The sequence below is a fragment of the Macrosteles quadrilineatus genome, unplaced genomic scaffold (genome assembly GCF_028750875.1).
Source record: "Macrosteles quadrilineatus isolate MER2022 unplaced genomic scaffold, UCM_ALF_1.0 Scaffold_2__2_contigs__length_208266976, whole genome shotgun sequence".
Lineage (NCBI taxonomy): Eukaryota > Metazoa > Arthropoda > Insecta > Hemiptera > Cicadellidae > Macrosteles > Macrosteles quadrilineatus.
The window spans coordinates 148,529,360-148,817,717 of NW_026542595.1; the positions used below are offsets into that span (position 1 = coordinate 148,529,360).

A 288,358-nucleotide genomic window follows, 5' to 3' on the forward strand; every position below is an offset into this window, starting at 1 on the left:
ACATAATTGCATTCAGTCTTTAAATCATTCACAAAACATTTACCAGTTTACAAAAGGCAATCGGAAAAGTAGAGATAATGGCATCTGATATTGGATTCGTCAAATCAGCATTCATGAGCCCCCTCTCAATGGCCAAGGCACTCCAGTTTCTTACATATCACCCCTAGATATCAAATACTGGACTGAGAAATGTATCATGTATCTATGGTTTCCAGTTTACCTTCTGATAAAAACTCGTTTGACAACGCACTTCATTAAAGAGCATTTCAACCACATATATTCCGCTTGGAGTTTGGTTTCGTATAATTTATAACGAAGTTGAATGGCTTGATTTTCTTCATGTCAAGGTCATACATTCGTCCAATCAATTAGACGGGAACTAGACAAAAAACTTAAACAATTTTTTGGTATAAAATTTACCAACGTAAATATTAAACAAGAAATGTTACCATAAAACAGTATAAAAGTTTATTTTTGTATTGATACCAGTTTGCTATAGTTCGTTTCTGTGTTAATGTTGGTACCACAGTTGACGTTAATAACACATTTATACTATAGTTGACCCACTGCAGTTACAAGCAAAGTGCCATAATATCTATTATATCTATCTATAATATTAAAACGAAACAGTGTTTTTTTATTTCACGATTCTGAATCAACCACTCAACGGATTTTCATGATTTTTGTGTTGAAAGAAAGATAATTTTGAGAACTAGGGAATGTCGAAGCCATAATTTTAGTTTAGTGCCCCAGTTTTTTAGAAATTAAGTTTTAATTTTGAAAAAGTCTAGCAGCCGACGCTAAGATTCTAAACTAGCTTTTGACATAAAATAATTTGCTTAACATAACAGCTGTAAACATTCAGCTTTTGTGTCACAAATTCAGCATTTGGATAAAATGTAAAGACATACTTAGGGTTGACTTATTTATACTATGTGTAATGCTAATCATTGATACGTTCAATTCTTATGTAAGAGGATGACAGATTAATTAAATATACATAGTAAAATACTAGGATGTTTAAATTATTTTTTAAAGCAATCTTTGTAATCTTCGATTTGTTTTAGAGCAATATAATTTGTTTTAACTAACAGCTGGTTAAATATAAACTATGGAACTATGAGGTTATTTTAGTTACTCTTATTTTGTCATTGATTATAGGAAATAAGTAAGATTAGTAGAGATAATTAATTATACCACAGTTTAAACCACAGTTTTAACCAAAATTAATTAAACCACACAAATCGAGGCTCCGTACACGAGTCTTAATAAAAAAGGATAAATGCTAATTATTTTACTGCTACACATTTCAAGGAAAGATTAGAAAAATAACAATGTTTACATGTTTTACTTCTTCATGGTAGCTTTTTGTTTACAGTTAATGTTTGTCTGCTTTAACTTTGTTAGGATTAGGCCCGGAAATATTGATGTCATAAAAAGAAGATCAAGAATAATCAGGAATCACGATTTTAAATTACCACCACAACCTCAGCCGGGTTTTATACAAAGATAAACAGATGGATGACATAGATTGAACACAACGTCAACATTGACCTAGGATACTGCAATTAGACAAACCATCCTTTTATGAAATCGTGTTCAGTTGTGGTTACGTTTGGGGGCGCCTATATCAGCGTCCCCAAACGTGAAAATATCACTTTTATTTAAACTATGAATATATTGTAGTTAAAATTAACTAATATGGGAAATTACTATGTACATTTATTCAATTAGGCTGGGTAATTATCAAGGATAGAACTGATAACGGTATCGATAATAGACATTGACAATTACGTCATTAGCTTTACTAGCGTGTTTACTTTTTATATTCCTGCTACATATGACCAGTTTTTTTTTTCAAATGAATGTTATTTGAACCAAACAGCTGTTTCAAAACAAACTGTTATTGTTTTTACTTTTCTTTGTTTACGCTTATTTATTTAGCAATTAATGCAGTGAAATTGATATAAAGGATAACTGTGACGATTAGTTTTGATGTTAGGACACCAAAGTTAAATTATGTGTACTGTGAATTTAATTGGATATTATCGTTTTATTTTAGGTTGTTTCTATTCAGACCTACTGGAAATTGTGTATAGTAGTTGTATTGTGGTGATAATAATTATGGAAGAGGCAGGTATGCTATGGAAGGTGGTATCGTTGACTAGGTCTATACACTTCTCAATTGACTATTACTCTCTCTACTGTAGGCTACTTATTATCAGTGTGCGAATCGGCTGCAAATCTCACTTCAACGCTTTTCACATCGTAAAAATTGCAGAACTGCTGTTTTATTGTAAAATTATCGGATTTAAAATGCATATAGTTTAGGCCTATGATGGAATAAAAACATATTTGGTCACACAACATTTGTTTACAAGATGATTTTTCATATTAAAACTGCAAGAAACTTTGTCTTTATATGTGTAAACTAGCCGATCTGAATTGTACACGGTTTTAACTGACTACTGAATTCCCGTACGTAGGACGGGCTAACACCTCGTTATATTATAATATCTATTATATTATAATATCTATTATATTAGGATTTTAGTGCTAAAACTATAGCCAAATGAGTAGAATAAACGTAGCGAAGAACGGATTGAACAAAATAATTGAGATTAATTGATGAATGGTTGAAAAAATAGGGAAACGTCAATATAGTCCAGGAGCAAACTGCACATATCCAGCTTCCGTGGGATTTTTTTGTGAAGGGAATGTGTGACTATGTGGAATCTCTTTATTATATGTCACATAATGGTGTAGTACCGGGTGTTTACCCTCAAATTGCGGGGTTTGGTTTTTATGACGTCTTAAATCCAAGATGGCCGCCATGTGTGACATCTATTCATTAAATTGTTAATAACTCTTTCCAGAGTAAAATAATCGAATTTTAATTGATACCATTGAGTTCAGCTAAAAAAATCAAACAATTTGGTGTTTTGAATCATTGCTCTATGACCATTGGTTACCGAGATATTGAAGGCGGAAAACACAGAACATTGTCCCCAAGCAAGACCCCACTACCCCCATGTTATCCTTATGGGAAAAATATAAAATTGTATATCTAGCTTATTACTCAGCATATCTTAATAATAATTGGTATGTGGCTTCAATTAGTAGAGATCTACTTGATTATAGCCTAAAATCCCCCATTTTTACATTTCCGTGGCAGCAAACCTGCATACTCACTTTCCCATGTTATTCTTATGGAAAATTTTTTGCATGCTTGTTTATGAATATACGTGTTGAGAAATGTTAATGTGTGGTTCCATTTTAATTATTTATTGAAGCATTTGCAATTCGTTGAGTATACAGGTCTGCTGCTACGGGGGTATTGTAGCAATAAATCAATCTCACAAATGATAGGTATAAAATAAAATAAAATAGACTATAGTTCTGGGTCATATGTAATTTCTTATGATTTTGTATTAAGCAATTGTATGATTGGTGGTGATAGATAGGTAATGACATGTAGAATCGTGTACTAGACCGGGTGTTTTATCTGAATGTGTGGCCTAGCTAGTGTTTTTGGCCCGCCGTCTTGGATCCACCATATTGGATATTAATACAAATTTTTAAATCTAACGCTGGTGTTGTGACTCATTATTATTAACTAGATGTTTACGCTAATTTCAATTCCGAAAACCGTTTGTAAATATCGTTTTTCGTTTCGAAGATATATTGAAAAGAAAACTCCCCCCCCCCATAAATTTCTTACGGACGTTTCGTACTTTGATTATTTTTCAGATTATTTTTCTCATATATCCAGTTCTTATTATCGCTTGGAATTCGTTATAGTCTTAAAGTATTCAGTGATGTAAGAGCTTTTATTTAAGCTATCGATCATTAAAATCGTTCATTCTAGTCTTCAATTACTCGGTAAATGGTTGGTTTAAAATTTTATTGATAACTAAACGAAATCTGACTAATTGAAAATTAATCATGGACCTTTATTTATTATGAATAATTATTTTTATTTTGAAATTTGTCTTTGGTTAAAGCAGTTAAAGACATACAGGGCTGGTCATCAGGGTTACAACATTTGTTTGGTGTAAGTACAAAGTAAATTATGTGTGATGAGGCATATAATACATATAAGAGGTTCCACGTCTAAAAATTGTAACACTGATGACCTTACAAAACGTCCGTAAGAAATGCATGAAGGAGAGTTTTTATTTGAATATCTCTTCCAAACGAAAAAAGGATATTTAAAAACATATTTCAGCATTGAAATCAGCGTGAAAATCTAGTTCATAATGATGTGTCACAACACTAGCATTGTATAAAAAAAGTTATTAATATCCAATATGGCGGATCCAAGATGTCGGCCGAAAACACCAGCTTGGCCACACTTTCAGACATGTCATTACCTATCTATTGCCAACAATCATACAATTGCTTAATTCAAAATCCTACAAAATTACATATGCCTCACAACTATAGTCTAATTTATTTTATTTTCTAATACCTGTAATTTGTTTATAGCTACAATACCCCCGTAGCAGCAGACCTGTATACTCAACGAATTGCAAATTCTGCAATAAATAATTAAAATGGGGCCACACATTAACATTTCTCAACACGTATGTTCATAAACAAGCATGCAAAAAACTTTCCATAAGAATAACATGGGAAGTGAGTATGCAGGTTTGCTGCCACGGAAATGTAAAAATGGGGGATTTTAGGCTATAATCAAGTAGATCTCTACTAATTGAAGCCACATACCAATTATTATTAAGATATGCTGAGTAATAAGCTAGATATACAATTTTATATTTTTCCCATAAGGATAACATGGGGGTAGTGGGGTCTTGCTTGGGGACAATGTTCTGTGTTTTCCGCCTTCAATATCTCGGTAACCAATGGTCATAGAGCAATGATTCAAAACACCAAATTGTTTGATTTTTTTAGCTGAACTCAATGGTATCAATTAAAATTCGATTATTTTACTCTGGAAAGAGTTATTAACAATTTAATGAATAGATGTCACACATGGCGGCCATCTTGGATTTAAGACGTCATAAAAACCAAACCCCGCAATTTGAGGGTAAACACCCGGTACTACACCATTATGTGACATATAATAAAGAGATTCCACATAGTCACACATTCCCTTCACAAAAAATCCTACGGAATACAGTTTGCCCCCCGACTAATAGGTTCTCATCAAACAGTCAAGGTATTGATTATAAGACATATCGATTGAGTTTAAGAGTCTTTCTACAGTCATCAATTTATATCAGTAAGAGATAACATTTCAGTGTCAAAACCTGTTAATTTGAACAACATGTCAAGGGTTAGTTATTGATATACCTACCTATAGTAAGCAAATGGTTACATATACTAGATCATTGGCAGTAAGTCTATATCCGTTAATATCTGGTGGAAGGAGATTGGTCAAATGGAAGCCAGTTATTGGATTTTTCTGGCGTTCAGGTGAAAGTTCTCGCTTACTTCTTAATTTGTTTTATTTATTTGTATTTTACGAATAAAATATACATAACAATTTTGGAATGTGTAAACGATTGTGAAAACTCTTGAAGTCCAATTGGATGGGATGCAAACCAAAGGCTGACAAATATACAATATTATTACAATTTCGTGTTTGAAATTACATTTAGTTTTGCAAAAGTAACTGCAAGAGTAATTTTATTTTCACAGACCATTGTTGTCAGTAATCAATTACTCTTATAGTTTTGGAGAAATATAATTATACATTGGCAATAAAAGTTCTTTTTGAAATACTCGGATTGTCTTTTCAAGTTAGCCAAACTATCAAACTAATATTGTTACCATAAATCATATCTATCCTACTATCCTACTATCCTACTATCCTACTAATATTATAAATGAGAAAGTTTGGATGTATGGATGTATGGATGTATGGATGTATGTTTGTGACAAGTGAACGCGAAAAATACTGGTCGGATTGGGCTGAAATTTGGCATGATGATAGCTCACATTCCCGATTAACATATAGGCATATTCTTATTTCAAAAATCCTTTCGGGCTCCGCCCCAGTGGCTCTGGAGTTTCCCATGTTAACCTTATGAGAAATGGAATTATTGAATCTTAACAGCTGTTTCAATTAAACAAGTTGGTTCTGTTCTATGATGTTCAAAAGCATTAAAGTTACAAGGATTACCAACAGGGTGCAGCACTATTATTTCTTTTACATTTATGACAACAGCTAATTTGCAACCAAAAGGTGAGTGAGCGTAGCGAACGAACTTCAACCTGGAGGCGAGTTAGCGTAGCGAACGAGCTAACCTGAAGGCAAGTGAGCGCAGCGAACGAGCTCCAACCTGAAGGCAAGTGAGCGCAGCGAACGAGCTCCAACCTAAAGGTGAGTGAGCGTAGCGAACGAGCTCCAACCTAAAGGTGAGTGAGCGTAGCGAACAAACTTCAACCAGGACGTGATTGAGCCATGCGAACGAGATAATCTTGAAAATTAAGAAGTTAAACGGGGCAAAGCCCGCGGGTTACAGCTAGTCTTCTATATAAATCAAATTAGAGTTGCTTGTTTTTGGCTTACACGACAAAAATATATAAACATTGTCGATGACTTGTAGGGGAGACTGTTGTACCTTGGATCACTTTTCACATTTTATTTTTAAAAAAAGGTTGGTTAAGAGATATAACAACAGAAACAGTTCCATAATGAAGAACCGGCATTCCTGTAAATTATATATTTATTTGATAATTTTATTGCTAAACAGTTTTGAATAAAACATATATTTATAGTTAACTGATTAGTGATTAATGGTACAAGACCATCATGTACCATTGATCACAGCCTAGTGTACCTTGGATCATTGACGTTGTGTACCTTATGAGGTAAATACATTAGGTTAAAGACATGTTTATGCAAAGAAAAGTGTCAGTATTTATTTTAGTAGAAATAAAACTAGACATACAAATATATTAAACCTGCTTTTTATAAAAAATTACATTTCAAGTTGGTTCGATTTTAATTTACAGTTCATTTAACGTTAAAGTTGGAAAAGTCAACCTGAAACCACAACTGTCCTTCAGTTCTAGCTGAACCACTTAATTCTACTGGGTTTGGCAGTTTCGCTAAAATATCTTCTGCAACTACATCAAACACCTCAGCGGATTCAGTGATCAATGGTACACGACGTTGTTTTGATCCAAGGTACACGATGGTGCTCATTTCAAGTCTTAGCCTCGTGTACTTTCTAGGTTATGTTCAAACTTGAAATATGACATATCAAAATACTCATGACTAAGTTGTGATTCTGCAGGACTATGATTTTAAAGTCTTCTTAACTCATAACTGGAGATAAAAAATAAGTTTTGGAAACAAAATTTACTACTTTTAGCACTAGAAAACTAATTTTATGTCTCACTTCAAAACAACACCACTTTAGCAACCAAACTCAGGCACCTGATACACTCTAGTGGGTGATCATTGAACTACTATAGTTATTAGGGCAGCACCTGTCAATAAACTGAAGGGTGATCCAAGGTACACTATTATCAAGGTACAACAGTCTCCCCTACTTATTAATTCGCTAAAACGATAAGCTATACCATCTACTAAAATCGCAGTGTCAAACTGCTTCCAGTTATGTTTGTCAACGTCAACTATGTCATCTGTCAAAGCGACTTTCAATACATATCGTACCCTTGCCGGATCAATGGATTCGGTCCACTTTTCCTCAAGAAGTTCAGGATATTTATAACCTCGTTATCCTTAGCCCAGAGTCCTGGACCTACGCCAATCAAGTTCACAGTGCGGAATTGAGGGCAGGTTAATTGTTGCCTCTACAAATCACTGGCGAGGTTTAATTATGTAACTCAACTGCGTTTGTGACTAATTCAAAACATTAATTCCGTCACCTTAGTCGTGATATGGTTTTGTGGAACACTTTACTTTTTACTTTACTTAAAAAAAGAAAGGGGTTTTTAGGAACTTACTTTTTTACTTTTTTAGGAAAGGATAGGCCTAAACGAGGATTTACATAATTTATAATCTGAACGGCGTGTTACATTGTGTTTCCATAAGGTTACATTGTTTGAAGGAGCACATCTTTGTTTATATTGTCCCAAAAAAATAATAGGCCTAATTCTAAAATGACTTTAATCATGTAACATGATTTAAAATTTCATCTACTGTTCTATTTTCCCACAAATAGGTACCTTTGCGTATCTTCCTTCTTTCAAAGGGTGAATACAATATTATTTGTAGAAGGATAGTGGTAGGACGATAGGCTCGACTGTTGAAAAAATTGTTATCGCAGGAAGGGGTCCTTAAAATTAAGGATCGTGGACTTGATAGTTATGTAGTTATAGTGCCTCAGAGGAAGCCGAATTAGGAAACCTACCTTATTAGTATAACCTACAGGGGAGAGGAAATTTATTAACATTTAAAATAGCTTTATTATACAGGTGAAATTATGACTAGACAGTTTTTACGGGGGAAGCTCACACACTAAGTTAATTCAAGTGGTTGGGAGAGGGAGATTGCTAAAGTTAAGACTTATTAAAGAATAAAAAAATAAAAAGAACAAAATGAGAATTAACTGTCCTTAACGACAATCACGACTCATACTTGGTGGACTGGTTTAACTAAGCCTACCATACACTTTCCGGTTTTCCTTCAGTCCCGGACTGTACAGTCCTGGACTGAAGGAAAAACTGAACGTGTATGTCGATTCCTTCAGGCAAATCGTTGGACGGACGGCCGGATGTGAAACACGTCCGGCCAGGCCCGGCCTTGAGGCCGATTTGAACGTGTATGGCGAATCCCGCAGTCCAAGACAGTGCTGCTTCCCCCCTCCCCCTATAAATTTTAAGCATTATCGCATTCGCATCCTTTCTTCATTGTGAGTCAACTACTGGTGAAAGCATAATCGGAGCTGTGTTGTTTGTTGTTTTGTTGGTATAGTTTTCGGATTTTGGCGCTGTAGTGTTGTGATTTCGTTAGTACTCCACATTAATCATGTCAAGAGACTTCACACTGGAATTCATTGAGAAATACCAAGGTCACGAATGCATCTGGAAAATTAAAATAAAGAGTACCATAACAGGGAAATGAGGGAAGCAGCCTATCGACAATTATTGGGTTTTGTGAAGAAGGCGGACCCAAAAGCCACAAAGGACACTGTGGTTAAAAAAATAAATAATTTAAGAAGTGCGTTTAAGAGTTGAAAACCTCCAAACTGTGCAGTTCCGGACTGAGCGTGTGTGGGGAGGTCACGACTCCGGCCAAACTGCACAGTTCCGGCTTCAAGGCCAGGCCTTGAGGCCGGGACGGAACGTGTATGGCAGGCCGGGTGGCCAGAGAGGGCCAACCGATCTTGTAATGAATTGCAATTTTGGTGTTTAGATTGCTTTCATTAGTGGTGTTTGAAACTCCAGTTGACCATGAACTACACACGTATGTATTTGGAGGTGATCCGATTCTATACAACCATTAAAACCTCTTCAACCTCAGCTCCGAAATTGTCGCCTCCCAAGGCCATATTACGTGCGCTTGGTTGTACAGGGTGGCGCAGATGGATCGGGTGGTTTTAAAATACTTGTCAAACTGTCAATTTTAAAGGTATTGGATTGAAATAAAGTGCAAAACGTGTAGTTACAATGGAAGTTTATTGAAAAAAAATCATTAAGTTAGTTTTTAAAAACGCTCAAGCACGTCACCAGGAATTGATGCGATTTCGTTGTGAATTGCAGCCTTCAACTCCTGAATGGTTCGGGGTTTGTTCATGTAGACCCTTGCTTCAGGAGTTGAAGGCTGCAATTCACAACGAAATCGCATCAATTCCTGGTGACGTGCTTGAGCGAGCAATGCGGAACCTCACGGACCGACTCCAAGAATGCGTCGCTCGAGAAGGAAGGCATTTGATGGATGTAATTTTTAAAAACTAACTTAACTAATTTTTTGTCAATAAACTTCCATTGTAACTCCACGTTTTGCACTTTATTTCAATCCAATACCTTTAAAACTGACAGTTTGACAAGTATTTTAAAACCACCCGATCCATCTGCGCCACCCCTGTATTTTAACACAAATATAAAGAACGGGCGTAGAATGGAGTGAGATGTCTTTTTTTGTTTTTGACTAAAATAAGATATTTTGAATCGGTTACATTGTTTCACACCTCTCCCTTAGTATTTCCCTCGTAGTTGTGTGACATAGTTGTCAACGCCTGCAGGATTGTAGACACTATCACGTTTTGTAGAGTTGGCACTCGTTCAACCCAAGCCCAGACCTAGGACAACATGACGTCACTCGTTCCTGACCTACACAACTATAGCGTCCTTGCTGTAGGATGCCCTCGATACCGACCAATGAATGTTGGTCGATCATTGGATTAATAGGATGACAGGTGTATTAATTGGTAGCTGATCTGCAGTTGAAATTGCCGGTAGATGACAGCTGATCGGTTGAACTTGCCGGTATATGACAAGCTAATTGACATCATCATCAGTTGAAATTACTATTAGGTGATGGCTCAATATGGGTAGATAGGATATAGGTGGATAATAACATAGATAAAACATACTGCCTTAGAACGGCAACAGCTAACCATCAATTAAACCTCAGTTCGTTAACAGCTGATGATGATCATCATCATCATCATATTGTCATCATTATCATCATCGGTTGAACCTATTATGGTTAAAGTTACTGGTAGATGTCAGCTCTCCTCAGTTTAATTTACCTATATAGACCGTTCATCATGAGTTGTATATACATTCTACTAGTGGCTTGTAGGGACATAAGTCCCTAAAAAGCTCAAATGTAAAACAACTTTTTGCGATACCGGTATTTAAACAAACTCAGAATAACATTATCTATGTGTCAGAATAGGCATCCCTACACCATATCTTTTGTGTAAAAACCAGTTTGTTGTTCTTCTTTGTTTGCTTTTGTTGATGTCATTTTCAATAAATAATTTGAATCACTCCAGTGGTTTAACATGAAAAGGCAGCAAACATATCATTGTTTGTGAATAAATACTGGTTTACTAAGGTAGCTTTGGTTAATGAGGATAAATAAAAGCTTCCCTGTTTGGAATTTTAAAAATTCATTGGAGGTTCGCCTTCAGATGAATTGAAGACGCCTGCAATTTCATCTGCAGTAGGCTTATTATACCTACGACGATCCATATTTATCCTGTCTACAAACCTAAGTTCTAATTCACTGTCACCTTGTACAACCATTTCTTCCGAAGCTCTTTTGTAAATTTGTGCAAATGGATTTTCTAATAGAATTTCAGCTAGTTTTGACAATATTTCAGGTTTTAAGTCACTATTTTCTTGACGCCTTTGACGAATTTCTGTTGCTGTTGATGTGTCAATAATGTACAATTGGCCATACACGGGGTCTTCATCATGTTGAGGCAGCAAATCTGAGATTGAACGATAAATCTGTCCTTGAATTTTGAAACAGTATATGGTCCTTTTCCTGGAATATCTTTCTTACTGGCTGAAAAATAAGCAAAAGCCATCGCACTATTGCATTGTCAAATGAATTTATACAGTTGTGGGCTCTCTTCAAACAAACTTTTAAGTTCTACATTAGTTTTTGACTGAGGAAGGTTAATAAGTCCGTTATGGCAACATGTCATAAAATGATTATTCGTTAGTTATTCTCTAAAATGAAGAGCACTACATTGAATGCACTCTTGGTCCAGTAATCCTGCATCATGGATCTTTACATTTCTCTCGTCTACCATGGGTCTCCTAAAAAGGGGTTGTAACATATCTTGATTAAGTTCGTCATAATCTACTCTTGCTCTCCTACGCGCACTGTCATTCCTATGAACAGTTCCCCGCCTTTGTGGTATTCCCCTGGCGTTCATATTAATTACAGTACTTATAATGAAAAGAATATATATCCAGCAGCCTACATACCAAAACATCTTGAATCCCTGGTGATTTTATAAAAGTATGATCGAATATGATTACTCTACGTTGTATATTCACTGCACTAAAAAAATTTACTTACGAAGGAATGCAAATACACCATTTTAGAACCAATAACATTTATAGGTTATTTTAGTTGTATATATTTACACAACCTTAACCTTAAAATGTGTAGAAATATAAAGAAAACAACATAATTTAAAATAAACTTGAACATATGATTTAAAAATAAAAACAAAACAGAAGTTAGATTTAATTTTGACTCTTTGATTATTTATACAGAATATTTATTCTATGTCGTTTATTCCTTTAACACGACAATAACGTAAAAGCATGAAAAAATGAAACTTGAGTATATGATTTAAATATAAACAAAGAATGGAGACGTTTTTCCGATTAATCTTCAAGATTTCAGTTTTATTATAGTATACATTTCATAGTTGACTGGCTAAAAGTAAACCAAATGCGTGTATTGATCACTGTTTTCAAGAAATAGCACGATCAGCTGTATTGAAGTAAACAGAAATCAGCAGTAAATGACTTCTGTTTTAATTTCAAAAGATGTAAACAAATTAAACCCCATGTTGTTTTAATGGGAAAAGTTTTATTCTGTTGCGAATTTATGGTAAAAAAATAAGAAAAATAAATAGTTTTCCCTCAAAATTCACGTCAAGACCTTTAAAATAAGACCCCTCCCATCCTTCTACGGCCATCCAGTCACTCACAATTTCTTTACAAAAATTTGACTTACGGAATTATATATATAGATCCCCATGTTAAGGTTGTCACCAATTTTTGAATCAAAATGGACTAAATTGAAGTGAGCTACCGAAAGATGTAAATTTCTGATTTCTTATGGATATGCGGACGTTTTAAAGTTTTTCCCTAAAATCAATAAAATCTTTAATCATTATCTGTTTATGAATTTTTCCATTAATTTTGAGGAATAATTTTATAAAATATTTTTAACATAGTTTTCTCACTAAATGAGCCACTCTAAATTTAAGAGGCTAATTTTAATAGATGTTCAAAATTATATGTTTATACTAATGACTAAGAATTTAAAATAACATCCAATTTGAATTTACTTACTGAATAAAAGATATGTCAAGTATACTTGATACATCAACAATAGTCAGCACATGAGTATAATTATACGGTACTGGTACAATGATGCTACTTCAATACTATTTCATGAAATTATTTAAAACTAATTGACAGAAAACAAATTAAGTTAACCATAGAGTATTACAAAGGTATTACTTAAACCCATGAGTATATTTTACAGTAAATACAACTTCTATTAAATGAAATAATTATTGATTTACTAATAAACACTAAGCACACCTTTTAGTCGGACCCTTGGAATATTCATTAAAATGTAAAAGAAAACACATTTGTCTGTATACAGAGTTGTAAAATCTGTCGCGATGAACATAACAAATATACTGTCTATATACTGTATAGTGTATACGAAATATTATCGGATTATTAAAATAAATAAGTAACCTAATGAATTTAATGAAAAACGAATAATGATGTACTGAGCAGTAATTATTGCAGTTTCATACCTTAAGCATTAGAAGATCTATATAAGCAACAATCAAATAAAATCGCAATCATGCAAAATAATACGTAGAAAATTCCAGAACACTCTTGTTGAAAACCGCGGGAGAAGAAATATACGATATATTTTGAAGGTGGATACACATACATATGTCACAATATATTTAATAAGTACATTAATAAGTTAATTTTGTAATAGTTACCTTTATAGTTTGATACTACCCTACCCATTTCACAACATATAAAAACTGTTATTGAGAATCACCTACACTTTCGATCACTAGTCAACTCAAAATAAAATTGTAAATAAATCTCAAAACATTATATACAGTACTTGAATCTTCAGTTTGGAACTGTCCGTTGAAATTCAATTTCGCTCCGTTCTCTATTCATTATCAAAACTTGAAAAATGAGATTCAGCTTGAATCAAATTACTGTTTTCATACATGATGTTGGTTAAGACCAGCGCAGCAAGAAGAAGTTCAAAGAAAATCATTTGTAACATTTCTTTTATGACTCCTGTAATAAAACCAGCCATTACAATGTATGACACTGTTTTAAAGTCTACTCATTAAAAACTGTTTGTGTCTCATACCAAAAAGTGTCTCATAAACATCATTATACAAGCTCGGAAAAACACGATCACACTCGACGCAAATCCATTTCTTAACTTACGTTCTTGTTTCGATCAATCTTTATCTTGCAATACGTTTATCTGTAAACATAACCAATATCTGTCAAATACTGACAGTGAGCTATAAATTTTACTTTGAGATACTCTAGCTAGAAATTATTGACTGTCTAATAACTTGTTTACAAATAGTTTGAACAGTGTTTGTTGCTTTGGAGGATTGTTATTTTGTTAGTTATACTGTATTAGTTTATAACGTATCGTTAATAAGTTATGTTAGTAACAAACATTTATGTACTACTTTGGAAAATCAATAACTATGTAGCTCCCTGGTTGTTGAGCAAAAATCAATGAAGACAATCATATAAAAAGTGTGGTAAATCTATTGATTTATAAACATTTTCTTGGCATAAAATTGATTTTATTATGCAGATTGTTTTGGGCCAGGGTCGGAGAAAGTATTATTTTAGCTGGTGAAACTGTTTGCTCACAGAAAGACGTGAAGAACCCTTACTGTCAGCGGTGCCGGAGCCACTCCAACATTATTGTAAAGTTTCTGAAACAAAACTGTTTCGTTTTTCAACAGGCTTTGAAAATTCTCTGCTCTATAAAATTCTCCGTTTCTTTAAAAACAACCTTAAGTTATTCATATTGAGGCAACCATTGATAGAATATAGTAAAAATGGGCCATTTTTGACGGGGGTGAACACCATTTTGTGGGTAAAATCATTTTTATGAAATTATATATTTTTATCTTGATTTCAAATCTGTATCGTGGAAAATATACTTACCTAACCTTTCAACGACAAAACCTTGATCAATTTGGCTTAAATGATTCATAATCTATGCATGTAATATGCCTGGTTGAAGCAAGTTACAGCCTATGTTGAATTTTCTATACATTTGTAAAACATGTTTAGGTAACTTTGCCCTCTGTATATTTTAAAATGAAATATATAAGCAGTTATTCCTCACGATACTGTTACCAAATATAAAAATCACAGGCTAACTAAAAAAATCCAAATTTTATACTAATGATAATTCCAGACATGGTTCAAAGAAAACTATCGGTAGGCGATAATTGCTCATGTACAGCATAAAGAAATCTATAAGATCTCCAACTTTGACAGGTAAATGCCACCACCACCAATCTAATGACATTTACTACAAAACCTGTTTAGTGTATCGACTCTACACAATTTATCAATTATTTATTTGCATCAGACTCAGCACTTTTTCTATTCAAATCAGAAGGAAATTATAATGATATTGACATTGAACGTTTCCATTGGCGTGAGTAGTAGAAATAAAGTCATACGCAATAAAGAAAATGTTCCATTACTCTAGTCTAGAACACAATAAAGTTTACTTCATTTATTCTATGCATTGTTGTTCATATAGGTTACTAAGAACATAGAAAATTATGTTTCCTCTTTTATTACCATGATTTGGAACAAATGAATATTACATCCTAGAAGTGCCACCTTGAAACTTAAGACATCCACGGAGCGTAGCCAAAAGGGGTCTGAAGAGCTATAAGCCCGTAAGTTGGTAGGGTTCATAACCTTTGTGTAAAATTTAGCCCAATTGGTTAAAAATATCGTGATATTTCAGTCCAGAGAGCCCAAACCCCCGGACTGGGGCTGTTATAGGACCAGGTCCTCTTAGCCTCAAATATTTAGTGAATGTGCGAGGAATTGAACCCATCCCTCCCGCACCGAAGTCCGAAACGCTAACCATTAATCCACCATTAATTACTACTAGTACGTTTTCTGTGCCATTAGGCAAGCAATTTACCCTACCAGTTGGTTTAGTAGTTTGAGTTCACCAGGAATAAACCATAGATATCTTTCATCAAATCTTTCCAAATGTTAAACCGACAGTTATTGTTTTGATTTTTCTTTTAATTGAGAAAAAGATTTATTGCAGTTCTACGAAACTGTGTTTAGAGATTTAAAACAATCGAACCAAGTAACAATTTCAAGTGTTAACAGATTAAATGTTAGAAAAGTGTTCTTAAATGTTTCAAGAATGACTTATGAAGCACAATAGTTGTTAGAATGACATACAACACTGATTACAATCCAAGCTGTCATACGAAAAAACCAATACTGTTTAAGCCTTTGTAATTTGACATTTCAGTCATGCCATGCCACATTTAATCTGTTTTAATCTGAGTTACTTGCAGCTTAACCTCATTGACAGACATTTCTGACTCAGTTAATACCAAATGTAAATGATGTGAATCAAATAATCCGAAAGGACTTTGTAGGGATTTATGATCCCTGATCCCCAAGGAAGAAAAAGTGTTTGAAAAAATATGAGTTACTTGTTATTTGTTTGTTCGATTTCCATAAGGACTCGTTTACGTGCTGTCAGTTAGAATGTATTTCACTATATTTAACAAAATATTAAAACACAATTGGATTGGTAACTGAACTATTAATGCTACTGTTAAATGTATCATAGTGACTCAGATTCTGTATTTTACCATAATATTTTGTAACAATGTTTGATTTCAGCAAGTTTCCATAAAGGGAATAAGTTATTACCGTAGGTCTTATGGTAGACCTGGACCCAGGACCGATTTACTCTTTCGTTTCGAGGTCCCCAGAGGTCACCACCCGCTTAAATTCATATTTATTTATGTGTCCGTTAGCAAGACTAGAGCAAAAATGATAAGATTTTGATGACATTTTGTATAAACGTGTAACCTACATTTATTCGAACGAGTATGCAAACCTGCATGATTGGACTGTGCGGACGGGGGTTTAGTAAGTTATGGGGTAAAAGGGGGGGAGGGTTCAAATTTTTGTCCCTAAAAACAAAAAATTTTGCAATTTCTTGCTAAACCATTATGTAGAGCTTAGAAACAAGTAATTCAGTACAACGAAGAGATTGATCGTTAAGGAGAAAATTTGAATAACTGTAAATTTATAATTCCTATTTTATTTTTATGGAGAACAAGTTTAACTGCTGTAGTTTGCTCGTTTATGAAAACTTTTTGATCAAATTTGGATAACTTATTTATTTAATTAATACAGTTAACATGGAACAATAAAACACTTTATTACCTTCCCTGTAGCAGCAAACATAAGTACTGATTAAACCTATGTTATTTAAATAGGCTTGGGGATAAATATGATATTTTATTAGTGATATTTGAGTAAAAATCCACTTCGGCAAATGGACATTCGCTTAATCTGCAGGTTTCCTGCGGTGGAGGTATTTAAATAATTTCTGAGAAGTGATTTTTGGAGAAATTCATTTTTAAAATGTAATCTTGAAGCTATAAAGTTCAGCGATGTTTCTCTTGAACCAATATATCATTTTAATATGGTCAAACATTTGGAACTTTAAAGATAATAGACTTAATCGGATTTGTAAATACTTGAAGTAGCATCACTGCAGCTCATGAATATTGCATTAGGTTCCAGATTACATGGACTCCCAATCTTTGTAAACTAATTACTGTAATAGCTGTAATTTGAACAGATATGTAAATTAACTTATATATACTTGATATAACTACGGCTTGATATTTACTTTTAACACTTGTTATTAATTTACTAGCTGTACAATTTGGTAATGGCAAAGTGATTGAATTAAAAAAGCAAAAGTATTTTTCCTTATTTTTTACTGGTGAATTTGTAAAAGCCATAGGTGGAAGTATAGAGGGAGTCGATCATTAAATGTGGGTTAAAATTATTATATTGATTGGCATATGGCTAACTGCCTAACCGCTACTATTTTACGTCAGGTAGAAATACAGAATCCTAAGTAAAAAAAGTTTCATAAAACTTTTTTATTATTGACGTTCTTTGTCCAGGTTTTACAAAACAAAACCCTCTTTAGTGTCAAATCCCAAAAATATTAATTAATCCCGGGGTCGGATTAATTCTGTGTGAATTTCATAATCAAGAATTTTTCCATATTTCACTTTTCCTCATTGCCTGTGCGTCTAAATATTATTAAAAACAATAAATTGTATTTGTGTGTTCTTGTGGTGAGAAAAGTAATAAAAATAGGTATACTAATTCAATAAATCTTGGGAATAGAAGATTTATATTACTAAAGCGTCAGTAGTTTAGAAAAGGTTATACTGTATTTTTGTAATATCATAACATAATATTTACAAGCTGTTGGCCCGTCCTACGTACGGGAATCAAGTTGTCCATTTAAACTGTAATGTGTCTATTAGTAATTCAAGCATAGTTTAAGCAGATCAAAATTTATAGTAAAGAAAAGCTTCTAAGATTAATTAAAACATGTGTTTTATTTTATTTTATTTATTGTTATTTTCCCAACCTTTCCTCAAAAACTCGAGCAGTAAAATAATTTTCATAAGTTTTCTTTTGAAATAAAGCAATGGTTATTTCTACGTATGGCATTTTATTTTCATCCAAATGCTGAATTTGTGTCAAAAACGGTGAATGTTTACTGCTGTTACGTTAAGCAAATGGTATTATGGTAAAGCTAAAGTAGAATGTTAGCGTCGGCTGCTAGACTTTTTACAACTTTAAACTTAATTAAAAAAAAACTGGGACCATAAATTAAAATTATGGCTTCGACATTCCCTAATTCTCAAAATTATCTTTTGTTTCAACACAAAAAATCATGAAAATCCGTCGACTGGTTGATTCAGAATTGTGGAATAAAAAATACCCTGTCATGTTTTAATATTATAGTAGTCTAATAATTTTCATAGGTTTTCTTTTGAAGACACTTAAGCTTCGGTTCGTACACAGCAATGGTTATAGAATCTTACATGTTTCCTATAATCAATGACAAAATCACAGAGTAAATTAACTGACCTCATAGTTCTATATAATATTTTTATATTCAAACAGCTGTTAGTGATAACAAATTTATTGCACTAAAACAAACTTAAGATTTTAAAGATTGCCCTAAAAAATAAATTAGAACATATACTATTTTACCTTGTACATTAAAAATAAACTCGCATCCTCTTACCGAATAAATGAACGTATCGATGATTATAGCATCGCACATAGTATAAGTACGTCAATTCTACGTATGTCCTTTTATTTTCATCCAAATGCTGAATTTGTGTCAAAAACGCTGAATGCTGTTACGTTGAGCAAATAGTATTATACCAAAAGCTAGAGTAGAATGTTAGCGTCGGCTGCTAGACTTTTTACAACTTTAAACTTAATTCCTAAAAAGTGGGACCCTAATTTAAAATTATTCAAAATTATCTTTCATTCAACACAAAAATCATGGAAATCCGTCGACTGGTTGATTTAGAATCGTGAAAGAAAAAAACCCTGTCACGTTTTAATATTATAGATTGTAATAGCCTTAACCTTAACATTTGCGATGTATAATTAGACAGTGGGTTTGATTGACAAAATCCTAAGTGCTGCTCACACATCTATATTCATGATTTAAATCTTGTAATAACACGTAATAACCAGGTTTGACCATGGGATATCGTTTCTCATAAGGAATCGACACTATAGTCAAAGATACCTGATCTGGCTAATAACATAGTGAACTGAACTTCCTCATTATTTTTCCACTTTAGCAATTATTGCTGTTTAGATGTAATTCAAGTTGTAATTTAAAGTACGTTGCTTATTAAACTGCAATCAATATAAGTCTAGTCACACAGAAATTAGCTAAAACTATTATATTAGTAATTTGTATTGTACACCGTTCTCTTAGGAGAGACAAAAGTAAAGATTTTGTCTTTGTCTGTGTTCTGTTATTTCACAGAAACCTAAGATCATAGGCTACACAATTGTATTTGGCACCGATGTAATTGTTACAACTGCGCCTTGAACAAAACTGGCAAACTATTGTATAATACACAGAAACATATGAATTAATATTTATCGTGTTAAACCCAATTAAATAAAATTCTTAAGAACCCTCTAATTCATTTGGATACTATTGATGTTGTTAAAACTTGTAGTTTAATGCACTAATTAGCAAACACTAACAGAAAAGTTGAATATTTGTTGGGGCAAGAAAAGTAAATCGAAAATAAGTTTGGACGTGACAGTTAAAAAAGTGAAGGTTTTATTTAATCAATAGTCACTGATTTTTATTTTAACTTGAGACCCATCAAAACGATTTCCTACAAAGGAAATTTTAAAGAAATATGTCTACTTTATATTTCGTTACTGTTCTTGAAGACGGCCACTATGCTAAGGATTTTTTTTTAACTACACTAAATAATAAATCACGCTTGATAACCATGATACTAGCACTAGTCTGATGGCTAGGCAAAAATAAGTGTTAAATCATTTTATGATATTTTAATTCTTGTTATTGACACAGTTCTTCTTGTTCATCAGAATCACTTAATAAATCACTCAGGAATTATCAGGAACTTTTCAGGAAATTCTCAGGACTACCATTACTGCTATGTTAAATAACAAACAATAAACAATGGAAGTCCTATAAAGTTGCGTATCCGGATGAAAAAAAACTGGGTGTTTGTCATCCGATTTTAACAAACAAGGTCTTATTTGATTTGGATTTTCATTATCTATCTTTTTAATTGGAGAAAATATTTTCTTAATATTTATGGTTTTCATGAAATGTGGCATTAAAGATTTTAAATGGCCGCCATATTGAAACGGCTTGATATATTGGACCGAAACTTGTAAGCTATTTTTACCTACTAAAATACAAATTTATACAAATTTTTGAAATTTCTACCTTGAAAAATGCCCAAGATATAAAATAATTCTTAAAAATTACAAACCGACCGACAAACAGAAATCTAGGCGTTTTAGACCCATACTTATATGGCATTTTATGTTTGTCTTTGTCCAAGGAACAAGTCTAGAAAATATGTCGAGACAATTTGGAAACAACCTGTATAAATAGGAATTAGGTATAACAAGAGTTTTGAATCAGTATTTTAACTAAATAGCAATTATGCAATCAAAATGTATTGCTGGCTATCTATATATTAATTTGAAACTGTTTTTCTATGTCACAGCTATTTTGAGAGAACGGCTGGGTGTAGAAACTCGGTAGAGGTGTCTAAAGAAAGGTCTTTGTCTGTAGATGAGCCATCAAAAGAGAAACATGGTGAATTCCCTTGGGGATCTGCCCCAGTGGCCTTTAAATTCCCATCCCATGTTATTCTTATGGAGGAAAACGGGGGTTTTGTCACAGTTAATTTGAGGGAACGGCTGGGCGTAGAAACTTGGTAGGGGTCTCTAAAGAAAGGTCTTGGTCTGTAGATGAGCCATCAAAAGAGGAACGAGGTCAATTCCCTTGGAGCTCTGCCCCAGAAGCCTTTAAAGTTGCCTCTTCAGATTTGTTTACATTACGAACATATGCATGATTCTACACTACTTTTTAATGAAACAGCTGTTAATATTTAAATTGTGATTTATTGAATTTGTCAAAATGAAGTACAGTATTTGCAATGGGTTTTTCTGATTTTAAAATGGATTTTCTTTTGCATCGTGTCATGTTTTGCAATATAATGTTCTATTACCAAATCAGTGGAAAATCCTATTATCACAGTAACTCTTAAAATTATTTCTTTTTAACTTATATCTATTGTATGGGTTGGTTTCTGCCTTTTTACCACTTCTTGGAGATTGTACGTAGGTGATATTCGTTGGCATATTGCATCTGTAGACGAAACTTGGGTTGGTGTAATTATTAGAATGGAAAAGAGTGAGAAATCCTGGACAATGTGATATGGGCTAAAAATAAAACTGAATTAACACTGTTCTACATTTCTTGAGCAATCATTGAAATAACCGATTTGCAAACAATGGAAACATAGAAAAAGTCATAGAACACAACCAAGTAGAAGAAATAGAAATAATGTTTTTTTTTTCATTTATAATCGTTATCATAGACAACCTAATGCGGCTATGAGAAGGAAAAATTTGTAGAAAACACTAAAAAAACAATATCAGCTTTTTGAAAAAAGATAAGATATTTACAAAAGATTTTGATTATATCTAACTGTTTTGTAGATTGTGAGTATTTCCATAAGCTTTGAGTCGCCTGTAATGCAATTGCTCGAATTCGAGCAACTGGTACACTAGTTATCTATTATTAACATGAGGTGTTATTATTGACTTTAGACAGTGCAGCGCACGTAGACTTCATGTTTCTGTTGTAAAATCAAAATCTGAACCCATTGTAGATGCGTGTTTAATATGGAAATAGTTAAGTGTGGCGATGTCGACTAAAACAAATAAATATTTTGTTACCAAAGTTGTTGAGGTTGTTAAATCATGTAAATGGGAGTTAAATACGCAATTTCAATTAGCAATTGTTTAACTAATTGTGCACATTGTTAAATCAATGTCCATTTTGATAGGCTATTAGAAACATACGGTTTTACCATTGAATTTGAACGGTGGAATAATTCTGATCCTTCTGGAAACCTGTTGATGAGTATATGTGTGATCTAAACTTGAAATATAATCACCATATGACATGCAATAGTTTTGGTGATCAATAAGGATAACATATCTACATACAGTGTGTAAATTAAGTATTGAAACAAATCAGTATTTTTAAAACCAAAATAGGTAGAAATATTATGTTTGTAGTAATAATTAATTGTTAACGAAGATTCCGCAACTTTTTACATCAAAAATATTGTTTAACCGCTCTAACAGGGTAGGGGGTATGAGGTGACTTATTTTTTCAAATAGCAACCCCTATTTAGTGACCTCCCATTTTGAAGGGGTCGTCAAAAGAAATACAATGACGCAAACCAGAGGTGAATATCTCACCCCTAACCAAAATGGCAGGTATTCCAAAAAGGGTGCTTTATCACATAAATCAAATTTTGGAATGCCCGCCATTTAGGCTAGGGATGAAATATCTACCTCGGGTTTGCGTCATTGTATTTCTTTTGACAAACCTTTCAAAATGAGGTGTTACTCAATATGGGGTGGTTATTAAAAAAAAAAAAAATTCCCACCCCCTTCCCTGTTAGAAAGTAACTTACTAATAGTTAAAAAAATATTTTTGATGTAAAAAGTTGTGTAATTTTCTTTAACAATTATTGCCCCAAACAGAATATTTCTATCTATTTTGGTTTTAAAAATACAGATTTGTTTCAATACTTACACAATTTACTTATACAATTTACACACTGTATGTTATTTTAATGGTGTGTGTAAGACGTATGTCTAAAAATATTTCATGAATTTTTTCATTCATTTTTGCCTCAATATTTATGAGCTATAATGTTAAAAGAAACAAATTAAAAAAATAATATAGCCTACGTATCATTGCAAATAAAGAATTTTATTATGGTGTATAATAAGAACATGCTAATGTACCTGTACCGTGTGCTACTACCATAAACAGCATGACATCTGCTAATTGGTAGAATAGTGCAAATACCGTAAAACAACTATTTACTTAAAAAGTTTGTCATTTGATACTTTGGAATGATTGCCAATGGCCTGTTACATTTTCTTAAAAATTATAACTAACTGCTTCTTTAAATTGAACGGAGAAAATTTTTCTCATAGGAAATCCCCACTAAAGCTTGCCTGTGTAATTTAGGTACATTACAGTCAAGGATGAACTTAAGATAAGGCTGTGGTTGAACTGGAAAAATCTAAATTTCTTTTCGGATTACTTTATTTAGCGTTTTCACGAGTAAGAACAAGAACAATCAAGGAATTGGTAACTGAGACATTTTTGATAGGGAGAGATCCAGGCATAAACAAATAGTAAATGGACGTTAGGTGATCTATTCGTATGATGCAATATTGTATTGATCGTTGAAGTTTTTATGTTGTTTTCTATTGTTTTATTCCAATTTTAATTGAACCAAAAGATTTTTGTTAACTTTTTGGTTCACTCCGCTCAATTGGCGGACCTGAGACCGCACGCCTAGTTATAGTACTTGTATCTGAAGATTGATGGGTTGTCCCCAAGTGTCGTTTATGGACCCTGATGCCGACTGTCACAGGACTATTAATTTGAATAATAAAAGTTATATAAAAAAGGGGTGTGTTAGATAGTATAAAACCAGAGGTTCACCCTGTAAAAAAGTTATTTGCGTAGTATCCCCATATCACAAAAAAAGCTTTAAAAGAAAACACTTAAGTTTAGATCCTTGTAAAATTTTTGCAAAGATCGTCAATGAATGCTTCATTGGTTCATCTATTCTGGTAGATCAAACAGTTCAATTCTTCTCATTACAGTTCATAAGCTATGGTACTTAGTACTGCCCTTATAAGCCGCATAGCATACATTTTTACTGCACGTTTTTAATTTTGACATTTGTATAGCTGTCTTTATATTTGTTTAATATGTATGTAGTTGTAGAGGTAGGCGACCTCTTCAAAAATAATTGTCAGTTCTTTAATTATTTACCTCGTGTATTTTACGTGGTAAATACATTTCGTGGACCACTTAAAGCTTTCATGTGTTCAGTACGGTAATATACTACATATGCAGGCTAATTTTGTATATAAAGCACCCATGGGATCGTAGTACGTAACCTTTTCAACAGATTTGATCGCCTACAAAATCGTTCCCTAACGTTTTGCTTCAAGTAAATTATTTGCGCAATAAATACATTTCTTGGAACTTTCACAGCTTATATGTACGGTAATATACTCCATATGAAGGTTACTTGTGTAGGTATCACCTATGGGGTTGTGATACTTCCAAAATATCGATCACTTAAAAAAATATTTTCCCCAAATCTTTATTTTTAACATGTGTAATATTTTGTAGGTCCTTTGCACCTCCAATGTGTCAAGTACAGGTGACGTACTACATTTGCAGGTTACTTGTGTATATAGAGCACCTGTGGGTATAGGGGGGCTGCCCCCTCCCCCCGGACCCCTCAACTGTTATCACTAGTGAGGCTGCCATTCGTGGTTGTTGCTCTGAGCCTTAACGCAGCTTCCAGCCCCTCCCTCAAAGTGAGTCCAACTTTTAACAAAAGTCATGTCTTGTTAATGTTAAGTTTGTAACATTATATAAGAACCTTTTGAAGTTAACATTCACGAATACTTGAGCCAACGTATTATTTGTGGAAGTTTCGTTTTGAAATGTTTTGATTGCGATTTCTACTGGTAAACGTAGTAAATATAAGTATTTTTAATACCTAATGTGTATTCTCGTGTTAAACATACTTCATAATTCTTCAAAATACACAATTCCTAGTTTTTGTTTGTAGCTTGTTTTCGATTGCTTCGCGGAAAAGAATCTTGATTTCAATATTTTTAAAAGCCACACGATGTAAACAAATAAATAGTCCTTCCTGTTTAAGCTGTTAATAAATCTGCCTTCAAAAACATGAAAACTTGAATTTTCTGAATATTAAGCATTTTAAAGCTTCATTCTCTGGTTTTCATTAAATTGCTTCTGATCACTAAGTCTAAACTGATGAGTTGTTATTTGATCATATTCGCTGTTTTAATCAACATTTTTGGTGTCTTTTAGAGCCAAAACTATGCGTTTATGTGAAATTGTGCCTTTAAATATAGGCAAATAATATTATCTACAAATGTATGCATCATTTTACAACATTAAAATATTTAATTAATGAGTCAGGGATGTAAATATCAGAAGTAACGTTAGCAGAACTATATAGTTAGGATATTATGAGTATAGATGGATCTTCAAGTAAATAATGCAGTTTTGTAGAGTTAATTTTGGTAATGATTACCCATCTTAACCAACTATGGATGGTAGTAAAACCAACACTACCTCTCAATTATATTTTTAAACTGTGTGTAAAATATTAGGATTACAAAACAATTGTATTTACAGCCATAATACAAAAGTCTAAGATTGAAAGATCATTTTCACTCAAACAATACTTGGTCTGTTCAACATAACATGCAGACCTAGGGTTTTAGTTGTTAAATCCAGTAAATAAAAAAATGTATCATTATTTTATTATCAAAACTTTAATCCAATGTGATAATGGTTGGTTAATCGTCTGCCAAACTGTTTGTTTACAAAATGAATGTGTGACATAATATTTTTTGCGAATATAATCACTGCTTAAACGTAGACAAATTGTTTTCACATAATTGATTAATAAAAGAGTAATCGATGTTAAGCCGTTTAAAAGACTGAATACTAAAGAAAGTAAATACGAATTAACTTACAAACAGCGTATTATAGAATAAACCCCTTATTTCAAACTTCTCAAATCTACAGCACTATAGAAGTAGGGCTTTAATTTGATAGAAAAATCCATGGTATTGAAAAAAAAATAGAATCAGTAAAACATACTGGCTGATTAATATGCAAAATAGAAAATGAACTTGAAAAGGAGTCATTATTACAATATCTATCTTAAAACAATATATTACAAAGTGAAAAACTCCCTGAGGAAGAGAGAAACGTGATTCCCGCCAAAATTAATTACACCCATTAGGATGAAAGGAGACGCAGCTGCTTTTCACAGTATCGTTGTTTTGTTGATTACTTTTCCCTTCGTCATTACTGTTGCCTTTGGATTAAAAAACTTTAAGTTTGATTAAAAACCAAAGTTCTAAATTAAACGACAAAGTAATATTGCAAATTCAAGTAGGTAGTTAATTTTTATATCTTTAGATAGCTATTAACTGTAACCTGTAATACATTCATATTTAAACATATATATCTGCATTATGATACCCAATTATAAAACTATAGAATTTCCAAATAATTATGATGCATTCGACGGTTTTGATATGATTTCTAAAACAAACTCATTCTAACAACACATCAAGTTCTAGTGTAAAAAATTAAATATATGAACATATATGAATATTATTTGGGGTATGATTGTTATGTACACTTTACGTTGATTAAAAAATTAAATAAATCTTAAAAGTCTAAAGACAAGTCTAATTTCTACAAGTCTAATCAACTTCTAATTTTCTTCTAACTTGTAATAACTAGGATGATCGATATGTCCTTTTGTGAGATTGTCAAAGATCTTTTATAAATCTAATTTCTTGGAATTAAATATCATTTGGGATTGCAAAATAGAGAGTTACATCACCATTTAGTTACAATGTAACTTTATATTAGCAAAATCATAGCAAATTGCGTGATGGCAGCCCAGCGGATAAATGCAAGGGAAATCCTAATAAAGTAAAAAATGTTAAATATGTGCATGATTAAAAAATTAAATTGAACTGACACCTAGAAAGGCTGGCAGGTCTTGTTACTGACTTAACAGCTGATTTCTAAGTCAAGATAATTATTTGCCGACTCAACGATCACGTCTACAATGCTTCATAACAAATCCTGTACTTTCTTGATCTTTGGTCGTCAACATCCATACTATTACATAAAAATCTAGTGGTGTCTATCTGTTTGTGTATATACACAAACAACAATAACCCTACTATATTGTCTCAAGTTTCAATGTTAAAGGCGCAAAAACTACTGAACCTACTGGGCTTAAAATGTTACAAAAATATAGCTACCATACCAAGAATGGTAATAGGACTACTTACACTTCGACACCTACCGTGGGCTTTGCCCCTTTGGCTTTAAAAGTTCTGAGGTAAGGATTTTAAAAGTAAGTATTGATTGGTCTCCATGGCTGCAATGAGAACACCCACAATGTTTACTTTTGCTTTGACGTTTTAAAGTAAACAAAAAGAACTGCCAAATTGCATATTTCACCATTTCAGATAGCTAATCCAAAGAAATGAAATATAAAATTTTACGCAACCGTGTGGTAGGTTTTATTCAATCTTAAACTTTATTATTAATTATTTATTCTTAAACTATACCGTTGATTAATATAAATAAATAGGTTCTATAACCCTTTTTGCATCAACCTAGAGATAGTATTAACTAGGCTATCAAGGTATGTTATGGAAGAACGACATCCGTTCTTCGAAACTGAATTTTCTTTCCGTTGCAAAGCACGGGTACAGCAGCTGGTCCCCTATAAAATAGTAAGTAAATACCGTATTTAATTTTAGTCCTGCTAAGGCGGGTTGATTTTGGTTAGTAATTAAATTTAAAATAACACAGAAACCACTAAATTATGGAATTGATCTCTTACTTTCTAGTGTTTTATAAGAATGAATATATATTAAATCTTCAATCATTGATTTTAAATGTAAGTCAATCTATCTAAACTGCCTACCCTTATATTGTTAATTAGATAGGTTTCAAATAAAACATGGTTTGAGGGAAAAACGAAAAACGTGAATAATAATACCACTTTTTGAATGTTGATGGATATTGAAACGTCAAAGCAAAGGTAAACATTGTTACTTTTCTCATGCTTCCATGGAGACTAACTATTATAGTTCGGCCGCTTAGGCCGGTTTTATGCACCGCGACAGTCGCGTGTCGCGTGTCGCGGCGCGACTCAAGTTCTATTGAGTTAAATGGGAGCATTTATGCACCGCGACAGCGACAAACTGCCGCGGAGCGACTCTAAATACCCGCGACAGGTTTTAGAATCGCAGCTTCACAAAATGTGTCGCGCGCGGTTCAAGTTCTATTGGATCAAATGGGCACGTTTATGCACCGCGACAGTCGCGGCGCGACAGTAGTATTTTTCATACTCCACGTGATATATTCTCCATATATTTATATTGATTAATGTTAATAATTAGTATATAAATGAGCTCTTTACTCTTTATTTGTAATATAAATTACATCATTATATTATATAATGACATTTTTAAGAGGGTTGACCCCATTCCAACTGTAAATTGTATGTGTTGTTTAAAAAAATGGGGTTTTGTCATTAGCGTGTACAACACTACAGGGTCTATATTTAAACAACTTAATAATCACTTCGACATCACAAACACAACACACAACATTGGATTGAGAACAGACTGATTTCTTTAATTCCCCCACCACCGGATGTGAGTTTACGCGACAAAAAAGTGTCGCTGTCGCGTGACATTTTTGTCAGCCGCAAGACGTGGCGCGACTCGCGACTGTCGCGGTGCATAAAACCAGCCTGCTGGTTTTATGCACCGCGACAGTCGCGAGTCGCGAGTAGCACCACGTCTTGCGGCTGACCAAAATGTCACGCGACAGCGACACTTTTTTGTCGCGTAAACTCACATCCGGTGGTGGGGGAATTAAAGAAATCAGTCTGTTCTCAATCCAATGTTGTGTGTTGTGTTTGTGATGTAGAAGTGATTATTAAGTTATTTAAATATAGACCCTGTAGTGTTGTACACGTTAATGACAAAACCCCAGTTATTTAAACAACACATACAATTTGCAGTTGGAATTGGGTCAACCCTCTTAAAAATGTCATTACATAATATAATGATGTAATTTATATTACAAATAAAGGGTAAAGAACTCATTTATATACTAATTATTAACATTAATCAATATAAATATATGGAGAATATACCATGTGGAGTATGAAAAATACTACTGTCGCGCCGCGACTGTCGCGGTGCATAAACGTGCCCATTTGATCCAATAGAACTTGAACCGCGCGCGACACATTTTTTGAAGCTGCGATTCTAAAACCTGTCGCGGGTATTTAGAGATCTCCGAGTCGCTCGCGCGACAGTTTGTCGCTGTCGCGGTGCATAAATGCTCCCATTTAACTCAATAGAACTTGAGTCGCGCCGCGACACGCGACACGCGACTGTCGCGGTGCATAAAACCGGCCTTAGAAAGCGACCTCCTCCAGCATTGGTTTAGCATTAGCGCGCAGGTCGCTTCTAAGCGACTTCTAAGACTTCTAAGCGGCTGAACTATAGTATTTACTTTTGAAAACCTCACCGAAAGGAACTCAGTTAAGTGAATAGGCCTATGACGTTCCTAGATATGTAGACCATCATTTTGCTTAATTTTGGCTATATTGGTTTAGTATTTAGTCGTTACAGCTGCACAGACAGAATGACAGACAGACAGACACCTAAATTTTACAGAATAATAAGCTGCTGTACCCGTGCTTCGCATCGGGAAGATTTACTATACCACCTAATCCAAACTTTTGTTAACTGATTGAATTTATAAACAAAAACCCACCAAATTTATAAAAAAAGAAAAAATAAGGAAGTATAACCCACATGAAATTGTCCTAATGTTTATATAAAAATATCCCAATAACATTATTTTCATAACTTAGACACATTAATAAATCAAAATCAGACCCTGGGTTGATACAGCAACGGTTATAGATTTTTTTATTTCCATAATTAACTATTGAGAATTTAACAATAAATAATCAATGGCAAAGTTTTAGAATAGCGTAATATATTATACTTTACGTTGATGATAGTGTATTGAAAACTGTGCTATGTATTGTTGTAACTGTAATTTTTCAGAAATAAAAAACATTCATTCATTCAAAAAATAGATAAACCTACCGCATAGTCGTGTCAAATATTATATTTAATTTGTTTAGATCATTTGTCTGAAATAGTGAAATTAACATTTGGCAGTTCTGATTGTTTACATTGCAATTTGAACGCAAAGGTAAACATTGTGAATTTGTTCATGCTTCCATGGAGACCAATTATTAATATTTAATTTTGAAAACCTCACATCAAAACTTTAACCGACCAAGGGGCGTAGCCCGAGAGGAACTCAGGGATGCGAATAGGCCTATGACATTCCTATTGTGGATAATCTTTGTTTTGGATGTATCGGGTTAGTATTTTAGTCGTGAGAGCCATAACAGACAGACAGAAAGACAGACACCACCTTAATTTTATAATAATACTATTATGAAATTAAGGTGGTGTCTGTCTTGTCTGTATAGATTGATAAATTGATACTTAACATTGGAAACGTGCATTCCTTTTCAAACTGCAATGCAATTTACTAGAACACGTTGGTAAACCGTAATTTTAATGTGATACAAATATTCTTAAACTATTAATATATATATTGAACCACTATACTTAAGGTATTGAATTATATGTGAAATATCACTTTTAATTATCCTGGTAAAACTATAACATTGTAGTGACAGAACAGAGAACCTACGCTTCTGAAAATCATTGTAGGTTTTTTTTAAATTATTAGATTTTAAAGAACCGACCCCGGTCACTCGACCATGGATGTTTTTACGTATGGTTGCATAGATGAAGAATATTATTTGAAATAAATTATGGAACATAATCTAATTGTAAATAATTGTAAATGACTCGTACTCTACGCATGTAGGTTTTATTGAGAATTAACATTCTGTGGAAGTAAAAGTTGAGGCAACAATTTAAATGTGTACAAGCTGCTATACCCGTGCTTTGCAACGGGAAGAAAATGTGACCTAGAGAGCTATTGAAGTAATTCTGATATGTGTTTTAAAATACGGCAACTCTATGATTTAGTTTGAAAATATAAACTGATTTAAAAGTGTAAACCTACTTAACATAAAGCGTCACAAACATCTTTTTCGAGTAAATAAACAAACACCACTTCATTGTACTGACCAGCTGTTTCAAATTAAATCATGTAAACTTTGGAAGCATGCCAGGCGTAACCCTTTGGAAATCACCCCAAAGATTCCAAAGAAGATTTTTGTGGGGTAGAGCCCTTAGGAAGTTCGTCCATATAAATACTTTTCGGCAAATCTACACACTGTAAGCTTCATTTTGATGTGCCATATGCCTATATTTTTATTTGGTAAATGGCCTTAACCGTTTAAATAAAATTTGATTGTATCACTTTAATAATATAATAGATTATTCAAATAAACATGTGAGCTTTATTGATAATAATCGCTTGAGTTGTAACTATTGTTACACTGTCCAAGATCTGTAAAACACAAAAGCACCACATCACTAAATCTAATAACAAAAGAGACCGAGTGTAAACAGATTTCTGTTACAACAAGAAGATGTTTAAACTACAACTCCACAGATGCTTGTTGGTTTGTTGTTTCGTCTAATCCAGCAGGGTTGAAACTGGAACAAATCTCAGTGGGAGTTCGGGCATTGCTTTGTCGATAGCTGCTCAAACATAGTTTAGATATTGGCCTTAAAAAACACATTATCTTAACAGTATGTTATATAATTGAAACCTACCAATGGTATAAAACTCCACAAATTATCCACACATGCTAATATCGGGCATGTAAAAGCTTATCTTGTACTAGCAGCTATACCCGTGCCTTGCAACCAACGATCACATAATGTCACTAATGTCAATTGGTCTCATGTGGTCGTTGCTTGCAACGAGGTCTGTATGCAAAAGAGGCAATGTTGGTTCTTTGTAAACGGCTTAAAAATGGTTTCACACCTATTATTTGATTTTGAAAAGAAATTGAACTCTAAAACTTGATAATAGTATGTTTTTGTTAATTTAGACTGTAAAAACTTTAGTTAGGCTACCTAGGATATAAAATCAATGTTTAAGGTATAATTAAATAACATGTTGAATGGTTTGTACTATAAACAAAAAGCTATCACAATAGTTCCAAACCTGTTAACAGTATTTTTCTAACTTATTTTTGTGAAATTGTTATCAGGCAAATGGAAATACTCGCTTGGTCTGCAGGTTTGCTGTGGCAGGGGTATCTTATTACTATTTACACAAAAATGTATCTACAAATATAATTCTCATAAAACTCAGGATAAGAGACTGACAAATACCCTGTAAAATATTATTACAGCATTTCACAAATATCAGAACAGACTCAGTATGGATAATAAATGTAAGCAAATGACCTAACTGAAAGAATCCTATACTAATGACATTAACACATGGTTCGTCAGTTCCATTTAAGTTATGTTAAATTATATTTACATTCGGGAGAGAGACATCATTTATGTTTATGATCCATACGGTTTCTGTTCTAATATTCGTGCAGTATTTAATATGTTTGAACCAGCTGTGTGGAATTGTAAAATCATGACAGTTCGTTCTTCTGGTTTACATTTTTAAACTTTGTAGGTGTGTTCTTTGTTACCATTGATACCATCAATCAATATTTACTTTTAAATCTCTCATCTCAGATTTTTGAAAGCCCACGGGGCAGAGCCCTAGGTCAATATCGAAGCAGGAATAGTTCTATATGTATCTTCAGAGCTATAGCTTCATTTGTGTGCAATTTGAGCCCAGTCGATTTAGTGGTTTTTGAGATTAGCTCATACAAACACACAGACAGACAGATACCACCTCTTCTTTATAATAGTAAAAATAACATGTTAAGTTGTTACTCAATGGTGTGAAGCTCCACGAAATTGTAAACATGCCTTAATTTTTTAGAGTCTGGTTCCCCAAAGTCTGGCTTTTTTACTTCTTTCAAACGAGCTAATTACTCAACATTACCACAATGTAATCTAAAACGAAGACAATATTCAACAATCCAAGACAAAATAAAATAGGAATGCTATTATGAAATAATTTTATAATTTTCTTGAGCACAATATAAAATTGTATCAAATAATAGCAACCCTTGGTTTTTTGTACTTAAGACCAGAAAGGCGTCTTAATTTTTATAGAAATGTTAATAAATCTTTTGTACAATAGTTTCCATTTCCAAAAAGTTTGTTTAAGTGTTACCCGAAAAGAAAAGTCTATAATAATGTTTAAAGGAGGAGCATTAGACGTTAACCAACTGAATTGAAATGGGCATTTTTAACGTTGCTAAATTTATATTAAATCCATTAAAACATAATGTTTTGGAAATTCCTATTTTAAGATATACGATTGTTAAACTCTGTCCATTCGCCCATTAACTCCAATCCAACTGGAGATAAAAACTCTTTTAGTGGACCATTAAGAATCATTGGGCCAAAAGTCGATTAAGATTCTGTAAACTTAGTTAAGCTTATCAAAACATTTATACTGTCTAAATGAAGGTGGACAGCTGTGTTTTTGGCGCGTTGCCGCGTCTTGGCTACATAGAGTAGTGACAAACATAGAGTTCGGTAGTGACAAACATTTGACAGCAACAGAAATTACGAGTACATTGCAACATCTGGGTGGAAGTACACTAAAGGTCACTTTTCAGGTATTTCTGGTTTACGTCACTATTGTTTGTATGTAGTTGTCTTTAAAATCATAGATATTTAGTTTTGAAAGAATTAAAAACTCTTTGACGAATAGGAATTGTTTTGGTGGTTTTGGTTTGACAAATTGGCAAGGATTATTACTTAATTTCACGATTGAACGTAGTGTTGTGGTGGAATCTCCACCAACAGAGAAGACATGTTAGGAAGGTTTTCACTAAAACATTGTATGTGAATTTAAATCGAAAAACTATTTTTTAGGTACATATACTGTATTATACGGGGTGTCCCACGAAGGGGTTTAAACGTTTGATTTCATATTACGTGCCCATTCATGCATCAAACTTTTTTAAACTTTACACAGTTTAAGAAGTAGGATATAAAAATATTCTGGAAAAATTTCAACTCCCTAACCTTAGTAGAAATAAAATGGCGGCATATTGAAAAACGACGCTTTAAAAAGATTAAAGAAGGAATTTTTGGTTTTATCAAATATTTTTATTGTTACTTTCCAGGGCAATATGACTTAATGAAACAACTAGATTATAACCTTAATGGAAAACCTTAATGTCAAAAATTATTCAAACTGTAACCCATCCACAGCAACACACTGATAACAGCGCGTAACAAATTATTCTTAAGCTCTTACAAAGAAACTCCGCGGTATCCGGAAAAGTTCCTCTTCTATTGATCGTTTTAGTTCCTCATCATTATTGAAGATATGGGTATAAACTTGTTCCTTCAAAAAATCCCATAAAAAGATGTCGCAAACAGTTAAATCAGGTGATAGGGATGGCCAATCTAAAAAATCATTTCCACGACCTATCCAACGGCCATGAAGGTTGCCATTTCGTAATTGCTTGACAGGATTTGCGAAATGAGGTGGTGCACCATCTTGTTGAAAGATTGCTTGATTCATTTCTGGTACTGTCAAATGGGGCATAGACCTGTTCATTTAAAACTCATTTTACAATCAAACAGCTGTTCTTTAACAATGAGCGCTAGAACCGCAACGTAGTAACAAAATAAGATAATTAATCATGAAAGTAGTTTTCATAGAAAGCAAGTTGGTAAATTTTTCAATTTTCCGCCATTTTGTTTCTACTAAGGTTGGGGAGTTTAAACTTTTCCAGAATATTTTTAGAACCTACTTTGTAAATTTAAAAAAAGTTCGGTGCATGAATGGGCACGTAATATAAAATCAAACGTTTAAACCCCTTCGTGGGACACCCAATATATAGGTTATTTACAAATATTACACTTTTTTCTAACGCTACTCAGTACAAACACGAATTATGTTCATATTTCACAACGCTTAGAGGTTGAACAGTAATGAAATATGCAAATTGATTTGCAGTTTTTCTAACTAATGGTCTTCATAAACGGACCACCTTGAAAAGGTCACTAGGTGAATTACGCTCTTGGTACGACTAGTGTTAGAAGCATAGTGACACTTGTACGATTAGATTAGAATGAAAATAAGCGTAGAATGGCATACTACAACTGCAGTGGTGGATTAATAGACTATTCAAATGCAAACTGGATTTAATCTCTGCGTTGACGCTCTATAAATTTAATTTTGTAGTATAGTTAAATATCAAGACAGTTTGGAAAATGAAACGAAGATCGGTCGCTTGAAATATATGCAATTTAATCGTATAAAATAATAGGCAAGTATGTTTCTTGAAAACCTTTTTTTCCAGCTCGTTACATTGCAAAGAAAATCTACGAGTACTGTTATAAAGATATTTGTCTTTTGATGTACAGACTCCCTTTATAAATTAAAATAGACTAATAACTAAGCACAAAAATGAATTAAAAATTGAACAAAAAAAAATAACATGGGACTAATTGGTTTCCACGCTGGTGAAATAACAACGATATATAAACAGAAAAACAAAATGGAAGAAATTCCAATCACTTGTTTTATTTACAGCGTTGTGTGAAAATAGAGAAGTCTGTACATTACATTTTTGGTCGATTTTTCGACCACTGGACGATCTAGTTAAAGATAAATATTTATAAATGTTTTAATTGTCACATAAATATAAGTAGGTAATATTGGATGAAGGAACGTATATAATTTCAACAATATTTAGAATGCCAAGCAGTGGCAAGATAGGAGAATAGTCTATGAGTCTGTAGTTTTTTACAGTTTTTATCTGTAACTAGATATCACTGTCAACCAGGCTAACCATTGAGTGGGCAGACACTTCCTGCTGATTTGAAAGTGTTGGCATTATTCTGCATGAAATATTTGTAAGAAGGTGAAAAGTAATTATCGCTAGAAAATATATTCTGTGTAAGTTTATACATACAGATTTAGATTATCTTTTTCGAGTTTATCTATTTTTCAACATTTAATAGCATTTCTTGAAATAAATCGTCACAATAATATATTTTTAAACAGCTTTATATGCGAGTATTAAAGTGACATTATAAAATTAGATCATACATGTATATGTGATTGATGTGTGTTTTACAACGAAACACGTAGGCCTATTAAATATTTGATTCCATACTTTTTTACACTCACTTAGAATAATAAAATAATAAATAATAAAATAATAAAACAATAGCCTTCATGTAGCCTATGAGAAAGTTTTTTGTACAAAAATGTAGTTGCCTCCATACAAAGGAAAATAATATCGCAATTTAGGCTAAACCTAAAATGTAATAACATTAGACACTATAATATTTGACTAGTAGAGAGGCAGTATTATTTGTTTGTTTGTAAATTAGGTATACACTAACTTGAAGCAGAAGCTTTTCCTCTTTCCCATTTGGAGTTGAATCAAGTTACGGAAAGATTTAACTTCAGCCACCGATAGAAAGTGGTAACATGAAATAGCCTATAAAAATTAAAAGTATATATGTAAGTTACCTAATGTTTTAACCATGTAAAACAACAAGGTGCCATCGCTCTCTGTCTTCCAGCCATCCCGTCTCTGCTCTTAGCATCTCTGTCTCTTCGCACCTGGCCCTCCTATATTAGCCTGAGATTGGCCCTAAGGAAGATTTTTAAACATTTTTTTAGCACTGAACCTTTTTCTCTCTCTTCACATGATATGACCATCCAATCTCAGTCTCCTACTTTTTATTTGCGATATTATGTCTGGGTCTGAATAGATTTCCCATAGTTCTTTGCTTGTACTAACTTTCGACACACAGAGATTTGAAAACCATCCCTTGCTACAGTTAGGGGATTTACCTAGGTTTTATTATAATTTATTTTATGATGCATTTTAACTATAAGTTGACATTAGATACTAACAATAGTTTGGACCTTACAAAAAAATTAAAATTTCACTCACCACCTCTAAGTTCGTAACATTTTGAATAATTCGTTTATATAAAATTAGTTAGTGGGTGGCTTTAAAGTCGTCTGTTACTTGTGTTAATTATGCCTTAAAATAATAAATTGTTAATTATAGCCTGCATATATAAATGATTAGATGATGTATAGTGGGATTTATAGTGTTAAGTTCAGTAGTTGTTGACAAACAACGCTTAATCTGTAACATTAAGGGATGTTTACCTGCATTGCATGAATTATTTAACTTACGGTTCCCCAGCACTGAGTTTAACTTACCTGCCCAAAGTGTGAGTTGTAACATATCTTTGTAAGATTTTTTGCAACAAAAATTAATAATTGCTGCACGAATAATGTTACTGAATTCTTTCACAGTTTATGTCAGTGAGAACCAAAAGTTCTAGGATTTTCTTTCTCCAACACGGTATTTTTCAATTACGTATTCAAACTTCAGTAAGACCTGCTGTTGATATGTCTTGTGGATTTTAACTCTTTTATGAAGCTCTAAACAACGTATCAGTCGTTGGTGGGAAATTAGGCCTACTATGTAATCATCATCAATATTAAACATTTAGTTTCAGTGTTTAATTCGAACGTAATTTTGCCTGCTTTATTATCTTAATTGAATAGTAATAACTATTTTCCTCGTCACATTTTGGAAAGATCAGTACTTTACTTTTGCAGTCATATTATAGTATCTGTAAATCATACAATGGTAATATAAATAACCATGGTGATTAAAATTGTACTTCAATTTGTATTAATCATGAACCTAACGTACATGTTATTTAGAGCTTTTGCGTTTGTTCACTATTATGGTTCTCTAGTTATGGACGTAGCCGCCTTTCCCTTGAAGTTGTGCATCACTTTTACCCTGCCTTAAACTACCTGTTTTTATTCGTTGGAAAAGGTACCGTCAACTCTTGGGTAAGTGTCTTTTCAAACTTGCCTACAGATCAAAAATACCACTACTTGAATAGCTTTTAAAGGCAAAGAAGAATCTACTTAGATAAACAACTTAAAGTTTTCAATCTCAAAGAGTGACAAAAAGGATACTCGTAAGGAAATTTGTACTCCTGAAGACACAGCAAAGAATACTCATTTAAAGGCTATCTTTATAAACTTCAACTAGTGTGTGAAACAGGAATTTTATTAAGGAATATCTACACCTCTCAAGGAGCAAGCAAGGAAACATCATATAAGAGCTAACTGTTAAAACCTGAAAGAGTGACTGAAAAAGAGAATCTTCGAAGGGGAAAAAACCTGCAACTCTAAGTAAACGGATAATACTGGAAGAAAAATATGTGAAACTTGAAACCTGCAATTAACAAAAATAAATACAATGTAGTCAGTATAATATGTATTTTTTTGCAATTTAAAGAAAGTAAAAGACAGCAAAGAAATTTTACTTTTTGGCTAAGTTTATAATGGATTTATAACTCGTGATTCGTTATACATTCGCTGTGGGATTAGGGGAATCGTGCAAAGGTTGCTAATAAAGTAGAAGACAAACTTTCTTTTTTATCCTAGGATGGTAGGATATAGCCCGTGATTATTTTAACATTACTTCAGTCTAAGTTAGGTGTTTCATCACTTAATTTAAAAGGCATTGATGATTGGTGGGATTTGAACCCGGGACCTCAATGACCTTAATCCCATGCTCTACCACTAGGCTGTTCTTCCTCCCAGAAAAAAAAAACTACCTTACCTTAAGGGGCCTTCAACATTTGTTTTCTTAGGTAAGGTAATCCAATAGATGTACAACTCCAACCCCGAATGATAGGTGTAAATGTACAGAAATTGCAATGGAGTGTACTCTATCTGGTTACAAATAAAACTCCTTAATAATAAATTTTTAAATAGAAGGTTTTTGTGTAATTCAGAACCTATACATGACATTCTAGTCATCAGAGGATTCAGGGTTTCAATAAATCTTACCTAAGTCACAACCAATTAAACAAGTTAAAATACAGAAAAAATGTTTAAAGAAAAACTCGTATACTAAAGTCTCTTAAGGATTTCCAAGATGAATGTGTACGAAGCTTGTACGAACGTTGGAGAATATTTACCCACAAAACGTGAATTATTTAACTGACAGTTCGCAGCGACATGCTGAACACTTGAATGTATGTCTTGAGATTATGTTTGATATTTTCACTTTGTTACAATGTTACTAGATCGCTTCGAAATTGTGCTTATAAAATATACAAAGTTACTAGCTATAATGAGGTGTTTTTTTCATTTAAAGGTATATGAAACATACTATACATGCAATGTTATCCTTTAAAAAAAACGTAAAAAAATTTAAAAAGTGAAAAATCTTACTACCCTGTTTTTGCATAATAGTGTTCAATAAAAATATCATTTCACATTAGTTTCTCATATACATTTTTTTACTCCTTACTTATTTCTATTTTGTTCTGGAGGAAACATCAAAATCTAGACCTAAATATTTATAGATTTTCAAATAAAGGTGTATTATTAAAAGTAACTGAGAAACAGCATGAGTTCCAAAAAATATTACAATCTTTCGCGTATTCTTCCCGTTGCGAAGCACAGATATAACAGCTCGTATATACATAAAACTATATTAAACATACTCCCTTATTCTTATAAACCAACTGAAGATAACTTTAACGCTATTTATGATCCTTACGCTTTTGTAAGATTATAAGCTCAGGAATAGGCGTAATCCAGAAAATATTCAGTCTTTTTCTTGACGTCAGCGGTCATGGTTGTCTATGTCTATATTGCCTGATCGTATCTTACAAGTGAGATGTATTGATGATGAACCTAGTCCTGACATCAGCTCTTCAGACATGACATACTATCACTATCACCAGTTTAGAGCCAACAAGAACCACTTGTCTTAATAAAACGCGTTTCATAGTTAATCCCCGCTTTAATCAAACAAGTTGGTGTAAAGCAAAACATTACTCAGTCAAGACTAATAGATTACAGTGTATAAATCTCCAATCACTTACACTTATACTCCTTCTATCTGAAATATTGACTATTAGTTTGCTATAAACTATTCTCAAACACTATTCGTTAAACGTTAAATATAATGTATATATATTTATACGCTATTCGTGTATATTGTGTCCAGAACGAATAAATGATGGAGTTTTGGTTTAATTTCTATCTATTCCGTATGTGCTTATTCTTTTAAATTAAATAATGTAACGACGGGTGACCCAATTATTTAAAATCACATATTTTAAATATGTGGTCACACCACGTATTTAAAAAATCCAAAGTTTGGCCTCAAAAGCAAAGAGCTGGATAAACTTGAATAATATCGGGTTAATATGGGAAAAGAGTGTTATGAGGTTTTGAAGTTTTACAAAAATAAAAAAAAATACTCTTAAACCATAGAAATGCCTAATTTGTATCACAACAATCGGGAAGAGCTTAATAATCAATTGTGTACATCGAAAAATTTGTGTACGACTCAAGGAGAAAATTATATATTTTTGATGAAGTTCGGCAAATTTTATTTTTGTACCCTATACCATTAATAATTTTTATCAAAACACATTTTCCTATTTCCCGCAAGGAGCCATATTATACTTGTTATATATAAGGTTGTAAAAATGGGGAACAAAATATGAGTTTTGATGGAAATATTCAAGTTAAAATCCAACCATACAAACTGAAATTCGCTTAGTCTGCAGGTTTGTTGAGGCGGCAGTAGTTTTAGTACTATTTTATTATTTATGTAAATTCAGAGAGGAATGTGGGACGTTTGTATTTATTGTTCGAGCTAAGCTGCTGAACAATAAATTAACGCTACAAATAAGCGTAATGGATTATTTGAACTTCGTCTAAATTCAATCTGAGAATGGTATCAGTTCAAGGCCCAATGTTGCATACATTTCTACCACTAAACATTTAACACCTTATAGTACTATAAAATTTTAATTTACGTGCAACAACTATTTTTTATCGAAGTACATTAAGGATTGGATATAAGTTATATGCGTTATAAATTTCAATAATGCATTTACTTTGTCATTCAGCATAACTGTTGGTTTAGATAACTTACTCCGATCACCGACAAGCCCTTTTGGCATCCGGGACTGGTTGAAATTTATAATAGTAACACATTTTATATTTATTTTTCTTGTGCATTCTTACAGTATCAGTTTTATTTGTCATGAACAAGTGGACATTTTTAAAACTATACTATGACTATTGTATTCATAAATTTCAAAACATACTGTAGACTACGGAAATAATTTTTACTACTTAATTTCAGGATTTCGGGGGGGGGGGGGTTGACACCCTAACCCACCCCTACGGGCTACAGCCTTAAAAATGTCATATCCTCGAATTGTATTAATATTCTTACAATTAATAGAGCTGAATACACATTTTACTATCGATAAACTATCTTCTTCAGTATGATTATTTGCAATTTAATGTTCTTGTTATTTTTGTTAACACAATCGACTATTCAGACTAATTAACGTTCTTGCATTGATTATTAGAGTTCTTGTCACAATCGGATGAATAAAGTCCAATCCAATTCTGCTTTATATCCTTGGTGTTAACAATACAATTAACACATAACTTGACAACTTTCAGTACTCAAGGCTAATTAAGTTCGTTTCATAACTGTATACTATTTACTTTGTTAAATACATTAGTAACCTTGCACTATTATATTTTACGCTAGTGGTATTTTTTGTTTGTATCTCTAATATCTCCAACATTGTTTATCCAATTGAAATTGAATGGATTTTTTTACATATATACAGATTCTAGCTAACATAAATTTCAATAGAAATGCGATAAAGAACATCATTTGTAATCGTCTGTAATCTCAGCTGTAGAGAACTAACTTAGGAAATTTAATTTTTAAACAAAACTACTTGCTCAATTTTAATCGAAGGACAAACATTTTAATTTTTTTTTTTTACTAATTCTACTTGTATCCAGGATAATAGATTTTTATACGGATATATTTAAGTTTAGAATCATGATCAGTGTTAATATATTTCAGTCGATTCCATACCTTTTTACACGAATGCCTAACGATCAGATGAAATGTTGATAACAATAATAATTATTTCCTTCATTAAACATTGTACAAACCTAACCTAATGTTTATAGTAACCTTTCCTACATGGGCATGTCCAGGTTTACAGTCAATAAAGTATGGAGATATGTGAGGACTTTAAAGTTGTTGTTACATAAAACATGAGACATAATGTCACCCTTACACATATAAATACCATTAACCATGGTTAACGATGGTGTTTTGCCACACTGACTTACTTGGCTTTATTCCTGTCGTTCCAATTGGAACATAGGGCATCTACGAGACGTCTCCAGCCCTGTCTTTCTTCAGCCAGAATTCCAAGCTCCCCCCAGGACTTCCCTCTGCAGCTGCCTCCTATTTTGCCACACTTATTAGCGTTTAAACGTTCAATAATAAACTACTGTAAATATTCCTTGTGAAAGTAGACTCAGAATATCACAAGAAGTTTTTTCAGATACATAAGGTTTTAATTTAACAGTATATCCCCTAAATAAACTAGTACACATCGTACGAATCTTTTGGCGTACATAATAAAAGTCCACCAGTGTTTTTGCTAGACGAATTGGGTTGTCAAATTGGTGAATGCCTATTTATAAAGCTAGCATACAAAATAAATTCGAAACTTTTCAGGATTATTTAAAAATCTATACTATATTATAATTACATATCAAGCGATTCATACTGATACCATCAATACTTAATCTTAAACATTACGCACTTTCTGTGACCCTTACTTGTGCGAATAAAAATAGTACAACTCTTGGCCATGGCATTTATATGAAACTACTGTGAAAAGGGTGTTACATCGAAAATGAGAATCCTAAAGTAATTGTGTGCAGGGGGAGGGGGGGGGGCAAGGCCTCCACAATAGAAGTAATGAGGTGATATTTGTGAAAGACGACAATCATTCGCTCTAACAATCCTTTCCATTTCCTCCCCAAATGACAGGGCGGCAACAGTTGGTCTGATGTAATTTCATTCCATTAGTTCACACTCTACCAAGTGATAGTCTGATTTCCCACCTGTGGTCTGCTATTTGTTTTAGGTTTCAGTAGTGTCTGTAATTAAACATTCTGCAAATATTGCAAATATATAGTTGCATTAAATAATATCCTTAAATAATAAATATTAAATAATAAAGGGAGATTTTTCATTATTATCTATTGAATATAATGAAGATAAATAATATAATAGTATTCATAGTATCATAGTATAAATACATATGATTGAATAAAAGCTACTGATAATTCATATTGTCTCCAGTCGTTAAAACATTTGTTTTAAAATACACAGAGGTTAGATAAAGAGTAACATAGTTAAAACCTTTCTCTAAACCTTATGAATATGTGGTGTGGAAATGTAACTTTGTACTCTAGCGTGGTATCCACTTTACTATCTTAAGGAACACAAAATGTGCCTAATCGAACTGTTTACCAATTGTCAATTTTGAAAGGGAAGAGGTCGTAAAGTATGGGTAATATTTTTACCGATGAGTTGAAAGTTGTAAATAAATATTTGGTAAATGACCGCTATTCACATCAAAACATGTAATATAAAACACCGTCAACTTAAAACCAACATAAGCCTGCTTTAACATGTAATGGATCCCACTGTTAGACACGAGTTTGAACATGTTTGCCAGTTTTAATTAAAGCAGGATTTTCAGATTTCCAGCTGAAAGGATCAGTCGTGGATTACAGAAACACGAGAGAGTTTGTTTCAAAATATTTCATCCCTCTCTGCTATTTTTAAATAAACGAATGCTGAAAATGATCTGCGTTATAGCAAACTTTAAATTGATAAAAGTTTATCGGTTACTTTTTCAATCAGTGGATGTTGTTTGAATATATTGAATTGTACTGTAGATACCAATTTAATAACTCATCTTAAACTGTGGAATATAAATTGACATTATATCAGTAAATCGTTTTATTAACATAAATTGTTTACATATACTTGGCTTGAAGTTATTAAAATCATTTTTCGATATATCTAAGAATTCAAATCAACAATAAATTCTATTTTCTTGTATTCACATTAATGCACACTCATACATATATGAAAACAATATATACAAACAAATATTTGGTGATTTATTTGTATTCTCACCATTTGTACATAAGTCAATGCTTAAATGTATTACAACATTGCTATGATATGTGTAATTAATTACATCATTTACCAATATTTTGTTATGTAAAGCATCATCAGTAATTTCAGTTGAAACATACAAAGTAATGGACACAAAACAATACGATAGTTAAAATATTTTAAAACTCTGGTTTTATATTGTTAACGTTTGGTAAACTTGGTATTAAAAAAAATATACTTATTTGTACTGAAAGTTTTGATATCTATAAAAAGGACACACACTTTATTAGTTAATTGCATTAATTACTTTTTATTATTAATGACCACTTTGATAGAGTAATTGTTAATAAAATGTGTGAGGTATTTACTTTCTTTTTAAAAATTAACTACAGCAATGGCATAAATCAATAGTATTTAACAGAAAGAGTTCAAAAAAGTGTATGACTGTCATTGTTTAAAACCGTTTTTCAGGCTTTGTTTCAAGACTTCCCAAAATCTTTTTAACCACAACAAACCATTGTGGAGAAACTCATTTCATTTATAATTTTCTGTGTAATCAATCACACGAAAAATGTTATATACATTGCTATGACGATGCATTTCGAACAAATACATCTGAATTTGAACATTTCACATGGTGTTGAACTCTGTCCATTCGCATCAGACTTCTGCACAACCTGTTGTCCTTCGATGCCCAAAAGCCCGCCAAACTGTCCGGTGAATGTTGGGGTGGTCAGTGCCGAAAACTGTGTGGATCTCCTTGGGAAACCAGATCTTCTACAGTGTTGTCCGGCCTTGCAATGAGCCGCAGCTAAACACATTGCCACATCTGGCTAGCAGCTAGCGGCTGGCAGCTGAATATAGCCACCCTTATCGTAATGTGTTTGCTGTAAACATCAAGTTTGATTGGCGTCTGCCAAGCCAATCTGCGCTTGTTTACAGCTGTTTTACGATTGTTGGAGTTGGGCCCAGATTTAAACCTTCAAAAAGCTCCTAAAATTTTATTGGAATCAAACCAATGATCTGTAATTGATTAGTAAGCTATTAACTCACCTGCTTGGGTTTTTAGCCTGCAATTTAGCTGAATTAAGATTCAATTTGTATTACATACCGAACTGATAAGTACCTCACACTGATTGAGCCCAGTGTCATAACTGCTAACCGTTTAATTAACGTGTGTAAACTGATACACACAAGTGGTACATGTAGGTCTCTAATCTCTGATGGCATATTCTTATACAGGAAATTCACAACATAAAATGCGTTTGTAAGATTCTCAGCTAATACATGCAAACCTGCATTTACAGCTCATCTGCCTCTGGTGGGATAGTTATGTGTGACTATCAGATCTTGGTTGGAGTAGGTGTAGACGTAGAACAAGATGTATGGAGGAAGGTGCAAAATAAGGTGCACCCTAACAACTTGGCCTTGTTTTACCTGGCCTGTACAAATACAAATCGTAATTTATCAGCTATTTATTATTAATTTTTTTAAGATGTTCGTAAAAGGTGTTTGATGGATAATTGTATATAAAAAATGTGTTCTTAACGTTTTTTTTTTTATGAAATCAGAAACTTAAGCTCATACAATCTGCCAACAGGCTACAAATTTAACATAAAACAGTATCTCTAGCTTGCTTCATTCCCGTACTCGGACAGATCGCCGCTGTACAACTCTGCCATCGTGTTGAGAAGTGTAGGGTGACATCCGCGATCTTCGGTCTGTCTTGCGAGTACTCTGCCGTATTTCTGTATAGTGTTTAGGTGCAATCTTTTAGAAACCGTCCCTTAGAACACACTTTCTTGCTAAATATATAAATGTTTAGGGTTGCGCAAACGGATAGGTCAGCACGATCAGGCTTTTGACTAGTGTAATATATGTTTATATTAATTGTACAAGAAGCAGCATTTGATTTTATAATGTTGGTTGGATTCCAGATGTTAAAGACTTTTGTTTTGTTCTGATTGTTAATTTTGTAAATAACAATAATTATTGAGTTGTGATTGAAATGGAGAATAAATTAAATACACTAGATTTTATCTTGTTCTTATAAAATATTACAATGGCGCAGTCGAATTAAACGGACCTCGTTCCGAGTGATAGTAAGTCTAGTAAAAGTAAAGTTTTTTTTTATACCAGATTCTGAAGAAGATAAAGCTAAACTTCAAGAAAAAAAAGGGAGGTAAACTTAAAGACTAAGATGGCAGGAATAGGTAAAGTTGGTGAATTTAACCCACAAGATGAGTCCATTGAATCATATGCAATGAGGCTTAAGCATTATTTCAAAGCTAATGAGATTGATGACGATACCAAAGTTTCTGTTTTAATAACTGTTGTAGGCCCAAAAGTTTTAACAATTTTGTCTGATTTAGTTTCACCTGCAGCTGTAGATAGCAAAAGTTATGAAGAGTTAGTTAAAGTGCTTGAGAACTATTTTTCTCCAAAGAAATTGGTGGTAGCTGAGAGATATACTTTTTATTCTCGTGTGCAAAAACCTAGTGAGAGTATTTCAGAGTTTGTTGTAGCGATTAAACATTTAGCTAGTTCATGTAAATTTGGCACATTCTTAAAAGAGGCTCTTAGAGACAAGCTTATTTCAGGGATAAGTAATGGGGTCATAAGGCAAAAATTATTGTCTGAGGATCAAGAATTTGATGACGCTTATAGTTTGGCACTCAGATTAGAGCAGGCTGAAAAACAGACAAGTTTGTTCAATCCAAAACAGGAAATTTGTCATTTAAATTCCAAGCCCAATTCTTCACATGTGAATCAAAATAGGCAGACTGGTTGTCATTTCAATTCAGTTATTGGTGCTGGTATGACTAATATTAATGCTAAATTTAAGTGTTACAGATGTTGTTCAGTTGAACATAGGGCCAATGAATGTCCATATGCAAATTATAAGTGCAATGGGTGCAACATGGTTGGGCATCTACTAAAAGCTTGCCGAAACCAAAGTAAAGTTGCAAAATTTGGGAGGAAGGACAAGTCAGGTGCTAATAGAGTCCATCAAATCTCCGAAGATGATGTCAATGAGCTTAGCTCAAGCTGCTATGAAGTTTCAAATAATGTGTGTTTGTACAACTTTGGATTAAACACAGGTATGGCAGCTTACAAGGTAAGGCTAACTATAGAGAAAGTTCTGGTGGAGATGGAAATTGACAGCGGCTCAGCTGTATCAGTTTGTCCTTCAGACGTTTTTAATGAACATTTTTCTCATATTGAATTAAAGCCTGTTTCTATGAAATTGCGAACTTACACAGGTGGTGACGTGCCTGTTCTAGGTCAAGCTGAGGTTAGAGTTTTATATAAAAATCAGAACCTAGTGTTACCACTATTGATTGTTGAGGTTTGTCGTAAAGACCAGCCTATTTTGCTTGGAAGGAACTGGTTAGCAAAATTAAAGTTGGATTGGCATGCTGTATTTTCAAGATCGTATGATACTACTGGTACTAAATCTAAGTCTACAGTGAATGTTACCACATGTGAATTGAAGCAATCTAATTGTGAAGTTGTGTTGCCTAATGGCAAACTTGAGGCTGAAGTAGAGGCGTTAAAGAAAAAGTACAATGCAGTGTTTCAAGGGGGGCCAGGAGAAATAAAAGGTGTTAAGGCTCAAGTCACTCTCAAGGACAATGCTGTTCCTAAGTTTTGCAAATTTAGGCCTGTGCCTTACTCGTTAAGGGAAAAAGTAGAACAAGAATTAGATCGGTGGGTTGAGGATGAGATAGCGTACAGAGTTTCTAGTTCAGAATGGGCTACTCCGTTACTTACAGTGCCCAAGACTAATGGTGTCCGATTGTGCGCAGACTTCAAAGTAACATTGAATCCGGTGTTACAGACGGAACATTATCCATTACCTCAACCTGAGGATATATTTGCTTCTCTGTCTGGTTGTACATATTTTTCAGTTGTGGATCTCACTAATGCTTTTCAACAATTAGCTGTTGCGGAGGATTCACAACATCTGTTGACGTTAACAACTCACAAGGGACTATTTCGACTAAGACGTCTGCCATTTGGACTTTCTTCAGCTCCAGCTATATTTCAAGCTGTGATCGATCAAATTATAAACGGATTACCAGGTACTGTAGCCTATTTAGATGATGTTTTGGTTGGCGGCTCAACAAGAGAGGAAGCCTTTTATAGATTGGAGAAATTGTTACAGCGTCTTATGGAATTTGGAGTACAAGTTAATGGGAGTAAATGCAAGTTCTTACAGCCTGAAGTGGAATATTTAGGCTACGTCATTTCAGCATCAGGAGTCAGTCCACAACAAGGTATTGTTGAAGCTATTCAAAAAGCTCCCGAACCTACTAGTAAAGACGAGCTAAGGGCTTATGTTGGTTTAATAAACTATTATGGAAAATTTATTCAAAACTTGTCTGCTAAAATTCATTGTTTTTATGAACTGTTAAAGAAAGATGTTCCATGGAAATGGACCGAGCAATGTTCTCAAACATTCAAAGAAAGTAAATCTTGGGTTCTGTGTTCTGATGTTTTAGTACACTATGATCTCTTGAAACCTTTAGTGCTCACTTGTGATGCTAGTCCTAAAGGAGTTTCTGCCATTTTGTCCCATATCATAAACGGAGAAGAAAGACCTATAGCGTTTGCATCAAAAACACTGAGTGCCAGTGAGAAGAACTATTCACAGCTCCACAAGGAGGCGTTGGCACTGATCTTTGGAGTGAAGAAATTCCATAAATACATTTATGGGCGTACCAATTGTATTTTACAAAGTGATCATCAGCCACTAGCAGCTATTTTTGGATCGAAGCGAGGGGTGCCTAGTTTAGCTGCTGCTCGCCTACAACGATGGGCCCTGATTTTGTCTGCCTACAATTTTGAGGTAAAATATCGGAAGGGTTCCAGTTTGCCTCACGCTGATGCGTTGTCACGCTTACCACTACCCGAGAATGAAACTTTGGAGTTGGATGAAAATTATATATCTCATGTGGAATCTTGTGTAAGAGAAATGAACTTCTTCAATTCGGGGAGTGACGATTCTCCAATTACTTCTATAGAGATAGGACAATTGACTGATAAAGACCCACTGTTGTCTAAAGTTCGGGATTTTGTGTTGTATGGGTGGCGTGAAATTGTAGACCCAATGTTAATTCCATTTCAGAGAAGGAGAGATGAATTGTCAGTGGATAAAAATTGCATTTTATGGGGCAGTAGAGTAGTCATACCTAAGAAATTGCAAGGTAAAGTCATCCAGATATTGCATGAACAACATCCTGGAATTACTCGAATGAAATTGTTGGCACGCAGCCACGTGTGGTGGCCTGGGATCGAAAAAGTAATTGAGGATGCTGTGTCATCTTGTTTGATTTGTCAAAGTACAAGAAATGCTGCTTCAAAAGTTCCATTGCAGCAATGGCCGTTAACTTCCGAGAGATGGCGCCGAATTCATATCGATTTTGCTGAAGATCCAACCACCAGACAGCAAATGTTGATTGTAGTGGATAGTTTTTCAAAGTGGATGGAAGTATTTTTAATGGGTTCTATTTCCACGGGGAAGACCATTGAGAAACTTCGTACACTATTTTCTGCTTATGGTTTACCTGAGGAGTTGGTGTGTGACAACGGCACGTCTTTTACCAGCCTAGAATTCAGGGAGTTTCTTAGAAAAAATGGTGTGAAACTAACATTTTCTCCACCATATCACCCTGCCTCCAATGGAGCAGCCGAGCGTTCTGTTCAAGAAGTTAAGAAAAGTTTGTTAAGGCAAGTTTTGGGTGAAAAATCATCTCAGCAGACATCACTGCAGTATAAATTGGATAACTTTCTTTTCGCATATCGTAATACTCCATCGTCAGTAACCGGTGTGAGCCCGGCTGAACTGTTCTTACGTTGGAAACCTCGAACAAAATTGACTATGTTAAAACCTAATCTACTAGACGAGTCAAGGAAGAAGCAGGAAATGCAGAAACGAGCCTCAGATAGGCATAGAGGTGCGTGTAGATTTTTTAATGAAAATCAGAAGGTGTTGGTTAAAACAGTCAGACAGGAGAAAGTTAGTTGGGTTCCAGGTCTTATATTACAGTGTAAAAGTCCAGTTACTTATTTGGTTAGTGTTCTTGGCAAAACAAGAGTTTGCCATGCAGACCATCTTAGACCAACTGAGGTAGAGGAGGACGAAATCATTGTGCGGAAAGAGGAAGTTGGAAGGACTATTGAGGCACATCATCAAGAATTCAATAGAGATTTGCCTATTCTTCAGGAGTCTACATCACCATCAATATCAAGACATGATGCTTCACCTTATTTGCCTAGATTGAAGTCTGATGTTGGGAAACCACGGGGTGTGCAATACAGTCCATCTACAGTTTTGAGGAGATCACAGAGGACTGTGCACAAGCCGGAGAAATTGGATCTATAAAGTTAGAGAAGCCAAAGAGTCAGAAGAAATTTTAAAGTTTTAAAGAATTATGAGCCAAGCAAATTTTAAGTGTTGGCGAGTGTAATATATGTTTATATTAATTGTACAAGAAGCAGCATTTGATTTTATAATGTTGGTTGGATTCCAGATGTTAAAGACTTTTGTTTTGTTCTGATTGTTAATTTTGTAAATAACAATAATTATTGAGTTGTGATTGAAATGGAGAATAAATTGAATACACTAGATTTTATCTTGTTCTTATAAAATATTACAACTAGTAAATTGACAAACAGTGATATTATTGTCTACTCTCTAACACAACTCTATGGTGTAGGTCTCACCATTTCATGGTGGGGTGTTACTCACGAAGAGCAAGACTAAGAAAACTAAAGTGGAGACTATATGAATATATTTGAGGGAAAATGTAAGTTTGATAGGTTCGGGTTCAACCGACGAAATTTTCGATCAAATAAAAGGTAGGCTTGATTTCTAAGCAGGTCCCAGCAAGGTCGCCGGCTTGATCCCGATGTAATTATGTGGGCTTCTTGAAGGTTCTAAACTCGGCCCAGCTATCATTAGCATATATGTAGGTATTTCCTTAATTATCTTCACCATATAATATTTCATTACAGAATCATGTCTGAATTGGTGATTTAATGTCATTTTGAATCTTAAAGGGCGGTTCGTTCAACGTTTTCAACTTAATCACCATCAGACCCAAAAGGTGAATGATGTAGTTATGCGTATTTACTGTATTTAAATTAGCAGTATAAGTAAATAAATATTTTGGTTTCATTTGTTATTAGACATATTTTTATTTATTTTCCGTAGATTTAATAACTCTCTCAATGCTATTCTAGAAGTTATTAAATGATTTAGAAAGTAAGGAAAATACTCTGAGGAGTTAACACTGACTGAACTTAATTTTCCTGAGACAGTGGTGATGTAAATAAAACTGTAACATGCCAGTTGTCAGTCACCACATAGTCTTCATGTCATTATTTGCCACTAATTACTGGCTAAATTTTAAACCGTTTAACTTTAGATAGAACAAGCATCAATTTAGCTCTCATGTTTCGGTCATATCCTAGTGTTATCGACAAAAATTTTAATTTTGATATATTGTTAACAAAAATATTGAAAAATAATCTTGGCGCCAGTTCTATAGGGTTTTGCTCACTTGAATACTGTTCATATTCAGCAATGAATTTGCTGCTCTAATTAACGTATTGAGGTTATTTGCATACATTTTGTGAAAAAATAACTGAAAGGCTAAACCTGAAAATCTTTATTGAACACTTTCAAGATAGATGTCAAAGGTTACAAGATTTTCATTTATAAAAATACCTTGTAATCAGCAGCTGATATATAAATGAAGAATTAGGTCCATGAGCAAATTACTCTTTATGGATGACAGCCAATTTTGTTTGCAATTAACACTGCCAATAAAACAAAAATCTTTTTATCTGCCGGAATTCAAGCATTTAACGATTTATAAAATGATGTATTGATTAACCAGACGTTAAGGTTATCCGTCTGCATTTTACCTTTTTTAAAGTGTAGCTAACAAAAATGTAATGCACTTTGTCTTTTCCGTGTCAATATGTGAAATAAGTCTGTGCAACTTTATTGCATGAGGCCACCTGGTTTCGAACGAGTTAAGATTTATAAAAATTGTTTCAAAAGTCGTCAACCTTGGACTGTCAGTGGCCGGACATAAAAGGAATATGATATTGGGTCCACATCCGTAGTCTGCTTATGGATAATGCGTTATGACTTTGACAGGGCTTATGCCATATAATTGACAGGAAGAACTCTTGGACTGGTGACTGGTGATTGCACTCTGTCCCTAGCTTTAGGTGCAATGGTCTAAAACGTGAAAACACTTTTTAAGAGAAAAGTCATAACATAATAATAACTTCTATTAGAGGTTGGACGTAGATAAAATCTCGAACCTACTTGTTCTGTCTAAATCCCAACTGTCCTAGATCCAAAACGTTTAGAATATTGTCAAATAATCCAAAAATATTTTAATAATTTCGAAATTAACTTACATTAGTATGATAAAATATTTATTCTGTTTTTCAACCCTGATTTTTCTGTTCATAACTAGCCTACATAACAATTTAAATACTGTAACTAGCATTTAGCTCGAAATGCATATTATAACAGACTTTTTTGAAAACTTGAAGCTTACATGACCATATTTTAACGATGTGTGTAAGCTTAAATGCTTAAATTGTTAATCAAGTTTACAAAAACCAAAGCAATATAAACTATACTATATACCCATGGTGTCGAATAGACATATTTTCGAGACCTTTGTTAATAATACATTATTTTGAGTAATACACGCACGTAACGTTGGTTACTGTTACAAGAATACAGTAGAGAAATTATGAATTATTCATCGCTGTGTATATCAGAACTAAAATATGTCCCTTAACATTGAATATGGCTTGTAGGACAGTTCTTCAATGCAGACGAAGTACTCATTGCATGAGATAGAACTCGAAATTTTTCTAACTTCTAGATCCAACCGAGCCCCTAATCAACTCGTATCAAATATTTTCATTAACATTCAGTATTGTTCCATATGTGCAACATACTTGCACTGAAAGAACTGATTAATACAAACGAGGTTGGAATCACACAAAGCATGTGGTCGAGACAAATTATGGTGAATTCAATTCACCAGGAAATTTATGTTGACAAGTCAAGTGTAATAATTATTTTCCAGCTTAATGTTCTGTAAGATCGAGAATCTTTTCATTTTTCTTTTTAGACCGACCTTTCGCTAAAAATATTCGACAATATTTAAGTAAAAATTGCTTAATTTTCTTACAATTTCAACTTAAGAGTAGAACTGACAATTTCTGAGTTACAATTACAACAATTAATTCTCTGAGTAACTATATGAATCTTCTTATTCGTCATTTATCATTTAAAATTTATCATGAACTATGAAAAAAATTTTTCACTTAGAACTGTTATTATTGTGTCTGAGGGATACTGGTCTGGTCCTAGCTGTATCGATTCTGGATCAGGTGCCACTTGTCATTGTGTTCCCAATAATGAAACTTTGAACTGACAAAAGTTATAAACAACTTTAGCAAGAGGAAGTTGATAAATAATACTTTTAAAGCCATAAATGGCGTTGAAATATGGAAAAGACTACAAAGGTTATTCAGTACTCGCAGGAGTAAGGATTTTAATTTTTTAACTACGTCTTCAGGAAGCAATTATAAATTATCTATGTTTTCTCAGTTATGGTATTGAACACTTTAAAATAACCACGACTTATTTAAATCCAAACCTTTAATTAATAAATTTAAAAATATTAAGTCAAGAAACCGTATATTATATGGAATTGTGTAATTTTAAGTATTAAATTACATGACAGATTATTCAAATATACCATGAAGAATTTTAAACTAATTATGTCTGTTAACCACTAACATACACGTAGTCAATGTACCTCACACCACACTCACTTCACCGCTGTGACGTCACCAGCCACACCCATATCCTGGCTTGGTGACGTCCTGGCTGTCACAAGCGTGAAACCGTGACACTAAACACAATCAAACACTTGTTAAACACACTAAACACCACAAAACAACACGAACATCCACCGGGGACCAAAGTCACTGACAGACTGACGGAGCTCTTAGGTGGTTATGTAACAGTTATGTAATAGGTCCATCGGCCTTACGGGGAATGGGAAATGGTCGAAATGGTCATTTGAGGGGGTAATGTACCTTATGAGGTGGGTAGGTGGTAAAACGATTTTTGGAGGGGTTAGCGCAATTCGATGTTTGCCAGGTTGAGCATCGTGGATGCTTCTCTGGCTGGCTCAGTGACGTCATGCACAAGAGGTTGACTACCTCATGGAAGTTATAGGTATAACAAACAAAGTCTACGTTTTGATAATCACACTACTTTTCAAAAGTGCAAAAGGACTTCTTGGCCTATTGTAAACCCCGATGCTTATTTTCATGAGAGTTTCTTGTTAATAACGCTTTATTTTGCTGATATCGACTAAATATTACTGTTTTGTTTTAAAATTTGTATACTTAACAGTTTGTACGTTGTTCTCTGGTTATACCATGATTACCAAACAGCAGTTGTTTACAAAATATTGTTAATTTAATTTAGTACACATTTTTTTAAAGTTGAATTAGGCAAAGTGTAGCTCCTCCTGAAGGTGGATTGATTTAAAAGATTTATAACGTCGGTCATTATTTTTGCCAGTTTGATATCGTGGTTCATATCCAATACTAAGATCTGATACTTTCAGGATGGTTAAATTACTCTGAAAACACACTGTAGACAACAATAAAGCCTTTCAACAAAAATCGGACAAAATTTTCTTTGTGATTGTGTTGTTAATTCATAGGATACTCTGTCATATATTTAACAAAAGGGGGTTTTTGGATATTTTTAAGTTTTCCATAATATTTTCCATGTTTTTCCTCAGATAAATCAATTTCACTAGTTTTAGCGAATTTCCCTATAGGGAATAAGCTATTACCGTAGGTCTCATGGTAAGACTTAGTCCCGGGACCGATTTACTTTTTCATTTTGATGTCCCTAGAAGCCAAAAACACCATCCGTTCAAATTCATATATATATATATATATATATATATATATATGTCCGTCAGCACGATAACTCGAGCAAAAATGATCCGATTTTGATGAAATTTGGTACAAACGTGTAAACCTACGTTTATTTGAACGAGTTCGCGAACCAGCATGATCGGACCATGGGAACGGGGTTTTATGGGGTAAAAATTGGTTTTTCTCATTTTTCACCCTCAAAACATAAGATTTCCCAAATTTCCTCCAAACCATTTTGAAGAGCTTTAAAAAACAAATAATTCAGTATATTGAAATGTTTTTGTATGGTTATTGGTTACGGATAAAATTGTAAATTAAAAATTCCTATGTTATTCTTATGGAGAATAAGTAAACTGTTGTAGTTTGCTTGTTTATGCATATATTTGGATCAAACTTGCCCAATCTATTTATTTTATACTAAGCTATTAATATTTTACTAAAAAACACACTTTATTACCCTGTAGGCAGCAAACCTAGGTGCTCGTTAAACCTAATGTTATTGGAATAGATTTAATTGAAAATCAAATCAGGCAAATGGAAATTCGCTTAGTCTGCAGGTTTGCTGCGGCGGGGGTATTTTACCGGATGCTACAAAACAGTATTGGTAACCGAGTGATTAAAGTACTTTAAATACGAAGGATGATTGTACGATTCTGGAGCAAGGCACTTACAATTGAACTATCAATTAACACTGTTATCTTACAAAACTTTCACTTTAGAAGGTAACAAAAATAGGGTTTCGACTGTTCCCTCTGAAGAAATTGTGATGGCTTCGGAAACAAACTAGTTGAGCAGACTAGCAACTGAAATAGCGAGACTGTAACAGAAGTAACTTAATAACACTGTAATTCTTCTCATATATTTCATCTTTCATTCATCATTAGGAGACAAACCTTTTACAGACGACGTAAAAAGTGCAGTCCGTGCAGACGACTCACTTGAGGGCGGTCTAAACGGCGGGAGTTTGCTCGTTTACAGAGACCATCAATCAACCAAGGTAGCGAAACCATCCATCATACTCAGTTTACAATGGACTGGGCACGTTGCTCACAGACTGCATGATACGTTCAGGTGGAATACCTTCAACCGAGATGCAGCTTTTAGACAATTACGCGTTGTATCAGATTGTTAGTTTGTCTTTCCCAAAATTATCAAATCTTCGTAGTTAGATCCAGCTTTATACTTTATAGACGCCCTTAAAATTTTAGGTACATCACGTGAAATTATAATGTTCTTATAACGACAAGGATGATTTTGAAATATGTTATAGTTGAATCGCTTAGGAAATATTATAATGTACTTTCTGATCCACATAATTATATTGCCAAGCGTTGTTTTTTATAATTATTTTTCTCAAGCATGAGGTTTTCTAATTAAAATTTAAAACTGAGTTGAATCATTGACTATTAGATACTGGTTGAATACTGATGAAAAAAGAAACAGGTGGAGGAGATAAAGAAACAGGATGAAGCAACAGTTGTCTTATCAAGGACTAGTTGCTTTGCTCGTGCTTCGCAACGGGTTGGGGACACAGAAGAGAATAATGTTATAGTCTACTGTAGAAAACGATTATATACCTACCTTTGATTTAAATTTCAGCACTGAAAATAACTTGTTAATTATATTCTTGAAAAGCTAAAAGTATAAAATTGAGAAAAATCTTTTGTCGATTACCATTTGTTACAGTTTACTAACCATTTTACTTCCAAGCGCTCCATTTCAAAACGAGGTAGTCTCAGAGGGATTTTAACGAAATGATTAGGTATAAAATGTTGCCCGTAGTTATAATTTGTCTTTACGAAACATCATTACCCAGTAGGCTAGCTAGATCTTGCGTGTACTTGAATTCAAACGTATTGAAACACAAGCAAAAAACACCTCTTCTTCATAATGTTATCAATGAGTAGCTTCCCCTCATTGCTCATGGTTTTGCATTAGCATTAGCTATAAAACATTTAAAGCTACAAAAGAACCAAAAAAATTACAGTAGCTATAAATATATACACAAAAAGAAACTAGCTCTACCTTTATTAAAAACTACTATGGGACCCAAGTGCGAAATGCGCATTTTATTAGGGTTCAAAACTGAATTCCAAGGTAAAAACCATTAAAACTAATAATTCGATGCCCTTATACTTTTCAAATATTGTGTTTGGTTAAATTGGTATTAAATGAATAAACTACTTTGCAATAATTTTCATTTGTTGATTTAGGTCCATACCATAAAGACTGAAGAGTGAGTTGCCTCAATCAGGTCGCAATTAATTATGAAAATAGTAGCCTATTTAAAATTCATTTTATAGAGTGTTTCATCTCTCGTATTTAAAACTTTGGTTAAACAATCAACACAGGGTACAGCTGTTAAATGAAAATTTACATTTATTTACACGGTTTCAAAAGAAAGTTGGTCAGCATAACTGTATCTTTGAAAGTGGTATCTAGAAATAAATTAAACGTCAGGGGGACGAAATCCTAAAAAAATATCTTTTCGTTTCAATCGATACTCTGCTAGATCATACGCTTTAAAATAACACAATCTCGAAAATAGGTTAATTAGGACGGCTGAAAAGGGGATGTTGCATAGAACCCCCTTATTGTATTTAGTATAGATAGGCCTCTAGTATAATTTGACACAGAAAGCCACGATGCGAACGATTACACTTTGCCCCCCGCGTTTTCTTTCTTTGTTCGAGTACTTAAAGTCTCTACATACTTAGCTTCCATCCATCAAATGTCTATTGAACATATAGCGTCCATATTTGTACAACGCTCTTATGTGAGTAATGATGAGGACCACCCTAGGTTGAACAAACGGACTCAGTCTCTCCAAAGGATTTACTGATGTGGGCTATTCAATGCAATGAATGGCCCCAGCCCTGATTGCTAGAGCGTTAATGGCAGTGATTCATTGGACCAAACTGATTGAATTGAAAGGAAAAAGCGAAAGGCTGTTATGAAAAGGTGTCTAAAATGATTTACTTTGTCGATCAAAATTGTGATTGTATCAAGGAAAACACGTGTGTTTAAAAATTTATATAATGTATAATGTATGTATTACTGTCTGATACGTGAGTTATTAAGTCTTGATAAACAATAAATTAACCATATCAAAAGAAATCTTTTTTTCGGAATTGTTAAGTCTTGAAACTATTATTGTAAGAGTTGAAACACAAATTTAACGTTCAGGATGAAATGAGGTCGTGTTACTAAAACGAAAAAAAATATGTAGTGGTTATAAGTGTTTGGAATCATCGTTTGATCTCTGAATACAAAAAATTACTTATTGCATGAATCATAGTATTACACACGTAGTAGTCGAACGACAAATAAGAATATTAACTTCAAAACCCTATAAAGTGTATACAAAATATTAAAAAAACTTACTGGCAGTAACTACAGAGTGTTGTAATTTTAAAATTACCATTATTTTAAAGTACATGAAAATATATAGTGTACAACACACATGTTATCTGCCCTAAAATTATTGAAGTCAAAAGCATTAGGCCTACTTGCTGATTCTAGCCAAATAATACAACTGTGCTGCGAAGGGTCTAAAAATATAATGCACATTTGTATTATAAATGTTTAGGCTTGGTTTATTATAGCCACAGTTTTAACTTTAGACGTATAATTACTTAACTACCTAGTTATACTTATTCATAACGGGTAAAATTATCAGTATTTGTCAGCATTCATTTGAACATGACACTCCTCTAATCTAGATGGAGCGGTGCTTCAAAGGTTTACTAGTTTTTCCATAGCTTCTTAGTTCATCTTTTGTGTGCTCTAAATGCCATGTTTCCTTGCAGTGCCAATGATATCATTGTAAAAGGTAAACAAGATTTCTGGCCCAGTTCGGATTAAACAATATAAATAAATCGGTATGATCCATACATCCCTTCTAAATTATCTACATCTTCTAAGGAGTTAGGTTCAGTCTAAGAAGCTTTTACAACCCTAGCCAAATGTATACTTTGAATCCGTTACAGGAGATTCGATCAGCCATGAAGATTAAGTCGAGGATACCTGACCGACGATCAGGGTAGAATATCAGGATATCAGGTTTCAGATGTCTGACTGGATTAAGAAGTAGGAAAGCTGTCGAGTGTTTAAATGTCCATTGGACAGGTTAAACAACATCGTACTGACAGCTAACAACATTGTAAACAGACATTTGAGCTGCTGTCGTCTGAAACAACACTATGAGTGTGTCAAAATATACATCTGGTTCAAAAGATTTTGATTTGCGAAGAAAAGTACGAAAGTATTCTTACCGATGAAGTAAGCTAGTGATCACTCTACTCGTATTTAGTGTTTTATTTAATCGGACGCACATGGTAGATTAAATTGACAAGAAGGTGAAAACATCTAAGGTCTATCACATTTATTTGCTCAAATATGTATGTATTTAGGTATTATACTCTATTTATTTTAAAGGCAGAAGATTTTTTTTATAATATACATATTTGTTTTATTTTAAAGGTTTTTAAAGGAGTCACTATGTTGCGTTACTATCTCACAAATAGAAAATGTATTGTTTGATTTTAAGACGATTCCACACGCCAGCTGTTTACACGTAAACATGGTCCTACAAAAAAGAACCTCCTGGTTGGCATCATTAACGTGTTTACCGAGTTGAAAAATTAATTGTAAAATATTTACAAAGATCCAAACCATACACTGGCTGAACTGAAAATTTGTAATTGTTTCTTTAAGTATTTACAAAATCATTCTAAAAATCCGTAAATTAGTCTTTTGCACATTTGCGATTTAACTTCTAAATAATAGTTAAACATTATTTTTGCTCGACCCACTGCAAGCTCTGGTATGTTAAGAGCACAACAAGCACACAATTCTTGGAAATAAATTAGTTTTAGAATGTTGAGAGCTTGTACTGTAGAGGCATGATCAGGAACATTAGCATGTTTAGCCGCCATCTTGAATTGACTGGAAAGGACCTTCTTAATCCGGATTTCTATTATGCAACCCGGGCGTTTGAAATCCTTATTATTAGCTACCCTGAAAATTAGACCAATTCGTATATACCAAGGCAAAAATGTGGTTCGGATTCCACTCTTAAACTGCAGGTCCCTTAGTTGCCATTATCTGAAAGGAATATGTCGCAACAAGACTACAAGATCGCGCCACTCATTCTACACTTATCTGCATTCATACTTGGCTTAAAATACCTGCTTTGTATGGTCGCCATATCATTAAGTATTCAAGTATTAAAGCTTAAATGAAAATTCATGTTTAGTTTTTCGTACATACATGTTTTAATCCAACTACAAATTAATGTTTAAGGTGTTTTAAAGATATTTCATCGATTGACTGAAATCAGTTTAAATTATTAACATTTTTCAGACGTTAGCGTCTCGAAATTACAACAGGGCGCTTAGTCGTAACTAGTATCGATGCCGATATTCATTAACTTGACAGTGTTCTAATCTATTTTACTCTTGTAAAATTTCAGAATTTGTAACGATATGTTCAAATTAATTAACTTTTCTTCGTCCAACACATTTCACCATAAAACAGTCCAACTTACTAAATAATATACTAATAAACTCCCATAAAATTTAATGGAATCAACACCATTAAATTTAACTGAATTAACACATCGCTCATTAGAATCTCCGGTCTGATTGCAGTGTTAACATCAAAGTCATTAATAACTTGCAGAAAATGGAGCGAACGCCAATGTTAAGGATAACCACTGCGTTGAGGCGGTCTTGTACTTTGTAACATTGGCGATAAATCAACGCCATCGGTTATTCGGTAAGGTCAACTCAATGTAGGGGATCAGCTGTTCACTGTTCAGGCCTTGCTGGTTTTAATATCCACTTCTGCCTCTATCGTAGATCAAATGCAACTGCTTATTACGATTGCGACCTTCGAGTGGTTAGTTAGTTATGATATTTTTAGTACTTGCCTTGGGTAAAGATCACTAGATTTATAAACGGTTTGAGTCTGTGTGGATTTTATTAATGTGAGTGTTTTTAAAAATTTTAAAGTGTAACTTGAGAATTAATAAGGTCCAAAATGGCAACTTAAGTGGTTCGCATATTGTTTTGGCTTTGTGGGCGAATATCTGTTACCTTATTACAAAAGGTATTTGATCTGTTATGCTGTTGAAAATGTTGTTTACAGTTTTAGAATGAAAATGAGCACCGACCTCACGATGTAAATGATTTATTTTGGTCAAATACTCAAATTTTATGAAAAAAATAACCAAACTGGACACTCAACATATTGTAAACTGCAATATATTTTTATGTCACACGTTTTATTTTCGTGAAAAGAAAGTATGATGTTGAAAGTTTCTCATTTTGTGACAGTCATCAATGTTAGATTTAATTGAAAAAGTTGGCTATACTGTGGGGATTTGTTGCTTTTCGTGATATCAACGATTCACAACCAACGGGTAAAGTATCTGTTTACGATCAATGATGGTCAAACGTCAATGATTCCAATAGGAAAATAAATTAAAATAAATCTTCATAACGTAACCACAACGAGAGAAATAATTTGTGCAGTAAGTGTTCGATGTAGTGGAATATTGATGATTTTTGGGCAATTACTCCCGTAACCCTGCCTGTCAGTCGGACCCGTGTCAAAATTGGATTTTGAAAAGCAGCTCTCATCAACCTTGACTAGCCCTTGGTCTGATGAGGAAAGTGGGTCGGGTGTTCAGTGGCAAGAACAAGTGACCTAATGTATACTTCATATGTGGGTGGTATTGTTAAATAATCTTGAGTGGACATTTCTAACACGCTGTGTTTGTTGTTAAAGCCTGAAGTTAAATCGAGGCTACTTTAAGTGATTTGGAAGAACATTAAAGAGAAATATATTTAGCTGGCTCTTCGTTAAATTGGCAACACACTTCATCAAACACTGCAAAAATCTGTCTTTCTTGCTGTCTTGTTTGTTTGAAAGCGTCTTAATACGTCTAAGAACGTTTAGTCTCTGACAACCCTTTCCGAAGAGTGGAAAGGATTAGGGAAGGTTAAACGGCATGGAAAAGATTTTATGATTTGTTCAATGGTTTTAAGTCGAATATGAAATTTGACAGACATTCAACAGACAGTGAAACATTATGCAAAGCTTCTTGTGACGTTGTGATGCTGTATGCGGTCGACCTTAGCATTAACAGAGTTGAAAAATTATAAAATCTCATATCAGTTTAATATATCTAGAACTCTTTGCTTTTATGGTTCAAGAAGTTTAAATTAACTGACTTTTAAAGTTGGAACGTTTATGGACTTTTGCGTCAAGTTAGAGTGGCATAGTCTTCTTTTGCTGCTGGGATGGCTTAAAATACCTACCTTCGTATGGTGTCTATTTCAATTGAAAGTATTACAGTAAAGGAAAGTATTGAAGAATGATGAAGTGAAATAAGTATTTAGAGGTTGTTGTATTTGTCAACGGAGATAGGGTTAGCAAAGATCGGCTCCAAAGGAAGGGTAAAATCTTGAAGTCCGAAGTTAACTGATCGTTTGTATAAAATTTAAAGCAAAATAGTTACCCTCACAAAACCTAGGTCAACATGTAGTATTCGAAACTGGTAACCGAATCTTTATCTAGGATCATAGAACAATACATGCATTTGTTGCAACCTGTCTCTCGAACACACGTCTCCGCCCGACGTCCGTTCTGTGTGAATTAGGCCTAGAGTTTACTTTTAAGCTAGCTATCTGTGCAGTAGGGAAGTACTGTGTGAAGTGTGTTGTTGACGTGTTAGTTTATCAGTATCAATGATGGAGGAAGGAAGAGGGACAAAGGTTGCCCAACAGTTGATTGGTCGCCCTCACATCCGCGTATAGTGGAATTGTGCTTTCATGTGCATGGCTTCTCATACATCATTATACACATTTGACATGGCTGAAAAGTAACTTACACCCCCCTTAACTTTTCAACCATTTGAGATATTTGAAATCTGTTTGCGGCAACCTTCTTAGATATAAAGGGCTACAATAATTTATGTATTCCCCCGCACCTGCATTTTCTCTGTCAATGGTTAAAGTATTTTAATTAAGGAAATTATGCCTAATAATTTACGTCTTTTTATTCAAATTTAGTGACAGGACCTAATTCCGTAACCGAACAAAGCGATTATTTCATTTGTTCTACTATGAGTGGGTAAAAAAGTTGGAAGGTTTGTATTTTAATGAGATAAGTATGAATGTACATAAATATGATCAGAAAATTTAATTATAGTACGAAAACTATTGTTTAGATTTTTAGTACCCATAAAACAGTAAGTTTTCTACGGAAGACTCACTCAATTAAGTAATAAAAAAATTGTGAATATTACATATTCAAATCAGTCTGATATTAAAATAAAAATGTTAAGGATTTAGAAGCAGTTTTAGTCAGTTTTGTACACAATTCACTCTTATGAATATCTACTTGTTATGGGCTTAACAAGTAGCGGTGTACTAACATCATCTTGATTTTTACGGGGTTTCAAAAAATATAATTATTTGTAGCTTTTTTATAAAATACCTATTGATTTCATCCACACACGTCAACGGTTGAATACGTGTTACATATACGATAAACAACAATACTTTTACCCATAAGTAGATAAGTCCTATAATTTCGAATGTGTATGACTCTGTCAATCGTAGGCAGGCAGCGTAACGTGATTTTAGTACCTAATTTTTAAATTCCCTAATCCTTTTAGCGCACGGATTTAATAATCAACTTTTGAATTTTACCGTCTGTATTAGGCTCTTATTAGACGAGGCAGCCAAGTTGTGCAACCAGCCGGGCAGCCAGTCGCCTGTCTGGCTGCCTAGCGTAGCAGCCAGTAGAGCAGCCAGTAGAGCAGCCACAAAATTACTAACTACTAGTAATCTTAGGCCAGTTGACAGTGGAACAGTTATGTTGGGGAGAGACGCTGTCAGAATGCGAGATGAATATTTGCTTCTTCTGCTACTCATGAAAAAGAGAAGACGAAGGAAGAGGAGAATGCATATACATCCTATTATTTCATCAAGAACCAATGCCCAGTGACTGGCTGGCCGACTGGCTGCCAGGCTGGCTGCGCAACTTGGCTGCCTCGTCTAATAAGGGCCTTATTAGTATGTACAACATTTTTTCTCTCTCTTGTAAGTGAGGATATTTTTCTTTTTTTGCTAAGCTTTTTAACATATGATCTTACATTTATATTTATCTGTTTTCCCAACAATAGTTGTCCAGTACCAACCAATGCAAACCATCCGGGCCCATATCAGACCCATACTGAGTGCAGTACAGTATTACTGGAGTAGGAAAAGGTACAAGCTTTCCGGATACATCTCAGCCAATAGGAAGCGCAAAATCAAGGAATGAGTAAATGTCCTCGAAAATTCAACGAGTAAATCTTGATCAGTAGACGTGAAGGTACATTTTTTGTGGTAAAAAATATGGCAAGGTATATGTATTGTAATTGATAAAATTAAAAGAAACATGTTAAATGTCATGCTCAGAGTTTTTCCCTGACTTCTAAATGCAGAATACCTTTCATGTGATTTAAACTATAATTAATTATTAGAATTATTCTTTTGCTTATAGTGTTCAACGTACAGTATATTTAAGGGAGTTTTAATTCGACTAAATTAATATATAAATATGTCGCATAGTGAAAAAAATTAAAGAGAATCAATAAAGCATAGCAAAATTGTAGGCGTAACAAAATTGTAATTTTGCGTTTTGTAGCATAACAAAAAGAAAGGCGATGGATGCTTTGCTTCTAAATAAGTAGGGAGGTAATTATGCAGCTTTATTACGAAATTGTTTTAGTGCATTATGAAAACGCTGGTAATTACACGATATTTTATAGTTATGTTTGTAAACAGCAGAAATGTAAACATTAGATGACGACTTTGAAAAACCTTAAATTTTGTGGTCTAATTTTATAACGATTAGGAGGTTATTTACACAGCATTGTGAAAATAGTTGTTCATCACAAGAATAACAAAAGAATCTTTTTGGGACATTATCGTATTTCTAAGCTAAGCGCATTGCGTATCAAAAAGAGCCACTTTTGCTCCTATTTTTGATGAAAAATACTATTCCTGAAATCGTGGCAGTATGCTTTTACTTTAATCTTTCTTTACACAAATCGCTTATGTTGATTCATTGACAAGTAAGTGCTGAAAAATTACTTTTGATTTGTCCACAAATTAGCGATTCAATCTTATACGTGTAACGTCCAACCTTCAGTATCCAACAGAAAATAGTCCAACCATATCATATTTAAATGACCCAAGATAACCGAGTGGTTTTAAAAGGCATCAACAATAGGCCTACACGAAAATGTAAACATTGCTAAATTTCCTCATGTATCGCTTCCTCACTTAGTCATTCCCTACCATCGTTCGTTTGTTGATTTTTCTATCCTCTTATCAATATCATTTTACATTTTCTGTTCTGATTCCTTCGAATTCAAATCTTTAAATTCATTACTAAATTGTGTGTGAGTGAAAATTGAACGATTACATTGAAAACATCATCTGGGCGAGACCTCTAGTATGTCATTACACTATACTACAATATATTCCTTCAAGATTAATACAACTTTATTGTGCATTGAAAATGAAGGAACTAAACAAAAATAACAAAAGTGCTTGTAATTTCGAACCCAAATTGAATTTAAAGCTCTATAAAAATATCGTCCACGTTTTTTTGATAAGCCTTAATAGCCATACGCAGCGAAATATTACTTTAGTTTGTTATTCCAGCTCAAATACTGGAAAGCAGGTACTGCGAGTAGAATATAGGGTAACTGTCCATTGAATTCATTCTATTACCATATAAATATCCGCACGGATACGTACTCGTGACGTGTTAACGATGTTACTCGATGTTGTGATATCTGCCCTATATCTACCTGTGTTTCTCATGGAGTTAATGTTATTCATTTATGAAAACAACGTGTATGTGCAACGACCTTATATCTTAGTTGACCTTAATCTTTCTATGCTATTTTACACATTTCATGCTCTAATGCATAAGCTCTGGTCGTAAAATGATACAGATTTAACCTTGTAAATTTGTTATCGTAAATAACAGATCTGAATAGCCTACGTCATTGAGGAATAAGGGGTTCATAAACTACATAAGCGTTTTGAAAATTTTTTGTATGTTGCATCCTGTTTCTTGGCAGTTTAAACAAACATATTTATATTGTTTATACATTCAGGTATGGTTTTAAAGCCTTGGATATTCTAATATTAAGTCTTTATTTGAGAAAACAGTTAGTTTCGTCTTCCTGCAGCGCAAACAGTAGTTAGAAAGATGCGTAAAGTGCTCCTTTCAATCCCTAGTGTAAAAAATCATGTAGATGTACATTTTTCTCGCTGAGCTTGCCATAGAAAATAGTTTTGATTCATAAATATATTGTAGCTAGGTGCCTTACCCCGGCTATACTATGGGAAAAGATGCGGAAGAAAATAATATGGTTCCATACAGTAAAAAAAAAAAAAAAAAACAGTCACACACCCACCATTTAATATTATAGCTTAATATACTTCCTTATACTTTTATAGTCCTTATGGATCTGCTGAAGACAGTTTTAAGATGTCACGATTTTCGTATAGGTTGCTTTGGTATTTTTATAGTAATCGTGCTTTGTTGTTAATATTTATTTCTTCTTATTTAATGTAACAATCAAAACAGCTGATTGTTTTAGCTGACAGGCAGTGATGTTACTTAATGACCACAGATATTGCTTGATACACATAATTAATAAGGGGTTCCTCCCTTATTTATAAACAGGTTTTTATTTTAAAATTTGGCATCGTGAGAATTCTAAAAAAATCTTCTGAGAAAAAAATTCTACAGTCGTTTTATTTACCCATGTAATTTTCATCTTGTGTTTTATGTTATCCCAGTTAAAAATGTTAAATCATCAATCAATTAAAATGCTCACTTTGTAGCTGAACATGATAAAAAAGTAATTTTTTTCAAAACAGGACTTTGCATTATTTATATATCCAACAAATTTCAAATCACTACAAAAAGCCGTTATAAATAAAAAATCTTTCAGTAAAAACAAATTGTGGCTGCACTGGTAATTATTGAGTTTTGGAAATGTTCAACGTGATATTTTAGTTTGTCTTTTCTCCAGGAATGATGCCTTATGCTCGGTAGAGGGTAAAAATAGGTAGGGAAAAATCTGGCATGTTAAGGATATACCGGTAAGTGAAAATCGCAGTCATGTTAATGAGGGTTCTGTTAGGTTAGGATGGGCATAAATTGCGCCAACTGACTTGCGTCAGGTAGTCGGGTAATCCTGAATTGCACCAACTACTGCAGGGAGCCACCCGAAACTTTCCTTAACTAAGCCAAGTGGCAGCCGTTGACAGAATAATTGAGTAGGTTGGGTTTGGTTAGGTTAGGTTAGGCTAGGTTAGGATATGACGACACGTAAACAAGGACATTCCTTCTGCCAGCAAAAAACTCCTACCAGGCTTGGGCTTGGCTCAACTAACGAACATTTTGGGACCCTTTGAGGGCTTGGCACAACTAAGAAACTCTTTGGCGCAATTAATTCACGATTGGCAGGTTTGCTGCGGTGGGGCTATCGTTACAGATGCCCGATTATGGTCTTAAACGAGTATCAGGTCACGATGTAGACGAGTAGCCGAGCCGGTAACTTTTCCTTATGCCGCCCTAGTGAGGAATTCCACGTAGGGTGTTTGTTAGACATATCGTTAGACATATACGGGTACAGTCCATTCATTAGGAACCAGCATAAATAATTACGATTCACTTCAGCTTATTACTAAACAAATAGTGAACTGCGTTTTCTGCTGAATGAAAACTATGAAAGATATGCATCCAGTTATTCACACCACATTCACCACCAGGCAAAAGGCCCTTTATATTGAGGGTGGCGGCAGGTACAGTAGACACCGCGAAATAAAATATTGCAGACATTAATTTTCCATTGCAATATGTATTGTTTCCATGGTGTTCTTATAACACCGGCGTTGTGATGAAATAAACTCACCATCAACGAATGAGTATATAGTTGGTTAAAAAGTATATAGTTTGAGGAAAACTTCTTAAGGCCCGCCAACTTGTTTATTACACGCATTATAAAAGCCAATGTTTCCAATCGATTCCCCTAGAATCTGGACAATTCCTTCACGCTCCATATATAAATTAGCCCATAGGGTCCAATCAATATAATGGACAATTTCAGCTTCAATATCATCACAACTTTGGGTATTTGCCATACTAGTGTGTTTTGATTCTCATTTACTAATCTATTTTAACGTGACCTTTCTGCAAATAAGAGCCTAAGGGAATAGCGGATTTTTGAGGGTTTATTTGAGATAAAGGGTGGACCAAAAAAACAGGGACAATTTTAAAATGTTATTACTCAGCTGTTATAAAGGCTGGAGAGTTCATTGATGTGACAAAAGAAAGTTTATTTGATGCCATTTAGAGTATAGTTACTATGGATCATCAATGGTTACCGCAACATCGTGCCTTTGTCATAGAGACCTTTTTGAAGAATAATTTGACTTTCATTTCTACTCAACGTCAATTTCGTTTTCACTTCAACATTGGCCGTAATGGTGCCCCAAACCGAATAAACTACTCAAAGATGGATAAACAATGTCCTAAACACGGCTTTAGTACTCAAAATTAAACCTAGGCAAATTTAAATTTTAATGCAATGTTTTGCAAACGGTTGGCTTTAGACGCTCGACGCAGCACACTCGCGCGAACCATTTCAATGTTTTCCGGCGTTCAAACAGTCCGAGGTCTCCCACTAGGTTTTACTTTGAGTGCAGAAGACGTGTTCTGGAAATTACTTGCCCAACTTCAAATAGTTTTTCGCTTTGGGGTTGCACCATTACGGCCAATGTTGAAGTGAAAACGAAATTGACGTTGAGTAGAAATGAAAGTCAAATTATTCTTCAAAAAAGTCTCTATGACAAAGGCACGATGTTGCAGTAACCATTGATGATCTATAGTAACTATACACTAAATGGCATCAAATAAACTTTCTTTTGTCACATCAATGAACTCTCTAGCCTTTATAACAGCTGAGTAATAGCATTTTAAAATTGTCCCTGTTTTTTTGGTCCACCCTTTACATCAGGTAAAATACGATGACACATTTTGTTTGGGTATTTCCATCTTTAATATAATCACATTTTAAGTTTTAACTTTATAAGGCGTTGTTTTACTAAGAGTTTTAACAGGATAATATAAATAAATACCAATAATTTATGAAAATGGATTTCCGAATTAAGTTTTGAGGAATAACTTTTTTTTAGATTTCGTCCATTGCTTGTGACACATTTTTTTGGTAAATACAACTTCAATAACTCTTATGTTTGTATTCTTTTCTTTTTCGCTATCCAAAAGTAAAACTCAATCAACTATGAATTGCCTGTTGATTTACACTTTAAGGATGTAATATATTTTACTGTGGTAAAACTTTTAATTTCCTCTTAATAATGTGATAACTTTTTTTATTGTTTCAGACAAATTCTCCGGATTTTCTAATCTAAGGTAAGCTAATGAGTTTCTATAAAGTAAGAAGATCTTTGACAAATTTCTAGAGATCACGTGTTAATCATGATACGATAATTGTACACTGGATTATCATTTAGGCGTACATCAGAGCTAGCCCTCTGAGATTTATCAAAACCTGTTCAAGTGATTGGTAGTAGTAAATAACCACTTTGTAATCAGTATTACGATGCAAAGACACGATGGTTAAGATTAAAATGAAAAATAATTGTACAATTTGTTAGTTACAACTATTTTACTTACAAAGAGAGACTACGAGTATCTTATTCTTAGGTCAACACATTAATTTACAAGTAGACTGATATGATTAAAAATCCCTTACTCAAATCTTTAGGATAATCAAAGACGGATAAGATATTTATTAATAAACAATGTTCCAAACAGCTCTATTGAATACTGAGAAGGACAATCTCTTTTTGGCTACCCGAATATTTAAATTATTATTAGGTGTTCTATTACATTAAAGATTGAACATAGGGACAAATCGTATAAAACCGTGTAGACAAGTTTTAATGAAAACATTCAATGAGTTAACTAACACTCTTGACATTACAGTACCTAACAAAGTATTGCTTTTAAATCAACAATTTCTCACTAGACAGGTAGTTAAAAACGTTTTCATTAAGTGTAATTGCTTCAATACAGCTTCAATTAGCAATTGTTATATGAAAAACATGTGTGTCCAGTTTTTATAACGTTCTATTAACAGCATTCCAAAGTCAGTGATTCTTTGTGCCCGTTAATGGGTTATTAATATTAAATAAAACGGTGGTTGAAGTATATCAAGGTCTCTTCTCAAAATGGTATTCCATCATGGTTATCGTTTTATTTTACAGTACCTTACTGATGGTATAATTCATTAAGTGCTAATTATTAAGAGACAGTTGATTAGTTTTTAGGCTCCAGATGGCAGTTGTACAATCATACTTAACATTTTTAATTAGCATTGAGTGGGTTGTTTCGTAAATTCGTATTAATAGAGATTTTTATATAATATGGACTGGAACGATAGAATTAATATCATTCATCTAATTTCTAGCATTTTTCTGATTCATTAAAGTTTTAGAACTACTATTATTTGCAACTGGCCTAATACTATAACTAAATATTGTCCAAATTTTAAAACATAAAAAATGAAACCAAAACATCCTAAAGTGGGCTGCGCCTTAGTTATTTGATAGCATAATATCACTTACATAATCAATGTTTCACAAGAGTGGTGCAATTCTTCAATATAAAATTATTATATAGTAATTCAAACTAATACCACAACTTATACCTTTCTTAAAATTTCTGTAATCACTCTTAAAAACCATTAAAATATAATGGTAAATGTTTAAAAATTTCCGTTCTCAAAATTTGAACAATTCAGAAAAATCCTTTATACAGACAGACTTACTTTGTATAAACTATTCATTCATAGTCGGTATGTATAAATATATATCCATAGTGTTAATGTCTATGTGTTTAAGCCCTTTGGAGCCCTGTACTACAGGCATAGATTAAAAGACTCCTTTTATCTATGCTACAGGCTGGCCACGTGTGGGTAAACGCATTTTCCGCCTCTATTAAACTAAAGCAGCAAATTTACTTTACTGAAATTAAATCATGCTGCAACATACTAACTCCCCTTAGCCATTTTAATATCAGTACTGTAAATTATTCTCGTAAACGGAAAACCTTTTTGCAAACAAATATCGTTGACAGATGCACCTATTCAAATTGCGTCTCTGATTAGATTTTGTTCAATAACACCTCGTGTGATAAAAATATTATGAATATTAATATCCAAATGAATAATCTGTTATACTGATTTCAATCTCAGCTGGCGTCCAAGGCATTAAATTAATTTAACCTCGAGTCGCCATTATTTTCATTGCAGTTTAATTCACCGGTTTTACCCAGGTGGTAATGAGTAGCATTTGCTACAGTGCAATTACAGCAATTTCTTTCCAAACTATTTTGTAGATCTTAAAAAAAACAAATAATTTAGTGTATTGAAGCGTTACTATGCACCTAATGGTTATGTAGAAAATTCTAAAAAAATTTAAATTTAAAATTCCCATGTTATTCTTATGGAGAACAAGTAGACTGTTGTAGTTTGCTTGTTTATGAACATATTTTGATCAAATTTGGATAATGTTTTTATTTCTTACTAACTATTGACATGAAAAAAAAAACAGTTTTACCCTCCCTGATGCAGCAAACCTAAGTTCTTGTTAAATTAATTCTATTTAAATATGAAGTAAATGTTATATTTTTAAGTAGACATTTTAGTGTAAATCCAATCTGGCAAATGGGAATTCGCTTAGTCTGCAGGTTTGCTGCGGCGGGGGTATTTTATTACTGTAAGAGGACACAATTAGCTGTTCTAGAAAATCCATTTTGATGAATTATTATTAGAGCTAAAACACCCTTATTAGTGTTGAATTATTTTTTTGTCCAATCGATTTAGTTATTTAGTCCCTGTTGATGGATAAACATTAGTATCAATTGGTTTTAACCAAATATAGCTAACTTCCTGCATTGTACAATCAAAATTTTTATTGGTTCATTTTTCTATGGGAAAATAAAGTATTTAGGACCTTTAATTCCTTTTGAAAATGTAAATTCCACTTTTTAATAGCGTTTAGTCTAGCAAAAATAATGCTTTCCCCTAGGAAGTGAAAACTGTTTCAGGCTCTCAAATTAACATATTTTTAACTCGGCCATTGGTTCAAAATTAATACTATTTTAAGATAAGAAATTTTCGTTGACTTTAAAAAAGATTACATAGACGATGTAGATTATTATATAGATTAATGATCCAACGCAAAGTGACGTAATAAGAAATCATCTTCATAACACCACACAGTACTGCGTTAAAGTTTCTTCTCTAAATGAGTTCTACTCGAGTGTTTTTATAGTCAGCAGTCTCAGACAATTGACTGCCACGTTTATGAGAGACATTTTAGAAACTCTTACGGTATATAATTAACTATCGAGCTCCTTCGGATTTAGTCAGATCATCATTGATCATTGATTAACTCTTAAGAAATGGATTTGAAGAACTTTTGTATAGCGAAATTAGACTCAGAAATCTTACAGTCTGCAATAAAGAAATCATCACAGTTCTCAGAAATCTTACAGTTAAAGAATAAGTTTCACGAGATTTTTCTCACTATCCTCTCTCAAGGTTTATGTACTGTTTAGCTTCTAAGGTGCCTAACTTTATCACCATTCGTTACTTTTCAATCTCTAAAAATCCACCCTTTATTTACAGTTTTCGTCCAAGTACCGTGTTACATAAGTTTGCCAGCTATTTTTACATTGCTCAACCTAGCCTTGATTGTATCTCCGCCGTGGTCACTTTACTGCTATCATGGGCGTCAACAGTCCCGGATCACTAAGGGCTGTAGGGAGACCAGGATACTAATTATGTGTGTACTGCACCGTACAAGACCTGGTAACCTTGATATTGCTCTATGTGATTATATGACCTTGATCCACACGTGCCTATATACGCGTGTGATGAAGGATATGTCCGTTTTTATACGGTTTACAGTTATAAAATATGATGTGTGATTACAATTCACGTTTTTAGGGTGGTGATCGATAATTATAGTGCTGCTAGAAGTTATTTTGGAAGAAGGTCGAGTTTTTTTTTAGTTTTTTCTTGTCATGTTGTAGAACTGGTTTGGGTTTTGCACGTTTTTCGAATTAATTACGAGGAGAAAATTGCCTTTGTTGAGGCACCCTTGAGATGTTAGATTTGTCTCTTGGTAAATTTAGCTACAAAACGTACTAAAGGAACCACCGTGATGTGGACCCTCAATTCCCACCATGATAATGTATAATTGACCGTACTAGTGTGTAAATTAAGTATTGGAACAAATATGTATTTTTTAAACCGAAACAGATGGAAATGTTCTGTTTGTGGCATTGATTGTTAACAAAGGATGAGCAATTTTTAACTAAAAATATGTTTTAACCCCCCTAACAGGGTAGGGGGTGACTTTTTTAAAAATAGCAACCCCTATTGAGTGACCCCTCATTTCGAAGGGTTTGTCAAAAGAAACACAATGACGCAAAACTCGAGGTGGATATCTCATTCCTAGCCAAAATGGCAGGTTTCCCAAAATCTGGTTTATTTTAAAAAGCACCAATAATTTCACAACTATGGAAACAAATCTGTATTTTAGCGAATTTCCTTATAGGGAAGTAGCTGTGGCCGTAGGTCTCATGGTAAGATCAATAGGCCCGGGACCTATTTAATTTTTCATTTTGATGTCCCCAGAGGCCAAAAATACCATTCGTTCAAATTTTTATATGTGTGTCCGTCCAGACGATAACTTGAGTAGTTTTTGTCCGATTTGGATAACATTAGGTTTGAAGGTGTAAGGCGGAATAAACTTGAATGAGTTCGCGAACCAGCATGATGGAACCATGGGAACGTTTTATGGGGGGGGGGCTTTATATAGTAAAAATGGGGGTTTCTCATTTTTTACCCTTAAAATACAAAATTTTTCAATTTTTCTCCAGACCTTTTTAAAGAGCTTAAAAAACAAATAATTTAGTATAGCAAAGTGTTTTTGTATAGTGATTGGTTAGGGAGAAAATTAAAAAAATGTTAATTTAAATTTTTTTATTCTTATGGAGAATATTGTAAAATGTTGTACTGTAGTTGGCTTGTTTATGGATATATTTTCATAAATCTTGGCGGATTTATTTATTTTCTACTAAGCCATTGATATTTTAATAAAAACACACTTTATTAGTTTCCCTGTAGCAGCTAACCTAGGTACTAGTTAAACATAAATGTTAATTTAATAGATTAATTGAAAATCAACCCAGGCAAATGGAAATTCGCATAAGGTGCATAGGTTTGCTGCAGCGGGGGTATTTTTATCTATCAACATGCAGCCTCAAGTAACAACGGAAACCACCCATCAACGCGTAACAGTAAACAGCTCTCATTTAACCAAACACTAACATTGTTCACCTTCAGCAAAAAACAGGAAGCTACAAATTAGAGAGGAGCTACAAGTGTCGTGTGCACATTTATGTTGACATTTGTGTTAAGTGGCCACGGCTACACAACACTACACAGGTTGTCAAGCCGGTCGGCCGAGACCTTGCTTATCAAGGTCACACCAATGACCTTGACGTTACCTCATAGTTACAGTTCATTGCCTCCTTGCTGCACTGCGATCCTGTGAATTTCGGCGATCAGGTGTTGCCATTATGTAATACGATTATCAAGGACGTTTGGACGAAGGTTGTCTGTGTCTAAAAATAAACTTGGTGGGTTGGGAGTTAATGAACCAGATTTATGTTTCTTTTATATGGGCATACTGATAATTCTGTTGGTGAAATTTTCAATATTTTCAATTTTTTGGTGATTTGACGTTGACGTTTTGACATACTTGGGAAAATTTTCTTTCCATCGAAACTTTGAAAAGTTGCAAAGGAGGGATTGGATTTGTCATACTTTATCAGATCAGATTAAACAAAAACTTCACATGTGTATAATGAGCGTCGTGGTGCGTGCTTCAACCTTACTTACTATCAGTGGTGTTGTAAGCTACAACATAAAATCATTGTATTTAGTTAAATTATATTTGGTTGTGTTACCAGTGTATCGGCAAGCCTCAAAAGAGAGCATTTGTGTTCTACTATTTGTGTTCAACAATTTGCAACACGTGTTCTACTAACTAAGTTCTTTAATTAGATACCAAACTCGACCTAGCTGCTATTTAAGAATTTTGTCTGGCTCCTCGTGGGCCGTCCCCCTAAAAGGATAAAAAACTATAACTAATAAACTAATAAAAAACTATAAGTGATAGTAGCTTAAACGAGTGCACATTTATGGCTATTATTGATATATCAAGTCTCATTATTTTATCTACATATTGGTAAAAATATACAAAATAAAAACATAGTAAAAAAAAAACCGTTCCGGGACTTTTATACCACACTGTATATAGATTGATGTGTCCGTGAACGCGATAACTTAAGTAGTTTTTATCCGATTTTGATAACATTTCAGCAGACTCCTCACACATTTCTTCCAGTCTTCCAACTCCTAGTGGCTTTACAGCAGATGTAGGGCTGCTTGTTGTCTACAGGTCCATCTTCACTTTCAGGGATTTTTATTGCTCCGGTGCTGCACGACTACGATTTTCAATGACTTTCTCTCTTTGTAGGATCTTCCTTTACTCCCTGCCACAAGCCCAACCGCCAGGATACTGGAGGTAAAGGATTAGGGCAACTGTAGGAAGTTAGTGGTTCAAGTATACTTGCGGAACCAACACCCCGACACCTCCAAAAGGTGGCGGAGGTGGTCCCTTGAATACTTTACCCAATACCCAGCCTACAGCGATCCCTACCCCCCACACCCACCACCACCGGACGAATGCGACTCTTGGCTTACTAGTTTACTTTAAAAAAGGAGAATTAGAGAATTGTTTGTACTGTTGATTGTTTGAGAGTTTTCAATAAAGTAAGTTATTGTGTCCATGGAAACATTTATACCTACTAGTAAAGAAAACATACAAATACATCGCTTTTAAAACCACTTTAAAATTTTAACTCAAGTCTAGTAAAGTATTGGCGATGTCAAGCGCTTTAATTGTTTTCTCTCTTAATGATTTAAAAGACTTATTAATTAAATTGAATTTATGATTCAACTCTAAAGGACTGTAACTTAAAGGACATGCTTAAAATTTTCTACTGAGAGTATTTGACAGCTAATGAAAAGAGTCCTATTATTAAGACCCAACATTCATATTGTATATTTGTGTAGCTACAAAACAACAGAGGGTGTTCAGCATCAAAAAACCATTAAATAGATTAACACCAATTGGAAGATAGGTCCAATTTGGAAGACGGACCATAAACGCTATCCTCAATCTTATTCTCGCTTTCAACATCGAAACGAAGGTCGAGATTGCTTTTATTAACTCTAACCGACATATAATGATTTACAATCCCGTTTTAGTGGACGTAGTCAATTGAAATTTCTTGTGATTTTACAAATTTAATTAACCATTCCATCCAAAGTATTTAGCTTAAATCAAGCACCCCTTTAAAAATCCTTTAAAAATAAAGATTTGGAAATAGATCTTGTACGTAGTAAACGTTTTGTAAAATCTATAAAGGGTATTATTTTCTACAAGGTATATTGGCAAATAGGTTCGCAAAATTAATGCACATCGACTGCAACACACTTAGATGGTGGACGAATGAGAGGAGAATTCTCACTCCTCTCATTGTTTTAGTTCTTATACCATGAATATTTGGAATGAAGCATTCTCTGTGCCTATAGAGACAGGAAAACCCACACTTAACCCCTACTCTCTGACACAGTAAAACAGTGTCAGTAATTAGGGAGGATGATAGGGGTAACTTTAAAATGCGTAGGAAAAAATTATTATCTTACTTCATGGTCACAACTTAAAAACTTGAAAATGCCTACCATACTAACCCTATACTTGAACCATCATACTTGAACCATAGCAGTAAATTATCTTTATTCACTGCTAATGCATAGCAATTTGTTAAACAATGGATGATGTTATCGAACTTATCGATTATTCAGGAAACAGCTTCGAATGAAGCAGGTCAAGTGTATGAACGTGCACGATATTTCCTCGTGCAAGGTGACTGGAGCGATATTTTTATGGTCACCTTGGACTTAAGCGGGTCCAGTGACTGTTTACGCGCTTGTACCTTGTGTCGGCGATATTTGATAAATATTTTCCTGTTCAAGCGCAAGGCGCAATCATTCAACTCTTATCTAGTATTAAAGAATGTTCTTGACGAGAAATGTGTGTTTGAGCATTGGGGCGTTGCAGTTGAAAATTACTATTTGACTCAGTCAGAAATATGGGTTAGGTTAGTTTTATTCAAGCTAAAAATCACTGCATTTGTTACAAATTAATAGTTCAAGCCGGGAGAGACTCTGTCGCCGCTGAAAATTGTTGTCGCTAAATGAACGTAGCAACAGGACTGTTTTCAAAAGAATTAAACAAACCGCAAAGCATATACAATATATATTTATACTAAACGGCTTAGATACATCTAAACGTAAAAAAATTTAAATTTAAATTTTTAAACGTGTGAAAATACATCAGTTAAAATATTTACTTTAGATACTGCTAGTAGAAGTCTCATCCTCGTCATATGACGATTGAGCTGGGGGTTCACCAAATGTTTCTTATTTTATGCAAAATAATTTTAAATTAAATGAAAAATGTATTATTTGAGAGGCGAGGTTAGGACTAGCAAGTTCACTCTGCTACTTGACCTCTAACTATTCATTCCAATAATAAAACAAGTTATCAAATGCAAAGTGACATACTAAAAACGAGCTAGTACTTGCTGGTGGGTTATTGGTAAACCAGAGAAGGTGTTTTACTCTTTAGTTATACAGTAGATTTGTCACCCTTATGGAGAAGATGAAGCCAATTTTATTGTTAGTTCTGTACGTCCAACTGTAGAGGTAGTGTTTTGTTTACAATTTGTTTCTTGTTATTTCAGTCATTTTAAACCTCGTTTAATCAAATAAAACGTTATAAACAATAACTGGTCTCCTAGTTATATAACCAAATAGCAAAGCAAAAATCATGAAAATAACCCTAAAATAATAGAAACAAAATTTCGTCTACCCCAGCGATCAGTGTCGACGTGCATGAACTAGACACGAAAAACAAGCTTCAAAATTTTTAATGGGATGAGGAGTGTAGCTACTATGGTTATGCGTTATAATAACAGGGGACAAGCTGTAAGTAGCTTACATAATAATAGTTCGTTCTATTCTGTCATAATCAATTTAATGTTATATAACCCATGTATAGAGAAGACATCGACTACTCGTACGTTTACCGGACGTAAACATCCCAGAGAATTGTTTTCAACTGATCCAAAATGATGATAAATACACGAAAGAGTTTATTTTAATTTGTGGTTAAAATAATTATATCCACGAATACTAGTATTCGCTAGTATATCGATGCAGTAAGTGATTAAACGAAGAGATAAACCATTATCGTCTGTGAGGTTTTTCTATGCCAATGCAAAATCCGCTTACTGAAGAAAGAACTCTTGAGTTTTAGGATATTTTGCCTTGAATTAGATGTCGTAAATATAAAGTTTGCCTACTTCGGGAATAAACACTTTCGTGAGTTTTCTAATATTTTGTCAAGCTATACCGCTGTAGTAGGCATTTTACTACCTGTAGTTTCTTGAGTGAATTTGTACTGCATGTGATTACACTAAGCTAATGTAATGTAACTACATCCTGATAAAACATTTTTTAATGGTTTATTGAGACGAAAATAGTGTGAAAGACGAAAAAACTGAGGAAGCAGGAAAATCTTTCTAAAGAATGTTAACTTTCCAAGATTTAATTAGTTTCATAAGCTAATGACAAGACGTAATTATGAGAGGTTTATTTTGAAACATGAATTTAACATCTTATAAACAACACCTTGATTTACACATTGGTTTAACTAAGATTTTACCCGTTTCTTCGTTTGCAATACTGTATTAACTTATGCAGTAATTTTAATTTTAATTCCAATAGAAAACCATTTGTAGGTACTGGATCGGGTATTTGTTCCCTTACAATTTCCTTAAGATGTGTTAATAATACATTTAAATATTTTTGGATATAAACTAAAATCGTGTATCCATTTTACGGATTAAATTATTAAATAAAAATTAACCTGGTTTCCACAATTTTTAACGTAAAAATACAATTAAAATGTATTAACAATAGTTAAAATGAATCATGAATAGCTGGGTTGTCGAGTTGTTATGGTGCTAATAATCAGAAATCGAACTTGAGAAAATTCAGTTAGCTTTTTAACTGTTTGAAACTCAACTTAAATCCTTATCTTTACTTCCTTACGAGGCTTTTCGTAAATGTCCCTGGCTTGGAAGTAATATTTGATCTTAATCAGTAACAAATCCACACAAAACATCTGACTCCGTACTACATTTTATATTTGGCAAAAAATGTTCAACATTGTTTCACATGATAAAAGGATTGAAGAAGACAAATTGAATTTATAGACACAATGGCAGTGTTTATAATACCATCATCGCGGTGGCGTCAAATTTAGTACTATTTTTACCGATAAATATGATTTTACCTTATTTTGGCTCAACCGATCCGTGATATCTCGCCGAAGAAGGCAATTCAAAATTTACATCATTAGGTCTAAGGCCTATTTAAGATGTTTGTACATCATTAGGTCAAAGGCCTATTTAAGATGTTTGTACATCATTAGGTCTAAGGCCTATTTAAGATGTTTGTACAATGGTATACACATTTTTAGTGATCACCTTTAAATCTAAAGATTCTGAGCACGACTTATTCCTAATCCAAATATTATATTTATTGTGCTCAATTATTGATGCTATATAACCAAACGTCATTAAATCGTAGTAATACATGTATTTGGACCAATCCCTCACAAAAAATATTGTCTAGACAACCCCAAAAGAAACAAACCAATCAAATAAAAATTTGCAAACATTTTTCATTTGTTTATTCCAAAATCAAAATCGTCTATGGGTTAGGTTGGTTGCGGGTGGCTAGGTCATCGATATCAGTGAGAAGTGGGCGGGGAGAGGTTAGAGGGGAGGGGGGAGACTGATATCTCTTACGGCCTTGTAAAGGTCGAGATGATTGACTGATATCATTACTCTACCTTGTGAAAGGATCCCTCTCCTCCAAAGGTTCGCAGATCCATCTTACATCCTTTCATGCGAGAATCCTTACATTACAAAGGGTTTGCTTGGTCAAGCTCCTTTGTGGCTGGGGTGTTTTATGTTTTATATCTTTTAGCGAATTTCCCTATAGGGAAGTAGCTATTACCGTAGGTGGCACGGTAAGACCTAGACCCGGGACCGATTTACTTTTTCATTTTGATGTCCCCAGAGGCCAAAAACACCATTCGTTCAAATTTGTATATATGTATATATATATATATATATATATATATATATATATATATATATACGTCCGTGAACGCGATAACTTGAGTAATTTTTGTCCGATTTTGATGAAATTTGGTTTAAAGGTGTAAAGCGGGATAAACTTGAATGAGTTCGCGAACCAGCGCGATCGGACCATGGGAACGGGGCTTTACGGGGGGTTTTATGGGGTAAAAATTGGTTTTTCTCACTATTGACCCTCAAAACACAAAATTTCCCGAATTCTCTTTAGACCTTTTTAAAGAGCTTAAAAAACAAATAATTTAGTATATAAAAGTATTTTTGTTCGATTATTAGTAACGGAGAAAATTAAAAAAGTTGTAAATTTAAAATTCCCATGTTATTCTTATGGAGAATATTGTCAAATGTTGTAGTTTGCTTGTTTATGAATATATTTTGATCAAACTTGGCAAATTTATTTATTTTGTACTAAGCTATCAATATTTTACTCAAAAACACACATTATTAGTTTCCTTGTAGCAGCAAACCTAGGTACTCGTTAAACCTAATGTTATTAGAATATATTTAACTGAAAATCAACTCAGACAAATGGAAATTCGCTTAGTCGGCAGGTTTGCTGCGGCGGGGTTATTGTAAAGATTTATTTATTACGTTGGGTCGTTTGTGGCCAGAATGCCTAACACGCCTAGGTACAGATTTTGGTGTATTCAGTTTTGCATTATTGAACAGATGCTGTTTAATGTAGACCATCGGACATTTATTCATTTGCCTCAAATATATTGTGCTAAACACATCGCAGACATAGGTAAAGAAATATATAAGGCACAATTTTTGTTATAAATAAATTTTGACAGTTTCTTGTTTGTTTTAAGTAGTTTCGTTTTTTTAGGCTTTGCATAGCCTAATGATTTTACAGTACGAGTATTTTTATTCACTAATGGAAGGAAAAAAAATGCTGGCAACCTTTGACCTTGGACTCATTTAAAATAATTTTTCCATGAAATGAGTTAATAAATCACATAAATTACCAAAATCGTGATAACGTTATTACAGTAATTTATAACAAATCTGAAAAACTCATTCATGTCTGACTGTCGAACAGTGCGAAATTTGTATGCACTAAAACTTATACGATAATATTGTTTCATTAATATATAGATTTTTTACAAGATGTTTTTAAGTTGCCCATGGATTGTTTTTAGTAGGTACATTTCTATAGTTTTTCACTATATGACTACTAGATAATACTTTCTAAATCTATTTTTACATTGGCTCCTCAACAAGATTATTGATTGGACCAATAATTCCAATTCATGACGATACATAATGTAATATAACAATATACCGTCCTGGCAAAATAAATATGATATACATAAAAGTACAATACAAAAAAAAAAATACTAAGCCATTAACACTATTTTACATTTTTTTTATACATGGTTCAAAAGTTAAGAGAAGTTTGTTCTTCCGTTTTTATAAAGATTAATGATCCATATTATCCTGGCCAACACGCGTTACAAAATATTAACATCCTTCCCTTGCTCCTGATTATTTTAATTGCCTCCAATTAACACGAGTAATGTGCAATTAATCAATGTTCGACCTTGTGTTTATAGGAAACCTTGAGCAGTTTGGAAGGGTAGTTTTATTCAAACATGAACCTTTAAGCCAATGGGATAAATAATTTTAAATTTAAAACTTTTAAGGCAGAACGTCTGCTTTTCTTTAGAGTTATTTCTTAAAGCTTTGGCGGGAACAATTTGATGTAAAACTTTATCCACCAGCACTAAAAGTTGTTAAATGAAGACTGAGTTAGCTATCAAATACATTGTTAACACACTTTAACAATAACTATAAGCGTAGTTGAACTATACATGATTTAAAAAGTTAAAACATTTTATGTGCTTTAAGCAATGTTTTCTGTATTGGGTCTAAATTTTCTAATGCAAGTTTTTTCTGCTTGAACTCTATTGAATTATCAATAACGTTTTTCTTGTAAATATATTTTCTAAGAATAAACAAATTTCAAGATCCGTCTTAATCCTAAAAAAATAATGTATTAAATAGTTATGAAGTTATTTATCCAATGTATTTTGTCTACTGCATATTTAAAATTCACTATAACAATAATTATAACAACAAAAGTACGAAATATTTATTTTTTATGTGAAAATTAAAAATAAATCTCCAAACTATATCGTACTTGTTAATCTATGGTTACATTCCATTTATAACTGTTTGATGAGCGGATAAAAACCCCTGAATATTTTTACAATCGATTGTAACCAAAAGCTGCGTCGTTACTGGTTGGATAGTATAGTACACATGCAATAAATTAAAAAAATAAAATAATGCTTTATTGTAAATAAAACCTATTTGGCAGACTATTATTCGTCTGGAAAAATCAATTGAAATAACCCTCCATATTATATACTTGAAAAATTAAAAATATTGACATTCTCTCTTTATGTATGTGATTAATATACTTCCTACCAAAGACAGCTATTATAATTAATCTATGCTACTAGTATTTATTATTTTACGGAATCTGCTCCTATGATTATGTATTTTTCTCAGGAGTTTTTCGAATTGAAGTGAAATACAATCAGGGACGGAAAACTTTAAATCAAACTTGACTACGTTAGTCACATAAGTTAAGTCGAAGTTTGTAGCGTCACAAACTTTGCCACTTGAAACTTCGTTACAACTACAAATCTTAAGAAGTTCCAACATTTGTTATCCTCTTGCATTTCAATGGCTTTTGTCTTTTTTTTATTTTTATCCCTTAGTTTAGTCTGTTGTGTGTGGTAAAAAGTGAGATTTGCAATGGACCCGGATGATATTAATTATATGTATTATGATAACAGAGATTCAAGAATTTTTGCATTGTAAGTCTTGTTTTCAGTTTCACTTGATACAAACCTAACGTATGGACAGGCTGAGTGTCCAATGAAAAGAATGTCTCTCTCATTAGGATTAGGAAGATCTAAGGTGTAAAAGAAATTTAAAGTCCGTACAAATATATATAAAAATATTATGCTCCCCAAAAAACTTATCGAAATTGCACAGATATTTGCGATATCAGCTTTCTTTGCTTATTTTTCTAATACTAAAGTACCCCAGGAAGACCTATCCTAAAATTCTTACCGGAACGCAAGAATATGTTAAATTTCTCAAACTAGAAGTATTCCTAGGAAGTCCTATATGCCACAATTCCTAATTATTATTATTATTATTATAGCTTTTTCCACCTATTTCCAAGATAGGCATATATACTACTCTTACCCGTTGAAAGTATATTTTATTCATACCGTCTATGAACATAACACACAATTGGACACTAATACTATACTGGTTACTCTAGTAATACCCAAGGAACCAATGAAAGAGAAATAGGCAAAATTCTTAACAACATTTAACTTATTTTTATTTTTAAAATCCATAAATTTAGGACATACCTAAATTTGGATGGCGTATATCGGTTGCCAAAGCAGCTGCATCGCAGATGGTCATGTCGCATGATGGATGAACTATTTAGTTGGCCATTACATCTAAATCGTAAGCCATCAGCAGCTGAGCCATCAATCAGTTTTCTTCGCTCGCCAACCCAGACATGTAATGAGTGAGTTTATTTTCCAACATGTTTACAATGTTTGTGGAAGGAAAACGCTCATTCATCATAAAGTTGGTCTTCACAAGGTCATTCTTTTAAAACTGTTGATATCTAGATATAAATTAAAATAAAATACAAACAAATCCTTGAATCAGTTATGTATGCACTTAGATACGCATTTTCATCTGAAAATAATGTAAGATAAGTGCAGAAAAGAGTTTAAGATGATCTGTTTCGATTTTTTACTGACTAAGAACAACTGTTTCATTAGTCGGGGCCAGTTATCAAGCTCAATGATCAAGGGAAGCTGTGCCCAGTTTCGAACCATCAAAATATTGCTGCGAGCACTATAACCTCTCATCTACCCAGTTAGATGAATGCAATTCAGAATAACTGCCAGTACTTTATACTTTATACTTTTATACTTTTTATACTTTATATTTTTTGATGAAATGGCGACCATACAAAGTAGGTATTTTAAGCCAAGTATGAATGGAGATGAGTGTAGAATGAGTGACGTGATCTTGTAGTCTTGTTAGTGACCAAGGCCGACATATTCCTTAGACACAGCTGTTAATTAATAGCCCATACAGCTAATGGAAAATTCATGATCATCCTTTTAACCAATTGTCGATATTCAAGGAGCGAAATGTTTTGGTGAATTGAAAGAGGTGAAGTAATAATGATGTAAATTGTTGCTTTGAAGGGGTTTGGATGAACTCGATAAGATTGAAGATTCAATATATCAGAAAGAGATATCATTGCCTTCCATTTCCTTTTGAAGGATCAAGCAAAATTATATGACTCCATTTGTTATTCTAAAAACGTGAATGCTTCCATTCAATAGCAATATATGGCTTCGGACATTTTATAGGAACTGTTACGTTTAAAATAATGTATTATATAACTCAATTGAAACCCTCTCATGTAGAACGAGTATTTATTTAACTTTTATTTTGTTGTTACAACACTATTGTCTTTTATGTTTTAACGCAAATTAGCTGTTGACTTTTGGAACAATGATTTTCCAGAAGCTTTACACAGTTCGTTATTTTTGGATCTCCTAGTTCTGCTGTGACAAGCTTAATGAAACCCCCAAGCGAACCACGTCCACTATCCTCTTTTGTTTGTTTGGACACCTCTTTTTCTTTGCCTTTTCACGCCACATGTTTTCTTTTTCACTCCACTGTGAGTATCTAGAAGATCGCAAACATTTCACACATAATAACCTGATGATATTAGTATGCATTTCATTGTTAACCTAAACAAATCTGTCGTGGTCAAAATAACAATTATTTACTTTGTCAAACCACTAAAATACCTTGTATAACTCTAATAGAATCACAACTACTCTTGATCCATTCATTGGATGTGAAAAAATTGTCACACTTGCTGTATTTGGTTTGTAAACAGAGTTCAGAAAATTTTCCTATAACTGTTATTAAGCTCAAACATGATATCATATCTCGACATTCTGATGTGGGAAGTTTTTTTACAATTATCAAACCATCAATCGTGTTTTTATAGTCTTGAAAACTCGATTTTATGCGTGACTTTCTATTCTTTTATTTTATCCTCTATCATCAAATTTGAAAACAAAATGTCGCGTCATTGAGATCACTGAGAATATCTTCTATTAAATTCTAGATCCCAAAAAGTTGTGAAAACTGATTTTTACTAACCTTGATGGAACATTTGTGCACTAACCCCCCAAAGAACATCAACTTTCCATCACAAAAAATGAGCTCCAAACAAGGGTATGCTCGTTTAATTTTATGGGCAGGCTGTTAATTAAATGCTTGGTGTACCGATTACTTGTACATGTATAATTGCTTTGCTGCTTTTACAACATTTTCCTCTAATTTTTATATGAAGGAAGCATTATGAAGTAAGCAATCAATGTGGAACAATACAACTCACCTTTCCGCTGCCTTGAGGTGTCCAACTCTTCAAAACAATGGCAACCTTTCATATAGAAGGTTGTGCTAAGGTTCGACAACGAATGCAGCAGATCGGGACCTGTACTTCCTACTCAATGCAATACACTTCCTAATACTTCCAAGGTTCTACGATTGCTAAGGTAGATATTTTGAATGCGGTTTCGCGAATTATTAACTAAATATTGTGCTTTTTTGAAAGCATATTGTCGGTAATGTAAAGCCATTTTTTATGCAAAAGTTTTCCAGTGTTTATTTGTGAAATGAAGTTTTTTTAAAATTTTAAGTTATATAAAATTAGATGATAAGGATCTTGGGGACAAGAAGAAACTTATCAAGATCAGAACACAAAGCTAAAAACAAAACACCTTGAACCAATAAAGATTTGGAGAGAAGTGAAATGGGGAAAATACAATCAAAAGGTGAATAATGAAAGAAACATGGGATAAATAAATGAACACCTTCTAAACAACAAACAAAATAGCACATATATAACTAAGTAGCAGTATAGCACAACCATTGCGCAACCAAACAAAACAAAGTGCAACTCTTATTTAGCCGAACACGTTTAATATTCAATACAAGTTAATTTAGTATTCAAAAATAGTTGTGGTGAAATATGGTCAATGGGTTTCTGCCTGGCTTAAAATGAATATCTCGAAATGATTACTGTGAATGTGCAAATGTTTCATCACATCATTGTAGTATTGGATGAATAAAAGCGCTCAAGTCAGCTGGGAAAGGTATATTACAAATTAATTTATCCACAGCAACTATCTTCTAGCTTCTGGTTAACTATTGTATATTGTCTGTAGCTGTCTACTTACAAACCAATAGCAACGTATTCGCTATTCGTTAATTATAATATTTAACTTTATAAATATAAAAATTTAGATTTAAATATAAAAAATAGACTCCTTAACCGTCCTGTAAAACATCCCATACCGCCCAGTCACTTTAAAAATTAAATTTCTCTTCAAACATTTCTCCCTCTGAAAGAACTTATGAAAATCAATCGATGGCAAACAGTTGTTATCGTAATATCGACACCTGTCACAGCTAGCTCATCAGATATTTATGTTAACGATCTTAACTTCACCTTCAAAGTTCACAATGCGGTAAAACATCGTAACTCCAACTCATTCTTCATATTGGAACAGTAAAGGTAACATTTCAGAGAGGATTTTACTTATTTATTTAATTTCATTTACTTATTTGTTTAATTTTTTACAGAAGGACTATTTCACAGTTTTGTCAAGCTCCTTTAATGTCAACATTTTAATTATATAAATTCTTTAAAATCCCTTAAGATGTTTTATTGAAAATCCAACGCTAGAGATTTTTGTTGTTGTAAATACAAGAGGTACATGTAATAATCTTCACCAGATTATTCTTTTCACTGTCGTTCTTTAGCAATACTTTTTAAATAAATTTTAAACCTTCATTCTAATAAATTTGACATACAATTTTGTAAAGACATACAGGTGGAAGTGTAGTTAGAATAAACTCCAAGAGATGCACCTCTTTATGTGACATAGGCCTACGTATGCTCACCAAGTATCGTGAAGTAACTTTGTACATTATTATACCTGAGCATAGTGTGCTCTTAAATCAAGCAAGGCTTTCTATTAAGATCATATTAAATTTCCGAATTTTATAGTTTGACGTTATTTAGTTAAATTATATGTGTATCAGAACGGAACATATTTAGATGTTTTCATATAGTTCAAATTCTCTCCTTAAGTTAATAATTGACATTTTTGGTCTTTCACAACATTTGGAATTACAGTGTGGGGTAACAAACCTTCAGCCTTTGTTCATCATTTTGAAAACGATGCTTTTCGTACGTTATACCCTTGCATGTTTATCTTCGACGAAGTCGTGTTCAGGATGTATAAATTTGAATATCTCTAGTCTGATGGTGGAAATCAGGAGTGGTTCAACTGGACAAGATAAAGTCGCTTGACGATGTTTATTAGTTTATTATGCAAACGCCAGTGTTTTCGCAAAAAAATCCGATGTACGAGAGAGAGTCAGGGATCGGCTAACCTCAAAGAAAACTAAACTAAAAGAAAACGAATATGAACCAAGAGAGAGTTTAATGATTTTGAATGCTTTGTGTTTGCCGTATATTTTGAAATAATGTTTTATAGTTATTTTATAGGTAGTAGTTTTTCCTAAACTTTTACTTTAGAAAATAAATATTTGCAAACTTGGTTAATATCAAAATTGTTATTTATTTCATCAAAACACATAATTATTCATCAATAGACTTTTAAGAAAATAACGCCTATAATTAAACTGTGTAGATATAGTACCTACCTACTTCATATTTCATACTTCTTTCCTTCATCTTTGACCAGCAGTTGGCTGGATAGATTGAGTCAAAACTAAACTACTAATTTGAACTGTGCAGTCAATTTCAACTTTGTAGTAGAAAGTTTACTTCGTTAACAGATTTAAATTTTTATTATACTGTATTAAAGACTATAAATTATATGTAGTAACCAATTAAATGATTAATGGAACAGCATACCTCAGTTGTATCGATTAAATGCGGCCTTGCCAAGTGGTCAAGGTCTGATAATGATCTGAATGGTTGTAGGCCTATTGAACTAGCTTAAGTTGGGAGGAGTGCGTTCTAACTGTTTTGTTGTTAGTTTGTTGATCCCTCCTTTAATATTGTTAACGAATGATCTTTAATTTAATTTGTTCTAACTATTCTTTATTTTAGTACTACCTTTACATTGTGCTTTGCAACGATGTATTTAGTATAGAAAATAAATTTGGTCTTTGAAAACATTTGAAAATTATTATATCACCACTTCCTTATGAGTAATAATCCTTATAGTATTAAATGTAAACAATTCCATTATGTCTTTAGGTGGATGTAGAGGAAGTTATGATATAGCTATTTGTTTCTAGTTACTTAACTAACTTTAAACAAAATATCATACATAACCTATGACATAATAAAATCATTTACTATTTGCTGTATATGTAGGTCTATGTATTTATAAGCTAGCCCTATATGAAGTTTGTTGTCAAAGATAGTACACCATACCTTAACCACTTCTAACTTAAAAAATCCGACTGTACACATGACATGTCATTTAGTAGAACTGCTTGATCACTTCAAAAGATGAGCTGTTACTAGAAGGGGTTCCAGTGACGTACAAGATTTGATATTAGAATGGATGAGTCGTAGCCCGTGGTCATTGGACTGTCGGTTTAACCTCTATGATATGTGATAAACTCAAAACATGTCATAATTTCGCGAACTACTTTCCGATTTCTACGGTGACACTGTTAATAGTACAGGTTTATGAATAAGATAAGCAGGGGGACTTTTAGTGACAAAATGTGTGTCTGAGTAAGGAATATTTTCCTACCACTGCAGAGAAATGATCACATTGCCACACCTGTAAACAGTACGCAAAATAGCTCATTGCCACTCTAGAGAAAGAATGGATAATTTCGCTCGCTTAATCAGCCGATTTCATTGTTGTCATCTCTACACCAACCACAGCCGCGGATCCGTTAGGACGTGAACAACCGAGAAGCCAGCAAATAACATAACCCAAATGACATGTTATATACGTCTCTTAATACACAAATAACTATTAATCAAGTTTCAAATTTCACGCACAAAAGGGAACTAATGTTTTCATCATGATATAAATATGCCATCTGGATGCAAATAAAAGGAGGAGAAGTAAGGAAGGAAAATTAATTTTGATTATAATAATGAGTAATGACAATGAATTGTCGTCATCTGCGCTGTAGAAAAGTTCACAATGAACTGTATGAACAGAGATCTTTCATACAGTTAAGTTTTAGCTAGAATAAAGGTTTATCGAAATGTGAGCAAAACAAGTTATTACTATCCATTACCAATTAAGATTGTGGACAAGCAACTAGGGGTGTTTAAACAAAAATGTTCGAAAATTAGGTGTTTAGAAGACACCGAGATGATCATCAACACATTTCACGTGGGATCTTTATAATTAAACATATTACAAATTGTTTGGCCATTTTGGTCACTAAATACGTTTCAAAAGTCAAAATAATTCACCCTCAAAACACAGCTATTTAAATCTTTGCATTGTGTTTGTTTTCTAATAAGAGTAGCTAGTTAATTGATCTATATTACACCATTGTGATTTACCATACGTAACCAATTTTTGTACTGTATTAACTCGCAAAACAACTATTTTGTAGTCAAAACATGTTCCTGTAGAACAGTTAATTCTGAGTAGTGGTACAAGGTTCGTCGTTGACTTACCGATGCAGTCTTTATACGCCTCTTTTAGTGTTAGCACGCTCTACTCGCTGCGAGAAGCAATTAAGCTACAAAGTAACTCTCCATTATGACCAGTCCAGTCTTTGTATGTATTGGTTGTTGCCTAACACGCCTCTTGTACCTGTAACGCCTCTTTTGTAAACTGTCAAGCTTATCTGCTAATATGGTGAGAATCGAACGATTTGTGTTTGTTTAGGTGCAGCACGTAATTGGAATTTAACAAGTTAATTGGTTAAAGTTCTGATCATAGACATACTACTAGTATTGAAATAGGGGTTGTATTCCCATGTGCAATATGCTACGAGTCCACTCTCGCCCAGGTGCTCTCCGAGGCGCTCGTCCAGTAAATTTCGGGCGAGAGCTCGGCATTGATAGCATCGTGTCTTGCAGTCGAAATGGAAGCGCTATTATGCGCTCGTCACTCTTAAAGTCTCGGTTCCTTTGACTCCTGTCGTCATGTCTAAAACCCTACTCCAGACGTCCAGACGGAGCGCAGGCAAGTCCGAGACTCTACCGAGGCACTACTTCTACCTTGATGTGAAAATTTCCCGGAAAATATCAGTTTTTCGATAAACCCTCTCGTAAGGGCACGTAAAGTTTATTGTGTTGTCGAATTTTATCAATTTTTTAACGATTTTGCGAGTTTTTCCGTCGTAAAACCGTATGTTCTCATCTTTTAACTTCAATACTCTGTTTTATGTGGTTGAACCTCATAAAAGAGTGTTATGTGGTTGAAGTAAGAGTGTTTTGAAAGTCCTATAGCCTGCAAAACTTCACTTTTGCCATTTTGTGCGAAAATTATTACATCATTCTGGAAAGTGGCTACTTTCCAAATTACACTAGCTGGAAAATGCTCACTTACCCGACTAGTTCCGAAAGTCACCAAGTCAGCTGATTACATTACGTAAACCGTTCATCAGTTAACTCTTGAAATTTTCTGCTAATATTTGTTGGACTTTCAGTACTATCAAATGGATAGAAATTAATACGTATCTCGTTTCTGCAGTGCATGCAGAAAATTTAATTGCAACAAATCTCAGAATTCCCTACTTTTTGATAAAAGATTTAACTATGAACCGTGCAAAATATCTAAATTTCTGATCTGTGGAAAAATGTACTAAGGTATAATTTGCTCCAGTTCAATTTGATCTTCACTAATCTTATTAAAAAACTAAAACCTCTGTAGTAATGGTACTAATGTAACTTTTATATTAATTTACGCTCTAATTATTTTTTCTGGTGTACGCGCTTGACCTTTACATTCACGTCCTTATCAGGTTGTCTTATTAGGCCAACCTCAGCTCCTCATAAATTTATGGCTTAACGTTTAGGACGTCAAAACATATCCTCGATAAACTGTAGAAAATTCGAATATCACTTATAACGACCGTACCATGTAATTCCTCTATGTTTACACCCTTAAGGTAGCTACGGTCTACGGTCTACGGGCTACGGTCTACGGATGAGCTGCTCGCTGGGTGGGTGGGTGTTGGCAGGCGAGGTTATAAGAGGTCCTACCAGAGTTAGTTCCACAGTTACTGTAGTGTTCCCTTGCTAGCTGTGCGCCGTCGCCATGGAGACCACCACAACCGCCGTCACCATGAAAAACAACTATTGGCAATCTCGGGTAATTATGTGATAATTGTTAAAATTATGGGGTGGTGATTAGATATGTGGTTTGTGGTGTGTAGTAATGCGGTGGAATTTCATTAAATTTGTTCTGAGATTTTTGGGATTTCTTATTCTGCACCAGATTTGTTATTAAAGTATTTAAACAAAATTGTTTTCTTATATTATTTTTTTGTATTTGCATAAAAACGTATTCTGTATTTTATCTAACAATACTTATCATGTTAAGTGCATTCATAAAAATTGTTTTGGATAGTTGTTGTTCGTATGTTATTTCACGTTTATTAGTTATACAGTACTCAGAATTCAAAAAAATAAACAACAACTATTTTTTCTAAATTTGTATTGATCTAGTTTCAAGATTTTTGGGTTTGCTGTTATTTAAATACTACATTCCATTTCGTCACGAATTTTAAATTTATATTGACAAAAAGGATTTTTCTTAGAAATATTTTTTTGGCAAACCTAAATGTATTTATTTTATTTACTTATGTAAATTTTTTCACCATGATGTAAGTTTTTTCGGTGACATTTTTACAAAGAATTCTAGTGGTTGTTATCTGAATACTATTTCCCCTAACCCCCCCTAGATTTGTTATTATTTAAGAAATTGTCTTACGTATTTTCATTCCGTAAATTGATTCCAATTACATCTAATCATGTTGGATAGTAATAAATATATTACATAATATTTTGTAATTTTAACACTATCCTAAACAATCTCGTTACCCATGTAACCCAACACTTTTTATTGTTTATGTTAATTCAAAGTTGAATAGTGATTAACTCAGGCCAATTTCACATCGAATTTGATTATAGTTCCAGTTATTGACGAAATATAATATAATGATGTGTTAAAAGTGTTTGATTAAAACTGTATCAGGAGATAGTAACTAATACAAAATTTTATTCATATACTGTATCCCATTCTGTCTCAGATTTTAAATTGTTTACCGTACTAACAACAGTATTTTTTTCTGAGAGAACATATTTTCTGTTCTATAAAAAAAATTGTCATTTTATTTATTTATTTCATATAATATTTAATAACATGTTTGATGATTTAATAAAAATAAAATCTACCTTACGTATAGCTGCAACTAGTGATGAAAATAAAACTTCTAATAGTACTACAGTATGAAATTACAACTATGCTGTAATTATAAGCAATATGGGAAAACGTTCACCAACAATCACCTTATATTAAAACAACAAATATTTACTATTTTACTTGTTATTATTGTTATTTAAAACATAAACAAAAATTAGGAAAATGTTTTTTTTTTATTAAACTTCGTTAATTATCGACTGTATGGAGTATCCACCTCAACATTAAAATAGTAATGTTTCTAATGGTTAATAATCCTACAATTAATGTACTAATGTTTTGGTTCTTCTTAGGTTTTTTTTTAATTAGGTTGGACTAGAATTCTTTCATTTTGTTATATTACCTAGAAACTTTCTCAGTTTCAATCATATTGATGATTGTTTTTCGTATAGAGGATTGATTTAAAGCATGCATCTAATTTATAACTATAAAAATGTATTTAAATGAAAGTTCAGCTTTGTTCAGTAGGTTTTGGTTTGTTTACATATTTGAGTTTTTTTATGCAATTCGATCATCCAAGATTCATGTTTTCTACATATATGTACCCACGTTTAAGCTGGGTACACAGGCATTTAGCCAAGGTCGGACTACGCAGTAGATACTAATAACTATGACACAAAATCATAACCTATGCAAATCATATGCTTATTTACGCTTGGTGTTTTGAAATGTGTATGTGACAGTTTTACAATGAAATACTAATGAATTATTAAAGACTGTAGCTCATTCATTCGTTTACTACATTACCTAAATTAGTACCATAATCGTCCGCCCGGTTACTATTTCTGTTCTTTCTCACAGTTTGTAGTTAACCATCATGCTAAATAAAAGGAAATTGGGTTCCTATATTTTTTTAATTTGTTTTATTAACAGTTACCCAGTTTTTACGTTTCGATCACAGAAAGATCTACTACAAACCTTGAATTTATTTACTGTAACAAATTAGTATTGTATAACAATAGTAACTGTAATATAACTCGTACGGTCATTTCAGAACCACGGCATGAATACCACGGGGATTATAAGAACAAAAATGGTATGGATCATAATCATAAACAAAATGATGATCTGCAATACTAAGACTGCTTTCAGAGTAAACTAATGATGTTCCCCGAGCAAAGCTCGGTCCCCAGGTACTTAATATTTAAACGTAACAGTCAAAACCCTTTCAAAACCAGCTGCCACGGTTATTAGTAAACACATCAGGCCAGTGGTGTCATTTTTTTATGTTTATGAACCAAACCATTTCTGTTCTAATATCCGTGGTTATTCGCAATATTTATGGTTTCGTTACTGACTTTTGTTTTGTTAAGTTTTTTTTTTCACGCAATATTTTTGGGTTTTACCTGTATACAGTTTTTGTTTACATACACTGCTTATTGGTTGCACCCAAAATTTACTGTTTTCTTTCCTGCATACAAGTGTTTTCGTACACTTTTTTGCACACTCATACACAATGTAAGTTTGTTTACCTACACGCACATCTGTATAGTGTTTACATAAACACAGTTTGTTTACAATCCGCTCTGTTCCCACGGCATTGAGCACACATTCACATCCACGTTCACTCTTGTTCTGATAGTATTGTAGTACACCACTCCTTGAGCCACTTATAGTATATGTAAGATATGCGAGGTGGAGTCCTTGCTATTGCCCTTGGATACATCGACGATTGGACATAGCGACACAATTATCGTATCCGATGCTATCGATGAGTTACTATGAGTCGATTAACATTAACAGCAAGTAAAATTATAGTATGGTGTTCACATTATGGGGATTTTACGAGACAATTATAGTATCCGGTCGGATAATGAGTTATTAGATAGATTATCACGAGGTAAAATTGTCGTATTTATGGTTATTGTCGTATACGATGCTTTAATATGATGGTGTTTTTGTCTAATTACACTCGTCCCTTCCCAATGAGAGGAGAACACATAAGAGGAAAATATGGTTCTTTTGACCTGATACTTACTTTCTTTCCGTGTCCGGAAATCAGACTTCGCTTTTCCAAAAATTAGCGACTGGTCTAGGCGTGGGCAGATCAGCAGATGGCCAGGATCCTGAACAGCACCACACGCGCACAAGATGTTTTTTTTCGTCTGGACCCCGAAACCGTCGAAGTCGCACAACCGGACGACTTCGAAAAAAATTTTGACCTGATGTACCCTTTCATTTCATTTAGGTAGATTATCAAAAATGCCTAGGCTACCTAGTACGGAGTTTAAGTGGTACTGCAGGTTAAATATACTGTAAATAGGTGATTTAATTTGAAAAGATACGCCTACCGAAAAGTGTGTACTTGCTAGAAACCAAACTCCTACATAATATTTGAAGTTGATAGACCCAAAAGAGTAGTACACAATACTTCATTGCAGCAAGAAAATCGGTTAATTGATATTTTTGTCACACAACGTAGATATTTTTATCCAAATTTCGGATCAATGAGACCAGTCGTCTAGTAGTTTCCCGTGATAGAATCTCAGACTTACCTTACAAACATCCATACTTTCCCCATTAGTATTATATGATAACTTTCAGAGAAACGTAAGTTGTTTCAACAGCCCTTTTTATAATCCAGGAGAACCAAAATATGTTACGCTTCAATAAAAACAGAATGAACAATAAAATAACTCAGTCAACTTTTTACCGACGTGTGGTTTTCAAGTTTCATCCCAATCGTGCCCCTTGCAGTTTTTAAGCAAATGCCACCGATTTTGAAGTACAGTAATGCGATGTAGGAAAGCAATTTTACCCTTGATCAATAAAAAAATTGTCTTGATCAGCTGTTTTCAAGGTCATCGGATATAACAATCAGCTGTTGACGGTTGTCAAGCCAGTTAATTGGTCTTGTACATCCCACACACCCTCACAGTCAATTTATCAAATTACGTTGTATTTGTTGAAATAGGACACCGTTTAAGTTTTGAGTTACGCATTTAAAATATATGAGTGAAATATATGTTATTATCTTGTTTAATAAAATATACTGACACGTTTTTTTCAGTTATCAGACTATTCTCAACAAAAAGGGGTCCGTGTAACATTTAGTTTTATGTCAACTTTGAAATTTTAGGCGACATTTGAGATTGAAAGTTAAGTTAATGTTTTTGGATTTCACACCCTAGAGACTCATTGTCGGGAATTTTTTATTCAGCAGTCTATCTTAAAATACTAATTAATATCATAATGGCTGGTGTCGTTTAGCTTTAAATTCTGAAAATATGAATAGTCTAAACACTCTTTAAAAATGTCTTATTTTTACTTCAAAGGGGAGAAATATAAATGTGTAATCCTAGATGCGACAGTCAGGAAACAATCTTTTGTCGCAGAGTCTATATCGGACGTGCTCTTTACTTAAAACGTGACATACGAGCTGATGTCCATTTCGACTTTCTCAATATTTCGCCTTAAAAAGATGGGAGATCACACCACTTTATTTATAATATTATTATTGTCATGTAATAGGTTACAGCTCATTATAGAAAATTTATTTTATTTTTCTAAACGAGCTGTTAATAAGTAAACATATTAAGTTTGTGGTTATTTAGTATAGATTTATGTAATTTATTTACATTCCAACCTAATTCAAACATTTAATTTGAACCCTATAACAATATCCGATTTAGAAAACTCCTTTACAATAACAATATTTTTTTACTATTTACTAACATAGTGAATAAATCATTCGAGATAAACACTGTAAATATAATTTAAAAGTTGAAACCCACACTGGCGGGTTGGCGTATTATTGGATGTCTGGCGATGGGCAAATATTTATATGAAAGGGTGAATTGAAGCACAGTAAATGGCTAGATTGCGGATATTTTCATTCAATGTCCAATCTGTTATTTGAGTAGGCCTATGGTTGAGACTACCTTTTCACTAGATGGAAGGGAAGTAATTTAATCATTTCTAAACACTAATGGACTCCTAAGATTTTAGGATTTTTAGTTTACGTTAAAACTAAGCATTTAATATGCGATTTGTAATTGTTTTATGTTTAAGTAATTAGTTTATTGTTAACAAGGGTTTTTATAAAAATAAAATTGAAATGATATTTAACTGTAAAGTAACTTAAAGTAACGTAAAATTGACAAGTAAACAAATATGTTATTGTCATAGTAAAAAAGATAATAATAAGTAAAAATAATAAATATAAATATATAATACAAACATAAAATGTAATATAAATAAATATATAAATATAAATATACAATAATACAAAATAATAAAAATAATAAACAATATAAAAATAATAAAAAAAAGCTGGAAACAAACTATGCGATTTTATCAAGTCCAGGCCACATGCTATTGAAATACCAACCTCTGCCAAATTTTAGTTTGTTTTGAAAGTATGTATGACGTATATTTTCAAAGAATACGATCTCCCAATAGTTCTTACAATAAACTAAATTGTTAAATAGTTCTTTGGCAAATTATAACCAAACTGTAAAGCAACTGGATATAGGTGCACGAACATGACATTTTTCAGTAGTTTTACACAATATTAAAATCCCACCTATATTAGACGAAAACGCTGTATAGTTAGTTATCCAACATGTGTATGTTAGTTTTTTTTTTCATTTTACATTAAAAGTGAAATGTATTATTTTATAGTAAAGTGCACATTCGAGAGAAGTCTTTCTAATACGACTTGCCGAGAAGCGAAATGCGGCTTTTGGAGATGGAATGCGCGTTAGCTCATCGATTCGCAGCCATTGTTTTGAGTGTTATTGTCTACATTACCAGACGTTCCTTCAGCCATACGCTGGATGAAAACTTCACACGCTATACGAAATGTTATTATTTACTATTTTCACCAGAATACGTTGTCTAATTAATTTTTTAGCGTCGTTCTGATAAAATACAAACTGTCTTTAGTTTTAGTCAAAGTGTTAAAAGGGATGAACTGCGAATGAATGTTGTTCTTTTTTTGTGATGATCATAAGAAGTATTATATTTCTTTACAAGTATCTTTTTCTTTCATTATATGAGGACAGTTTTGATTTGATTGAAATACCATTCACCTATATTATATATATGGTACGATATATACGGTACGGATACGATTCTGAAACATAAACCCATAACGTTTTTCACTAACAAACTAACGAGATGCAACTTTGTATACAACACCTTGACTCCTCTTATGACAAAATAACGAGGATTTTTTATTTGCCTTTTTGTAGAGTTATAAGCAAAAAAATCATAAATATACAGAGTGTCCAGAAAGTAAACAGCGAAACTCTAGGGAATTGTATCGGCGCATCATGACTGGGTTTGCTTTATTTTGCCTTATTTTACAACAAAGTACTGTAGGGGTTTTCAGCGATATGTTATTCGATCTTTTTGAACTTGGTGTTGTTTGATAGAACATTCTACGGGCTAGGTAAAAGTGTACTGGATATTTCTTCCATAAAATCGGCCCTTTTAATTATTTGAAGCTAAACAGTTTAAATTGCCGGTTTTATTTTATTATTTCATATTGTGCCAAGTCATTTGAACACAGGTTTCTCTACCTTAAAATGCGAACCAAGTTTCATGACTGTGTACAAAAAATCAAAAATTGTTTTGTATCCTAAAAAAAGGCAAAAAATAGATCGGTTATGAAAAAATTTTTACAAAACGGCAGATATCTTCTTATAGTTTTGTGGAAAAAATTATTCTAGATTTCCTCTTTATGTTTAACCATGAAACAATTTAATTTTTCAGTGTTTGGCTGTTTTCTTAATTGACACCTTTTAATTTAGATACCCACATTAAATGCCTTTAAAAAATTCATTTTGGATCCGATAGACTAAATGGCTTTAAAAGAGATTTGAATGTTTGCCTTGTATTGTATAGATGTACAAGTTCAAAAGTGTGTATTGTGCAAAGCGATAAACTTATGTTAATCTTTATTGCCACCTTTCCCCTCTATTCTCTGAATAAAATGTTATCATAGACATAACATGCAGTTTATAATCAATAAAATTATAATTTTAATTGATATAGTTTAACTATATAGCATGGATAATTCGTTAAAATTGAACATTTGTTTTCAAAAGTCTTAGAATTGTATTTTGAAAGTCCGTTAATAAAATCTTGAACAATGCTTTTACTGCAAACGGGACAGTGCTTAGCACAATAATTAAAAGTTGCGCATTTATAAGTAATCTTATTGTAGTTTGTTGCTGACGTACTTAAGTGATGTATTATATTTCAATTCAACTGTAAAACTCTGACGATCCTTGGGTACTTTGTATTTTCTAGAATTTAGTAAGTTTTTCTTAGAGTTCATTTAAACATTTTTCTTATATGAAAATACAGTTATCGGTGGTTAGTTCAATGTGGTAGGTAGGAGGCGTGCATTTGTGTCGACTGTATATTGCCTGTAATTTATTAAAAATCTCCTTTCAAAGATTTAGTGATGCTGACTAACTTTCTTTATAACTGGTTTAAATGTGAATTTAACAGCTGACAGATGAATTTTAACTAACCGCAGTTAGTTTGTAAACAATAGACGACACTTTCTGTAAATGAACTTTAATTTAGGCTTCTAATATTGACTATTACATCCTGATTAAGGTAAGTAAATCTTTCTTTATGGCATACATTTACAATCAACTCATTAAAATAATTGCAAATTATTATTGTATTCATCCAAGATGATGGCTTTAAAAATCACAATCTTTAAAAAAAAGAGTACTGCATTTTTGTTTTGCTTCGAAAACAAGTTCTGTATCCTATTAAAATGCGTATTAAGATGCGTGATACAGGAGCAATTCTACGAATAAACTGTCTACCCGTGCCAAGAGTATACTTAAAAAAAATGTGCCACTTAAACTATAAATTTGATTTAAGAATCACTTAAACTGGCTGTTGGAATACAACAGGAATTTTGTCTGTTAAATCTATAGAACTGGCCCTGTGGATTTGTCACTTGGCTAAAAACAATTTCTTTTATTATAAATAATTTATGAGTTTTAAAATAAACTTTTAAAAGTTTATCTTGGTTTTCTTCCTACTTATTCTATAAGCAAATAGTGCGTGCTACAAAAATAAAACTTAAAAAAACACGTAGGGCCTAGATTCATACAAGAAATTATTAGAGAATTGTTTCATGGATTAAAAATTAAAAAAAATAAATATGCTTGATATCGAGACAGGCAGATAAAAATCGTAAGAAATTTGGGTTTAATTATTTAATTACAGCTCTTCGCTGGTGTGCTCCAGTTACCGAAACTCATCAAATTTTCGGCTGTCCATCAATATCCTGTTACAAGTTTTATGACACCAGTAGAAAGTGTTGTGTACAAGATACTGGCCCTGACGACGCCTGCGATATTCAAATCCAGCGAAAGGTGCGGCCTTGTCCTAAGTCACGATGTTTGTCAAGTTCATTGCCAGTAAATCTACTGCACGTAATCGGCATTTCACTAACTCTGTTTGATTTATTGCTTTGAACTTTCATTTCATATTTGATCTGCTGCAGCCTATGTTTTGCTATACTGTACTGTGGCATTTACTTCATATAAAGACTATGATGCAGGTCACTGGATACATATTTTTTTATATCAATTTAGTTTTTTTTAAGCTACCTTGAAGTTTTTTTGTTTTGAGTTCTATTTTAACTTGCTCTTCTTTTCAATTGTTGAGACTAGTACCACCCAATGCGGCTTTTAGAATGTAGGACGATCCCAGATGAATGACAATAGTTAATTGGCATTGTAGACTGGCGATCAAAGATTAATTAATCAACAAATGTCAATTAAGGCTACTTGATCCAACTTCTTGAATAGAACATTTTAAAATATGTACTCCAAACCCAAAGAAATATGGTATTTGATTTGATGACGATGTATTTCCTTCATTGTTTTCTTATCGAATAATCTAGCTGAGATTAATACACGTACAAACAATTTGTAGCTTTTACCGATTTTAAATTCACAAAGTATACATATTTTGTAAAAAGAAATGCACTTGTATAATAAGTCTACACAAATACGAGTATTTGAAGTAATTTATTTTTAGGTTCATAACCACAACAAGTAGTGTTTACCAACCGGTTTAAAAAGCTCGAAACTCGAGCTTTAAATTTCGAACTCTGTGTCCGGACTGCTCCCACTTATTCAGGGTCATTTTTAAGTCTTTTATTAGTGCTTATTGCCATTTAAATTAAGTAAAAAAACTAAACTTGATTAGTAAAACCATTCAAAATCGGCTGATAAAGTAAACGCCACAAAAATAAAGTAAAGATTATAAACTGGGTAAACAAGTTTTTACAAGTAGGTAACCTGATTACTTCGTGTGAATGCCGTTTAAAAAAAATACCGTATATGTGTTGATTCAATCGCGAACTTTCCACTGTATTTTCCTATTTAGTCAACTACTAATTTTACGTCGCAAAATATTACCAAACGTCCATTCAGAAACGTATTTGCCTATCGAGTGCTAGTTAACATGAAAGATGTGGCATTGAGAATCAGCCATTCCTAATGATTAGCATTTCGCACATTACGTGCCTTGCTAACCTGAAGTGAATATGAAATCAAAGGACACAAGAATGAATACAGCAGTAAATGAAAGGAACAAACAACTACGAAGCTCAAATGCTAATGAAGAGTTACCAAGCAACGCGAGTTAACAAGGTTAATCGCGACTGAACATTGCATGCAGGTTCTACAATTGTTTTGGTCTGATTTTATTATAGGACAATTTTTATCACCTTTAATTACAATGGTCATTTCAGGGTTTATATTTGATTATGTGCCATACAATATCCACATAGGCCCTACGCATATAAAATACAAGGTATTGTAGAATACTTTATTACAGGTTCATCGCAGTTATGATTGTTTAGGTTATTTTTTTGATATCACATTTAGACCATTGCATTTCTCCCGTGAACTATTTAAGATTGGAAAATTAATTAACGACGAATCCCAGACTATTTAATCAGTTGCAATTTCATTTGGGATTGCTTGTATAATATAACTGGTTATACCTTTTTAATCGGGTTGGCTTAAACGATTTAAAAATCAAAGAGTTTTAACTCTGCTTTACTCCCATTTCAAAGTGTCTCTTGTGTGTATAAATAATTAGTAAAATTAATTTTAATTGACTACAATCTAAATAAACTTGCCTTTTAGGGTTACAAAATATTAATTTACCACAAAAACCGACGATCAGGGATGGATTAATCGTTTATAAAACCCCATGTCCATTCTCAGTTCCTGATTTTCCAGTTCCTGATCAGGCACTGGCGATACCATATAATCTGAATTCAATATATAATTTTGGAAACATTTTGTATACATTTTCTTTGATTTTTCTACATATATAAACTGAAAACTCGTAAACGTGCCAAGCAGTCACAAACTTGCTTATCAACTAACCTTTAAGAACTTTCGTAAACAATTACAAGGTTTCGTTTGACAGGCCCTTTCGGACCTTCACTCTTGAAGGGCGGTTCAGTTCCGGAGCTGCGAGCAAATGTTAACAAATTAATCCATGTCCAATAGCCTCAGAGACAAAGGTGTAGCTCGGGGGAGGAAGGTGACCTTGGACCTAGGACAAGGTCACCTGTTCAGGGTCAAGGTCAAACACTTTCTACGAGGGCGTGGTCATACACGGTGCAGATTAATAATACAAGACGCGTTGGAAATGTTAGCGCGTAGTTGCGTTTGCCATAAAAGGCATAATAGATGAATGACACAACGCCGCTATATGATGATGTGATTGGTGTATTGTGTGGTTAAGTTATTGTTCGAGAATTTTCAACAGGGTTGTTTTCGTTAGGGTGAGCTATTAGTTGAAATATTCCTCGTACCATCAGGATATTAGGAAAATTGCAAGGGTTCAAACTAAAAAACAAGCAAAATATATCAATGGAGGCTACAGGTCGATTCCTATTTGGCGGCATTCCCTAGACTTTTTTTGTTTTACTATTCCTCCCCCTATACCGTACATTTATTCATGATGTATATATGGTCATATACAAATATATATACATGTTTATTTCATGTGTTGAGTACTTGTTTGCTTATTAAATTAATCACAAATCAATAGTAATAAAATCAATTGTTTGTAAGGATATGGGTTTTTAAAACTTTCTTAAATTCTAGGGGTTGGTGGCCTGACCCCTTGGAACAATTATCATCAACTATTTGGCTGATAAAAATCAGCAGCCGATGTTCACACAACGTTGAAATACCAAAAATAAAACTCTTATATCCATTCCTGTATTTTGTACCTCAAAGTTTGGTTGGGGGATGACAATTATTCTATTCTTCATCTTGATTCATACCGGTTTTGAAAATTCTTATGCGTTTAACGAAAACTGTATTTGGGGAGGTATGAGGTTCTTCAGTTTAATGATATCGTAGAAACGTTCACTATTTCGCAGAATTTTAGACAAGGTAATTTAATGAGTAAAGCCGTAAAATTTGGACTTATCAAGTAATTTCATGGTTTGGAGTTTTTCGATATTTATGACTTGACAAATTGTTTGACCGAAAAAGATATTTCCCCTTATACCAAACATATTTCTCATAGAAACACGTTCAACTAGTCCCAGGGTTTACAAATTATGAAGCTTAGTAAAAATTGAATTAAGTGTGTCGGAAAATGCCTTTTGTCATTTCCTCTTTTAAAAAAGTCTTGGGATATGTCCCCCGGTTAAATCTCAAGTGTAATTTGATAAATTGAGATCGACAATTGTTTCAATATGTTAAAAATAAACAATAAAGCCAATATCTTTTTCAATATACATAAAAAAACACTATAAAACTGATCTGACAAACACTTCCCAAGGTGTTTTTTCATCCTCGCCGACAAGAACTATAAAAAGAGGATAACGTTTTTTTGCACGACGGCCTTGTCTTAACTCTTCACACGTGTTGCACCAGTGAACACACGTGTTTGGCCGTGTTGAGTGTGTTATTTAAACTGACAATATAATATTAACCAGACCAATCTCAAGTAGACAATCATTACATGCAATCTTCCGGTGCAAATTATACACTGTGCAAAGTAGACGTGTATCACAGGTTTATTTGATTTCTGCACATGGGATTATTTTCATTTCGCAATCTTTGTAGTTTCCGCACGTTTCTTATAACTTTGTTTATAAGTTGTTTAACTGTAACACTAAATAGCTTCTTGATCAGCATTGTACGTGTTATAAAATTTACGGAAAGTAAATAAAAGAAACGTCTTATAACACTTAAAACATATATTTTACGCTTATACTTATACTTACAAGACGGTAAATATACATCAAAGATGGTAAGTGGTGATCGATTTCGATTGGACACTCCAATCATCATCAGATCCAATAGGCAAATGTCAAAAATCTGTGTATTAACCATGTTGGAACTATGTTGAATGAACTATGAGGCTAAGAGGTACACCCATTTCGACATAAAGTCATCAATACATCGTGCAAATTATGTCCAATTCATTATTAAATACTGTTTATAGTCATCGGATATAAAACAATATATACAGTGTGTAATGACTAAACCCATTGACTAGTTAAATTCCTTTGAAGAGTCTTTCCTTGCAGGCAAATAATAAAAAAATAATGTATAATTTATTTAATTTTCAGTGTCATTCAAATTGTGCCAAACATTATCCCTTTATTCAACATCCCCAGGCTCCTTTAATTACATCTTTTTTCTCCGCCGGAACTGCCTAAAAGAGTTACAACGTGGACGGCCTTGAATTTCGAGCAGAACAACATTCCTCTGCAGATCATTTTTTTTCAACGGCGAAGACAATTGGAGAAGGCTTATTGCGAACGACTGCGTAAAACTGGTTTAGAGCGTGAACAAAATTTGTAAGTTGGTTGTAACCAGCGGTGGCTTCAAAGAGCAGAGTGATAGCATAGCTTCAGAATACTTGTGGTAAAACACTCCATTTGGGACCATACCCACCCTAGGGACGCTGAAGAGTTTTAATCGTAAAAACCAAACTCGTACAATTGGATTTTATGATTACTAATTAGTGTACTTTGGTATTATACGGAGGCTATATCTTTTACAGTGTGCTGCGGCCGTTGTGTTAGGTTGGGTCTTAATATGTTTGTAGGACTTTCCTCGTTTCGTTATGAATCAAACGATACCATATTAATTCTTTCTATTTATGATAACGCAACCTAACATAACCGCCGCAGCGCGCTGTATAAGGGTGCCTCAGTAAACCAAAGTACCCTAGTCTAGTTTGTAATTAATTTGACAGTTAAAACAAATGCTTATAGTCTTAGCTATAGATAATACTGTAATCGCAATGGATAATTGTGATCATTGATAAAATTAATGTAATTGATTGGGGGATATATCTAAAACTAAAAATGTTAGGTGATACACCCCCCCTTCTGAGAACACACCCTAGAAAACCACTCCCAACTCTATATATATGTAAAACGTTGTGAATCGTCTCACCCCGCAGGTACATACGGCAGTGCACAAGATAGGCAGTTAGATAGGAGGATAATTTAAGTGATCGTTCCCTCTAAAAACCCACTGAACGACGATCTTCCCAAACACTAAAGTTTATCTAAAAGAAATCCACTTCAATCATCCTCTCTTACGTTTGTTATAGCCTCGTCTTACACTGTCAGACTAGTAAGTGGTAGAGACCTTTTTACGAGGCTGTAAAAACATAACTCAACAATTACAATTAGAGCTCGCTCAAACGCAGGTAAATCATAGTTACTATCAGAACTGTCATGTGTGCCTTCGGGGCTTACCTCATCGCCCAGTCAAACTGCATAATCACGTCACGTCAAAGGCTTACTTTGCTTATGTTCTGAATACAATTATATACGTAAATATGTTTGATATTCAAAGAAAAATAATTAAAATTCTGTTCAATGATTCATCTTAGATACGAGATATTAAAATGAATTACCTAAATTACATATACGTTACCTTTAAGACATTTTAATTAATTGAAACTCGTCGAAAATCTTTTTTCGCATAAACATTAATTGCAGTTAAATTAGTAAAATAACCTAAAATCTCCAAATATAAACTGAAGCGGCAGAGAGAGGTAAAACCAAGGCAGTGATGTCGTGGGTTCACGTCTCAGAGCTCCAATAACAATTGATCAATACTCTTCATTCTTGTCATGTAATGTAAATGTATCCGCTCACCCTCTTCTTTAATAAATATCACACACAGGCTTGATGAACATGTTAGCGGGCAAATACAAGGTTGAATTGTTGAAAGAGGCCATCAACCACTCTTTAACAGTGTTAGTTTCCAAAAGAACGTACAGAGTTGAAAAATGTAGAGAAAAGTCCGATATTTTGAATATATTTGAGTAATGTCTTCATTATTGTACTTTGAAATATACTAATACTGGATTTGCAAGGAAAAGATGGTAGTAAGGCTAGTCTCGTGGCTAAAACACGGGACGGTCTTCTTAAAGATTTCGGGTTATAATCCTACCATTAACCAAATAATTTTTGTTTCATGATAATTCCGTAACTCGGTGATTTTCAGCCCTCTCGTAATAAATAAATACATCTCTGGGTGGTAGAACTAACCGTCTCTGAGGTAGATATCTACCTCCAATAAGAGTTGTATTTTACTGCTTTTATTTTACATGCACTGTTATTAAATTGGATTTATACAACGACAAACCAGTATATTTACTCTGGAACAAACTTTACGTAATATTTTACTGGGAAATTTTAACTCCCATACTACAAAAAGGTGCTAAAAACATAACAATAACTGGGTTAAGAGTTAACAACGATAATACTTGATGAGTTATGCGTAATATGCTGTGATAAGATACTCTATGCTTGATAAGCAGTTTACAGCTGCAAGTAGGCAGAAAGCAGAAAGCAGTAGGCTACACGACTTCCAACACGACTGTGAGTTTCTTGTGCTTAATGAAGGGAAATGTTTGCCCATTATGCATGCACGTAACCTTGTGTTTTGGTTGTGTAAATAGCTTTTAACGTGTTTACTTACATTTTCTTCAGCACATAAAGTTTTAAAGTTAACGAGAAGTTGTTTGTTTGAAGTGCTTTGTTTGTGTCGGTGAGTTTCTTCACCTGACGGGATCAGTTTCAATGGATATGTGTGTGGAAATGTGATTTATTGTGAAAAGTTAGCGACAATTTGTTGAAGAACATTGCGATAAGTTCTGGTGAGTTAGTTTATACGTGACGGTGGATAAGGTAATATAAACGGGACTACTAAAACTACTTTTTCATTAAGCTCACACAATTTGAAAGATAACGAAACGTTCTTTGTGAAAAGTGAGGTGTTTGTAACGGCAAATGGTGTTTGAATACGAAAGGACGGGATTCGATTCAAGATATAGTGGTGTTTTGTGGAATTGTGTTTTTGTTTTTATTGATGGAAAGTGTGACCATGATAACTGTTTTGACAAGCTAACGATAAGTGTTGGTAAGTTAGCTCCCACGATTACTTTTAGATATTTTCTTAGGTATTTTATTAGAGCCTCTCAATGTGTTGTTTTAACATGAGTTTTGATAATGTGAAAATCTGAAGGACTACTAAAATCACGTTAGGATGAATAACAAAGTTTGAGAGATAACGAGACGATGTTTGAAGTGTTTTATTTGTGATGTTAGATATATTTGACACCTGAGGCCGCATTTGAGTTTTTAAGATATTGGCCTTAGAAATTTCGTAAATATTAATATGTTTTATAATTTATAATTTCATACATAACAAGAAGAGAAGTAATTGTACATTAAATTTAACAATTGGTTAAATTTATTACAGTTTGTAACTGACGGTCAAAACATTAAAACATAGCTTATTCACTTGGGTTGAACGCATTATTACTTATCATATGTTATCGCTTAAAATGTTTTACCTTGAATTTGTGTAATGAGTTGACGTACTAACCTGTTTCCAAAAATGTAGAGGCATCAATTGTCCATAAAATTGCAATATATTTTGGTATGTGACAGTAAGACTTATGTGTAACGTTATACGTATCTCATGAAGTATACATTTAATTTATTTTGGTTACTCCTGTGAAAAATGTGTTAAACCATGACATTTTAGAAACAAATCTAAATTGTTTGAGGTTCTCTTTTTTTCATAAAATGTTGTCTTTTAGTTCACTGATTTGTTCGAAAGTGTAGTAATTTGAATAAGAACTTGATCTTAGTAATTTGAATTAGAAGCAGTCTTGGTTATTTCTGTAAATATGTTTAACTATGAAGTTCTGGTGGCTTTAACGAATAAAGATTTACCGTCTATTTGACCGTTGGATACCCGTGGGGTTCCTTCATGGAGGCACATGTTACACTTACCTAAACCTAGTCATGGCTTTATTTTATTTAAAAAAACCTTCAGTAATCTTAAAGATAGACTTAGTTCTAATTTTCTAAGACATACCTCCCTACACTCAAGTGTTTACTGTTTACTATCACAGTGTGTGTTTTACGTAATCGATCACAGAGTGCGCAAACTGTTTGTTTACTGATGCCGCTGATATGGCTGTTTATTCGCCTTTGTTTCGTGTGGAAGATTGTGTATTTCTTAAAACTGCGATGAAAGTCTTACGCCTATGTTTTAACTCTTCCATTGGCCTCTAAGTCTTCGGATCGGTCTTCCCAAGACCACAGGTTGGCCTTTTGATGAGTTTAGTTGCGTCAATATTAATGAGTGAATGGCTTCGCGAGGTCGGTGGAGAAATAGGAGCATTGAGGGTTTTGAGTCAGAGAATTGGAAACTCCAGAGGTTTTGGATGTATATTTTTAGCAAAGTGCAAAACTTAAAATTGTGTTCTTTCTAAAACTACTTGATTGCCCCTTATTATCTTAATTGGACTGTCAAATATTTCGAACAAAGTAAACAAACAATATTAATGTGCACGTATCATTCATTTGTTGTATTTATTCAGTAATAAACTGTTGTATACAATCGATATGTCAGATTACGCTTGATCTATAGCAACCTGATGGTAGATACTTGTAGTAAATAGTTTGATGTAATCAAAGTAAGAAGAAGTGGTGATTAGTGCGCAGTAGTGAGTAGTGAGTAGCAGATGAAGTGTTGGTGTCACGCACAGGCATGCCGGGAGACGTGGCGACGCATGTCTACGTTACGACGTGAGTCTATGTTACGCTTCACACCGTCACATACAACGTAGTACAGCGTAGTACCTTTGACTACATAGTGTAGATATTTTACAGGATGTCTCCAAATTGTCTGGACATTTGTGGACTCGTTCCTTGGGCTAAGACAAACATAAAATGCTATATAAGTTTGGGTCTAAAATGCCTAGAGTTCTGTCTGTCGTTCTGTTTGTGATTTTTTAAATTAATTTATATCTTAGGCATTTTTCAAGATCGAAATTTCAAGGTTTGATAAGTGTGTAGTTTAGAAGGTAAAAAGAGCTTAAACAATTGTGTTCCAATATCTCAGGCCATTTTAATATGGCACCCACTTAAAATCTTTAAATGCCAAATTTCATGAAACTATTTTTAGGATCAACAAGATAGAAAATTTAAATCCAAATTAAATGAGACCTTGTTTGTAAAAATTGGATGACAAACAACCGAGTTATCAATTTTTTCTACATTCCATTATGCAATTTTAAAGGTCTACATACTGCTCTTAAGTTAAGTTTTATTAGATTGCGTATGTGGAATTTTATGTTTGTCTTAGCTCAAGGAACAATTCCACAATATATGTCATGACAATTTGGAAACTGTATAGTTTAAGAGGGGTTGACCCATGTGCAAATTTCGCAATTTAGTATTAGGATCAAAAGCTTGTTTCCGAGGCAAAATGAAGCCAGTGCAATATCATTTACTTTTTCAAAACTATGTATTTGTTTAGAACAGTTGAACAGAACTACTAGTTTACCCACATAAATCAAATCTACGTGACAATTGTCGAAAAATAAGCCTAATTAAAATACGTACCGAACATTTAATGAATTGTGTAGTCTCTTGTTTACAATCTGACTGTGGTTAAAAACCAATAGTAATTTACGTCAGCGCACCTAGTGGCTTGGTTCAAAGTGCATTTTTATAATGGGGATGAATAAAATAATTGTGCTAAAGTCAAAAGATGTGGTATAAAAAGGTCAACGGAGTTATCAACACTGCCTTTATGAAAATTGACGTAATTGATTTAAGCCCTCCACAGAGTACGTTTTGTCAATTTTATTACTGTTTTCTGTCAATTACTGAAACCGCTAATTAAGCAAGCAAAGCTCGAAGTAACACTTCATGCAATCTATACCATCCTATGAGTCACATAAACTATTAAAAGTATCAAAACAGAATATAGATCTTTGACAGAAACAAACGCTGTTAGTAGTTCATTCAACTATTTTATAATTTCAAAATGTCCATATTGATCTTCTTCAGTTTCTAAAAAATCAAAACTCATCACTCTTCACGCCGCCAAAGACAACGTAGTCGAGCAAAGTACAAAATATTTTGTAGACGTTTACATTACACACCTTAACAATTTGACGTCGCTTCACCGTTTAAATTTCGATAGTTACCGGGGTTCTTCGTTCGTTAGTATTTTCTATTGCTAGACACGAGGGTTTAATGATTTGTTCTTCATCGAATTTAATACTACATGCTGGATTGAGAGGCTCTCTAAAATCCTGGACTGGTGGCTCTAAGAAGCACCGTCAACGCAATACATATACCTCTTGACTCTTCAATATTTATGTAATTGTAGCCAAGCTATATCAATTATTTAGTATAACACTTTCGTAAAATACTATTTAAAATATTGTCGTAAAATAGTTGCTTTTGTTCTTTCATGAATAAATTTCGAATGATTAGGAATATATTTGTTGAAAAACAAGATTTACCTTGTTACGTTTGCTTACGTTTGAGCGTACTGTGTGATTCTTTAAATTAGAGTAAATACACTGTGCAGCTAATTACAATGAAAAAAATTAGGTATTTTTATCTAGGTTCGTCGGCAATCTAGGTTCTTTGAAACCAATAAGTAATAAAATTTAATATATACAGTAATTTTATAGTATAATGCTTACTTTATTGGTTGGCAGTTTATCCTGCATATACCTTGTATGCGTTGCTATCAATTAAAATTCATAACTAACTAGTTTCTAACTACTATAACCGAATTCTATATGATTACTCTATTTCAAATACAACACATTCAAGTTTCCCACTTTGTCATTATTACTAATTTTTACTCGCATAATTTAGAAACCAAGGAATTTGAATTACTTTATCATTGTTGTAACTTTATCGAATTAAGTTCTGTTTCCAAACTGTGTTTTTCTTTTTCATTCACAAACTTGCCAGGTATTTATGAATGTTAGATTAAGTATTATGTCACTCTTTTAAAAAATTATAATAATTCTACAAATGGCAATATGATAACAATAATGATAGGCTTGGATATATAACGAATGTCAGGAAATATATGGATAAACTAAGACAATAATAAACTTGTCACCATTTTACTTAGTCATGTCCTGCATAATTTAGCCACGGCTTGGTTCAACCATAGGCAATGGAGTTCATTTTTATTCCGGTTTCATAAATGAATATATCCTAAACGGAAATGTAACAACATCTATCATAGTTTTTGGATAGTAGACATCCCGTTTACATAGAGCTGTTGCTAGTTTTAACGAGGGTGTACCTGTATGATGTTCGGAAATAATATGCGATTGTCCCTTTTTCTTATTACATATTTTACCACTTTTAGTGAATTTCCCATAAAAAAAAACAAAATATATATTATTTTTTAGGGAATAAGCTATTACCGTAGTCTTATGGTAAGACCTGGTGGACCGATTCTCTTTTCTTGCTTTGAGGTCCCAAGAGGCCAAAAACACCATCCGTTCAAATTCATATTTGCAATACATTTCTTCCAAAACATTTTGCAAAGCATACAAAACAAATAATTTAGTATATTGAAGCTTTGTTTTGCGCTGAATATTTAACTGAATATTTCAAATTCCCATCTTATTTTTAAGGAAATAGGTAAACTATAGTAGTTCGCTTTTTCTGTATATATTTGATCAAATTTTTACAATTTATTTATTTCTTCCCAAACTCTATTAATAATTTACGGAAAAACAATCTTTTGCCTCAATGAGATATTTTAGTAAAAAATAATCAGTCAAACGTAAATTTGCAAGCTGCAGGTTTGCTGTGGCGTGGGTATTAATATTTTGACAGTTGATGGGGGCGTAAAACATGATACATCAGCCTCACTCTTATCATACCACATCGGAACTGGATGTGCCCAGATAAAACTATGCGTTCTAAAACTAGTTTTTTTTCCTTTCCCGATTAATCGCAAATGTAAGATCCTTGGGTGCAAGGGGTAGCCGGAGGAATCGAGTTGATTTTAATTTAGAATTTAGAAAAACAACTTTTTAGTTTCAGCACATCACGATTGGTTAGAACGGTGTCTAATTAAAAATAACCGGTTGAAATCGTCAATGTTTACAACGCCCGGTTAAAGCGATGACTGTTTGATAGGTATCCGGATGAAGGATACCACTTGGCTAAATAAAACTAAATCATTGATTAATCAAAATAGTTGTAAATTTACTAGATATATTATAAATTGCACATATTTACCGAAGTGTATCAAAAGGTGAAGCTTGATAGCTTCGTGTTGGTTGGAATTGATCCATAGAACTGCAAGTAATACTAGACGCCAACTGTACAACCAACACAATTTTTAAATTATTTTGTAATTAATGTATGTGAAGTCCAATAATTAAAGATACATTTTAATGAAAAATTTTAGATACCGTACGTAACATTGAAAAATTATTTTCATTCATCGCTTTAAGATACCTAAACGGCGATTTTAAGCTATCTGAATGTGAACTTTTCTTTCAAATATTTTCCAAATTTTGCATTTTACACTTTTATTTATTATTTTGTTTGTGATCACAATATAGGCTACACTTAAAAGTACTGTACAAAGTAATATAACCTTTCTTATGCATATATCTCATTTACGTCTCTGTGATACGTAAGTGCTCGTGCTACGCCCTACATTCGATCGTAGATAAACGTTAGGACTTACACAACAGTTAATGAGCTTCACAAGATAAGATTGTGTATATCAATTGTAATAAATCTAAAACAAACAAAATAACTGTTTGATGTTTGCCGAATAACCATATATAACTGATTCAGCCACACTTCCCCCTTTCTTCTGGTATAACCCAAAGATTTCTCATCCCAAACCTTTTGTTACGAGCGAGAAAATCTCAATCTAAAAATATTTCAAACACTAAGCCATACAGACAATTAATCATTTAACAAGATCCTACCCATAAATGTACAACCGATTTGTAAACATGCTAAAATACGTACTCCCGTGCTCTTGTTAACAAGTTGACTACCAGCCGGCATACTCCTCTGTATGCGGTGACTTGTGTTACATGGAAGGAAATGTGTTAAGCCTACCTCACACTTTGATCCCTCCGACATCTATTCTTCCCTTTACCGCTTCTCATTCTATTCCAAGTTCGCCCTCTGGAAAATTTCTCGGAGAAGGCAAACTTGTATTTCGTTCTAGGTGTCAGGAAAACTCTCTTTTCCCTTTCAGTTTGAGCATTTTTTTTCACAATGCAATGTTCTAGGACACTAATGTTTTGATCCCTCCAACTTCTTTGTTCCTGTTACTTTTATCTCACACTCCAATTTCTTTGACTTATCATATGAAACTTATCTTACGATCACCATAACTCTAATCTCCTAATATTTTCCAGGTGTCCGAGTCCGCCGAGCCAGCCACTATGAACGGGACCGTGAACAAGTCTGCCATAGACTACTCCATTGTCCCCATCAGCAACCGGGATAGCGACCGCGTGCTTGACTTCCTCCGACGGTTCTTCTTCCGCGACGAGCCCCTGAATGTCTGCGTAGGACTTCTGGACGGGCCCGAGGAAACTTGTCCGGATCTGGAGCAGTACTGTCTGGACTCCATCCCGGACGGTGGGTACCGTAGTGGGGAAACCCTAGTACCCTATAGTAGGCACCTATCTCAGTTTAGGTTGATGCAGACTACTTGAAGGTAAGGGTGGAACAGGACAGGGTGTCACACCATTATCCTGTTGGACCTCTCAGCTAGACTGCCACAACTTAACCTAAGACAGGGTATAATAGGTAATTTTATTCCCTCCAGTGGCTGAAATGGACTTTTTCATTATTTTCTTGGAATTTTCTCAGAACCAAGAGCACCATGCGGTTACGAAAGCAGGCTGAATATTATGGTTTAGATGTATGTCCCATACTCCCATAGACAAAATTGAACTGTGTACTTTATTGCGTTCTCTACTGAACTTGGTTTATATTGTACCCTGTTTTATAAACCAAATACCCTATAATCTGTGTACCGCACCACTACCGGTGTGTTGCTGGGCTCTAGATGTTTACGTCTCGGACTGTTGTTGTTTCATGATGTTCCAGTTCAGGGAGCCGAAACTCCACTGGAATGGGGATGTTCTAGGACCATGTGCACTTCATCGGTGCAAAGTTCTATTGAGAATGGCTCTGTACCGCTTTCCCAAAAAAACGTTTAAGTGTCAATCTCTTTTATCTCCTCTAAATATGCCAAAGGCGTAGACAAGAGATAAAAAAAAACTACCCTTCCCAACCACAACCCACTACGTCAACTCCAAGTAGGCCAAGCTCTTAAGACGTTGGTGTCGTTTCAAGTGACCTGATACTCCAATTATCAGAAACCTTACACTTTACACGCACACACGCACACATTCACACTTCACCACAGTGTTCGAGTGGAGTTAATTTTCTTTCCATAAATTATCGTTTGTTGCATTGTTATTGTATGTACGGTGTTAGATAAAAATACGATCCTTGTAAGTCTATTCAAGACATACATTCAGAGCTACGTTCAAAACATATAAATTACTAGCTGTAACCCGCGGGCTTTGCCCCGTTTAACTTCTTAATTTTCAAGATAAACTCGTTCGCATGGCTCAATTACGTCCTGGTTGAAGTTTGTTCGCTACGCTCACTCGCCTTTAGGTTGGAGCTCGTTCGCTCCGCAAACTCACCTTTAGGTTGGAGCTCGTTCGCTGCGCTCACTTGCCTTCAGGTTAGCTCGTTCGCTACGCTAACTCGCCTCCAGGTTGAAGTTCGTTCGCTACGCTCACTCACCTTTTGGTTGCAAATTAGCTGTTGTCATAAATGTAAAAGAAATAATAGTGCTGCACCCTGTTGGTGATCCTTGTAACTTTAATGCTATTGAACATCATAGAACAGAACCAACTTGTTTAATTGAAACAGCTGTTAGGATTCAATAATTCCATTTCTCATAAGGTTAACATGGGAAACTCCAGAGCCACTGGGGCGGAGCCCGAAAGCATTTTTGAAATAAGAATATGCCTATATGTTAATCGGGAATGTGAGCTATCATCATGCCAAATTTCAGCCCAATCCGACCAGTATTTTTCGCGTTCACTTGTCACAAAAATACATCCATACATCCATACATCCATACATCCATCCATACATCCAAACTTTCTCATTTATAATATTAGTAGGAAGTAGGATTCCAAATTAATATTGTAAGTTTTTGTATTTCAAGGCAATCGACCCTACCGCTAAGCTATAGTGTAGTATGCCTTTAGTTTGCGTTAAAGAACTCTTGGCATTCATTCATTCTCGATTAATGCTGTGATTCCAATTCGTCTAACCATACCATACCTCGTTCTAAACAGAGTGGAAAAAAGTCCCGGGGTTGTTAAATATTTCAAAAAGTAATATCATAGACTTAAGGGAGTATGTTTTATCCATGGTAATATAGATAGAGCTTTAAAACTGGACATTAAAAAGTTACTGGACATTAAGATCATTTTAACACATTATTCAAAGATGCGCTACCTCTTCAAGGGGACGGCCTACTAGGATTCAAAAGAAAATCTTAAATGTAAGCACAGATTGATATGCACATCAAATCAAAAATCTTTGTTAGCAAAATACAATGCCACAAACTCGAACTCAATCGTGCAACCGAGTCAAAAATTACAGCTAAACCTTATTCAAAGATGCATTAAATTTGCATTATTGCTATTATACGCTACCTCCTCAGGGAGGCCCCCTCCTAGAAGTTGCAGAAAAACATAAACGTATGCATAATCGATACGCAAATAAAATTTAAGGTGTTTTAGTAGAATATAATACCACAAATTTGAGCTTAAAAGAACAACCAAATAAAATGGCTTCTTGATCAGCATTGTACGTGTTATTAAATTTACGGAAAGTAAATAAAAGAAACGTCTTATAACACTTAAAACATATTTACGTATTACTGTTACTCTCAAGATGGTAAATATACAAAAAAGATGGTAAGTGGTGATCGATTTCGATTGGAAACTCCGTATATTTACCGTCTTTTGAGTAACAGTATAAGCGTAAATATATGTTTTGCATTATAAGACGTTTCTTTTATTTACTTTACGTATAAAATGGCAGCCGTTCAAAGACTCAAAATGGCAGATTCAAGAGATCTTTGTACTGCTGCGATTTTTGACTTGGTAGTCCCATAGACTAACCAACACATCTATGGTACGTTTGAGTCCAAGTTCGCGGCAATATATTCTACTAGTAAAGACCTTTAATTTTATGTGTACATCAACCTATGCTTACGTTTAACATGTTCTTCTGACTTCTAGTGGGCCGTAAACCTGAAGAGGTTATCACTGGTATCTCTTTTATTGCCCAGTAACTGTGACCCAGTTGTAAAACTATTACTTTTAGAAATATTTAACCGTTCCGGGTGTCGGGACTTTGTTTCCCTGTATACTATTATTATGTCATTGTATAAACGCGCCACTCTGCCCTTTCTACTTGTACGAGTGGTATCCTGAAAACGCCTTCATTTTTACTTTGGCTGTACTGCAAACTGGACGATCTGGGGACAAGCATTCGCGATTTCCAGGCGCTAAATTCGTAAACACTGTCAACGTTCGATCGTTGACTGTAAATCCTTTTGATAAATCCTTACTTGTAAAATTTGGTAGAATAAGGCAGAAGCTAGTCAGGTTTGTCCCATTTCACAACTAAAAATTTTAATGTTTCAACTATTTCTTAATCGAACTTTTTGAACTTGGTATCGTTTCATAGGGAATTAAAAATGCTAAATAAAAGTGTTCTTTACATTCTTTAATAAAACCAGCCATTTCTTAGTAATTTATGTTTAAAAGATTAAAATGGCCACCATTTGAAAATTTTAAGTTGAATCAAGATGAATTTTTTTCTAACATGGGTCTCTTCTACACATACCAAGTTTCATAAAGATCGGTTGAAAATTTTCTTCTTTAATAAAACCAGCCATTTCTTAGTAATTTAAGTTTAAAAGATTAAAATGGCCACCATTTGAAAATTTTAAGTTGAATCAAGATGCATTTTTTTCTAACATGGGTCTCTTCTACACATACCAAGTTTCATAAAGATCGGTTGAAAATTTTCAAAGATAAAAATGTTTATGTATAAAATACAAAATGGCAGATATCTGGTTTACAAAGCGATTTTGGGAAAATATTATTCTTGATTTTCTTTTTATTTTGACCCAAGGGATCACTACGTAATAGCTAAATTCATTTTGCCAAAATATGCATGACAACTAAATATTTGATTAGTGGGATTGGAACATGGGACCTAAGGGAATAAAACCCTGAGCTATAACATATAATACTAAAAAAGATTGTGCCTATGTACCTCTGCACCCCTATCACAAAAATAGATATTGGTAAACAATATAATAATTGTCTCTAACCTTGATTGAAAATCAAATCAAAATCAAAATCTCTAAGCTTTGATTTTGTTTTTTGCTAAAAGCTTGATACATTTTTCCTCCTTGAAGGTGTGTCCCTGATGGCCGTCAGCCCCAGTGGTAAGCTCTTGGGAGTCTGCATCAACGGAGTCCTGTCTCGACAGCCCGAGGATTGTGACAAGGACAACACAGAATGTTCCAATCCTAAGTTCGACAAGATCCAGAAGCTGCTCAAGTTTGTCTACAATGAGTCAAACGTCTTCGGGCAGTTCTCAGAGGTAAAAATCAGCTCATAAAGAACAAGAAAGCAATAATCAAATTAGTTTGGGATTCACTAAGGAAGGAAAATGACACAGAATTGTTTCTTTTGAAAAGAGCCTTCTAGAAGTTGATGTAAGCAAAACGTTAATTAGATAAACTTAAGGCCGGCCACACACAGAACCAGGCGGGTCAGGGCGCGACAGGGCACGACGAGACGCCTGACTTAAGCCCTGTCTTGTTGCTGTCATACACAGAATGAGGCAGGGCGCGTCAAATAAAAAGTTTAGCCCCCATAAACCTGAAAATTATTATAGGATTTTTTATTCCTGAGCCTTGAGCCGATTTAGCCAACTTTTAAATTTGACTTTATACTTGGGAGCAGAATAGAAAACAAAATTCAAAGTCATACCTCCAGAGGAGTGGTTTTTGAACCCTTAATATATGAACGATGGCCCTCTCTTTCCTCAGTTATCAATACCAAGCTAAATTTATTCAACCACTGTAGTAATATCATCACTGTATAGACTTATCAAAGGGTGTAATCTTTGGTCGTATAAATTGTTACAGTCTTGTATGTAAATTGTATCAGTTGTAAAATAATCCTTATCAAAATTAGCCCGTAAGGGATTAAATCACATGACCGTGCATGCGCAGAAAGTTCTGCCCAGCAGCGACTTGCCTCGGGGCATAACTTTGGAGACCTTCGCATTTTGCCCTGAGGGCGCCCGGGGGCGTCTTTTCGACGTGCCCTGCCTCGCCTGGTCCTGTGTGTGGAGCTCCATAAGCGCCCATGCAATTCCCGTCGCACAAGACGCACCGGGGCAAAATGCCCTGTCGCGCCCCGCCTTGCCTGGTTCTGTGTGTGGCCGGCCTAACATTTCACCTTTTCTGTCTCTTCTTCACATATCAGTGATTTGTGGGACAGGAACATGTGGGAACAGTGTTCCAACTCTCCTTTTTCATAAAATCCTATACATTACTAGGCAACCCGTGTTTTTCCTGAAACATTGTGTTAGCGTTCCCGCACTGGAAAGTTTATGACTACGGAAAATGTATAGAAATCATGATGATGATCATTCTTCTCTATACCTTGTGGTAGGAAGGTAAATTTCCTTGGAATACTAAAAATTATAACTAAGGATCTAAGCATTATTGGCTTGCAAATATCCCTAAAAATCCTTCGGATAAACCTAAACCAACTGAAAAGTGAATAAATATAGTGTCATTTGTGTGATCAGTTGCATGAGTTTGAAATCCATGGCAAACATATTATGTTAATGCATCCTGACCATCACTGGATCCAACACTGGTTGTGATGATCATGTTCACCATATTACTTGGTACTCAACCTTCCACAATATATACTAAAATCTAAGAATTTGTGTAGGCCTGCAGATAATAAACTGTATAATTGAAAATGTCTATCATAAAACAGAATCATAATCCTTATAATATATGAATACTGATTGATGATGACACATTCAAATTCTAATATTCTATTTTATTTTGTTCCTTTATTTCTGTTTGTAGCAAGCATAAGTAGTTATATTAATGTACTTTTTCTTTGCCAGGTTGACAAACTGCTAGACATCAGGGTTTGTTCCGTAGATGACGCTTGCAGAGGGCACGGCATTGCCAAGAACCTCTTTGAAAAAACTAAGTAAGTTGATCGTTCAAATTTGTGTTTCAAAACGATTCCCCTCAGAGTTTAATATAACATGAGGGGCATACAGCCTATGCCCCCTCCAAAAAAATGCAGACAGTGTTAACAATATTTAAGTAAATTTTCAGAGTATGTTCGAGGATCTCCTGGCTGCCTTATTTAAATTGTCTTTGTAAAATAAAAGATATTTACATAAGACATTTTAAGGAATCAAAACTCATGATATCAGAGAAGCATTATCAAATCTTGGATGAACAATTTTAATCTGGGTTTAAATAATTCAGAGATAAACCCGTATTTAACTATGTTTAAGAACTATGTTACATACTACAATTTGTGTTGTACAATGAATCAGACAGATTTCTTTTGGATGGGTTGAACTTCCAAAGTCTTAAAAAAGCAAAATTTAAATTGTTTTTCTCCTTCTGGGCCATGATATGCCTAAAAGCCCAATAACCCTCAAAAGAAAAGATTTTTATATTTTTACCACATGTGAATAACTATGGGTATGATTCAAGGGAAGCTGACTCTAAAACTTCGATCACTATCTTAAGACTTGACTGATACATGAAACACCATAGTCATAGTGATTTACGCATTATGCACCATATACTGCAAGAAGACATCCCATTTATGTGAACCAAATGGACCGTTGACTATGGATACCTCAAGGAGTGGGCGTCCATCTAGCTTTTACCATTGACTATGTAACACTTTGACTATATAACACGTATGGCAGTGGATGACTGCTTCACGACAGTTTGTCGTAGTCGTGAGATTATCGTACAGTGGGCGAGCTCTCATAAGATCCAATGGTTCACTGTTGAAATGTTGTCGTTCCGACACAGTGTCGTACAACCGAAATCGTATAGTGGGCGAGGGGCCTTTGTCAGTAACAAGACTACAAGATTGCGCCACTCATCTCCATTCATACTTGGCTTAAAATACCCACCTTCATATGGTCGTCAATTCAGTTCAAAGTATTTAATTATTAACAGGTCCCTCCTCTTTCCAGCAATCATAACAAACTTTTCACCTACCCTCTCCAATTTCTTAGAAAACTATAACTTTTATTCTGTAGCATTGCTATCTGATTTTTACAAAACTGTACTACTATAATTTTCACTATTTATTTCCACAGACTGCTGGCCCAGGAGCTTGGTATGCCCCTGGTACGTGTTGACTGCACCAGCCACTTCTCTGCCAAGGCAGTAGAACGTCTCGGTTTCCACTGCGTCTACACGCTGCTCTACTCGGAGTACTTGGACAGAGAAGGCGAGCCTGTGTTTGTACCTGAATTTCCGCACACTTGCGTCAAAACCTTCGTCTGCCCAGTCCCGGTTGCTCAATAGACCTTCACGTCTAGTCAAGAGAATATTAGAGTGTGAATCCACTCTGCAAGGAACGTGCATGCTCCTCCATCATTTGTGAAAGTTCTCCATTCACAATGGATGTGTAAGAAGCTACATCCATGAATGTAAGAAGTCATAATGCTGTAATTTCAGAACAAATATCATGACTGTATTGCAAATTGAGGATGTATGCAATTGAATCATGTATGGTGATTTTAAAACTAATCACCGCTTAGAATTTATCTCTAGGAATATTATTTTTATTTTCATCATATTCGCTAACACACAATTAATTGTTGGATCATTCAGTAAAGTAGTTTCCTTAAATCTGTCATCAATATTATAATTTTTCCACTTCACCCATTGGAGGGTTTATACTTTGTTATATTTCAAATAGTGAAATTAAAAAAGATTATCTAAAGATTGATTCATATTTATTGATTAATTATTTATAAGACAGTAAATGGTAATATTTATTTTTATTTTAGTTGAAAAAGCTATAGTTTAGTTACTGGTGTGTATTGTGTATGATAAATTATTTCTACAAGCAAGAACGTTAAATATCAAAATAATGTTTGAAATCAAAATATTTATTTTTATGCAATATCATAAATGGTAATGTAATAGTGTTAACTGTTTTGATACTAATTATCGTGCTGTTTGTGGAATTGAAAGTCATTTTAGATTTTATTCAAGCTTATCCTACTTTGATATTTTGGTGGTTAGATGGTGATATTCTTGTACCTTTCTATATTTATTGCACAAACTATTTCACATGTATTTTATCTCCTACTTAATAAATTACATTCTACTCTTAAAGAACTTTGTTATGTTTTTTTATATTTCTCTGCATTTACTACTTTAAGAAATGCAATGTAGAAGTATCAGAGTTTATGTATTTTTAATGTGTAGTAGTTTATTTTTATTTTAATCGTTTAAATATTATTTGTAAATGTTGTTGTATTTAAGTCTATTCACTTTAGAAATCTTCTAAATTTCTAATGAACAGTTAAAAGTTCTATTTATTATTGTGTAAGAAATTGTGATGATCTATTTAAGCCTTTTTAAGTTACAAGATCCAGAAAATGATCTGTATATACTTATAATATTTTACACTTTTCCACTGTTAAATCTCAACTTTTCTTGTTCGGATGTCATGAGAGAGTTTAGAAAATCTACGGCAAGTTAATTTATTGTATTAATTTATTGTCCAAGATTTGTCTGAGCACTGAAACTAATTCTTTACAACCTCTAATACTCCAACTATTTTATTGTAATACATAGCCTACTTACTAAGCTAGGATTAATCATTGTACTGTATCAACAAACAGTTCATTTGGTTTGGAGAAAGCAAAAGGTTTGAGGTTAGTTGGAAAGGATATGAAAATGCTGTGCATTGTTTTCCTATAGGAGTTCAACCCATAACTTTTAACAATTTAGGTTTAGGATGATCCCACTGAGCAGGTGGTAACCATAGAGATAAATTGATTACAAATGGAGTCACTACTTTCTGGATAAACATTTAAGTACAGTAACGTGTGCTTGTTGCTAGGTCTTTTGGTCACATTGTCTCTGTTTGGTAAATAACCTTATCTGATTGGATCAAATTTGACAGCTATCCAACCAACCAATATGGCCAACATAATAACATGAAAAATATAAAAAAAGAGCAAAAACAGTGTCATGCTTTATAAACACTGAGTGGTGACACCAGTTATAATCTATTCATCTCTCTGGTGGTAACTGGTTAGCTAGGTTATGAGACATACCTGTAAGGTAGCTGGACGGCACTGTGATAAAGTAGCATTAATATTTTCCAATATGAATTATGTTAATTTATTGTGAAGAAAGAAATAAAATTACTTTTATTCTATGTGTATTTATTGAGACAACGTATCATGATTTTGATTTTTTTTATAAATAAAGTTAAATAAATAAAAATAAAGTTTTATTTTGTTTTTATTTTTGCAAGAATGATTTGTGGTAGGGATATACGTTATGATATCCAACCTACGCTTTATAATGTTTTTAAATGAATATACTTACAAATAGGAACTAAATTAGACTATTTTCATAGTTTTGAAAGTGACAGCTTAGTGAATAAAGCTTAAATTTAAAATTAGATACATAACTGATGACCTTCAATCCCTCTTCTAATTCCATTGTATTACCAAAATGTTTTCACAAGCAATTTTTGCCCAGATACAACAACCAATTTAGAACAAGAATCGTTTAAAAATACAAAACTTTGAAGAGGAATTTTCAGAATTACCTCACTTTTGTTTATATCCCAAACTTCAATTTCACTTTTCACAGAGGAAGTAACAATGAACGTTGAACTAAAAACTGGAAAATAATCAATGTCAATAATGTCTTCGATTTTTAAGCTTTGCAGGGCATTTAAGCTAGTGAAATCCAAAATATCAATTGAGCTTTGAGAAGCTAAAACTAAACGGTCTTCTACGATACGTGACTTGTACAACCCTACAAGATCAGAAAATGTTCTGTGTGCCACTGTCGTACAAGTTTTAAAGTCGTAAACGTAAATAGAACATATAAAAATGAACATATCATCGATACAAAACAACACTACATAGCTCCTATAGTGCATAGCATGAACTGGCTTGCAGCCTGCCAGGTTGGGATATATCGGTGTAAACTCATCTTTGGCTACGTTGTAGCTTGAGATGTGATTCGTGATCTTAGAATAATCTTCAGGACCCATTGAGAAAGGGTCGTCAGTTCTTAAACTAAAAATTACGTTTTTTACATCGTCTAATGAAATCACGTACAAGTCCCATCCTGTTGTGGGGGCTCGTAAAGCTCTGATCTTCTCCCCCGTTGTGATGTCCCACACATGTACAACAGGAAGATAACAGAGTCTGGAAAACAACAAATGCCCTACAATCCAACTGTAACAATCTGTATACAAAGTCTCCTGGAAGTCCAGAACAGCTGCATCTCTGTCGATGGAAATCAAATGGTTCAACGGAACATCCTTATTTGGCAGGTGAATTGCATAAACTTGAATCAAGTTTCCCTGAATCACCACCAGCTTGTCACCCACAATTTGATACCAAACTCTCACGATATCTGTCCAGTCTTCGTCCTCCATGTTGTACTCGTAGAGGTTGAATGTTACAGTGGTGTACAAGTATGGCTCGTTCTCAATGTTCCAAATGTTTATTTCATTGGTGCTCATGACGTGGAGGAAAAGATAAATGTTGTCGTAGATGATTTGTCGGTCGTTGTTCTCCAGAAAGATTCCGTTCCCAGAGGTTTGTGCTTCATGATTTACTGATCTTCCATGTCTCCAGTTGCTCAACAGGTGGTTTTGCCGAAGCAGATTTATTCGTTCGAGGCAGAGTGGTTCCAAAGTTTCGATCTCTGTGTACTGGAACGCAGGACTGACGATACTATTGCTGGTGTTTATGTAGCTGATGACGCTAGGCCTGCATTGTCTTCGCCACAACCAGTTGTCATTGAGAGCCGAGCGTAGCTGAGAGCAAGTCCCCGAACAGGCCAGAAGGTCCTGCAGGTCCAGGAAACTACCAATGTGTATCAGGACTTCTTGAGGTAGACTCAACAAACTGGGCTCTTCCATTTTATACTAAAACAAAAATAAAGACGAGTTTTAACAATATATATTTCATAAGAGCAAACATACCAGATTTAGTAATCAAGTGATGGTACAACATTATCGCAGCATCAGTAGATTGAATGATCATTTAGGGTGTCGAACAGAATGCACATGCACATTAGAACCCTTCCCCACCATTGTTTTTTTGTTATTTTGTACAGTTTTCTCACGAATTACTTAGGTATTGTTGGATTTATTTAATACCACTCTAGCATATAATTTATTTGACAATTTTGCAAACTTTTATGTTATAGTCCTTTATATTCTGAACAAAATGGTACAAATCCCATTTTTGTAAAAATTATAGTTCAAAAGTTATTGAAAATTATTTTATTTTCCCATAAAAGCCCCATAAAATAACAGAAAAAATTGATTTTCTAAAAAATGGTCCGAACGATTTTGATAAAAATTTAGTATGTTATAGTCCTTTAAATTCTGAACAAAACTGTACAAATCCGATTTCCGTATATTTACTCTCACTGCTTACACATGATAAAGGTTGTTGACAAACTTGGGAGAAAGTATGTGTCAGAATGCTGATACCGTTTATTTTCTATTTTTTCTATTCTACTTGCAGAGTACCTGTCCTTCCAACAGGGGTTGGCGTATAAGTAAAATGCTTATTGCAGTTATACTTGTGCTTTGCGTTTGCAATGGGAGAGGACACGGTTTAAGAAAATTTGGTTCTTTTAATTTACGGTATGCTAGCACATCTACTATAGCCATAATGTTCTAGCACTGCCCCTAAACAATAAGTAAAAAAAATAGCTTATTCCCTATGGGAAATTCGCTAAAAGTGAAATTCTCATTTTTCACAGCATTTTGTAGGTAGTTGGCTCAAATTAGATGTTGTCATAAATGCAAAAAAAATAATATTGCTGCACCCTGTTGGTAAACCTTATAACTTTTTAATGCTATTTAATATCATAGAACCATGGACAAAAAGAATTGAATATAGACTGTCAGCCGTGCTGTGGTTACCATAGTTACCATAGGTTCTGGCGTACAACATTGGGAGCGCCGTGTATTCACTTAGCGCTTATGCCGTAACTGCATGGCGCTCCAAGCAGTGTGTGTCAGATCCTATGGTAACCGCAGCACGGCTGATGGTCTTTATTTAAATCTTTTTGGTTTATGATAGAACCAACTTGTGTAGTTGAAACAGTTGACAAAATTCTTTTATCTATAAGTATAAAAGAGGATGTTTGTATATATATATATATTTGGCAGTGATAAACTCAGACACCGCTGAACCAATTCCCGCGAAACTTGGTACACACGTGTAGAATTTCATGGAATAGGTTTCTACACCATCAATTTCGTGATCCGTCCAATCGGCTCCGCCCCAGTGGCTCTGGAGTTTCCCATGTTAACCTTATGAGAAATGGAATTAATAAATCTTAACAGCTGTTTCAATTAAACAAGTTGGTTCTGTTCTATGATGTTCAATAGCATTAAAGTTACAAGGATTACCAACAGGGTGCAGCACTATTATTTCTTTTACATTTATGACAACAGCTAATTTGCAACCAAAAGGTGAGTGAGCATAGCGAACGAACTTCAACCTGGAGGCGAGTTAGCGTAGTGAACGAGCTAACCTGAAGGCAAGTGAGCGTTGTGAACGAGCTAACCTGAAGACAAGTGAGCACAGCGAACGAGCTCCAACCTAAAGGTGAGTGAGCGTAGCGAACGAGCTCCAACCTAAAGGTGAGTGAACTGAAATTATAAATAGTCAAAGTCAAGACAACGTCTGCCGGGTTCAGCTAGTCTATATTTATAAAAGAGGAATTTTGTATGTTTGAACGTTATGAGCTCAGACACCGTTGAACCCATTGTCACGAAACTTGGTACATACGTGTAGAATATCATGGAATAGGTTTATACACCATCAATTTCGTGATCCGTCCAATCGGCTCCGCCCCAGTGGCTCTGGAGTTTCCCCATGTTAACCTTAGGAGTACTTATATTCAAATGAAATTAAAGAATCTTAACAGCTGGTTCAACTAAACAATTTGATTCTGTGATGTTCAATAGCATTAAAAAGTTAATAGGTTTACCAACAGGGTGCAGCACTATTATTTTTTTAAATTTATGACAACAGCTAATTTGCAACCCAAATGTCTAGGGAAAGTATGAGCCTAGGGAAAGTATTTCAACCTGGAGGCGAGTTAGCGTAGTAAACGAGCTAAACCTGAAGGAAAGTGAGCGCAGCGAACGAGCTCATCTTGAAAATGAACGAGTATTTGACATAAAACCACATTAGGACAGGACGACGTCTGTTCTGTTGGGCCAGCTAGTTCCTTATAAATAAGATGAATATTCATAAGATTAACGTGGGAAACTCCAGAGCCACTGGGGCGGAGCCCAAAAGGATTTTTGAGATAAGAATGCGTCTATATGTTAATCAGGAATGTGAGCTATCTTCACACCAAATTTCAGCTCAAACCGACAAGTATTTATTGCATTTACTTGTCACAAACATCCATCCATCCATCCATTCATCCATTACATCAACATCCATATATCCATCCATACATACATCCACATCCATACAACCATCCATACATCCAAACTTTCTCACTTATAATATTAGTACGATGACTTCTAATGCATTTTGGTTACCTTTCTGAGGTTGCACTGAATCCTAAAACATTTGTTTTAATTTTCAACAATCAAACGCCTATGAAGTGTGTACCTAACTAAAGAATTATGGAGGGTGAAAAAATTCACAGTTTTGACAAAATTTATCTATTTATTTATACTCAGTTCACAATATTTAGGTGGTTTCAGGGGAAGAAATCTATCCCCTCCACGTCTTGAACCTGCCATATTAAAACAGCTGATATTTGTCAACACATCAATCAGCTGCATGCATACATACAGCAACCAGAAAAAAGTGGTGGGAGAACTTCGCTCCTCAAAGGTTTCCAGGTTTAAGAACATGAATAATTTTATACATCTTTATTGTTGCCTGTTCATCTTTTTTGTATTCAATTGGGTGAATTGGTGAATACAAACTACTTAAGATCATAGGCGATAAAAAAGGTGAATGAACAAGGTAAAAATATACATGCTATATGTGTTGAGTATACCAGTACTCAAAATCAAATACTTATGTCCATGGGCGTCCATACATATGGGCAAGAGGGGGCTTGATCCTCCCCTTTCAGACCTTACAAGGGTGACCATACAGACTAAGAATTCCGGGATTTTTGCGTAAATTTATTGAATCAGGAACTATGCGGGAATTTTGAACTCACATTGGGAAAACCTTTTTTAATCTGCAGTCAGAGTGAAATTATGCAATCGTCATACATGGAAACGGTGAAACCGTAACCACCTTCCGAGGTCGCGGCAAAATCAAGAACATGTCCCGTAGTCACTGCAAGATCGAGAACATCTTCCACAGTCATGGCACAATCAAAAACATCTTCAGCGGTCGCGACAAAATCAAGAACATATTCCGCAGTCACATCAATATCAAAATCATTCTACGAGGTCACCTCAAAATGAAGAACATCTTCCGAGGACAAAGTCAGATCGAGCACATTCCGCAGTCAATCGAGAACGTCTTCCGTGGGCATGGAAAAATTTAGAATATCTTCAGTAGTCCCGACGAAATCATGATCATATTCCGGGGTTAACAAAAATCTTAGACATCTTCCGTGGTCACGGGACATCATTGTCTTCCACGATCACTGTAAAATAGTCAATTTTCTATCGCGCATCTTCGTATTACGCTCTCCACAGACGCAGAAGTTTGCGCTCGGTTCGGCTCAACTAAATCCAATCTTGGACCAACAATCATTTTATGCCCGTAAGAATCTCTCGTGCCAACCGTTGGTCTGACCAGACCCGAAAATATGGAGTTTTCGGACCCGAAGTCTGCTAGTATAAGGTACACGCCTTGGAGACTAGGAATTGAGACCGGGAAAACCAAGTTTTTTTTCTTATGGGAAATTTGGAAAAGATAGTGTATTTAGTCTAGGAGTTCTGCACAAAACAACAGATTTTTTTTCAGGTGCAAATTTAGAGGATAAAAAGTGTAAAAGCAAACATTTAAGATCAAAATTTTAATCATTTTTTTAGCGAATTTCCCATATAGGGAATAAGCTATTACTGTAGTACTCATGGTAAGACCTGGACGCGGGACCGATTTTTTTTTTCGTTTTGAGGTCCCTAGAGGCCAAAAACACCATCCGTTCAAATTCATATATATATATATATTTATATATATATTTAAATATATATATATGTTGAGCCGTGACTATTTCCACCGGGCGAATGTCACGACTCATGATCAATGGTTCAAGTTTTTTTTTTTTATAGTAGGCTAGTTCAGTGTTTCGTTGTCACTTTCACGACCCCGAACAAGGCTGTGAGTCTTGTTTTTCTTACTCTTTCCGCCAGCAACTCATAGGTTCAGCGACGTGAGAGCCGTTTGCCTCGCAGAGGATTTTCAGAACAAATTTATCCTTTAACATCTGTTTCTATGCTTTATTTTTTGCAAAGCAGTTTTGTTAATTGTTCTTTACTTTTGTTCTGCTACGCAATGGTGTAAATTTATCGCGCCACGCGCGCCTTTTGGGGCCCGTGAGGAGGACTATGCACTGGACCGTTTCGACCTTGGCGGAGGAAATTTGTAACTCATGGCTGCCTCGTAGACCTTGGCCCCCTCTCCGCCCTGCTTCACCTGCTTGGTTCCCCCTCCGGTGCTGAACTTCTAGACCTGGCCCAAAACCCAACCGCACTACCGCAAGTTACCCACTGTCGTTATGTTTTTTGATTTTATTTATAAAAAAAAAAGCAACCCAAGAGACTATTTGAAATTATTATTGTTATAGGCCTATACATAGTTTATTAATTGTTATTCTTTTTAAATTTTAATTCTTTAGGCTACTTGTTGATCTTTTTTAAATTTTATAATTTTATTAAATATTCTATTGAATTCTAATTTGGGGCCCCTAAAATTTCTATAGTTACCAGATAAAATGAATTTATTATAAGAGTCATTATATATATCATTGTTGTAATTTGTTAATTTAAAAGTTTTTTTGAAAGGTAAAAGCTAGTAAGATTTATTTTTGAAATTTAGCCTATTTGAAAATGATTAATGAAATAATTGTAAGTTAGTAGGGTAAACGGGTATCAAAATTTTTTAAAGTTTAATTGAGAGTATTTAATTCATGTATTATTGTTAATTATTGTTGTTGTGTTATTCTTTTAAATGGTTAATTACAGCTCGTTTCTCTCAAATGGCGTGTTGTTCTTGAGCCTCCATCCATGGTTCTCATTTTGTTAAGTAAAGTTTTGTGAGCCGCTCCTCGGGCCTGCGCATGGATCACGCTTCCTTTTCGTTAGTCTGGGTGCAGGCGCGAGGGCATGGTTCATCTGGTAGCAGAGCGTGGTTAGTGGGTTGCGTCCTGGGTGCCTTGTCGTGAAACTTGGTTTCACGACTCGGATACTTAGAGATGCGATCGCTGTCCGCGTTCTGTTTTTTGTTTTGTTTTGAAGAGCCGTGGATGGATTGGTTTCTTGGAAATGTTCTGGCCTGGCAGTTTTGGAAAAAGGTCTTGTTGTTGTTGTGGTGGGGCGTAAACACATTTTATTAGGAGCTCGCCCTTTGGCCGAGGCACCGGGTGGAATCGGTGGTAATGACTTGCATCCTTCGGGAGCAAGAGTGTCAAAAGCATGGTCATGTGTCAAAAAAAAAAAAAAAAAAAAAAAAAGGTTTGTGTGTACACCCCATCACACAAGTGTTAGGTGTTGTCTAGTGTATGTATCGGTGTATGTTTGTGTGTGTGTACGTTCGTGGGTCATTTGTTGTTGTTTTTTCTTGCGGTACTTGCGGTATGAATGGGCAGGTTCTTCTTTTGGGCCCCATCAGGTGCGTAGGCATCAACGTCCAGAAGCCTTAGGAATTAAATTTCTGTGTTTGTTTTGTGAAAAAATTTTTGTTGTCTGTTTTGAGTCAAGTACTGGTTGAGACTCGGTATGGCGTCAATTGTGCCGGAATATTTGAGGAAGCCGGAGCTGGTGTACGAGGTGCGGTCCCGGGGGGAGACTCCTGGAACTGATGTACGCACTTTGCGTACACAGTTCAGACAAATTGCTAGCATGCCTCAAGCTTGGGTTGAGTCGCTCAGTTTGGATGAGGAACTGGAGGCATGTAAAGAGAGGATGGAAGAGCTAAGTGGGGAAATTGATAGTTGGAGTAGTTTGCCTATGGGCTCAGCTAAGGGTTCGGCTATCACACAGCTGACGCACTGGCGTAAGCGTCTGCTCTTGGTTTCAGGGCAACCTGAAATCCAAGATGAGGACAAGAGCTGGGTGGAAGCCAGAATTCTTGAGCTGGAAGGAATTTTGGAGAGTATTAAGGCAGGAAAGTCTGTCAAAGAGAAAGTCGAAATTTTTGAAGACAACCGTTCTTTGGAAATTTCAAACGAAGTGCCAAGGTCTGTTGTTGAAGTTGTGGCTCCAGTGGGTACCCCCCAGGCTCCGCCTACGCCAAGTACACTGCTCCAGTTGCCTGCAAATGTTCAAATGTCAAATGCAAATGTCACACCGTCCCCCTCTCACACGTCCACCTTGGCTGCGGCTACGCTGAATGTCCAGTCCCCATCTCCCTTTCCTTCTCAAGTTCATAGTTCCCCTTCCATCTCTAACTCCTTTGGCAAACTTCCCCATCCCCTTGCCTCTGTCCTGAGTGGTTTCCGGCCGGTGGACGGGTTAGATGTGAATGGTCTTTGTTTTTTTCTGGAGAGTGTTTTGCGCATGCGTGAATACCCTGGCATGTCAGACGCAACTTTGATGGAACTCATTGCTCCATACTGTCTGAAACCGTTGGGGGACAGATTGCTTGATTGTTTGCGCAGAGGCGTCACCTTTGATGTTTTTCATAAAGAAGTTTTGGAGCTTTTCATGCCCCGTCGGGTCATGGAGAAGCTGAAAGTTGAGAGAGTTTTTCGTCCTCAGCAGCCAGCCGAGTCTCTCAGCCAGTACGTGGGGGACATTCGCACGGTGGAAAGGGTCTTGCGTTTGGGGATCAGTGAGCTTGAGCTCATTGACATTGTGCTTCAGGGGTTGAAGCCTGAGGAACGCTCCCGTCTGGTTTTTGCACCACGGCCTTCATCTTTTGCGGATCTGGACAGACTTTCCATCCTTTCGAGATCTGTCCAGGACGCTGATTTTCAGAGAGACCAAGCGGCGGGGCATCTTCCCCTAGCTGGTCATCATGCTGTCGTAGCACCCGTGGGAGTGTTGGGTCCTGAACCGCCGCAGTGGCAGAGGCAACCTGTTGTTTGTTTTGGTTGTGGGCAACCAGGTCACATTCGGCGGCATTGCCGTCAAGGTGGAAATTTTGGACGTGGTCCAAAAAACTAGTTTGCTCACAGGAGGAAAAATTGCCCAATCCTTCCTGTGAGGTTGTTGGTGATAATGTAAAGGGCAATAATTTGAATGTTTTTTCAAGTAAGTCAAAGTCTAAGTTAAAGTCAGTTAATGTTTCTGTTGCCTCCCCTTCTGGGAGTGTTGTGCCTGTGACCGAGCCTCTGCTGCGGGGGATTGCGGGCCTTGCTACCATGGGCGTGAAAGCGGCGCGCTCAACTTGCCCACGTCTCAACATCTTCATAGGTTCCACGGTGCAGAAGGCCCTAGTGGATTCTGGGTCAGCCCGTTGCCTCATTTCCTTGTCCCTTTTTGAAAAACTTGAATCGTCTGGGCTTATCAAGCAAGTTGAGCGAAAAACCCCTATCTGCTGGACTGCGTCAAATTCACCCCTTCCCATCATCTATGAAGCCCGTTTCAAGTTCAAAATTGAACATTTTTCTTGGGTTTGGAGTTTTTGGGTGGCTAAGGACCTTTGTTTCCCTGTCATTTTGGGAGCGGATTTTATCAAGCACACTGGCCTAATTTTGGATTTAGGCAGAGGTCAGTGTTTTTTCCGATTTGCGAGGCGGGTATTAATATCTTTTGCTGATGAAATTGGTGGTGGTGCTGCGGTAGTCGAGCCTGAGATACCCAGCAAGCCAACAATTGATCCGTTAGGGCATCTGACTACTTGCGAGGCTGAAGCCATCAGAACCTTGTGTTCTCGTTTCCCAGATGTGCTGACGCCAAAGCTTGGAGTCACTAACCTGTTAGAGTACGAGATTTGTCTAACAGATACCCGTCCCGTTCGCTCTCACCCATACAAATTAGCTCCACCCAAAATGGAAACTCTCAGAAAAATCATTGACGAACTTCTGGAAAATGGTGTCATTGAACCTTCCCGTTCGAGCTACGCTAGTCCAGCTTTTCTCGTCCCAAAACCCAATGGCAAGTCCCGAATGGTTTTGGACTATCGCAAATTGAATGCGCAAATTGAAATCGACTCTGCGCCTCTCCCCGATTTGCATTCTGCGTTTGATTGGTTCGGTAAGGCCAAGTATTTTTCTGTTTTTGATCTGAATCAGGCCTATCATCAGATTCCTTTGAAACCTGAGTCTCGACCTCTCACTGCTTTCTGCGTTCCGTGGAATTTGTATCAGTTCACAAGAGTTCCGATGGGTCTTGCTGTGGGGGCCCAGACTCTCACCAGACTCCTTGATTCCATCTTTCATGATGTCAAGTTCAAGTTTGTGTTCAATTACCTCGACGATCTCTTGGTGTACAGTGAGAGCTTCGAAGATCACCTGATTCATCTTGAAGAAGTCATGAGTAGATTGAATAGGGCTGGCCTTACCGTGAATCCTGACAAGGTTAGTTTTGCAAAGCCGGAAATTTCGTTCCTTGGTCATCTTATCTCTCATAGAGGCGTCTGCATCGACCCCGCTAGAACCCAGGCTATCAGGGAGTTTCCTCCTCCCAGAGATGTCAAGGGTATTGCTAGGTTCATCGGCATGGTAGGTTTTTACCGACGCTTCATACCCAATGTTGCTGAATTGGCGGCTCCTCTCAATGAGCTTCGGAAGAAGGGCGCCAAGTTTGTCTGGGGTGAAGCGCAGCAGACGTCTTTTGACCTTCTCAAGGAGGCTATCATGCAGCCCCCTGTTTTGGCGATGCCGGATTTCAATCAAAACTTTGTCTTGCAAACAGATGCTTCCTCCGTCGCAATTGCGGCTGTGTTGTCACAAGAGGTGGATGGTGTTAGGCAGCCAATTGCGTACGCCTCACGCACTTTGAGTCCCTGCGAAAAGAAAAGCTCTTCGGTGTATGAACTCGAGTGTTTGGCTGTCGTGTTTGGAGTCAATAAATTCAGACGCTTTTTGGAGCACAAGGAGTTTTTATTGGAAACCGACAACCAGGCACTCTCGTGGCTTCTTGCACATCCACGCCAGCTTGGGAAAATTGGTCGTTGGGTTGTCCAAATATCGTCCCTTAAGTTCCAAGTGCAACACGTTCGAGGCACTCAGAATGTGATTGCGGACACACTATCTAGGATGTACCATTCACCCGACGATCCTCCTTCTGACCAAGAGCAACCGGGTTGTGCCGTGCTCTTGGAGTTTCCACTTGCCTTTTCTGATTTCATTCCCCATCAGCTGAAGGATCCTGAGCTGGCAAAGATCATTGGTGAGCTTCAAAATGGGGGAGCCCACCCCCCATATTTTCTGTCCCAGGGTGCCCTTTGCTGTCGCGCTCGGCAGCGAGGTAAACCTAAAGTTGTGCTGCCTAGTCTTCTAATCCCTATGGTCTTTGAGTATTTTCATTCTTCTCCTGTGGGTGGGCATCTAGGTATCCACAAGACCATTGCGAAGGTTAGGGAAATGTTCATCTGGAAGGGTATGGATCGGGATCTTGCTGCTAGGGTGCGTTCTTGTCAAACGTGCTCACTGAGCAAGCCCGCTCAAAACTCTAAGTTTGGTTTGTTGTCATCTGAGGTGGCGGAAAGACCTTTGGAGAAGGTTTTCATTGACTATGTAGGGCCTCTCCCGCGTAGCAAGTCAGGAAATAAGTTCCTACTTGTTTGTGTGGATGCCTTCTCCAAGTTTTGTTGGCTTTTTCCCTTAAGGAATGCCACTGCACAGCTCACCGTGCAGGTACTTCGAACACACCTCTTCCAACATTTTGGAATACCCGCCACCATTGTTTCCGACAACGGAACACAGTTTGTTTCCCATCTGTTCAAAAGAATGTGCTTTGGGCACGGAATCCGCCATGTGACTACTTCCCCTTACTATCCACAGCCTTCTCATGCTGAAAGGTTCAATCGCAATCTTCGTTCCGCTCTCATAGCTTTCCATGCTGACAAGCAGACCACCTGGGATCAGGAACTCCCTTGGCTTCAGTTTGCTTTCAATACTGCTCACCATGAGAGTCACAAGGCGGTCCCTTTCGAGCTGTTTCTAGGCTATCCGCCTAACAACCCGTTAGCGAATGTGTGGGGAATTGGCGACCTTCTGCCACCTCCTGGTGCGGCTGATGTCAAGGCAACTTGGCAAGCGGCCAGGAGAAACTTGATCAGAGCTAGGGAATTGGTCCGGAGGAAGCACAATCGTGGTAGAGTAGACAACCCTTTCCAGGTGGGGGATTTGGTGTTTTGTAAAGCTCATCCAGCCAGTTCGGCTGTGGACAAGAGAGCTGCAAAGTTGTGTCATCGGTGGTCAGGTCCCCACCGCATCCTGAGGTTTTTGACGCCTGTCACGGCGGAGCTTGGAGATCCGCGGACTGGAAAAGTGTTCCGGAGGGCGCACATTTCTCATCTCAAGCCCTTCCGCGGAACTCTTCCGTAGGCAATTTTCTTTCCTCTTGTGTCTGGGTGGGAAGTGCACTGGGCCAGAGAACCTGATCACTTCTCCTGTCCCCTGTGTTCTGCGAAGGAATTTCCCTCACAAAATTTTCCAGCTCTGGCCAGAGCAAACCCTGGGGGTGAGTTTTCCCCTCAGTTTGGAAGTCCCTTGGCGTTCCCCACCACAGACACTTGAGTTGTCTTTCAGGTCAATCTCTTTTCAGGAAGTGGGGGAGAGGCTTGTTTGTTTGTCCCTTTTGGAGAGGAGTGTCCTCTTTTGGGGAGGGAGGTTGAGCCGTGACTATTTCCACCGGGCGAATGTCACGACTCATGATCAATGGTTCAAGTTTTTTTTTATAGTAGGCTAGTTCAGTGTTTCGTTGTCACTTTCACGACCCCGAACAAGGCTGTGAGTCTTGTTTTTCTTACTCTTTCCGCCAGCAACTCATAGGTTCAGCGACGTGAGAGCCGTTTGCCTCGCAGAGGATTTTCAGAACAAATTTATCCTTTAACATCTGTTTCTATGCTTTATTTTTTGCAAAGCAGTTTTGTTAATTGTTCTTTACTTTTGTTCTGCTACGCAATGGTGTAAATTTATCGCGCCACGCGCGCCTTTTGGGGCCCGTGAGGAGGACTATGCACTGGACCGTTTCGACCTTGGCGGAGGAAATTTGTAACTCATGGCTGCCTCGTAGACCTTGGCCCCCTCTCCGCCCTGCTTGGTTCCCCCTCCGGTGCTGAACTTCTAGACCTGGCCCAAAACCCAACCGCACTACCGCAAGTTACCCACTGTCGTTATGTTTTTTGATTTTATTTATAAAAAAAAGCAACCCAAGAGACTATTTGAAATTATTATTGTTATAGGCCTATACATAGTTTATTAATTGTTATTCTTTTTAAATTTTAATTCTTTAGGCTACTTGTTGATCTTTTTTAAATTTTATAATTTTATTAAATATTCTATTGAATTCTAATTTGGGGCCCCTAAAGTTTCTATAGTTACCAGATAAAATGAATTTATTATAAGAGTCATTATATATATCATTGTTGTAATTTGTTAATTTAAAAGTTTTTTTGAAAGGTAAAAGCTAGTAAGATTTATTTTTGAAATTTAGCCTATTTGAAAATGATTAATGAAATAATTGTAAGTTAGTAGGGTAAACGGGTATCAAAATTTTTTAAAGTTTAATTGAGAGTATTTAATTCATGTATTATTGTTAATTATTGTTGTTGTGTTATTCTTTTAAATGGTTAATTACAGCTCGTTTCTCTCAAATGGCGTGTTGTTCTTGAGCCTCCATCCATGGTTCTCATTTTGTTAAGTAAAGTTTTGTGAGCCGCTCCTCGGGCCTGCGCATGGATCACGCTTCCTTTTCGTTAGTCTGGGTGCAGGCGCGAGGGCATGGTTCAATATATATGTGTCCGTTAGCACGATAACTCGAGCAAAAATGATCCGATTTTGATGAAATTTTGTACAAACGTGTAAACCTACGTTTATTCGAACGAGTTCGCGATTCAGCATGATCGGACCATGGGAAGGGGGGTTTACGGGGGGTTTTATGGGGTAAAAATAGGTTTTTCCCATTTTTGACCCAAAAAACATAAAATTTAGCAATTTCTTTCAAAACCATTTTGTAGAGCTTAAAAAAACAAATAATTTAGTATATTGAAGCGTGATTATGCGCCTAATGGTTATGGAGAAAATTCAAAAAAATTGTAAATTTAAAATTCCCATGTTATTCTTATGGAGAATAAGTAAACTGTTGTAGTTTGCTTGTTTATGAACATATTTTGATCAAATTTGGAAGACGTTTTTATTTCTTACTAACTATTAACATTTTACAAAAAAAAAAACAGTGTTACCCTCCCTGATGCAGCAAACCTAAGTACTTGTTAAACTGATTCTATTTAAATTGGGAATAAATGTTGTATTTTTAAGTAGACATTTCAGTGTAAATCAAATCAGTCAAATGGAAATTCGCTTAGTCTGCAGGTTTGCTGCGGGCGGGGGTATTTTCTTAAGTACTCCTAAGACCAAACTTTTTACTGGGGTTTATTCCAAATCTTCCCAGCCCCCCCCCCCCCTATAGAAAAGTATTATGGACGCCCATGCTAATGTCAAGCTTATGAAATAGGTCAGTAATTAGATAAAGTCAAAATGGAAAAACCTTGTTGAATAGGTACCTTGAATATCTGTATGAATGAATGCAATATTTGTTTATAATAAGAAAGCATGATCAAGTGGATGAAAGACCATTCCTAGAGATATACAAAATGTAACTACAAATATAGGTAACATTAATCCCGTCAGTTTCTTCTCTGATTCCAAAATGATGTTATTAAGCTGTTGTTTTTAATGAATCAATTTTAATGCCAACAGAGTTTGTTATGAAAATAACAGTGAAACATTTTCAGTGTTTTAGTAACTTAAGCTGGAATTTTAAAAAAATACATTGAATACTGTTTGTCAGTCTCATCACCAATTCAATAATGTCCTATTTTTTCAAAAAATGGCAACTAACTCTCAAATGGCAAATGGATGTTTTGTGCTGGTTTAAGAATCAGTGGTTCGATCCTGAAAAAAGTCATTAGCTTTTTCATGGTTTGAAACTGTAACCAGCTGTCCTTACTAAATAGGCTTTTATTAATTTGCCTAGATAAAGAAACTTACAGTCAGCTTTTAAAACGCATCAAGTTATCTAACTCAAAACAAAACCAAACAAAATACCCCTGCCGCAGCAAACCTGCAGACTAAGCGAATTTCCATTTGCCTGATTGGATTTACACTAAAATGTCTCCTTAAAAATATCACATTTATTCCCTATTTAAATATCATTAGTTTAATAAGTACTTAGGTTTGCTGCAACAGGGAGGGTAAAAAGGGGTGTTTTTTTTTTTTTAATGTTAATGGTTTAGTATAAAATGAATGCGTTTTCCAAATTTGATCAAAATATGTTCATAAACAAGCAAACTACAACAGTTTACTGGTTTACTTATTCTCCATAAGAATAACATGGGAATTTTAAATTTACAGTTTTTTGGAACTTTCTCGGTAGCTTTTAGGCGCATAACATCGCTTCAACATACCAAATTATTTGTTTTTTTTAAGCTCTACAAAATAGTTTGGAAAGAAAATGCTAAATTTTAATTTTTTAGGGTCAAAAATGGGAAAAACCAATTTTTACCCCGTAAAACCCCCCATAAACCCCTGTTCCCATAGTCCGATCATGCTGGTTCGCGAACTCGTTCGAATAAACGTAGGTTTACACGTTTGTACCAAATTTCATCAAAATCGGATGATTTTTGCTCGAGTTATCGTGCTAACGGACACATATATATATATATATATATATATAAATATATATATTAAATATATATATATATATATATATTAAAGAAGAATTCCACATATATAGAAACCATAAAAAAGATCCTGAAAACATACTTAATACAATGCAAATTCAAAAAGAAAACATAATACTGTATATGAAAAAATCTTATATAATAAATCAAAAGAAAACAACACCTTAGCCAACCTATATGCCACGTTTCAGGGGCGGCTCCAGAGGGCAGGCCAGGTAGGCCCAGGCCTACCCTAAGTTTTGGTAGATTTAAAAAATATATAAATAAGTAAAGAAATTTGATTATATGAAAATAAAGGGAAAGCATTCAAACTTATTATTTTGCATGTAAATTTTTAAATTCCTTCCTTTTTGCGGGGAAAGTCTTCAAACCTCTCGTCCCCCAATCAAACTCTTTCATGATATATGTCAGGCCTACCCAAGAAAATATTCCTGGAGCCGCCCCTGCCACGTTTACTAGAAAAATACCGGTATGGATCATAAACATAAACAAATGACGTTTTTGGCCCGAAAATAAACATGATTTAACATTGCTTAAATGGAACTGCCAAAACATATGTTCAATGCTATTAGTATAGGATTCGGGCCAACAACGTCATTTGTTTATGTTTATGATCCATACCGGTATTTTTCTAGTATTCGTGCTATATACTAGACAAAATTCTGAAATCATATGATAATTTACTTATTTATTATTTACATTTCTATTTATTTACTATTTGTTCATAACTGTGATCATGACCTAAGAGCCGAAACATGTAAGTTTATTCAATAAATTAATAACTTAAAGGGTACTAAATGTTTAATTATTTATTTCATTTATTAATAATAATAGTAGCCCTCAATAGTGAACGATATATTTATTCAATAAATAAATATATATATATATGAATTTCAACGGATGGTGTTTTTGGCCTCTAGGGACCTCAAACGAAAAAGTAAATCGGTCCCAGGTCCAGGTCTTACCATGAGTACTACGGTAATAGCTTATTCCCTATAGGGAAATTCGCTAAAATAATAATAATATAGGGAAACAGAAACTAACATTTTACAACGGAAACAAAATATTACTGAATCTTACAACTTACAGTTAAATCCTTAAAGAAAACACCAGTGATGAAATGATAGAAACACTCCACTATCCACAATGTCAATGAACAGCTGATCAGCCACTACTAAGTCCAACAATAGCAAAGCAGCAGACGAAAATAACTGGGGATTACTGCCAACTGGCTACAGCATAGACAACATCATCCAGTATACAAACTTTGAGGTTTGCTCTACCCTGTCATCCATCAAAACACAAGGGTTGACTTTTTTCAACTTGACTTAGATAGATAACGTGGTTGGTAGATACTATTGCACCAAGTTGGTAATTTTAAAAAAATACCAATGGCATATAAAGCTGTCTATTTCTTGTAATGTAAACAAAATACATCTTTCAGGGATAAGATCATAATCAATCAACATGGGTGCCCAGAGGAGAAGTCAACGGCACCCTTGCGCCACTTTGATTTGGGGAGGGGGGATTTTATAATTCATACATTTTTGTATACTCTCCATTAACACTTGCAGCATAAATTTTGGCTATTCATGACTAACATATATGTTCATCGCAAAAACACAATGTCTTTATGGCCGTAGAAGAATATCAAGATGTGGTCACGTGAGACGATGGTGATGACTTCGCCACCTCAGGGGAATTCCAAGATATTCCCACGGTTATGAGGAACGTGGTAAATGGTCATGATGACATTATGCTGCAGGCAGATGGAAAGAGAAGTCTCGGAGAGGGCGGAGGGAGAAAAATAGTTCTATTTTCTCCATTATCATAGGAGGCTACCTAGTCTTGTGTTTGTGGCTGTTTAATTTTGTACTAGTGTACATGTTGCTCGAATTCGAGCAATTGCAAAGTATTACAGGAGTTATTTTAAAATGAATAACAGTCATATTTAAAATGAGTTTAAAATAGCCAACTCAAAGATTACCGGTGTGTAACTCAGACCATGTTCATCTTCGTTATTGATAAACTTAAAGCATTCCGGCCGGTTTTCTCCTTCTCAAAGTGCCTCGCTGTACAGGCAACACATGTCATTGATAATGGGCCAATTGAGAACGAAAAGTCGTTTTGGGGTAGTGTTAGGGCGCATTTGTAACCTAATATTTGAGGTTGTCCAGGGTCAGGTGCTGACTGTGATGAGTTAAGCCTATTACGTGCCACTGTTCTGTAGCTGCGGTCGTTATCACGATTGCGCCTCCTGTCTATGTTTCGTTGTCGTCACGTCGGAGGCATTTAAAAGAAAAAAAAACAACAAATAAACAAATTATAGCTACACAAAACAACGATAAATGCACACATTTAAGTAACAATCATGCTAGCACGACCCGTCATAGCGACACAAAACAACGATAAATACACAAATTTAAGATACAACCATACTAACACGATCCATCTTGGGGGTTATGTTTACACAAACTGAAATAGTAAATAAATGTACTAAATGCGTTTCATAGGATTGAAAAATAAATAACAGCAATTAAATTATACAGCTGATCAAAATGTAAACAATTAAGTTATCCATAAGGATAACATGGGAACTTTCAAAGCCACTGGGGCAGAGCCCAAGGGACTTTAAAAAAATGTAAGGCCAGTTTGCAAATCTACGCGACACGCTCTTTCCAATGAGACGTCAATGGATAAAATCGGTTTAGAAATGGCGGAGGAGTTCAACCGACAAAGTTTCATGTAGCGTATTAATTATATAGATAGTTTGAATGAAGAGGCTCTCCTAAATTCTCTTCAATGAGCATGGCAATTTCTAAATCACCCTACTATCATGACTATATCATTGTCCAATGTACAGTAATCAGTTTTTGGAAGAACAACAGAAAATGCCTCGAGTTTAGAGAAGAGATATTAAAAAACAGGAGGAGGAGACAATTAATAAGAGATATTTTGTGTATGAGAAGACTAGAAGAATAGAGGCCTGGTCTAACAGTGGATCCAGATACACACTCACTTGGAGAGATTAACAATATTTGCCAGTTCTGCTATGTAGCTTACTTTGGAAGTGAAAAAGATACATGTACACAAGTACACATTGTGGAATATACACATTGCATTGTCACGGTGGTAAAGTAAACTTTCATAACGACAGAATGCAAGAAATTTTTACTGGTTACAGCTAAGGAGCTAGGGGTAAGTCGGGAAACAAGGCCAGCTTCTGAAAAATTACAAAATATTTACAAGAAGTGTTTATTATATCAGTTTGTTACTAACAGGGTGAGTATTTCCATTAGTTACATTAGCTTTTAGTTGAGTCTTTTAAACTCATCAAAAATCATTACTGTTATTAGTTTTAAAATAACTCCTGTACAATACTGGCACTTGACAATGGCTCGATTTCGAGCAACTAGTACAGTAGTTTAATATATTGAACATAAAATTAACATTACCAAACTTCAACTTCGGCTTGGCCAGTTTTGTTAGTAAAAAAGACTCAACAGAAAGTATTGGGTGGATTGGTACCACCCAATAATAAGCTGGACCATTTAGGTTTGGTGGGTGAGCAGCCAAGGAGGCCATGGCTCCCTCTGAGAAAGGAAAATATTTAAAATTTAACTAAGCTTTGTTAAGTTTCAGCATGGACAAATAGAATAAATATAGACCGTCGGCTGTGCTGCGGTTAGCATAAGTTCTGGCATACACCGCTAGGTTTGCCGTGTAGTTACGGTGCACACCGCTGCAGCGTCTGCTGGTTGCACTAGTGGATAGACTTCATTGATAAATTCGTTGCCATCACCATTCCCATATGTTTTAGGTAAATAAACAAGCTTTCTGTTTTTAATGGTAAGAGTTTAGTACAACTATCCACCACTGTGACGTAGTGTTGCGCTGCCTGTGCTGTAGCATGGCCTGTTTTTTCTAGTGGGGCCTTGGGTGTGCGACGTAACTACACGGCACTCCTAGCGGTGGGCGCCGGAACCTTCCTTTGACAGTCTATATTTATTCTATTTGTCTATGGTTTAAGACAGCTCAACATATGCATTGTCATGAATTGAACTACGTTTGTTATGTGATATCATTGACTATATATACCTATAGGTATATAGTCAATGGTGATACATAAGCATAAAAAAGAGCTATTAAAATAACTTTAAATATTAAATTTATCTTTTTTATATTATCAATTGAGAGGGGCACCACACCTATGTGCGTATTTCAACCCAAATATGATAGTGAAGGATGGTTTTGAATGGAGTGAGATGATCTGTGTAAAATGAAATGAAATGAAATGAAAATGCTTCTTTATTGAGGTGAACTTAGGACCACATGGTCCTTTCTTACAGTTAACCTCTAAAAAACTAATAATAACAACAAAATAATAACAAAAAATACAATAAAGTTTGTAACATAGCTAGTAATAAAATAGCATAAATCTATTCATCTTCCCTAACATACAGTCACACACACATACACCCTCTGCTGCATCTAGGCCTAACGCACGCCATCCCGCCAAGCCACGGCCATCCGGTCAAGGTAATATTCTTTCAGCGCCACCATCAGTCGGGATCGGTTTTCTATAGATTTGATGGGCGGAGGTATGGAGTTCCATAGGCGGCAGGCTGTTACTAAAAATGATTTATTATAAACAGTTGTTCTATGATGAGGAATGCAAAGCGTGGACGAGCCAGAGCGGGTATCCCTTGCGCCTCTTCCATTCAAAAATTTAAAATTCTTTGCAAGATAATTTGGAATTCCAAGATTGATGACTGAATGAGTAATGGAAAGTATTCGTATTTTTCTGACGTCCTCTAATTTCAAAATTGATTCATTAATGTAATAGGGTGTGACATGGTCATCACGCCTAAGTTTGAACAAGAATCGAACACAATAATTTTGTACACGTTGTAATTTTGTTGCCAAAGCCACAGTCATATCATTAACCACAGTGTTGCAGTAGTTGAAGTGTGGAAACACGAGTGATTTGACCAGTAAGAGTTTAATGTGAAAAGGTAGAAGTCGTTGCATCTTCTTTAGTGTGTGAACAGCGGCAAACACTCTTTTACAAGTGCTTACCACCGCGTCAGTCCAGTCCAATGTGCGGTTTAGAGTCAAACCAAGACTTTCAGTGATTTTTGGTTAAATGTCTAAGTCCACTTTGTTGAGTAACCGTGAGTGACCTATGATACCTTTGTTTTGTCAGGATTGAGTCTAAGTCCGTTCTTTTCTGCCCATTGAACAATTCTGTTGATGTCGTGATTCATCATGTTTATAGTTTCATTTGCATTGCTCACTTTAAAATGAGAATAGATTTGCAAGTCGTCAGCGTACAAATGAAACTTTGCGTGGTGTAGAACTGTACTGATGTCATTGATGTAAATGGTGAAAAGCAGAGGACCAAGAATTGAACCCTGGGGAACTCCGCAGGGAACATGTCTCCAGTCGGACGTCAAGTTGTCATGAGAAACACACTGCTTTCGGCTCTGAAGATATGATCTCATCCATTTTAATGAATTATCAGAGAAACCTAACAGTTTGAGTTTGGCTAGAAGAATGCTATGGTTTACGGTATCGAAGGCTTTACTGAAGTCAAATAATGTTAAGATAGTACATTGGCTACGATCCATAGCAAATCGTATGTCATCAGTTACATGAAGCATTGCCGTTTCAGTACTGTAAGATTTACGAAAACCTGATTGAAAGCTATCGAGGATGTTGTTTTGTACCAAGAAGTCAGAAACTTGGGAGTGAATGACTCTTTCTAGTGCCTTAGAAAGAGCGGGAAGAATGCTAATTGGTCTGTAGTCTTGCGGAAGCGATGGGGATGAGATTTTATTCAAGGGACGGACAAGCGCAGACTTCCACTTTTTCTGGGAAAATACCTGATCTTAGTGAAGTATTACATATGAAAGTTAATGTTGGGAGGAGAGCAAACAAGATACGTTTAATTAAAGAAATTGGGATTCTGTCAGAACCAGTGGCTTCAGACGTTAACCGCCTTATAGCCTTCAAAACATCGATTTGCAATATTGGCTTGAAGTTAAATTGAGTGATGGAATTTGGCAAATGGCGTAACTCTGTTAAATGGTTCTGAACTATTGTACCGTTTGCCTGTGATGAAACTGTTAAAAAATAATCATTTGAATCGTTCAACGGAATTGATATGGGGACAATGTTAACTTGCTTTCCAAAGCCAAAACATTTAGATTACGCCAGCAAATAGCAGAGGATTGCTTTCCTTCAGAAAACAATCTATTAAAAAATTGGAGTCGAGCATTGCGTAAATGTTGTTTTACTTGATTTCTAAGCTGGCGATATTGGGCCATTAGCCATTGATCCCTAGTTCTTTTGGCTCTGCGATGGACTGAGTCCCGCCGAGCCTTTAAACCAATTATCTCATCATTAATCCAAGGAACGGAGTGACTTTTACTAACCCTACGGTTGACAATTGGAGCGTGTTTGTCATATAATTTTAAAATGGTTTCATTAAGTGAATCGACCATATCATCAACTGACTCCAGGGTATGTATGGAGTGCCAAGGCGTTAAATTTACATCAGACAAAAAATTTGCTTCGTTAAAATGTCTAAAATCTCTGTAAGATACAAGTTTTTGTTTGGGCTTGGGAGCTCTCGTGGCAAGGGCACAATAAATAAGGTCATGTCAAGAAATGGCAGGGACTGGAAGCTGGCCATGGTGAACTGAAAATTTGGGATCACTTAGAATAATGTCTAGTAATGTATCAGCTTCAGCAGTGTGATGGGTTGGGTCCAGTGGTAATATCGCCAAGTTGCAAGAGTCAAACATGTTTGTCAATTGTCTGCAATCGTAACGTCCAGGTTTGAGTAAGTCACAGTTAAAGTCACCCATGATCAAGACACGACTGTAGCTCGGCATGAGGCGCAAGAGAGTATTTTCAAAGTCGGCCAAATGCCCCACTCCTGGAGGACGGTAACATGTCCCCAGGAGAAGAGCAAAGCTGTGTAGCTTTGTTACTGACTAAGATCAAGCTGTTTCACCAGTATAATCTATTTGAAGCCCAATGATCAGGGACAGCTGGGTCCAGTTTTGAACCTAAGGCCGACATTCCTTAGACACAGCTGTTAATTAATAGCCCATACAGCTAATGGCAACTAAGGGACCTACAGTTTAGTGGAATCCGAACCACATATTTGCCTTGGTACATACGAATTGGTCTAATTATCAGGATAGTACTGTGGATAGTCATTGTACTAACTTGTGCGGACGTTAATCCAGACCAGAAAGTATCGCATCCACAGTGCATGCCTATAAATATCCACAATTCGTGACCTCCTAGTAGCTGGATTACAGGGTGACGCCACCTGTCCTAGTCAAGTTATGTTAGAAGAACAGTCTGTTAGAAAGGCGACAAACAATCACTTTAGCAGCCTGTGCTTGATACCAGTACATAGAAACCTGGTCAAATATGGAAAAGTATAATAGCATTTTCAATTGATAACATGTCTAAGTATACAGTGTTATACAAATCTTTTCATTTTATTAAGAAGAGTAGATATTGAGCACCCGTCGTCAAAAATATGTTACTTTTTTGAAACCCACTGTCTGTGGTACGCTTGGTAGAGAGAGGCACACCTAAAACTAATGGTAGAGGGTTTGGGTGAAACTTGGTAATAGAGGGATTGTTTGTGAGTTTTACTTCAAATAAGGAATTTAGTACTTTTTCTTTTGTGTGTCCACTGAAAACTTCTATGATTTTTTTGTGTGTTCCAAGATGAGGAAACAAGGCTAAATTACTTCAGTTAAATAACTGAACAATCCCTTGAGTAAAAAGGCTTATGCATATTCATATTGCAGGTTGTGGAGGTAAGCTATACCATCTATATCTGGTAATGCTTGTAAACGTCATTCACTGTAAGGCTTTATGTTTTAGAGTTTCAGCCCTCCAGGTACATGGCTCATTTTTACCTGTCTCCACATGAATTTCACGAGTTGGACCTAACAACATTTGTGCAAAACTTCCTTAGCAAAAATGACTCCTTTTATGCTATAAAATTACTCCGTGGCCTGCAATACACATACTGCTGTTGTCAGAGGTCTTGTCTCTTGTTGATAACATAACTAAATAAATTTTGAGGTGCCACTTCTTACTTCTTGGTACATATATCCAGTATCACGTAATGCCAACTACAGAGAGTGTCTCTCATTAACATGGTCAAGGGTCGGCCACTCTCCAGAAGTTGGAGTCAGTCAAAATCCACCAGAGCCAAATCCAGTTGGATTGGATCATCGTTGGCTCATCTCTAGCATCCAATTTGATGGGACATTGAAGGAGGATATGCTGCAAGACCACTTCTATAATATCAAGTTTTAGATCAACTTCTTGAATTGTAAAAACACGCCACAACTTAAATAACTAAAACAATTACGTGTTTGGTATTGTGTTCGGCATGTTTATATGTTGACCTGTTATTTAATAACATGGCTATACCATGGATAAAACATATTCCCTTAGTAGATTTCCCATCTATATGGAACACCTGAAGCCAATTTTATCGTTAGTTCTGTCCGGTGCACTGTAGATGTGTTAAGATGCCAGATTCCAAACAAGGAAACATATGACATGGAAGAAGAAAATTGAAGCCTTTGTTCAGAATGAGGTTGAAAACATACCTATGACTGATGACAACATAAACAGGTTACGGGAAGCTCAGCAAGCAAATCTCATCTTCAGAAAGATCGCAGTATTCTGTCATACTGGCCAGAAAAATCACAAACTTCCATCTCAACTAATTCCTTACTTCTCGGTTAAAGATGACATATCGCCGATGGACAACTTACTTTTATGAAATTTAAGAATAATAGTACCATCAAGTCTTCGCCAAGAAATGCTTCATAGAATACACGTTGGTCATCTAGGAGCCACCAAATGTCGAGAAAAGGCTAGATTCACTTTATGGTGGCCAGGAATGGCATCAGAAAAAAATATGTTGGTAGCTTCATGACCAAACATGCATCAAACACAGGGAAAATCGAAATGAATTGCTCATTCCTTCCAAGTTTCCAACACGTCCATGGGAAAAGGCAGGAATGTATTTATTTAAGCTCGGTGGTAATTGGTTCATTGTTATTACGGATCAGTTCTCAAGGTATTTTGAGATTGCAGCCATACAATCGCTCACTGCCTCTGAAGTAATTGAGAAATGCAAGTCAACGTTCTCTCGCCACGGTATTCCTGAAATCTTATACTCAGACAGTGGAACGCAGTTCGGCATCACTAGTGCTGAATTCAGAAAATTTGTCAAAGAGTACAACTTTTTATGCAAAACAAGCAGTCCTCAGTTTCATCAGACCAATAATGGCTCAGCCAAAGCAGCTGTCAAAATTGCAAAAGCTGTTCTAAAGAAGAACAAAGGAGATCCATATTTAGCTTTGTTGTCTTACAGGAACTCTCCACTTGCCAATGGTTACAGTCCAGCACAGTTATTATACGGACACAGACTACGGGACAATTTCAATTTGCCTACCTTACCATGTCATCTGGAGAAAAAGCCAGACTTCAGTCATCTCCGAGAGAAAGAGAATAGACAAAATTACAAACGAAATTATGATCGACGACATGGTGCTCGACCCTTATCAAATGTAAACAAAGGAACCAAAGTTTGGATATCTGATCTGAAACGTGAAGGACAAGCCGTAGAAAAGTTAAACTCACCACGATCTTATAAAGTACTGACGGACAAAGGAACCATAGTCTGAAGAAACCGGTTTCACCTGCAACCAATGCCAAACATTCAAAAGGAAAGATACCACAACCATCAAGCATCAACAAATGGTCAGAATGATCGTCACAACCATCAACAAGTGGTCCGATGGATCATCATAGGCCTATCGATGAAGACATGACAAACTTATCAACGGTTCCTCCAAACACCTCTGGAATGTCTTCTGCTAACATAACAACCCGATCAAGACGGCTTATAAAACCACCCCAAAAACCTTTAAAGAGGGAGATGTAATGGTTAGCTCTACTGGGCTCTGCTGTGCTCTACTGACTATTGTCATTCTAGTTTTATATTATATCATGTGTTTATTGTTATTGTTTACTTCTTGTTTTGTACTAATGAAATATTTGTACTTAAACTATTATCAATGCTATTATATTGTGATAAATTCATATTTTCATGGGTTTAATACAAAACCAAATTAATTTACAGTACCTGGGGACCGAGCTTTGCTCGGGGAAAATTATTACTTTACTCTGAAAAGTATTGCAGATACATTAATCCACTCCCAATCTCCACACTCCTAACCTTCACTACTTACTTCACCACTCCCTACGTCGTGGACCTGTTTGCCCTCCTTCCCTATACCATTTTAGAATTGCAGATACATAAATGCCACAGACAGTTCCCACACTCTGCACTGCTAGCATTACTACTTCCTACACCATTTCCTACGTCATGGACCTGTTTTCCTCTCCTCCCTTCTCGTAGCATTTTAGGATTGTAGATACCTTAATGTAGTTCCCATAAACAGTTCCCAGGCTCCAGACTGCTCGCCTTTACTACTTCCTTCACCACTTCCTACGTCGCGGACCTGTTTCTCCCCCTTCCAATGGCATTTTAGGATTGCAGATACCCTAATCTAATCGTCATTAACAGTTCCAACACTCCGGGCTGCTTGCCTTTACTACTTCCTTCACCTCTTCCTACGTCGCAGACCTGTTTCCCTCCATTCCCATAGCATTTTAGGATTGTAGATACCTTAATCTAATCGTCATAAACATTTCCCACACACCTGGCTGCTCACCTTTACTACTTCCTTCACCACTTCCTATGTCGCAGACCTCTTTCCATCCCTTCCAATAGGATTTTAGGATTGTTGATTCTTTAATCTAATCGTCATAAACAGTTTCCACACTCCAGACTGCTCGCCTTTACTACCTCCTTCACCACTTCCTACGTCGCGGACATGATTCCCTCCCGTCCCATAGAATTTTAGGATTGTAGATAACTTGATCTAATCGTTATTAACAGTTCCCACACTCCGGACTGCTCACATTTACTACTTCCTTCACCACTTCCTACGTCGTGAACCTGTTTCCCTCCCTTCCCATAGCATTTTAGGATTGCAGATTCCTTAATCTAATCGTCATAAACAGTTTCCACACTCCAGACTGCTCGCCTTTACTACTTCCTTCACCACTTCCTACATCGCGGACCTGTTTCCCTCCATTCCCATTGCATTTTAGGATTGTAGATTCCTTAATCTAATCGTTTTAAACAGTTTCCACACTCCAGACTGCTCGCCTTTACTACTTCCTTCACCACTTCCTACGTCGCGGACCTGTTTCCCTCCCGTCCCATAGCATTTTAGGATTGTAGATACCTTAATCTAATCGTCATAAACATTTCCCACACTCCTGGCTGCTCACCTTTACTACTTCCTTCACCACTTCCTATGTCGCAGACCTCTTTCCATCCCTTCCAATAGGATTTTAGGATTGTTGATTCTTTAATCTAATCGTCATAAACAGTTTCCACACTCCAGACTGCTCGCCTTTACTACTTCCTTCACCACTTCCTACGTCGCGGACATGATTCCCTCCCGTCCCATAGCATTTTAGGATTGTAGATAACTTGATCTAATCGTTATTAACAGTTCCCACACTCCGGACTGCTCACATTTACTACTTCCTTCACCATTTCCTACGTCGTGAACCTGTTTCCCTCCCTTCCCATAGCATTTTAGGATTGCAGATTCCTTAATCTAATCGTCATAAACAGTTTCCACACTCCAGACTGCTCGCCTTTACTACTTCCTTCACCACTTCCTACGTCGCGGACCTCTTTCCATCCCTTCCCATAGGATTTTAGGATTGCAGATTCCTTATTCTAATCGTCTTAAACAGTTTCCACACTCCAGACTGCTCGCCTTTACTACTTCCTTCACCACTTCCTACGTCGCGGACCTCTTTCCCTCCCTTCCCATAGCATTTTAGGATTGCAGATTCCTTAATCTAATCGTTATAAAAAGTTTCCACACTCCAGACTGATCGCCTTTACTACTTCCTTCACCACTTCCTACGTCGCGGACCTGTTTCCCTCCATTCCCATAGCATTTTAGGATTGTAGATTCCTTAATCTAATCGTCATAAACAGTTTTCACACTCCAGACTGCTCGCCTTTACTACTTCCTTCACCACTTCCTACGTCGCGGACCTCTTTCCATCCCTTCCCATAGGATTTTAGGATTGCAGATTCCTTATACTAATCGTCTTAAACAGTTTCCACACTCCAGACTGCTCGCCTTTACTACTTCCTTCACCACTTCCTACGTCGCGGACCTCTTTCCCTCCATTCCCATAGCATTTTAGGATTGTAGATTCCTTAATCTAATCGTCATAAACAGTTTTCACACTCCAGACTGCTCGCCTTTACTACTTCCTTCACCACTTCCTACGTCGCGGACATGATTCCCTCCCGTCCCATAGCATTTTAGGATTGTAGATAACTTGATCTAATCGTTATTAACAGTTCCCACACTCCGGACTGCTCACATTTACTACTTCTTTCACCACTTCCTACGTCGTGAACCTGTTTCCCTCCATTCCCATAGCATTTTAGGATTGCAGATTCCTTAATCTAATCGTCATAAACAGTTTCCACACTCCAGACTGCTCGCATTTACTACTTCCTTCACCACTTCCTACGTCGCGGACCTCTTTCCATCCCTTCCCATAGGATTTTAGGATTGCAGATTCCTTAATCTAATCGTCATAAACAGTTTCCACACTCCAGACTGCTCGCCTTTACTACTTCCTTCACCACTTCCTACGTCGCGGACCTCTTTCCATCCCTTCCCATAGGATTTTAGGATTGCAGATTCCTTATTCTAATCGTCTTAAACAGTTTCCACACTCCAGACTGCTCGCCTTTACTACTTCCTTCACCACTTCCTACGTCGCGGACCTCTTTCCCTCCCTTCCCATAGCATTTTAGGATTGCAGATTCCTTAATCTAATCGTTATAAACAGTTTCCACACTCCAGACTGATCGCCTTTACTACTTCCTTCACCACTTCCTACGTCGCGGACCTCTTTCCATCCCCTCCCATTACATTTTAGGATTGCAGATACCTTAATTTAATCGTCATAAACAGTTCCCACACTCCAGACTGCTCGCTTTTACTACTTCCTTCACCACTTCCTATGTCGTGGACCTGTTTTCCTCCCTTTCCATAGCATTTAAGGATTGCAGATACCGTAATCTAATCGTCATAAACAGATCCCACACTCCACACTGCTACCCTTGACTATAGAATCTAGTAATCTTCAGTATAATCTTTGCTCAATAGTAACAACTGATGTTTTTCCTTTTGTACTGTATTTTGTTTTGCTAGTATACTGTGGATAGACAAATTACAAGCTACAAGTCTTTTGTTTACTTTTTCCCTGTTATTTAATTCAGCCAACATGGTTACCTAGCAACCCATAAGACTAATGTTAAAAAAATGTGATTTTCAATTTCATTTTTCTACGTAATTAGATTTTTGATGGCAGTTCTAATTGCAGTAAACTCGTTTTTAGGCCAGAAATAAACTATATACAACATTTGAAGAAAATCGTCGGAGCCGTTTTCGAGATCTTGGTGCAAGCATACATACATACATACATACATACATACAAGCAAACTTTGCTCGTATTAGAGTATAGGATTGAAACAAACTTAAAATGAGTGTTGGCTGCTGGGCTTTTTTAGAATTTAAACTTAATTTCCAAAAATTTAAATCCAAAATTAAAATAATTATGGCTTTGGTATTTTCCTACTCTCAAGATTATTTTTCTTGCAACAGAAGAGTCATGCAAATAAATTGAGTAGTTAATTCAGAATCTTAGAGGAAAAAACCCCTAGCCCCGTTTTAATTAGATATTTTATTCTATTGTTAGTCAAATAGTTAGTTTAAAGAATTAATTTGTATAAATTTCAAATTAAATCTGTTGAACAATGACAAAAAAAATCTGATTCTGTCTGATGAGGAGTTTAATTACCTGTAAGCTTGATGGAAGAGGTGAAGCGAAAACCCCAATAACTGTAACAGTAAGGTGCTTGAATTAAATTTAATGGGGAAAGGTGGATTAATTATTTGTCAGTTGCAATTGGACCATAAATAATAAGGTTTATTTAGATCATTTTAATGTCCCAACTGTGTGTGTATGTAAGTGTGTCCATTGAAAACTTGTTTTATGAAATTTGTAGTGTTATCGTAAGTTAAATAAAAATATAGTTTAATAAGACAAATACTTTATTAGGTAGCTTTTACTATAATTCAAGATCCAAAATGTTTACCAACAAAAACTAAACAAATAAAATAATATTCTAACACCATATGTTTTGAAACACATATGAATAACAACACATCTCACCTTTAAAGATCGAACCTCCGGGTAGGTTTGAATTGTCTTGATGATCTTCTTAGATTCACTAAAGGAATTGTCTGCGATGCCATTGCAGGATGATCGAAAGGTTAATCTGATCTTCTGAGGTGTTCTGAAGGACTGGTCTGCAGTGCTGGTTGAGAGTGATCAGAAGGCATAGTAGTGCTAAATCGTTGCAGTGATCTTCTGTTCCTCCGCAAACAACCATCTTGCGTTTTAATTATATAGGATCGAGGTGCAGGATGTTTGTTTAGTATAGTTCCTTCTTGATTCCTGTCCTTTATATTGACTTGAGCTCCATGAGGTGGAGTAGGCAATTCTTTGACTCCCGCAGGACTGTCCGCAGTCGAATTACTACTCTCACACCACTCATACTCAACAATCCACTCATCACTCTCCACTCTCCACTCTCCTCACTACCACCATTACACACGGAACTCACACAAACTCACACACACACACACACAGTCTGTCTCTCTCTTTCTCTCCTGGCCACCACGAAATCTAATGCGCAGACTCACCAGCGCTGTGTTCATGAAAATACGTTTACATACATCACTAATAATAACAACCCTTTTATTTTTAATTGCCATTCCACAAATTCAATAATTTACTTTTTTCTAATTGACAGCAACTTAGCAGACGCACAGGTAGCACTGCCTATGTCTGCTAGTTCCATTTGTCTATTGTTGAATATTTTGGCTCATTAAAACTTGTATGTATTTTACTATTTTTAGTGTCATAAGTCTCTGTTAAGTATATTTGATTTTATAATCACTGTTTGTAGCCAATGTTTTTTGGAATAAACTATATATTCATTCATTCATTCATTCCCATGTCTTTTGTCCAAATAAATCTTTTGACGATCAATTCTTGCTTCTTCCTTTTCCCTTAACTTTTCAGCGTCTACCAGATAGGATCTTAGTTGATCAGACATTATTAGAACATAATAGCGGATCCTTCTCCCGAAAAGTAATTCCGCTGGAATTTTCCCATTTTCTAGAGGGGTTGCTCTTAACATAAGTAGCATTTTGTAGGGATCATCACTTTTTTCTAAGTGGTAATTAAAGTTTTTTACTTGCGCTTCGATGAAGCCGTTGCTTTGTGGAAATTTTGGGCTTGATGTAATCAATTTAAATCCATAATCACGACCAAGTTGTTTGAATTGACAGCAGTCAAATTGAGAACCACAGTCTGCTCTTACTATCTCAGGTACACCATGACGTGCGAAGATGGTCTTTGTATATGTCACAATAGTGCCCATTTTTAAGTCATTTAGTCTAGCAATTTCCATAAACCTGGAATAATAGTCTGAGATTAAGAGATACCAGTGACCTTTGCACTTCAGCAAATCGGCACCCACTATTTGCCAGGGTCTGTCCGGATAAGGGGTTGGTATCAGCGGCTCTGCTCTCGTAGCGCGATTTTCTGCACATATCTTGCAATTTTCTATTAGTTCTTTGATTTCTTGAGAAAGACGAGGCCACCACACAGTCAATTTTGCAAAAGATCTACACTTTGTTATGCCTTGATGTCCTTCATGAATACTTCTTAGTACATTAGCTCTTAGAGAATTTGGTATTATAATACAACTTCCAAAGAGAAGTATACCATTTTGCTCACTTATATCTTCTCTATGATACCAGTAGGGCAATACATCCTCTGGAATCTTAGATTTTTCTGGCCAACCTTTCACACAATACTAAGACACATGTTTTAGAGTTTCATCTTTCATAGTTTCTTGATTTATTTCTCGCAACTTTTCATCCAAAACTGGTGGTAGAGTAGTGTCAATATTTTGTATATATGCAAGGATTTCCTCTGTAAGTTCCCATTCCTCTTCAGAGTTCTCTGTGTCTCGAGACAGTGCATCAGCCAAAATCAACTGTTTACCGGGCTTGTAGGTAATGTCATACGTATATCTCATCAGTCGGAGTCGTATTCTCTGAAGCCTGGGAGTAATATTGTCCAAGTCTTTTATCTTGAATATGGAGAGCAAGGGCTTGTGGTCTGTCTCAATATGCAAATGCAACCCTAAAATGAGGTGTTCAAATCGTTCACACCCCCATGCAATCGCTAGAGCTTCTTTTTCTATTTGAGCCCAATTACGTTCGGCTGATGTCAAACTTCTCGAAGCATAGGCCACAGGACGTTTAGTTCCATCTTCTTGAAGCTGAAGTAGTGCAACTCCGATACCGTATGACGAGGAATCCGATGAGAGGAAGGTTTCTTTAGACATGCTGTATAAAGCGAGACACGGTTCGGACATCAATGACAGTTTAATCTTTTCCAAAGCTTGGTCTTGATCAGGCCCCCAAATAAATTCTGGATTTCTTTGCAGTAAAGCATGTAGTGGATGAACTATGGTCGACAAATTATGAATAAACTTGGCTACGTAATTGACAACACCTAGAATTCTCCTTAGTTCTTTAACATTAGTTGGCGTCTTGAGTTTTTGGATAGCCTCAACAGGAGAGGGATCTGGCTTAATACCATTTTTAGTTACAAGATGGCCTAGTAAACTGATACTGTCATGCCGGAACACACATTTTGATCTATTAAGTGTCCAGCCCTTTTCCTGGAGCCTACACAAAACACTATGCAAATTTTTGTCATGTTCTTCCATATCTTTCCCGGATATAGTTATGTCATCGAAATGGCAAACAACACACCTTGAAGCCCTTCAAGTGATTCAGACATTTGACGCTGGAATACTTCTGAACCAGTGGAAATCCCGAAAGGATGTCGTAAAAATCTGAACCTTCCAAAAGGTGTGATGAAAGTAGTCAAATATGAAGCTTCTTCTGTTATGGGTATTTGCCAATAACCCAAGTTAGCATCTAGTTTCGAGAACACCTTAGCACCATCTAATTGTCCCAGAGTGTAGTCTACAGAAGGCACAGGATATAGTTCTCGTTTAACACTCTCATTAAGTTTAGTGAAATCCACGCAAAGTCTTATTGAATTGTCCTTTTTAGGGACAATGACAAGAGGTGAACACCAGTCAGTCGGAATGTCTACTCTCACGATAACACCTTTATCCAACATTGCATCCAGTTCTTTTTTTACAGCATCTTTATAGGGTAGGGGAACACGCCTTGGAACTTTGAGAGAGTACGGTTCAGCGTTTGGCTTTAATTTTATATTATAATGAGCTTGTGTATCACCAAGACCGCTGAAAAGTTCAGGGTATGATGTAAAGGGATCAAATGAACCAGTTGAGTTGACTCGAAACATCCTTTTAACTAGACCCAATTTTTCACTAACTTCGTTGCTCAAAAGGGTTCTATCAGCACCAGATATTACATAAAACTGAGACTTACAATATTGATTCTTGTACTGGATTGTACCCTCGAATACACCTAAGATATTGAGGACAGATCCGTTATCCGTTAGGCCCAATTAAAACTTTGTTACTTGAATTTAGTGGGTGCATAAAAAATTTCAACTTATAAAGTGATTGGGGCAAAACACAAACGTCAGCTCCAGTGTCTATCTTAGCTTGAATACATACTCCATTTAGTTTAACTTCAGCTGACCATTTTGCTTTAGGACTCTTTTGAGGATTAATAGACCCCACAAATTTGTCATTCTTAATAACTTCATCTTGAAGAGGATTTGAATTTATTTCCTTGACATTTTTGAACTGGCAACATTTAGCAAAATGGCCCTTCCTGTTACAGTTTCGACAGAAAATATTCCGGGCAGGACATTTTGGTCGTTCATGTTGAGCGTTACCACACCACTGGCATTGATTGTAGTAATTGTTACTGGACGAATTGGAATCAACTGGAGGTTTCTGATTAAATTTAGTGCCCCAAGTCCTTGAAGTGACTTTATCTGCAGTTAGTGCATGTTCAGAAGACCTGGACCTCATGAATGATTGTTGCATTTTAACCGATTCGACTTGCTTAACATTTGAGACAGCAGAATTAAGTGTTGGATCTGCATTCTAGTTTTTTCAGATAAACTTTTGTCTCTAATCGCTACAACAAGTTGATCTCGTATAGCCTCATCTTTATAAGAAGCAGGAAAATCGCTTATTCTAGCTAAGCCATCTCATGAAGATCATGAATCAAACTCTCAACACGTTCTTCCTCATGTTGAACCCTAGAATGAAACATGTACCTCTCATAGATTACATTTTTAGAAGGAGCGAAATATGTATCAAATTTTGAAAACAGTCTTGAAACTTTTACTTTCCTCAGATGTCAAAGTAAATGATTCAAATATGCTTTTGGCCTTTTCGCCCATCATATATAGTAAGGTGTTTACCTGATATGGTTCGTCTTCATTGGTGAGCCCAGATACCGCATGAAAGCGCAAGAAACGGGATTTCCATTTAGACCAGTTTTCTCCTTTAAAATCAAGATGTTCTGGGGAAGGAACACTAAAACCTTTCATCTTTATGTACTGTATTGCTAAAACAATAAAAAAAACCCGCTGCCACCATGTAGTGTTATCGTAAGTTAAATTAAAATATAGTTTAATAAGACAAATACTTTATTAGGTAGCTTTTACAATAAATCAAGATCCAGAATGTTTACCAACAAAAACTAAACAAATAATATTCTAACACCATATGTTTTTAAACACATATGAATAACAACACAAAAACTACTAGGGGACCGAGCTTTTCTCAGATTGAATTCAGCATTAAATTTATTATATAAATTAATTAGTTAAATTAAAGATATTGACGGTAATCAATAGGACCACACTTAGATGATACAAAGAATACATTTTTAAACACCACACCTTTATAAATACATAGATAGATTGCAATAAAAATAACCTGTATCAGCTGCTGTTTATAAACTGCGGCAATAAAAAGGTATTGACTATAACATGGGCACTTTCAAGGGCTGCAGGGCAGAAACTCGATTTTTCTCAGCCTTGTGACCAACTGCAATCGATTCCTCGTTGCCAAACACCCTGTAATAAACCAAAAAATTAAAAATCCTTGGAGGAAAATAAATTTTGTCCATACACGCGCTTTTTTTTAGAGTATAGGATAGGATGTGTATTTTGAGTTTGTAATAAAGAGCCCAAACACAGTGAAAATTGGTAAAATGATGTAAATAATTTTATTAACCTACTCCTGAGGCACAGAGAGTATAAGGCCTTAAACCCATCTATTTCGTTGTCTCTGCCAAATATTGATCTAAGAAATTTTTGCTATAGCAAATAAGCTTCAAACGTTCAAACAAACAAAGATTCTGGAAAACCCTAGACATCTGGGAAGATTAGTTGTGGTCCATTGATTATGCAACAAAGATAAATTGAAGGTCTATTCATATTTAATGGGTGCAAAGGTGCGAAACCCAATAGGTCAGTTTTGGTATTACTAAATACACTTTGGTATTACAGACTATGTAAACAGATAATGTAACTCTGCTGTCAATTGCTACATTTCTGCATTCCAAAATAGTGAGTATACACAACTCCATTTCGTTATTCTTACAAATATGCTGCTAGTTTCTTAAATTCAATAATATATTTGATAAGCTTTAATATGATTTAGGTACAGTATTTAGCTATTATCTATCAGCAAAATGTTGAATAAGAGTACCATACTATAGCAAGATTATCAACAGTAAAACATATTTCAGTGATTCCTCAGTGTTAAGTCCAAACATAGTTTTACAAAACTCACTTGTTTAAAATTGTCAAGTCTAGATGTAAAATATTCTCCAAAAGCTAAAGTTTGGATTAAATAGAAATCTAAAAATGTAATATGCATTACAATACATTTTATAAAATTATTAAAATCAGTATCTATATTTTTGAGGGTTATAGAACAAAAATTGAAATGTACAACATTTAAAAAATTGGGTTTTAGATGGATGCGAAGGATAAATACATCTATTTAGTTTTATACATTTATATTGTTCATTGAACAAGAGATAAAACAATGAAGTAATGCCTGACGTTGCTTCAAAATTGAACAATAATACATGAAATTCAAAATTAAAATAATAATAATGAACATAAATAAAAAAAACATAATTCTTAATTTTTAGCTCAATTGCATTGTAATCTACTAAAATAAAAAATGTAATTTCGGCTGTTTTTTTTAACTTGGGAATTTTTTTACACTTACTTTTGCTCCAATTGACATTTTTTACAAAAATAATTATGTCGTTAGTGTGTTTTTTGTGAAAGGATCAATTTCTGTAAAACTTGCATAATTTTTTTATTTCAACAATGGTACAATCCATCCCAACACTTCGAAAAGGTGTATTCACAAAGCTAAAGAAGATATGTAGGCCTATCAAATCAACAAGTTGTAGAAAAATGTATATTTTAACTGGAGCTAACCACGACAACCCCCTCCAAAAGCCAACTAAAAATACAATGCAGTTAGTGTTTGAACTCTGGCGACGTCGTTATGCGAGTGTTATTGGCTATTCAGATTCAGAAACTACTTTGACCGCATCGAGCATACTATACAGTGCCGGTGAATGCAGTGGTGACTAGCAAAGGTTCGACATTCGACAAGTCGCTTGTGTCAGTAAGTGTTAAACTTTTGTATATCAAGTTGTTTGTATTGGTAAACAATGTTTACGAATGATATAAATACGAATCATTTCTACGAACTGCAATAATATAATTAATTAACACCAAAGACTTGACTTTTAAGTTTCTTAGGCTACAGTAGTAAACGAGTTTAAAATTCAAGACACATTCCCGGATTCGAAAAAAACACGATATTGCACTCTTTGTCCGCTTAAAAACATTAGTTATCACTAAATTACTCAAACTCGATAACCTGGGGTACCAATAAAGGATTAGGAAATATAATATCCCGGTAAGAAAAACGTCGGTCGGGCCACATTGTCTGAGTTCTGGCCCTTCAAAAACATAGACAAGTAAAGAAAACCTGGAAATTGTATTGTTGTAAACTTTGAGGTTATGGTTGCTAGCCAACGTCAACAATGTAGGCTATATTGGAGAGCATTTACAGTCTGTACGTTATTGTTCTGTGTGTTTTAAGAGTTAAGTTTTTGCCAAATTTAGCATGTTATACAATATCTATCAAGAAGAAAACTACCCGTTTTTGTTTTCGGCATCCATTTCGCTAATGTCAGTCATCATGAAACACAAAACAGCTGCCATTGGGGGAAAATACATTCGTAAAACAGCTGACTCTTAATGCGGTAAAAACAGTGCTCATTTAAAATGTGTGTGTGTTTTCTATTATTTAACTGCAGGCTGTCTTTAGAGAACATTTTATTAAAAAATACTTAAATATCTATTGAATCCCAATAGGATCGATAAAAAAAATCTTTTCTCATGTTTATTCTGTTAAAAGCTTAAAATACTAAATACGAAGCACACGTATTTAAGGCACTTAATATGGTTTTTTAATTGTGATAAAAAAAACTTTGAGAATTACACAGGGTTAATAATAATCAGTAGGGCTTGTAGTATGTCTTCAGATCACATTCTTTCACATAGTTTTAATGTTGCTCAATATGTATACTTATAGTACTATTTAGTTCAGTTAAAATGTGACATATTAAGGTAACCAACAACACATAGTTATTGAATTCATTGTTATCACATATGCATACATAATTAACACAGTAATACATATTTATCAAGTAATAACTAATAAAATAAATTATTGTTTAAACGAGATTATACATCCTTTGTTTGTATAAAATAACATACGAAATTTGATGACAATGATTACAAGTGTGCATTTCAAGGTGTTCTCTTCGCATTTATTGCGTTATAGATTAAACGCTAAATACTTCACGTGTAGAAATCCAACTTGTCCTTGATAAACTATAAAGCCGCCGCCAACCATTTGCGTTATCACTTTGATAAAGCGTAGGCATGACTTTTACGACTGAATGATCATTTTATTTAACTTTGCAGTTTTGCAGAGAAATGCTACAATTTAAACATTGAATATTTAATGCATGTAAAGATAAAAGGAATTGGAAATAAAAATGTTTGTGGTAACACCCAAAGTAAGACAAGCAGACTCCTTGCACAAATTTGTTATTTTAACTAGCCAGTTTTGTAACACTATGCTTTGCATTAAGTACTATGGAAATGATCGATCTTGCTGTTATATCTGCATGCACAAGCCATCTGACAGATTCTAAGTGCAAGCATGTCTTTACTGTGTGATAAGTGAATGTGAAAAAATGCAGTTGTTGAATGTAAGAGCGCTGTACTTGAATCGCCACTATCTTTTCACCATTATGTTCATAATTGCATAGTATTTCTTTTTGAACTGCAATCTCAGAAGCTGTATATGATTTCTCAGCAATCGCTTTTTCTTTTCTCTTTATCTACAGTGTAGTAGTGTAGTTATATCCATTGAATGTTTTTATAGCAAATTGTTGAGTTGATAGCCATAATTGGCTTTACCTAAATTATTAGTATATGTAGATATAAGACTTCTCTCTAACACAATGTTTTCTCAGATGGTCCATGCCTCGCCATGGCAGTGGTGTCTAGGGCAGGTCGACCGTTGCTACAGCTGATGAAATCCAGCATCTGCAACTCAGTTAACTTTACTACTCCTTGTAGACACCAGGGTACGTCAAAGTATCACAATTACTTAAATCAATAATCTACTAAAACAACTAAAATAACCACAATAACCAAACCAATCATGACTCAACAGCATTAGCACAATCAGTGCCTGGTAAAGCTCCTAACCTACATGTTAGAAACCAATATCATTTTCCAACCAACTATGCCATACCCAACTATACCCAACTCAGTATTTGTAAACATTACCCCAAGGAAGAGGACTTAAGTCCTACAACAGCCCAGTACTGTAATACCATACACTCCATGCCGTGATGCAAATTCACTATCACTAAAAATAGGTTACGTGAAGTCAGAAGTAATACAAATAATCGTATTTAAAAATTAAATTTACTTTTTATAGTCCATCAATTTTAAGACAGATTTCTCTGTGATCTTAAAAGCATTGTTCGACATAAATCAGCTGTTTTGCATTGTTGTAATGGTATTTAATATTTTCATTAGTTTATCAGGATCATTGGGTCTAATGCGGTTATTTTCTTATCACCAATCGACTGCTAAATGCCCATATTTTTGCAAAATTGTGAAGTGGAGTCCTACAAGTCAACAACAGTAGTCCTGCAGCACATGTGCGTTGCAGTGTTGCTCTTGATAGGTTGAAGGCACCAACTAAAATTTAAAATACTGTACTTTAAATGCTTACATCTCAATCTCACAGTATTGAAAGAATTAGAAAGATAAATTATTGGTTACCTATCGAACTATTCAATTTATTCTATATTTCATGAGCTGACGTATAAAACTAACGATGTAATCATTTATCGATACGATGGTTTCTGTCTAGTGATTAATCTGGCAAATGATTATCAAACCACAAGCTTGACCAATAGTTTTATTAAATTTCTTTTGAAAACTAAATTATAAAAAATAAAAAAAATCATATCAGCAAGTTCATGAATGACACATTGAAAAAAATAGACGATCCATACGAGTGTAAATCAACATTGTGCAAAATATATAGAATATCTTGCTACCGTAAAGAAAATTTCATTTAAGAATGTATGTAGGCCTACTATACGAGTACTAATGGCTGGGGATGTGAGTTGCGTAAAGAAATGGTATTTGATTAAGACACATACTTTTTTCATGTTATTGTATATAATTATTGTAATCATAAAATGTATTTGCATAGCATTATATATATATGTTCTATATTTATTAATCTGGTTCTGATTAGGCCTACTATCCAATAATTTTCATACATGCAAATATTGTAAAATTATGATTTTGCCGTAAATAAAAAAAATAAATCAGCATTGGAGACAGAATATGGGTTAGAATTATTTTTAACCAAAGATACTAATTTGTATTGTTGTTCTTTTCAATTTGTCATCATTATATGCTAAATAATTACAGTACTGATTAAACACATACAGAATAAAATCTAGATTTGAACATTTAAAACCTCAGAGTTTTAGGAAAGCAGCGACTTTCGCAATACTTCCACAAATCCATTCATAAGTACCAAGGTTACTAAGTGGTGCCATAGATAAAAAATACCGTTTAATCTATGGTGGTACTGATTTTACAAAAAAAAAACATTACATTAAATTTCATGTTTTATCGATGAATTTGACTCTTGACCTTATCTCAATCTGCTATAGAACACGTCGAGTATACATTAGACCCACTCAATTTTCCCTATACGTTCATTGTTTATCCATCGACACGTTATCAGCTGCCGGAAGACTTCAAAAAGATAAGATAACTTGCCTTTTAAGCCTCTCATGCGACCAGAGTAACTTGCATCAAATAAACAGGGAGACATTGCTAAAGTTTGCTGTAGACCACCTAAACGTCTTATAAGGGCAAACTTTGCTAAAATTGAAAAAAAAAATAAAGGATTCACTGCTAGAACGTATGCAATTAGTAGGGCGTTAAAATTGTTGAAAATGGCTAGATTTGCAACCATACGATCGGTATTCATAGGCAGAGCAAAAAAAGTAAAAAATAATGAAAAGTACAAGAAAAGTTATCCATACGCACGGAATACAAGAAATAGGCTAAGAAACGTCTATAAATGATCGAAATGATAGGTTTTCCATCATAACACGAAATTCGCTAAATATGCTAAGAAATGCTGGTTGGATGGTCGAAAATTACTTGATTGTATAAGGCCTTGATTTCATGGCTTAAAAAGTTGCTAAAATGGTTGAAAATTGAAAGGCCAAAAGAAGGTGAGGGGATTTGGGTAAAATTGTCGAAACACATATTGACAGAATACACTAGTTGGTATAATTTTTGAAAAATACTATCAAAGTGAAACAAATCAAAACTGAATAGTTAAACGGAAATAAGAGTATCAATGGTATATTGACGCCTTCTAAAAACTATCCAACACAGACAATATAGGCCTACAATTGACGGAAAAGAACATCATTGTATCTAAAACTGCAACACATAAATTATCATTACGGAAACATATTGGTACAAGGCACAGATATCGTACACGTACTAGATTTCTGTGTACAAGGCGACGACCACATAATAACAATATTGCTATTCTGTGTTCACTAATATAAGTACTGTGTAAGAGTCAAAATCCATTAAAATGAGTTTAATTTATCTCAACAAAAGGTTTTATGGACGAATTTCGTTGGGTGACAAAAAACTCGATCATTTACGGATTGCAGATAGTATTAGAAACTCAGTTATTACATTTCGTAAGCAAATATAACGTTGAAATCTTTGTACATGTTTGCACGTGTGTTAATCTAACTGTTTTATAATTTCATCAGCAATATAAGAAATTTCATAAAAATGTTACAGTATTTTAATAAATAACTCCTAACTTTGTAATTCACGAAATTGTGTTAGTTTCTGTTTGCAATAGGGGGATTCTTACGTAATTGACATAACTTAACATGGTACAATGATTAGAATCAAGTTGCTGTGAAAAAGCAAGTTCTTCACAATGCCTGTAAAACAAACTTCAAAGATAAATGTTAGTTAAATAAAAAAATCAAACACATAAAGTGAGCCCCTACTTTAAAGAAAATGTATAAAAATTGCCATGTTTTGACTGGATGGGTATAGCAATTAATTAATTTGTCATTTTTCAGAATCATTGAGTGAGGCTTTAACAAGAATTACAAAGCGAGTATCTTCCTCCAGTGCAATCAATTCCAATAATGAATTCTTCGGAAACCTCATGAAAAATGAGGTAAGATAAATAGCGTAGTGTGACAACAAGTAGGTCTACAGTTAGTAATAAATAGTAAAAAATAATAAAACACTATCTTTTGAAAAAAATCAACTTCCATATCTTTACGAGTTCCAGATCATGCCCATAGTATCTGTGAAACAGTCCCAATCTTTAGATCACTAAGCATAAACCATAAACGTTTTCAATAAAAATATATATTGCAACGGGATTCAGCTCTTCAATATTTCCCGAATCATCTAAAAATTGAATGAACCCTTGTAATTAATTAAAAACCCCTTAGAAAATTAAAAAGTACTATGAAGCTATTGCCGTGTTTTTGTTTATTGCTGAGTGGCATTCATGGACATTATGAGTGAATTTCTTTAAGAAGAAGTTCTTCAAATGTGGGCTAAATGGTATAAAAGTAGGATAACATAAATCATTTGTATTTTACATATGTCATATAACATTGTACCTACGAGAATCTGGTTGAAAGATTACTTATTAACTTATTACAGTATACAGCGTTGAACCTACGAGATAAATGTACTTTAGTGAATATAGTTTTTGAACAGTGGCAGACTGCAAGTAACCCAACCATTAGCAGAGTTTGTGATGATCTTGCAAATTTCAATAAATTAAATAAGACGATGGGTATAAGAGCAAAGCTTAGCAATCTGCAATTCTATAGACTTTAGACTGACGTATAAATTCCATATACTGTACAATGAGAATATGTAGAAAGTAGTTTGATCATAGAGAGTATCATTTAGTTGAACAAATGTGCTCATGCCATAATGAGTAAGAACATCAGAGTTTATTCATTTAAATTTTCCAACTATGATAAATAAAATAATTTATCCTTTCAGTTTGCAATGATAAAAGAATTAGGTGTTAAGGAAAGTTAGAGTGTTTTAAAGCCTTTACTGTTTCGATCAACCATTTTTTAATACAAAGAAACGTCTTAAACACTTAATGACATTTGTTGTTAAATGTAGTGCTTATTAAAAAAAAATTAAACCAACTGCATATTTTTAAACTACGGATTTTATAAATAATAGTAAATAAAGATCTGTGTGTGATTACTATGTGAACTCAATTCAAAGATGTCACCAAGCATAAAGTCAAAAGTCAAAAAGCTATCTACAGTGTGACCTGTCTCAATCTAATCAAGACAAAACATCTTTGTCAACACCACCATTGGACGACCTCACACAAACTAAATCTCGATAAGTTAATTTGTTTTCTGCTCAATTAAGGGGTCAAATAGTTAACATCGGTTTATCGCTTTCATAAAAACGCGGGCGTTGTAATTCGTAATCGATCACATGTTCGGCGCATGCAAAGATCTACGCGCTACCTATCGACGAACCCTGCAAGCTTTAGTTCGCCGGTTCGCCGCACCGAACTCTTTTGCAAGAGCCGAGCCCCGACCCTACAAAATATTTTCTCCAGTTCAGTTCGGGAGCCGGTGCAACGTTTATGTGTGTCCGTAAATACCGTTGCAACGCCGGCTTTTTAATCCATCCTGAAAAGTGCAATTCCCTATTGAACTGTCTTTGTTGATTCTTGGTTACGTCAAGTCCACATGTGTCAAAACAGCTGTTACATATGCTGAAATTGTTTGTTTTTCTCAGTTAAATCGTGTTTTGTAGGCATTGTTAAGTCAGAATTTTTATAGTAAATACAAATTATTTCAGTTTATTGTGTGTGAAGGTGTATCAATTTGGACACAAGAATTAAGTTTCTGTGATTTTTTCTGCTGCTGCAGTTTTACATAACCTGGTTAGTTACTTTTTAATAATTATTTATTATTTGTCCTTACTTAACCTTAAAATTCAGAGTTTTTTATTACATTGATATTGATAAGGATGCTAATTAACTATTGTACAGATCATTATTCGGGTATTTCATCTCTTAGATTACAGTAAGCTACCTAAACGTTTCAACCTTTTTAAGTGTTTGTATAGTATTGCGGTTAGTTAAAGAGCCATACACTGCAAGATGATATTTTAAGATCAGTAGTAATTACTTAGTTAGCAACTTACAATAGCCTTAATTAACTTAGTTTGTCAAGCAAAGTTTTCAGTTTAAACTTGAAAATTTAACTGCGCCACTTCTTACGTAATTTGTTTTACTTATTAAGAATTGCCTTTAAAATTGTGTTGAATGTTAACTAAGTAACTTTGTTAACTTAATTGGGTGGTTTGTACTAACTATACATAAGCTAGGGCATACAATAACAAATTAGGCCTTTTGTTGTCTCTTTTACAGGTAATTTATTGATTTAACCAAGACTTGAATAAGGATTCTGTTATTTTAGATACTCGCTTAAGTTATGCTTAAATTGATTTTACTAGATACCCTATTATATATTTCTCATCAGGCCTACCTATTTTAAATGCACCAAACCTCCAATATCATTGGCTTTCCTAAAGTTAAACTTTAGGCTTATTAGATTAGGGAACTGTGTGAACACAACGATTTAACATTAATAGAATCAATCGTCATTAAACCTCATTGTATTTATTATTTAATACAATCCCTTCGGCAGTAAGTTACTAAGAACATGGATGGATATCCGGTTAACAACAAAATTCCCATGTAACGACCCACCTAAGTTTTTGTATTTAAAGATTTAATGGTGTTCATATATAAAAGTCAGTGGGGGTTCTCTACCTAAGGTCCTTCTGATAGTCTCCATGATTGGAAATATTTTGATGGTTTTAAAGTTTAGTGTCTGCCTACATGTGTTTTCTGCGTCATACTGTTTCACTAACACCAACCCACCCACCCCTCTGCTTCATTCATACACTAAAACAGGTTTCCTTTGAAAGGGATTCAAGGTCAGTATGGGAGGGTAAGATTCTATGAACCAGGGAGTTGAACCAGCCCAAGTCCTTTAGTTTAGATCACCTGCAGAATTCTCCTACTGTGACCTACTTGTTAAATTTAAAAACTACCTATGAAATTAACATCTATACATACTGTAAGTTAGTAAGTACACATTTTTATCTAGGTTTATCGTTTTAATTTCTTGTCTTCATATTATCATATTATGCTCTCCCCAAATAAAACTCGAAGAAACAGTTTGTTTGCTCTATCTCGAGTAGGCATACGCTTCAACTTTATGATCTTGAATTTTCTTTTTTAGCCATTGAATAATAATAATATTGCCCATGGAATAAAATATGTTGCTTAATGTGTAACATCGTCAGAGAGGGGGATGGCAGCATTGGTCATGTTGCATGCCACATTTTGGTGTTACAAAGGCAGCGTGGGTGTGCAGTAGATTCTATGCCAGCTTCCATTGGTGTACCATACTCAATCATTAATTGGAAGTGCCAAGTGCCAACTACGCGTTTCTATTACAGTGACGACACGACCATGACCTTGACCGATAGCCGGTGTGGGCGCCAGTCCTGGGGGGGGGGGGGGGGGGGTAACCAGCTGACGTTTGAAGGAGTATCAGCTGACAGCTAGGGTTACAGACGCTGGAGCGAGGAGTCATTGGACTGGATTAGCGCGCTAAAAATAGCAACAGCTGAGCCGCAGACGTAGTCCCCGCGGCCCGCCTCTAGTCAAGCGCGCACCCTCAGTGGCCTCAGGTGACTTGATAATCAGGTTCCAGTTAGCAGTTTATCCATAGGTAGGTGGAGTCAACAGCCAAGCTTAGCAAGAGACTGACCTGAGCAAGAGACTGAGCCTATAAGCAGGGCAAATGCGTTGCATGCATATGCATATGTGCAGGGTTTTTTGTACCACCTGGTCTGGGGATTAAATTATAGCCTACTAAAGGTCGTCCAGTGGTCGAAAACTCGAACAAAAATATGTTATTTCTAGACTTGTCTATTTTCACCTCACGCTGTATAAAATGTCATTGGAATATTCATTTTTTGTTCATTGTTTTAATTTTCTGTTTATTTTTCGTTGTTATTTCTTCACCAGCATGGCAACCCATCAGGCCCATGTTATTTTGTTTATTTAAAATTATTTTTTGTGCTTATTCTTGAACCTGTTTTAAGTTATAAAGGAATTCTGCACATCTACAGGAAACTATCCATCTTTCATCAGTCGGCGTAGATTTTTTTCCTGCGATGCACACGAGCTGAGAAAAAAGGTTTTCAAGAAACATGCTTGCCTATTAAATAGGACTAGAGGTCGTCCCGTGGTCGAAACCCCGGCCAAAAATGTATTGTGCAAACGGGTCGCCGGAATGGTCACCCCCGGAAACATCACCCCCCAGGCTAAACGTGACGTCACGAAACCAGACAACCAGCTGGTATAAGATCTATGTCCGCGACCGGAATCGTTTCCCCCCAGGGCTTGGCAAGTAATTTATCAAAATCTAGTTGATATGAACTAATTATGATATTAATTTTAATTCAAACAAGTAGAAACGGAAAGGTCTTCCCCGGCAAGGCATCCCCTAAGTACAGTACACCCAGGAATCGTCCCCCCCTGAAACGCTACCCCTAGTAGGGCTGGGCTGCTCGGCAGCCTACCTGCTGCCCGTCCTCGTAAGTCCATTGTTCTGAGGGTCGGCCGCTCGTTCATTATTATTGTCGCTTGGACAACAGCTTTTCCACAGAAGAAAATTGCAGACGCTGTGGTGAAATATCAATCAGTAGATTTAGATGTGTATGAACTTCTAAGACAACTAAATAATGCGAGCAAAGATTGACTTTAAAAAATGATTCTTTTATACTTAATTCATAACCAACGATAATGCGTAAGGTATACATTTTTTCTGTTGCATTAAATGGTAGTTATACTTATCAACATCAGTAAACTTACCTTACACCCTATGGTAATTGGCAAGCAACACATTTGTTAAAAATAGAATAATTTCTAAATGTATTAAAAATGAATCGCATTGCCTTAGGTTTGGCCCCGATTTAATTAATAATTTGAAAATTAGAAACAGATTATTAAATAAGAATAAACATAATAATATCTTTTAGGGGATTAATCCCTTAAACTTATCGAAATAATTAATTGTTAATAATTACAAATATGTAAATGATACTATTCTAAAGGTTATGCCAAAAAGTACCTTTATTCAGAAACAGCCTAGGCTAGTTTCATATCACTGGAATAGAGTCAAAATATAATGAAAGTATAATCAAAATATCAGAATCACTTTAAATCTAGAAGAGGACTTGCAATCAGTGTTGATATACCAATAAATTAGTTTTGTTATAAGATTTATATGTTTATAAAACCTTTTTGCTACTGAAGTTTGCAAAATTATGTTTCATAATTACTAAGGGGAAAATATACGTGAGTTCAAATGTTTAATATGTAATCAAAATTTGAAATGTTGAGCTGTAAACTTGTATTACATCGCTTAAACGATAGTAACATTCGTATATACTCCAATTAATGTATCACAAAGTGCCAATTATAATTAAAAATACCCCCGACACAGCAAACCTGCAGACTAAGCGAATTTCCACTTGCCTGATTGGATTTACGCTAAAATGTCTCTGTAAAAATATCACATTTATTCCCTATTTAAATAACATAGTTCAATATATATCAATATCAATTGATATGGGGACGCCACCTAGGTGCGTATTTTAACCCAATTATGAGTGTAGAATGGTGTGAGATGATCTGTGTAGCTTTGTTACTGACTAAGATCAGCTGTTTCATTAGCCAGGACCATTTATTTAAAGCCCAATGATCAGGAACAGCTGGGTCCAGTTTTGAACCATCAAAACAGTATTAGTTTGCTGCAACAGGGAGGGTAAAAAGGTGTTTTTTTTTTTTTGTAAAATGATAATAGTTTAGTATGAAATGAATGCATTTTCCAAATTTGATTAAAATATGTATATAAACAAGCAAACTACAACAGTTGACTTATTCTAAGTATAACATGGAAATTTTAAATTTACAGATTTTTGGAATTTTCTCCGTAACCATTAGGCGCATAATTAACGCTTCAATATACTAAATTATTTGTTTTTTAAGCTCTACAAAATGGTTTATAAAGAAATTGCTAAATTTTAAGTTTTTAGTGTCAAAAATGGGAAAACCCAATTTTTACCCCATAAAACCCCCCATAAACCCCCGTACCCTTGGTTCGATCAAGCTGGTTCGCGAACTCGTTCGAATAAACGTAGGTTTACACGCTTGTACCAAATTTCATCAAATTTATGAATTTGAACGGATGGTGTTTTTGGCATCTAGGGACCTCAAAACGAAAAAGTAAATCGGTCCCGGGTCCAGGTCTTACCATGAGTACTACGGTTATAGCTTATTCCCTATAGGGGAAATTCGCTAACACAAATTTAGGATTTTGTAACAAAGTTTGGAAGACAGGTACTTAAATTGAGAATACACACAATGAGTACTAAATCGTCTATTAGGCCTATACATTTTAATTATGGAAAGAAAATACAAAAATATAACTGAATAACAATTTAATATTCTACAAAGTGTCAAGGAATTTATACAGTACCGGTACAAACTTCATTTACAATATAATTTAAAACAATAACATATATCAAAATCAAAATCAAGAGCACAAAAAGAAGAAAAAGCATAAAGATAATTTTTTTGTGTTACGCACTTTAAATTTGTGTGTTTCGTTTCTTATTCTTATTTTTATTTCTTTTTATAAATACACATTTTGCTACTGTAGTACCTTTACCTATTTGGTAGTGTTTGGACACTTCTTATATGGGAAAAGGTTGAAAAATATGTTGATAATATTTCAAATTATCAAATCAAATATTTAGTCATTTTAACTACGTAAAAAATAATGTAAGTAAATAATTAAATATATTTTCTTAAATTGTTTTTGGCAATAAATAAATTATTAAAGAGCACAACAAATATAGAAAGCAAAAAGAAAAATCATTTGTGTCCTAAATGAAAAATGGCTTTAATACAAAAAATACTAAGTTGTAGAATATGCCTACGGTTATCTGTAAATATCAACCTATGCTCTTATTTAAGATTTCCTTCTGACTCCTTGCGGGATGTCCCCATTGTATGACAGAAAACTGACAGTCTTTAAAACGTTGTTTTTAGGTGTGGTGTTTATGTACCAAATCTTATTGATTTATCTATTGCCGTTTTGAAAATATTAAGCCCATGCGGGACTTTATAAATACACCCTGTATATGTGACCGTGAGCGCGGTAACTCGGGCAACAACGCTGCGAGTTTGATGAGATCTGTTACAAACGTGTAAGCCTAAGTTTATTAGAACGAGTTCGTGAACCAGCATAATCGGACTATGGGAACGGGTGTGTCTGAATTGCGAACACCTCCAAAATGCTGGAGACTGAACATAAGTCGCCAAGATTGCGCACAAATATTCGGAATCGGGGAAAATGGATGAGTCACTGTTTCTTGTAATTTATGGAAGATTTAATACAATTGTTTTAAATGTAATGTTTTAAGACTTGACTTGGCATGTACAAAAACGCAAAGAGTGGAAAAGTAAACGGATAACAAGAATTCATATGGGTGGGTTTCATCGATTTCCACTAGAGTGTGCAATTAATTGTGATTTATTATATTTTTAAACGTGACAGAGTTTTTTTTTCATTTCAAGATTCTGAATCAACCACTTTCGCGATTTCGTGATTTTTGTGTTGAAATAAATATAATTTTCTAAGAAAGGGAATGTCAATGCCATGATTTCATTTTTTTAAGTTAAATTTTTTTAGTCTAGAAGCCGACGCTAATAATTTAAAGTCGTTTCAGTGCTGTTTTAACTAACAGCTGGTTTCAAACTGTCATTGACGTTTTTATGTTACAAGTAGTTTACTTAAATATTGATCGTCGGTGTTTGCCCGCATACTGTTTCAATTTTAAATGTTGTTTTTTCCTACCGTAACGGATCTTCGTATTCAGGAAATCTGTAGATTTGAACTATACATCTCTAATACTTCTACCCTTGGGTAAAATCAAGAATTGTCTGAAATCAAATCTGTGTAAGTAGGCCTATAAGTTTATGCCATGAAAGGTATGTCATGTTTGTAGAATGTGTGTAGTCTATATCGATATACCAAAATTTCGAGGGTTATAAAAATGTAAACCGGTGTAGCAGGTCTCTAGAAAACACTGGGGAAATCATCATAGAGCCGCGCCGACTTAAAATATGTGAGCTTGCCTAATACAAAAGTTTACTTTATTGAAATTATTTCATTCTTTTTAGAGCGTTTGAAGTCGGTTGTATTTTTTTACAAAAAGAGATATTGTTAGTGCAACTTCAGAGTATACTTTTTACAAATTACATTACCATTTTCAAAATCTGTTTAAAACTCAATGAGGCGTTCTGTTCACAAATTAACCCCTTCCAAATGAATTAAGTACATAGGCTAGATAACACTGATAATTATGAATTATGTTAATGTACGAATTATGGTAAAAAGATGAAACTGACTTTAGTAAATAACTAACTAAACTTTTCCTTGACTATGTTAAACAAACGTATTTGGCTCAGGTATTCTTGGGAGGGATACCTGAAGTGGGGAAGTCTAAGCTATTTTACAAAAAATACTTCCCGCTATAAATACAGTTGTACTCTACGAATTAATAGTCTGCAAATTACAGACGAATTCCATAAATCAATACTCTGAGAATAGTGGATACTATACTTAGGATTATGTTCTCTTGCAAACTTTTAAGTTATACGTATAATATTCTGCGAACTACAGGTAGATTTAAATGTGTAACTTTCAAAACAATGGGCGACCGTTCATGGAATAACTGTACTACTTCAATGTCAATTTAGTTATTTAATATCAGCAGTGTGAAATCATGAAATAAAGTGAATGTGACACTGTTGCTTGCTTCTCTGTCAACGCAAACGTAAACAGTGTGAGCTTTTTCCTGTTTATTGCCGAAGAAACTAACCAATATTTACTTTCTAAATTCTTTTTACGGGAAAGAGTCCTTCACCAATATCAAATCAGGAATATTCTCAATGCATTTATTTTACCATAAAATCCAGACAATTATTTAAATGTATAAAAATTATATACAGCATTTATTGCTCAATGTTTACAATTTAAGAATTAGGAAATGTGAAAATATGTTTGTCAAGTGTGTACTGACTGTATTATGATGTTGAGTGGTTGAAGCATGCTCATATTAATACGAGTTGATTCCTTACTTAATTGTAACTATTACTATAAACATTTTATTTCATTTCCACGTTTTTCAAATACATTTTATACGTTGACGGAAAAAAAACTATATGTAATTTATACATCATTTGATGTATAAAATTAAGGGGAAATGTCTAGAGAAAGCACAATATCAAAGTGTTAATTTGTATTTATCTTAATATCCACAACATTTGCGTAATAATACCCATTCCTTCCCATTCTTGCGAGTTCAGTCGAGCGGTGGTAATATGGGACAGTCTCTACCCTTGTGAACAATAGCTGGCTCGAGTCACGAGCCCAAGCCCTACAGCAGGTATACCGGGGGAGATCATGGCAGGGGGGGGACCTTTCCGGGGTGTGCATTTTGAAATATCATCAATTCTAATTAGAAAATCTGGTAATTGTATATGATAAGTGAATATAATTATCTAATTAATACGCAAACTCAAAAATAACTCGTCATATCGACGAGTGCATGCTGCAACTGAAATTGAGTGTCCGCGGCCGGAAACATCACCCCCCGGTCTCTGACGTCAATATGACGTAGGGGGTGATGTTTCCGGGGGCGACCTTTCCGCGTCCCCGTGCAAACTTCTCTATTTCACCCCACGCTGTACAGTAAATTAAACATGGGATTGAAATTTCTTGGATTTGTTTTGACTTTCTGTTTATATTTCGTCGTTATTTATTCACCAGCTTGTCCATCAAGGCGACCCATAAGGCCCATGTTGCAGGTGCAGGCCCTGGCCCTGTGGAGGGGTCTTTAAGCCTCATTTTAATGGAAATTTAGGCGATTTAGATATGCAAGTGTATAGCTTCACCGTATTTGGGCCAATAGCAACGGTAAGCTATAGGCCTATACTTATTTCTGCAATATAATACATTTTCGAACGTATGCTTGGCATAATGAGGATACTGGTTGTATTGGTAGATGGACGACAGTTGTATATAGATAAGAAAATTATAGTTGTGATGTTCCACTTATGTTTCTTGCATCACCGATTTCGATCTATCTTATTTATTGAGATACTATTTCTCTTCAGCAACCTTCACAATAAATACACTATTTCTATTAATAGTGGTTTTATTTACCTTGAATTTTCGTCACAGGTCAAAAATGTTGTATAGAAGCTACAACCATGGTTTCCACGCCGTTTGCGTCTTGGTCACGTAGGGCATGTCGAGAATCAAAGCATTGTTGTCACAGTCGGTCGCTTGGACGTCGTCAAAATCACATGAACACAAACACGAACACATACGGACATATTAACATTTAACAAAAGGTTGTCGGGGACGAAATACAGGCCTGTGTTTATTTAATTGTAACGTCGCGGGAGCCGACTGGAGAACACTGAGGGCGACGGCGACGGTGATCATTCCTGACACTTCACACTATTTCTGAAGTAATTTAACAATAATGATTGATTTATTTAACTAAAGACTTAAAAGCTGCAGTTCACTAGCTGTCCTTTATTTTGCATCCAATTATAATTCCCTACCTTATTTCTGAAAACTCCGAGAGTGCTACGGTTTCAAACCAGATTTTCGGCAGTAGCCCTCGCGTCATTGGGTGTTGGTTGACCCTCGTCAGTTAACTTAGTTGTCGTCAATTGGTTGCGAAAGTTGCATCGTCCGAGATATGCAAATTACCTGTCCTCAAGGACGCTCTTACGCAGATACAACTTGCAGTGATTGTTGCGCAATATTATGGAATAGTACAAACTTGTTTATTGCCTAATTTCGTTTGGCTAATGGAATTTTACAACTCAATAATATTTGTCCCAATTTTTACAGATCCAGTATGCTACATATATGTTGCATAACACCACAGAAAAGTAACGTAGAAAATCCACGTGCTCACACATAGGGTAAAGTTGTATAACACAACACATGTACAATTCAAATTCCTACATCTGCCTCAATACAAATAGAACGTTTTACGTAATTGGGTCTGCGTAACATTTTACGTTTGGTTTGTTCTGTGCGGAAATCTTCGTTCTCCAAAATCAAGTCGTAACGTTTTTAACGCCTTTTACATTTTTACACTATATTCAAACAAAAGTCTGTACCCCAAATAAATGTCATATTCGTATTACTACGTCAGATAGAAGACTATATAGGAGTTGGACAGTTCCCATAAAAACTAAGATAATGCTAACGATATTTAACCACAAATAGAATATAAAATACTTCGAGACGTGCCATTCTTTTGATTTTATTATATTGTCGAGAGTAGTTAAGGGTATTTTAGATCTGTGTTTGATTACGCCACGAAGCCTGTAATAGAATCTGTAATCGTAAACTCTATATAGAGTGAAAGCTCGTGGAATTCACCTTGTCAGGTCAGATCACTGCGTGTGTTGATTGTTTATGTGATTCGTCACAGATGCAAGTGACTCAGTTGTAATTTGTTGCTCTTCAACTCGCGGTTGTTAATTTGGCGCCCTTTCACTCAAGGGGTATGTTTAATTTATGTTGTACTTTCATACTACTATCTTTAATTTGAGGTGGCGTCCTCATCTCAAATGGTAAATAATAATAACTTAATTAAGCGGTGATGTTAGGACTGTGTGACAAAGTGTAGGTTTATGGGTTCGAACCTGGGAAAGGTCAGTTTTTTTTTTTTTGATAGTTACAAACTGGACCCAGTTGTCCTTGATCATCGGCCTTACAATAATCTTGGCTGAAGAACAGCTGATTTTGTTCAATAACAATGCTACGCAATCTCATTCATCCTGTTAACCATTTTTTAAGTTTGTTTGCTATATTTTTAATCCTCTAGGAGGTAATATCAGCCGTTTTCAGAACGGTACTTAATCAGCGTATGACGGATTGGAGTCAAAAGTCGCTTCTAGACCCTGGCCTTGATTACCCTGAGGTCCGGCGGTTCCTGTATTTTTTTGTTTCAAACACAAACCTACCTAGGACAATTACTTGCATTATGTGTAAAAAGATTGTGTAGTCGAAACTAGGAACAGCTGTCCTTGATCGGAAAGGCTTAAATAAATTATTTTAACTAAATAAACAGCTGATCTTATAGTAACCAAGTTGAACACTCTTTCAAAACGTTCAAAACTCATGTTTCACCTATCTTCGCCTTGAAAATCGTTTAGCAACTACATTTAATTTCAAAATGTCTTGCATTGTTGGTGTTTTACGGACTAAAGAACCAAAAAGATTGTGTTTATAAGTTTTGTAAATTAACTTGATGACCAATCTATACTTCTTAAATGCGTAAAGAAAATATTAGAGGAAAACGGTATAGGCCTACAATAGTACTGTAGTGTGAAGGTCACCATATCTATTTTGAAAGATTTGAAGGTTGGCTTCTGAACTAGGCCCATATGTCAGTTGACATTGGCCTAATAACGATACCATATGAAACGCAATAACCCACCAAATAGGAGTTCCATTTATTGAATGGGGACCTTTTCCATATTTTGCGTGGAATTTTAAATATTTCAATATGGATTGCTGAGCCCATTTAAAAAATGAAAGTTTAGTTAAAAAATGACAACACTAGTAGTTACAATAATGTTTGATGAGACAGTATATTCGAGCTGACGCATCAGCGAAGCATTTAAGGAATGTAGATAATAACGTAACATCTGATAACATTTTACTGGACCATCGCACTGGACTGGCGCTTGTCTTGTCATGTTTATGGTGATGTTGGGATAGTCCATGACAAAGCAATTAGATTAAGATTTCAACGACGCGACGCCGACACATCATACTGTAGTGTGCATTGTAGAGGATTAGTGAAGGTTGTGCGATGAATGTACGAGACGTTAGCTTATCGAATAATATCGGCTGTTTCTTTAGGGCTCGTTTGTTCGTCCAATAATCAAGGGCAGCTGGGTACAGTTTCGAACCCGATCCACATTAAAGCTTTTGCATTTTTAGGATCGAACTGGCGACATTCTGTTTGTTCACAATTTAATTAAAACATCTATGCAGACTCATGTAGTAAATGTTAACCTCGTACAGATAATATCTTACGTGATTTGTTCGGTGTCGATTTTTCTGTTTAAAAATATTTGAATAACCTATATCCTCGGAGAAAGGAACCCATACTCAATGTGCACTGTTCGACTGTTGAAAGTTGGTCCTCGGCATATACCAATATTTGAGAGTATTTATATGGACAGAATGTCTGAGAGTGAATTCGACAAGGTTGACTGAAATTCAAATGTAAATCAACTTTGTTTATGAATTGTTTAGTCAAAAGTTGTTTTATAATAAGGTATTGTACCTATTTTTAAGACAAATTGCATTATTAATGTAATTTCTGACTTAGCCGATGCATTCATGTAAATCTTGCCAAATAAATTTACTTATGACTTATTTTCGAAAGTATTTTACCCTGATCCTCATTTTTTTGTCGTCACGTAACTTGGAACAAATATGCACTAACGAAATTGGTCTTGTTTTCTTGTCTTTAATTATGTGATCGCCTAAAACTTTATAATTTTTTTGTAAGTTCCTAATTTTGTTTGAGCAGAAAATCCAGAAGGAAAATACTATGGTTAAACATGAAGAAGAAACTTTTAATTATTCTTTCCCAAGTATTCATCCTTTGACGAACACAATTCATAGTTTGGCCAATGCCACCGGACACATTAGGCTTACTGCAGTTCAACGTGTTGAATTATGCAATGAGTAATTTAATATGATATTCCGATCAACTCTGCTTGAGTCTAGACGCTATCGACCGTGTAGTGAGACTGATTGGAAGTGCTGCACACCTTTTCAGCCAATAACGCTATTTGCATCGTAAAAGTTAATGGTCTCTTCGCGATGGCGCCGTCTGTCGTAAAATTTCTTGATAAAATACTCGAGACAGGAGTACTAGAGAATCTATTGCTGTACGTGGTGCAATTGCACAGAACTTCAGCTCGCTCACTTCGTGGCAGATGCAAGTGAAGTAACTTCGGCGTGAAACAAACCTTTACTGAAATATGTGTTGTATAGTTTGAATTGTTTTCCCAGCAGGTTAAACCTGCTGAGCACGTATTGGACAAATTCACGGCCCAATTTAGCAGAATTGTAGACTAGGTTATGAGACTTAGTGACCCATTTTTGCAATCCGCACTGTATTTCACCCTCTATGGTGTCTGAAAAAAGTTGTCCAGCATGTCTGAGCCTACCTAAAAACGAGGACTGTTGTCCAGTTATCCCGGCCGTCGTGGTTGTTTACGCAAATGATTGTCTGTGTCCATGAATGTTTGTTTAATCAGCTGATTGTGTTTGTTGCAGAGCGAGATGACCAGCGAGGAGGTGACGTCATGGTCACTACCCCCAGCCTCGGGGCTGTACGACCCTTCTGCAGAGAGGGAGGCGTGCGGTGTCGGCTTCATAGTCGCCATCGATGGAGCCAGATCTCACAAGGTGAGCGTACAAGGGAGTCTAGAAGTAAAGGGAAATGTAAAGACTTTAGGTCCAGCTGAAGTCTACGAGCATCAAGCAGAATTTTCCATACAGAAGACGAAGAGTGAAATCATTGATTAAAATAATGCTACACAGATTTTTATCGTGCTTAAAAGTAGTTGTTGCTTGGTAGGTTTAGGCAGTTGGTCTATCTATATTTGCACACTTACAATAATGTTGATCGCGGTAATTACTGATGTTAAACACTCGCCAGATGGACCGCCGCATTTCAAAACATAACATTACAAGTGATTCATGGTATTTTCAAAAATATTTCCATTTAACCTTTAAAGATACGCCAGGAAACCAACCTTACGCAATCGCGTGATTCACCGTTTACAACATCGCAAACTAATTTATTAACGATAACGACAGCGGACATGAAACGATTCCGTGAATCCGATTGGACTTTGTTCTCATTACAGTTGAAACCTCGTACGTTTGTGCCAGCCACACACTTTGGCGGTTATTGACTCGTCAGGTTCAAAGTCCACACATTTCGCGTGTAGTGTTCATCGTTGCGACACTCGCAATTACGCTGCCAGCTGTCTTGCGCTTATCAGTGGACTTGTTACTCGCTTATCAGTTCCGTCTACGTTCCCACCCACGCTTCTGCGCCCTGCGCCGGTGTCGAACAGAACATGCACTTACCGTGTGGAGAGTTGTATTGCAGTTTGTCAGATTTTGGTTAAACATCAAGCACGTGTTTTCTTCTTTAAAATGTAGTGTATATTTTCAATCCATCGTGGACTTTAGAAGTACGTTATGGACCCTTCAATGCATGGATACGATTTTCACCTATTATTATCTAACATCATACTTTACAGCCTTTTTTCAAAGCTGCCTAATCTCCGTTTCAGCAGGGACTGTGCAATCCTGTCGTAAATAAACGATTCCAATATTCCAACAACAATTGGTGTGACAGTGACACTTCCGTGGTCAGCCCAGCATATTAAAACAGTTATGAACCAATCATCTACGATTTGACTTTTAAATTCAACATAAAAGTGATCAATATACATAAATTAACCAAAATATGGTAATTTGTTAATTGATGCAATTTGTTCAGTGATTAGAATCGTTGTTTTCTCCGCGTAGTATTTGATGGGGATAAGACGTCGGTAACAAAATTATGCTGAGACCTAACATTGACTGAAGATCTGCATCCGATGGTTGTAACTGAAATATGCCTAGAAGAACGTTTTTTTTCATGAGCCAAAACATATGCAGTTTGGATATGTATTGCCATTGACTATATATACCTACTGTAGGTATACATAGTCAATGGTATTGCTCAATAGCTTTCCTTCCCAAAAGAGGGAGGAGGTTGTAACTCCTGAATACTTTGTGCATCCAAACTTCGCCAAAGAATTGTCGCTGATGCCCGACTAATGAAGGGTTTGAATCGAAAGAATTGTTCAGTGTAGGTTACTGGCACACTGTCATCACGTGTTGATGGTAACTTATCACTGATACTGCATGTGGTGACGTCTTGACTATTATCAATGTAAGGTTATCGACATCCGTACTCAAGCTCAAGCACTACAGCGTTCAGTAGCTACTGTGTATCGCAGTGACCTTTCACACGTTTGTTTGTTGTTGTTAAGTAATTTTTAGTTTATTTCAAAATTTAGCCTAATTGAACACGCCGAGGTTGAGATGAGTTGCAACATAATTTGAGCGTTTTGCGATCAAATACTTGGAACATGGCTGAGGGCATCGCATGGTTAACTTTGAGTCGTTGATTCGGCTTTTTTAAAAGAATATTTCGATTTTAATGGTGATTAAAAATTGTAACACCAACCTATTAAGTTATGTATATATCACCAACGTATTTTACAACATATTTTCGCGATTTCCTGACCACATTAATCGCAGATTGCTATTTTGTATAGGTCTTGGACTGAAATGTTTTATAAATTTCAATAATTGGTCTTTTAGAGACCTTGTAGCGAAGAAGCTTTGCAGTTTTCTTGGTATGCAAGTGCCACACTCATGATACTAAACACTCAATCTGACATTAATTGATTACTGAGTGTTGAGTGATAGCATTGACTTTTTTTGTCTGTGAAGTATCTATAATTAAATGTGAACGACCGTAATGTCATACCACGTTAGTTAATTTTAGGTATCTAGGCAATATCCCACTCTTGTTACTCCTGTTCTTCTTCTGTTATTCACCTTGATATCTTGTAGTTGCTCAGCATTCACAGTAATCACAGAGATACAGTTGTGGGGAAACATTCACTCTGCTGTGGAATTTTACACTCTCCAAGTTTTTAGGCGTTTCGCACTCATTCGCGGAGTTTATTACCCGGTTTATTCGCTATTCGCGGGGTCGAAGCTCGCGTGTGTTACATAACATAACGAATACACCATCTTCGTCCAGCCAATGGCAACGCGCCAGTAGAGAACGTAAGAACAGATTTGTGTAATTACTTCAGGCAAGGTTAACGGTTTAAATGATGCGGCTATGTTGAATTTATATTTTCGTTATTTTAATACTTTGATTCAAATGAAGATTATTAGTACAGTAATAAGTAGTAGGGCTTCGGAGGGGGGGGGGGGGTGGACCGGTGGCTTAGCGAGATTGGATCTAACCCCTCCATTTTATTTATACTACTGTTCCTATATTATAATTTTGTTAGAATTGTATCTCGAAAAAATATTTTCTATTGCATATTTACCAGACTTTGTTTTACTGTAGCATGATTATTATGATTGAGGTAGTTAGAGGTCAGAGGATGGTCGTTCAGTTAATAAATGAAGGCATGCTACAGTGACAGATATATCTTCAAGAAGTATGTTGTTCTACGTCTACGTCAAACATTGAAGTGAAATTGTAATAAATAACCGTCTTTGCAGAGTAAATGTAAAAAATAATGGTTTTAAATACCTTACTGTCAAAGTGATCTCTTGTAGTCTATATACTACTGCAGTTTCATTCCCAAGGGGAACTTCGTAGATCATTGTAGAATCTGTTGCCACCCACTCATAACTGTGGTGGTGCCAGCAAGCGGTTTTGTGCTGACATTGTGAGATGAACCAGCCGTTACTTGGTACTGTTGCTGCCTACAATGCTGATATTGTAGCATAGATGAAGTGCTGATTGTACCATCACTGTTGCTGATGGTACATGTGCTGATAGTACCTACATGTGCTGATAGTACTTGCTGCTAATACAGGGCAAGTCCAGACATTGACTGACTCAGCATTTCCTGCTTAGTGCTTTGTACTTCGTGACTGGTTTTAGCGAATTGTCCTATAGGGAAGTAGCTATTACCGTAGGTCTCATGGTAAGACCTAGGCCCGGGATTGATTTACTTTTTCATTTTGATGTTCCCAGAGGCCAAAAACACTACTCTTTTAAATTTGTATATATGCATATATAGTGTGAGTCCGTGAACGCGATAACTTAAGTAATTTTTTCTGATTTTTATGAAATTCGGCTTGAAGGTGTAAGGCGGGATAAACTTGAATGAGTTCGCTAACCAGCATGATCAGGCTTTGGGAACGGGGGTTTTATGGGGAGTTTAGTGGGGTAAATTTTGGTTTTTATAATTTTGTACCCTAAAATCTAAAAGTTTTCCAATTTCTCTCTAGATTGTTTTAAAGAGCTTAAAAAACAAAACAAATAATTTAGTATATTGAAGTTGTTTTGTGGAGTTACGGATAAAATCGTAATTTGATAATTCCTATGTTATTCTTATGGAAAATATTGTAAATTGTTGTTGTTTCCTTGTTTATGGATATAATTTGATAAATCTTGTCAAATTGTATTACTTTATACGAGGATATTAATATTTTACTAAAAAATACACTTTGTAGCACCCCCGTAGCAGAAAAACCTAGGTAATCGTTAACCTTATGTTAAATAGACTAAACTGAAAATCAAATCAGGCAAATGGAAATTCGCTTAGTCTGCAGGTTTGCTGCGGCGGGGGTATTGAAATGAATTATAATCGTAGGGGTAGACCTATTACAGACAAACTGTATAAAACAAACATCATTCTACGAAGCATTGTAAATGTTTTAGTTCCTTATCATTGTAGTCTCTAATTATTTATTATTTACTTAGAATCTATTATATTATTTACCCACGACTAGTAGCCATCGATGTATAATCGATGCTAGTAGCTAGGCAAAGTGAATTAGATTGACGCGTTCCGTGTTACCCTTTATTGTATTGAGTTTACTTTGTTCAATTTTACACGAACATTTGATCAAATAAACAACATTTAACAGCCTGGTGAAGGTAATCTCATCAATGATGACCGTTAATGAATCAGTAAATCAATACGTGACATTTCACGTTAATGGTAAATAATCGGTCGGTCGTTTTCGACTCTAGATTGATTGTTAGCTATCACATTGTGTGATAGCTATATCGTATTTGTATTAATACAAGTTCGTTGTAAAGAAATACCCAACAGAACTGTTAAATATTGGTAATATGATCTTTTTTTGACATCTTAAATTTCGAGATCAATCTGTAAAGCGTATAGGCTAACCGAAAATTAGGGCTACCCATATCTTTTGGAGACGTGATTTTTTTTGTGTAACAGGGGCATTGTATAAGAATTAAATTTGAAAAGTAATATATTTTGACAATACAGCAGTTATCAGATTTTAGTTGAAATTTTGAGAAAGTAATGTTACATCGAAGATTACGCAATACGCACTAAACAACTTGAAGTAAGGGAGTGGCGTTCGGTTGGAAAACTCAGTTTTGGTTTTGTATCGATTTTCCAGTAACTCCCCTCCCCCCCCAACTCTCGGAGCTCTCCCCATGCTACAACAGGGGAACTTTACCAATTTCGGTCACCCACGTGCGGACATAACCTAGGGCAATAATAACTCTCCCCACATCCACAACCCCTTTCCTCAAGTCACTTCACAGCTGTTGATGAATGAAACGAGTGTGCATATTTGTTGGCATTACCCTGTATGACTGGGACGGGTGGCGTCGTCCTGTAATCCAGCTACTAGGAGGTCACGAATTGTGGATATTTATAGGGATGCACTGTGGATGCGATGCTCCCTGGTGTGGATTAACGTCCGCACTAGTGAGTACTATGACTATCCGCAGTACTATCCTGATAATTAGACCGATTCGTAAATTACAAGGAAAAATGTGGTTCGGATTCCACTATAAACTGTAGGTCCCTTAGTTGCCATTAGCTGTATGGGCTATTAATTAACAGCTGTGTCTAAGGAACATGTCGACCTTAGTCACTAACAAGACTACAAGATCGCGCCACTCATCCTACACTCATCCTTCACTCATATTTGGGTTAAAATACGCACATAGTGGCGTCCCCATCTTAAATAATTGATAATTGATAATTGATAATTTGACGTCTGGACTTGGGTCCTGCGATTGTGACTAATTTTTTAAACGCTTCTTTCACGAGGTGGTTTTACTTATAGATTGGCCCTATTATTATTTTCACAATTATTGCATCCTTTGGTTCTTTTGCTTTTCGTATGTCATGGATGATTGTGAATTTTGAGAAGTTAGTTGATAAATTCGGTCGCCGGAATTTTATCCCCCTGGAATTTTACCCCCTGGGCAAAGCTGACGTCACTATGACGTTGGATGATTTTTTTGTTTGCACGTAGACACTATAGATAGATAAGTTATAGATAGATATATAAGTAGACACTTATAGATAAGTTACATGATGTATATAATTATATTGAAATAAATCAAACTAAATAATAATGTAGACCTAATATTGAAAAATAAAATGTATATATATTTAGTTCAACCAAGTGAAAAAATTTTGAAGCTTGTTATTTTTCGTATCTAGCTAGTTCATGTACGTCGACACTGATCTCTAGTGTAGATGACATTTTATTTCTATTATTTTAGGGTTATTTTCATGATTTGTCCTTTGCTATTTGCTTATATAAATTGAAGACCAGTTATTGTTAATGATTAGATCGTTTTATTTGGCTAAACCAGGTTTTTATATTACTGAAATAACAATAAACAAATTGTAAACAAAACACGACCTCTACAGTGCGACGTACATAACTAACAATAAAATTGGCTTCAGCTGTTCCATAAGGATGTTAGTATGTTTTCAATGGTTTAATCTATGGCTCAACTTAGTGACAATAACTCTTCTATTTCACTATTTTAAATATGAGCTGATTGGTTTATTGCTTTCTGTTGTTAGTCAGATGTCGAATTTAATGTTTTGTTTTGGTGTCTGTACTTTTTACAATCTTAAATTATATTTCTTTAAAGTTAAAAGTTTATTAAATTTAGACAAAACAAAAGTAATGTGTAATAGAATAGTGTTTCCAAAGCAGTAAACATGAGACGTGTTTTGCTGTGGCGATGGCGATGTCTTGTCAGTCTGCACGCGACATACATTAGATAGACACAGTTGGCAAAGGAAATGGCAACGTTGTAGACGTAGCGCCGAACTCTCCTGAATACTTGCCAAATTTGCAAATCGCTTTACAACACAACCGATGACAGAATGTCTACTTTATCTACACTTCGCTGCAACAACTAGTGGAAAAGTGCTACTTTGAACACTTCTAATGTATTCGACGATGAATCATTTGCACTATAATTGCCGGAGTGTGTTTGTTCAAGTGTGTCTTCCGGGGTCTTTTGGCTGTACAAGTAGAGTGGACTACTCACACCTACACACACACTACTCTGAAGGTAGTAGGTGCAGCGGTGTGGCTAGCGCTCGCAGCGGCGTACTCCTGAAGTAGTAGTCATTGATCGAAGCTTTCGTCTGGCCGTTACATCTCTTGTCTGCTTGTTTCCCTTTGTTCGCGTTTCTACTGTATTTTCGTTAGACCTTTTGGTTGTTGGGGACGGGACGTTCTTCGCGAACCGGTCTATAGCGGTCTTTGTTTTCGGAAGTTTCCGATTTTGAGTTCGTCGGACTCGTGTTATTTGTGAACGTGGCAGTGACTATGGATTCGGTGGACAGTGACCCCGACCTGGCGGAAGAATCGTTTACGGACGAAGACTCAACAGACGACGATTATGAGGACGGCGACTCCGACAGCGAAGAAGAAACTCTTGCTCCCACGTGGTCGTTCGGACCGTCTGTCACGCGGAGGATACAGTTTACCGGGGAACCACGTCTACTTGTGCCCATCCCAGGGAACAACACACCACTGGATTGGTTCTCTTTGCTCCTCGACATCGATTTCTTGGAGCAAATAATATCTGTGACTAACGACTTCGCTGTAAACGCCATGTCTGATCCGGAATCAACGGATATGTCAAGCACAGACTGGAAAGAACTCACTATAGATGAGTTTATAACATTCATAGGACTGTTGCTGCATACAGGAACTATAGGACTGAACAGACTACAAGACTATTGGAGTACCCACTATTTGCTCAACATACCTGGGTTTAGACAGTTCATGACCCGCAGCAGATTCTTTTGGATTTTGCGATACCTCAGTTTCTCGAAAATCTCCGAGGGAGAAGAGACGAAGAGAGAAAATCAAATTAAAGTGCTAATTAAATATTTCAACAGTAGAATGCGACAGATTTACTATCCAGGGAAAGATTTGGTTGTTGACGAAGGGATTGTTCTGAGGCGGGGAAAGCTAGTGTGTCCTCAGTCTGGGAAAGGGAGTCGATACAAATTGGGGATCAAAATACATTCCATCAACGAGCCAGATGGCCTGTTCTTACGTTACGTTGTGAATACGGGTAAATCTTATCTGTGCTATGAAGGACGAAGTGATCAAATCATTTTAAAACTAGCAGATGATTTTCTCAACAAAGGACATTCGTTATTCGTAGACGAAACATACAACAGCTTCACTTTAGCCTCAAGACTCTTACATCTCAACACCTACTGCACCGGACCACTCAAGAGTGATAGAAAACATATTCCTCCACAAGTAAAAACGGCTAATTTGAACAAAGGTGAGCAAGTTACTAACCACTCTGATGGCGTCACTGTTTCAAAATGGAAAGACGATCGGTCACTGCTGCTATACATCACGACGGAGTTCCAAAACGACATGGTACAAGTCGAAAATAACCGCAACCAAGTCAAGTCTGTGCTCAAACCCACCGCTGAGTACAACATCCGCATGAAGAGCGTCGACAGAATTGAACAGATGATGGCCCACTATCCTTGCGAACGACAGGCTTTAAGTTCTCCGAAAAAGGTGTTTGTACATATGTTACACATGGTTTTATTGAACGCTTTCTATCTTTACAACAAGCACAACAATAATAAGTTGAGTCTGAATGACTTTAGAGTAAAGATTCTCGAAGGTATTTTGCCGCGAAGTTCTGTCGAACCTGTGATGACCACGAGTATGAACACTTTACACAGGATATCCAAGAACGAACACAGAACCTCTCGTGGACAAAGGACGAAGAAGTTGTGCCGCGTGTGTTCCAAAGAGGGTCGCAGGAAGCAGACTGTGTATGTGTGCACTTTATGTCCCGGGACGCCGGGGCTTTGCGAGATAGGTTGTTTTGATAAGTTCCACGCTAATGTACATGTTTTGTAGGTGGTGTAAGTGCGGTGGAGATGTATACAGGGTGTTGAAAATGTCTGGAACCAACATTATATCTGGTGAGTGGTTAAAGGAAAACAAATGATATTTTGTGTACGGATATACTATGGTTTTACCTATCTTTTGGTGCCTTATGAAAATTTTTACCACTTATAGGGAACGTCCTGTGGAGGATGCAGTAATAAGTTTAAATAGAAGCCTATGGTAAATGATACATCATTTTAAAGGCCATTTTTTTCTGAGTAAGGAGCCACAAGTTTCATCTCAAAAGGACCACCCTAGCAAAAATGACGACTGTTTGAAATTTAAATAACCGCTTATAGGGAACGTTCTGTGGAGGATGCAGTAAAAAGTTTTCATTGAAGCCTATGGTAAATGATACATCATTTTAAAGGCTATTTTTTTCTGAGTAAGGAGCCACAAGTTTCATCTCAAAAGGACCACCCTAGCGAAAATGGCGACTGTTTGAAATTTAAAAATTCCGTTCCCTATAAGGGGTTTTTTAAATTTCAAACAGTCGCCATTTTTGCTAGGGTGGTCCTTTTGAGATGAAACTTGTGGCTCCTTACTCAGAAAAAAATGGCCTTTAAAATGATGTATCATATACCATAGGCTTCCATTAAAACTTTTTACTGCATCCTCCACAGGACGTTCCCTATAAGTGGTAAAAATTTTCATAAGGCACCAAAAGATAGGTAAAACCATAGTATATCCGTACACAAAATATCATTTGTTTTCCTTTAACCACTCACCAGATATAATGTTGGTTCCAGACATTTTCAACACCCTGTATATACAGTAGTGATAAATCGTTTCTTATGAAGTTTTTAGTTGGAGATACAAAGACTTTTTGTTGACAGTTAAATAATGAAAAGGAATACATTGACTGAACGATATATAATATTACTTCCTACACGGTTGAGAGCTCTATCATAGGTTAATGGTGAGTTTGAGTTTTTAAATTGCAATTAGGCCTACTTTATTATTGTATGCAATTGACTAATGTAGACGGTACGAACATCTCCGTGGCCGCTTGGGGCCGCTTGTATTTGGAGATATATCAGGCTCTTTAGGATTTTTTATGAAAAGGGGTAAATGATTGTAAAATTTTTTTACACTATTGTTCGAAAATCTCAACGGTTTTTATGTGATTTTCTCTATTAGAGCCTTAACGTAGATTTATATTCAACTGTGTAAGATTAGCATCAATACTTTTTTAACTGTCTAATAATGTTATGTAACAATTGAGTATTTAGCCCTGTAAATGTTTAGAAATATTATTTCTAAAGATTTGGATAGTACCAACTTCGTCATTTCTTTGTGTTTCAAGGTTTGTGTGCAATAAAGGCAAATTCCAAAGAATTGTCTCATTATCGATATTTTCCACGACAATAATTTTGCCGCACCATTATAAACTTACACATGTACCGCGCACTATAGTCTGCACATAGTTTGCTTATAGTCAGTGGTATATTACTTTATTACATTAGTTTCATTACTTCATGTGCGTGACTGGTACTGGTGGCGTCAAGAGTATAAATATATCTCTGTCAAAGGTGTTACTTATCGTACACAGACTGTCTTGTGCCTCTGACTTGGTAATTCACTTAGCAATTATTAGGTTGTTATATCTAACTGTCTAACAGCCTACAGGTATCCTTTAATTGCCTTTAACAGACTATTGTTTTGTTGTGACATTGACATACCCAACTTAAATACTTCACTGCACCAAACTAAATGCTTAACTTTACTGTATGGTGGTCAGTTTTAACTATTTAAGTTGGGTTGATGTTATAAATTAATATTAGACACCTAACCGAACCCCAGATTTTCTGATAGGGCTGGTGTATAAATGAATTCAAAACGATTTTAGTTTTTTGAACTATTAACCTAACAAACATGACCAAAATGTTGTATAAACATATAAGACTATCACTGTTCAATGGTGATAGGACTAATTATTTTCCAAAACCAAAGTTTGCCAACAGGAGTTTTGTTTTGAAATGTTTCTTTGCTACTTAATTATGTTTAGGGCTGAATAACTTTTAAAAATATAACAGTTGACACTACCGTCTTAGATCCAAACCACGGAGAAGTATCTTATTCTCTATGTCCAAATATAATCTTTAATTGAACATTGTGTCAATGAAATAATTAAAATGCCTATCTGCTTAAGTATTAAAAATATCGAAAAACTTTTGTAATATTGTTCTAAGCTAAAAGATCCTGAAAAATATCCAAACTATTACACCCCAAACAAGTATGGTTTTACTGAAAAGTGCATGGATCGATTATGGATGAGGGTAGTGATTAATTTTACATTCCCTCCCACTAGTTAACTTCGTCTCTTCTCCTCATATATACCTGACCTTCACTTAATTGTTAATACATTTAATCAATTTAGTCACTTAAACGTTATAATAAGCTCAAAGTAAATACTCAACCATTTTACAAATTCAAATTCATGTGAGTTTTCAATTTATAAAAAAAAAAAATAGGATCAATCACAGAAATTCGAAATTGTATTAAAAAATGGAATTCTTCAATATTAACAATAATGTTACATTACATTTTAAATCATCGAACCATTGAGAACATAGGAAATCTTGTACTCTTTGGTAGTGGTGAAGATTGGACAAATGTATGCAGGGAAGGGGATAAAATTGTATTTAAATTCATCAGCATTCTATTGAATTATCAATATATACTTCTAAAGTGGAGGGGAACCACCCCCAATGCCCCCCTCTTTCGGTCACTCCTCTTTTGAACCTTGCATAAATTATACAAACTAAACTGTGTAGTTTGATTTAATATTGGTAACTGACAAACCCATCCCATGTATATACATATCAGGGACTTCATTATTTGGGAGAAAGGTATCCTAAGGAGTGTACTACCCCCAAACATAATATGGGGCATAGTTTTGTATTCTGTATTACTTCACCAATTAAGAAGCTTGGGCCTACTTTTAATACATTTTGAACCCAAAACTATTTGTTGGGTTGCAGAGTGTAATCATTCTTCTCAGTATGCATAGTTGTATTTCTACGACTAAGGAAAATCTATGCTGCTGTAGTCAGCTGCTGAGCTGACTTTGCTTATCCAGCATTTACACAGAGCATTGACACGTCCCAGTGGCAATGCTCAGCAGATTGTTATCTGTAATAGTGTTGCACTTGTCAAAGGTGCTGCCTTGGAGTTTCTTTTAAGTTTTCAAAGGGATTTTTATGGCAGCGAAGTGCTAGGTGCTAACTGGTTGTGCTATTATGCTACTGAATACTGATGCTGGATTGATATTGAGAAAAATCAGTAGTTTTTCAATGGTTTCAAAACTGTAACCAGCTGTCTTTGATTGTTGTGCATTTAACGATTGTTCCTGGCTATAGATAAAATCAGTAACAAAGCTACACAAAATGCATCTCACTGTATTTTACACTTATCATTTGCTTGGTTTACAGTACATTTAGCTAAAGTAATTACAAACTTGCAATTATGCAACCAAACCGTTTTTAGCGAATTTCCCATATAGGGAATAAGCTATTACCGTAGGTCTCATGGTAAGACCTAGACCCGGAACCGATTTCCTTTTTCGTTTTGAGGTCCCTAGAGGCCAAAAACACCATCAGTTCAAATTCATATATATATATATATTTATATATATGTCCGTTAGCGCGATAACTCGAGCAAAAACGATCCGATTTTGATGAAATTTGGTACAAACATGTAAACCTACGTTTATTCGAACGAGTTCGGGAACCAGCATAATCGGACCATGGGAACAGGGGTTTATGGGGGGTTTTATGGGGTAAAAATGGGGTTTTCCCATTTTTAACCTAAAAACAACAAATTTTGTATTTTCTTTCTCAACCATTTTGTAGAGCTTAAAAAAAGAAATAATTTAGTATATTGAAGGGCTGTTGTATGCCTAACGGTCACGGAGAAAATAAAAAAAAGTGTAATTTAAAATTCCCATGTTATTCTCATGGAGAAAATGAAAACAGTTGTAATTTACTTGTTTATGGATATAATGTTGATAAAATTTGACAAATTTATTTATTTCATCCTATAGTATTGACATATTTGAAAAAAAACACTTAAAAACACTTTTTACCTTCCCCGTAGCAGCAAACCTAAGCCCTCGTTAAATCTAATGTTATTTAAATTGGAAATATATATGTTTTATTTATGGAAATATTTTTAGTAAAAATGTAATCAGACAAGTTGAAATTCGCTTAGTCTGCAGGTTTGCTGCGGCGAGGGTATTATGAAACTATTTTTGTGCCAATTTACTATAAATTTTACCAACATATATATTTAACATAGATGTCAGTTTTCCTTGGTAATTGAACGGCTAGTTATTTATTTTTAGTATTTAAAATTTTTTTATTTTTTTTGGGGGGTGTATTACAAGTTTTTAGGGAGGGGAGGGTTCGATTCCTGACGTATCTACAAGAATTTGAGGTGTTTTGAACAAATTTTCCTAAAAAGTGTATTGAGTACTCTCATATAAAATACCACTCAGAGGTGTAGACAATCCCATTTCATTTCCCGACTTGCTACCTTTGTGTTATTTGTCCTCGACCTCCTCCACTGACCACTGATCACTGGTGTCTCTTGTTGCAGATTGTAAGGGATGCTGAGAGGCTGGCCATGCGCATGAACCATCGCGGCGCCTGCGCCTGTGACAACGACACTGGTGATGGCGCGGGTGTACTGACCGCCATCCCTCACAACTATTACGCCCGTGAGCTCAGGTCAGTTACACCAAACCGTAGGATGGTAAACATTTTAAGGGTGCCAAATCAATCATCGAGGATGAAAAATTGAAGTTTAACTCCATTGCCTTCCAGCCGCCCCACTCCTCTTATGAGTGGCCTTGTGGTAGTGAATGTGTTAAATTTTGTAACAGTTGGATTGAAGAAAGTAGCAATTTAGTCCCAGGATTGGATCCCTCCAAATAAAAAAAATAATTTTACTTGAACTATGTGATAAAAATATGATATTAGTAGCTTGTGAAATACTGTAATTGTATGGATTAAACATACCATATATATTTAGCATACTTATCAGTCGATGGATATGTTAAGATATGTTTCTGTTTAGTACATAGTATAGAGAGTGTTTTGATTTTTACTATGTTATTTTTTATTTCACTGACTAAAACTCTATTAACTTAAACCAATCTATTTATAAAGTCATGTTTGAGCTTTGATAGAGTAAAGAGTAAAGCATTTGCACTGTTAAATCTCACCTATAATATGTATTTATATTTTCTAATCAGTAGACTCTATTATAACAGAATATATGAATCTCACAAAAATAATGCCTCAGATTTAAATATATGATAAATAGGCAAAGTTTAAAAAGATAAAATAGTCAAGGATGTAAAAAATTAAATTGATACAAGTTTTCGGTTTTTAGAGAACAACAAGGCGTGGAACTGCCTCCGTTTGGCCAATACGCGACAGGTATCATCTACCTTGACAAGATTCACCACAACGATTGCGAAGCTCAATTCTCCAAGATTGCAGAAGAATGCAAACTCAAGGTACAATAGGCTTAAACAACTTCATTAGCTAAGTTCTCTTTAACCCCATTCAACAAAAGCTTGTAATCATTCAAGAAGATGTGATAAGATTAAGAAGGAAAGTATAGTTGGGGTTCAAAACTTTTCCCATGGTAATAAATATTTCGTTCTTGATCTGTAAGAAAACTTTAGAGGGGTGGTCCTTCAATTTAATAAGAATAAAACTGAACTGGAGGTCCCTGTAGGAAGCCCTAAACGGTCTTGAACTTAAGGCACTCTAGATTATGTTTTTGAATACAATCGACTAAGATTTTATAAACAGTAAGAGAGAAACATTGGTCAGAGATGCCTTCAGTAATCATTAGACTCAATTATCCAACCTAAACCAGCTGCCAAAAAAGGTTGGATAAGCCAATAGATCAAACTACAGTAGAACTCCAATTATTATCCAAACACACCAACTAACTATCCAAATTGCTTGGAGAAATAGTTTTAAAAACTTAAATTACTAGACGCGTTTTGCGATTGCAATAGTAGAAATTCAGCTCGACTCGTCTTATTTTCTAAATACATATTCAACAATATAATTTTTTTATCTGAATGTGGTAGACCATCGTCAACATCAAATCAATAGTTTCTTCATTGACAAACCTATTTAACCATTTCTTTCATTAAACTAGTTATTTTTTCCATTTTGAATTCGTAATTTCAAATCAAATAAAAATAACTGATAAATTTTTAAAAAGTAGGCCTACTGTAACTGTAAAATATTAGTTAAAGCAATACTTGTCCACTCAGACAAAATACTTTTTTCTCACAATGACTAAGATGTGAGAAGTAACAGAGACATATGAACAGTTGACAGAATTTGTAGTTTGCAGTGACCTAAAACAATTAGAAAGTACAGTCAAGTGCAGGCCCCTAAAGCTTACTTTCTGGGTACAGTCAGGGGCGGCAAAAGGTGTCCGATGCACTTGCTCTGATGTAGAGCAGTACTACCATAAATAGCAAAGTACTCAATCTTCTCCTCAAAGATCTGGATAACCAAAGGTCGGATAATCGAGACTATACTGTACAAGTGGGATAACTATGTTTACAATGTGGCTTATTCAAAACTATCAGAATATGACGTAACTGGCTGCCAGCCTTATCAGCCTATCTCTATAGTAGCCTTGACCATTCTATTAACCTCTTTTTTTGTTTATGACCAACACTTTACTCTAGATAAGACAATGGCTTTCTTATGATGCAAATCAATTTCTTAATGGACGCTTATGTAAATTAACTATTCAAATTAAAATCCCATCTGTAAAAATTGCTGTTTTGAATGATCTTATATGGAATAAAACTTAAAATTCCATAAAAGTTCCAGTCCAGTTTCATTGCTTATTTTGTACCAAAAAAAATGTCCAGTGTACAGCATTTTACAACAATATGAATTTATAGCATGTACCAATAAAATACAGTTTAATTTGTGCATCTTCACATTTCTATTAGAATTAACAATACTACCTATTCAAAATATGGGTCTCTATTGTAGTATGCCATTGTAAACCATATTCGTTCATTACATTAGTGTTATACAATCACTTAAACAGAAAACTTATCTAATTTTCACAATTAAATTTCCATTGGAAAATGAAGTTAAGTATGCAAGTTTGGCCACCAGTTTACAATATTATGATGCTCAACTTAAAAACAGTTTATTTCCTATATGGAAGATTCGCTAAAACCTGTTTTGAAAAATGGTGTCCCTATAAGTTTAAGTTAGGTTGCTCTGAAAGTTTTCTTCAGACATAAACTTGTAAGAACTTGTAATACTGGTGAAAATAAAATGGGAGAATGTTTGTATTAAAAAATAGTACTGGTTGAGGTGCTAGTAAAAGAAGGAGAAAATGGTCTAATGTACAGTCTTTGTATTCTATCATTCATCAAAGGATCTATACTGTCTTCCGAATATTTACCCTACTTACTCTTTTGAAGTCTTTGGGGTCTTGACAGTGATGTTTGTGACAGGTGTTATCCTGGAGGACTGTGCCCACAGACAACGCAGGCATCGGAGAAGTAGCTCGTAGCAGTGAACCCTTCATGAGACAGGTCTTCCTAGTGCCTACCACCAAGTTTGAAGAGGACGATTTGAGGAAGCAGGTTGGTCATAATCAAAAAGTATCCTATATTAAATGCATGCTGTAAATACCAACTTGATGCGCCTCTCTCCGGAAGACCAAGAATTCAGTGATGACACCGGCCGCTTAAGCCTGCGAATGAAGATTTTTAATGTAGTAATCCAAGACTTTCCCTTGTCTATCAATCATTCTAGAAATGATTTGCTTACAATACAGTAGTTTTTATTGAATGGTTTATACTAGTGTGTGTGTATTATTTTTCAATTTTGGTTTTGCTTTTCCTGAGCAAAGTAACCTGATTTTTATTGCATTTTAAACAACACCCTATAACTATGAGACTCTTCTGGTTTTTCTAGATTCATTAGAATTTCTCTAGTTCAGTTAGTTTGACTACAACTGATTCCAGTGGTTCGTCCTCCATTTGGTTTTGTTTCTGCTTCGATGACCTCTGCATATTATATGTACATTTAAAACTTTGTCAAAAAAGTATGTTGTACTATTACTGTGGACTTGAATAAAAAAGAGAAGATAGCCACAATTTCCAAAGTTTTGAGGTTTCACTTTTACAAGCACAATAAGTTATGTTGAATTTTCTTCTCATATTGCTTGAAAATCTTTCAAAACTGTTAGGAATACCGGTATTGTTGATCAGTACGGACATTCCTAAGTTTATTTTTAGTTTTTGGATGCCACTCAGATTTTGTAATGGCCCGAGAACTGATGGTTTACAGAATAATGGCGGTCGTTTGCCAGAACTCGTTGGAATCAGCTGACTCCCATATATTATCCCGACGGTACAAAGTTGTAGTTATTCTCACACATTCGTTGCAACTTTTTTTTACAGATATTGTTTCCTCTTACTAAGCCAAACACTTTAGGAAATATTTTATTTTTGTTTGCCTTCTAGATATTCAACAGTCCCAACTGTGATTATAGGATTTGCGTTGTTTATAAGAAATAATTCAACAAGTTTTGAAGTGTTCTTTTGCAAATGCAATCTAATCAGGTGTGAGAGGAGAGGAGGATGAGCTTGACCTTGTATTAACAATGGAACCATTGTAAGATGCACAGCATGAAGCCTCCCATGTAATGAATAGAAACAATTGTTGTTGAGTTTACTCTTTGCAAAAACTGTTGAAACTATTTGAAAAGCTAATAATATGCATTCTCTTTGATTGAAAAGTAATCAAAGTTTATTTACCCATTGAAACAAAACCAGGAGTTCTTAAATATGTTTCACTGATGTTTAGATTTTTTATATTTTGATCACAAAAAACTTTAATTTTAACAAAAATAGTGGATTTACCTGACGAGTACTGTATATGGTTGAAAAAATATAAGTAGCTTATAATATTTGGATTAGAATTTGTAAAAAAAGTATGGGAAATTAACAGTTGGGCTTTAAAAAATTCCTGATCTTTATGTTTTAGTTAACTCCTATACAAATTTTTTTCAAACAGTTAAGTTTTGTGAAAAATTAATTATTTACTGTGAAACAATAATCAGACATTATGGCCGTTTAGTTTCATCACCAATTTTAAATTATAAATAAGGACATTTTTTATCAACTGGACATTTTTTCCAAATTAAAAACACACTAGACAATTTTACTCTGATTCTAATTTTTTTCTGGTGGTTTTAAAAATAAATTGTGTTCATTCTTGTTCAATTAGTGATGAAAGTTGAGATTGGGGTTGGGGGAGTTTGGCCTTTGACCTTATCTCTGAGAGTGAGAGTAGAGTTAGTATTGATCTGAAGAGGCTGCTACCCTCCCCCCCCCCTTGTACACACTTGCAATCAGCTGATACATTATAGAGTAAAATATAAAAATAGTAATTTTTGAGGTTGTTCATAAATACAATCCAATGAGAATCGAGACAAACCATCTCAACAAACAACAAACCACAAGTTGCTATCAACTGATCAGTCGACTTCCTTTGATTTACATACGAGTAAGTCAATGAGATGAATAAAAAAAATTGTTGACGATGAAATGAGTAAAAATCTCCTTCAAATAAGTAATATTGATTATAATAGATGCTTGTGCACACTAAGGTTTATGTATGGTTTAATGGAAGATGGATTGTTTGTGTTGAATGAATGTCATTATAGCTTTGTTATTGATCAATTGAGCCGATTCTTTATCCCAAATAATTTATTGAGGAAAAATATCACTAAATAATAATAAAATAATACAAATGCCTTTACTTGTTTTTATCAATTAAAGTCGAATACTTATAGTTTTAGAACTGTTTTAATAGATCTGTCAATAGATTTTGTTGTTGTATTCAGTAACAACAAATATTGACTGAAATACAGAGGAAGAGTTTTTACATTAAAATAAAATATTATACATATCAATTTCTTACTAAATGTTTTATTAAAGTCAATATTAAAACACATTCTTGGGAGCATTCTGATTAAGTACGGTACTGGTAAAAGATCAAGACGAGCAATAAAACGTGTCAAAGTCAATTGACCAATTTTTAATGGGGTAGTTCCAATTACTTCAGTTACTAGGTGGATATTAAAAACAATGGAGTATCATGTGCCAGAAACAAACAATTATAGCTAGCATTTGCTATCAACGACCACCGACCATTTACAAGTCAAGTCATAACAGTGGACCAGTGTGTTGTTGACATGGGCAAGACAGAGTTTTCCATTGGACTGACGGACGTTGCTTTATCAAGAGTTCGGCAACTTGATGTACCATTCATTATTACAGTCGTTTTCTCAATCTAGACTACTTGGTATAATCAATCAATCAATTATTCCCTGCGAAGATCAGTATTACCGATTTCGAGAGTTAAAATAATGTATAATTTCCCTCCTGTTTTCTTTATACTTTAATACTAGTTATGAATGTTAATAGCTCAGAGTCAGACTAATAATTTTAATTAATATAATAGTTTCGTTACATCTATTGAAAATTATTAATTTCTTTACTTATAAATAATCTCAAATCCTGTTTTCTCCTCTCAACTGCCTTTCACCGCTCTGAAAGCAATCTTAGCACAGTTTTTAAATCCCATTAAGTAAAAATAAATAAAGAGAAAACACCAAATTGCATTCAGCAAACCGGAGAGAACCATACAATTAACAAATTGTCATCAGCTGATCCATGTCAAATATACAATGTCATCAGCTGACCCATGTCCAATTTACAAGGGAGTGTTTGATCGATACTTCAACTCTGCTTGGGTGGAAGATTGATTTTCAAGCTTATAAGTTTAAACCAAAGTGATGGCGTGTCTAGACATGAGTCGCTGTCTGGTTGCATTGACCCAGTGTAGGGTATTACGGTGACAGGTAAGGCTGGAGTCTGGCTCTATATTTATCAGCTGTTCATGAGAGAAGACTGTCAGAACATCTAAATCCTCCTCCGGTATCGTACTGTGACATAGAAATGATTGATGCACCACTTATCTGCACTTGTTACGCAAATACACTTGTTGACAAACAACTTTCCTGGTGTTGATAATTTTGTTGTAATTAATAAACAATTGATTTTAGAACTTGATTCTGGATTGTTAGGAAAATAACTCTAAAAGTTGATTATTGAATTGTTTTTTTTTTAATTATGAACAAAAACAACAGAGAAAGAACAGTAAAGGAAATTATATTTCAAAGACTTAACTGGGGTATTTATTGAAATACCATTTAATAATAAACCTTTGGTATAGTCATTAAAAATATTTTTATTTAGTTTACCAGCAAAAATATAAAAATTTATCATGTTTCCTTATTAAAAAGTATAAAGTTGCAACTTATCAAACTCAACTGTTTTAAAATCTAAAATTAACATTAAAATTGTTCAACTTTTCATAAGCTTTCAATTTTTGCTGGTTGCAAATTTTAAGTTTTTAATTCTTAATTTAATTTAGTTTACATATAAACTTTTAAAATTTTTTAAATTGCAAGTTGCAAGCGTCACAAAGTAATGTGAAATAAAAAGTCAAACAGAATAAATAACTTTCTATGATTTAATTATTGTTTTATACTTTGTGCATTTTGTCATGATTTATCAGACTTGAATAAAGTCAAGTCAAGTAGTGATCTGTCACATGCAACTGTTGGGATAAAATTTGAGGTGAAATTTGGCTAGAAGCCCAAAAGTGGGATCAATACAAACCACTTGCGTCACCGTCATCAAGAAGGGTGTAGGAGTAAACTGGGCCGACTTTCACATTAAACTCAAGTCTTTATACTTCCTCCCTTGATGTCTTACCTACTTCATTACATTGTTGGTTCTTTGCTTAGTGTTCTTGATCATTGGTCTTTTAACAAATGATCCCTGAGGTAGAGCTGGTTGTAGTCGCAAAGCTACGTAGATAATATCAATCCATTCTACAAAATGCTTCTTGCTTTTATACTTAGCTAAAAATACACACTATATAATACAATACAATACAATACAATACAATATTCTTTATTGTTCATTCGTTAAGAATTACAATAGTGTCAATACAATAGTGAATTGTACGTGTTAATTTCCATAATTTTCATAAAATTCCTTTATTGAGTAGAAGGGTCTTGCAATTAGCCACTTCTTCAACTCCTGGTGTAACTTGTTGCCAGTCAGGTCTCTCAGGTAGTCAGGTAGATGGTTCCTCAGTTTGCAGCCGGTGTAGGAAGGTTTTTTCTCCCAAAGAGTTGTTCGGTGAACTGGTAATCAATATTGCTGACTCAAAATAAAAATGATGGTTTTCTTCAGTAAGCATAATTAATTGTTTTGCTCCTGTTAAAAACAACATTTTTGAATGAATTTCACCTATAAAAAATAAGCCATTACCGTCGGTGTCAAGATGAGACATAGACCCACCGATTTACATTTTCATTTTGATTTCCCTTGAGGCAAAAGGCAAAAAACACTAATCGTTCGTATAACTAGAGTAAAAATTATCCGATGTTGACAAAATTTTGGAAAATCTTGTAAACCTAGGTTTATTTGAACGAGTTCGCAGCATGATAAGAACCAGGTTTTATGGTGTAAGTAAACCCTAATAACATACAATTTTAGAATTCTTTGAAATGTATCAAAAAATGTGTAACAAAAAAGTGCATTCTTAAAATACAAAAAATTTAACGTAAGGTGATATTTATTAAAAATTGATTTGATTTCTCGTCATTAAAATCACTCAATATCCAATTTAATTTTTTGGTTTCCTACATAGGCGTATTTACGAAATTCCTCAATAGGGAAGAAGCCTTAAGTATCTTAGATAGCTTAGGTAGCACAGTAAGACCTAGATCCTGGTTCGATTAACTGTTTTATTTCAATGTTATAGGTCAAATAATGCCCCTAGGTATTAGTTCAAATTTACAATAATCGAGCAATTGTAGTCTGATTTTGATAAAAATTTTAAGAATTGTGTAGGACTGGATTAACTGGGATGATTTCGCAAACTAGCAATATTGGGTTATAACAATGGGGTGCTATGATATTTTTTTAACTTTTCAAAAATTGGTTTTTTCCAAATTAGTACTCTAAAGGCATAAAAATTACCATATTTTCAATACAGTGATCGAGTATAACTTATCAATAAATAATATAGTATCAGAATATTAAAGCGTTGTTGTGCGCTTAATAGTTGCAGAGTAAATAAAAAAAAAGTGTCCATTTAAAATTCAGATATGATTATTTATAGACAATCTTTTCCATTTCTTCTTTTATAGAATTCTTCTTTTGATCTATTTCCTCGCCAGCTTTATTTTTGTTACTTTCACAAAACTTTCCCAGTAGTTCTCAACGACGATCTAGCAACAGCTGATCAAAGGCCTGATCAATCTTGATCGGCAGTCGTGGATTGACGCAGCCACTCGTTGGCAGTAAGCCATATGTTTGTGCGTCACCCACTGTCAACTCATTTATTCAACAGACTGAATTACAATCAGATTGTCTCCACTTCACTGGGCTATACTCGACCTCAGGCTAAATTTGGCTGCAGACAGTATTGCCGAAAAAATACCAAGACGGATTGTTTTAGCTTGATAACAGCACAATACCGTTTAAATACCTGCTAGTTCTCATATGATGGCTTATGTCGCATGCGTCAGGCGTAAACTATATGATTACCGGCATAGCATTGAATTTATTCAGTAAAATTATTTTGAATTATATTTCAAGCAAATTTTCTCACAGATGTATAGAAGTTCTATTCAAGGAAAGATGTGTTTGTAAGATACTAGGGGTTGTGTTTTATATTTCTTGTATTTTTCGCTTTAAGTAAACAGGTCAAATCGTAAACATATATTTAATAAATACCGTAGGTCTAAAAGGTTTGACACTTTGTGAGGGAAGAGTGCAGAATGGTCATTGGCCCGGTTGGGTGGTAGCCAAATTTAAAAATACACGTCCATTAGGAAATGTTTTCTTTGAATACATCACTTATAATGTTGACTTCTCTTTAAAAAATGTCTTTGAATCATAATGAACAATGGATGATTATTTACATATTCTTAAAGTGGGAAATACAAATTTTACTTTTTTACTTTTCAAAGACTTTTAAAAAGAGTTTTTTCTTGTTCCACATATTAATAAAAAATTGAACTACTAGTATAGTTTATTAACAACCACCCACCATTTTGCTTACATGCTGTTTATTTCAAATGATTCTGTAGATCAAGTTTTATCCAGTTAATTGGCCGTGGCGTTAGGTCTTTGTTTATTGATTGCTCACTGTCTGTTTGTTACACTGTTCTCCATGTTTACTATTCCTTCCGAATCTTTAAACAAACTCGGTGTAGTCTGAAAAATAACTTGATGCATAATGCTTCTATTTATTTGTTTGTAGATACACTTAAATTTATTGAATGGGAAAAGTTTCTGGATTGTGATAGCCACTGTATTATTCCATTACTATTTTACAAGTTAATTTACATGTTTACCTACTTTTCTTACAGTTTACGTATTACTCACAGAATATATAAAATTATAGTGTAATTATTACTATGATGATCATTTGTAAACTGCAAAAATGAAAACATGTACTATTTTTTATAGGGAATAATGTATAGGTACATTTTGTTTCTCTGTATAATTCTGGACATACCAACAAACCAAAACTAAAGATAATTTATCAAATTTATTTTCATATTAAACCTAAAATAGACCCATTGTTTTATAGTATTGAAAACTGGGTGCAATATCATACTCATGTACTTGATTCTCTATGAGAGTGAGAGAAAAGCTATAAATGTGAGGAGAAGATTGTCATCCTTCCGCTGAACTGCTTCCTCCCTTTAGGCCAAGATTAAGTGCCATTACATTCCAAGGACAGATTTTTTTTCAACTAGGAGGGCAAAAAAAATATTTGTTGGGTGGGTTCTTAGTTCAAAACTAACTATCTATCTTCTTAGTTAAACTATCTATGTGATAATGCTGCAACCCTTAGGTCTAGCCTGAAGTAATGTGAAAAACAATTCTGGGCTCGTGCCTAGCATCCTAGGACAAAAAAATAGATAACTTGTTAACAATTAATTGTGTTTATATATGTTGAAATATTTTAGGATTGTGTTTACGTTAAAGGTTTTTTTGCTGCATAAAGGTTTTTTAAAATTTAAATAAACAAATCTAAATATTTACTAGCATGAAACTTAGACTCAAGTTTACATATATTTTACAAATAACATTTTGTCTGGAAATTTAGTCTCCATTTACAAAAATATTGTGTGCGGAAATTGTGTCCGTGTTAAAAATGTTTGTACTGTGTATGGACGTTTGTTGGTGATTATAATTATACTGTATTGTAGGCACTTGTGTTAACATTTATTTACAATTATCTTGGCGGTTGTATTTATGTTAAAAGTGTTTGTGATGCACAACCCTTATTATTATTCTAAGGTGTATGATCAGTTTTAGACAATTAATTTTATGATGTAGATGTTTGTGCTGGGTACAAATATCTATTGTGTATTTGTTAACAGTTTGAATTATTTCTAAGGCATTTGGACTGCTAATTACCATTTATTGATGGTTACCTTTTTTGTTGCAGGTGTTTGTGCTACGTAAGCGAGCTACCCATACAATCCCCAAGCCAGGAGTAAGGTTCTACATCTGCTCTTTGTCCAACAGAACTGTGGTATACAAGGGACAGTTCACTTCAGATCAGCTGTGGCGCTACTTCACTGATCTCAAGGTAGAGTCAAGACAGTTGTGGATATATTTGTCATATAGTAATTTGGCGCAAACTATCAAGTGACCAAAGAGCTTCAATGAGCTAACAACAGTTTCCATATTATTGAGTGTGAATAAAAGCAGTCTGTCCATCCCCAGGTTGAAGCCTTAGACAGTTTTAGAATAAAAACCTAGTTGAATTGAACCTCTGTAAGAGCATGCTGATGTAAATTACTCATTTCTGCTGGATACACACAATTTTTTACCTAGCAAATCTAAAAGTAAACATCTTACTGTGGACTACAGCATACATACCTGAGTCGCATAGCCCATTATGGTATCAAAATGGAAGGAGAAAATATTATTTGTATCTCATTCAAATACGTTCTTTGTGAATGAAAACGATGGTCCTTAGGTTAACAATTTCAGTAACTAAAAGTTGATGGCAATATCCAATGTGAAAGGATTGTGTACATTACTATTTCATTCTACACATTCCTAAGCGGTGGGGTTAAATTGTGAAGTAGTTAAAAACTGAACCATTGTAAATCGTCTTTTGATAGTGCCATATTGGCTGTTAGCCACATTCAAATCATTCGTTGGACCAAAACTGCTATTTAATTCATCCCAGGCCATAAAGTTAAATTGTCACATTCTATTGTGTAATTGTCAATAAGTGTAACATTTCATTTAGTTGACTTGACCCCCCGACATATAAAAATCACTCCTGATGTCCACTTGATGTCCCAAGTTCAATGAGAAGCTTTGGTAAGGAAATATTAGTTAGTTTTAATGACAGCAAATTTAAAAACCATAATGTGTATATTTGGTCTTCTTACATTTGCTTTGTTTGAATTTTTTACAAAAGTATTCATTTACAATTTGTTCTTATTACTGGAACATTAAGTAAATTAGACGTGTTTATATAGGCTACAAAACAAAGCATTTATAACAAATTTTAACTAAAAAATATTTGGAAAGTCAATTGGATGAATTATTTTAAGCTTAAAAGTAGCTTCGCTAGTATCATGAAGGTTTACTTCCTAGAAAATTTAGATGGATTTTCATATTTTATTTAAAAAAAAAATTCAAAAATAAAATATATAAAAAATTTAGATATTTTTCACATGGTTTTTCCCCCTGATGAAAGGCAATTTTGTATCTTAATGTATATCATTAATTGAGCATACCACGGTGCTTGTAAATTATTTTGTTCGTATTTTGGATTAAAATATTTGAATTATTTCTATGTTAGGGTTCAAATAGGTTCCCAGAGCTGTATACAAGCATGTATGTATTTCCTTTCAAATAGGTTTCATTATAATTTTGTTCAAAATTAATTTATTTTCAACAGATAATTCTGAATTTCGACCAATAAGCCAATCTAGTTTGTTTTTAAATTTAATTTGTATTGAGTTACCTATTCATTTATTTCTACCATAAAGCTGATTAAACTAATAAATAAAAGAGAATCTAATATAACTAAATGGCATGGTTGAGTTTTATCTCAATAATCAATAGTGGTTGTATATATTTATTTGTGCAACTAGTGAGCAAGATGAGCAATTGCCTCACTTGAGAGAAATCCTTACTCACGAGCCGTAGGCGAGTGAGGAATGGTTTCTCGAGTGAGGCTGTTGCACTTTGCACTCAAGTTGCACATTATATTTTTCCTACAGTTACCATAAAACAAATAAATTGTTAAAGAAACGTGCCTTCACGTCGCAAATCTGGAGTGAGACATTCTCTCACTGATGAGCGAATTGGCCACTTCCGTGCCTTCATGTTGTAAATCTGGAGAGAGACAAAGTAATTAGATTGAGCAAATTGGCCACATTGCTTTCTCAAATCAGTGAGAGAACATGTACATTGTTAGGTAACTGTAGGAAAAGTAACTTATCACCAAACTATTCTCTTCTTTTATGTCCTTACCCCGTTGCAAAGCAACTAATTTCCCATAGAATTTGAGCTGTCTAGTTAACTTCAACCAACACAGCGTTGACAGCTTGTTGTTTTCAAGTAATTAAAAGGTCAATATGTTATTTAGATGACTTACTAAGTCACACACAGTAATGTTATTTGTTTACTTTTCTAGTCGCCAGACTTTGACACCTACTTGGCCCTGGTTCACACCCGGTTCTCCACCAACACTTTCCCAAGCTGGGAGAGAGCACATCCACTCAGGTTAGTAAACATCCTGAGTGTGCATAATTATGTGTATGATTATGATTGGTAAAATTTAAACATAGTGCTTTTTGTTCCAGCTCATAACTTGAATACATACTGTGAAATAAACACAGTATGCAGAACAAAAAATATTTGTAAAACCTGTTTATTACTGATATGTAGATGGGGAAAAAGTTATTGGCACCTGAACTGATGTGTGACCTTTGGCAGTTTTCTTGGTTTTGGCTTTAAAAAAAAACAGTTTCATAGTTTAAACGATTAATCTTTAGTTACCATACCAGTATTGGTAAAATTGTCCTTTTTGGGCGGGACCCCACAGTTAACATTTACTTTAACCTAATTTATTAAAAAACACTGCTAATGTAACTAGTTTTACCCCAAAGAAATCTTAAAAACAAATTTTAAATTGGGCTCTCTCACCATGAAACCCAAGTAATATGTATGTAAAATCTCTAAAATTTTAGTTTATACTTGCCAATTTTTCAAACTATGTTGGTTACAAAAGCCTATTATTTACTTTAATATAATTTTCACCCTAAATTATCTTGTTGTACATCTTTCAACTCATTTTAGTAGTAGGGATACTTTTTGAACTGTAAAATATCTTTAGTTTTGGTTCAACTTTGAATATCAATCAATTGCCAACCAGTGTATAAAAACTTTGAGTTCTGACAAATCAAGATTTACCAAAGTAATTAGATATCACCGACAATTCTTTTATAACCCTTTTGACGTCAGGATGTTGGCGCACAATGGAGAGATCAACACGTTACGAGGCAACGTGAACCTGATGAAGGCCAGAGAGGGAGTAATGCGTAGTCCGTACATTGAGGACATGCAGTCTCTATACCCTGTTGTGGAACCTAACCTCTCAGACTCCGGCTCTCTAGACTGTGTGCTGGAGTTCATCGTGATGGCCGGCAAACGAGACCTACCTGAGGTAAAAAACGTGTCTTTTAACACGTGGCATTTACTGAGGTTAAGAGGTTAACTGTAAGAAAGGACCATGTGGTCCTAAGTTCGCCTCAATAAAGAAGCATTTTCATTTCATTTAAATTCATTAAAAAAATGTTTTTAGGTTGTAATTACACCCCTGGTCTTGAATCTATTTTCAAGTTTTTGTTTGAAAGCATCATAAATTGATAGCTCAATAAAAATAATGTCATTTGGGTTCAGAATCGACCCATTTGATTCAAACCAGTGACGTTCAGATTTAAAGGGAACACCATAACCAATTGGCTGCACAGACCATTTGCAAGCCTGTTTAAATGTTTGTTACAACATAGACCGGTCTGTTTTTCTTCTTGCAGTTAACACTACTTATTGAAATATTGTTACCCCAAAAATTATTTTTTTACTTAGGTTTCTCTAACAAAAGTTTTAAGTTTCAAAGTAGATGCACTTCTGTGTTTATTTTGAATTTTTTAAAGCATAAGTAAAACTGACAAGTTGTGTTTTTCTGCTATACTTCCCTAGAAAAGTCCTTGTCAGATTGTGTATTTGGGAATCACTGAGGGTTTATTTTACCGTCCATGTGTCATTTTTAGTTTAGCTCAAGTATATCTTAGCTCAAGGTATTAAATAAGTTAAGAGATGATTGCATTATTTAATTTCAGAGTACCAGAAGTTTCAATACAACATACAAAATTGATACCTTATAACTGTCAATGCATTAATGGTTTTGTCAAATTAACTCATCAAGGTGTGTAATTATTTACACCTCTCCTACTTATTTTAACACCTCAATAAATTGAAAAAATATTTTCATAGATTTTTAAAAACTTGTTTTTTAAAACCCAATTTTTTTATAAAGAGAAATGTCACAACAGATTACATATAAAAAAGAAGGTTTTGCAGCATTTTAGGTTACTTTCAACAATCACAAATAAACACTAACTGATCCTGGTTAAAGAACCAGCGCTTATCTTAGTAAGTAACAAAGCTATCATCTTATCTATTCTACTCTCATCCTCCAGTCTTATTCGCCTTAAAATTCACACCCTGGTTTGTCAATTGCGTTCAAATCTAATCTAAAAATGCCACAGGCTGTGATGACCATGGTACCCGAGGCATGGCAGAACGACCAGACGATGCCGGCGGAGAAGCGAGACTTCTACCACTGGGCGGCGTGCGCCATGGAGCCTTGGGACGGGCCGGCGCTCCTCACATTCACTGACGGCCGGTATGTCGGCGCCATCCTGGACCGCAACGGCCTACGACCCTCTCGCTTCTACGTGTGCAAGGACAACATCATGGTGATGGCTTCAGAGGTCGGAGTCTATGACACAGAGCCGGAGAACGTGTCCCTCAAGGTTGGTGGAACTTTTAATACCTTCAGGTTTGTTTGTGCTGTTCTAACCTAAAATCTAATAATCCTCTCCAATGAACTTCCAAGGGTTATTTTTCGGACCTTCCTTCCATATTTGTTTCATCCTAATTAAGACTGTATGCTCTGCAATGGAAACTACGTCTGGTGATTGAGATTTTTTATTTGTTTTGGCTTCCTTAGCCAAAATCATGATGTACACTGAGTCAAAAAACACTAGTAGGTAGTAGGTTATTAGGTACATTTTTTAGTAATAGAACATAACTGAGGTAGTATTCCGAAAGTTTAATAGGGGTCTTAAAGAATATTCAAGAGGTCTGAATCTTCAACGAGTCTTATAGGATAGGTTAATGATGATGTTGGTTAGAAGCCATATACTATTATATCTCCAAACTTGTGTTTAACTTGCACCTGTGATTTGTAGAGTCGCTTGAAGCCAGGCAGGATGCTGCTGGTAGATACCCAGGAGAAGAGGATCATCCAGGATGTTGAGCTGAAGATGCACATTGCCAAGTGTCGTCCGCACTCCGAATGGCTCAAAGAGGAGGTAATTACTGCATTAGGCTTAGCATTGTCTGCTGAGTTTGTGGCTTTAACACTCTTACAGCAATTTTCTCAATGCAAAGAGTTTACACTTGCAATGGGTTGTGGAAATTGTTCTGTTGGTTAGGTTATTTCACTATTTGGTTTTTCAAATGGTGTGTGATATGGTATTTCAGTAAAGTTTTTACAATTTTTTCTACAGTTAAATTACTTGTTGAGATCTGAAATGTGTTATTATGAGTAATTTTAGAATTCCTAAAATACTGGAACAAATTCTAACAAATTGTGGTTCTAAAAATATTTTAAGCAAAGGTTAACAATGCTCAAGAAGGCATTTTTGCTCAGGATTTCAACCTTTTTGTTTTTTGTAATAAGTAATTGAATGATTTTTCCCTGTAGTTTTCACAGAAAGCTTAATCCAACTAAAAAATTTCAAAATTTGTCTCTTAATTCAATGCAAGTGCAAACATAGATATACTAATTGACTAATCAAAAACACAATACAAACTAACAAGAACTGTTGGTATACGGAATGTATGACACAATTTGCTATGATATATTTAGGGCCTATACATTTTTAGCTAACAATGTATATGTGCACAAGTAAATATATTTACATATTAATTTTTAATTTACATATTAACTCTTTGCAGTCTTAAAGTTAAAACTCAAATATAATTTTGAAAAATATCAATTCTAAGAGTAGTCAATAACAATTAATTTCTGTAGCTTTTTATATTGTGCAATTTCTACAATAAACTATTATGCTTGCTTGTGATTGAAAAGTACTGTAAGCTGCAATTTTGGCTTCTTGTTTGCAAAGTAGGTTGATTATGCTATGTATCCTATAAAAAAAGATACACCGCTTGCAATTTTTCAATTTCATAGGAATGTTAGAAATATGAGGGGGATTTAAATGTTATGAGTCAAGATTGAATAACTCTTCTTCTTTTCCCTTTCCTAATAACGTTTGAACCAAGAATGATCTTTTTATATTGTACCTAAGAAAATAAAAACTATACCTTTTGAAAATAATGTTATTCCTCTTAAAATGTTTCAAGAATGACAGTGGATATTAAGGGGAATATTATTCTCAACCTAAAACTGCTAACCTTTACTTTCTTATAATTTAACTAATTATATTTTGTTCCTATATTGCTGTGCTGGTGACCGCAGATGGTGAGTTTACAAAAAGCCTGCTAGTTTTGCCTGTTATGTGGTGGAGGTGTGGTTTTGGTTTTTTGTATCCTTTAGAATAACTCATGTTTGGACTTTTTAAATCCCCTGAGATCGAGATGATGACCAAAATTGCCAAATTCAGTTTCAGTGTGGTTGGACCACCATCCCAAGTACAATTTTTGAAATTAGGTGACAATTTTAATTTTTTATTTTAGCCAAAACCTTTTTGTTCCTGGTTAATGCAATAACTAAACTGTTGACTTTTTGGATCTGTAAAAAATAGATTTGCTGTTGATTTGTTTAATTGTAATGATTTTTTTGAGGGAATATACTTAAATTTGACCCTCTCATAATTAGATTGGCCTTCTAAAATGCTACTCAAGTATTAATCTCAAATTAATTTCCATAAGAGTTGCTAATTTCATTTGACTTGCCTCTTATCTTGAGAAACTTAACATTTGTAATGCAAACATACTTAGAAGTCCAAGCATGACAAATTGTTTCCTTTCCTTTTTATTTAATTCTTGGTCTTCATTTTTTTGTTCCTTAAAAATATCAATTTGATGTGACTTTCATGAAACACTTCTCTTCCCAAAATATACCAAACCAACATTTTTATGTTTGTATATTGTGATGATCATCCACAGATTTCTTTTAAGTTTATTTGTAGAATTTGTAGATTGAGTGGAAAGTTTGAAGTAGTTACTTAGATTTATTGTGTGTGATAAACTATTCCATACATGTTGGCCTGCATTTCGGCTTGAACCTGAAAATAAAGTCATACACATGCATTTGCATTGGACAGAGGAGAGAAAATTTAAAATACGTTCCATCAAAAGCATGCAGTTTGAATTTGTGTTTTTCCATTGAATCAATCGCTCAAGTACAGTTCAGCATTATTACCACCCTTAAAAAAGTAGACTCCTTCATTCTACAACTTCCTCACTCATATTTAATAGTTGACAAGCATCTCTCGTAAAATTGTCAAAAACCGGTCATTTAATAGTTGCCTTTAGACTCATTACTTTATCAATCCCACTCTATGTTCATGAAGGTGCTTTCAGTTTGAGGGTTATCAAAGTACGCAAAATCAATTTAGGTACAATATTTTCTCAAAATGACAATTATGTGACACAATCCACTACATTTTCTGCTTTCACATACTACAATGTTGTTTTACTTTAAAAACATGTAAATTCAAATTGTAACCTTATGGTTGACAGTCATTTTGTATTATCCGCCACCATGCAGGGATTGTTAAACAACAAATTTTTCTGGTGCTGCTATGCTGTGTCCAACCATAGAATTTATGATGACAAGATGCACGTATACTCCTCTAAGTAAAACACCGCAGTGAATTTAGCCATCCAAATTTGGGGCTGAATCTCCCACCTCTGTATTCCTATACCTTATTCTTATCGTGTTCGCTCATCTCAGTGGCAGTTCATTAACCAACAGTAGGTCCTACCATGGATTACTTTGTTCCCACCGGTTCATTTCTGTAAATAGTTTATTATTCCATGTGTTTTCCATCAAAATTGTCTTAACCGTTTGATAATTTAATTCAAGATTTAAATCAAACTACGGATTTCACTGATTTGGTGTTCGATTTGATTTAATCGAGACCATCAACTATCAAATAACTTACAACTGACTGTTTAATAATTTAATTCCCTAGGTATTACCTGATAAATGATTAATTATTATTTGTTTATTCTGTCAACTATTGCAATCTTGGTCTTCCCAATGATGTTTAGAAGAGGTTCCACTTTTAACTGGTGAGGTATCTACTGTAGATTTCCAAACCCAAGATAACTCTAACTAAACCTTAATAATCCTTTAAATTGTGTTGGAAATAATGTCTCATTGCCAAAGTCAAAGGATACAAATGTGTTACACCAATGTCACAAGCTACAAGATTCAACTCACAATACTGTCGGTGTTCACAGATAACTATGGAGGAGTTGCGAGCAGCATCATCCGTAGTCGTGCCTGAGTCACCGGTCGTTCCAGTGTCCAACGGAGATTTGAAGGATGAACTCACAGAGCACGACCTAACTCGTATCTGGGGTGGCGATAGACGACTCTCCCTGTTTGGTTACACCATCGAGACCATCAACATGCTGCTGCTGCCGATGATACGCACCAAGTAAATATTCTTTCAAAGTTTTTGGTGATGAGTTTATGTAAAGGAATTTTGGCTGGTTGTAAAAAAAAGGAGGTATCAAGACGTTTTGGGATCCAAGCTGATTCCAAGTACAGGTGAGAATACCTGTAATATGACAAGATGACACAAACCCATCTAAGGCTGGAAAAATCACAAAATAAAAAGCATACAGAACTGTATAGTTAGTACAACAAATCCTGAAAGAAAATAATTACGATTGAATGTTAGGAGCGCACAATGTATTCAAGCGGTGCTCAAGCAAGACTACGGTCCACTTTGGCCGTCTGGGGAAAACCTCAAACACCAGAAGACCTGAAACAAAAATAAACATGGGAGACGGAAAAGTAATGACAGAGCTAAAAAAGGACAATTTTCTCAGGAAAATCATTCTAATGCCTGAGTGCACCTCACTAATTCGTTGCATTATGATTAGAAATGTCTGCATCAACCCCTTGAATGAGTGAATATTCATCTCTCTTTGTAGAAAGTAACCATTTTCTATGACTGCTGACTACAAAACCCTAAACATAACAAGCTGGCAATTCTGAAAATCATTTTCCAAACTCTAACATCGAGAGTCCCATAGTTCTTTAGTCAGTATGGTCAGTCGGTCTTTCCCTAGTCTACCTCACTTACTGTCAAGAAATGCAAATGCAAAAATTTATTTTATTGGTCAAGAAGAACTTTTTATGTGGGTTTAGTCAGCTTTACATGGGGCAATGTGCTCTATATTATTAAGTTTACCAAACTGACAAAACCATCTTTTGAGCAGTTTGGAATTACTTCCCCTAAAACCGCCTAAATTTTACTAAGGGAGTTATAATGTTTCTTTTCAATGTACTAGTCATTGCAATTCAATTCAGCTGTTTTACTACTTATCATTATATTGGTTCAGTGTAGTGTTTTCTAGTGTAGATAATAAATAATATTTCTACTCACCTTAATTTCTGTATCGTTGTCTACAGGAAAGAAGCCCTGGGGTCTATGGGCAATGATGCGCCTCTGGCCTGTCTTTCACAGTTCCAGCCACTGCTCTATGACTATTTCAAGCAACTTTTTGCCCAGGTATAACTGTGTAAATTTCACCCTTTATACTTCAGCTCTTAGCTATTTGCACTAAATAACTTTATTCATTCCTCAAGGTAAATTTGTGCCAATATTCATCATTTATACCTTAAACACTCAGTTTTTTTAGAAATAAGGCATAGCTGATTACTGGAATTCAAAGTAGGGATGGAAGGGATTGAATTTTTAGTTCGGGACGGGACGGGACGGGATTTTTATTTCCTTCCCGATTTTCGGGACGGGACGGGACGGGATTTTTTTCTGTACATAAAAGAAAGTACTGTATTGGAGTTACCAAAAAAGACATACGAAATCAATTTTAACCATTTGTGGCACTGATCTATAAAAACAAAAAAATGTGTAACAATTTACATGTACCTATAGAAACTTGTGACTCGCGGGTCACGGGGTGATCGTCTGTATGACTCACGGTCACGGCGCAATCGTCGTCATGACTAGCGGTCACGGCGCGATTGCCGTCATGACTCGCGGTCACGGCGCGATCGTTGGTATGACTCGCGGTCACGGCGAGATCGTCGGTATGATTCCGCGGTCACGGGGTTATCGTTGGTATGACTCGCGGTCACGGCATTATCGTCGGTATGACTCGCGATCACGGCTCGATCGTCATCATGACTCCGCGGTCACGGCGCGATCGTCGTCATGACTCGCGGTCACGGCGCGATTGTCTGTATGACTCCGTGGTCACGGGGTTATCGTTGGTATGACTCGCGGTCACGGCATTATCGTCGGTATGACTCGCGATCACGGCTCGATCGTCAGCATGACTCCGCGGTCACGGCGCGATCGTCGTCATGACTCGCGGTCACGGCGCGATCGTCTGTATGACTCCGTGGTCACGGGGTTATCGTTGGTATGACTCGCGGTCACGGCATTATCGTCGGTATGACTCGCGATCACGGCTCGATCGTCAGCATGACTCCGCGGTCACGGCGCGATCGTCGGTATGACTCGCAGTCACGACGCGATCGTCGGTATGACTCCGCGGTCACGGGGTTATCGTCGGTATGACTCGCGGTCACGGCATTATCGTCGGTATGACTCGCGGTCACGGTGCGATCGTCGGTATGACTCCGCGGTCACGGGGTTATCGTCGGTATGACTCGCGGTCACGGCATTATCGTCGGTATGACTCGCGGTATCGGCGCGATCGTCGGTATGACTCGTAGGCGGTCACAGCCCGATCGTCGTTATGACTCGCGATCTCGGTGCGATCGTCGGTCCAATAATCGCGGCCACGGCGCGATCGTCGTTATGACTCCGCGGTCACGGCGTAATCGTCGAAATGACTTCGTCTCCTGCGTTCGCGGACCTATCGCTCGCAATAACGGCGTTATCGGAACCCGCGAAGCGGAAAAATCGCCGTCGATCGGACCAAATCCCGTCCCGAAAAATTCCCGAGTCAAATGTAATCCCGTCCCGATAATCGGGAATATTTTTTCCCCGAAAAATACCCGAAATTTCGGGACCCGTCCATCCCTAATTCAAAGACAAGTGTGTACAAAATTAAAGTCTTACTTTTAGTGTGAACTGCTTTGTGACTTCTACAATACTCAGTTCCTAATAACATTTCTATTGGTACTTTATTTATCTCGATGCTGCAATAATATGATAACCAAGAAATTAAATGATAATCAAGGACAATTTAAAATACGATCAACAATTGTGCTATTTGTAACCGATAAATAAAATTAAGTATTGTAATTTGCAATGAAACTTCCAGGTGACCAACCCCCCCATAGATCCGTTCCGTGAGAAGATAGTGATGTCACTGATGTGTCCCATTGGTCCAGAAGATAACATCCTACAGCCGAGTGCTAAGCAGTGCCATCGTCTGATGTTGCCTCACCCCATTCTCTCTCTGACTGACCTTAAGGTGCTCAAGAAGAACACTCACCGTGGATGGAAGGTGATTATACCCGCTAAGGTTTTAAGTTTTTTTTTTAAGTCTGAAATAAGTGAACTGCTGGAACCAGTTTGTAGTTTATGTTCGGGATGATAATTTTTTCAACATTGGTTTAGGGCCTATGGGAGTAAAAGTGTTAACTAGATTCATTGTGCCCTTTACTAAAATTTGTATTTATTTCCAGAAATGTGCATGTATATTAAATACAGTATAAACATGATTCTCAAGTGTTTCTAACTAAAATATTTGTTAAATTCGGAGTTTAGAAATTTAGAAGTTTAGAAACCGACCGTCGCGTCTAAACGTTACACCGCGAACGCCATATTTTTTACTCTTCCGCTTAGTAGCTACCGACGCCGGCTACTTCGTCAACAGGTGAAAACAGATTTGCCAACCACGCAAAATGAGAATTTTTTATGCTAACAGCAAACATTGAAAATCGTTGAGTTAAAACTTAACATACCGGCGGCTTTGAATCAGTAAGGATTCAACAAAATCAAGTACAACAAAATCAAGATTGATATCAAATGAGAATAGCTTAACAACTAAGAACTATATTATACTATGTACATTCTGATGGTGAACTAATCAATTTAATTCAGAAACGGCAGCAAGAAGATCTTAACAGCCGGACGTGTGAAGGTCCCATGTTGGGTTTGGAGTTCGACGACTCGAACAATATTGTCTCTTCCAGGGGTAACATTAGTTATTCTGGCAAGAGGCCAGCACATAGGGGGTGTATCTTGATGGACCAACACCAGATCCCCCACTTGCAGGTTTCGAGTTGGTTTGTCCCATTTAAGTCTCTGCTGGAGAGTGTGGAGGTACTCTCGACTCCACCGCTTCCATACACGTTGGGAGAATGCTTGAATGAGCTGCCAATGTGACAGTCGGTTATCAGGTGTTTCGGCAAGATTTAGTTCCGGTGTTGCAGTGAGTGGAGCTCCAATTAAAATATGGCCTGGGGTTAACACCTGTAAGTCATTTGGGTCACTGGATAGAGCCGTAAGTGGGCGGGAGTTCAGCATTGCTTCCACTTGACAGGTAAGCGTAATGAATTGGCTTAGAGTAGGAACATAGTTGCCTAATACACGTCTAAGGTGATATTTAGCTCCTTTTATGGAACTTTCCCATAGACCTCCATGATGAGGTGCCGCAGGGGGGTTAAAATGGAAGTTAATTTTCCGCTGAATGGAGAATTGTTGTAAAGGGCGTTGGCCAGTAGTTGAGATGAGCTGTTGCATGGCATTTTTCGCTCCTACGAAATTGGTGCCACAGTCGCTGTATATATCGGCACAGAAGCCTCTACGTGACACAAAGCGAGTAAGTGCAGCGATAAACGCTTCCGTGGACAAGTCCGTAGCCACTTCAATGTGGACTGCCTTTGTAACCAGACAAACGAAGAGACAGATATATGCTTTGATGTGTCGGATAGAACGAAGATTGTGTATTTTTATGGTGAAGGGGCCACCATAATCGACTCCCGTTGACAAGAAAGGTCGAGTAGGGGTCACTCTGGCTTTGGGTAAATCCCCCATGAGTGGGAACAGAGGCTTTGGTCTTTGTTTGAAACACGTCATGCATTGAAAAATGCGGGAGCGAACCACACTACGAGCCGATAAAATCCAGACACTCTGGGCTAATAGTGACAGTGTGAATTGAACACCCGAGTGCATATGTTGTAGGTGGGTGTAGTCTACAAATAAATTGACTACGTGATGATTCTTGGGTAAGACTAGAGGGTGGCGCACTTCCTCAGCTAATTCGGAATGTCTCAACCTGCCACCAACCCGAATTAGTCCGTTTGCATCAACAAACGGGGTGAGTCGCTGTAGTCTAGTAGAGCAGATCTTGTTGTCCTTAAGGGCAGTGATATCATCAAGAAACATCTCTTGTTGCACCAGTTTGAAGATCCGCAGCTGAGCTGCTTGCACTTCCGTGACGGAGAGAGGCCCCGCTTGATGTTCTTGCCGGCGGCTGTGAGATATGAATCGGAGGATGTAGGCCATGACACGAAGGAGTTTTTCCCAAGACGAGAAGCGGGTAAGAAGATCCCAAGATGAATGAGAAGCAGTGACAAGCACGGTGAGTGGAGTCAATTTTACTTCGTCTAGAGAGTGTTCATCGATGGGTGTGAAGTTCGAAGTTGGCCAGTTTGGGGGTGAACGTTGTAGCTAAGGGGGACCATGCCACCAGAGTGGGTGATGGACAAGCTCTGAAGGGAGGATTCCTCGAGAGGCGCAGTCCGCAGGGTTGTCGGTACTAGAAACGTGTCTCCAACAATGGGAGGGAATGAGCTCTTGAATTTGAGCCACCCGGTTCGCCACATATGTCTTCAGACGATACGGGAGAGTTTGTATCCATGAAAGGGTAACAGTAGAGTCACACCACAAGGTTATGGAGTCAATGGTTATGACACTAGAATATTGAGAACGTACATATTGGGCTAAATGAGATAGCAGATGCGCCGCGCTCAACTCTAGCCGTGGCAAAGTCACTTTCTTCAAAGGTGCAGCACAAGTTTTCGATATTATCTGAGTGACTCGCACATTCTGATCAGTGTTAACGTCTCGCAAATATACCACAGCAGCATAACCGGTCTCAGAAGCGTCCGAAAAACCGTGAAGCTCATAGATACCAACAGAAGCGAATATAATTGGTCGGGGAATCGACAGTCTATCAACGTTCTGTAACTCTGTTACGAAATTATGCCACTTTAGGGCGAGTTCCGAAGATAGGGGTTCATCCCAAGAAATACCGGAAGTCCATAGTACTTGCATGAAGCGCTTGGCAATCATGACACAAGGGGACAGAAAACCACATGGGTCGTAAATCCTGGCGATTAAGCTTAGCACTTTGCGCTTTGTCGGGGATTCACAAGAGAAATTGAGATTGTATTTAAAACAATCTGTCACAGGAGACCAATAGAGTCCTAAAATGGAGAACATAGGGTCTGAAGAGGCTTGAAGAAACACAGGAGATTCTTGATGAGAAACAGGCAATTGTTGTAGCAGTCGAGGACAGTTAGACACCCACTTTCTTAATTCAAAACCGCCGAAGCGGAGGAGTTCAATTAATTGATCTTGCAGTTTCAAAGCTTCTGCTTCAGTTGATGCTCCAGCGATTAGGTCGTCCACATAGCTGTGATGTTGAAGGATTTGAGCCGCTTCCGGGAAGTTAGATCCTTCATCGATTGCCAATTGCTTCAGGGTCTTTATGGCAAGGTATGGTGAACAATTCATGCCATACGTCACAGTGGTCAACTGGTATGTTGACAGCGGAAGTGAGGGGGTTTCACGCCAAAGAATAAGCTGATACCTTTGATCGTCTTTATGGACTTTTATTTGCCGATACATCTGGCGGATGTCACAAGAAAAGACAAATTTATTCAACCGAAAATGTAATAGAATATCACAGATATTGTTCTGTAATTTCGGACCCATGAGAAGAATATCATTCAATGACAGACCAGAACTGGTCTTTGAACTCGCATCAAAAACGACGCGGAGTTTAGTAGTGCTGCTTTGAGATTTCAATACCCCATGATGCGGGAGGAAATAGTGTGGCTCAGATAGAACGAGGTTTGGGCACATTTCCATATGTCTTAGAGAATAACATTCCGACATGAAGCCTGAATAAAGGTTGCGAAATTCCACATTGTTTGAGTGTTGCAATTTCCTTTCTAGAGATTGGAAGCGTTGTTCAGCGATAGGCTTAGAAGTGCCGAGGTTGGAAGGAGCGAGTTCACTTGAAAATGGTAGTCGTACAGTGTAACGCCCGGAAGAATCACGAGAATGCGTGGTATCAAAAAAGTTATCGCACGCAATTTCTTCAGAAGATTTTTTGGAACAGGAAGGCAGTTCCTCTTGAGTCCAAAAACGTTGCATTGAAGAGTGGAGGTCAATATCCGCAGTGGAGAGGAGAGAGATAGAGAGATGAGAGGCTCTCGGAGAAGGAGAAGAACACGGAGCTGTTCCAGCGATGACGTAACCAAAAATGGTACCAAGAGCATAAGGCATGTGATCGCCTAAGGAATGACATTCATTTGTTAGCACTTGAGGAAATAATGCACATCCTATAAGGACGTCAATGGGACCCGGTTTATGGAATGTTGGGTCTGCGAGAACGAAAGGTTTCACCTTCTGTAGTACTTCCGGGGTGAGTTCCACTCTGGGTAAATCGATAGATATTTTTTCCAAAATATGGAAACAGTGTTTTTGGACAACTAAGTGGCCAGAGAGTGACTCAACATTAACACTAAGTGAGCCTTTTGTTTGAGTGAGAGACTGAGCTAGCCCCGTGACAGAGAGATTAGAAGGGTGGCGTCGAGTACCCAAGAGTTGAGCAGCTCTCTCAGAAATAAAGTCGGACATACTACCAGAATCTAGCAATGCTCGGAATACAAAGGAGTGGCCATTAGCAGTGGTGAGTTTTACTAACGCCGTGCTGAGAAGGACAGTACTGTTGTGGGGAACATTTGTTTGCTGAACAGAACAAGTCATCGAAGTCGAAGTGCTCTGTGCAGACTTTGGCACGGGAACTGTAGCAGTGGTGCGCTGCGAGTGACCATGAGCATTATTAAAGTGTAGAAGTGAATGATGCTTGTTGCCACAAGTTATACAGGAAGCTCTGGATTGACAATCATTAAGTGCATGAGTTCCGAGACAGGAAATACATTTATTATTTTCCTTAACGATTTTGTAGCGATCACTAGGAGATTTATCTTTGAACACCTGGCATTGGTAGATTTTATGACCTGATTTGCGGCAACAAAAGCACCGAGCTGGTTTTGAAGTGGAAGTCTTGACATCAGTCGACACCATAGCCACATTGCCAGAGGAGAATTGAGCCCGTTTTTCCATTTTGGGTCTCGGATTGTTAGAATGCGATTTTGATTCAGAGCTTGAATGCAAGCTTGCATCCTCAATATGGGAACATTCCAGGTTTAGGAAATTAATTATCTCCATTACTTTTGGGAGGGAGTGTGTTTCAGTGTCATCATCAGCTTTGGTGGTTCGATACTGCTCTAGTTGTTGAACCATTCTAGTATCGAGCTTTTGTAACAAGTGTGCGGCAAGTAACGGATTATTTTCAGTTACCCCACAGTCTAAAGCCTTAAGGGACTCGGAGTGTTCATAGAAAGTGGTGATGAATGATCGTAATTGCTTAGGGTTACTTCGTGAGACGGAAGGTAAATCTAATAAGTAGTTAAGGTGTAAAGTTGTCAGACGTCTTATATTGTGACATCTATCACGTAGGAGCTGGTAGGCGATCAAATAGTTTGCCGCTGTCAGGTTGAGTGATTTGACCAAATTCAATGGTTCACCGGTCAAGATACTGAGCAAATATTGAAATTTGGCTACATTTGAAAGTGACGTGCTTTTATGTACTGTAGTATCATACAAATTTATGAAAGAAATCCATTTTAATGGAGTGCCATCAAATGTCTGTAAATTCAATTTCGGCAATTTTACTCCCGACACAACTGCTGTTGGGAAATTTGCGGACATATCTGAATGGGACGATTGTGGAGTTGTAGGTTCCACAGTGATGTTGACTTCAATTATGCTAGATATCCGTACATAGAAATCATTAATATCATCTACGTCAGATGATAGATTAGCTTCTGCGGCCTCGTCAGTTTCTGTCTCAATTAGCCGTTGCAAGTTTAGCTCAAAATCGGCTCGTTTTTTCTTTAGTTCGGCAAATATGGTATTTAGTTGCCTAATTTGTACTGGTGTAAGAGGGGGTGTGCTGGTAAGTTTAGTCACCGCCTCTTCTAGTTTGGCAAACCGAGCCTTAATTAAATCTGTGGACTTGCGGTAGGTCTCATATTTGAATTCTTTGGGAGCCATTGTACAAAAGGATACAAAATTATACTAACAGAAGATACAAATATTTGCAATGAATAGTGAATGAATTATTAGCAACTATTTAATTAGAAACAATTATTTAAAGAAAAAAGACTAGTTGTATTGCCAGCCGATATGAGATAGCCTAAAAGAGATACTGAGTTTATATACACACAAGAAAAGATACAAAAATGGTTAAAAGAAGGTGTTAATTAATCTTGAAAATTAAGAGAGAACTAGCCTATAAAAATACACAACAGAATTTTCCTTTTGAGAGCTCTCTAAATAAACTTACTAGAGCAGAGGTTTACATACAATGCAATTCAACAGAAACACATAAAAATTACGTTAATTTTGAGGACACATAGCTAGCCTAGCCTAAACAATAACAACATTATACAGGGTGAATTTTAAATGAGTTCCCCCCCTACTTTTTTCTACATTTCTTAAGATATCAAATTCGGACCACGTCAGATCATTGTAGTGTAGTGAGTACTTCATTTTGACTGAATAAACATTTTTGGCCGCCATCTTGGATCCGCCATATTGGATACAAAATTTTTTTTTTCAAATGTAAAGGTAGGGTTGTGACCCATTGTTTCAAACTAGAATTTTACGCTGATTACAATGCCGCAATTAGTTTTCAAAAATCTTGATCCGTTCTAAAGTTATGAGGACTTTTTATAACTTTATTTTTAGCCCATTTTAACATTGTGCATTTACAAACTAAGACCATAATCTCAAAATAGTGCTAGATAAAGATAAGTATACACCACCATTCATTGTCGACCTATTATCACTTGGTTATGACGGATTAATTTTTTTCGGCCGCCATCTTGGATCTGCCATTTTGAGATGTGATAAATTAATTTAAATATGAAGGTGGTGTTGTGACCCATCATTTTGAACTCTTTTTTTATGTTGAACTCAATGCCGCAATCCGTTTTTGTTTTTCAGGTTTTCTTGATGAAATATTAAAATTATCTTGCTTAAATTTCCAATATTTCAAAAAACAAATATGAAAATGCAAAACGGATTGCGGCATTAAATTCAGCATAAAAAAGTTGTCTGAAATAATGGGTCACAACACTACCTTCATATTTAAATTAATTTATCACATTTCAAAATGGCAGATCCAAGATGGCGGCCGAAAAAAATTAATCCGTCATAACCAAGTGATAATAGGTCGACAATGAATGGTGGTGTATACTTATCTTTATCTAGCACTATTTTGAGATTATGGTCTTAGTTTGTAAATGCACAATGTTAAAATGGGCTAAAAATAAAGTTATAAAAAGTCCTCATTACTTTAGAACGGATCAAGATTTTTTTAAACTAATTGTGGCATTGTAATCAGCGTAAAATTCTAGTTTGAAACAATGGGTCACAACCCTACCTTTACATTTGAAAAAAAAATTTTGTATCCAATATGGCGGATCCAAGATGGCGGCCAAAAATGTTTATTCAGTCAAAATGAAGTACTCACTACACTACAATGATCTGACGTGGTCCGAAGTTGATATCTTAAGAAATGTAGAAAAAAGTAGGGGGGGAACTCATTTAAAATTCACCCTGTATATATAAACATATAACTTCTTGAAAGATATGTGAAATAAAATATAGTATACACAAATCTAAGCAAACAAATCAATTGCGAAATGTAGGCCTAGTATGAAAAATAAAAATCTAAAATTGAAATAAATGCCTATTGATTTCTCACAACTAATTACCTTAGCAGTTTTTTTTTTTTTTTTTTTTTTTTTTTTTTTTTTTTTTTTTTTTTACTAATGAGATAATAAATTTACAATAATTAATGACCGATTAGTCAAAACAATTAGAGAGAATAATGTGTGTCAAAATATCAAAAGTTGAAATTAAAACTAAAACAATAATGATATCTTATTTCCTTATTTTTATTGATTTATTTATTTACTTTTACTAGCTTCTAATATTTTAACTAGTATCTGACATACTAAAGGCTAAAACATCTTATTAACAGCTATGATAACAATTAAAAACAACAGTAGTTATAGATTGTGCGAGGTTGGCAAAAAATGTAAACACAAGGTGATCGTCTGCAATGACGGATGATTGCAGCGCGGCGAATATTGAAAACTGAAAACTGCGCTGAAAACTCTACCCACTCTACCGGCAATAAACAGAAACACACGGCAACGAAGGTCGAAAAGGCAATGGCGTTGCCTAGCAACAAGGAATCACCTGAAACCTGAACTGAACTAAAAAATGGCGGACAACTTACTAGAACGATAAAAAATTATTGATTACAACGATTGATTTACAAAACTACACTTGGACTATTTTACCAACGGACTGGGAATCTAAAAATAATCCGGCTCGAAGGACCAAATGTTAAATTCGGAGTTTAGAAATTAAAAATTAATTATTAGTTAATTAATACAATAAAAACTCGAAGGACCGAAAGAGATTAAATACAAAATACGACTATAACACAAACACGAATACGAATCAACAAATTAAATTATTGGAAAGGAGGATGCAGAGGGTTTATACAAATGGAGGGTTTTTATGAATAATTAATGAAGGAGAGGCTATTAATATCTAGTGCTCACCCTTGGTTGTAGGTCGAATAGTGAGTTGGCGTCAAATGTCCATGGAACGAAGAACAAAAATCAGCCGGCCGGCATCACAGAGGAGATATAATTTAACACTAGTGCACTTCAAAAAGGGGGGATAAATAGCCTCGAAGGAAGAGTAGAGGTAATTAGGAAAAGAATATTACATCATATTGAGACGAAGAGGGCAAAAGATCAGTAAAATTACCGAACCAGGACCGACCGTCGCGTCTAAACGTTACACCGTGAACGCCATATTTTTTACTCTTCCGCTTAGTAGCTACCGACGCCGGCTACTTCGTCAACAGGTGAAAACAGATTTGCCAACCACGCAAAATGAGAATTTTTTATGCTAACAGCAAACATTGAAAATCGTTGAGTTAAAACTTAACAATATTTCTCCTGCAAACCATTTTGTTAATTCATCAGACTTTATTCATTCTGTTACTTGCAGCAGTACTGCAACAGTTTTTAGCTACTATTTCACACTCAACAAGTTTTATAGTTTTTATTTAAGAAGAACATGATGCTGTATTGTTATAAACTATGTCTTAACTTACTCAGCATACTTTACACAATATAGTATACTTCAACAATTAATTGAATTACTCTAACTGCTGGCTCACTCTATGGTTTTTACCTAGACGAAAGAGATCGATGTGACTTTCGCCAAGGAGGAAGGTCCAGAAGGGTTGGAGAAGACGCTCAACAGAGTGTGCGACGAAGCCACCACAGCGGCTAAACAGGGCTACCAACTCATCGTCTTGTCAGACAGAAAAGCCGGCGCTAACCGGTCAGTGTGCCCCCTTTACACCTTCCAACCACACTTTTCCTTACTTGATATTTTTTCCATCTTGAAGTTGAATTTTTAGTTTCCGTAATGTTCAGTGATAGTTATATTTTATACTACCCTTTTACAATTGTAGAAAACTTAATACAATGATTTGTCTAAGTTGGTAACATAAACTGACTTTGTATTCATGCATAGTGGGTGAAAAATAGTTTAATGTTCAATCTTTTGTGTTGTATTAATTGGGGGATGGTTTTGTTTAAATTTTGGGTATGTTGGTATGTTAATTTAGAGCCTACTGTGGGGTGGTAAAACAACATAGAATACATTATATTTTATAAAACAAATAAAATGTCCAATTTTGAATCAGTCCTAATTTGAAACTGAATGTACCTACTTTTGGCAAAATAACTCTTAGTTTATTCAATTTAAAAGAAAGTTTATTTTAATTGAAGCATGCTGATAGATAACTATCCTTTTTTGCACACTCAAGTGTGAGTAAATCTTTATACATATCATTTCACAATCTTTTTACTGGTAAAGTATATTCAATTTACAGTCTGTTTTTCAATATATATTCATAAATTTTGTTTATTAATTATAATATTTATACATGTGTTCTCACATAGATTCAATATATTTTCTTTATAATTTATTACTTAAAGTTCTTCCTAAAAATAGTTGCTGTGCTATCAAACCTTTTGTGTGAAATGTCTGTTGCAATAGATTGACAAATGACCATACATGAAATATCTCTATCCAACTGAAAACACACCAGTCAAGTATTCTCTTATGAAAAACTACTTTAGAATTGCAATTGATAACCTTTGACAATTTATCCACTCCTGATTTTCCCACTGATTGGAAGTGAGAGTGAATGTTGCAATGAATGTGTGTCTGTGTCTGACACAACTTGTCGGCACTTGTCAACGTTTGTCACATGTTGTCGGCACCTAATAACGTGTGTGGTATCGGGTGTGCAGGGTGCCAGTGAGTATGTTGCTTGCTCTAGGTGCCACGCATCACCATCTGATCGAGGAGCGACAACGGATGAAAGTCGGACTCATCTTGGAGACTGGAGAAGCAAGGTAAGAGCGTTATTCTTTATAGTATGATTTTTGTTTAAAGCATCAGAAATTATCTTCAGAATTGTGTTTGAGTCTCTGGAGTTTACTGGTGGGGTTTTTAACCCACTTTTAGAATATTTTTGTTTATGTATAGCTATTTATGGATCTTCTATTAGAACTGTAGAACATACTGAGGAAGTTTTTTATTTTAATTTAAGCGTAAGCATAATAATCAGCTCTTTGAACAGAAGTGTTAAGAATTTTGCTTCTCCTCAATCCGGTTTCCTAGAAAGTAACTAACAGAACAAGAAACATCAACTCTTCTAAATAATTTAAACGCACAACAAAATCTATTTGTAATATCACCTATGGCTCACTAATACTATAAAATAAATATTTGCACATTGACTTAAATATTGAAGATTTACCTAACAAAAAAAGAATTTAGGTGGCCTTCCTAAATAAAGTTGGCTTTTTTTTAGATATCATCCAACCACAGTAAAATTTTGTTTTTTATGATGATTTTGAATTAATTACAGTTTTGTAAAAAGGTTTACTATACTGAACGTCCTCATTTATCTAACCAAAAGTGTTTTTCCCATATTATTAACCATTTATTGGTTGCAGAGAAGTGCACCACATGTGTGTGCTGCTCGGTTACGGTGCAGATGCCATTTGCCCGTTCTTTGTGTTTGAAATGGCCAAGTCACTTAGAGAAGAAGGCGTGTTGGAGCCTGCGCTCACTGATGAAATACTTTACAAGGTAAACTATACAGTAAAACCCACATGGGTTGTCAATTCTTAAATAACATTTTATTTTTCATTTTAGATGAACTTTTTATAATCCTCAAAGGGATATGGGTGTAAATGCAGTTAATTGATTGGCTAATATTTATACCACTGTTTGACATTGAAAGAAAAATAATCATGTGATTAGATATTGCAGTGCCTATGCCTAACTTACTCATGTCAAAATTATTCATCTGTTTAAACCCTATTGCCTACCCATGACCGTCATAACTTTTCTATTGCATTACTCTATTCTACTAGCAGTGATAGCTAATAGACATTCAATTCTTTTGTTCTTTAAAAAAAAAATTTAATGCTTGGCTATTTTACTGTCAACTGTTTGATTGTACCAACATATTTTACTGTTAGAACTACTCCGAGGCCATGGAGAGAGGAATCTCCAAGGTGATGGCTAAGATGGGAATCTCCACTCTCCAGTCGTACAAGGGAGCACAAATCTTTGAAGCAGTGGGGCTGTCGGAGGAAGTCATCAACAAGTGCTTCAAGGTTTGTTGATTGCCAAAAATAAACCTATATCTCATTATTCATTTATACTACTTATCGATATATTTTCAACCAGCAGTTGAAAAATTTGCAGACATGTAGAATGGATGTGACATTGATACATAGAACACGAAAACATTGTTTCTGTAGTTATTGTCAATGTAGTGAAAGTGTTAGTTCGTTTTATCGATTTTCAAATATGGTGCCTAAAATTATTTTGGTACTATTTTTGTAATTACTTTTCTTTAAGAAATATATTTTATAGTGAATGGTAAAAAAGATATATTTTTTTCAAAATTTTACCTGTGTATCGAACTTATTCTTCCAATTTCCAAAGCTTATACTCATCGTGGGAACTTTTTCAATTTGTACTGAACTTTATAGCTGATCTTCAATAACATAGCTGATAGAACAAAAAATGTAGGTTTTTACATCTTAATTTTTTTAATTGCCTTACACTGTGCCACACAATGTTACCATACCAAGCAGTTAAATATAACATGCCATGAATATTTTTTCAGGGCACTCAGTCACGTATTGGAGGAGCCACTTTCAACGTCCTGGCCAAGGAAGCGTACGAGAGGCACCATCTGGCGTACAGTGACAAAGATATGCTGGTACTGAGGAACCCTGGACTCTATCACTGGAGACAGGGCGGGGAGAAACATGTCAACGACCCAGTCAGTCTGGCCAATCTTCAGGTATGTACATTTCCTTGATAATATTTGTAATCCCGTCAATAAAGAGCTGTATGTCTTTTAGGTCTGTTTCTTCAGTTTAAATTTGTCTTTTCTGCTAATTTTTTATTTCCTTGGAGAAGATGAGTATACAAATTAAAAACAGTTAGACTGTTCCATTTTGCTCAGCCCAAAGTAAAGAACCAGTAATAAGTTAAATTTCTCTCTTTCTCTTCAAAGTTCAAATGACTAAATTATTGGTTTTCATTGTATTCCACCAACTTATAGGCTAGGGTCTTATTAGTATCTAAAATCGTTGTACTCAAAAAAGTTAAAAGCTCAAAGAATTGATGCTTTTAAATCAAACTGAAAAACTTATTAACTTGAAAGCTAGTCCTTTATCATTCCAGCCATTGATACAATGTAACCTAACCTACAGGAGGCCGCAGTCAACAAGAGTGGCAACGCTTATGACAGATTTAGGGAGTCAACACTGGCCAGTGTAAGGGACTGTACTATCCGTGGTCAGCTGGAGTTTGTGCCCAGCGACAACCCTGTGGACATCTCCGAGGTAGAGCCGGCCGCGGAGATTGTCAAACGGTTTGCTACAGGTAAGCCAAGGACAAACACATGAGAGTTTTAGTAACTTTGATTATTAGCTATATTAAATGTTTATGGATACCCAGCTGTAAGTTATCAAAATCTTTGATCTAAACTACTACTAATCTTGGTTTCCCCATTAAATTATTTTGGAAATTTCCCATCATGATTGGTATAAAACAAGTGTTGACAATGTTTCAGGATGTTTTTTTTTCTACAGCTAAAATGTATTATCACGTTCTAAAAAACATACTGTAACTCGATTTATAGAACTAGATTTGAATAGCGGTTCCTTGTAAGTTTCTAAGGTATTATTTCATTAGTAGTGTGATTCAAGTATATTAATATTTTGTTTTGCCATTCCAGGAGCCATGAGTTTTGGCAGTATATCTCTAGAAGCTCACCAGACTCTAGCCGTGGCAATGAACCGTGTTGGAGGAAAGTCAAATACTGGAGAAGGAGGCAAGTTTTATCAAGTTTAAAGTTTACTTTGCGATAGCCTACAATATACTCTAAACATGTGGCTAGACATTGCTTTCACTGCCACTTCATTACCTCCTTCAGCAGCTCTTGCAATATTTTTAAATTCTAAACTAATTTTTCATAACCCTCTAGGTTTGAGATATCTTCCAGATTTTTACTGTGATAATTTTGATTATTCTAATGTTCATAACTGGATAGTTATAGTGCTCACCTTCTAATGAAATGTTTGCCAGTCAAATCTTGATCGATAAAGAGCTGCAGTTTTTGATGGTTTGAAACTATACACAGCGGTTGTTAATCATTAGGATAGGATATGTTTAAATAAATAGTACTGACTAAAGAACCAGTTGATCTAAGCCAGTAAAGCTAACATCTCATTCAATCTACACTTGTATACTACTCTTTGTCTTATATGCTCACTGGTGTGTCAGTGTCATATAAATAAATTTTAATCCAACAATCCTTACTATGATACCCGACAAATAATTTGGTTACACATTTTTAAAATTGGACATTAATAACTAATTTTCCCCTGCAGGAGAGAACCCAGACCGATACCTCAACCAGGACCCAGATTTCAACAGAAGGTCGGCCATCAAGCAAGTTGCTTCAGGACGTTTTGGAGTGACTATTTCCTACTTGGCTAACGCTGATGACCTCCAGATCAAGATGGCACAGGGAGCCAAACCCGGAGAGGGAGGAGAACTTCCGGGCTACAAGGTAAATTACATCGATTTTATCACCCGTGAAATTCCGGGTATGAAGACCTGAATACCAAAGAGAACAACACATCCAAGAGATTTGTCTTTCGTTTCTCTGTGGTGTGCAGTTTTGAACCTCTCTTGAGAACAGTTTAATCTCCTATTAATCACTTTTTACTTCCATTGCACTTTTCTAATCTGAAAGTATTTTCAATAGTTTTATCAAAATCTGGAACCCAACCAAGACTTGACAAGATTTGATCAGCTTGATTGAATCATAAATTTGTTTTCAGTTACACCAGTTACACCCCATATTTTCCCCCTCTACCATAACCCACAAAATATCATTATGTATATGTGATCACAAGAGCTGCTCATTGATGTTGCTGTGATAGCTGGAGATGTCAATAAATATGGCTGCTATTCTGTTATAAACAATATTAATAATAGTAGTTGTTAGTTGAATTATATCAAAATAAAGCAAATAATACCTATTTATGGGAAAGTTTCATAATAGCTTGAGATTCTTTATTGTGGAAGGGTCGTCCAAAAAGTAACAGATGTCTTACATCGCTGCCACCACTTGAGGTGTGGCTGCCATCTTGGTATCAGAGCGTTTCTACACTGAGTACAAATCCACCAATGGTATTGTGACCATCGTATCTCTCGTATTTCAAAAAATACTAATTAGCGCTGTCATTGCAAATCCCCCAGTTGTGAAGTGCACTCTGTGGTGGTATCTAAGATTTTTTTAGTGAAATCACAAGCTAATTAAAAATGTATTGCCAGATTTGTGTTATTTATAGAAAAAGAGAATAAATAAAGGAAAATAAAGGATTTCTTATTTAATTTATTTTAAATAAATTTTTATTCAGGTGACAGAGGACATAGCCAAGACCAGACACTCAGTGCCAGGTGTTGGTCTGATTTCTCCTCCTCCCCACCACGACATCTACTCCATAGAGGATCTGGCGGAACTCATCTATGACCTTAAGTGTGCTAACCCTGCCGCTCGCATCTCCGTCAAGCTGGTGTCTGAGGTGGGCGTCGGTGTCGTCGCCTCCGGTGTTGCCAAGGTACGTTGTGAAATAAACACCACTGCTTTGTTTGAAGTTTTGGTTGTGGTAAGCTTATGTTATCTCAGGGATTGTTGCAGACATTTTACATCACGGTAAACAAATCTTGACTAAGTTTTGGATCTTAAATTTGCTCTTGTAAAATTTGATTAGTAAAATTTAAATTTTTGGTTTAAGGCAAAAAAAAAAAACAATTTAACCATAATCAATAGACAACCCAGGCAATCTGGGAGATAAAATGAGAAACCCCACAAAAAACTGAATTGTAACAACAAACACAACAGAAATGAATGACTGAATGATTTATCGGTCTGGTTTTTTTTCAAATAGTTTTTGTTTTGTTTTTTTTTCGTTTAATAACCTATTAAAATAGAACTTTTCTCTCTACTTTTGCAAAGAGGGATCTACACGCATAACATTTTAGTTTGAGCTTCACATGAAGGTCATTATATTTCAAAGCAATGCAGGTTTGGAATGATCTCACATTTTTTAGGTAATAAATCTATGATCAATCGTTTGAAAATTAATTGTTTTCTTTATTGTACAGTAACGTTTTAAAGCCTATTTGCTTTTTCTCCCGTTACGTTATACTTTTGTGAGTTTGATAACAACTACGACTATTCAAGATTGTAAATATTGCTTTGAACTGCCCCTGTTTTGAACGTCTGAGTGTTGTTGCAGGGTAAGGCAGAACACATAGTGATCTCTGGCCATGACGGAGGTACGGGGGCCAGTAGCTGGACTGGTATCAAGGCCGCAGGGTTGCCGTGGGAGCTGGGCATAGCAGAGACACATCAGGTGTTGGTGCTGAACAACTTGCGCTCTAGGGTGGTGGTGCAGGCGGACGGCCAGATTAGGACTGGTTAGTTAAACAATCTATACAAATATCTATATCTATATCTATATCTATATTAATACACCAACACAAAATTTGTCCTTTGAACTCCTCTGCCATTTGTTTACCGATTTTGACCATTCACGATTCATAGAAAGAGCATGTAACGTAGATTTGCCAACTAACCTTAAATTTTTGAATAAATTCCTTAGGCTCTGCCCCATTCTCTTTTAAAGTCTGCATATTATCCTTATGAAGACAGTTTGTTTGCATTATGATCAGTAGGATAATCAATGTTTTAATTGCTGTTACAATTAAAATTCACCAAATCTATATAATGAAGAACAACCGCCTACAAGATGAAGAGTCCTTTGAATGATGAACAAGGATGTTAGCCGAAGTGCTACCATCTTTAGTAGGATACATGGATAAACTTTATGATAGTTGCAGAGGAAACCTCTCAAAGGCTAAATATATCATGATATTTCAGCTATTTTTTATTCGATCTTTTTGAGCTTGGTATCGCTTGATAGAAAATTTAAAATGCTAAATAAAAGTGTTCTTGACATGTTTTCATAAAACCAGCCTCTTGACAAAATAAATGTATGTGGGTTTGTAAGTTTGGTTTCCGTAGCTTGAATAATTCTTCAGATATAAATTGTTTTGTAAAAAATACAAAATGGTGGCTAGCGGCTAAACAAAATTTGTTTCAACCTATGTTTGGATAGTTTAGAACTTTAGAACCCCTCTATGAACACTCTTTATATTGTAACCTTGATAATGTTTAAATACTCATTCAATTTTTTGTGTTGATCATTTTTCTGTTTTGATTCTGTTCAATAATTCGGGGAAATTTTGCTAGGTTTCGACGTGGTTGTGGCAGCGTTGCTGGGAGCTGATGAGTTTGGGTTCAGCACTGCTCCGCTGATTGTGATGGGATGTACGATGATGCGCAAGTGTCACCTCAATACTTGTCCAGTCGGCATTGCAACTCAGGATCCGGAACTGCGCAAGAAGTTTGCTGGCAAGCCTGAACATGTCGTCAACTACCTGTTCATGTTGGCCGAAGAGGTCTGTACATTTCACTAAAATGTTTTTATAACTTTCAAATACATTTTATACATTTAATATATACTTATAACTTAAATTTACTTTTACTTAAGTTTTGAAACCATTGTTTTTCTCTCCATCTCAACAAGAAGTTGCATGTTTCAGATTCGAGGCCACATGGCGTCTCTGGGCATCCGCAAGTTCCAGGACCTGATTGGACGAACAGACCTGCTGAGAGTGTATGAGAACTCAAACAACCCTAAAGCCAAGTTGCTAAACTTTGGCCTAATCCTGAAGAACGCACTTCACATGCGCCCTGGTGTCAATATAGTCGGTGGATCAGAGAAACAGGTTAGTAGAAGTTAAGATAGTGTTGGATAGTTAAAATTATTTTTTTCTTTGTTTCAATTTTGACATTCCCTTCTAAGCTTGTAATTGTGTATTAGCCTTAGAAGGCTGGCTTATAGGTCACCATGTACACAAATTAACAGCGCTGATAAATGTTTAGTGGTGACCTTTGGTCCAAGAACTTGTGGCATTTTTGCCTTGGTTTATAATTATAATCTGTTGTGCTAACTGAACCATCAACTCATTATTCCAGCATAGTCACTTGATCATGTGATCCAAGGTTTCGTAATGTGTTTTTTCATTTTGATCTGAGATAACTGTCAAAGTCAATTTGGTTTTGTAACTTCTATTTCATTCAAAATTAGTGTTTTAGCTATTCTTAGAATAACGAAGCTATTCATTGTCATTGTTATCAATTTTGGTGAAAAGTGGAGGGATTTTTATCAATACACTTCTGTTCGGGTAATTCCTGGGTCTACTAGGAATCTCAACTCTTCTCCTTCACCTTCACTGTTAATCATCATCCACATCTGCCATCTAAATCCCTTTCTTTTCCATATCTCTCATTACCTCATACATCGCTTTCTTCTGACATAGCTATCTACAACTAAACCTCTTACTTTTAAAACTCTACTTGTCCAGCAAAAATCACAAACTAACTACTGAAAATTTGTCTTGTTTGCAGGACTTCCAACTAGAGAAACGTCTTGACAACCGGTTGATAGAACTTGCTCAGCCAGTGATTGATGGTAAACAGAAGTCTGTCAAGGTGGAAATGGAAATTAACAATGAGTGTCGTGCCTTCGCCTCCACACTCAGCTATCACATTGCTAGGTTGGTACTCCTGTTGATTATTTTCTAATGTTCTACAGTTGGCACTGGATAATTGCATAGTTGGTTATGCATCACAGTTGCTAGCCTGATTTCTCGGATTTAGAATATGGTACTCTGATTAGCAGGTGCAAAGAACAGTAGATTGAATGTAATAATAAGACCGTGACAAAAAAAGATAGTTAAATAAATACTTTTTAAAGTTATTCAGATGTACACATCATACATTAGTAATTGAGACTTGGCTCTTTACTAAATACAAACTTGACGAAATCACTCAGTTGATCCTTGAATATGTCAATTTTCTTAATGATGATTTAGTACAACATGTTCAATTTCACCTCACAACTGTTGCAAGTTTAAATCCCTTAACTTTTCGGTTGTTTTGTAGGAAGCACCTAGATGAAGGACTGCCTGAGCACAGCATCAATGTCAGCCTAACAGGATCAGCTGGTCAGAGCTTCTGTGCCTTCTTGTCTAAGGGAGTTCACGTCACCCTGGAGGGAGACGCTAACGACTACGTCGGCAAGGTACTATATGCTTTTCTGTGCATCATAATATGGATAAGTTTGAAACTAAAACTTGTTTTACCCCTTATCACATGTAATTGTGAACCTCGATAAGAGGTCAATCTTGATAACAAGTCTTATTTAATAATCCCCATGACTATTGTAAATGTATAATTTAAAGGCAGTATTTTAGAGGTCTTGTTTATACATGCACAGAATGTGCCAGTCATATGACGTTACACTGTAGATGGTTGATGACAGGTCTATTTACGAATGCTTTTCCAACTTTCATTTTAGTCTAATTTCATTTTTTTTTTTTAATAGTATGGCACTTACAATGTACTGATTATCAAATGACAGTAAATATATTCTTATTTGATCAATCGTTATTCTTGTCACAGGGTCTATCTGGAGGTGAGATTGTGATTTTCCCTCCAAAAGCGTCAACATTCGACTCTGTAATGAATGTGATTGTGGGCAACGTTTGTCTCTACGGAGCGACGTCAGGAAAAGCGTTCTTCCGAGGGATTGCTGCTGAACGGTTCTGCGTGCGAAACTCTGGCGCTGTTGCTGTAGTTGAGGTCAGTTGCATAATGTTAATCAAGCTAAGTTCTTATTGACGAAGTCACTTGTACGATTGTTGGTGTTTGGCCTCATAAAATCAGCCTTCAGTAGGTTAGGTCTGTAATATTCTTCTCCTCAAGCCCCAACTTTCTAACATCCTTTCAATTTTGTCCTACCTTCTAGTTTTGAGCCTTCTAGCTGGTATTCTGCAATTTTATCTCAGAGTTCTTTTCTTTCCTCCAAATATGGCCAGCACAACATAACCTTCAGCTTTTCACGTAACCCACTATATCAAAGTATCAAAAGAGACTATTATTAAATTCAATCTCAAACCCTTTATGTTATAGACGTAAATTAGTGTTGATTAGAATAGAATTGTCATTTTCATATGGCTTTGATGTTTGTTAATTGACTTGACGAAAGTTAACAGTATATTTTTTGCCCCGAGACCTACAATTACCTGTTACTGTTGCAGGGAGTCGGAGATCATGGATGTGAATACATGACTGGAGGAGTTGCTGTTATCCTAGGATTGACAGGACGTAACTTTGCTGCCGGCATGTCCGGAGGTCTTGCTTATGTGTACGACTTGGATGGCTCTTTCAAAATGTAAGAGCAATATTTGTTTTGAGCATTTATATTTGGCCATTTAACCTTTTGGCTCCAAAGATAGCACTTAGTTAATTGATAAAATAAATGTTTAAAATTTGTAAACCTGAAAGTAAACATATTTTTACATCCTATGTAAACAGGTCTTAATCTGTTTTAAAGAACTACTGAAGGTATTAGAATGGTTAAAGCTCAAACAGCTTTAATTTTATGTTGAAAAGAATACATAACTTTATAATCAGTTTTGCCCTGCTTAATCGTCGAATTCAACACACACACACACACACACACACACACACACACCCTTCACTCATCATTGCCTAGAAATATGCACCCTATTGGCAATGTTTGAATCTAATCTAATCAATATTTCATGCCTGTTTTGAAGGTTAAAACTGAAACCTAAACCAATATAATACATTAGGGCATATGTTTTTCATACCTTAACGTACCAAGTAAAGTGTTAAATTTCCATAGAGATTGTTGACTGACGATTTTTTCAGAAAATGCAACCCAGAGATGGTTGAGTTGCTTCCTTTGGAGCTTGATGATGACTTAAAGTACGTCAAGAGTCTGCTGGTAGAGTTCCAAGAGAAAACTGGATCAGAGATCGCCAAACAGATGATTGCAACGTGGCCTGAGCCTGCTAAGAAATTTGTCAAGGTAAAAATTTGAACGTGCCATCAAATAATACATTTAGCTTTGTTGTTGGTAATATTTTTTCCAAAAGAGCTTTCCACCTGATTTTTGTGCTACGGTTAAAAAGAGTTTAATGCAAATAGTTATTAATATTTTTACAATGAAACATCCTTAAGCATATGTTTTAGGTGGAACTATGGAAATTATATGAAAACAAGCAACTCAATGAAATCATTTACTCATCACAATCATTTAAAGCACTTTTATATCCAAATTCAAAGGAACTTCAATTGTAAAAATTAGTTTGTAAATAAACCAGTTATTGCAATTTCCTTATCAAAATTGGCTGCTATACAATACAAATTGACGAGTCACATTTTTCAGTTACTGTATAACACGTGTTAGTTAAATGTATTTAAAATTTCAAATGAATATTCACCAGAGAATGATATTTATGAGTTCATCATGTGTTGTGCCTAAGATAACCACTATTTGTTCCAAACATCCGTTAATTTTAAAGAGAACAAAACTCACATTTAACAACCTTCAACCAAATATTTTTTCTTGATTTATTTTTAATTTCCTTAATACTTTTCACAGGTGTTCCCGTATGAGTATCAGCGAGCCCTGAAGCAGATGGCGGAGACTGCTCAGACCAAGGAAGTGGACTCCAAGGCAGCACCAGCAGCCAACGCAGCAGTCAAGGACATCGAGGAAGTCATCAATGACTCGGCCGTCGAGAAGAAGCGACTTGAGAAGGTCCTCGATAAGACAAGGTCAGCTAATATTTTATCATCATAGATCCAGGTACGGGATTACTTATTTGATTGTGGATTATATAATATGAGATAGTTTGTCGATTTCATAGTGGAGTAATGCTTCAAGGTTTCAATCTGCTGTGATCAAAAATGTATCAAACAATTAACTGCATCATGATAAGGTTAGGATATGAAAAGGAAAACATTTGATTTATTTCCACTTTTCAATCTAGGAATAAATAAATTAATAGAAAAATAACAGTCAGAATTAAGTAATTAACAGCAGCTTGCCTCTACCTTTTTAGCTAACCATGTTTTTTTATAAAGGCTTGTTTAGACTCTTTTGTAAAAAAATTAAAAGACGAGTGAAAAATTGGTGATTGATTTATACTTTGTTATACAACAGTATTTTTCTGTTGTAATTGCATTAATATATTTGTTTATGTGCCAATATTTTTAACATAATGTCTTATCAACAAAGATATTTTATAATTCACTTAATGTTTAACTTTAAAATTACGTCTGCACTTTTTTCTCTAGCCAAACAAAAACACGTGTTATTTTAAATATGCAGTTCTTTTGTTTTATGAATTGTGATACTTAATTGAGCAACTTTGAAAGTATAATAACTCAGAACTAGTTCTGAAACCATCATGGCTGATGGGCTATGTAGAAAAAGTCAGCCAGTGGTATTAAAAACTTTCAGAGATGTGATGAAATAGTTCTATTTATGACTTGCCAACAGAGTACCAAGGGTAAAAATGTATCGGTCAGATGTTTTCTAATTCAATTACATTATCTGTGAACAGAGGCTTCATGAAGTACCAGCGTGAAACGGCGCCATACCGTCCGGTAGAGAAACGTCTGAAGGACTGGGACGAGATCTACAACTTCCAGCACGTGCGCAAGGGGTTGCGAGTGCAGGCCGCGCGGTGTATGGAGTGTGGCGTGCCGTTCTGTCAGAGCAGCCACGGTTGTCCACTGGGCAACATCATACCTAAGTGGAACGATCTCATCTTCAACAACAACTGGAATGAGGCGCTCAAACAGTTAATGCAGACCAACAACTTCCCCGGTGAGTCAAAAACGCTTCATTATTCATACTAGTGGACACAGTTCAAAATCGTTTTATCAAATTAAATTATTTTATTGAGCCAAAGACGACAGCAAATGTTACTAGCCGAGTCATAGAAAATAAATATGTGTACAAACTCTTGTCATATTTTCAGAGTTCACCGGTCGAGTGTGCCCGGCGCCCTGCGAGGGAGCTTGTGTGTTGGGTATAAATGAGCCACCAGTGACAATCAAGAACATCGAGTGCGCCATCATCGACCATGCGTTTGAGCAAGGCTGGGTCAAGCCTGAGCCGCCAACTACTCGCACCGGGTTCAAAGTGGCTATTGTTGGGTCAGGACCAGCTGGCATGGCGTGCGCTCATCAGCTGAACAAGGTACGATGGTAAACAGATATAAAGTTTGAGTTTGTGTAATCTGTGTTGTTTTTAGTGGTAATTGACACTTCCAAATGGAAAATGGCTGCTTTGTGCATCATAAGTAATGACAACTTATTCTCGGTTTAAAGTTCATTTTTGGTGATGGTAATAAAGCTAATTTTTTTTTGTTTCTTGTTTTGCCTACTATACAGTTTTCTGTGTGGTTTTTTCATTTGTTATCACCAGCTGTGGCTAGGTTTTGTAATCTTGTTGTGTTTAGGTATTTTCACACCTGAGGACTGGATCAGATTCCAGATCCTAAAACATCGCAAACGCTTGGTTTAGAAAAAAATACTGTTTGTGGTGGAAAGTGTTTGCCCTCCCCCCCCCCTTGAATGGAACCATATTTTGATGAACAAGTACTTGTGTTTATCAAAATCGATTATATAATCCAGTTCTAATGTGATGTAAATATTCTACATAGGCCCACTCATCCCAGATAGTTAATTTACCATTTATTACACATCTACTACCATTTTTTATGCGATTGTTATTTCTTAGGCTGGACACTTGGTGACTGTGTATGAGCGTAATGATCGCATTGGTGGGCTGCTGCAGTACGGCATCCCTACCATGAAACTGTCCAAGGAAGTTGTCCAACGTAGGGTCCGGCTACTGGCTGACGAAGGGATTGAGTTCAAGACAAACATCAATGTCGGAAAAGATATCAGTGCCAAGGTGAGACTTCAATGTTTTTTGTAAATTTTGAAAGGTTCTTATATTGGTTTAAATTAACAGGTAGTGTAATAAGCGTTTAGGTTTTCTTTTCTTTTGTGGTCATGCTAATCAATTACAATTGAGGGGAGCGAGCTGGTCTAGTGGTTAGAGCGCGGGACTCCGGTTCCTGGGGTCCTGGGTTTCATATCCCGCCAAATCACCAATGGATTTTGTCTAAGTGATAATGCCGTAACCCCTAGGTCTAGCCTGAAGTAATGTGAAAAACAATTCCGGGCTTGTGACTATCGTCCTAGGACAAAAAAAAATCAATTACAATACTGCTCAACTCAGATCGTGATTTGTGTTATGTTAATTATTTTATTTTCATGAGTGGTAATGCTATTGGTTCTTTTGAAGGACGCAGAAGAAATTAATTCAAAATAATGTAAAGATGTTTTTGTGTATTCAAATATTAGTTTTATGTTTTCTGTAAGAAATGGACACTAACTGTACTCTTGTTACTATCTAAGATCGATATAGTGGTAGAAAGCTTAACCATTTGATAGCCCAGAACGGAGCTGGTCTAGTGATAGAGTGCAGGACATCGGTGCCTGAGGTCCCATGTTCAAATTCTGCCAATCACCAATATTGAAAAATTAAATAATTGATAGCATAGGTGACTAACAACGATGGAGCCTACAAGATCAGAAATCCTTCTCAGAAACTTTCTTAATTTGATGCAAACACTTTATTTGTGCAGCTGCCAGCTACTATCAATACTGTTTCCCAAACTCAACAATACGAGTAAGTGCTTGGATAGTTATGATACTAGAGTTTGAAAAAAAACTAAGAATTTGTTGTTCAACATCTATAAGGACTATCAATATGTACAAAACTAAACCAGTATTCTTGTAAAATTTTCAATTTGATGCAAATCTTAATTGATCAAACTTTGACGATAGATCTTCATTCATTTACCTCTTATCAGGAACTGTACGAAGAGTTTGACGCGGTTGTTCTGTGCACCGGAGCGACGTGGCCGAGAGATCTGCCCATCCCCGGGCGACAGCTGGAAGGTATCCACTTTGCTATGAGCTTCCTGGAGACCTGGCAGAAGAAGCAGATGGGAGACACAAACATCAACCCTCTGTTGGCCAAGGACAAGGATGTGATAGTGATCGGAGGAGGAGACACGGGATGTGACTGTATAGCTACATCTCTGAGACAGGTGGGCACACAGCAAACTATTCAAAATAGTTACACATTGGCTGGGTATTTTTAAAAACTGCATGTTTTCTAAACAATAATTTGTAAACAGTTAATGTTTTTGCGGAAAAGTATTAATTGCCAAACCATCTACTTCTGCAATAACTTGTAAACAGTTAATGTTTTGCGGAAAAGTATTAACTGCCAAACCATCTACTTTTGAAGCCTCGGAAAGAGGTGAAATATCAAGTCTAGTGTAAATATAATTTATTTGTGCTGTGACTCGGCATGAAAATATCTCTCAGAAAAAAATCTTTTCAGCTCAAATCATATTAATGACAAGAAACATTTACACAGCTAATGTAACTCAGGAATCAACTTTTGGTCTCTTCTTTTCAAAGTTTTCTCTCGTTTCAGGGCGCCAAGAGCATCACAACGTTTGAGATCCTCCCAGAACCTCCGGTGTCCCGTGGACGAGACAACCCGTGGCCTCAGTACCCACGGGTGTTCAAGGTGGACTACGGCCATGATGAGGTCAAACTCAAGTTCGGCAACGATCCTCGTCAGTTCAGCACCCTGAGCAAGGTCAGTGAAAACATCGAGGTTGGAATGTGACTATTTTGCAATTACCGATCCTGGTGGCTCAGTGGCTAAGCTGGTTTTAGGGGTTGTCACCTGCAAACTGCATTATCACTGTGGTCATCCCATGTGCACATGAGCATGTGACTTAACGTTAACTGAACTCTAACTGTAACAGTACTGGTACCTGTCTTAAAATCACTGCACGCACCTATTCATAGGATTAAAAAGCAGATAAGAACTCCCAAGGTTATCTGTGGTGATATTGGAGATACAGAAATGTATTGTTCTCCGTTTATCTATATTTTTACATCACTAGTCTTTGACACAATAGCTGACAATAGCTTGTATTATTAATGATCTTTAAATTGGAAAAAACTGGGTTATCTTCTAACAGAGTCTTATGATAGTGCTGATATAAGGAAAGTTTTACGTATCTAGGGTGTGATTTTGAGTAACATTGTTATTTCAACTGCAGTAAATTACATTGACTGTAAAGTATAGGCTAGCACTGTAATATCAAAGACAAGTGTCATAATAAACTAAATCTTTTTTAGGAATTCCTTGACGATGGCAAGGGCCATGTTGCTGGTATCCGGACTGTCAAAGTTAGCTGGACTAAGGATGACACCGGCCGTTGGAAGATGGATGAAGTTCCTGACACTGAAAAGGTGAGCTCCTTAATTTAGGTTTATTTAAACAAAAATTCTGGAAAAAAATTATTTTCAGTTTAATTTTAAATTCTATAAGATAGTAAGTTAATTACAGCAAAACTTGCTAAACAGTGCTTCCGTTATCCTGAAATTTGAACAGCCATTCTGGAAATAACGATTTTGCAAAGAGAGGAAAAATGATTATTAAAGATATTACTAATGATCCATTACTATTATTATTTAATAATAATAATAATAATAATAATAATGGATAGTCATCCACACAAAACAAGTGTTTCAATGTAATATATCAATAAAGTTAAAAATACTGGTGTAATTCACTATTTGTCTAGAATCATTATTATTGAACATAGATTGTTTTAAATAAAGGGATAACAGCTAGTGTAATTGAAGGACAAAAAACATTACACTATACACACTTTGTAAACACTTAAAAATACCTCCCAAGTGGCAAAATATTGTGTCTTTAAATGTTTAATGTTCACAACAAAAATAAAAGTTAGCACAAGTCTTGGAAATTTATTACCCATCATAAAACTGTAATTTCCATGATAAAATGTTAAATGGGTTAGGATTTGCATAATTAATTGTCTTCGTTAATAAATAAAGGAAGTAGACAAATAATAAAATGACAAACATAAACGAATCTCTATTTAAGTTATCTAAAGGATTTGTTGTTCATTAGGCAGGTCAGATGTTATATTTAATGATTGTCCAACTCTAGAGCAATCATCCTCACCCAAACTTCACAACTAAGTGAACTAACCTTAACTTTGTTCGGCAGGTTTACAAGGCAGACTTGGTCCTGCTTGCCATGGGCTTCCTGGGTCCTGAACGATACATCGCCAATGATCTGGACCTCAACCTAGACCCTCGCTCTAACTACGAGACACCCTCCAGCAAGTACACCACTTCTGTGCCAAAGGTCTTCGCAGCTGGAGGTGAGGAAATGTTTGTTACTAGTTTTTGTGGATAAGGAAGTCAGTTGCTTACATTTTATTCAGATGTTTGTCTGATGACTCAGCTAACTAGCTGTCATAATTTATTTCATTTTGATTTGAATCTATTCTAACAAGTCAGGAATAGTGAAGCAACTCAAGGTAGTAACAAAAAAGTTATGTTGTGTGAAAGACGACCTGCGACAAGAATCCTTTAAGGAGTTGAAGTAATGGGTGTACAAAGCGAAAGGGGTATCCTACATTTTTTTATACGTCTCACCTTTACATCCAAGGAAGTAGGGTCCAGCCCGGAACCGTTTTACACATTACTTTCAGGCAAGGCTTAGAGGGATTACTTACATAAAATCCATTGGTGATTGGCGTGATTTAATCCCAAGACCTCGGGGACTGAAGTATCATGCTCTACCACTAGACCAGCTCACTCCCTTTCTTACAACATTAAATATGTTGTTAGAAATTATGTTGCAAATATGGAGTTATGTTTGAAAACCGGGAGGGGGCAAAGCTTGGGCCATTCTGCACCAGGGCTCTTCAAACCTGGCTACGCCACTGGAAAAATAAAATTAATTACGTTGTGTCAACTGCCGGGAACTCTTTTTCTTGGGTAAGGTAGCTGTGAATCAATTCCTTCTTCCCTTAACTATAACTTTTGTAAACTTTTAATTTAATGCTTTATCAATTTGTAGACTGTAGGCGAGGCCAATCCCTGGTAGTGTGGGCCATAGCAGAGGGACGTCAGGCTGCTAGAGAAGTAGACGCTTTCCTGTTGGGCTCCACTACACTGCCTGGACCTGGCGGAGTCATCACCACACTTGTCAGCCAGAAGGGCTAAGTTCGAGTGAGTATAGTAATATCCTATATTGTGCTTTTAGGTAAAAATATGTGATTGTGGAATTTTGGGTTTCTTTAAAATCCGTTCCCCATCAACTTAAAGTGTGTACAGTGCAAGCTTTAAATATTTCTACATTTTAATTTTAAATAAATTACAATTTTTAAATAAAATAAATTGTTTGTCTAAATACATTTGTTAAATGTTTATTTAACTTTTGGAGAAGGGTAATGCACCTCTGGGACTGCCACCGCCAATAGCACTGCTTGACCACAAATGCAAACTGATCCTATTAAAATAAAAAATCCTATTGACCTTAATCACGGACACTTCTCTTACTTTGAAAATAAATTAAATTCAGCTAGCTTATCTTAGGAAGTTAAAATATATGGGCAAAACAGTGGCAGTTACAATACTTTTTGTTTTGTATCCATCAACCCCGGAATTTTTTTTCTTAATTTTTTAAGGTAAACTAGCTGAACTCTATACTTTTTCAAAAAAGATGACTTATCAGCCATGGCTTTCCTTTAAACTATAATTTTCTTCCCTTAGCTTCAGCTTTCATTTTGGTTAAAAGCGAGTTTGCCTAGTTGGAATAATTTGTATAGTGTTCTAATTAATAGAGATAGCAACATGCACTAGTACAAAAGATTAACTGAGAGCCATCTGTGAGCAACCAAATACTCACTTTTGAATTTACAGAAGGAGAGAGGATTAAAAGAAATTATTCACTTGTTAATTGTAATAAATTTTGTTGGGAATCATGAAGAATGTGAAATTAATTACCAATTTGTTTTACTTCTAGCTATTTTTTTTTTTGTTCCTAATAAGTAACAATTTATGCACTACTGTACTGATTATAAAAATAAAAATATAGTACAATGTATGCCAATACAATAAACAGGCTTGTATTTTTTTAGGTTGATCGACCTGGACTCTTCTATCAAAGACACAATCCGAGCGCAGAGCCGGCCGGCCTCTCAACAGAACACAGTATTAGCCACACACATTTACGCCCAGTTGTTGTATCAAGATATTTATTTTGTCAATAAAATTTAGATCTGTAAGAATATTGCTGTATAAAATATACGTTACACAACGCCTACTATTTTAAGGTGCGTTATACATCTTAGTATGTGTAGTTTAGGAAAGAGAATAGGAGAGTTAGAAGTTCAATACTTAACTGAAACTTATATTTTGATTGTTACGAGCGAGGTGAAATGTTTGGTAAAATTTTATTTTTCTAGACAACAAATCACAACGGAAGTCCAAAGTAGCATTTACTTTTACAAATTGTATTTCTGGTTTTAGGATTTACACTTGATTGCCAAAGATTGAAATGTTTCTGTCTCCCCAGCGCTCTCTTCTATCGGTGTTACGTTACTGTATATATATTCTATTAGATTGTTATTACATATTTACTTATGTAGATGAAGAATGGAAGTGTTTTATATTGTTGCAGGCTTAAGAATGTGTACAGAACTGTTTTGCTATGTTGTTTATCAATAAAACCGTAGAAAACCATTAATTTTCTTTTGTTTACCCTGTTGTGTAGAGCTGTCCTATAATTATTTTAGAACTAGATCTATTCATTTGGTTTTTAGCATCGTGCTTGGGTGTAGAACACTGTAGCTAGATGTTTGTGTGCTTTACTTGTTACACCTTAATCCCAGCTTGACTTGTTCCTAAAAATACCTATTGAATGTGCCAAAACATAAATATTTATACATGGTAAAACTCTATGGAATAAAAACAAAGGTTTTGTTTATGTGAAGGCTGGAAGATATTATTTTTAATTTAAATTCTCTTTAATTGAAATTCCATTAAAATATGTTTATCTGTTTTTGTTTATGAAACTTTTCAGGGACCGACATGTTTCTTATAACATTCATATCTAGAATTCTATACACATATACATAGTAAGTATGAGTTAATATTATTTTCATAATATGGTGTTTAAAAAAGTTGACACATAAAAACCTTATTAACGTTAGTTAAATTGTTTTCAATTTATTTTGTGAATATATTTTTTTACTGTGTCATTAAAGATTAAGTAATATTTTCACTTTTGCATGATTCTTAATTTGTTTTTATACATCATCAAACCACATCAATGTCATTCTAGTCAATTAATGTATCCAAGCAATATTTGGAAATGAGTATTTGAGTATGCTTATTTGTGAGTATATTTATTTATCTTGCATGGCTTTTTAGTTGGATAGTTTCTTTTTATGTATATATGTCTTATCTGTTAATTCTAAGGTGAGAAAAGGTCCTTGAATTAGTATAAAATAATATATTAAAGCAAAACGTTTGCTCTATACTATATTAAAAAACTATTTTTATTTCAATTCTTTTGTATTACACATGCACAAAATACTTGTTTTCCATTTTTTTATACTTTTGGGTTTTCTTAGCCCAAAATAAAGGGTTTAACAATAGCATTAGGTCACAAAAACAAGACAGTTGATCCTGCTAATCCGAACAGATTTAATAGAATCATTTGATCCTAATATTTAGAAGCCGTTTTAAGTTAAATTGAATTTTGTAAAAAGGTTGATGACTGAGCAAAAGCAGATGCAATGACTGGTTATAAAGATTATTTTCTATGTCATTTACCTAAGCCATATACATTTTTACAATAAAAAAAGTGAGTGTTTTTTTGTAATAACATTCAATACTAACAAACATGCATCAGCTTTCCAACTTATTTCACAAAATGTCTTAGATCACGGTACTTACAAATTAACCAAACTATAAAGTACACTTTTTGAGTATAACGGCAATTTGAGCTATCTTATTGTCAGATAGATAGTGCAGCTTGCACTGAGAAGTAAGGGACAGATAAATCACTCAATGGTACACTTAAGTGGTGTCTAGCACTAGTGCTAGTGTCTGGGGCAAAGTCCAACACAAGAATCAAGAATTTATTGCAACAAATTACAAAAAGAACATTTATCCAACACCGTTCCCTCGCCCTCATGTACTAAAATTTGACCCCTCAATAGGAATCTTTAGCACAGTATTCGCAGCTTGAGCTCTTCCTTGCTTGTCACAAGTACATTTCCGGCACAACATACTACAGCTGAAAGCGCACTGTTATCCCAGAGGCAAGTTTACTCTGTACGGTACCTTACTTCATTCTGCAGCTTCTTAAACCGTTATTGCTGTAGTATATGTTGTTAAAAAACCCCTTAACACGTTCATTGCTAGGGGCGGGAATTCACGCCCCACGGTACCGGCACCACTAACGTGGGGCAGGAAATGTCATCCTTCTCCAATGAAAACAACCCTGCATCAATGTGAGCTCAGCCATGGCCGGGGAACGTTATAATCATTGCCAGCCTGTAGCTTAGAATATGAGCTTTTAGTCTGGTGTAGGTTGGTACTAAAATTTATCGTAAAATCCCGTCTGGCAATACTTTTTTTGCGGTCCCAGCAATTTTCCCTTTTCGAGCCACTTTACAAAGACACTGGCTACGGATCCAGGCAGTGCTGCTACCTTTGGGTGTTTCAGTGAACTACGTCCACTCTCGAGCTTACACATTACAATCACCTGAAATATTTGAAAGCCAATTGCGTTCACCAATTCAGTTGCGCGGCAGGGCCTCGCCGCCATTGGCGAGTGCCTGTTTGAAGGTATGCCGCACTGAACGTGTTAAAACAAGTAAGAAAATCTAAAGAATTTCTAAGAATTTATAGTTTAATGATTTGTGGTTAGAGTAATTAAAAAATATTGATAAATTTGTGTATATATGTGATTTGGATTAGTAGGATTTTACTGTATGATTGCTATTAGATCGTTAACATATCTCAGTACAATTGGTTATCACCTCTGATTGCTGTGATTAATATTTAAGAGAATGAATATGCGACTGTATTGTTGAATGTGGAACTATTATAAATGTAACAGTATTATTACTAAGCGTTACAATTAGTTGTGGTATCCATTTAGCGAGTATTTAGCCAGTAGAGCAGGCAGGTTACCTGCCTCTAGTGTATTTCAAGTTACCTGAGGCAGGTAGCCTGCGCACCAACTGGCTTCGTGTGAACGTGGCTTATTTACCATTAACTTATTTTAAAATGAGTCTTCTATTCCATATCGTTGGACTATAACTACGTGAAAACATTGAAACTGTGTGTTATTTGTCTATTCTATTCATTTAATTAATATACTGCCTCACAAATAAATTCAAGCCCAACACAAAGTATACCTACATTACACAATTTTCTATACATAAAATCTTTTGGAAACAAATGTATTCATAGAGTCAATTTATTAAAAGGTTACAAGCATAAGAAAACTGAAAGAGTAATTAAAATTTAAAAAAATAATAAAAAAACCAAAACATTTATAGTTGGTTTGTTATGGTCATAAAAATTTTATTCCATTAATCTTGGAATCTGTCACAAAAAAAAACCTTTACCTTAGTCCACCACATTTTTTTTCAAATTATTGTATTAGTTTATTTATCAACAACTTTTCAAAACATAAATGTTTGTTGATATAATTTCTTCAGATTTAGTAAACAAATCATTGTAAACGAGGCTTCAAATATGATACTAATAATTGTTTGTTTTTTTATGTAAGTATCAAATCGGAGCATCATACAAAAAAGGAATGGCAAAATGTTGAATGACAATGTATAAAGCCATTTAATTCGCTTTTGATAAAATCATGTAACTAACAACATTTAAATTATAACATACCAATATCACTCTTAGTTGTGTAGTTTTATAAGCTGTTTCTTGATAATTAAATTATGTGGTTGACTTTTTCATCTTTCAATGATGATATGTTTGTCACAATTATTTGAATATTAAAAACGCTTCATCCAGAAAAAAGAAAATAGGCCTATGTAGAAAAGTTATAACGTTAATTTTAAAATATTGTTTTATTCTTTTAATGTTTACTGGTTAATATTTGGATTTATTAACAAGAAACTGAATTTTTAAGATTTGTCAGAGAAGTTTAAAAATTACAAGTAGTTTTTATTTTTAATACTTATACTTTACATGTAGGACTCATTTGGCTTGATAGAATCTAGTGGACCTGGATATTATATAAAAACCTGTTCAATCGCTCTAAAATTGACACTACCCCCACCTTTAAGATCCCTTTTTACATATAAGTTATTTGTGGATTCAAACTTAAACTGTTAGGCCTAACGTGAGACTGTTTGCATTATTAAAATATATTTTGTCCAAATGCTTGCTGTTAGTAATAATTAAGATATGTTATACTATGTGTTAATAAAATATGATGAGAATTATATATTGAAAAAGACAATAATTAATGTTAAATGTACTTTAGATGTACCTGCAATATGTGCTTCCACATAGAATAAAAGTTACTCAATGAGAAATTATTAATTATCACCTTGTCAAATTACTTTTATGTATAAGCTGGAGTTTGTATGAAAGAGATCTTTTGCCAGAAATTAGTAATTTGGATCAGCGCAATCTGTTGGTGGCTCACATCAACTACGACGATTTTGATTTTAAACGGGTGAAAACTTTAACATGGGATGGACTAGTTGTATCAATAGCCAAGGGTTTTATCATAAAACCATATTTATCATAAAAACTTATGCCGCTAAACATACGTCACATCTTTATACCTTTGCCCTTTAACAATCTGCTAAAGACAGTTGTTTTACAATTTTTCCGGTTTCCTTAAAGGATGTTTTGTTTGTTAAAATCAAGCAAGTATAAACAAATTATTTTTGGAACATCTCCTGTGTTTTTTTTTTTTTTTTTTTAGAAAATGGAACTAATATGCAATAATTTAGAAAACTTATGGGTTCAAACACTAAAATATTACTTCACCACTACATGAGAAAAGCGTACATTCTCTTTTTATGGCGTTGTATAGAAAATCTTTAAATCTATGATGATAATCAAAAGGATTCACTACGGGCTACAAATGACCTTTTGTATTAATTTGATTGTTTAATTTGATACTATTGTTGACTTTGGTTGTCTCTTTTTTAGCGAATTTCCCTATAGGGAAGTAGCTATTACCGTAGGTCTCATGGTAAGACTTAGGCCCGGGACCGATTTACTTTTTCATTTTGATGTGCCCAGAGGCCAAAAACACCATTCGTTCAAATTTTTATATATGTATATATATATATATATATATATGTGTGTGTCCGTGAAAACGAGAACTTGAGTAATTTTTATCCGATTTTGATGAAATTTGGTTTGAAGGTGTAAGGCGGGATAAACTTGAATGAGTTCATGATCCAGCATGATCGGACCATAGGAACAGGGTTTTATGGGGTAAAAATTGGTTTTTCTCACTTTTGACCCTCGTTTTCCCAATTTTTCTCTAAACCTTCTTAAAGAGCTTAAAAAAACAAACAATTCAGTATATCTAAGTGTTTTTGTACGGTTATTGGTTACGGAGAAAACTAAAAAAATGGTAAATTTAAAATTCCCATGTTATTCTCATGGAGAATATTGCCAAATGTTGTAGTTTGCTTGTTTATGGATATATTTTGATCAAACTTGGCAAATTTGTTTATTTTATAGTATAAGCTATCAATATTTTACTAAAAACACACTTTATTAGTTTCCTTGTAGCAGCATACCTAGGTACTCGTTAAACCTAATGTTATTTAAATAGATCAATTGAAAATCAATTCAGCCAAATGGAAATTCGCTTAGACAGCAGGTTTGCTGCGGCGGGGGTATTTTAATATTTCTTGGGCTACTATAGGTAATACTAATTGATGCCAGTTCTGGGAAGTTTGAAGTTTATCTCGAATAAAATTATTAGAAGTTTTTGACAACAAAACATATGACCAGAGTTTATGGTCTTTCTTGGTCAAAATCTGTTTGGAATTGGCTGAGTAAGCAGGTTTGCTAATTTAGATCCCTGTATTAATTTTAACGAAAACTATAATGATTTTACAACAGTTTGGCTAAAAGTAACAGCTAAACTAAAATAAAATTTTAGGCCTAGAATTAAAAATTCTCAATTTTTTTTTAATTACAGGTTTTATATTCGACCAGCAATGAATATGGAGAATAGTCATACTGGAATTTTGCCGCCAAAATGAGCTTTCGATCGGCCGCCGCTACGATCGCTCGCACGGCGGCTGCGCTTCTCTTTTACTCTTATCTCTTTCTCTTTCTAAATAGATTCTTTGTCTCACTCTTTCTCACTCTGCCAGCTGACTTGGCCGCGCGCTCGCGATAGTCTACCAAATGGTCAGACTGAATTTTTACAAAGGCATTAATTGCGCCCCCTTAAATTTTGAATATCGTAAAAACCAGTCTTATCTTCACCATACTAAGTATGGGGCTATATGTATCTTCACCATACAGGACACCCCTGTGCGAAATGCGAAATAAATTTGATAATTCTAGTTGTATATTTCTTAGATATGATCACTGTTCAGCTGTCAGTCAGTATGTACTTGCCTAAGGTTGAACCCCTCATACCCCCTCATACATAGGCGATACCGGGCCACGGTCGAAACGGCCAAAAGGTCGGAAATCGGGAGGAGCATATCTTGCACTCTCAATGACACTGGTAAACATCTTCCGTGATCGCGGAAACGCCAGTGAGCATACCTGCGATCACGGAAACCCCAGTAACCGTATCTCGTGATTGCAACATCAGATGTGAAGATATGTTGTTGTCACACTCACATCAATAATCGTCTCCCGCGATCGCAGAAAAACCTGTGAGGATATCTTGAATCGTCTTCCACGATTGCGGCAAAACTCGTAACTTATGATATCTTGCGGTCACGGCAACATCGGTAGGCGTAATCGTCTACCGCGACCACGGCAACACCCGTAAGAATATCTATCTGTATCAGCGACAGCGCTGGGAACGCCCGTTATCGGCCATACACTAGGTCGGATGATATCCTGAAGAGTCAGTTATGCCAAGGTCGGATATGAGGGATTCTACTGTATAGAGAGATGTAGATAGCCCCACAGGGAGCCTGGCTCAGGATGAATGAAAAATAATAATAACGTGTTAAATTTAGATTGGCATGTGATTATTCTTACTAATATTGGGTGGTATCAAATGTACTTTTTATGACCACTAAGTATACTGCAAGGGAAGTCATGCCAATTTCAGTTGTGTTCTCTTGTTTACCATATGTCCTCATACAAATTTATGAACTAGTTTTTTTATAATCAACGGCCATATTGAGAATAATTTTTGTTGAGTTGGCCAAACTTTCTCTGTGGTACTGTACCCAATCCAACCAATATCCAAACCTTCTTCTTCTTACTTAACCTCAAAATTAAAAACAAAACAAACAAGAAACAAAGTAGGCCTTTCAAAAGTGAATGTTTTTATTGTGAAGTATTCTCTTTCAGTAGTATATTTTGACTACTTAAAAATAGAAAATTGTGTATCTTGTCTTGTAGGTATTTGATTTAGGAGACTGAAAACTGGATGACAAAGAAGAAGAAATGATTGCCGCCTCCGAGCCTCAGGTTAGATACCGGTACCTAAATAAATATAAATCATGAATCTAACTTGGGCTTAATCTGTTTTTTGCTGATGTTCAAACTTTTCTCGGGTACACTTCCATATCTGTTGGCACAAACAATCGAATGAGTAATATCGATCGATATATCGATTAGGTATTCGATATATCGTTTGGTTATAGTTAGGTAAGGTTAACCTAACCTAACTAACCAAACGATATATCGAATTAAACAATCGAACAATCAGTATTACTCATTCGGTTGTTTGTGCCAACAGATATGGAAGTGTACCCCTTTTCTCATAAGGCATAGGCTACTCGTATTTAAGGCAATGTGAAAAATCCACAATCTACTTATTTATGGGTCAACAACTTTTAAGCAGGTCTGGGCTGCACTTTACTTTAGGTCCTACACCCATTCGAATGCAAATATTGATTGCTATATTCGGTATATCGTTTCGTTAGTTAGGTAAGGTTAACCTAACCTAACTAACCAAACGATATATTGAATGAAACAATCGAATAATCGATATTTTCATTCGGTTGTTTGTGTAGGACCTAAAGTAAAGTGCAGCCCAGGTCTGTTCTCACTCAGGCTTGTAGTGATGGGACAAAGGACTGATTTCAACCATCTGATGGTTTTTACTTTCATCCGATAGTCTTCAGATGAATGATTCATCCGATGGTTTTTAGTGTAGTGGGGTGGGGAGCGTCCGTGCGGTTGCTTCTGGAGACAGATAAAACTATCCGACTAGAGAACGAATGGATAAACCATCTGTTCGCGCCCCTGATCAGATAGATAGTTTTGGTATTGTGGCGTTTGGCATTCCTATCCAGCGCCATGTTTTGGAGAATTTACCTGTGCATGAATAAACAGATAAATATATGTTTTGCATGAACTAGATGGCGTTCGCAGAGGCATCTACAAAATTGAGCGGAGTCATCAAGGGTTCATATTACATGGTTTTTGTCATACTGCAGTAAAAACAGTAGTTGCAGGTCTAAAGTAGGCTAGCATTTTTACTCTCTAGGGAGTAAAAATCAGTTGTTGTCAACTCAGTTGTAAATTTCGATTGTAAACGATTGCATGTATCGAAAATATGTATCGATTTGTGCTTCGTAATCATTTCAACCTACACAGTCTACAGTCTCTTCCCATAGCATTTTAGTATTGCTGATACATTAATCCATTCCCACACTCAACACTGCTCACCTTTACTACTTCCTTCACCACCCCCTACGTCGTGGATCTGTTTCCCTCTCTTCCCATAGCATATTAGGACTGCAGATACCGTACATTAATGTAGGCTAATTGCCAAAGACAGTTCCCACACTCTGCACTGCTAGCCTTACGAATTGCTTCACCATTTCCTACGTCATAGACCTGTTTCCTTCCCTTCTCATAGCATTTAAGTATTACAGATACATTTATCTTACTGCCCAAACGGTTCCCCACTCTGCACTGCCAGCCTTAAATACTTCCTTCACCACTTCCTCTGTCGTGGGGCCTGATTCCTTCCCATCTCATAGCATTTTTTAGGATTGAAGATACATTAATCTAACTGCCACAGATGATCCTCACACTATGCTCATACTTTACTACTTCCTAAGCCACTTCCTACGTCGTGGATCTGTTTTCATCTCTTTCCATACCATTTTAGTAATTTAGAAGTGTTAATCTAATTGCCACAAACATTCCCCACACTCCGCACTGCTAGCCTTTAGGCCTACTACTTCTTTCACCGTTTTCTATGTCGTGGGCATGCTTCTATCCCTTCTCATAGCATTTCAGCTTTGCAGATACATTAATCTAACTGCTACAAACGGTTTCTTGTTCCCACACTCCACACTGCTCACCTTACTACTTCCTTCACTTCTTCCTACGTCGCGGACCTGTTTCCCTCTCTCCCACACTCCAAACAGCTCGACTTTACTACTTCCTTCACCACTTCCTACGTCTCGGACCTGTTTCCCTCCCTTCCCATAGTATTTTAGAATTGCAGATACCTTAATCTAATCGTCACAAACAGTTCCCACACTCTGGACAGCTCGCCTTGACTACTTCCATCACCTCTTCCTACGTCACGGACCTGTTTCCCTCCCTTCCCATAGCATTTTAGGATTGCAGAAACCTTAATCTAATCGTCATAAAAAGTTCCCATACTCTGGACTGCTCGCCTTTACTACTTCCTTCACTACCTCCTACGTCACGGACCTGTTTCCCTTCCTTTCCATAGCATTTTAGGATTGCAAATACCTTAATCTAATCATCATAAACAGTTCCCACACTCCGGACAGCTCGCCTTGACTACTTCCTTCACCACTTCCTACTTCGCGAACCTGTTTCCTTCCCTCCCAATAGCATTTTTGGATTGCAGATACCTCAATCTAATCGTCATAAACAGTTTCCACACTCCGGACAGCTCGCCTTTACTACTTCCTTCACCACGCGGACCTGTTTTCATCCCTTCCCATAGAATTAAAAAAAAAATAGATACCCTAATCTAATCGTCACAAACAGTTCCCACAGTCCGGACTATTACAATTGAAACTTTGTGACCCAGTGGGGCGGATTCCTGAGAGACTTTTTTAACGCCATATAGATGTTGGCACTCACCAATATGGTCTTTATCACCATGTAAAATTTGAAAACCATTGATTCAGCCGTCTAGGAGGAGTTTGCGTATTACGAAATGCATAAGAGTCGACGTATAAGAGCTTCGCTCGCTCCGCTCAACTAACATGTAGCCTATTGCAAGAAAATTACTCCCCTCTTCTATGTTTTATTTTTATAATACATATATATATATTTATTTATTTTTTATCTGTTTGAAATTATTTAAAATAAATAATTAATGTTTTCGTTTGTTAGGCTATTTGCTATTTAGGAGACGATTCCCATTTTTTAAGTTGCTTGGTTATCTAATTATTTCATATTTCGGTGTGTCTAGTAATTATGACCACTCGATATACTGGTTATTTATTTTTTACGTAATAATTTTACGCCTAAAAGGTATGAAGGCGGTTTGTACAAATTAATAAAGTGTTAATAACTTAACTACGTAATTAATAATATCTGCCCGAATGCATTAAAGTATGTACTGTTGTGCTGAGCATGAGCAGATGATTCACCTGAGAATGGATGAATAAATCACCCGTTTAATACCCTTGTGTAGATAGGTAATCAAAAGGTAAAAAAAATTACTCATTGTGCAAATAAACAAAAATTCATTTCACCATTCAATAAAGAACAGCCGGATGAATCGTTGTTAATGAACGTCTGCTGTGGTATTCAAAAGTTAAAAACAAAGCAGTTGAATAGAACCTAATAAATAAAAAAATAATGAATTTAAACTTAAGCCTATTTATGAAATCTAAGACAATTAATATAAGTCATCAAATGCTGACTATTAAGTCTTGAGGAATAGGGTACTGGTAAACATGTTTGTTGCTTTGAATAGGAGTGAATATTTTAGTATTTGTATTTTTGTAAACACATAGGATACAAGTCCAGTAACCAGACGTGGACTAGGCGTCCGGCAGTTACTGTGATAACCTAACCTAGGCCTAACCAACCAAACTTGCAGATAATGAAAATTGAATGAAGGCTAAATTCTGTTCATAAAATAGAATTATAAATGCCAAAATTCTAACGAAAGATGTATACAGTTAAGAAGAAATGGCATTTAAAGCAAAATCTTTGACAAAAAGTTAAAGATACCAATGGGATTCGAACCAGGGACCTCTTGCTTATCAACCTAGCACTCTATGCACTACACCACGAACACCAATGGCTGTAAATCGTATCGTTAAGTGGTAATGGCGTTCTGGGACCACACAACCCGGTGACGTCACTGTTGGACGCCTAATCCACGTCTGGTTACCGAATGTGTATCCTCTGTGTTTTGTAAAACAGTTTACGTTAACTGAATTTTATTTCAGGAGTTTGTCCCTTTTGGGCGGCAAAAGATTAAAAACCATCCAGGCACAATTTTGCCACCTGCTACTCAAGCACTGTCTGAGAATTCCTTGGTTGAGAGACTTAGTGAGGTTAACATTGACCATCACACAGATGTAAGTAAGCCTACCGTAATGATTTACTTGTTATCATTTATTTCTTATTTGCATTAGTGTAAGTTAACTTAATAACTTTTCTGAATGGCCATCAAATGAGTATCCTTGTTTGTTGATGATCTTTTTAAACGTATGTGTTTGTTGACGATTAAGAAATTTTTACACATAAATATAATACACAAATATTTAAGTTGTAGGGTATAATAATTTTAATTTTTACGATAATCTATTAAATAACCCAATCATTTAGGCCTAGTGAAAAAATATGTTAACCAATTAACTTACTAAGTACCTATGCTTTGTCCTGAAAGAAACACTCCCAACTTTTTAACTTTAAATATCTTACAGGCAAAGCTTTTTTAGAACACATTCACAAAGGCCAAAGACTTTTTAAACCTTTGGTGTGCTAAGAATTTAAGTGAAACATGCTCTAATTTTCATCCCTGTTCTCTAATAACAACATAAGTTAGGCCCCAAAATATTTAAATTATCTATGACTAAAATAACACATGTAATCTTATAATCTTAAATTCTTAACTTAAGTTTTATCAACTTCTAAGTAGCCTACCGTATTTTGGACATAACGTGTTGAAATAACGTGTTGAAAAAATCACAAATCTTATATATGGTAAGAAAATTTAGATATTTTTTTATTGCTTAGCATAAATCACAGTGTATTCATCAATCACTTTTTATGTCGTTTGCAGAATGAGTGGTGGACGTTGCGAGAGCTGGTGGTGGGGGAAGGCAAGGGACAGATCAGTGCCGAGGAGGAGTTGTACATCAAGGACAAGACAGCTGTCTGGAGCCGAGGGATGGTGGGACCAAGTGTTGCCAGTAGTGTGGCCGGACGATCGCTCGTCTGTAGCTACACGGTGGAGACTGCCATCACGCACGCCTTGTACGTCAACTTCATAAAACCAGTACCCAACAGCTGTGGTAAGGCATTTAATTGATTTTTTCGATAGAATTTTTGTTAATTGATGTTATAAGACCTTAGCAATCCTATTTTTTAAAGGCAAGGTCTTGTAATATCAATTAATTATAAGCAATCTAGAGGCTAAAAAATTATTGTTTATTTTTGTATACAGTATTCTTAGCCTATTAGTTAAATATAAGCTTCTGGTAGGGGCCTACAACGTTTTTCGTGTGGAAAAAGTGGGGATATTCACACAATCAATATTAATACCATGTGGGATTTAAAGATGTAGAGCTGATAATAAGACATGTTGAGTATGTTCTGTCGTGCTTCCATACAGGAAAAACAAGGAAAGCCAATCACTTAGTACAGACCTGACAGAGTTAAGGTAAAATAACCCCTTAAAGCCCACAGGTGAGATTCAACTAACTAATGCCTTTTAAAGCTATACGCGGGCTTAGTTTTTAAAGTCTTTAGTTACCGGTAGGCTACTTAATAAGAACCAGTTACAGAACTGGGCAAAAGATTTTACTTTTGTATATCAATATAAAATATGCAATGATTATCCTCAGAAGTAAGGTAGTGATAAACTGGCTTGGATTTTAAAAGTTAATTTCCTAGAGGTTGGAATAAAATATTATTTTTTATGTTACAGAGGTTGCTATGCCAAGCATATGCTTGTTGGATGAGAAAAAGGTGAATGTTTTTACTGTTGATGGAGAGGATTTCTTGTCTGCTTTGCAGTTTAAGGTTGGTGGTTTTTATTCAATAATTGATTATTGTACAAAAATATTTTACAATGTTTACTGCCTAAATAAAATAAGCTATGTATAACAATAATTTGTATTTAAGTTTTGGCTAACTTTTACTGACATAGTTTTCATTGGTGGAGTTTTGTTTAAATCGGTCTGTTAACTAAGGAAATCAAAGTTTTGGCAGTGGAGCATGATAAAATACATAGGTACATTTTATCGAACACTCATAAAAAAGGTCGAGTCATAAAAAGATAAAACCAATAAACCATTACCAGTTTTGACTTTTTTAAGTAGGCCTATAAGTTTATAATGGATCCATTTTACTTTGCCAGCAAGAGAATAAATGAAATAATATAGTGTTTAACCATTCAAAAATAGTTTCATAAATAATTTTACCTACGACCATTTTTTAAATTAGGTCCAGCCGTTTCAGTACAGTTCTTAGAACTGAAAAGTATCTCATAACAGCATTGTTTAGGCTACTTTTATAACAGCATAGTTTTACTCATAACAACACGGATAAAGGACCAATGAGGTTCAAGGATGGAGAGAGGATAAGTAAAATTGTAATGATTCAAACTTAAACTAATCAGCTGTTCAGGCCAAATTAATTGTTGAGTGGTGCAATTAGTATTTGGTACAATGTTTTGTTGCATCACTGTCAGTGGCAATGAGAGGTTGTAAACAAAAACATAACCTCTCTTAAAAGTTATGATTAGTGATTTTTAGTAATTGAAACACTGTCGTAGTTAAAGTAGTGTACACAACTCACGTACCTTAAATTTTCTACTTGTGTTGTTAACACTATCTTTAGGTAATCGTTGCGTAACCTACTATAATACAACCTAAACAGATATCCAAAATACCCAAGAAACAGTTGGTGAGGTGGTGGCCCAATCGGTAGCATCACGGACTTTGGGCCTAAGGCAGTGGTTTTGGGTTCGCATCTTGGGCACTGCCTCTACTTTTTATCAGTTCAGTCCATCCTTGTACTGTGCCGACTCACCCCTTGCTTTGCTGGACTTGTTCCACACACAGGTCAATTGCCTATGTGGATGGGCAAATGCTAGGTCAAAAGCCTTTTGAGGCCGCCAACATCTTTTTTTGTAAAAAAAGTTTTAAAATGCTAATTTTTGTATAGTTAATAGTTCACACTGACTCAAGCAAAACCTAGATAAAGATGGAAAAGACTATTAGTATTAAAAGAAACGCTGCGGACAAGCCTTTTTTTTAAGGCATATACAGTTTGGTATTGTAAATTCATTGTATGTGTGCTGTACTAAGTAATAAATAAATAAATACAAACATATTAAAATACCACTATTGCAGTCTACATTTTACTGCTCTGAGACGAGCCGTCCAGTTGCAATGGGCACCACAGCTTTTCCACTACGGTCCTGGAAAATTCATGTTGAGTAGGTTTTGCAGGGTTTTAGACATTTAAAACCAAGATTGCTTGGCACTGGTCCACCCAACGGAAACAGTCGTAGTGATCACAACGGCTGTTTATTTTGCACACGGCAACATTGTTGCAGTGTCACTGCTGATGTTCGTCTATGTATACTGAAATTCGCAAACTGATGTTCGCATTTATCACTGGAGCTCATTACAAACCTCTGCAATTCCACCACTACATCTGTCTCGTGTTTACATGGCATAATGCCCTGACTCTCATTAATGTCACAAAATGTTTGCAAATGTTACAGTAAAATAATTGTGAATAAACTTGATTTCATCCCAAATTTGGTGTTGAATTATAATTGTAAATGATGTCATCACCTATTTTGTCTATAATGAATGTTGATTTTTAACCTGTGTACAGGTAAGAAGCGCATGGAGTACACAGTTCGGGCTGTTGTTGGAGAGGTACTCCGCCCCTCAGACTGGTCCATCTGACCACAACTTAGCTACACTCTTCTCTCTGCTTCACCCACTGGATGAAATGGCTCCACTCCTCATCATGAAAAGTGGTACGGTTAGTCTTAATTTTCACCATGATAGGGTCGCTAAAAAAATGCAATGCATTTGAATATCACTTTTGGCTTAGGTGTAATGAGTTGGATTAAACTTGTGAAGTAGTTTGAAGCCGTCTCAACTACGGCAGATGATGTAATCCTCAATAAAAAACAGCAGTTGGTTGCATGCAGGGCTGTTAAAGAGTAGGTTATTTTAAACTGGTTTTTCATTTCCACCAATTTAGTTTAATGCAATTCTTGGAGGAAATCCAAGTAGGGACCATGGAAATAAAAAAACTCTTATTTAAAATTTATAAAACTGCCTCATTAGTGATAAGAAATTTATTCTAGGTGGTTCACTGCAGTACATGAATGATTCGAACATGAAAGTGGTTTTCACCAGCGAGAAGCCATCTCTTGTAGTTCTGTTTGATCTCAAGACAGGCCTTCACAGTGTGTGGAAGCTGCGGAAAGCCACTCCTCAGGTGATAAAAAGAAAGCTACGAACTATAAAAACTGTTTACTCAAACCCCTCTTATATTGTCACACCCATGTACATGATATAATCTCAAGCACACTAAACAACGATTGATACAACGTTGGCATCATTTGGGCCGAATAGCATATTCAGATTTTGTCCCCTTTTAAGTTGTATGGGGTGTTAATGCAGTAAGTGTATGTTTTTTGAGGGATTATTGTAGGCCTATAAATTTTTTCTAACGATTAGTGAAACAAGTTTTCACAACTTTCCGGAATCTGGAATATGATCCTGTTTTTAGGCGATAACAACTAAAAAAAGATTATAAAGATTAGTACATAAATCCGGCCAAACCTGGAAAGTCACAAAATAAAACATACACAAAACTGTGAATTAAGGCTAACCATAAATGAAAAATTCTGAAGGAAAACAAATTGTACAAATAGACTACCGCTTGTTTTTAAGTGTCACTTGAGCCACAATCGCGTTTAACCGCTATGTGCCCACCGTCCATTGCTTACCATACATTTATTTTTTTTGACATTGTAGACATTCAACAATTTTTTTTTTTTGGGGAAATTCTTAAACTCTTGTCTTGTTACTAAGCCTATCTAAAGTTGGTGTTTTGGTTTTATAGAAAACACCATTAAATGATAGCACAAAAAGTAAATGATAAATGAAAGTAAATTCAAATTGTATCTGGGATCAGAACCAATCTGAGTTACAACTTTCATTGCAGGAAAGCCAAGTGTTCTGTGGCGGAGAGTATTCAACCTACACAAATCTTGGCCAGTCTTCACTGCATATGAGCGGTTTTAGTCAGATTTCCAACAATTCTCACAGGAATTCTTTACCTAATAGGTGAGTAAAAGTTTGAACGGAAAATTAACAATATTGACTACCACATTAATTTACAGGGTGTCTATAAAAGAACTCCGGGATTTTACAAATTAATATCTTAATAACTGTAGAAGATAGCAAAATGTAGTTAATTTCTCTGAAACGAGTAGCTCATCAAGTTTTACACATACCGATTGGGAATGTTTTCATCAACAGTTTGCAGCGCTACGGAGCGTTGACCTTGAAACAACGTAGTGTGGCTGTCAGTGCTGTCTGGATTGCCGCGCTATCGCGACGCCGCAACAAAATGCTCAGTGCATTATCTGGCTAATAGAAACTAAATCTGTTGTTACGGTACAAAGAAACTTTCGGCGTTAAGTTTACTTCCAACAAGATGGGGCACCGCCACATTTCAGTTTGCGTGTGCGTGAGGCACTTGACGTTCGACTCGGCAACAGATGGATTTGGAAGTGAAGGATCGATTCCATGGCCTCCAAGGAGCCCTGACATGACTCCGTTGGACTTTTTCTTCTGGGAGCACATCAAGAATCTTGTGTATGCTGAGAAAATTCATGATGTTGACCATCTCAGGCAACTAATAATCAATTGTGTGGCAACCGTCCCCCCAGACATGCTGGCCAGGACATGGGAAGAGGTGGAATACCGTTACGATGTGTGCCGTGCCACTAAAGGCGGTCATATTGAACTTTATTAAATTGTTAAAAAAACTTGAAAATGTAACCTTTCCAATCATGTATTAAACATGTATAGAAGTTTTTTACTTCAGTGTAATATTTTGCCTCAAAACCCCGGAGTTCTTTTATAGACACCCTGTATAACTACTGCATGTCTGAAACAACCTAACTAAAAATATCCTCTAGCTTATTCTTCTCTGATCCTACACACCTAGAAATGTTAATTCACAAAAGCTTTTATTTGATCCTTTGTGTAAATTATGGGCCCCACATTAAAGTAAGGAGGACAAGTAAAAGGGGACACATTTTTCCTTCTTCCCAGAGGCTTAACAAAATTGCAGTAAGGCTACCATCACTATCTCACCACTGACTAGCCCAAATGATTTATACCATAATAATAGATGTTCACTATCCTAAGATGACCACTAGGTTCATGGTGACGAGTAGTTACACTATTATAAAACTTAAATTCCCTATCATTGGACCCTCTTTCCCTAAAGAAATGTCTGACATGAGTTGAATAATTGAAATAATGTTAATATACAGCATGCTGTAATTTCAATAAAATAGTGTAGGCCTACTGCATGAGTATAATTGTACTGGTTTGACTGTTGTCTATGTCTTTTAATTATGTTGTTTCTAGATCTCCATTCACTCCTGCACCGGCCGCCACATCAGACGATAACTCTATCTTCAACTTTTCTCCCCTTGATTCACTCGTACGCTTGCAGAGCCCCTTGGACAGATTCAAGTAAGATTTGTGTTTTCTGAGAATTGTAAAGCTACTGTGTTAAGAAATAAGGTGACTTAACACACTTATAGCTACCTCCATGTAGATAAATTCGCTTAAGGTACAGTGATGAAGTCTTACTCTGATGACCACAGTGATAGCTACTTTATCTTAGGGAAACTAGCTTGTACAAAAGTACAAAGAGAATAAGTTGAACACTAATTTTTGACAAAATTTTTCTTTGGTAGACTATGTAAATTTTGTTTGAAAAACTTACCTGTACCAGAAGATAAATTTTGAAAGGAAAACTATAAACTTTTTAATTCTGTAGCAAAAATCAATCTATTAATAAACGTTTAAGTAGATACCTTAAATTTAATATAGACTCAAAAATATTTTAGGTTATCAACATCGAACAAGAAACCAGGCACGCCAGCTAGTGCCACCAGTGGAGTATCTACTCCGTCCGCACTAGACGCTAGACTCGGCAGCAGTCAGATGGTTTACGACGGACTGTGGGAGCCGAGACCCATAGAACCACAATTGACACTGGAGTACATCTGGACAGAGAATTTAGGAGTGCCTATGTGAGTCATGTCACAATCAATCAATCAATACATACTTTGAAAAAGTGCATAAACTACAACTGGTTTGTCTGCATTCAAAACTAATACTTATTTTTTTAAATTTACTATAAAATTATGACAATATGAGTCAGTTGTATGCAATTTTATGACTCCTTCACTGTCTCTCGAGCAATTAACAATAATAAAAAAAAATAACAATAACAATAAACAATAAATTAAAAAAAGACAACAATTATAAAAATATCTGTAAAATTCAATGGTAACAACAATAATAAACTGATTAGCCTACTCAAATCTAATTTGACCGAATGTACTGTACGATGTTGCCACACTGATGTTAGAGTTAAACTGTAACATAACCTGTTTGTAGGACCAATAAAGGAATAGAGGTACAGCCAGCTCTCCGAGTGTTCCTCAGCACTGACGTCCTAGGCCAGTCATACCTCTGCTACCTGGTGAAGGCCCGGGGTCGTCTGTTGGTGGCCAGACTCAGTAATACCAACACACCAGACCCTGACACCCTGGTTGGACCTGCCACGGCCATCCCTGCTGTAGACGCTGCATCACTACCAGTAGGTCATTCACTACAATTAATTCTACGGCAGTCCGAGACTTAGATTTACAGTTTATTTACAGCAGTTTTAATGTTCCTGTGTGTGTATTGTACTGTCCTACTGCATCACTTTGCAGGGAAGCTGCATTTGTGAATGTAAGTGTTTTGAAACGTAATTTCACAATAAGGTGTGCGAGAGGCTCAATTTTGAACCGAACTTAGCCTAGCCAAAAGGTTATTCAGCACCTAGTCAGAAAATCTGAGATTTTATTTAAAATTGTGATCACAGAAAGCATCTGTGGCAATTATTGTGTGATAAAAAATTCACAAAATCTACATAGTGGACGATTGTTCATGATTTCTAGAAAATGATATGAACATTTACTTTTAATAATGAGTTGGTTATTTTAATTTGAGTTTAAAAACTAATACACATAATTATTGCTGTTGTTTTATACAATCAAGTTTTTATTATTTACTAAGTCTTAGAAGATTCTGTATGAAAAAGCAAAAAATAGTTTCAAGTTAAAAAAAATTAAACATGCCACATGACATGTTGAATTGTTGAGTTTGAACCATTACTACTATCTGCTCCTGAATTTAGCTTGAACAAAATATTTTCTTATGGTTTCTTTTCTCCTCTCCAGTGTTATTGAAGCTTATAACTACAAAATTTTGATCAATTACGTTGGCAGCTAAGTTAATTAAAGGATTCAATAAAACTATGTTTTCAAAACAAAAGAATACTTTTTCGATCAAAACAACTAAATATTCCCAAATAGATTTGTATGATTATTTTTTGTTTATCATAGTACAGGTAAAGTAGTTGGCAATTTTTGTTACAGAATTTACAGATGTATGCTGTGTTGGAACAGGGAGGAGGAGTAACATTGTACACAGGAACTACCAGAGTTGGTAAGTGTCAAGAATGTGTAAAAACTAATAAGATACAGGCGGGTTAGCATTGAGTTCTACAGCAAATTCCTGTTAGTTTTTTAAGTAAAGACAACTCAGCTTAGGAATATTTTAAGGAAGAAAGAATAAATTCAAATTGGCATGTAAATTATGGGCCCCACATTAAAGTTAGAGGACAAGTAGACATTTTAGAGACTAGTAGAGGTGGTGACATTTTTTTTCTTCTCCCCAGAGGCTTAACAATGTTCTAATAATAGAAACAGTGCTAAGTTACTCTATAAACAAGGAAAATGAATGGTTGTATCTTGGGCTAGTAAAAAAAATGCCCAACATTTCCCAACCAGCGCTCCCAACAAACTTATCCATAAAAAGCTACAGGCAGTTAGCAGACACGAAAAATTCACAACACATTAATTTTATATTTCTCACCCTTAGAAGAAAGAAGTATCATTTTCTTTTATTTAGTAGCTTCTCCTACTTCCTTCTGAAGAAGCTCAATTGAGTGAGGGGCGAAAAAACAAAAGAATGTGAGTGAATTTTGTCTGTGCTGTCAACTGCCTGGAATTCTTGTCATGGGTAAGTTGTATCAATTTCTCTTTACTATATTGTGAACTATATTTTTAAGAGATATTTCCAAACAAATATTGATGTGTCCCGTCATAATTAATTACGTTTTTAATTTGAAAAAAGATTGATTTAACAAAATATCTGCCTAATTTTGCTCTCAACTGCTCCATTGGATAGATGCATTTGTTGGCATGTGAATTGAAAACCTTTTCTCATAGTAAATTGTTGTTTGACAGGTAAAGTCCATGTAGCAGGCATCCACACTGCCTTGGCTAGCAGCTCTTACCTGACTTGTGCCACAACTGGCTTCTTGCATCTGTCACCATACCCCAAGTGAGTTTTTGAAAAAAAAAACAACTTGGCGTTAGGATTTGTCAAGGAGAAAGAAAGGATACACAACTAACTCACCAGAATAAAGAGTCCCAGGAGGTTAATAGAACAAAAAAGTAACACAATTTAACTGATATTTCGCCCCTTTCAGAGCCTTCTTCAGACAGTTACAGTTATAGTTCTAGCACTGTTTTAAATGTCTGTCAGGCTTGCTAACACTTAACTTGTATAAACTAAATATTATAAACTGTATATATATATATATATATACACACACATATATATATATATTACACCATTGCTTTTACTACTGTAGTTAGTTTTAGTTAGTAGAAGGAATTTGGGTTTATCTTATGTTTAAGTTGGGTGGAGCTCATGAATTTGTAACAAATTGATAGGCCAATTTCCCATCTTCTAAGCATGGAGCTATTGCATTGGGTTTTAAGCCTGACAGACATTTAAACCAGTGCTAAAACTGTAACTGCCATTGCCTTTGAACTGCTGTTTCAAGATATCAGAACGTTGGGCCTATGAAGAATCTGAAAGGTGCAAAATATCAGTTAAAATTGTGTTACTTCTTTTTGTTTTTTTTTTAACCTCCTGTGACTCTTTATCCTGGTGAGTTAGTTGTGTATCCTTCCTTTCTCCTTAACATACCCCAAGTGAGTGGTTTTTTTTCAATTTTTTTAGATTTATTAAAAATGAGAGATTGAGTACCAAGTTAGAAGAAAATCAAGCTCAAGCTATGCTTTTACTATCACAATCATTACGACTGCAGAACTTGTTTGTTAAAATAGCATGATGAAAAAATTAAAGATTTCACCGCAATCCCATGAAACAGCTATAATGTTACCATTTTCGGGGGAGACGATGCTTATGTCCCCACATATTCAGGATTTTGCCATGACTGCTGAAGATAATAATGAAGTCTACCAGACCAAGAGAGGATTTCATGATTTTGCTGTGATTGCAGAAAACAATACTAATGTCAACAAGACTCCCTGTAAACATTTAAATTTTTAACTTCCAATCAAACACATTAGTCATTAGTGAAAATAAGAACAGGTTCTAGCATTTAAATTTAAAGGTGTCTTAATGTGCTGTAGGCACCCACAATTTTCATGCTTATGAGAAATCTTTATTTGAATAATTTTAATAAAGTCACAAAGCAAAAAGCAGATATTGTGTCAAAATATGAGACTTTTATAGACAATACGTTGCAGAGGAAAAAGTCCTATATTAGGAAGAAAATATCCGTGTTATGATTTTATTTGTGTGTATATAGGCTATATATTTATAGTCCCCTAATTTTCTTAGATAGCCTACTCCAGCTGAACTATATATTTTTTTAAATAATTCCTAACCATCCACTCAGCTTTCCTTTAAAACATATTGGAATGTTTCAGACGCAGCAGCCTGTTGCCGTCAGCTCAGACAGATGCTATGTTTGATGAGAGGGTTCACTTGTTGTCCCCCGTTGGTCTGCCCAGCTCCACCCCTACCCCCGTGCCCCCATCCACTCCTACTGTGGCGGGGGCTCACGACTCACACGTTCATGCGCTGAGAGACTCCGTACACAACAGACTCACACTGGTTAGTTACAGATAATTTAATTCTGTAGTAGGAAAATATTATTTTTTAAGAACATACAAAAGACTCTCGCTCATCCAGATCGGCCTTGTCCGGACTCCCGGTAGTCCGGATCGGCAATCGTGATTTGTTTAGCGGCACAGTACAGTTGAAGTCCGATAATCCAAGCGAAACGGGACCGAGGCTACCTTGAATAATGAAAAAAATCGGATAACACGACCGTAAAAATTATTACCGGTGGAAGTGAATATGCCCGGGCTATCATTACTGTGGACCTGGAACCAAATTCAGCCGTAAAGATTATTACCGGTGGAAGTGCAAATGCCCGGTTATCATTACTGTGAACCTGGAACTAAATTGAAAAAACGGCTATATACAGTGCTGTGTATTTGCTCGACTCTCGATAGTCCGGATTTTTCGTAATCCGGACCGGACGTCCGCCACATTAGTCCGGATGAGCGAGAGTCTACTGTATTAGCAACATTTCTTTTCTTTTTTGTATTGTAATACAGTTAAATTTTGTTAATCCACCTTAGCCAAGATGGAACTGTTAAACAAAATCCTGAACTGGAAAAAGTAACAGACAGCTGGTGTTCAAAGTCATAAGTTCAAGGTCATAAACACAACAACCCATGTGAAAAAAATATGAAATCTCAATTATAATAATAGAAACTGAAGTTTCACAGTTTGTTTTTTCAAACCAATAATTTTTTTCAGGAGTTCCTCAATGGAAGCATGTTCAGGATTTCACTCCCAGAAGTTTCCTCATCACCTCTTGGTAAGCAAAATTGATGCCATGTTTCATGTTGGAGTTATTAATCCTAGCAAACTTAAACTTTGTCACTGAATTGTTTTCTTTAGCAGCTGAATCTAAATTAATCTTAATGAGTGGTTGTAACGCTCATCTGGTAATGAGGAGATAGCTGGTTTGATCATGGGAAAAGTTGTTAGCTTTGTGATGTTCAGAAACTGGACTCCATCAATGGGCCTTTAATAAACTAAAATATTTTAGTCAATAACAACGTTACACAGGTCATCTCACACCATTAACACTTTCCCTGCACTCATATTTAGCTTAAAATACACACCTAAGTGTACATCGCTGCCTTAAAGAGTTTAATTAAACTAAAAATAGGGTTTTAACTTAATGTTTTCCAAGTGATATTGAGATTATACAGTATATTGTAATTTTGGAGACTTTATTGCAAATATGTTATTGTAAAAGGCTTTGAGGCTAGAGGCTAGAACTAGTTAATCAGCTCATAAATGTTTAGAGTGAAGGAGTTTTCCCCACCAAACAATTGGAGTCTTGTTAAGCTGGCTTAGAGGTAAGATTGGGGCGATTCTCTTGAGGCTAGGACTCTTTTTGGACTCTAAAATGCACTTGGAGAATATTTCCACTTTATTTATTCCTTTTTTTTCAGTAACAGAGTAAAGCTTTAATCAACTGCTGTGTTTTAGTGACCAAGTGCCTCACAACTCTTAAGGCTGTACTGCCTAGAGAGGACGCAGTTCAGCTGGTAGTACAATGGTACACTGCCAGGAATGCTCCTGGCACTCAGGATATATCTCCTCAACTGGAGTGGCAACTCTTCTCCAAAGTGCTGATGGGTAAGATGACTGATTAGCACAGTTTTAGCTAATTACATTGAACATGACACTAAATGTTTCAAAGTTTGTGTTGGAGATGATTAATGTTGCTAGTTATCCCCCGCTCAACTGGCTCTTACTGCTCTGAAAGCAATCGTTGTTGACCTTCCATGCTGACTTACAAAAATAAATTCACATAGAAAACAAAACCCACATATTAATAAATGTTTGTAGAAACATTTAGTTGATACACGTTCAAATCTCTAGTGATTGACTAGTAATAATCCTCAGAGTAGGCTACATTTAATAAAAACAAATATATAATAAAAGTAATAAAACATTTTGAAGCCAAATAAATCCAAGCAAATCCCAGTCTAGAGTTAAAAGAGCAATTTTGTTTAATCCTCTGATGTTTTTAGAAACACAGAATATGTAACCTAGAATTTTCTTGACACTTCTCATAAATAAGTATTATGTCTTGCAGGCTGTTTGGGATACGAGTTGAGTAAGCTAAGTAAAAACACAGGTCTGGGTGAAAGTCCTGACACTCCTATTAAAGTGAAGAAGAAGAGATCATCAGACCTTGGTTCTCAGGAGGTGAGTTTACACTGCTAACATGCATATACTTCATTTTAGGGATGGACGGGATTGAATTTTTAGTTCAGGACGGGACGGGATGGGATTTTTATTTCCTTCCCGATTTTCGGGACGGGACGAGACAGGATTTTTTCTGTGCATAAAAAGAAAGTCTTGAGTATTGCAGTTACCAAAAAAAGACATACAAAATAAATTTTTACCGTTTGTGGTACTGATCTATCGTGGACCTATTGCTTGCAATAGCGGCGTCATCGGCACTCGCGAAGCGGCAAAATCGCCGACGATCAGACCAAATCCCGTCCCGAAAAATTCCCGAATCAAATGTAATCCCGTCCTGATAATCGGGAATATTTTTTCCCCGAAAAATTCCCGAAATTTCGGGACCCGTCCATCCCTACTTCATTTTGTTGACGAGTGTCGATAATGTCCCTATCTTGATAATGTTGAAAACTTATGAAAATCTCACAACCTGAATTGAAGCCTGCATATTTTGAATCTGTTTGTGTTTAGTGTCTAAATGGTTCTATTAAAGCCATATACTTTCTTTTTCTACTGATGGCAGCTTTATTTGTTATATGCCTTAAGCATCTCCCACCCCATTTGTTTTTGGCCTCCCAACACTTTAATGTGTTTTTTGTGCCTGCTTTCCTCCATTTAATGAGCCAACATATCTGAAAGAAGACAAAATATCAGAAAAATTGAGTCTTGAATTACATAATGGTTAACAAATTACATGAAAATAATTGACTTAGGGGTGTGGCATTGTAGAACAAAATCTAACTGAAGACAATTGAACAGTCCTTAGTCTGTTTTTTAGTCTGGACAGAAACAACTACAAATTTGTACAGATCAGAAGCACAGAACCAATCAAGAAAATTATAGGCCCTAAAACAGAGCCCTGTGTTGCCCCATAACAACATAACTGAAATCCTCTGAACTGACTTGCAATCAAACATATGTGATTGCAGGATTGGACTTACCTGATGAGTAGTGAGCACTACAAGACAGGAGGGCAGAGGTTGGCAGGTCTGTTGGGACTACAGAAGCTTGACGCTGTACACTCTCTCCCCTTCGTAGAGGAGGGGATCCTCAACACTTCGGCTCCGCTGTTCAACCACTTCTACCATATTCTGCTTGCACTTCATCTCCTTTATGAGGTGTGACTTTTTTGCCTTTGGCACTCCTTTCTTTAAGAAACATAATGTACTTGTTAGTTCTTATTTCTGTGACTCTATTCATGTATGTATGTACAGTTTGAATAAAGATGATTTGATTTGATTGATTTGATTTGATTGAAGCTGTTTTCTTTGGCAGTTCAGCTTACTTTTGTTCATTGGCCTGTAGATCTAATCAACTCTCGATAATCCGACACTTTTTGATACACTGACCCACTCGGTATTCGAACTGTAATAAATTAATCTTGGGCCAATATTTGTACATCTCTGGAACTATCCGTGGTTTAATATGAGTCTCGTGTCTTTCTAGCGGTGTCTAGTTTGATTTTGCGGTTCTCGCAGTGAGTGGTGGTTATTGGGTCGTACATTGCTGTGCTGTTTGGTTTTTCGACAATTGAACTTAAGTAGGTATTTGACATTTCTGGATCATAAACTTCTAAGGTTAAATTGACATTAGAATAATTACTAGTACATTCTCTTGATATTGAGACATAACAGAGTTAACAAAACAAATGACAACTTGTTCTTTCAATTTAATGAAAAAAAAACATTGCTTTTTGTAAAACAATGTCTAAGCTGACTAACTTTAATTCACAATAGTCAAAGACAACATGATATAAAGAAAGTAAGGAATTTATAAGTTGACAGTTTACGGTCAAAGTTGTTGTCAATTTATCAATCTTACGTTTTTGATCATTCAACATCCTCCCGGTCTAATTTTCTAAAGTGAATGAAATATATACTGTACAAACTACGTATAGGTCACATAATTCAACACTGGGTAGTCGGTACTACTCTCTGAAAAAGTCCTACTCTAGAACTTAACATCAGTGAAGCTAAAGTCTACCTGTTTCCTAAAAAGAAACACTTCATCATCAGCCACTTGAATAAGAATCTTTAATTACCCTTTAAACATTGTTCAGTGCAATAGGATTTGTAATTAATTTTGCTACATAATACTACCATTTAATTGAATATATCACAGATAGGTATAACAAAGATCTTGTCTTACCCCTGGAATATTAATTCCTTTCCTTTATGTTTATTCTCACAGTGTTTATAGTCAGTTGGGATTTTCCATTTTTCTTTCTATATCTGAGTTTGCTATACAGGAGCTGAAGCTGAACCTGCTGATGTCAGACAGTTTACTGATGCTGGCTCCGTTGCTGCAGCAGCTAGCTCGAGATTTGCGGATGGTTCCGTACTTCTTGTCCTATTGGAAGGACTTCCCCTCCGTTTGTCCAATAGACAATACATATGTGAGTAGAAACATTGGAACGCATGTTATACTCCAAGGTTATACTTGTTTGTATCATATTGGCGAGTTTTCATAAAATTACTCTAAAATCTTCAAGGTTTGAAACCTTGAATATAATAATACCTTAATATACTATAATACCTTATACAGGGTTAGTAAAAAGTGTGGAGACCCCCTTTTATTTTTTTAACGGCCCATACTAGAAAAACTTAACTCGGCACACCATTATGGCATGTTATGAAGTACTTTTTGGGCACAACCGCCACTTGATGCTCATCCCCAAAATGGGGGATTTTGGGGGAAACTAAAATATTTCAAATAAAAAGACCCATCGAGTGACCCCTCATTTTGAAGGTCCTGGTAAAAGAAAACCAACAACGCAAACTAGAGGTCTTTATCTCAATCCAGTAAAAAATGGCAGCCAATTGAAATTCTCATAAGTTCCCATACCCAAAATGGGGGATTTTGGGGGAAACTCAAAAATGTTAAATGATAAGCCCCATCGAGTGACCCCTCATTTTGAAGGTCATAATAAAAGAAAACTAACAACGCAAACTATAGGTCTCTATCTTAACACAGAAGAAAAAAATTAACTATGGCAGCCAATTGAATATAAAATTGCAAGTTATTTCCGATTTCTAAAGATTTCAATCAGCTTCCATTTTTTACTGGATTGAGATAGAAACCTCTAGTTTGCGTTGTTAGTTTTCTTTTACCAGGACCTTCAAAATTTGGGGTCACTTGATGGGGCTTATCGTTAAAAACTTTTGAGTTTCCCCCAAAATCCCCCATTTTGGGTTTGGTAAGCAAGTGGCTATTAGGCTTAAAAAGTACTTCATAACATGACAAAAAGGTGTGTAGAGTTTAGTTTTCCTAGTGTGAGCCGCTACAAAATTTACAGGGGGTCTCCAGACTTGGAAAGCTGCAAGTTAAATTCAACTTCTGAGAATTTCAATTGGCTGCCATTTTTTACTGGATTGAGATAAAGACCTCTAGTTTGCGTTTTTGGCTTTCTTTTACCAGGACCTTCAAAATGAGGGGTCACTCGATAGGTCTTTGTGTTTGAAATTTTTGAGTTTCCCCCAAATCCCCCATTTTGGGGATGTACACCAAGTGACGGTTATGCCCAAAAAGTACTTCATAACATGCCATAAAGGTGTGCCGAGTTTAGTTTTTCTAGTATGGGCCGTTAAATAAATAACAGGGGGTCTCCACACTTTTTACTAACCCTGTATAATATAATAATATACCATAATACCTTGAAGGTGAAACAGAAATATATTTTCAATCACTATTACTATTTGGTGTCTCTAAAAAATTAGGTAATTTCAGATGTGATGTATTAGTTTACAGCAGTCAGGTTTTTCTTGAGTTATTGACTAATGTGGCTCTTTACACAGACTCAACTGCCAGTCTCAGAAGTACCAAGACCTCCAGAAATCATGCCTTTGAGTCCCCCCTCCATCTTCCAGTATTTGTATGATCTATTGCGTCGTCTGCCGATAGCCAGTCCCTACCCTTGTCTTCACCCCGTCAACACCAAGTCAGCTGAGATGATAGAGGTAATAATACATTTCTAGATTCTCACAAAACTAACCACTAAATCAGTAGAAGTTGTTTTAAGAAACCAAACATTTTTATTAGAGTACCAAACAAACTTTTTGCAGCCAAGTGTGATTATAAGAGAATCATTAGGGCAGTTTTAGAACTTTTAACAACCAAAATAAGGTTCATAATAAACTCTACTGAAAAATCATGGATGTAACATAAATCATAGGGATTAGTTTTAGGGATTTTTGGTTCTGATAGTAGGTTTACCTAAGTGAAAAAGTCCACTCTTGTCCAAAAAACACAAAAAATATTTTTCTACAAAAAAAATATATTTCACAGTCACTAAGAGTGCTTTTTATACCAAGTTGAAAAGACAAAAAGCTTCTTTGATTGAAAATACTATCAGTAAAAGTAAAATGTTATTATTTTTATAAGGTAGTATAAAGCTGTTTGGTGTTTCTTGCCAGAGTAGGTTCTTCCCCATTTAGGTAAACCTGCTATCCTTGCGAAATTCTCTTAAACCCAATAAAATCATCAGTTTTAGGAGTGTTTGAGTTTAACATAAAGTAATATTTAATTTTAATGGAAAACTTGTGGTATTTTTCTATAATGTAGGTCTGAATGTGGTATACAATGGAAAAGGTATAGCACATTTGCAAGAGAAGTGTCTGGGACTAAAATGTACCAAGAGCGCCACGATTTCCTGTGTGATTTGTTAGGCGAGCAATAATGTAAAACTTAGCTTATTCATAATTATGGTGAAAATAATTCTATACCTTTAGCAATTCGAGAGTGTCCCTGAACGCCAGGTAGGCTCACACACACACACTCAGTCCTCACACACACAAGGACAGGGGATTGGGACTGGCCCCATACTGCCCCGCGCTCTGTTAATTAGTCACAAGTGGCAATTCCTTTATCAAATGTATAATTTGTTAACTTAAATATCAAACTTAAAATAGTTAGCAGTGACAGATTCTGCTCATCAACACGAGAACATTGATACCAAACACAATGTGCCTTTATAAAATCTGAAATATATTGCAGTTATATGTTATGTGAACCTGTTTGCTGTTTTTTTTCTTCTCTTTGCATGGAGAGTTTCAGGAATGTAATTCTTATACAGGGTGTCTCAGACCACCCGGCCGGCTTGTATAGCTCCAATATGAAAGCAAATGGAAACGTAATTGCAACTGGAACCCCCTATTTTGACCCCAAGGAATTCAGCTAAATTATTTTCAACCCCAAAAAAGCACCCCAAAGGGCAGATTTTGGGGGGTGGGGGTGGTTTTTGGGAAATTTTCAAATATAAAGGGGGGTCGTGTTATACCTCTTCTTAAAGGTCCTTTAGTCCTGAGTATTTTAGTGGAAAAAGATTTAAATTATCTTCATCCCTATTTACAGGGTGTTCAAAAACGTACAAAAAATAGACCTTTGAACTACTTTTCACTGTAAAGAGGTGGAATTTCGTGGGGGGTTCAAATTTTGATAACACTTTAATTAATAAATGAGCTTTCAAAAAACTCTGGTTTCAACCCTTTTGCTATCATTTTACTTATGTTACGCATTTTCAAACTTTTTGAAGTTTCAAAAGCTGTTATCTCAAAAGTTTTAAATGGCAACATGGGTTTCATTACAAACCACATTGTAGCCCTTGAAATTTGCTATAATTTTTGTATTTAATGTTTTTTGGTATCTTCATTGGTTAAAGAGATATAGCGTAATTAGTGTATTTTAATGTTTTATTAAATGGTATTCAAAGTGTTTCCTGTTGTAAATGTACACACGTCTAGGTCTCAATTAAAACTAATTATGTTAAAAAATTTAAATACTACCCAGATTGTTAAGCTTGGATGATTAATCAAGGAAAAAACACAACTGCGCAAATATTCTTAGTTATTTTACAATTTACAAAATTCTAATAGTGCTTTGAATGAATACTGTCTATAAATGCTACTGGTAAATAAAAAAAAATCATCATGAAATCAATGAGCGTGTGTGTGAAACTGGTCACGTTTGATCAGATAAAACAAAGTATAAGGAAATACTGGATCTGTATGAGAGGTGCATGCACCTGTGGTAGTAAAATAGCAATACAGTACCATAATAGTGGAGAAGAAGTACTACGTGCATAAACAGAGTTGGGTTTTGCATGGAACAAAATGGAAGGCAATTTAAGCATTTGTAGAAGTCCATCGGTATGTAGGCTATTAATGCTGATTCAAACAAATTATTCATTCAAAGCACTATTAGAGCCATGGAATTGTAAAATAACTAAGAATATTTGCAGTTGTGTTCTTACCTTTATCAATCTTCCAAGATCAACAATCTGAGTACTATTTTATTTTTTTAGACAAGATTTGTTTTAATTGAAACCTAGAGGTGTACATTTGCAACAGCAAACACTTTAAATACCATTTAATTAAACATTAAAATACACTAATTTCGTTATATCTCTTTAACCAATGAAGATACCAAAAAACATTAAATACAAAAATTATAGCAAATTTCAAGGGCTACAATGTGGTTTGTAATGAAACCCGTGTTGCCATTTAAAATTTTTGAGATAACAGCTTTTGAAACTTCAAAAAGTTTGAAAATGCGTAACATAAGTAAAATGATAGCAAAAGGGTTGAAACCAGAGTTTTTTGAAAGCTCATTTATTAATTAAAGTGTTATCAAAATTTGAACCCCCCACGAAATTCCACCTCTTTACAGTGAAAAGTAGTTCAAAGGTCTATTTTTTGTACGTTTTTGAACACCCTGTAAATAGGGATGAAGATAATTTAAATCTTTTTCCACTAAAATACTCAGGACTAAAGGACCTTTAAGAAGAGGTATAACACGACCCCCCTTTATATTTGAAAATTTCCCAAAAACCACCCCCACCCCCCAAAATCTGCCCTTTGGGGTGCTTTTTTGGGGTTGAAAATAATTTAGCTGAATTCCTTGGGGTCAAAATAGGGGGTTCCAGTTGCAATTACGTTTCCATTTGCTTTCATATTGGAGCTATACAAGCCGGCCGGGTGGTCTGAGACACCCTATTGAAGAAACCTTGTACCATTGTCTTATTTTAGTTTTAATTTTTTTTAGCTATAGTTGACTGACGTTTTCCAGCAATGTAACCACATTTTATGGAAATAAAAATTCTTGATTCTTGATTCTTGAAGGAATATTTATGCAAATCATGGGTTGTTTGGTATCATTTTTATTGTAATTTTCAGGGGAATTTAAATGTATTAACAGTTTCTATTTAAAATTACATTTTTTTAAGTTACATTTTGATTACAAGTCTAATCCTCTCCTAATCCTCTCTGCTCGTGAGGGTGAGTGTGCGTGCGTGAGAGCGGAACTGACCTGGCATCCGGGGACACTCGCAAAATGCTAAGACTATAAAAGTAGTTTTAAGCTTTTAAGTTAGATGACTATTTTGAGTCAACACGACTAGTCTAGTGGTTATGGCATAGGAATTCTACCTTGGAGATCAAGGTTCAAATCCTACCAAAACACCTGCATTTAGCTATATTATAATTACATGACCCTGGTATTTGGAAGCTCACGTCATGCTCTGTTGTCCCCAGATGATAGGGATGTTATGTAGTGGACATGAGGATGTGTCTGAGCTGTTGTCTCCATTGAGTTTTGCATGTTCCGGACAACGCTGTGACTCGGACAGAACTCCTCTTTCAGCCCGAAGACGCGGCAACCTCAGCGTCACTGAACATTGTGTCTACCTGCTCAGCTGTCTTGGTAAGCTATTTTCGAACTGAATGTAGTTGTTAATGTATTTTTTTTTTATCCAAGGAGTCCTTGAGTTCTTATGTCTCCTTGAAATTCTTTTATGCTATTCTTTTTACTAAAAAGTCGTAGTCTACTCCATATCCATGTTTTGTGCAGTACAGGGTTCATAAAGCAATGTATAGAATATATACAGAAGAACCTCGATAAAAGACTCTCATGGGGATTATAAATAAGACTTGTTATCAAGGTTGACTTCTCATTGAGGTTTGCAGTACCGTGTGATTAGGGGTAAAATAATTTCAAGGGGATTGAAAATTGCACTTGTTATCGAAGGTCTTCTTATCAAGGTTCCACTGTATTTTATGTATAGAAACGTACTGTTTAATAAAGGACTTTTTTATTTTATTTGATGTAGTGCAAATGGCTGTTCAGTGACATTAGCCATCCTAAAACTATCAGCAAACCCATAAAACACTCCTTGAACTTTCACGTTTTTCTTACCCTATTTTCCCACTCTAGTAAATGAAACTAAGACTTACTACGGTACAAATTTAAAACATTAAGTAATCCATACAATATTAATCTACAAGAAGTTAGATAAATAAGAAACATGTAGCCAGCGCTTTAACAACAATAGTACTTTAGCAACAGTTGAAATTCTAAAAATCCATTGACATAAGCTTTGTTTATTGACCAAAATTTTACCAACATAGTGTTCAAAAAATCAAAATGTTCGATATTACAGTACACATTTCTAAATAAGACTTTTTTGTAAAGGGTACATCAGACGGGACCTAACTACTCTACCAGCTGGGATATCTCTGGTTCTGATCGACGCTGTGAACCGTGTACGTGAGAACCCCCCGCCTGATTGGCCTGAGGCGGCATACCGTCTGATTGGTCGACAGGACTTGGCTGCCACTCCACCACCCCCGGCTGTCAGTGAGCGAGGCTCGGCCACCCCTCCTCCACCAGCGGCTGTACGTGCTCAGGACACTGACGATGGCATGGACACCATTGATAGAGAGGTAACTCAGTCCCTTGATATACGTGAGTTTTGTATAAACAAATAAAGAAAAAATATAAGGACAATATGGCTATTTTGTTAATCATTATGCGTTTTTGTTTTTTTCAGTTAGAGGTGTCTTTGATAGTTTTTCCTTGCAATCCAAACTAACAAAGCTTTGCACAATTAATTCATATCTGATAAAAAGTTCCTGCTGGAAAAATTACTACCTTACTGCTGTACCTTTCACAAATTATTAGAGGTGTTCGGGTGGCTTAATTTTCATTCTGAACTGATCCTATATTGAAAGTTAGAGTGAACGAGCACCATGTAAGAAAATTGGTCCAAGCTCAGCTTTTATTACTGTCTCAAAAAGTGACTGCAATGATTGCGAAATAAAAAACTCACAATGTTACCGTGATTGCAAGAGAAAATCATGATGGCTTCAGGATTGGGGTAATTGATCATGAAGTCCCAGTGACTTCTAGAGATAACCACTATAGTGCCCCCAACAAGGATTATAGTCATAATGAGATTGTGATAAATGTCAATATTTATAACCAATTTATGATTTAAAGCTAATATTGGGTTTTTATTGCTAACCCAGATTAACATTTATTCCGGTCTTTAAAAATCTACATTGCTGATTATGGTTTTGTAACTCAAAGTTGTGACTAAATTTATTTTTTCCCCCCAGATATTGAAGTTACGTTTCAACAAGGACCAAAGGGTGGCAGAAGTGCGTCGTCTACTGCAGTCGTCGCAACCTGTAACGATTGCAATCACACAACGGCCAGACGTCAGTGACCATGAGTTTATAGAGGAGCAGGAGAAACACCTATACACCATCTGTACTAGAACAATGGCTCTGCCTATAGGAAGGTCTGTATCTCATTTGACTGATTGGTCAACATCAGACCTACAACATTGTGATTAATGCTAAATCACCATAATTGTGGAGGTTTTTGTTACATTGGTGGGTAATTTTTAATATTTTATATTGGTCATTTTATCAAACGATATTTTCTGCAAGTTAAAAACCATGAGATGTGACTACGATGCAGCTGTGATTGCACAGGAGATGATCATGAAGTTTCCCAAGCACAGGAAATTGCACAGGAGATGAATAATGTAATAATTGTGTAGGAATCATGGCTCTTTCTAGAATGTCCTGTATTTAGACTGAGTAAAGAACCAGAATTATCATATTGCTTGGTCTCTGTTACAGGGGCATGCTGACACTACACACTGCCTGTCCTGTCCCCAGCGAGCCTTTAGCTATCCCCCGCCTATGTCTGAGTGGCAGAGCCCCGCCAAGGGGCACCACTGTAGATCTGACACACATTGATGTTGTGCCCCACATGAACCTGTGGCCGCTGTTTCACAACGGGGTGGCTGCGGGGCTGCGCATTGCTCCAAGTGCTGCCAACATTGATACTGCCTGGATAACCTACAACAAGCCCAAGGTGCGAAGGCTAAACAGTACTGAGACATTTTCCTGTGAGATTCTTGTTATCAGTTTGCTTTATTTTTGTTTGCAAATGCAAATGAAACATTTTTTAAGGTAAAGTAAAGGTAAGTTTTTTTCTAATGCCAACTTACATATTGTTGTTTGTATATCACCTTGTAGGGCACCGAAGCATTGCCAGAACATGCAGGCTTTTTGATGGCTCTGGGACTCAACGGACATTTGAACAACCTCGCTCAGTTTAATACCTGTGACTACTTGTCTCGATGCCACGAGATGACAAGCATCGGAATACTGCTGGGAATTGCTGCTACGAAACGAGGTGAGGCAAATTCTCAAAAAGAACAATTTACCAATTAGTGTTTGTGATATCTATATGTAAATACTCCAAAAAGCTTATTCAAACATAAATATTGGACTTAGTAGAACCCAACACACTCTCCCAGCACTTCTTCTTGGATATGAGAAGGTTTTTTAAAAAAATATATTGGTTAAAATTAAACAGAAAAACCAATGCTTGGATGAAAGTTTGGACACATAGCATTTCTCATCACAAATCTAAACATTAAATACAGAAAAGGTAACCATCAGCTTGGATTCTGGGGAACAAATCAAGGCTTCAGAAAACATACAATTTCTGGGTTTGTATATGAATGAACATTTAAAATGGACAGAACATCAATTTCAGGTGACTAAATCGTTAGCCAAAGCTTTGTTTGGATTAAGGGTCATCTTCAAAACAACGGGACTAAATGCTGCTTTTTTTTTACCATTTCTATTTTATGTCCAGGGCTTGCTATGGCATTATTTCTTGGGGCAGCTCTCCGATCATAGATGGGTTTTTTATTCTTCAAAAAAAGGCCATAAGAGTTTTAACTGACACTGCACCTCTTACTTCTTGTCGTCCTCTGTTTGTACATTTGAAACTATTAACAATTCATGCTGTGCATATATATCAACTATGTATATTTGTTTAAAAACACTTGACCTCATTCTCATCACAAAATCACCAACATCCATATAACACTCGACATAGAAACACTATTCAGTTCCCTATCCATAGAACAGTTATTTATGAGAAAGCACCTTTGTATATGGGTAGGAAGCTATTCAACCACCTCCCTAACCAAATCAAATGGACAGAAAAGATGGATATTTTTAAAAAACTACTTAGGGAACATTTGGAACTACTTTGTCCTTATTCAGTTGATGATTTTTTTGTAACTAACTCTTTTTGTTATATTTTAATCTTTTGACCTTATTTTTTAATGTATTACTAACTACAATGAAATAAAATATATAATATCATGTATTTTGTTTGAAAAACTGACGTGTCATATGTTTACTGGTGATGTATCACAATTATGTAAATTCTATGTGACAAATAAACATTTCATTTCATTTCAAATAAACATTTCATTTAATTTTAGTTATATTGTGTTCATCTTTTGGATTGCAGGCACAATGGATCTGAACACCACCAAGATGCTGAGCCTGCACATTGAATGTCTGTTGCCACCAACTAGCGTAGAGCTGGATATTGCCCAGAATGTCCAGGTAGCAGCTCTGCTCAGCATAGGACTTGTCTACCAAGGCACAGCTCACCGCCACATCACTGAGATACTGCTGTCTGAGATGGGTAAGTGTTCTTCAAGTCTTCATAATCCAAAGGGTATATTTCAGTATAAATGCTTGGTTCCTGTCTCCTTTCTATCTTTCAGATCCATTCTATCCTCTGTACTTGTCTTCATTCCCGTTTCTTTTCCATCCAACATTTCTGTTATATCCTCTTTTCCATTTTCCTTTCTATCCTGTATTTCTGTACTAACCTCGGTTCACGTCCGTTCCATTCTCCATCATCTGTTTCCACGCCATATTCTACTCTCTTCTCATTCCTAGTTTCTTCCTATTCTCCGTTTCTAAGTCTGTTGTATCCAATGTTCATGTCTATCTCTTCTCTGTTCTTCACTCTCTCCCAGAATATATACCCATCTCGTTTCCCATCGGTATTCATGTAGCCTTTAATTTTCACTTATCGTTTTGTTTTCATTTCACCAGTTATTGTGTATATAGGTAGACCTCCTGGACCTGAGATGGAGAACAGTGTAGACAGAGAGTCCTATGCTCTAGCTGCAGGTCTGGGGCTGGGTATGGTGGTGCTAGGCAAGGGCTCGGATCTCAGTGGTCTCAGTGACATTGGCATTGCCGACACACTTCACTACTATATGGTCGGCGGTCACAAACGCCCACTAACAGGTAATCCTTTACCTATAGTACATTTCAATAAATAGCAGTAAATAAAAAGTTTTTTTTGTAACCTGGGGCAGCCTGTAAATCACATACGTCCTTACTGAATACACTCCTTAGTTTAAAAAAAGTGGAAATCTAATGGATATAGGTCTGCGGTGCATCGAAAAATTTAGTACATTATGGTTCTAGCCTAATTACCGCCATCGGTTCAGTATAGTGTTTTACTTGGTACAAATTTGGTTTTGTACAGCATATAATAATTAATTACTCTCAATTTACTATCGTAAGTAGTTTTCCTCTAGTCAAACAGTAAAACTAATGAGATAAACCAGATTGTGCAATGCTAATGGATTTTTTTATTAGAAATAACAAAAAATAGATTTGCAAAGGTTTAGTGAAACTTGGTTAAACTTTCTATCTCCATTTGTAAACTGAATTATTCCACATGTTTTGCAGGGTCACAAAAAGAGAAGTACAAGTCACCCAGTTACCAGATCAGAGAGGGGGATTGTGTCAATATAGCAGTCACATCTCCTGGCGCCACCCTGGCACTGGGGATGATGTACTTCAAAACTGGCAACAGGTAAAAAAAAAGATTCAGTGTGCAATCAATACTAAATCAGGATTATTTCTCAATATTTTTATGCTTAAGGTTCTCTTAGTGTGGGCCTAGAGACATTTTTTACGTTATGATTGTAAAAATTTACATCCTCTGTTATATTAAGCACTTGAATGAAAAAAATTCAGAACTAACGAACTTTTCCAGTGGCAATGAATTCTTTTTTCAATCCAATGGATCTAAGTTTAAGTCAACATATTTCATTTTGACACCAGAAATCAGATGTCGAGTCAATAAATCTGATTCACGGTTAATAATTCTGATTCATTAAAAACTAAATCAATGAATCTGATTCAGAATGAACGAATCTGTTCCAGAATCAACGAATCTCTTCCAGAATCAACGAATCTCTTCCAGAATCAATGAATCTGTTCCAGAATCAACTAATCTGTTCCAGAATCAATGAATATGATTCAAAATTGCTGTATTTGATTCAGTAGCCTACATGTGTCCTGATTTGAGTATATTTTTTTACCTGTTGCAGGGCAGTAGCCAACTGGATGAACGCCCCCGACACTCAGTACCTGTTGGACTTTGTGTGTCCGGACGCGTTGTTGCTGCGGATGGTGGCTCGAGGGCTGATACTGTGGGATGACATTGAGCCGTCCATAGCCTGGGTGGAGGGTCACGTGCCGACCGCTATACAGCCTTACTGCCTGGTCAAGCCTCACCCGGGCACTGTGCCTGAGAACGTTGACTTGGAGACGATGAAGTTAGTTAATCAAACTATTTTGGAAATGTCAAAACTTTAGGTGCTGGTGTACATTATCTTTTGTGCATGAAGTTAATATTTTTTACTTTGTCAAATAGCTAGAAATATTTATTACATATTTGGTTTTTAGTTTAGAGCACTTGGTTTAAGAATACATTAAGGAAGTGGGAATGGATACTCTAATAATATAAAAAAAAATAAACGGTATCAGCATTCTGACACATACTTTCTCCCATAAGTTTGACAAAAACTTATGAAACATCATGAAATTGTCAAAAACCTTTATCATGTGTAAGTGTTGAGAGTAGATAACTGTATACGCAAATGAGATTTGTAAAATTTTGTTCAGAATTTAAAGGATTATAACATGCTAAATTTTTTTTCAAAATCGTTCGGGCCAATTTTGAGGTAATCCGATTTTTCTGTTATTTTAAGGGGGTTTTATGGTAAAATGACATAATTTACAATAACTTTTGAACCGTAATTTTTACAGAAATGTGATTTGTACCATTTTGTTCAGAATATAAAGGACTATAACATACTAAATTTTTATCAAAATTGTTCGGGCCATTTTTGGGAAAATCATATTTTTTCGTTATTTTATGGGGTTTTTATAGGAAAATCCCCATTAAAAATAAAAATTTCCAAAAAATTAAAAAAAAACTATCAAAACTGTAAGGAGTATAACATACTATGTTAAATCAAAACCGGATGTTTTTCTAAAATCCTATTTTTTGTTGTTTTATGGGGTTTTTATGGGAAAATAACATATTTGACCATAACTTTTGAACCGTAATTTTTACAGATATGGAGTTTGTACCATTTTATTCAGAATTTAAAGGGCTACAACATACTAAATTTTTATCAAAATCGTTCGGGCCGTTTTCGAGAAAATCTGTTTTTTCCGGTTTTGTATGGGTTTTTATGGGAAAATTCCCATTAAAAATCAAAATTTCAAAAAAATGAAAAAAACGCCTGGAGATACCATGGATTAGAACCTACATACCGAATTTCATCGAAATCGGACCACAGGTGTGGTCTCTAGCTCTGTACACATCCAGACACACAGACACACACACACACACACACACACAGACATCACTTCGAAAACCACTTTTTTAGGTCCAGGGGGACCCAAAACGAATATATCCACTCAAAACTCAAACTCGAAAATTTTGACGAAAACAATACTTTCTCCATATACTATGGTATAGGGGGAGAAAGTAAAAAGAGTAACATGCAGTTGACGACTCACAAAAGTTTGCAGTACAATTAATTTGATATTTCGTGCCTGTCAGAGGCACCCAGATATTTGTGTCAAATGTTTGTTCTCTATGACCATTTCCTACTTCTGTACTATGTTCCAACAAAGAATCCTACTTGTAGGGGGGAAATATAAAATTAGTTGTGTTGTGAACTCCTTGTGTGCTACAAACTGCCTTGCACTCTTTTCTTGGGTAAGTTATATGTGTATTATTTCTCATCCTTGGTACAATTTCTAATAGACCTAAATATATTCAAGTCAAATGCAGTTAAATTTTTTTGGAAGCTAAATAAAAATCTGTTTTAGTAATGAGTTGGATAAAATAATTCTCTCTGGCTTATGAGATGCGGTACTTTTAATAAAAATGAATCATAAATTTTGTTTGTGTTGAATAGTCTTTTGAATTTTAAACACATCTATACTTATAATTCCAATGAAGCTATATAGATGTAAAGACCTTTTTCAGCTAATATCGACTCCTATTATTGACTGGTACATTGAGTCTGTTGTCTTTTCCAGCCAAGCGTACTGCAACATCCTAGCTGGAGCGTGTATGGCAATGGGGCTCAGGTTTGCAGGTTCTTGTAATGAAGAAGCTTTCTCAACTCTACTCCACTACACGAACCTGATCACCAGCCTATCTAACAAGTCTATAGCCGAGCTCGCCGGGAAGTCTACCATCGAAGCTTGTCTCAATGTCATCGTCTGTTCTCTTGCAATGGTAAGGGATAAATATATATACCCAAGTCGATATTGAATGAAACCATACTGTTTTTGCTTTGTTTTTTGTTTATTTATTTAAAGTAACCAAGTCTTGCTTTATTGGAGAATATACAAGTTTAAGACTGAATAGAACGTTTCAAAAGATGTCTCTAGAGTTCTAAATGCATATTTAATTTCAAATGTTTAGTGGTTAGTTTTTTTCTCTAGAGGTGTGTTCCTATCTTTCTCAAGGGCAACATTTCTTACATTTTATTAATCACTGTCTCAACTACTAACAAAGAGTGAGGCTGTTAGGGCTTGAGGAAGGTACGTTAACCTCTTTAGCTATCTTGTAATTGATTATATACTCCACATAGAATTCCAACATCTAATCAATTTCACTTGAGAACAGGCTGTAGGGGTACTCTAGAAAACTCTGGAGCCAAAAGACAAGAGCACAATAGATCTAGTAGGCCTACTGCATTTCTTTTACTATAGCACAAACAGAATCGGTACGAGCTTTGACTATAGAAATCTACATTCCATTCAATGTTAGAGTAGTCAGTAACTAACTGATTCCTGTTGCATACACCAACGTTTCTAAATGCCAAACTGAAATAAACCTATTGTAAACTATAGCATACTCATAATAATGATTAAATAAAAAAAATTAGAGAAAAATATAATTTTTAGAATAGTATAGTATTTTTAGTAGTCTCTATGAGTGGATCATTTACCAATGTTCTATTCTAATAACATTTTTATTGGCTTTCTACCCTTATCTGGGTGTCTGGATATCATCAGTTTTTACAATAAAAGAGGGACAAATGGCTATTATTATCTGGATGGAGACAGTTGTTTATTTTATATTCAAAGTTGCTTATTATCTAAATGGGGACAGTTGCTTATTATCTGTATGTTTTGTAGGTTATGGCAGGATCAGGAGACTTGGATGTGTTACGAGTATGCCGCTTCTTACACTCGCGTGTCGGACAACCCACAGTGACATATGGCTCCCACCTCGCGTCTCACATGGCTCTAGGTCTACTGTTCCTAGGAGGGGGCCGTTACACTCTCAGCACATCTCCCCCGGCCATCGCTGCACTGCTGTGTGCCTTCTTCCCCAAGTATCCAACACACAGCAATGACAACAGGTAGTTACTTTTTAATCAATCACAGGAACCACCTGCTTGTACTGAATGGATGCTTGTACTGAAACCACCTACTTCCCGGCCTTTATGTAATATATTATAAAAAAGAAAAAAAATTCTCTTGCTCCTTGGGGTGAAAAATCCTTTTACAAGTACATTCCCAAATGCTACAAATTCTCGAATTGACAAATCCCTGGTACCAACTTTATTGTTGTTTTATTTTTTATTTAATATCACAATCGGCTCATCATTATTTCATTGCCAGTTAAATACATTGATTTCATGTTTGTCAGATATCACCTGCAGGCCCTACGTCACCTGTACGTGCTGGCTGCTGAGTCTAGACTGCTGCTACCTAGAGACATAGACACTGGCAGTCTGTGCTATGCTCACATCACTGTACTCTATCTAGACACTCCTCACTACAAAGATCAATCCTTCACTATGAAGGCTCCTTGTATTCTGCCTGAACTCAAGTATCTCAAAGAGGTTAGTCTGAAGCCTTTATTAAGCTTGTGCACTGTCTTTTTTTTTGTAATTTTTTGTCTAAATTAGAGTGTTTGTTTACTTTAACTTACCTTGTATTACAGTCCTAGTAAACGGTTTTTGTTTGTTGAATTGTTCCAGGTTAGGGTGGAAGATGACCGCTACTGGAGGGTGACTTTTACAAGAGAAAAGAATTGGAGCCAGTTACAGTAAGTTTTGATTGAGCACTAATAATTCACAATTTTCTTTTGGAGCATAAATGTTTATTACAGATAGGTATTTAAATTTTCCTTTTAACCTTATACAATACAGTTTTTCATTCACAGCCTCAAATTTGACAAAAGTATTTTAAAATATTTTTATTGAGGGCAAACCCCATTCCTAATTTCCTGCAGGGCTTCCACATCCATTTTGTACTTTTCCTTGCTAACGATGTCCACAGCACCTGGCACCGCCGGAGAGCAAACATTCCAGCTTTAAATCTCAAGTCCTTATGACACAGCTTCAATCGTTGTCCAATGTGATCCATCCTCCGTTGTCCTTTTCCTTCCGTTGGCATTTCATAGGCGATAAGTAACCAGGGATGTTTTACGAGGGAGGGTGATTAGCCCATCACCTCAACCCCCAATATGAATGGAGGACCTACTTCTGGTCAGCGGGTCCATCGGACCTAGCCGGGAGATCTGACAAGCAGATCCACCGACCTTCCCCCTATCCGCCACCTGGGGACGCTCCGTATACGCTGAAGTAGGAAAGCGCACGTATACTTTATTACAAAATACTAACACTAGGTACATAAGATACTTTATACTAGATACATAATAGCTAGATACTAGATACATACTGAATATTTAACAAGTTGGTTCTAACTTAACTATGTAGTTTCATCTTCTTCAGGACTTGTCTTCAATTAATTGGCTTACAGTGTTGTTCCAGAACTCATCAGTATCTTCCTCTTGAAGTTTCTCAGAAGCTCAATCTCCTCATCCTAGTTGCATTCTTCTCCTATATTCTATCATGTTCCTCAAACATTATTCTATGGCAAATCCTTTGGCACTTTACTCTAAACAATCCTTAAACTTTGTCGATCCATTTGTTTTACTGAAGCAATTCAACATCAGGTCTCCGTGTAGTTCTCCTCTGCTTGTTCTTGTGCAGCAATAGTGACAAGAACGGTATAATTCTTCCAAGTTTTCACTGACGTTTCTAGAATGGAGCAGATTTACTTCACTTTCTTGAATCTGTATTCTTCCTCAAAATAATTTAGTTAGACAGGAGGGAAAATTTCATCTTGCACTCACTTACTGTATCAGTGAAATAATTAAATAAATAGCTTTGTTTCTATGGAAACATATATTTACTGTCAGCATGCCATTATTCAAGAATAATTATTAGACCTTTTTAATGGATAGATACAGTGGATTCATATGGATGACAGTGGCTTTCCGTTTCCATATAAAGTTGAAGCCAAATTTAGAGTGAAAACAAACAAATTAAAATTGAGCCTCCAACAGAATTCATTTATGTTTTGAACCAAGCAGGATGGTCTACTTGTTGTAAACTATACAGATTTTTTGTTACAATCAATCAATCAAATCAATCAATTATCAAACCCGGATCAAATCCGAATCTCAAATTTAAAGCTATTATGGAATTCGAGGAAAGTCAGCAGTATTTACCAATTTTCACATTTTTAGACCACGTTTTCTGGGCTGAAATAACTTAGGGAATTGCCTCAAAAGTGCCAGAAGAAAAACATCTTGAAATGGGCCAAATAAAAAAAGTTAAAAAATTTAGGCCTACCTGTTAGAAGTTTTGAAACTAAACAATTTATAATTGGGCACAAGTTAGGCCTATCACCTAGGCCTAAGTTACTTGCTTATTGAATGTTAAAGGCCCTAATGCTAACCACTGGACATTTTATCCTTGCAGATTACTGAGACTTCTTAGCCTAAGTTACTCTCATATTGACCTCAGCTATACAAAATGTTCTTTTTGTA

At 35.3% G+C, this 288,358-nt stretch overlaps 6 protein-coding genes and 1 long non-coding RNA gene across 8 annotated transcripts in view; 6 read left to right on the top strand and 1 right to left on the bottom strand.

Annotated features, from left to right (window-relative positions):
* Positions 1 to 24,923: 24,923 nt before the first annotated feature.
* On the top strand, positions 24,924 to 123,436 carry LOC128987811 (arylalkylamine N-acetyltransferase 1-like). 2 transcript variants are annotated; one of them, XM_054408838.1, is made up of 6 exons: positions 24,924 to 25,005; positions 69,947 to 69,974; positions 114,260 to 114,485; positions 118,378 to 118,565; positions 120,120 to 120,208; positions 121,353 to 123,436. In XM_054408838.1, exons 3-6 carry the CDS (start codon positions 114,287 to 114,289, stop codon positions 121,561 to 121,563), a joined length of 687 nt encoding a protein of 228 aa, XP_054264813.1. In that variant the 5' UTR covers positions 24,924 to 25,005; positions 69,947 to 69,974; positions 114,260 to 114,286; the 3' UTR covers positions 121,564 to 123,436. The 2 variants fall into 2 exon arrangements, with proteins under 2 accessions (XP_054264813.1, XP_054264812.1); XM_054408837.1 differs by lacking the exons at positions 24,924 to 25,005; positions 69,947 to 69,974 and adding an exon at positions 92,310 to 92,419.
* LOC128985019 (uncharacterized protein K02A2.6-like) lies at positions 47,365 to 50,832 on the top strand. Its single transcript, XM_054404393.1, has 2 exons — positions 47,365 to 48,529; positions 48,950 to 50,832. Exons 1-2 carry the CDS (start codon positions 47,365 to 47,367, stop codon positions 50,830 to 50,832), a joined length of 3,048 nt encoding a protein of 1,015 aa, XP_054260368.1.
* LOC128987808 (uncharacterized) lies at positions 121,777 to 140,452 on the bottom strand. The gene is made up of 2 exons (XM_054408836.1): positions 140,362 to 140,452; positions 121,777 to 125,173 (listed from the first exon to the last, which is right to left on the bottom strand). Exon 2 carries the CDS (start codon positions 125,165 to 125,167, stop codon positions 123,731 to 123,733), a length of 1,437 nt encoding a protein of 478 aa, XP_054264811.1. The 5' UTR covers positions 125,168 to 125,173; positions 140,362 to 140,452; the 3' UTR covers positions 121,777 to 123,730.
* Positions 140,453 to 160,137: 19,685 nt separating this feature from the next.
* Positions 160,138 to 165,432, top strand: LOC128985839 (uncharacterized). The gene is made up of 3 exons (XR_008490082.1): positions 160,138 to 160,209; positions 162,140 to 162,253; positions 165,332 to 165,432. It is a non-coding gene; the product is annotated as an uncharacterized LOC128985839 (long non-coding RNA).
* Positions 165,433 to 166,860: 1,428 nt separating this feature from the next.
* On the top strand, positions 166,861 to 244,866 carry LOC128983935 (uncharacterized). Its single transcript, XM_054403211.1, has 40 exons — positions 166,861 to 167,199; positions 179,804 to 179,935; positions 193,124 to 193,254; positions 193,922 to 194,048; positions 196,044 to 196,175; positions 204,151 to 204,294; positions 206,368 to 206,456; positions 207,198 to 207,399; positions 208,505 to 208,771; positions 209,210 to 209,332; positions 212,457 to 212,656; positions 213,640 to 213,739; positions 215,484 to 215,669; positions 224,757 to 224,905; positions 225,886 to 225,990; positions 226,597 to 226,732; positions 227,128 to 227,265; positions 227,784 to 227,963; positions 228,379 to 228,550; positions 228,906 to 229,001; positions 229,561 to 229,742; positions 230,599 to 230,799; positions 231,481 to 231,661; positions 232,497 to 232,705; positions 232,850 to 233,035; positions 233,718 to 233,866; positions 234,255 to 234,393; positions 234,774 to 234,953; positions 235,412 to 235,545; positions 236,049 to 236,208; positions 236,785 to 236,960; positions 237,752 to 238,017; positions 238,172 to 238,392; positions 238,936 to 239,112; positions 240,080 to 240,319; positions 240,715 to 240,882; positions 241,434 to 241,547; positions 242,335 to 242,491; positions 243,196 to 243,347; positions 244,259 to 244,866. Exons 2-39 carry the CDS (start codon positions 179,810 to 179,812, stop codon positions 243,339 to 243,341), a joined length of 6,189 nt encoding a protein of 2,062 aa, XP_054259186.1. The 5' UTR covers positions 166,861 to 167,199; positions 179,804 to 179,809; the 3' UTR covers positions 243,342 to 243,347; positions 244,259 to 244,866.
* LOC128983936 (piggyBac transposable element-derived protein 4-like) lies at positions 186,655 to 188,541 on the top strand. The gene is made up of 2 exons (XM_054403212.1): positions 186,655 to 188,143; positions 188,495 to 188,541. The coding sequence occupies exons 1-2, from the start codon at positions 186,920 to 186,922 to the stop codon at positions 188,501 to 188,503; spliced, it is 1,233 nt and encodes a 410-aa protein (XP_054259187.1). The 5' UTR covers positions 186,655 to 186,919; the 3' UTR covers positions 188,504 to 188,541.
* Positions 244,867 to 251,633: 6,767 nt separating the features above from the next.
* LOC128986795 (anaphase-promoting complex subunit 1) overlaps positions 251,634 to 288,358 on the top strand; it is a 56,105-nt gene continuing 19,380 nt past the window's right edge. The window contains exons 1-32 of the mRNA XM_054407317.1: positions 251,634 to 251,807; positions 255,743 to 255,874; positions 256,582 to 256,813; positions 257,449 to 257,543; positions 259,371 to 259,518; positions 259,855 to 259,988; positions 260,721 to 260,842; positions 262,160 to 262,267; positions 262,648 to 262,833; positions 263,204 to 263,405; positions 264,232 to 264,301; positions 265,105 to 265,201; positions 266,605 to 266,791; positions 267,506 to 267,566; positions 268,250 to 268,399; positions 268,863 to 268,975; positions 269,944 to 270,132; positions 271,263 to 271,409; positions 272,809 to 272,970; positions 276,541 to 276,709; positions 277,478 to 277,728; positions 278,404 to 278,588; positions 278,935 to 279,172; positions 279,337 to 279,496; positions 280,634 to 280,813; positions 281,248 to 281,430; positions 281,881 to 282,007; positions 282,528 to 282,755; positions 284,539 to 284,740; positions 285,649 to 285,875; positions 286,166 to 286,361; positions 286,500 to 286,567. Of these exons, the coding sequence (XP_054263292.1) occupies positions 251,784 to 251,807; positions 255,743 to 255,874; positions 256,582 to 256,813; positions 257,449 to 257,543; positions 259,371 to 259,518; positions 259,855 to 259,988; positions 260,721 to 260,842; positions 262,160 to 262,267; positions 262,648 to 262,833; positions 263,204 to 263,405; positions 264,232 to 264,301; positions 265,105 to 265,201; positions 266,605 to 266,791; positions 267,506 to 267,566; positions 268,250 to 268,399; positions 268,863 to 268,975; positions 269,944 to 270,132; positions 271,263 to 271,409; positions 272,809 to 272,970; positions 276,541 to 276,709; positions 277,478 to 277,728; positions 278,404 to 278,588; positions 278,935 to 279,172; positions 279,337 to 279,496; positions 280,634 to 280,813; positions 281,248 to 281,430; positions 281,881 to 282,007; positions 282,528 to 282,755; positions 284,539 to 284,740; positions 285,649 to 285,875; positions 286,166 to 286,361; positions 286,500 to 286,567 (4,973 nt within the window). The 5' untranslated portion in view covers positions 251,634 to 251,783. The remainder of the gene's footprint in view (positions 251,808 to 255,742; positions 255,875 to 256,581; positions 256,814 to 257,448; positions 257,544 to 259,370; positions 259,519 to 259,854; positions 259,989 to 260,720; positions 260,843 to 262,159; positions 262,268 to 262,647; positions 262,834 to 263,203; positions 263,406 to 264,231; positions 264,302 to 265,104; positions 265,202 to 266,604; positions 266,792 to 267,505; positions 267,567 to 268,249; positions 268,400 to 268,862; positions 268,976 to 269,943; positions 270,133 to 271,262; positions 271,410 to 272,808; positions 272,971 to 276,540; positions 276,710 to 277,477; positions 277,729 to 278,403; positions 278,589 to 278,934; positions 279,173 to 279,336; positions 279,497 to 280,633; positions 280,814 to 281,247; positions 281,431 to 281,880; positions 282,008 to 282,527; positions 282,756 to 284,538; positions 284,741 to 285,648; positions 285,876 to 286,165; positions 286,362 to 286,499; positions 286,568 to 288,358) is intronic.

Excerpts from the sequence above, each read along its gene's own strand:
- LOC128985019 (XM_054404393.1), top strand. The coding sequence starts at position 47,365 with ATGGTTGGGCATCTACTAAAAGCTTGCCGAAACCAAAGTAAAGTTGCA. Across the intron at positions 48,530-48,949 it reads AATTATAAACGGATTACCAG|TACACTATGATCTCTTGAAA; the intron begins GTACTGTAGCCT and ends CTGATGTTTTAG.
- LOC128987811 (XM_054408837.1), top strand. The coding sequence starts at position 92,366 with ATGGAGACCACCACAACCGCCGTCACCATGAAAAACAACTATTGGCAA. Across the intron at positions 92,420-114,259 it reads ACAACTATTGGCAATCTCGG|GTGTCCGAGTCCGCCGAGCC; the intron begins GTAATTATGTGA and ends AATATTTTCCAG. Across the intron at positions 114,486-118,377 it reads TCTGGACTCCATCCCGGACG|GTGTGTCCCTGATGGCCGTC; the intron begins GTGGGTACCGTA and ends TCCTCCTTGAAG.
- LOC128987808 (XM_054408836.1), bottom strand. The coding sequence starts at position 125,167 with ATGGAAGAGCCCAGTTTGTTGAGTCTACCTCAAGAAGTCCTGATACAC.
- LOC128983935 (XM_054403211.1), top strand. The coding sequence starts at position 179,810 with ATGACCAGCGAGGAGGTGACGTCATGGTCACTACCCCCAGCCTCGGGG. Across the intron at positions 204,295-206,367 it reads GCTACTTCACTGATCTCAAG|TCGCCAGACTTTGACACCTA; the intron begins GTAGAGTCAAGA and ends TTACTTTTCTAG. Across the intron at positions 224,906-225,885 it reads AGAAAAGCCGGCGCTAACCG|GGTGCCAGTGAGTATGTTGC; the intron begins GTCAGTGTGCCC and ends TCGGGTGTGCAG.
- LOC128983936 (XM_054403212.1), top strand. The coding sequence starts at position 186,920 with ATGGATTCGGTGGACAGTGACCCCGACCTGGCGGAAGAATCGTTTACG.